At 34.3% G+C, this 288358-nt stretch overlaps 8 protein-coding genes and 1 long non-coding RNA gene across 13 annotated transcripts; 6 read left to right on the plus strand and 3 right to left on the minus strand.

The window, feature by feature from the left end:
* Positions 1 to 461: 461 nt before the first annotated feature.
* On the minus strand, positions 462 to 26716 carry LOC128241032 (uncharacterized). The gene is made up of 12 exons (XM_052958017.1): positions 26612 to 26716; positions 24956 to 25007; positions 19794 to 19889; positions 11035 to 11174; positions 10302 to 10416; positions 9072 to 9235; positions 7732 to 7828; positions 6858 to 6944; positions 5518 to 5565; positions 4589 to 4645; positions 3457 to 3613; positions 462 to 906 (listed from the first exon to the last, which is right to left on the minus strand). The coding sequence occupies exons 1-12, from the start codon at positions 26708 to 26710 to the stop codon at positions 462 to 464; spliced, it is 1557 nt and encodes a 518-aa protein (XP_052813977.1). The 5' UTR covers positions 26711 to 26716.
* A 20062-nt stretch (positions 26717 to 46778) lies between these two features.
* LOC128239785 (GTPase IMAP family member 4-like) lies at positions 46779 to 67558 on the minus strand. Its single transcript, XM_052956221.1, has 8 exons — positions 67421 to 67558; positions 65066 to 65153; positions 64787 to 64879; positions 62950 to 63009; positions 56770 to 56808; positions 56322 to 56348; positions 54763 to 54890; positions 46779 to 49242 (listed from the first exon to the last, which is right to left on the minus strand). Exons 2-8 carry the CDS (start codon positions 65142 to 65144, stop codon positions 48415 to 48417), a joined length of 1254 nt encoding a protein of 417 aa, XP_052812181.1. The 5' UTR covers positions 65145 to 65153; positions 67421 to 67558; the 3' UTR covers positions 46779 to 48414.
* A 2992-nt stretch (positions 67559 to 70550) lies between these two features.
* On the plus strand, positions 70551 to 73719 carry LOC128239786 (glyoxylate reductase/hydroxypyruvate reductase-like). Its single transcript, XM_052956222.1, has 4 exons — positions 70551 to 70877; positions 71435 to 71605; positions 71878 to 71970; positions 72607 to 73719. Exons 1-4 carry the CDS (start codon positions 70553 to 70555, stop codon positions 73107 to 73109), a joined length of 1092 nt encoding a protein of 363 aa, XP_052812182.1. The 5' UTR covers positions 70551 to 70552; the 3' UTR covers positions 73110 to 73719.
* A 13987-nt stretch (positions 73720 to 87706) lies between these two features.
* On the plus strand, positions 87707 to 122750 carry LOC128241506 (uncharacterized). Of its 3 annotated transcripts, XM_052958467.1 has the most exons (14): positions 87707 to 87760; positions 88343 to 88373; positions 93920 to 93971; positions 99499 to 99594; positions 112512 to 112651; positions 113367 to 113481; positions 114965 to 115128; positions 116002 to 116061; positions 116348 to 116444; positions 117564 to 117650; positions 118934 to 118981; positions 119864 to 119920; positions 121091 to 121247; positions 121864 to 122750. In XM_052958467.1, the coding sequence occupies exons 3-14, from the start codon at positions 93950 to 93952 to the stop codon at positions 122528 to 122530; spliced, it is 1710 nt and encodes a 569-aa protein (XP_052814427.1). In that variant the 5' UTR covers positions 87707 to 87760; positions 88343 to 88373; positions 93920 to 93949; the 3' UTR covers positions 122531 to 122750. The 3 variants fall into 3 exon arrangements, with proteins under 3 accessions (XP_052814427.1, XP_052814426.1, XP_052814425.1); XM_052958466.1 differs by lacking the exon at positions 88343 to 88373 and having other exon boundaries at positions 87719 to 87760; XM_052958465.1 differs by lacking the exons at positions 87707 to 87760; positions 88343 to 88373 and adding an exon at positions 90750 to 90981.
* A 5354-nt stretch (positions 122751 to 128104) lies between these two features.
* Positions 128105 to 180155, plus strand: LOC128241440 (uncharacterized). The gene is made up of 13 exons (XM_052958368.1): positions 128105 to 128479; positions 130696 to 130747; positions 136286 to 136381; positions 171173 to 171297; positions 172011 to 172125; positions 172816 to 172979; positions 174396 to 174455; positions 174736 to 174832; positions 175788 to 175874; positions 176320 to 176367; positions 177345 to 177401; positions 178557 to 178713; positions 179329 to 180155. The coding sequence occupies exons 1-13, from the start codon at positions 128381 to 128383 to the stop codon at positions 179993 to 179995; spliced, it is 1824 nt and encodes a 607-aa protein (XP_052814328.1). The 5' UTR covers positions 128105 to 128380; the 3' UTR covers positions 179996 to 180155.
* LOC128240269 (uncharacterized) lies at positions 141512 to 148178 on the minus strand. The gene is made up of 3 exons (XR_008262105.1): positions 147927 to 148178; positions 141944 to 142027; positions 141512 to 141626 (listed from the first exon to the last, which is right to left on the minus strand). It is a non-coding gene; the product is annotated as an uncharacterized LOC128240269 (long non-coding RNA).
* A 6583-nt stretch (positions 180156 to 186738) lies between the features above and the next one.
* LOC128241817 (uncharacterized) lies at positions 186739 to 211823 on the plus strand. 3 transcript variants are annotated; one of them, XM_052958911.1, is made up of 12 exons: positions 186739 to 187026; positions 189281 to 189332; positions 193542 to 193637; positions 201733 to 201871; positions 202533 to 202672; positions 203313 to 203476; positions 204556 to 204652; positions 205808 to 205894; positions 207180 to 207227; positions 208121 to 208177; positions 209352 to 209508; positions 210067 to 211823. In XM_052958911.1, the coding sequence occupies exons 5-12, from the start codon at positions 202582 to 202584 to the stop codon at positions 210731 to 210733; spliced, it is 1368 nt and encodes a 455-aa protein (XP_052814871.1). In that variant the 5' UTR covers positions 186739 to 187026; positions 189281 to 189332; positions 193542 to 193637; positions 201733 to 201871; positions 202533 to 202581; the 3' UTR covers positions 210734 to 211823. The 3 variants fall into 3 exon arrangements, with proteins under 3 accessions (XP_052814871.1, XP_052814872.1, XP_052814873.1); XM_052958912.1 differs by having other exon boundaries at positions 207180 to 207206; XM_052958913.1 differs by lacking the exon at positions 205808 to 205894.
* Positions 211824 to 218393: 6570 nt separating this feature from the next.
* On the plus strand, positions 218394 to 238956 carry LOC128241033 (uncharacterized). The gene is made up of 12 exons (XM_052958018.1): positions 218394 to 218523; positions 224273 to 224368; positions 229536 to 229675; positions 230371 to 230485; positions 231159 to 231322; positions 232265 to 232324; positions 232611 to 232707; positions 233602 to 233688; positions 234963 to 235010; positions 235639 to 235695; positions 237519 to 237675; positions 238290 to 238956. The coding sequence occupies exons 1-12, from the start codon at positions 218454 to 218456 to the stop codon at positions 238954 to 238956; spliced, it is 1758 nt and encodes a 585-aa protein (XP_052813978.1). The 5' UTR covers positions 218394 to 218453.
* A 3449-nt stretch (positions 238957 to 242405) lies between these two features.
* On the plus strand, positions 242406 to 268790 carry LOC128241594 (uncharacterized). Its single transcript, XM_052958598.1, has 13 exons — positions 242406 to 242846; positions 245084 to 245135; positions 250881 to 250976; positions 258691 to 258830; positions 259552 to 259663; positions 260286 to 260464; positions 261342 to 261401; positions 261694 to 261790; positions 262935 to 263021; positions 264059 to 264106; positions 264954 to 265010; positions 265771 to 265927; positions 266657 to 268790. Exons 1-13 carry the CDS (start codon positions 242748 to 242750, stop codon positions 267321 to 267323), a joined length of 1851 nt encoding a protein of 616 aa, XP_052814558.1. The 5' UTR covers positions 242406 to 242747; the 3' UTR covers positions 267324 to 268790.
* Positions 268791 to 288358: the final 19568 nt, after the last annotated feature.

Genomic DNA, 288358 nt, shown 5'->3' on the forward strand with positions numbered 1-288358 from the left:
CACCTAAATTTTACATTTCTCTTCCCTTACCCTTCCTTACACCCCCTTTTGAATATCATTAACGTTCTCCTCTCTTCTTTTTTCTACCTCTCTACACTTTAACTTCCGCATTTTATCTTCCCCTTTCAGCCCCCCCCCCCCATCTTACCTCTCGTCTACATTTCTTCTACCCAATCACCTTGTCTCTTTCATCTCTTCCTAATCCTTCTTCTACACAATGAACTCTTTTCTCTGAGCCCAATTTAGCGTCCACGAGTGGTTGCCCCCTTCGATGCACGTATTTGTGCAGCACACGTGAATCCGTCATTACCGGTAATGAGTCCGTTTACAACTGCAAGGTCCCACTGCAACCTAGGTTTGAAATCATCTTGAACAATCACAATGTCCCCTCTGCGGATCGTCTGGTGGTGGATACCACTCTTCGTCTGGTATTCCCTTAACGATGTTAAGTATTCGTGTTTTCATCGGCGCCAGTAGTGGTCAAGTAGATGAGCGTGTCGTTTCGATCGACTTGTAACATCATCCCGGTCACAATTAAAGACTGTGTTGTTAACCTCTGTGTTGGCAAACGGTAAACTGGGCAATCTTCGTCCGTGCAATAAGTGTGAAGGAGTGCGCGGTTCCGGGTCATCTCTAGATGAAGACACGTACTTAAGCGGCCGGTCGTTTATCATAGCCTCCACTTCTGTTACGACAGTCTGAAGCATTTGAAAAGCAATGGAGACGCTTCCACCATCCTCCATACCAAGGTGCTCGTTTTGGGATGAACTGCCACTGTGTCCCTTGCTGTACAATTGCTGTTTGTAGACATTGAGATGTCCCCGTATTTGATTGGTGGCAGCTTGATAGGTTGTGGCATTGTCTGATATCATCATTCTTGGCAAAGATCTTCTGCTCACGAATCGTCTAAATGCCAAAAGAAACGATTCTTCGGTGAGGTCAGGAACAAATTCCAAGTGGACAGCAGGGAGTAAGTAAATATAACGTATAATTTTAATGACCAAAATATATATTTAGTTATAAACAAATATTAGTAATATGACAATAGTGAAGTTCTTGTAACATTTTGGCAATATATGTTAGTTTATAACCACTACATCTAAAAAACACATCCTGTCTTCAAGGATTACCAAGACTTGATATCTGATGGTAACTTATATATACCTTGTAACTCGAAACAAATGCGTCCGAAGTTTCTCCGTCTGGTGTTCACCAAAAATCTACCCATTGTCTAGTTATATCATTCAGACAAGCTTTTGCGTTTAATGTAACTGTGACCTTGACCTTTGACTTTATGACCTCAAAATAGGGGTCATCTACTGGTCACCCCCAACCTATGTCAAGTTTGAGGGCCATGGGTGCAGTCATCGTCGAGTTATCACACGGGCAAGATTTTGGGTTCAAGGTGACCTTGACTTTTGACACGATGACCCTTAAAATCAATAGGTGTCATCTACTGGTAAGACGCAACCTTCATGTCAAATTTGATGACCATAGGTCCAGTAATTCCGACGGACGGACCGACTGACCGACCGACCGACATTTACAAAGCAATAATCCCCCTCTCCTTCGAAGGGGGGCATAATAAATTTGATAACTGAGTGAAGCCACATAACCATGCGGTGATCAGTTAGACAGAGTCAAGACTTTTTATTGTTCTTGAATTAAAATGAACACATCAGTAAATATTTTGTGATTGCCAGTGTTAAATGCAAACACTGATGATATCTTGAAAGGAGTGATCATGTTAAAACTAATGCATACATATAATATTCATAGCAATATTGAAAGACAATGAAATACATTGAAATACATACATAATACAGATATAGCAAGGTAAGAAACGATATTCCACAATACTCATGCTGCCTTATCGCCATTATAGGATAACAACTGATATAAATGCTTTGAGGCACTGCATGATAGCATTCTTTTAAGCAATTCACTGTCCTCATTTCTTTCATCTATATTGATTCCACATTCTCTCAAAATCACAGAGAGAAATTTCTGATAAGCATTTTCATGCTTCAGATGAATATGCTTGCCATGGTATCTTGTATCTAGCTTACTGTCGTCATCCGTTAGGTGAAGAAAGACAATCTTGCATTGCGGAATGATTCTCTGTTTAAAGAGACAGTGGTTTAGCAAGTCATGTATCAGTTTTTCTTCTTTAGTACCATAACTCAATGTAGTTAGAAACACAAACAGTAGACTTTTGTTTGTATTTCCAGTTATTTCAGAAGTTCGGTAACGTCTCGTGTGTACTGGTCAAAGGTTAGAGTTAGAAATAGAATTGAACACTTGTTTTCGTCCAGGTCTTCCAGCATAGCCTGTGTAACGCTTCGTTGAAACATTTTACCACTGGATGTCTTCGAAGGCAAGCCTGAGTTTGTTTGTGATAAAATACGTGACACCCAGGAGGAGCCACTGGAAGAAGTTAATAAGTATAAAGATAATATATATTCAGAAGTTGGATAGTGTACGAGAAAACAGATATTCAGTTTTAAGTATCCGTATAGCTTAACATTAGTCGTTTAAGCATTGCCTGAGTATAAGTCAAATATTTATAAATGTATATTATTATGTATGTATCCTTATAAGTAAAAAAGCATTAAATTTACACTAATAAACTAGAAATACTTTCTTTCAAAAACCTAGATTCCAATTAAGAACACATGAACTCAAGTTAACAATAAAAATCTAATTTGGTCTAATCAAATCTAAAACAAAAAATTACATTTTAAGCAGAAACTGAAAAGAGTAAAACGCTACATTTATCTTCATGCAAAAACAAGTTAAATATATCAGGCGCTGTAACAGGTCAGCGCAATCCCCCACCCACTACACCCTCCCCACTACCCCCACTACCCCCACTACCCACTCCCCACTACCCCCACTACCCTCTCTCCACTACCCCCACTACCCCACCCCCACTACACCCACCCGACTTCCCCCCACTACCCCACCACCCACTACCTCCTCCTAACTACCCCCAATACCCCACCACCTCTATCCCCTCCCCACTACCCCAACTACCCCACCCCCACTACAGTCCCATCATTACACTCCAATCAAACACAATTTTCAAAATTAATATTTCTATGTCATAATTGCAGAAATAGTATTAATTGACAAACCTAGAACGCACCATTTCATTTAAAGTACAGTCGAACCCAGCTTTCTCGTACTCGCTTGGCTCGAATTCCTCGTTGGCTCGAACTGGATGTTAAGCATAAGTTCTTTTTAAGACTGAATGTAAGCATTCCCGCTTGGCTCGAATTTCCTGAGGCTCGAGGTATTTTTGCCGGTCCCCGGGAGTTTTACATGTCTTTGGGCATCCTACCCATCGCACATTCTCGGAATAGTAGAACGATGTATATGTCTTTCATATTTCAAATACAATAAGGAGGGATTAACCAATCAAACCATATATAAACCAACAAACGCGCACAATACCTTGCTATCCTGTTGTGTGAACTCTTGTGTATGGAATTCCTCAGGAAGCTGGTCTCACGTTCACTGGAAGTTCCGTTACCATGGCCTCGCAGTGGCTGGGCCTCGGGCTCAGAGACTATCTTGTGCATATTAAGGATTGAGTTTCTGATAACCTCATCTGAAAACAAAATTTAACAAGTTATCCAAATACCGGTAGATCGGCGAATGCACATACTTGTTCAGATCACGGTCAGTTAAGGTTACAGTGTTCAAGAGATTTATTGAAACAAACCAAAGCCGAAAGTATTGCTTTAAGCAAACATGACACAAGCACGTATTATACTGGGCAGTCGATTTACACGATAGTACTAAACTAGGTACATAAGTCTTTTAATTAATATTGGCTCCGGACCGCTGGTAGCATAAAGAGTTATGTATAGCCACAGACTAGAAGAATATCACCGAAATATTTGTCCCTTTGCTTCACATGCACTTCTGGGTTTTGTCAAGCAGTTGTTGTGGCTTAATTTTGTGTTCACATCAAATAAAATACAACATGAACTGCAAAAAGAACGTGTAATAAAAATATGCTGACGCATAAAATCGACCGTGAATTATGAAAAATACATCAATAGCTCGTCAAACTTTTACCTGAGCTGATTTAACATCACTGAAGATGTATTCCAAAAAAGATATGGAAACAAATGTACTAGTATGGGGATTTTCAGTTTGCAGGAACTTCTTACGATCTAATAGTGTACGCAATAATCTCTGGTACAGTACTTGCTAATGCATTTTCGTTTCGTCTTGTTTGAATGTTTATCTTTGTAACAAACTTAAGTGTAGCATTGATATGGCAGTCCGAGCTATTTTAGTGATATTTGAGTTTCGTTATAGTGTTCCATATAAACCATTAATGAGGTTGAGTTATAACTAGTTTATACACAACTGACTGCATTCTGGTTCTCTTGCAGGTGGTGGTATTAAATATTCAAAACTTAAGTTAATCTTAAGGTCGTTCATCATTGATTTCATTCACTCTATCGGTCAGTTATTAATAACAAGTAATCCGATTAGCTACATCAGTCTTTACACCCCAAAAATACCTATATTGAATACCAGCCCTGGATTTTAGGATTAAACAGAGACCTACCTGTCTTCAAGTGGCATAGAAGACTGGATAGGCGGCGACGTTCTTTGGGGGTGCTTTCTGTAAAATAGTGTAACATTTATATGGGCTATTTTGTATCTACACTACATGAGTGCTTTCAATTATGTTTATCTCTGAGCCGATTGTTCAGAACTTTGTCAAAGTTAACAACGTTGTAAATGGAATGTTTGTCAACTTTAACATATTTTACATATTTTATGATATGATGATATGTTTAAGTAAGGCACGCATAGCTGAATCAGTTGTCTCATTATTTGTAAATAGAACAGCAGATTACATGTGTATCCATGACACAGTATAAGTATTACAGATTTGAAAGTTAACAACGATCAAGTTATCAAAGTTTTTAACTTTAACAATATTCTGAATAATCTGCCCAATGTCTATCAAAAGACAGCATAGTTAATGTTTATCCCTCTCTTTTAGCAAAACATTTAGCACTTTAGCCCCGATTTGATAAATTAATAATCTTGCCATAAGCCTACATAGGGATGTAAAAGGCAGACAATTATTTGATAAGTTGATGCATAAATAATTTAATTCAATTTAATGCATTTTCATTTTTAACTCATTCTGATTTTTTATGAACAAAGCTAAAACAAAAACGCATATGACTTGTGTTTAGATTAAAAAGTATTAGCCTTTATAAATGTGAGTTTTTATTAAGTATTAGCTACGTGGCAACCAATTCCAGAGTTAAAAAAGAGCAAAAAATTTGCGAATATTTTTTTCTGTAATTAAATTATAACCATTAAGTCAAATGAGTTAAAAGTGATAATGCATTAATTTTTCTTTTTATTTATTGTTCGCCTTTAACAAAAATATACTGTTTATTATCATGCCTTATATATGGCTTAAAAATGATAGCACATTCAAAAAGTTAGTTGACTAATAAACCTTAAGGGCCTCACCTCTTCTATTTTTATACGCACGATGAAGTCCCATTAGTTTCTGCACGACTGCAATGAAAGAGCAAGTATGGGTACTCTCAATTCCGAAAGTATATATGACACATTCAAATTAATGACAATATTTTATGGTATACTTCATTGCGAAAGTATATATGACAAATTGAAATTAATGACAAAATTTAATGGTATACTGCATTGCGAAAGTTTATATGACAAATTCAAGTAAATGACAATATTTTATGGTATGCTGCATTGCGAAAGTATATATGACAAAATATAATTAACGAAAACAATTTAGTATACACTGCGTTCCGAAAGTTTATATGACTAATACAATGAATAATGAATGACATTATTTTAGGATACACTGCATTGAGAAAGTATACATGACCAAAAGAAAAAAATGACAATATATTAAACACTGCATTCCGAACAATGCCATGACTTTATTTCACGGTGCACCGTCTTCCGACCATGTATATGACACATTAAACTGAACGACAATAGTTCAGAGGACACCGTCTTCCGATCGTGTATATGACACATTACTGCACTGCAAAAATATATATGACAGACGAAAATGAGTGACAACTGTCTGTGTTCACCGCATTCAGGAAGTTTATATGCTCAATTAAAACAAATAAAAAAATCAGGGGATTTCGCATTTCGAAAGTTTGTATGACAAATTAAGTAATGAAAAAGCCAGGGTACACTGCATTCGTTAGATTGTATGGAACACTTAACGTGAAAATTAGATCAAAATAATATCGTAACACTTCAATCGTTTTATCAAACAAACCTAAGTAATTTTACTAAATGTATTAAAGCTGTTTGTGCAGAAGTGAATTGGGGTGTACTTATATCTAGATGGTGCTTATATTTGGGGTGTACTTATATTTGAGGTTAACTTATGTTTGGACAGTACTTCTATTTGGATGGGGCTGATGTTTTTTTTTATTTTTTATTTTATATATTTATTTTCATTTTTATTTCATTTATTAATTTATTTTATTTTTTATTATCTTTTTATTTTATTTGTTTTCAATTTTTTTTTTATTTATTTTTTTTTTTTTGGGGGGGGGGGGGAGGTACTTATATTTGCTGTTTACTTATGTTTGGGGTGTACTTATGTTTTATAATTCGGTATTTTTTCCGCAGTTTTCCAATGAATTGAAATCTGTTCTTTCGTATGATATCATAATATACTGAATTGAAGGCATTGCTGCCAAAATCAGCTGGTTTTCAGACAAAGAATAAAATAATAGTCAAGGCAGTCAATCTTAGTGCAGCTTTAAAGGGAGATTTGGACTTAACAAAACTATCAAAAAACAATAACTAACCAAATATGATGAGAGCGAGGATGGCTGTTAAACAAGTCATCACGATAAGACCAAATATCACAAACATCCCAAAGGATTCGGTTTCGTCTGCAACGGTAGAGCATTCATGTTAAACGTTCCATTGACAATTTATAGCGTTATAATAATACGTATGTTTATGCTTGCTGAATTGGAACCATTTCTACCATTATATATATACTGGATAGTGATGTTGCATCGCATGCAAATAACGCAATCAAATAGTTAAACTCAAAATGGTATACACGATTCAAGGTGAACACGGATAAAGAACCGATATGGTTGCTTAGGCTGAGTGTAGTCATGCTTCATTGAATACCAGTCATGCATTGAAACAAAACAGGGACATGTGTGATTACTTTAAAAGAAACCAACATCATTTTGTAAACCTCGTTTTAAAGGCGTTTCGGATCCGGCATAAACGAGATATGAGCACACACATGTGCAGAAAAGATGATAACATATGGTACAATTTGCATACATTATAGGAATTACTTTGTTTTGATCTTGGAATTTGCGGTGGTATATGCGAAATTTATCGAATGTTTGCCAGTAGTTTAGTAGTTAGGCAGAAAAACATGCCGGGTATGCATGGGAAGCTCATGTCTACGGTTTTGTGAATTTAAGTATGAAATCCCTCTTGTCATTAGGATTCAATTTAACATTCAACAAAATGGTCTTTATTTACTTTCTGTTAAACAACAGCTCTAATTGAACCGCTTTCATTTCCTTTTTTTTGGTTCGAAAAGAAACTGTGCATAAACCTTCTTTCAAGCAATAGGAAAAGCAAGGACACAACAAAACGAAAACCAACATAACACAAAGTATAGTTCTAGTTTATTGTTAATGAACCTACCATATGGATCGGATTTTGACGTCACGTGATCACAAACTATTCTGATGTCACTGTACACATAGCAGTAGAGGTCTGCATTTAGTTGTCGATACGAGACCTAAAATTGAATAACAGATTCATAAAACAATTTAGTTTTATTCGCCATTCTGAATATGCAGATGCAAGGATAAGGAGTTTGCCTTCCACGATACTCTAGACAAAAACAAGGGCTACAATCATTTACAATATCACATTATATTAAATGATTGGGCACTCCAAGTTTGAACTTATTTTGCAATGTGCAATATGCAATCAATTTTCAAGCTTTCAATTTAGTTAATTATCTCAAATTTTGAAATGATAGCACTGCTTACTAAACATAATTATGTCTAACGGATTATGTACACTGACATACCTCAAGCCTTCCAATAACATTGTATTTGTCGTTAAATTGAAATGATATGCTTGAATTGGTCTGAAAAGGGAATGGAATAAAATAGTGCAATAGAATTTAGCAAGTTTCTGTTAAATTATATGTACTTTTATACTCTAACACTAACGGGTCAAAGGAGGTGGTAGCGCGACCGGCGCTTCCCTACCCCACCTAAAATCCTCCAAGATTGCTTTTTATTTCAATCTGGGAGAAAATGAGTAATAAAATACGGCTAAAATGCTTCATTTCGGACTAGAAAATGTGAAATATTTTTTGGGGTAGTAACCCCAAACCCGGCTGCCAAAATATTAAAAACCAAATAAATTTAGGTTATGATGGAGGGACGCAAGTCAAAAGGTTTCGTCTTTTAGTTACGCCCCCCTCTGACGTCATATCCTGGATCCGTCCCAGCTTGACTCAAAAACAAACTATGAAATTCGTTTTAAAACAGCTCGATATTATAGACACAACGAGTATTTCAATACATACCGTTTAACGGATACTTCTGACAAAGAATCGAATTGAGGTAGCTGTCTGTTATTCTTTACTTGGTCAGACTGACATGCTTTCATTTAGCGTTAAGAAAACATGCTTCCATTTCGCAATAAGACAACATGCTTCTTATTTATTAATAAGACAATATTGACTATATCATTAGACTGTTTTAACTATGTTTGTTTTGTGACAACTTTACGAACAAAAATAGGTCTGGGGTGGTATTCAATATGTACCTTTAGTTAATCTTAGGATCGAACATGATTAAATGCATTCACAATTTTAGTCAGTTATAAATAACAAGTAATCCGATAAGCTACATCTTTCTTAGATCCAACCAAGACCAAAATTTAATACCAGCTCTTGACAAGACACAATAATTTTTACGGTACACACAATAAACTATCATCGTAACCTATTTTAAGATACTTACAACCGACCAGTGTTTAAGTGTAGTTTGACCTTTGTCTAATGGTGTGAATGAAACGCGTAATACTCGTGCCGACTGCTTGTGATTGAATGTTCCATTTTTCGAGCACAGGTAGGATGTGTTGAACATAATGTCATCAGACTTGCACCCCTCTTTACAAGTGATGGCTGAAATCATTACACACAATTGAAACTGATAAGATATTCAAGTGTGTATGCCTTATTTCCGACAAGTTTTGCATTGAAATATCAACAGATCTACAAGTTGCCAGCACTCCAATACATTGAATAAACATGAGTCATCATTATTTTACCTTTTTCATAGAATGGAATTCCTTTTTATGTAAAAACGTTTTATTTAAGGTAAATATAATTGCTTATTGATGATTGGACGCACTGGCTATATTACAGTGTAATTTAGAAGGACACTTCCAATACAAATACATTTAAGAATAACCCAGTATTGAGGCAAGTGGTTCAATACTAAAATGCACTAAACGAGATAACCACAACGTCTAAAAAAACGAAGGCCACATCATATACAAAAGAATATTTATTAAGCGATATCCTGTATTTATTCTTTTAAGCCTTTCTCTTTTAAAGATTAAGCTACTTTTAGTTTAAAATGTTGCAAGCTTTTAAGCCACCATCGTACATTTTCCAAGTTAAAGATGCACTATTACTCCCAAATAAGATTTACCACAATTAATACATTTGTTTAAATATATCAGAAAGGATGAATAAATGTCGAAAAAACAGTGGTTTTTATAAAGAATTCCGAGTTTAATTTGAAAGAAATGTGCAGAAAACACGGTATTTCTACCTTATGATATTATAGTAGATCAGTGTAAATCTTTTAGCATTCACCAATCATTTAATATTTTTGTGTTTTCAGCAATTAAATACACTGTTCCAATCTTGTTATCAGTAATTAATATTTTCCATAAATGCATTATTTAGTAAGTAGTTAAAGGTTTATCAGTCAAAGTTTATGTTTGTTATACAAGTGTATGTATTGATTTTGAATAAGAGTGTCACTTTAAATAAATGCAAACTAGGTGTGGGTTTGAACTTGATCATGCTTCAATTCTAAACCGCAATATTGTGTCTGTAGTTTCCATGTTTTATTGCCTTGGAAAAAGTGGCTTCGGTACAACAGTTTCTTAAATCCAGAAATTACCATTCCCATTCACTCGAACATTCAAATTCAAACAAAAAAAAACAGCAAAGGAACCTTGGTCCATAGCATCTAACGTTGAACTGACAACTGTGTTATATTCCTCCCCGGCAACCGTGACATTGATGGCAACATGAAGATGATCGAGGACTGATATTGGCAGCCAGCAAGTCTAAGGAAATACGAAACAATTTTAAGTCCTCGTAAACCAGTTGAGGATATTCAGGCCTACATAGATGTAAACTTTATCAAAAACAATATTTTAACGTTATCATAAAATGATAGTATATCGTATTGTCAAATTCTGTTATACAAATACTCTATTTCATTGATGTTTAAATGTTCGCACTTTCTGTCCCTGAAGTTTCCTTTGGAAAAAAACAACTTAATTTAAGCTTGATTATAAAGGCAATATAAATATATATTGAATCAATCTCAAGTCCGTTTCCTTGGCAGAAACCATAACTTCTAAGATTGGCAACCAGCATTTGTAGGGAAATAAGTTATAGTCGTATACGTGTTTATGTATTAAAATCTACATCGATTAACACTTTATTGTTTGAACATATGATGTTGAAATGGTAGTTTGGTTTACTTCCCATTGCCATGACCTATATTTTCAAGAAAACCGTTTGTTGCAGTTTTCCGCTTACTACTATGTTTTATAGACCGTGTCATATAACAATATAGTATGATAGTTATCCATACAAATTCGTTAGGATGACGTTTTGATCTCAAAGAGTGTTCGTTTGTTAAATATGGCATTACGCTCAATCAAAACACCACCAACCAGTTGTTTAAACTCTCTTGACCGGGTCAGCAGCACGGACCGCTGAAGTGTCTGTAGGCGGCTGGAGTTGCGAAAAAACGCTAGTGTATAGCGAATATTCAGCGTCAACTTAGCCTGGCTCTTTTTTGAGAAAGTCAGCACTGCAAACATAGATTTTCAACATTAAAAGGCCGTAAAACAAAACATGCATGAAGAGGATTGAATTTGCAGACAAACGCTTGTTTGTAGGCAATATTCAACGTCAACGCATAGGGAATCTCGTAGGAAGAGTTTAGTGCTGAAAACTAATGCAGATAAACATAAGATACTGGCTGAAGACGGCTGTGTGTCGCAATAGCAAAGTTGAGGGAGTGCAATGAACCTGAAGGGAACACATATGTCTAGTTCGTGCTTGCTCTTGTCTGATTTCATACCTGCAAAGAATCATATTACACGAGTCGGTTTTGTGACTGGAAAGTATGTAGCACAGAGGCTGGTTTCATCAGATAATGTTACTGATTCATGTTTATGCACTTTTAAAAGCTTTATTATATTTTAACTGATATTGACGTATTAAAATGCAATGATTTTGACTGCAAGCGTATTGAAAAAAAATGAACAGTTTTCAAAAACTATTTCGGGAACGATTTAAACATGGATACCGAGTATGATGACGTCATCAGGGATAATTCCCCCCCCCTTATTTTTAAAGAAACTTCATTTTTTTAATGTTATTTATAGTGTTTAAATAAACAAAGTTACATGAGAAATAGACTACTAGGTTAGGGCCGAGTATGGAGAAAGTTCACCCGATAAATTTCTCCGCCTTGCCATATTTACTTCCTCCATCCACGGCACTTAACCTAATATTCTCTATATACACGACCAACTTGATTCTGAGATTGTGACTCGGTATTAAACACCATATACACGACCATCTTGATTCTGAGATTGTGACACAGTATTAAAGACCATATTGAACCTGGAAAAAGTGAACAGGAAATTAGTTTATAATACAAACTATCCTTTATATAATCATTTGTTTTAGCACAAAATCAAAGCTTTTCTGGGTCTTGCGACATAAATCAAGATTGAAGATGTTAATGAATCTGAGCCAAGTTTTGTACATTTTTTAATCATTTTTGGCGCAACCGCATTCACTTCGATTTTTTCATGTTTCACAGACATATTTTAATTTGTCGTTGTTTTTAAGTTTTGCAATTCAACTTATAATTGAAGGTCTGTAGAATTAAAATACCTAGTCCATTTTTACGCCAAAACAAATCAAGGGCTACATATCGATTTCATATAACAAAAGCCGACTGCAACCGCCAATTCCTTCACACATCAACAGTATACTTACTTCTAAGCTGATGGCTCATACACCCGCAAAGGACCCAAAAATGTACAATTTCCATCGGTTTCACATGATCAAGCCAATTAAATCGTGGCTTTAAATTACGCTCATTGAAGTGCCAAACACTTACTCTTCGAAAACGAATTGATTGTCTATGTTTGTTTACTATCAGTATTAGTAACAGTTTAAAAGTGAAATTATTCCACTAGACTGTTATTTTAAATCACAATCAACATTTAAAGTTAGGTGCATAAAAAGTCCTATAATGGAATGATCAATGACTTTAGTAGTTTGAATCAGCCTGTCTAGTTCTATTGTACAATGGCAACACAATTACTTGGCGCATTTGTGGTTATTCTTAATGCGGACTGGCCTTAATTACCTTCAATCAACTTTATATGCCATGAACTGCTATGACAGAGACAGATTACAGTTTCCTCGCTTACACAAGTTGACGGAAGTTTATTTTCCAGCAAATAAGACACTTGCACGTCAGGACCTATGACAATTCTGCCTTGCGATTTTACTGCTATTTATTAAGTGTTTGGAAAACATTATGCCATTGGGATTTCCTAGATAACAATCTGCTATCCAATACTGGGGCAGTGTTGTTACAAAATGATATGAGATATTGAGAATTGGTCGTAATATCGCCCAAAACATCAAACATATACACCTATAACTTTTTTTATCAAAATATCTTCATACATAACTGTTGGTTTTCGTCTCAATGTGTTTGCGTGCAAACAAGTACGGCGATATATCTCCTCAAGTCTTGTCCTTTACTGAGCATGTAACCCCCACAACCACGCCCCATCTCCTTGCGTACTGAATAAGTTCTTATTACTACCATTACAAATAATATAAATCTATTTGCGAGTTTCTGTACCAAATTTTGATACATATTTATTTTCTGCGTACCACGTATCACTCAATAGAGTACGATTATTCATTTAAAAGCCCATGAATAGCGCGTACCATAATTTGGTTTCAGCCCCAACGCATTCATGAAAATCTAAGAAGAAAATGACTCCATATACAACTGATCAATTTGTTTTGTAAAGCACATTTAGTCGCATTCTGTTTACTGTCAATATGCCATATTAAATGTGAACAGATGTAGTCACATTTTTTCATGGTCGATATGCCATAGTAATGTCGCATTTCGCTCATGGTCAATATTTCATAGATAAACGTGGTTAAATATAGTCACATTTTGTTCTTGGTTAAAATGCCATGGTAAAACGTGAACAAATATGGTCACATTTTGTTCTTGGTCAAATGTCATAGTAAACCGTGAACACATACAGTCACATTTTGTTCTTGGTTAAATGTCATAGTAAACCGTGAACACATACAGTCACATTTTGTTCTTGGTTAAATGTCATAGTAAACCGTGAACACATACAGTCACATTTTGTTCTTGGTTAAATGTCATAGTAAACCGTGAACATATACAGTCACATTTTGTTCTTGGTTAAATGTCATAGTAAACCGTGAACACATACAGTCACATTTTGTTCTTGGTTAAATGTCATAGTAAACCGTGAACACATACAGTCACTTTTTGTTCTTGGTTAAATGTCATAGTAAACCGTGAACACATACAGTCACGTTTTGTTCTTGGTTAAATGTCATAGTAAATTGTGAACACATATAGTCTCATTTTCGTCATGGTCAATATGCAATAGTAAAGTCACATTATGTTCTTGGTCAAATGTCATAGTAAAACGTGAATATAATTATATAGTCACATTTTGTTCTTGGTCAAATGTCATAGTAAACCGTGAACTCACATTATGTTCTTGGTCAAATGTCATATAAAAATGTAAACACATATAGTCACATTCTTTTCTTTAAGGTGAAATGTAAAAATTACAACGTTGACACATATAGTCACAGTTTGTTCATAGTCAATATGCAGTTTTAAAGTCACATTTATTTCATGGTCAATATGCCGTTGTAATGTCACTTTTTACTTATGGTCAATATGCCAGTGACACTTTAAAGAACAGATGTAGACCGAAACCTTTCAGTTGAGCCTTTTGTTATGGTCATCATTTTACCTTAGAAACATGAAGGCATCATTGGGACTTCGTTTGACAGATTTATCACTCTGGTAACTAAAACATAATGTCAGGAGTATTCCTGTTTCTCTTTGCTTTTGGCATCGACTAATGGACCATGATTTGTCTGTCTGTCACAAAAACAGTTCGTCTATATGTTTACGTACAACATTTGCCGTTAATCTAGACTGCTAACAGCTGAAACATTGCCTATAAGGTTTTGTTTTTTTTCTTCTTCGCAGTTTTTCAAGGAGTTTGAGGGGATGTTATGAAAGGACGCTTTTCTGACGTCCTGTATCATGATGTCGAGTTCTGTGTGTAAACGCGTATTCGTCGAGACCTCGTACCGGTCGAGGCGTATGCTTGTTTATACACCAAACAGGACCTGGTACAGACGTGATACAGGTTGTTAGAAAAGCGTCCTATTGTTATATCATTTTTATCATATGTCTTCTTTGACTATTTCCATGTTGAAACGAGTTTAGATTAAACCAACAGCACTGCACTTTTATACGACAGTTTCTGGAATTTCCATGTCAGAAATTACGTCATAAATTAATAACTTTTTTCATATAGTATTTTTTCTTGAATATAGACACAAATCAGCAATTAGATACATAGGAAAGTACGTTTCTGAAATAATATTTAACAGAATAGTAACTTAAAAAAGTTTATATTGTAAAAAACTTTAATACAAGTCATTCTGTAAAAGGTAGCACTCAACACATGCTACTAAGCTTATGCGGGTTTCGAAAACAACAGTAGCGCGATACGGATTTATCAATACGGCGTGCTGTTTTTTCACTGCTTGATATGGAAAAAGAAATTGATAGGCATATCGTAAAAGAAGTATTTATTTCCTTACTAATATTTACGATTATTTAAAACTTGTATGCACATTCAACCTTGAAGTTGTATTGCGTTCATAGACGATATTGTTTAGAAAGATAAAGTTTCGGGCCATAACTGTTACACCCTAATGTGTTAGTGCATCATCTCCAACAATCAGGGCATATACGGTATCATTATGAGAGCGTCATCATTAAAATAGCATAAACAACACGTTTATATTAGCTTTATAATACACATTAATGAAGAGAAAACATGTTTGTTTGCCAGGCATTGAAGGTATATATAAGGTCGTATGACTTGGCAAATTCCTTATTTAGATTATTCACAATCCTCCTCTTAGCAATTACATTAAACGCATTGTTTTATGTGGGCAGTAATTCATGCATATAATGAGTCTGAAATAGCTAAATACGTTGGCGGTTCGCGGAACTGAAATCCGCAAAATTCAACTAGTCTAGAGTAAAACAAGTTTCCCGGATGCAGCAATAATGACCCTGTAATATCGAAACAAACAGCTTGCCATCCTTAACCGGTACTTTTAGATATTGGAACAACTATCATGAAAAGAACGATGAGGCAGCTTCACGAACACACTTTAGTAGCATAACAGACTGGGAAATGTATTTCAGCCACCTGAATGAATTGTTATTATAGCTCTCTTATCGAACTATTGCACTTCAGGCGGGACAACGTTTTCTCATCTTAGATTGTACGTCAACCCGGTCACTGGTTAACGTCATCGTTACATTCCTGTACATATGTAATTGTTATTTTGAATGATGAATGATCAGCTTGCGTCGTCAGAGACAATGGTTGTCCTACTGGCTTCCATACTTTAAAATGGCATCAGTCTAACCACATAGTGTAGTGTAATCCCTTGTTTTTTTACTGAGTTTGAAAGTAAGTGTCAGTTATATTTACATCTAGTCTACCTCGAGAATTGGTTTTGCGGTTTAAAAATAGATAAGTTCATTACTAAAGCGGGCTAACTATATTGCTCGTACTTAATCTCCTCCATACTGTCACCGGCATACGGAAGAAACCATAAATCGTTTGTCTTAATTTACGGAAACATTAGGCAACCTATGTGTCTGATCTAGAAAAGCTGGTAAAGTAAATTGATTTGGACTAAATTAGAAGCAGCATATAATTATATTCAGTATTTCACCATTCTTATTTTTATAAATATAACCCCTGATTTTATCGCTGCAAAATCGAGTGCAAAACTATAAATAAATCATTTCCCTGATATCATCAGCGTCGATCAATCAAAAGCTCAATACGTAAGCATACTTAACTATTAATCAATGTTAAGCATACTTAACATTGATCATTGACCATCTGGTACACACAGCATCATCACTCTGGTGTACGAGGAGGTACTTCAAAGGAACGAATAGCACCGTCTCTCCACTGTTAGGTTATCAATACATCAGACCTTATTCATTCTCCTAATTGACAGTTGCTTTTAAACTGGGTCTGGTCTGCACATAATGCACGGAGGATAAACGATTTATATAAAATATTAATCAGGCTGTCTCATCAATACCGAGGCTTTCCTAATTGATTTCATACTAAGAAATGATATTAATAAGATTAGAACGAAGAGAATTGCATTGTCGGCCATTGGAGATAAAGAGCTACCCTGTTCAGTGCATCTTCTCTGACATTAGACCGGCAACATTCACGGCCTAAGCAGCAAGTAAATTGGGAGTGGGAGGATATAAAGGTAGCAGAACAAGTTGGTCACCAATAAAAGAGCATACATTCCATGGTTAGCCTTATATGAACCAGTAGCAATGGCAGGCAGATGTTTTTTTGTCAAAGGTATCGACGCAATTTGTAGTTTGTAGAGCATATATGCCACTGACCCATTGAAAATTGCCATTGTAATGAACGCGTCATTTGATGATTAAATGCTTCTTATTTTCAATAATTTATAAAAATGATAATTTTGATATTACAAATGTTTGAAATTTAACATTAAAATTCCTGCCTTTACTTTAACCGATTTTAATGAAATTATACATGGCCATCTATACGGACATTTCTTATTGAATGATCATATGAAAGCATAAATTACACACAGAATATGACATGTCAGTCTCGGTTTAATTTAGACTGGTTTAGGTGCAGTACGGTCAACACCCCATATCTGTATAATCTGAATTGTATCTGGTCGCATGGTCAGAATTTCAAAATTCTTTAAGCGGTTTAAGACGACAATTTGTGTGAAAACTCCTTTGAACGTACTCAAAGATAAAAATATATTACATGAAATATCAAATCTTAGACCAACGTTTTTATTTTTCTATCAAAATAATGCTAGTGTATATGTTATTATAGTCTCTTATAACATACGATGTATTTTCGAATGTGAGTGCTTAGCTGTCAATATGAACGTACATGGTTGTTATATGTTATATAACTGTGTATTGGATATCAAAGAAATAAGCCAAATAATTTGTTATAACTATGTACTATGTCTGTTGTCTTGTTGGGTAGTATGTCTTTTTCGATCTCACTTGGGCTTGATCCATGTGCCTTTAAGCAAAGCCTATTTTAATAATTTGATTACGAGGTTCGTCCATGTAAGCTAAAGAGTACAACTGGGAATAAATAGGGCATAACTGTTTGTTTAAGTAGTTTTTTTTTCCTCATTGTTCACTTTTGGTGTTCACGAGGTTAAATATATTGCTATCTTACACTGAAACAAACACTTTGTTTTCTTTTCATTATATCCATAAAACTTGAATCAAAAGACATTTAATACCATTTTATAAAAAAAACGCGCCAATATGTATGCGTACGTAAACTCATTTCGTAAATGACGTCGTTTATATTGTGTCACAGCCCTGTGCGCGCTGATGTTTGATTTGAATGATAGAACGGGCTAACATTCAAGAAAGTGAAAAACATCAAATTGATATTTTCACATTTTAATAAAATGAAATATCTATTATTTTTCGCTATTAAATCTCTATATAGACCACGGGAATGCATATCATAAAATAGATAAGATGAACTATAATGCAGTTACGTTACATCTCTTATACGTTTTCTCACGTATTTCACCAGAAATAATTTATATCACTTTGATACGTATGCACATAAAACTTCAAACAACATGATTTTTTTATTAATATATTCGTACCCAGAGATTGTATGAATTGCCGGACTCTATTATCATGAAATATCGGTTGCCAAAAAGTACGCATTGGTTTGGAATTTCTGAGACTGCCAGCCCATGGTTGATTGTAACAATAAGAACACCTGTTTGTATGAAATGATCCATTTTGACATTAAGCTTCATATTTACTAGTGGTATACAATTATATCAAGCAAATTGCATAGTTATACCTCGATTTATATCAAACGTTTCAAAGTTTATTGGCAAATCGGCATAAAATAGCTTTTGGCCATAAACAATATAAATATGGCAAAACATCGTATTAACTTTAGAGAAAAACGGAAAAAGTATCAATAGACATTATGTAAATATCAATAATATTATAAGTTAAACAGAATATTTAGAAAAGAAACAAAGATTACCATTGTTATAAAACAGAGCATTGCTATTGTAAAAGGAAAGAATTTCATTTCGTAAATGCTTCTTTAATGGTGTTTGCTATCTTAATGGTTCTTTTTGAACATTAGTCGTTTAAACGTATATAAATTTAGCCATGCTATTTTACCAAGATCTTTTAAGCGTGTCTGAATTTACTACAGCATGATAAGAAATGGTATTCAAGTTCAATTACATTAGCGTTAAAACATAGTCTATATTCTCTCGCAATACCAGTTCATCTTCCGACTTCGATTTCTTACTTGTGAGCAGATAACCTAATTGAAGAAAAACCTTTGCGGATATAAAGGCAGTATGTTAAATAATCAATTTATGGCATATTTGAAAAGACATAATTTTTCTTAATGCATTATCAATTTTAAAAGAGTTATTGACGTTAAAATATTTTATTATTTCCTGTTGTGATGGCAATCTACAAACAATTAAAGAGAAACGTCAGTTTCGTCTCTGAGAAACGATCATTCCAGAATGCATTGTCATTTATAGTTTAATACCAGAAGGGCATTTATAATTTCGGGCAAACAAGTATGTTTTCTACTTTTTTGGCTGACCATTCATTTTTTAAATAAATTATATACAGGTGAATCTTGGGGAAATGTATGTGGTTGTGTTGTGGTGGATCCGTAGTCTAGTTGTAACACACCTGAGTGTCAATCCAGGGGTCGCAGGTTCGATTCCCCGTCGCACCACTGAAAAAAATACTTAACGTCTTCCTGGAGGGACGTTAAATTGGGGTCCCGTGTGACAGTGCTACACACCGGTGCACGTGAAAGAACAAGGATAGCTTTAACCAGGGTTACTTTCTGTCTGTGCAGTATGCTCTAAAACCTAAAAATTTATCGGAGCACTCGCCGAATGGGCTTTGCCCGAGTGCGAGTATACATATGCTTACAGACCACCATGTACGTCAATTTCTTACCTTTGATATCTTCTGGTAAGATGGTCAGGTGTATGGTGGAGTTGTTGACACATGGTTCTCGGGATAACGATACAATGGTTCCCTTATTTGAGAGTCCTGTTAATATAATAATAAAGACATTGTGGAATTACTTGGATGCAACAAAATATTATGCAGTAGGTATAGTATGCATGGATGTTTTATCAGGCATGATGTTTTAGATCCCTGCCATTAAAGAGAATAAACGCAGGTGTTATTTTAAAACTATTGAAACTGCAAGATAAAGCAGAGTATACCAAGTCTAGTGTTGGTGTCAACAGAATATGCATGTTATTTTCATCAAGCATATGGAAAATCGTGGTACACTACCAACCACGCGTTGTTTTCTCACAAAATGCGTTGCCATCGCGGGTGAGATTGCGTCATTGCGGAAAATCTCGGCGCGCTTCATCCGCCGCGTTCAACAGCTGCTACCGCGTACGACTTCCGAAAACATGCACGCGGCATATCGCTGCGATGCGGCTTACCGCGATATGCTGGTATTTTAACCGGTACCGTTGGTACAAATAGAATATTTTAAATTGTACCATGCTCGCTGAATGGATTTCACTCAATTGCGAGGGTAAACAATCTCATTCCCCAAGCTTGATATTTATGAGAGTACACGCATGTGTGTTTGGTCTTACACTTAAACTGGTTCAACGGACATAGACATGCATGTCGGTTTGGTCTGGCACTAGTTAACCAGACATATAACATGCGCGTCTGTTTGGTCTTAAGCTAGTTAACCAAACATGCATGTTTGTTTAGTCTGACACTAGTTCTCCAGACATCGAAAACACGTATGTGTTTGATCTGACACTAGTTCACCGGACATAGTACATGCACGTTTGTTTGGTCGGACTCTAGATCACCAGACAAAGTACATGCATGTTTGTTTGGTCTGACACTATTTCAGCAGACATAGAACAAGCTTGTTTGTTTAGTCTGACATTATTTAACCAGACATAGTACATTCATGTTTGTTTGGTCTGACACTAGTCCAGCAGACATAGTACACACATGTTTGTTTGGTCTGATAGTAGTTAACCAGACATAGAACATGCACGTTTGTTTGGTCTTACACTAGTTCACCAGACATAGTTCACGCATATTTTTTGATTCGACAATATTTTATAAGACACAATTCACGCATGTTTTCTGGGTGTGTGTGTTTGTGTGTGTGTGTGTGTGTGTGTGTGTGTGGGGGGGGGGGGTGACACTAGCTCAACCGTCATAGTGCAAATATGTTGTTTTGGTTTGGCACTAGTTTACCGATCATACGACACGCATGTCTGACACAAGCTCAAAAGATATATTTACACGATCCTTTTTGCTTTACTCTATTTTACAAGACATATAACACGGTTTTTGGTCTGACAGTTTTTGTCTAGACATAATACATGAATGTAGTTTTTACTGATATTATTTTACCTGAAATTTGTATTTCTTCCATCTGCTTTCTGTTTTCCTTACTTGTTTTTTGTAGAAACAAAATGACCGTCATCTTATAAAACAAATAAGGTACGTAACCGAACAGAAACATTATAACGCATGCTATTTGATAACCCAGTAAACAAATAAGGTACGTAACCGAACACGAACATTATAACGCATGTTATTTATTTGATAACCCGGTAAACAAATAAGGTACGTAAACGAACACGAACCTTATATCGCATGTTATTTGATTACCCGGGAAACAAATAAGGTACGTAAACGAACACGAACTTTATAACACATGCTATTTGATAACCCAGTATACAAATAAGGTACGTAACCGAACATGAACTTTATAGCACATTTTGTTTTATAACCCAGTAAACAAATAAGGTACGTAACCGAACATGAACTTTATAACACATTTTGTTTTATAACCCAGCAAACAAATAAGGTACGTAACCGAACACGAACTTTATAACACATGCTATTTGGTAACCCGGTAAACAAATAATGTACGTAAACGAACACGAACTTTATTACACATGCTATTTGGTAACCCGGTAAACACATAAGGTACGTAACCGAACACGAACCTTATAGCGCATGTTATTTGATAACCCGGTAAACAAATAAGGTACGTAACAGAACACGAACTTTATAACGCATGCAATTTGATAACCCGGTAAACAAATAATGTACGCAAACGAACACGAACTTTATAACGCATGCTATTTGATAACCCGGTAAACAAATAAGGTACGTAACAGAACACGAACATTGTAACGCATGCTATTTGATAACTAGGTAAACAAATAAGGTACGTAACCGAACACGAACTTTATAACGCATGTTATTTGATAACCCGGTTTCATTTTAAAGTGATAATCGTATTTAAAATCAATGCATACACATGTATTACAAACATAAGTTTTGAGTGATAAACCTTTAACTATTTCTAAATAATGCATTTATATAAATTTAATTACTGATAACTATACTGTAACAGTGTATTTAATGACTGAACACGCACAAATACCAAATGACTGGTTGGTCCTAAAAGATTTACAGTGATCAATTATCGTACCATGTTTTCTGCATCTTCCTTTGAAATAAAGCACAGTATTTTTCATGAGAACCATTATTTCCGATATTATTCATTTTCGGTAAATTAAAACAAGTGTATTAATTGTGGTAAATTTAAGTAAAAGTAAGAGTGTATCTTTAGGTAAATCACGCGATCAGTGAAGGCATTGTCATAACAAAATCAATTCAAATGCAACATCGTTTATGAAGAATGCGATCAGTTTTGTTATAAAATACATATTTAGTATGTCGACAATAGGACAAACACATGTATGCTGCATCAACTATATTGCTTTTGTCAGTGAAATAAAGCATTATGCTCATGGTATATTCATTGTCAATAAACGCATCGTGTGTGTCATTGTATATCATATTGTAATTGGAAACAACTATTATCCCTCATTTACACCAGTTGTTTGATAGGTAATAATATTCAAACATCTATTCAAATTTACCAGAATGTAAGCAGTAAAGGAAGGTATAATGGAAGTTTAATTGCACGAATATGATTTACTTCAGGCCACACATCGAATGCCTTGTCATCTTTTTTCACACGGGAATACCTCAAGCTGAGAAGTAATTGCACAAAACGGCATGAATGTTGTTATTAAAAGATCACCATTCAACATCATTTTATTTTGGTTATGTTAATTCATAATGTATGAAATTGTGTTTGTACCTGGACATTTATATATAATTCCACAATTTATATATACATCAGTAATATGAGTAATACGGTACATATCGATTACTAAACTGGCGGCAAAAGTGACAACATAGTATACATAAGTATGAAACATAGACATGAGACTAAGCACAGTGTATGTATACCACGAGATACATTGTGTCATAAATGTTTCGTAGGAAGGCAATATTTTGCTTCGAATGAAGACTTTAAACAAAGATAACCTCTCTTTTACTTCAACATTTTGATGACCATAATATTTCTTAACGACTTTGAGGCTTTTGGTTTTGTGTTGATTACTTTCAAGCCCGGGATAAGATAGTCATGAAATAGCCTTGTAATTTTAATTTAATAATGGTTTATTGCATGAGTGTTTATACAATGAAAAGTCAATACAACATAAATAGGTTTATATAGAATTTTAGACAAATAATCATTCATCGAACATGCATAGGAATTGGGCCACGAGTAATACCAGCATCAGTTACGGCCCTCTCCCAAAACACACATTAGTTACCAAGAAAAGCATTTTTAAAATAAGATGTTAATGTTCAAATCAAAGTATATAGTATGTTTATCTGTTAATTATTTGAAAATTGTAGTGAAAGATGTGACTTCTCTGAAGAAACAGACACTTTGATCGTCGAAAAAGCTGTTGAGACCGAAAAGTAATTTAGCAGAGCGCAATGGGTGGAATTGTTTTGTGTTTCCAGAGTGATCTTTGTTTAGGTATAATACTGCCTTTTCACCTTTTTTTGTTCAAAGATTATTTTTATGCTCATGTTTTGGAAGATGGGAAACACGCAAACCATCCAGATTGCTATGTGTGTAAAAGCACGATTTGGTTTTAGTTATTTATAAAAGATTTAGAAGTTGATTGACTTGCAAATATGACACATTTAATGTCAAGGTTTATCGTTACACGTATTGCAAGGTGAAATGTCTCATTGTAAAAGCAGCTGTATTATGGAAACTACGGAAGTTATACGATAGTGTTATGCGTCTGTTTTGCTAGATATGGACCTTATATGGTCGATTTTGAACTGGTTTAACAGTTAAACATTGCTTCAAAAGACAAAAAAAAATGTACAGTATTACAAATATTGAGTAGTTCTAATGAAGGTCACTTTGGAGCAAACTGTTTTGTTAAAGCTGGAATTTCACAGATTACCATTTTTACAACTTATTTATTTTCGTCTTGGAAAGGGCAAATCTTTGCTTGAATATCTGCAAACCAATGATTTTAACGTTGCTGACAAAAGATCAGATCTCAGGTTTCATATTTCCGTTCAAAAACAAATGTTTTATGGCTTAAATCGTTTAAGAAAAATACATAAAACATCAATTTTTGAACTTAAATATAAAAATCTGCGATCTATATCTTTTTCAGCAGTCTTATATAACTGCTTTCCATGGATTGTCGCTATTATTGGCTCGAGCCAAGACAAAAAATAAAAAAAAAGTCGTCAAAACGTTCAATCTGTGAGAGTGCAGCTTTAAGAAAAGTACATAAGACATCATTTCTGAAACATTAATAAGAAAACCTGCGATCTGATTTTGTGAGCAGTCTTATATCACTGATTTCCATGCATTTCCGCAAAAGTTCGCTCGTTCCACGACAAAAAACGTTTTCACAACGTTCAATCTGTGAGAGTGCAGCTTTAAACCGGGTCATAAAAAATTGGATGTGGGAACGTGTGCAATGATCGGACGACAAAAAAAAGCTATTCACTCTATTAATAATATATTTCAATTGGTTTTATATAAACATTTAGGACAATGAGGTTCTTTGGAAGCAAAACAAGCATACACGTATATTTTAACAGTATCGGTTGAAAAGAGACAGTGAACAGCAAATGGCATACCTGAAGTATTATTATTCATTTCCGACTGAACAAACATGAATTTGAGAAACATTCATTATAAATATTACCTGTAAAATTATTGGACTTCATTTCAATCTGCTCAAAGTCCCCTTCTTCGTTCTGAAAACAAACAAACATATTAGATATTTCTTTAGAAAAAAGGATTATAGAAAAAATGACTTGTTTAATGCTCAGTATCTGGATCAATCAATCTTCTTCAGTCTTAAAGCATTAATATATTGCCATCGATTTGAATCGACCAAGGGCTCTTACTGTATCACACAAGATCTCTTTTTTATTGTAAGGAAATGCTTTAATATTCAATGTTTTATATTTCTAGGCAAAACACAAAAAAATACTTGTTTGATTTTACTGAAGGGATTTACCTTGCCACTTCTATAACGTCTTAGTCATTGTTTAAAGAACGCAATGAAATCAATGAAAACAATGAAATAAATAAAAGCAATGAAAGCAGTAAAATCAATGAGATAAATGAAAGCAATTAAATAATAAAAGCAATAACAGCAATCAAATCCACGACAGCTATGAAGCAATTAAATAAATAAAAACAATGAAATCAATCAAATCAATTAGAGCAATGAAAGCTATCAAATGAAAGCAATGAAATAAATGAAAGGAATGAAAGCAATCAATCAACGAAAGCAATCAAATCAAAACCAATTAAAGAAATTAATAAATGAAAGCAATGAAAGCAATGAAATCAATGAACGCAAAAAAGCAATGTTAGTGCTAAAAGCAATGAAATAAATGAAAGCAATGGTTGCAATGAAATCGTCGAAAGGCTGAAGGCGCGACAAGCGTTATTTTATTTGTATCACAATTCTGTTCACAGGCAATAATAATATAATCTAAAAATTATTGAGAACTGAGAAACATAAATGTTCAAGGATATCATCTCGCCAGTGTTGTTTTTTTCGTGTTTAAGAGTTAATTTAATGAAACCCCATATTGGCTGAGGACGTTTTGACGGCAGATCCTTCAAGTCAGCACATTTCCAATGTCTGCGTTATTGTGTTTCAATTTGAAATAGAGAAAGGCATAAACCGTTTTACAAAATTATTGTCCTAAACGGAGCTTATACAAAACAAAATAGTTTGCAACAGTAGCTAATCGCCTAAAAGATAGTTATAAAATATATACCATATTCAATTCAAAGCTGCACTCTCACAGATTTACAGTTTTAACATTTTGTTTTAGGTTTTGCCTAAGAATCGGTTGATTTTTGGCATCGATGCTTTCAAATCAGTCGTACAAGAACACACAATAAAACATATCGCAATTGTTCAAGTACGCCGAAATAGTCAATATTCCTAAAGCATGAGTAACGCCTTTAGCCGTAAAACATCAATTTTCGACCATGAAGATGAAACTGCGATTTAATCTTTAGTCTAGGAGCCTTTTTATATCACTGGTTTCCCGACATTGCTCATTCCAAGACGAAGAACAAAATCAAAAAATGGTCAATCTGTGAGAGTGCAGCTTTAACAGTCTAAATACACTCAACATGTCGAACTAATATGTTATATAAACATTTGATAACAGCAGGGTTTAGCATGTTACGAAAACACAACTGTGACATTTTTGTGCTGAGAATATAGAAGATATGAAATCAATTACCCATGCACACGATTTATCACGGAGTTGAAAAGCATAATCTAGATGTAACAAACATATCTTCTTATGAAAGTAAGAAAACAACTTACCAAAACCAGTGTACATGTTCTCTCGTTTGCAAAAATATTATCCAATGTAAAAACCCAAATGAAGAAAAAAGAAAGAATCACTTTGTCACACGGTGGCATATTAGCTCCAAATCAATTAATATCTATAAATATATCCATATAGTTGGACCTTTTCAAAACCACTGGACTATACCGGGAAGTTTTAACTTTAAATTTATATTTTTCCCTTAAAAGCACTGTGAAGTTGATATCATTTCCTTGTGTACCCATGAATCTGCGTGCATGCAAGTAGTTTAATCTTTTCTCGACTCAGTTTTATTGCATGTAATGCTCCATTTCATTATACGAGCGGCACTTCGATTCCAATTTCATCCTATATTACTATGCTACTATGGAGGCTATTCGTTGCCAAAAGTCCAGACGTGTAATTCCCACAAAGTGCTTCTTAATCGTACTAAATATCTCTTACATTTGTCAATGTAGACGTGCTATTTGTTGTTTCTATTCTTCAGTTTTCCGTATTGATTTGACATTTGTCATTATAGTATTCAAAATGTATATTTGTCAGATCTACCCTGTATAAACTCACTAAAACATAGATCGTATAACTTGCCTTAAACAATATGATGATGTAATTTAAAAAGCCGAATCATGCATATGTAAAACTGCAATCCTACAGTCGACACTCGAATTCGTAAAATGAACATTTGCAGTCCAACAAGTCCAGGTTTACAAAAGTGAATTGACAAGTTCAGAATTACAAGGATAGACGATTTCGCCTATACCTTATATGGTAAATGTCATGGAAAGAAACGAAGGTGAATGGGCGGAGCTAACGAATCGGATTTTTTTTTCGTTTATTTCCGTCGAATCAAGCAAGGGAGATAACATCTTCGCCTACTTCCTGTAAATTCCCGGTTGTACCACAGTCTGAGTAATCTCTCTTTTTTCCACAATAAAACCTAAAATTAACTTCATCTTTTATTTTTTTTTGACAATCAATGTTCCTAAATGGGTTATAAATCACCATATTATTTAGTCAATTGCAGTTGGGTGTATCTGAGCTGGGCTCACGGACCCAGATTTATACTGCCACTGACAGTTTTTTTTACTTATATACTCAAGTATTTATAAGTGGACCATGGGCAGGTCGTTCAGTGTGTGTGTGTGTGGGGGGGGGGGGCTGTAGGGCCTGTGTCCCCACACAGTTGGCCCGCTAGTAAACTTAAAGGTTAATTATTTTGTCAATACAATATATCTCAGAAAAAAAAGTACTTAATTACGCCATAATGCACCAATTCAGACTAAAAATATTTAAAAAAATTCTAGGGGGAGTACCCCTAAACCCCACTTCCCACATTTTATACATGTTAATGTCATGCCCACTCGAGGGATCATGTCCAAAAAGTTGTGCCCCTAAGTAACGCCCCTCTTACGCAAGTCCCTGTTCATAACCTGCTCCAGCAAACCCACAAAACTTTTGATGGACATCATAATGATATCCACCTGGTTTTTTCTGATGTTATACATTTACTATCTTAATAAGCATGTATGGTGTTAGGGTTAGGGGTAAGGGTTAGGGTTAGGGTTAGTTCCAGCTACCAGGTAATAAACTTCTGGGGCATCTTAGTGAATAATTTCAACTTAATGAAAATTTAGATTTTTTTCTTCGTAAATTTTAAATTATCTAATATTAATTGCAATCTAAAACATTGCAAAAAGGCAAGAAAGTGTCCTCTAATGGTAGATTTTAAAATAGTGTTTAAAGTAATTTAAAGCTGCACTCTCATAAATACAGTTTTGACAACCTTTTTTGTCCCAGATTCGGCTGATTTTGGCAGCAATGCTTCCTATACAAATAATAAGATTACTCACAATAAAACAGATCTAAATTATTTGTAAAACTGCCGACATTTTTCATTTTTCTTAAAACGTTACTTTAGTATCACTTTTAGCCATAAAACATCAATTTGCGAACGTAAAACTGAAAAACTGTATCTGTTTTTTTTTCAGCAGTCTTATACCACTGGTATCCAGACATTTACGCAAAAATTGGCTCATTCCAAAACAAAAAATAAAAATAGTTGTCAACACGGTCAATCTGTGAGAGTGCAGCTTTAAAAGAAAAAATAAGACAATGGGACGTTACATTCTTGAAGTATAATTTAATGTTAATGACTTACATTTTGTTGTGTTTGAGTCAAGTGTCATTTTGCATACATCTCAGTTCATGTCATATGTGCGTATTAATTACTATTATATAGACAAAAACATGTTGTAATATCATATATTATTTTATTCGACATGAAATAATTTATGATCCATCCTGTTTCCAAATCATAGTCCATAGTGTCATAATATAGATGAGTCGTAATGTCCATAATAAGGTTCGCAATGTCCATGGTCCAAAGTATCCATAATTGTTTTAAGAAGAGCCGAGTGATAGCGGAAATTTCCAAAAGACGTAACGAGGAGTTAAGACATGGTTAAGGCGGAGCTATCTATAAATTAAATTAGATTCATCTAACAGTAAACATGTTCAACTGCGAATGAAGAGTCACCACCATACAATGTACTTCAAATGTACAAACTGAAATTTGTTTTCTACACACCGCAATGTAAAACTCGGCATGTGACTTCCACAGAATGACATGTGTTTACCATACACAACTTTATGAACACGACTGAATCGTCTGTTGAATAGATGCAACGAGAATAAAACTCCAATCGGTACAATGAAAAATGAAAATGTGCAGTGTAAAGTGTAAACATACAACCGATGAGTTGGCGGTTGTAAAATGTAAATTGGTAAATCATCAATGTTTCAAACCTAAAATACACACATACACGTCTGGACTTTTGGCAACGTATGGCCTCCATATGCATCTGTTACCCGCTGGCCGCCGTAGCCCGCTCTGTTTTCTGTAGATTGTCAAAATTGAACTCTGAACTTATTTGGAATTTGTAGAACGATGCATTTTTGTCCAATGAATGCATCATTTAATTACACGTAAATCTAATATATTTAACACCTGCAGAAGCAGAAAATAACATTTTAATTTGTATTAATATTATATTAATATTATAAAATATTTTCATATCTGACTTAAATACACCCTATTAAACTACTTTTGGTTCACTTACGAAGAGAAAAATTGAAAAATCCACGATTGTCATGATATTACATCGTACACAAAAATGTAAACACCAAGTACAAAATGTTACTCTATCATAGTTTGATTATATATTTCATTGTCAATACATCACACCGTCCAATGGCTGCATAATTTAAAATGTTCCAATTAATACATGACATGAATATTTAAACGTTAATGTATTTGCCTCTCAATATCAATATTTACTTAAATCTGCTAATAAAAGCTATGAACCCCGTTACGTATACTATCTTTCCCATTAAGATTGTAACTGAAGTATTGAATTATTCAATAAACAAGTTAACATTTAGTTACACTTATAATCATGAGAACATCATTTTATTTTTTGGTAACTGAAAAATCTCATTTTTTTATCCTAATTAAAAGTCAAAAGATAGTCTGACCTACTTTATTTTAGGCATGAAACATGAAACAATTATATTATTGTTTTGCCGAAGTCAATATGAATTATTTGCCATCGCAGTAACATCGAATATCTGATTTTGCAAAATATTTCACTTCAAGATTAAAACAAGGTGTTACGCTGCGTTTATATGCCGATAATTTCCCAAGGGGCCTTATTTCAACCCTAAGGTATTTTTTTGCAATTTGATAGGGCAATTAAGAAAAAAAATGATTAATTAAAACAATTGCAAATTGTTTGTGATAAAGATAAAGCTTATGTATGATATCTTTAAAACAAACCCGTCATTATGTCATTAAACATTTCAATTAAACGTGTTTACGTCTGTTTCATTCTTAAAAAAACTAAGAATTAAGAATGTGTTTAATGTTAATAAATTCCAAGGTACCAGGTGAAATATGAGTGCGATAACGATTATTTAAGTGTATTAAAAACAACTGCACTCCATTTTGATAACATATGCGTCTTGAAGTAAGACCAAATAGCATTTGTTTAAATCAGACATAAACATGGTAATTCAGTTCTCTGTAAAAGTAGTCTGGCGAGAATTTTAAAAAGCTATTGACCTTTTTTAAAAGATAAATTATGATCGAGTTAACAAAAAGCATGGTCCTTATGGTGTGATACTACTGCGCTTAAGTAAGATAACGCATAAATAAATATTGAGTGTTTAGAAATTATGTTCTTTAGACCTTATCAATAAAAGAAAGTTGTATATGTCATGTTGGGTCAAATGTGGTTACAAACAGTGGGTGGTTTAGCTCCTTCCCATTCTTGAAAATGAACTGATTTCATTGTAAATATATTGCAAGGACAGCAAAATAAATTGATTACATTTAGAAACTATATTGATTATACAAATTTCATGTAGTAGTATTTTCGAAGCATTCATTGGGAGAGGTAAAGTTTTCGGGTGACTAAGCATACTAAAAGGTGTTATTGAATAGTTGTAAATACAATTTCTTCCGTAACCATGCGCTCATTGATATAAACGAGAACAAACGTACATTTAACATGGTAATGCGTAAGCTAGATCCTTTTTACATATCTTTGGAAGATTAACTTCCTTATTTACTTTCTTTAATCAAATACCACAACACAGTCAGTAACTTCCTACTCTGACTTAATTAGGTACTTACCCAAACACAATCTATCGAAGTATTATCATTATTCTGCTTAAGAAACATCATTTATCAACTTAAAAATATGTTATGTTCTGGTTGAAGAAGACACCGGTTGACAGATTAAAGTGACACTCTTATTCAAAATCATTGCATATACATATACAAAAAACATACATTTTGACTTTTAAATACTAGATAAGGCCTGACCAAATTAATAACTTGTTCACCGGATTTCCCGCACCTATTTCTTCAGAAAAGCAAAAAAATATTTATATTTTTTTATCACTTGCGCCCGCACCATCTAAAAAAAAAAAAGTTATTTTTTTACGAGCGCTAATTTGTTTAGTGGAATGTAGCCTTTTCCCTTTTAATCGTGTTTTTCGATCGTAACAATTATCAAAACACTGGCTAGTCTCAACATGCAGCCGCTCTAATTAGAGTCAATGAACGATGTAGACCCGGATACAAGCGTCTAGATGATCGAGACTAAATTGGCAACATGAAAACATTTATTTCACTTCCTGATTCTTGAAAATTACGTAAACAAATGACAATTCTACCACCATTTAAAGTTTGATTACATTTTGGACAACTGTGTTTGTTTTAATTTGGCTTCCGCTTAAAGTAAACGTATATATACTGGGCAAGAAGTGCAGAATTTCATCGTGAATGACAGTGATTATCCAAAGTTTGAATTTAGTTCGGACATGTTTGACGGGAATTCGGATGACCGTTACCTTGAAAAGACAGTTTCCAATCGGTCATCAATACCTGCTACACCTGTCCAGGTAAAAACTTCAGGTGTTTATTTTAACTTCTTTGTTGTTAGCAAATATGATGTACTATTTGTTGCCTTCAAAAATATACATTTAATGATTTATGCATGTTTGTTTTTATTTTGTTATAGATCAAAGTATAGTGTTTATTTAATTCATATGCAATGCATGTACAGTAATAGAAAAATAAAGTTTGGCCAAGAAACGAGCACCACTTTTCTTGTGTTATCATCAAACTGTTTCAGTAATGCATACTACATTATACTACAATGAACATTTATATATAATGTTGCTTATTAAAATTTCAGATCTTCCGATGCAGCGTATCATGCTCGTGGTGGAGGCCTTGGTCGCCGATAAGTCAATGTTCGTGGAGAGTAATATGACGCTAAAAATTAACCTGACTGACATTCCTATGTGCTTTATGCAATCTTATGAGTTTTACCATTCATAAAAAAAAAAAAACATCAAACAAGCCGGATTGTGTATATTTTGTAAATATTAGTCAAAAAGGATAAAAAATGGTGTCAGACTGTGTGATTGGAAAAAGGTATTAAACACACTTTTGTTGCGAATAAATTTTTAGATGTCCATGTGTATGCTTAAACTATATTTGGAAATCATTCAAGTGTTAAATATTTATGCTGATTGTTTTTTGTCTATGAAAAAATATTGCAAATTCTTGTATTTTCTTGTATGAAAAATTAACACAATCAGTATTTGCAGTACAAAAGAAGTAAAGGTGTCTTTTGTATCCATTACTTGTCTAAATTTGAACAAGATATCTAAAAAAAATAAAGAAATTCTGCAAGTTTAAAAAAGATAGGCGTTAAATTCTGAGAAAGCCTAAAATCAATCTGGCGCTGGCTGGAATTTTCTGTGACATATTTGGTGCTGAAATGGTTTACAATACGGTGTAGAATTTTTGTAAATTCTCTTCCAGAACTAAGATGGCTACCAAGGCTAATCGTGTAGTCATTGCAAGAGTGATAGCTGTAGTTTATATTTGATTGCAAATGCCTATATTTATTTTGTGAGTTATTTTTCAAATCACCTTGTCTAGTCATTTCCATGGCATGAGATATGACAATGTATTTTAATAGAGAATTAATTTTTACCAAGTTTTCCTAAGGAAAAGTGGAAAACCTAGTTAATAGATTTGGATATGCCATTGGGCAGGCAGGTGGTTGTGACCATTGGCGTTTGTGTCCAGGCTTTAACTTAGCCATGCATAGGGTATTTTGAAAAAAATAAAATAAAAAAAGGTTTTAAAAACTGGAAAACTGTGGTTTTGAGTTCTCTCATTTTTTTTATTTTTTTTTAAAGAAATACATTTGCTTGATCTCAAATAGCATTTGTTTGATCTCAAAACTAATATTTGTATAGAATTATCTTTTAGTGTTATCATTTTTTCACTGGATGTTATCCTTGTACTGTTTACAATATCATTGTTTAGTTAATAAGTGAATAAAATGTGAGCAAAAGTGAGTTAAATGACTATATATATTTGTTCGCTCTCCGCTCGCTGCTCTGTTTTGCTAAATGCAAAACAAATATTTTTATTATTATTTCGCTCGCTCGCCCCATTATTTTTTGGAAACAATCCGATAAACAAGTTATCAATTTGGTGTGGCCTAAAGCATTTATGGAAAATATTAATAACTGATAACAAGATTGCAACCATGTATTTAAAAGCAGAAAGCGCAAAAACATTAAATGATGGGTGAATGCTAAAAGATTCACTGTGGTCTACTATAATTATAGTATTATAAGGTAGAAATACCGTGTTTTATGCTCATTACTTGGAAATTCAACTCGAATTCCTCCATAAGAACCATTGCTTTCGACATTTATTCATCCTTTTTAGAATATTAAAAAATATTATAAATAATTGTGGTAAATCTTATTTGGGAGTAAGAGTGCATCTTTAAACAGAACAGAAAAGAACTGAACAGAACAGAACAGAACAGAAAAAACAGGCGTTTAGTTTGTCAATTATAGAATTTTGATGAACGCATTTTCATGTTTCATTTAAGGAATGAATTGCGGGGTTCAAATTATTATTGGGGTATGAACGCAACTGGGCTGGTCAAAGTGTGTGGGTTCCGAAGGACTCCAGGCGTACTTTGACCAGCCAATTGCGTTTATATCCCCGATAATGACATTAACCCTGCAATTCATTCCTTATATTTACACCAATAGTTCATTATGATATTCATACAAGAATTGTTAAAACAATACTTCATTTCATTTAAGAAAACCTTAATAGTAATCCTTTCTTACCCATTTTGTAAATAAAATAAAACGACCCGACTGTAACCGGAAACATTTTTCGAAGCCATATGGCGAAAACACTTCAGTTATCTAATAATACTTAAAGCTGAAAATCTATGTAATGTCATTATCTTTTATATGCTGATTATGAAAAATCTCTTGTTCACATATGAATAGATATTGTGTTTAAATTGAACTCGGTGTCAAAATCATCAAATGTTACATATTTAAGGTATTGGCTTGTATCTGGTTGATCCTGATTTTTTTCATGTTTGTCATATATGATAATTATGACTTCTTGGCTACAGTAAACCTAATATCTATATTGAACGGCTTAAGAAAATAATGTATGTTATAAAAGTACATTTAAATGTACAAAGAGGAAGAAAAAGTCGCATTTTGGTAGAAAATGATTTTTTATATATAAGAGTTTGTTGTAACCTAGTTTGTTAAAAGCTTTACTCTAGTTCAAAAGAAATCAGTCTTTAAATTGTCTACCTTGGTGCTTTCCTCAAAATATTGCTTACAACTGACAGCTTTCCCAATGCAATCAGAGATGGAAGGAAATGACTTTGCTCAGTTCACTGCAGCGGTTGGGGTTTTGGGAAGTAGAGAACTTGGCTCGACATTAAGCCGAATGGCATCTACTATTTTGTTATGTTATATGATATTTTATGAAGTCAATCATTTGAAGCTTAATAATATCTTTAATTTACATCAATAGAAATTAGTAATTTTAAGCATCGTAAAAGTTTTACTAAAAAGTTTAACTATCCTTCCTTTTTTTCAGGACATCACATCATATCGTGAAGAGAAGTATAGACTCTTCCAGGCTGGTCTGGGGGGGGGGGAATCATTAGTTAAATCTTCAGACCCAGCATAATTTCTCGACAAGCTGGTGGAAACCTACCCAAAACTGAAGGACATAGGAGGATTGGAGCTACTAAGGACTTCATTAACGTCAGGAAATAAGCTTGACATCATTCCATTACCACCAGGCGGTTATAACGCGGCCTTTCTAGCAGACAATGGTTTGTTGGGCCAAGCCGTGTGCTTCATCAGTCCAATCCAGAGGGACATATCAGTGGAGGATGCCACCATAGATGTAAGTTATGTTCATTTCAATCTGTAGTATTAAAAGTCAGCTTTCAATAGACAGAAGTGTGTCTCTGCTGCATATTTGTCAATCTGTCAATCAGAAGTTAAAGACTTTTTATTTAATATTGCAAAACCAATAAACAGAAATATAGAGAAAGTTCAGAAAACTCATAGACAAAATGTTATACCCGAATTACATAAGTGTCCAGTTCTGTGTTGAGTCATGAACCTACATGTGTATGCTAAATGGCTTTTTCAAATTTTTCCATTGCATCTAAAGTTTCGAGATTTATACAAAATAAATAAAACTGTTCCATTATGTAAACAAGTACCGGTATGTACATGTATGTAAGTGATACTGTACATGGTTTTTGCATTGGATTTAAGATTGTCTGTTGATTTAAGCTCTTACATGTATATGCCTGTTTAAGGCTGTTGGTCTTCGTCAGGATGTATCTTGGTGCCATATCTATTCATTTGTCTTCTCAAAACGTTGCAAGTGACTGAGAGCTTTCCCACTTGAGAGGCAGGTGATCTTCGGTCAACTTACAACAAAGATCTTTGCCGGTCATTGGGCTTAAACCCACAATCCTCTTACTAGTAGACTAGCATGCTACCAACTGCACTAGCCAGACTGGCATGAGATTTTGATGTTATTTTTACTGTATGTTGTATGTTTTCATCAGGAAAGGACTGGTGAAGGAGGCAGGGAGGTATGTCTAAAATGTGGTGAGAGCATTTCCTTAACCAATCTGAGAGATCACAGTGTGTGGTAATGTCGAAAGAAAGGATATACTCACAACTCTTTTGTCTTAGCATTGCAAAGGTTTCTCGAAAGAAACTGAGACAAAGTAAACTATCTTACATTAACCAGTTTTCTTCAAATGGTACCTATTATATAGCCATGTTCTCGGATGGACTAGTTTTATATAAAAAAAATTAAGATGGACAGATTTGTGCGCTTTTTTACTCTTCAAAGACATGGCCAAATTAATTTGAATTACACTTTCCAAGAAATATTTCTACCCTGTCTCATTTTGGTAACCATAAGTGTGTTACATTTTATCAATGTGGATGGAGTGAAAAAAAACATGGCAAACAGAGTAAAATGGTTGAACAGAGGTTTTAAGACAGGTAATCAATTTTACAATTGCATTTTATGGAAAAAAAATCTGCAATGTTGTAAGATACAGTGATAACAGTGTTGGTGTGATTAAGTATTTTGTTATCTGTGAAAATGTTGTATATGCAGTAATTGCAAAGATGGATACAGTCCCTCTATCACATTTTCCTGGACCTCTTGAATGTCACCTTATTCCTGTTAAAGACCCTGGGTCCCTTGTGATGGTTAATGTTGAAGAACTTTATGTTTTTATGATGTTTTCGTGTTTATCGACACCAGAATACGAGCAAATGCAGTAGACCCCTGTTATGTATGCAGACTTCCCAACATATATGGCCATGCTGTTTTGAAATGATGTACAGTGCAACTCGGAATGATGAGATTAAACGGACTAATTAATGTATGCATAAACATATTTTAGATATTTTATAGTGTGTGTTGTTTTAGGACACCCGAAGCAATATGAAAAATTGTAAAATGGAGTGAATTTAAATTGTTGATCCAATTTTTTATAAGTCCCTTTAACATCTTAATACATGTGTATTATACATAAATTGTGCATGTACTATTGTGATTTTCGTTCCTCAACATAGTCAAAGGGGTATATAATATTAAGGGCTGTAACAATATAAATATATTGCAATATAACGCAATACAGAGTAAACCAAATTGTACCGCATTACCATTTTCATCATAACAATATTTTTTGCCATTTTGTTACAGCCCTTATATTATACATTGTATATATTGTCCGTCTTAAAAGCTACATTATCAAGAACCTTTTTGCTTGGTCCTAGAAATTGTTGTAATGCATCTACCATTGTTTCAGACTTTATTCTGTAATATTTATAAGAACATTTTGGTTCCGGAAGTGTTCCACTAGTGTTCAAGTTTTTTCTATTCAGAATGGAAGTTTTAATCAGATTTACACAGTACATTGTAATTTAATAAAATTAACTCAGAGAGTAAAAACATTATAATTTATTAAATTTTGAAGAGTTCTACAAATGTTCCAAAACTCCACTTAAGAACATTTGTGTAAGAAGTTCTGAAACATTTGTAGAACTTATTTTGTTTCTTAAGTGTCCTATGACTGTTCCAGAACATTTTAATAACACATTTAGAACCAATATTTGTGTGAATAAATAATGTATACAAAAAAGGTACAAACAATATTGTACGCGTACATAAGTGCTTAAAATTGCTGAATGTACTGTACGGTTTCTTTAAATGATAATTGATATTAATTTTTCTTTCAAACCCCAACTACAATTGACATTTACTTTAAGGAGCAGAAACTTCAAGTCATGATGAAGCTGAAAACCTGTCTGCCTCAGGTTCATACCATTTATACTCTCTTTGTGTCTGTTGTTCAAAGAAAAATGCCTAAAAATTGGGATAGACTTGGCGTCATCGTCATAGCCCTAGCACTTAAACATTGATCATAACTCATAACTACTAAACATATTTAATTGTACCATGTTGCTCATGTTTCGAGATGCAAAAGGAACTGACCTATTATACTGTTATATATAGCCAGGCAATTAACTATTGATATAAACATTGTTAAGTAAATTGCTCCTTATTGTTATCTGCAGTTCAATATCCTTTTTATTAAAAGATGTGAATGACTTTTGGAACATTTTATCAGGTTGGCTTGCCCCAATCATGCAGTTCTTTAGTGATCATGTTTTAAACTGGGTGAGTGTCAACATTGATGCTTTTTAAACCAAGATTACTTAGATACAAGATTACAAGATATGCGTTATTTGTTGACAAATGCACATACCCAGCTGTCTAAAAGGAAGTATCTGGGTAAGTCAAACTTATTAAAAGTAAAAGTCTATGATATTTATCGCTCAATGTTATTTAAATAAATCAGATTAAATACTTAAGATACCAAGGAATGTTAAAAACAACAGTAGCGCATTACAGTTGGGTTATTTTGAAAGCCTACTGGTTTTTAAACTACTGGCAAACCATAATCAATTTGATGAAATTGAAGCCCAATCCCATAATCCCAGGTTATTGGATCATGTTTGATGTAAAGTTTAATTTATTGTAGGTACATTTCTATGTATAAAATACATTTTGTATGCATTTAATGTGATATCTTTATATTAATCCAACCATTCAAACGATGTAAATATCCTGCTAGATTTTAAGTTTTAAGTGGAAGATATTAGGGTTATAAATATAGATGGAAAATAGATGTCCAATTCATACAGAAATTATCCCCCAAACTGAAAAAAAATCTGAAGAATTTCGAATGCCTCATAAATGAGTTTAAGGGACCCAAATAAGAAAAAATGTTTTCTGTAAAGCCTATTATTTTCTAGGTACACATCCTGTTCACATAAGTAATTTGGTTGGTCCCGACTGGAAAGTCAGCACCCGGACAGTGGACCATGGTCACGTACAGGACCTTCAGTCATCCTTCCAAGTGAATTTTCATGGGCAGCTGGTAGTTCTGTACGGCATTGTCTAGAAGCGGGTGTTAGGGAAATGTGAAGAGCCTGGTTCCTGCCAAATTCAGACCATTGGGGGAAATCACACCCGCATTGCGCTCCAAGAGCTGAGGTATTTTGACATGTTGAAGTTTTAGGTATCTAGTAGACAGTGTAAATGTAAATACAAAAAAATCTTAAGACAAGGTTTTGTAACTGCTTCAGTGAAGGTATAATTGAAACATTAATTCATTATTCACAATTTAAGGCTGCTGAACATGTACATGAAAAGTAACAGTGAATGATAAACTATTGCGCTGTAGAATATTGGTGAACAATATTCACAATATGACTTCAATAATTGATTTTCTCCAGCATGACTGTTTGTTTCTCATTTGCAAGGGTTGCTTGAATTATTTTACTTATAAGCCAAATTCACGGTCACATCATTTCGCAAACATTCCTTAAAACCTGCTATTTAATATCTGGATAGCTGTTTTATCTATGTTGTGGTTTATGCACCTGTCATTATATTGCCCGCCCCGGGGGGCGGCAGGCTGACCCAGTGGAATTTAACATCTTGAAATGTTTGAAGTCTAAATTCCCACCTTAGAGACAACCATTTTTGTTTAAATTCCCACCCTTGAGCCTGCTTTGTGCATCAAATGCCCCGGGGGTAATGTCAGTAAACCATGTAATCGCTAAGAATATATCAGACATGTTGGATTGGTTCTCCTATGTGTTTGCGAAATATTTGATTTACGTTTTAACAAAGCGGGAATCAATGAAATAGGATTACCAATTCTACTTTCATAGTTTGATGAATGCTTATTTTTAGAAGTTTTCTGCTGTAATCGTTTATATTCTACAGGTATAGTGAACGTTCTTTTGTGGATTTAGTATTATTAATACGACATATCGTGAGTTTCATGTGACGCCTTTCAGACTCGTAAAATAAATGGGTCTAATTCGCGAAAACAGATGACAAAGATGAAAACCGCTCGGCCCCATGCATACTATGTCTGGGTATGATGAAAATAAATGGAGAATACAATCCCTGTATACCTTTGAATATTGTTCCTATTTCTGGGGCAATCTTCTCGCCCCATCCCACAATTTTCTCGACAGAAAAAATCGATAGGTCATCCATCATGCATGCGCTGTCTGCTACTAGAAAAACACGAATAAAAATATCGCCGTCGTCTTTCGACTTTTCGCGGTTACTCCCCTTTTTTATTTTGTGGCGTCAAAATTCCCGATTACCGGGATGTAAAAACCGGCCAAAGTCTATTTCCCGGGACCCAGATTCAATAAGTTTGTCAAATTCCCGCCTTTCAGGAATGGTGTTCAGTCTAAAGCCCCGTGTATGCCCTCCGCCCCCCCAGGCGGACAAAATATTGACAGGTGCATTAAGCTCATGTTTAAACAAAAGTAATTATATAATGTATGAAAATAATATGTGTTTCTTAACCTGATTTCGAAAATGGTGACACCACTTTTAACAATGCCTATAGTTTTTAAACTTTAAGGTGTAAAGGTGTAGAGACACCCTTACTAGTGCAGTGCCACCTGTACTGTGACACAATTCCACAGGAAAACGCACTAGCCCTCCGTCTCCATCATAAGATGGTGCAAGAAGAGTTGAGGAAGCCTCTTTCGTTCCTGGATAAGGTAAGACAACTTGGTGCTTGGGCTCTATCATCAATGTCAATGCACATAGTATAGATTCTGTAAGCAAACTTGATTCACATTCAAACCATGTGTTTAAATGATATATTTGGTAAACTGTTGTTGTTTTTTATACATTTAGTATTAAGACTTGCATATTTTGTGCTTTCTGAAAGAGATTTTTATAATTCAAGTTTGCCAATAACTGTATTGCAACATTCTACTGATAGAATTATGTTATCCTCTGTAGGTGAAACCAACCAGAGCCTAGTTTTACGGTTTAAATAAAGTCTTGTTATAAGAAATTGGTCCACTCTTTCATTAAACTTTCTTTGTAAATATATTTTGTTATGGTAGATCTAAACTTTGAACATCCATTTCATCATTAATCAATATTTTAACTTTCTTCATACAGCATTACTTTTATCAGTGGAATAGTTTTAACTTAAATTCATACACTAACTGTGTTTTATAATCCCGTGCCACAGTGGCTGAATGTATACATAGGCACCAATCTTCTTCCACAGTACAACTAACATATTAGGACAACTGTTGTTTACTTTCTCATAATTTAATAAAAAAAACAAGCTATTAATTTTAAATCTAAATCAAACATGGAAAACTAGCATCTTACTATTTGTGTAATGTTACATAACATAAAAACTATAATTATGTCATATCCAGCCTTCTTATTCTACTCATCATTCCATTTTATGTAATGCATGTTACCTATACATTTTTTTCTTTTCATTTATTTTCAGGCTAACATCATTAGAGATGTGAGGCCGGAGGACCGGGACTCAAAGAAGTTGAGGCGGAGGATTGGCCTCATCTTCAAGGAAGATGTAAGTAATATATATATATATATATTTATGTTGTACCTCACTTGATTTTGTAAAGTTACCTTGATATCTGATCATTTACTAAGTAATCTTTCGAGTCATAAAATACAGATATGATGAGGTGGTATTATACTTAAACAATGTTTTATATTTGTCATGAATGATATAAAAATGAAGAATTAAAGAAAATGCACCGTTTCTAGTCACGAGACTGATAATGATAACATCAGGCCATTCATGCAGTAAGTAGTCCATGGAACTTTGTACTCAATATTCCTGCATCAGCATGCAAGAAGATGCTGACTGCAGAGATCAAATACAAGGTAGGAAAAGTACAATAATTGAAATACATCTGTTTATTTCAGAACCTGACGAAGGTGATAGGAAAGTTTTCCCTATATATGGCGGTGGCATCCCTGGAGCCTGTAGGAGCTTGCGGTGCGGGTGGAGGACAAGTTGTCGACTCGCATTGTAAAGACAATGATGAAGGTCTTGCCCGACCGCAAGAGGGATGCCCTTGAAGCACTTGAAAAGGGAATGAACAACTTCAAAAGTTTGATGTGAGCATTTGTTTACCATTTAATGATATTCTGAACTTATGAAAGTGTTTATACTACTAAATTTACTTTGGTAATTGCTAAGGTATTGCAAAGTGAAGCATTTTTTGTGGCGAAATCATTTAAGAGGATCTAAGGCCATCAAACATTTTTTTTTGTTTTGCTGTCACATGATTCTAGTTACCCGTAGCATTTCTGTAAAGAGAAATTTAACACATATAATTTGTAAAGCTTTTTTTTAACATATTTATAATAATCCTTGTCATACCATTCTAGGTAGGAAAAACAAAATTACATTCTTTTAAAACATCCATATTTTTATGTTTTATCAGATGGTTAATTAAACACATACATTTCAGGTCAGTGTGAAATCTGAGGAAGGGGAGGAAAAATCCAATAAGCGAAAGGTAGGAAAAAATATTTGAGTGGTCATGTTTTATAAATAACTGTTTTTTACATTAGAGAAGAATAATGTACCTAAAAGAATTTCAAAAGAACAGTGTTTGGTCTATGTGCACTGAAAACAATAAAAAGCAACAGGCATGAAATTAATATGTAATTTTAAAAATTGCAGCTTTGTTATTTTGACAAAACTAAAGTACAAAAAAACACAAAATATTTTAGGACTTTCAGGACATTAAAACTAAGGTTGTCTTAATGTTTTCTTTTCAGGCTGAAGATGATGTTGAGTAACTGCAGGAGGAGGTTTCTGTGAGTGCAGTGGAGTCCCCGCCATCTCTTGAATTGGAAGAGTTAAAGGTAATTATAAAATAGTTTCAAGTGTAACCTTCTATAAATATAATTTCTATTCCTGAAGCTTGCTTATAATTGCTTTCTGGTTTTCAAAGTACTAAGAGGTCAAATTAATGTAGCCTTGTCATAGCCTTGTTGTTGGTTTCTCTGTCATGTAAAATCTTTCTGCAGTATGTTTCGTTGTGATAAAAAATACTTAAACTTGGAATACATAAAACAGTGACAATATGTAAATATACCGAGGAGTGGTCATTAGGACCTCACATAGTTAAATAATATCTGTAAACTATTGAGTTTGCTTCCAGAAACGTTACGATGACTTCAAAGAAGCCTTCAACCGCCTGAAGGAAGAACAGTCAATGAAAGAAGTAAGTTCTGATTACGTTCAGATCTATTGGGATTGGTTGAGTAAATGATTGTGCTAAAAGGAGTTTGTAGTATTCAGCTTAAGTTAAGACAAATGAGTATCCTGGATGTAGTACAGAGTATGCTCCGTTACTTAGTCTTTGATGTACTGAATTTTTGAAAGAAGCAAGAAAACTTAAGAATTTGATGGTGATAGTTTAAAAAGTATTGTATTTCAATATGTTACTTATGTTATCATATTGCAGGACTTTAGTGATGGGGAGGAGGTATCTGCCAAGTGGGTCGAAGACGGGCAGACCGTTTGGTATGATGCTGTTATCATAAAGAAAGGTATTGTGTTTCGCTTTTCATTTAGTTCAAAAACACTATCAGATCTAAATAAAAAAGAATGTTTCACACAATAACTAGGGTTCGTAGAAATATCCCAAACACGATGTTGTTGGATTAAGAGCGCAGAATGATCTTCCTGCAACAATTGGTCAATTAGGCCTGGTCCCACTATGGGTACGTTAACCATCACAGCGTAAAGTGTGATAAATGAGAAAAAGAACATAAAATTAAAATTCAGTCACATTGAAACTAACCTTATTATATTTACTGGATTTGTTTAATAGTTACATTCCAACATGACAATGTCTGTATGATCTAATTTGAATACACATTGATATGGTTGTCTAGAAACGCTCAAATTAATTAAAAAAAATGACATAACATGTTAATGGCACATCCAATATTGAAGATCCATGTTAAATTCACGTATACTTCTGTTCATATTGAATTCAACAGAAAATACATTTCTTTTTAGCTTAATTGAACAAGAACCATAACTCTATCTTAGCTTACTACAGATTGATTGTCTTTTTTAGCTTGTATGATTTTTTAACAAAATGACGAGCTATTGTTGTCACTTGATTGTCATCATTGTCATTGTCAGAGGCGTTTGTTAAGTTTTGCCTGTAGGTCACTTACATGGAAACTTTCAAAGCTATCTCTTTGAAACTTGGAAACTTGTTAATCTTAAACCCCTCTTCACATTGTACCCTAAAAATGCTGAGTCTCGTCTGTTTTTTGGGGGGTAAAAAATATAAAATTTAGCTGATTTTGATAATTGGACATAGCTTCTTCAATTGTTCACAGACAATAAATGGATAATGCCATCAATATATTAAACATGATTTTGAGTCACACATTTGGATTGGTAGGGGGAGGATGGTAGATATTTTATTATTTTTGGACTTCGTAATTTTAAGCTAGCTAGTTTTTTTAGTTAAGTTTTGCGATAAGGTCACTTACATGGAAACTATCAAAGCTGTCACTTTGAAGCTTCGGTAAATTGTTCATCTATACTCTTCTTAACATTGTATCCTAAAGATGCTGAGTGACTCACCTGTGTTTTGGGGTGATACCATTATTTTTTTATTGATTTTGGTTGATGTTGAGAATTGAACTTAGCTTCTTTAATTTCTGTTGATTTGATTTCAATTTCTTTCAAAGACAATTAATGGATAATGCTTTCAAAATATCAAACGGGTTTTTGAGTCACACATTTGGAAGGGTAGGGGGAGCATACTTTAGTACTATTGTGCATCGTAATATTTAGCAAGTCTGTTTTTTTTCAGTTAAGTGCTTGGTCACCTTCAAACTTTGGAATACCTATTCACTATCAAATGTACAACATGAAATAAATGAACCGTAAAAGGATATAATCAGACGAGCGTTAAGTGTTTTCTTGTCAACTGCGTCATTTTTAAATTACTCAATGGATTTATTTAAACAACACACATTGGTTAAGCATGATACGTAAAAATATAGTGAACGATAATGGTATGGCCTATTTACAAAGAAATACTTTGCCATTCCTGTGCCCAGGAGGTAGCCGTTACTCCTGTGACAGCTCTTTAGTTTAATGTGTAGACTCATGTAGTGGTTCTTTACCAAAATTGTTCAAGAAATGACATTGGAGTTAAAAGTTGGCCACGCTTCCGGGATTCCTTTTTTCAATACACTTATTTAGTAAAATCTTAGAAATTTGTACGTATTTGTTTTAACTATACTTTAAGAAAAAGAAGGGCTTTTGAACTCATTTTGACATTAACAATCCCATGTAAAGTATCATCATAAAATTATGTGAACTATTGCAGTTATTAACCTATTTTTTTCTTCAGAGTATTACATTAAGTATGTGGCGGACAACCACAGGTGTCGAGTTGGGCAGGCTTTCCTGAAGAAGAAGTAATGGGCAGATATAAAACAATATGTTATGTTTGTTTGTTGTTATGAGTGTAAATAATGTACATATATATATGGTTTCTTTTCACATTGTGCCTATCTATATCAAATACTGTTTTTCTATTGGTTGACAATTAAACATAGTGTATATAGTAATTATATCTGTTGATATTTACAATTTTAGTTAATTTTCTGCAGTTAATTGAATAAAACTGGTTAAGTTCTTTGGTAAGGTAAAAGTTGCCCAAAATTGTTTTTGATTGGTCAATATTTGTATGAAACTTCATATTAACCAATGATATCATTTACTTTTGGACAGTTGCCTAAAGATGACCTGTGGACATATAATCCAAGTTGTATACAATTTACTGCTGCTGTCTCATAATTAAAGATGATTAACAGTCATTTGTTTGGATGCAACACTGCAGAATGTATAAGATGTTTTGCTTCAATAAGGTAATTGACTTTCAGCTGCAAAAGTTTATTTAATTGATGCACTAAGTATATATATATATATATATATATATATATATATATATATATATATATATATATATATATATATATATATATATATATACTGTAGACTGATGATAAAGGACATAATAATTATAATTTGTTAAATTTAGCTATTCTTTGTTTATTTTCTTGTATTGCTGAGCTGTATTTTTAACAAAGCCATGCAATTTGAGATGTGTTAATAACATATATACATCTTTCTGTATCTATACATATTAATCTTGTATTTGTTCAGTTATTTTTATGCAAATGTTTTTTTTTATTTTGGCCCTTTTATACACTCATTCATAGAGCAGGACTTTGTACAGTTTTATCTGCAGTGTATGGGCTGTCCGGCTAGTAGCCTCCAGTAATTTGTATATAGTACATATAGTAAAAGGTATAAATAAAGAGGCCATTGTCCAATCACCACCAGATTTGGTCAAAAGGTGTATGAGCATAATATCTTGGTCAAAGTTGATACCCAGCAGTATTTCTTAAGTCAGTTCATCACATTTAGTTATAGGAATTATATTAAATTGGTCTTGTAAGATCATTTATTGTAGAATTGTTGCCCAATCTTCACGAAATTTGGTATGAAAACAATTTCTTGGACTAGTTTGTTAACCAGCCTATAACTTGAGTAACATTCAGGATAAATGTTTTTTTTTTAGAAATTACTTTAATTAGGTATTTTCCAATCAATTACAAAGCCTTTCCAGTCACCAAATTTTGTCAGAATGTGTATGGGCAGAATGCGCTGATCAAGTTTTACAACAAGCCTTGTGTTATAATAAAAAAACATTTATTGTGATAGATTAACCTGTTGTTGTTTATGTGTAATATAATAAAATAAATTATTATTTAATGTTATGCGATTTTCTTTTTCCTTGTATTGTTCGTGTGTGATTTTCTACAGAATACAGTTATAGCATCATCCGTGTGGTTTTAAAACAATATATATAGATATATAAATATTACATCTATTATTTTAATTATAATTTAACATTCTAGTATGGAAGAGGTATTTAAGGGCGGGCAGCGATGCAAAAGTGGATGGGGATGGTCAAAATCTAATACGTTAAAAAAATGTTTTATTTATCTTTGAGGAAAGATATGTTTGGGAGTGAAACATTTATTCTTGGCGACCTGTTTAGGGTTAGTAAGGAGTTAAACAAATTTTACAATAAAATATTTTAACAGATTTTGGATAAAAACGCATTCACATTATTACGGAAATGTCTGTCGACATTAGTACTTCGTTTTTATGTCAAAATGCACCAGACTACCTATTCAACAATGCCTTGAGAGATTTTGATGATATCTTGTCAAATAAAAAAGTACTACAGAACAATAATTTCGTGGATGAAAGTCCTTTCCGGGTTACAAAAATGCATATATCGCTTTTATAAAATATCAGCAATCAACACAAAGCCACAATACATTGTTGATAGGGCAGTTCCGATAAACATGACTCACAAACATATTCGTTTTGTATAAAGACATTTCCGGGAAAACGTAAATGCTTTTTGATTGGAAATCTGATAAAATATTCTTTCGTAAAAAATGCTCAACTCCTAATTACAGCTTTTCATGTTGCATCGGATATGAGTCATGCTTGTTGAATATTGAACCTCAAAACTAAATAGAAGTTGATTTTTTAAAACATTTAAAATGTTGGTTTCTTTATCGACTTTTTCATAGTTCCGACCCTTAAAGCAAAATATGTACCCGAGTTCTCGAGATTAGAAATTTGACTTAGTTGCTTCTGGAATATAAAGACTTTCTAAAGGTAATACACACATATGCTGTTCAAAAATATTAAGCAATACAAAAGAAATCAATTCACGAAATAACCTGAACACATTCCGTACATGAGTAATCGAGAAAACATAAAACGTTCTTCCAATCTTTAAATCACACAACATTATTTAGCAAAACATATTATTTTCTTCATTATATGCAACATATACTGTACAAAACGCTTTCATGTTAAATGCATCACAATCATTGAAACCAACACGCACATGCAGCACAGGGACACTGGTTGTTTGTTTTTATAAAACGGGGTCTTTGTCATTATCACATTCAGAAAGTATTAAAGTTCATAGTATTCTATTTCTATTTAAAACCTTTAAAAATGTATACTGGTAGCTTTTTTGTAGACTTTTTTATTTTTAGCAGGTTCAAGCTGTTTCCAACCATTATTAACTTTTCTTGTTTTAACGCCTTGCCTCCTATGGACCTTTACCGCTTCTTGCTGATGAAAAGCATTGAATATTGAAGGTGAAGGAGGGTCCCAAATGCCTCACCGAATAATTTATTATTGTGATTTCACTTCAAAGTGTTGATAATGTTATCATAGTATCCTGCCCTGGCTTCGAAATAACATTCGAAAAAAATCACATGACTTAAGTATCATTGTATAGGTTAACAGGACACATATAAGTTACAATGTCCTAGTTTCGATTATCCAATTCTCTTCTGCTGTCACCAAAATTTTAAACCTGCAATAAATCCAGTAACTGCATCTGCAGCTGTGATCAAAGCTGTGCCAACACCACTTACAACAAAGTCAACCACGTTACCAAGCAGCGTTCTATCATTTTCAATATCGTTTTTGAACTCGTTGTAATTGATTGTTGTTTGGTAAGTAATTTGAGGCACAACTTTCTGCGATTTTCTTGCCTTGCGTTTGCTGACGGGATCGTTCTCGGGGTAAGGTGGAAGCATTTCATCTACGTCTTCATCTGCAGTATTTCTTCTCAGCCACTTTGGAATCCATGACTTCACATTTTTTTTATTCTTCGATTTGATATATTCCTCAGCAAAAAGAGCGATATTTTCCGTGCATTCATTCGTAAAGAAAGGTTGTTTTTGCCTTTTTGTTTCCTCAATGATTCTTTCATAGATAACTTTTACTTGATCTTCAACACATCCACAACTATTATCTATGATCAGAACTTTTTGTTTGCATCTCTTGAGCAATTCATCTAACTTTGGGTGTCTTTCAAGAGTACTTCTCTTCTCCCCACCGATATATTCATCTCTCTCTTCATTGTTTTTTGTATATGTAAGGACTACATATCCAAAATCCCCAACCTTTTTACCAAAAAAGTCGAAAAATAAATCAACTGTTTTTGCAATTTCCTCTGAAAATCTATCTGGTCGCAAAGTAAACAGAATAGCATTAAAACCGGGTACTGTGAGTGCGACACATTTCGAAAGTTCCTGGTAAACAAACGTATCATCATGACCGGAATCGAAGAATCCAGGAGTGTCAACAATATCTATTTGCCACCCAAATCTGTTCGCCTCCTGAAAAAGAATATGCAACTTGCTTAATTGTCAGCGTTGTATGTTATTAAACTAGACCTGCTCTAGGTAGATACATAGAGTCATATTGTAGCTTAGGTTAGAAGCAGCCGTCCTCGAAATTTTAGATGTAACTTTATGTTTTATACCATTTTGAAAAGACAGAATGATCTGTATTTGATTCTGTATCTGAATCACCGCCCCATGCCTACCAACATGATTATCCAAGTAAGGCACCACCATAAACAATAACTAGCAGTTGGTATAATTAAAACACATAAATCTGCATTGGCATCAAACTGTAGTTTAAGTAAGAAAGGAACGTTCAGCAAATGTGTGAATAACAGGTAACTGAATAACAGGAGTTTCAAGACGCAATCGTGTGACCTCTCATATTTTTCCTGATGTGCTTCATGGATAAAAAAACTTCACCACAATTAACATGAAGGCCTGATACGATCAAGTTGAAATCGAATATTCACACAAAGTGCGAACAACATTCACAGAAGGCAGTCTTGGATTTGATGATAATTTTAAAATGCTCTTCGGATTAAGCCCTGCCACATATTAGTGACGTATGAAAGAATGCTTAGGAAACATGAATATGAATGTCGGGATGATGTATTTTGCTGGTTAAATAAATTTTCCATATGAACAACAACTTAAAAGAATTGATCAAGTATTGACACAATTGGCCAAATGTAATTATAAACGCAAGTGCGAATGCTGTGAAAAAAATGCTATTTTATACAGGTTAAATAATTTAGCGTTTGAGGACACGTTAAAGGCGTTGATAGAGTATAAACAGAACCAGGAAAAGTGGAAGAAGTAATGAAATCGCCAACACAGAATACGATGAGGTGGGATTTTGTTTAGCTCGCGGGATACTACAGCAGAATCGTATAAGATTTCAGAAAAATGAAACGCCTTTTATCTGAATTGATACATTGAACACCACCAAAGACGAAAAGTAAAATTATTACTAGGGACTGAAAGCGGACCATTGAAGAACAAAGGGAGACCAGCAATCTAAAAGACATTTTATCTGAAACACCGATATAAGCATACCCAGATTTCACTTAACCATTAATTTTTACTACAGATATCTCTGGAAAAAATTTAAAGCTGCACTCTCACAGATTCACCGTTTTGACAAGTTTATATTTTTTGTCTTGGAATGAGCAAATTTTTGCGAAAATATCTGCAAACCAGTGATATAAGACTGCTGACAAAAGATCAGATCGCAGATTTTCATAATCCCGTTCGACAATTAATGTTTTATGGCGAAAAGCGTCACTGACGGTTTAAGAAAAATGCATAAAACATCAATTTGTGACATTAAATATGAAAATCTGCGATCTGAATTTTGTCACCAATCTAAAAACACTGGTTACCATGCATTTTTGCATAAATTTGCTCGCTCCAAGAAAAAATAAACAGTTGTCAAAACGTTAAATCTGTGAAAGTGCAGCTTTAAAGGCAGTATTTATCAGGAGCAGGAAGGTCAAAAGAATGTGATATGCTAGCAGAGCATTGTCAACAAATATCAGAAAATATATTGCGCACAAACTATAAGATAGATTAAATGTAGAATTGCTGTTGATATCTATAGATGTAACAGAGGTGGCACTTCATAAGCTGTTTAGAGAACTTAGATACACTGCAGAGATAAGAAAATAAGTATTGATAGGGACATACCCCATCATGGAGACACTAGAGATGAAGTGAACAATAGAGGTTTGACAGAAACAAGACCTGAAGCTGAAGAATCAGAAACTGGATTCGACAGAGATGCAGCTAGTAAAAACAAAGACTCGGGAACTATTGTCTAGATGGATAAACAGAAAGAAAAGTATGATACAGATAACAAAGGAGACGAAAAGTCGTTAGAGAAACAAAAGAATAAGTAAGAAGAGTTGCAGAAGAAAAGGCAGCACATGGGTAATACTGAAATAGCGAAGATTATAATGAGAGGAATACTTAGGAAGATCAAGAACAACTAGTAGAGCCAGAGCCCAGACGCTAAAATGGGACCAGACAACCAGCTCAGAGGTACGAAGTCTACCAGAGGTGCATTGTAACTGTGAGATCTGAGAATCTAAGCATTAGTGAGTTGGGGATTTCACGATTACTTGATTCAGTGGATGGAATAGTTGAACTCAACTTAATAGATTATATAGTGAAGTAGTTATATAAGCTGGTAAAATGGTTGTATGTATATTTTTGTAACAAATGCTGTTTTTGACAAAACAATTGTATGACCTATTATCCATGTTGCACAGACGGTAATATTCTATTTTGACTGAAGGTGGAAGAAGCATACACTTTTTGAATTTTGTCTTTGGTAAGAAGTCAGGACACAATTCGTGAAGTTTTGTTGCATTAAATTAAATTGAATTGTATATATAATCCGTATTGTATAAAGCTCTGGATCACGATTTGTAGGTGTCATAGACATATTGAGAGAAAATGTGTGGACATGTTATGAGTTTTGTAGAATGCATTTAAAACAAACTACAGTTAAGTAGGAGCACTAGTATAGATGTTTTTGTGATATGAATGACAAGACATCATTTAACGGAGCAGAGTAGTATGTAGCTTAGGTAATGTTTTTAATGTATTGACTCAGGACATTTTCCCTCATGCAAATTTTAGAAGCAACCTGATGTTTTGACTTTGTTAAGCAGAATTGTCTGTATTTGATTCCATGTTTGCTTTATGTATTAGTCTAGGACGTGCAAAGTGTTTGTATTGGAATGTTGACATTTGGTTAAATTTATTACTAAAAAAATTATGTGTTATATATTTTCGTGATTCTAGGCTTTGTGTGTAGGTTACAAGATAGAAGTTAAAACACACTGTCTGTATTATGTATGCTTATGTAGTTTTGGATCTGGTGCAACAAAGCGACTAACTGAACATACGTCTTCTTTCCCCTGATTATATACATTTTAATTAAGTGTGATATTCACGAGGAATTACAATATAATACGACATAAGCTTATTTATAGCGCAGTGTCACAAACTTATATATTATAGCAAAACAGTGCTGCTATTATGTTAGAATCAAATATTGAATACTGAATACAATTCATGATATTTGATGGTGTTGAGTTATAGTTGATAAGGCTATTGGCTGCAATAAAATTTAACCCCGTCCTGTGTCCAATGATGACATAATCAGTTAAAGTATATCTAATTGCCATAACGACATGAGTTCGAAGTGATTGCCATTTCAAGTCACAATGAGCTGGCCCTAAGATACATACGTTTTGAAACTTTAGCATTAGCCTTTAAAGTGACACTTATTCAAAATCAATACATACACATGTGTAACAAACATCAATTGTGACTGATTAACCTTTAAATACTTACTGAATGATGCATTTATGAAAAATATTAATAACTGATAACACGACTGCAACCGTGTATTTAATAGCAGAAAGCGCAAAAATATTAAATGATTGGTGAATGATAAAAGCTTTACTGTAGTCTACTATAGTCTCATAAGGTAGAAAAACCGTGTTTTTTGCTCATTTCTTTCAAACTAAACTCGGTATCGCTCATCAGAACCACTGTTTTCGAAATTTATTCATCCTTTTTGGAATATTCAAAAATATTATTAATTGTGGTAAATCTTATCTGGGAGTAAGAGTGCATCTTTAAGACAAACTGGAGTAAACTTAACTCAAAATTATGTTCGATAATATAGATATTGTAAACTGTTTTAATATTCCCTGGTTATAGTAGTGTTTTATTTCCATTTCTTGTTCTTAAACTGAACATACGAAACATATCATTTGAGAAGGATCCAAGGATTTAATTTGCCTTATTGAATAAATTGTGGGATGACTGAGATTAGGAAATGTACGTTTCACAAACTATAGGAGAAACTGGAGTGATATGATAAGTTAGGGTTTCGAATGGTCTGGCTATATAGCCTGGCTTTCGCTGTCACAAGTTCAGCTTCGATCCCCCAACCCTGTCTTATCATAGATGCATTTGTCGTGATTAATCCGAAACGTATGACCAAATGCTATATCTGTGTACAAAGATGCCACTACATTGGGAATACGAGGAATGACGACTGTACCACTACTCGAACAGCGATAAGTGTACGTCTTTACTCTAGCCCTTAATGTTATGATTTGGGTTGCGATTAAACACAAAATGAGAAAATCGTTGTGATTGTTGAACAATGAATGGCATTCTGGGTGATGATGATCAATTTAGAAGAGCCATGACAATTTTGAACTGTCGTTGTTCTGCTTCAACAAATTGTTTGTGTTTTAGTGTGTGTTTTTTTTTCAAAACAGCCACGAACTACGTCCATCCACGATGACAAACTAAATCCTGGTTCTTAGCCCGATTGGCTGCAACTTATCGTAGAAGCAATACTCTTGGTGAATCGGAAACATATGACTCAAATTGCACCTCGTACAAAAGTTGACGATCACTCTTCGGCCCATGCCCTTTGGCAAAGACAATAAGAATACTGCTTATTGTACCACGGCGATGTTACGGATAGAAACGATTTATACTCGACAAAAAAATCCCCACGATAGTTCAAATAAATGTTCCATTCATCGCAAATTGTAGAAGCACAACAACAGTTCTGAACAGGTCATAATTGTCGTGGCTCTTCCTGTTTCACGATCGGTGAAACATTTCCGCAACGTTTTAGATCATGGTCAATCATAGCCTTAACAGTGGAAGCTAGAGACAGGCCTAAGGCAACGAATGGTCATTATATTATGCCTAATTGAGTGGCGACAGTACTGAGGTTTATTTGTTAAAAAAAAACATAAGAGAAATGATAGACGAAACAGGCGATAAACTGTAGTTTTGGGCCTGAAAAAACAATGCATTTTGATTGCAGAAATCGGTCAGTTCAAATTCAGATCATATCCTATTTAAATGTATATCACTGGGTCAAATGTTAAAACACAAACTTTTTAACCCTCGAATGGCCACATTTTATACCGTAGATTTATTCAATCAAACAGAATGTGTGTTTTAATGAAATTTTGGCCAGGTTCGATTATGGATCATATCGGATAAAAAGGTCAACTGGTCAAAAGTTGGAAAGACCATGCAAGCACTCTGTCGGGGCAACAATTCGTATCTAATGTATTTTAACATTTCATTTGCACTGGAAAAACAGCTTTAAGCCAAGTTTGATAAAGATTAGATACATCCGATATGTTATGTCAATATTTCAAACACTGACCTAGGAAGTGATACAAAATTTTGGATAGCAATCACGCAATAATTACTCCACATGTCTGAATTATCAACATATGATGTGCTGAATCTTTTTGATATACTTTTTTTCCGTTTTGACGCTTTTGGACAGCCAACTCAAACTTCTTTAAACATGAAAACTTTCATTTAAGCATGAATATGATTGTCTCATATGTTCAAGTATTTTTAAATGACTTTCGTTTTTAACTATGTCAAATTCAACATCAAAAAGAAAAAAAAAATCGATCAAATAGTATAATTCGCAAGGAGTGATCTTACTTGACGATGACATGTTTTTGTCACAGAGCGGTGTCCTCTACCAGGTTTGAATGCCTTTCTTCCCAGCAGGCTGTTTCCAGTTTCGCTTTTCCCATGCCCAGTGTGTCCGACCAGAAGTATCCTAAGCTCTGAAGAAAGATGACTATATGTCAAGGTTTTTAATAGCTTATAGTCTTCCGGTATGTAACGGACCTTAAATGCCCATCCGACAACAGGTAAATATATAAAGTGCGTTTTGTCATTGTAAACTAGAATGAACACCATTGAGGCAGTATGTTGACTATGACAAGTATCTACGATACTACGAAATATAGTTTGTGATAAGAAATGCCCAGTTTAACTAGGATTAACCCATTTCGCATATTTTTAAATTCAAACGATTTTATGGGGTATTAATACGATAACATGATCAATAACTTACTGATATTTTCAATTGATTTTGTTTATTTTACAAGATTTACAGCTCAACTTCCATTCCTTCAATGAACTGCCTTTCGCCAATTACGTTTATCAATCGATGAACGCAACATCTTCGGATATGTTCGGATCGCAATTCATCGCATAGCAATATACATGGAAACTATTGATCTTATTATTATTTGTATTGTGTCAGCAGGTCCCGTAAACTATAACTCAATATTTAAGAAAGTGTTAATTTATTATATTTTAAATGGTTTGTTGCCAAAAGTGTTTAAATTTTACGTTTAAAAGTGAGTTCAAGTGGTTATTGTGACGTCATTTGAAAAAGATGTTTCCGGTTACAGTCGGGTCGTTCTATTTACAGAATGAGTAAGAAAGGATTACTGAAAGGTTATCCTAAATGAAATGAAGTATTTTTTTTCAACAATTATTGAATAAAATAATGAACTTTTGGTGTAAATATAAGTAATGAATTGCGGTATTGATGTCATTATCGGGGATATGAACGCAATTGGGCTGGTCAAATACGCGCGGACTCCACATACTTTGACCAGCCCAATTGCGTTCATACCCCGATAATAACATCAACCCCGGAATTCATTCCTTAATTGAAAAATAATAATATCCAAGATTTGATAGTCTGTCACTTTTAAAATAACTTTTTACTGAAATGAATGTTTATTCAATAATGTTAGTACCTAAGTTTTTACTTTAGAGTTAAAGGTTTACACATAAATATACATAAATATACATACTTATTTATTTCCAAAAACAGTGAAAAAATAACCGAAAAGAAAGAACGATGTAAAACCTTGATTAATATCTAGATCTTCAAGAATGACATAGCTTCGCCTGTAGCATTTTTCCACCTGAGTACGGTAAGCCCCGATGATACTAGTACATGATACATCCATTCATGTATATATTTATGCAAAGAATAGAATGTGTAAACTTAATACTTACTCGTTTGCCAAATTTAAGGGTATTCAGTTACATCGATTATCAGGATATCAAGTAAGATGCATTTAGAGCTGTTACTTTTGAACGAACTTAAGTTCTATAAATTTATAATGATTTAAATAATAATTTAAGAAATAAATTGTGTTCACCAGTCCTGCCACCTATGATTTGCAATGTACCTTTTGTTTCGTCGTCTCCAAGTCCATCTGCAATAAAAGGAATGTAAATATGTATCATCTTTGTGTAACAATTAGTATCAATTAACTGAAGAACTAAGCAAGGCATAAGCCTTTGTACTTGTGCAATATTTAATTATCAATATCACATTAAAATGGCCTCAGCGATAAAGGTTAAATATATGAAGCCCTTTTAGTCATTCAATACGTCGTTTTTTGGGAAACGAACTACATTAGGTAAATAACTGAAATTCACAACAGGTACTTACTTGATCCTAATTTCTAAAAATATATCAAGTGAATGTAGCTTACTTAATTTAGACAATTACCTCCTTGAACTTATCTTTAAATTTATTTCCACTCAAAGTCGCAAACCTCTTTACGTGAAAAATGTACGACAGGCCTTATTTATACTGGAACTTGACATTGTTTTTTTTTAGAAAATAACTACCTAGTTGTTCAAGTTTTGAAGTCCCAAGGTCGAACTCGTCTGAAAAAAAATGATAAAGTAAATAAAGTACCCGTACGTGTGTGATACAAGAAGAAACCATTATTGTATAGAACAATAATGCTTGCCATCTGCCAGCATGAAGTATTTCGCTACAGCTGCAGTTGTATACACACTGTGTGGGAATGGACACCGGATATAGCTCGAAAAATGATCAATCAATAAGCATTTGATTCTGACACATGGTAAGTTTTTTGTTATTATTATTTTGTTTTATAGTGATATTTATCAAATTCGAAGAGCTTCGAATAGATCAATCCTGTGCAATACACGACTATAATGGAAATGTGTCTCCTCTTTTGTATAATAGCAAAATTCTCGCCGAATGTTGCATGATCGCTCACAAATGTTCCGTAATGTGGTACGATTTCAAACATAAAACAACAAATAGAAAATAAGAATGAAAACTGAATCGAGCGATTTCATTATAATTACAGCATCTAATATTGTGTATGATATCAATACGATATGTTTTGTTGTTATGGAGATATTCATCCTTTTTGATGACCTGAAGATGTACCGGGGATAGCTAAAGCAAATAAATAACTGCACAGGGGATAGCTATTAACTGTACTGAGGATAGTTGCGATGTATTTATATTAACGAGACTGTGATGATGGTTACGTCTTCTTAACTCTATGCAAGCTCATGGAAAATTGTCCAATGTTGTCCATATCGAATAATTAGAGCAATAATGTTTCTGTTATATGTATAGTATACCTTACATAAATGTGTCCCTTGTTTGTATATATAATTTAAATAAAGATGATCGGTCCGTATGTCTTTGCATTCTAATGAAAATTCAGTTTTATATCATCAGCTGTCCATATCATAAATATAATATTGACCGGTGACGTCAAACAACTAGTAAATGCGGCTTGCTATTTTTACAACGACGTAGAAAAGTCGCAAGAAAACTTCATTAGCTTTGTTTAATAAAACACACCTACAGCGCTTTAAAAGTATTTAATGGTAATATAAAAGGTTCGGTATAATATAAAAAATATTTACATTACACTTCGGGCACCAGTCAATTGTATCCACGGCCCCCCAGGTCCTGGGGTATACCGGGGATAGCCGGGGAAAAGGGCCGTGTTTTTACTTTCCATGTGCCCCCGCAGGGCCGGGTGACCGCGGTGGTTTTGTCATAGCGCCAAATTAAGCGGAGATTGGGCCTTATGTAGAGTCTCTGGGGTGCGGGGGCATTTGGCCGGGGTTGAACCATCAGTTTGTTCCCGCAGGGCGGGGATTTTACCCGGGGTTGGCTGGACCGAAAGTCAAAGTCCCGGCTATTTTTGCAACGTTTTTGCACACTAAGTCATCAATAATAAATAATATATTGTGATCAAATTTTGTTCACTTGAAGCTGTTTCTAAGCTTGGATCGATGTTGCTATTACTTAGAACAGGAAATGGTCTCAGCTCGCTCACTTCACCGAGAAACTAAGTATTGTGACCAACCTTGTAATATAAGCAGCATGCATACACATGTATACGTTCATTTAGGAGGACATGTACCAAACTCATTGATAACTTAAGTTTATTCAATAATTTGTCATAACATTGTACTCTCACTTTTGCAGATAATTTGAAAAATGGATTTGACGGATGCATCCATGGATTTGTTAGCGGTAACTGTGACTGAGGATAATGGAAAAAAGTTTGTGTGCAGCATATGTACCTATTCAACTAACTACAAAAGCAACCTGAAAAGGCAAATGAATGTACAAAGAGACATACCAAGAACCAGCACTCCAAAATCTAAAGAAAGGCGAATGAAATATCGAAGCCATTAAATATTATGTGTATTGTATATATACTGTTATTGTGTTACGATCATCTTGGTCCATTTTTACATGCTATCCCCAGTACACATTGCTCAACTTTGAAACTATCCCCAGTACACAAAACGGCTATCCCCGGTACAGTATCGTGAACATTTGTAAGGGCATATATTTAACAGTTTAAAAGTTACATTGCCAGTTTTTACAATAAACATAGTTTAGCTTATGCTTGTAAAATCCTTCAATTCAGATTTCTTTATTTATTCGATATATTTCCTAAGATTACAATACTTACGAAATTCTGTGAGTTTTGAGGTGATCATCACAGATTTAGAGTAACATTTTTCATGGTCTGCTGATTTTTAGGCATTATAAAGCACAACATAGGCCAAATTTAGCATTCAGCTTTTAGTTCAAACACTTGTTTTATTTGTGGATACGGTAGATAATCGTTAACACAGCAAGATCTTACCTCTGGTCTAGAAAAACAACAGCATATTGGTATGTTTACTTATCACTTTTTGAGCTATATCCGGTGTCCATTCCCACACAGTGATACACAAGCGTAAGTATCTTCCATGAGCAAGAAATTTTACAGAAATATATCCCGGCCCGAGTACAAGGTAGTTTACGCAAACGAAGCATTAAAAAATATGTTGTTACTTCTTCGGCGTGTTTGCATCGATGTGCTTATTGATTCACGTCGTCTATATATTGGACATTGATTTAAAGTAACATGTCCAGGTTTCTATCAGGACCAATAAAATAATGTTAGACGGTCCTTCAAACAGTGATGTTTTAACATGTTTAACTACGCAATTTTACTCAAAACATGTATTGGAACACTTTTCTAAAGTCTTTATCTACAAAACATCAACATTTTAGAGAAATTGATTAAGCAATAAAAAATTAATTTCATTTTGATGTATTTTATCGCATTAGAATATGGCTTATTAACTTACGAAAACAAATTTCATTTTTAATTCAGTGATAAAACGTCAATAAAGTGTTGTCTGATATAAATGGAGCGTTATTCTTGACGACGATGAAAAGATACATGAAGATATTTAAAGGCGGTCGATTAAGTAAAAAAGAGGACAAAAACAACAACACAAATGAATGTGGTCTAATTGTAGTTATCGTCACTTAAATATTCATTATAATTCTTCCAAATGTACGAAATTTAAACTTGAGCAACGGAGATCAAGTAAGCAACTCAAAGCATAACCTATTTTTCTGTATAACTCATTTTTAGTATAACATTGCTCTATTTCTATTGATCAGAAAAAAATATCACCCTGGATATTGTAAACAAATCAATGGGCAAAAATAATTGCTTAATTGACAATATCTTATCAATCAATCAGTTTATATCTTAATTTAGATTTATGATGAATGTTTACTTTAATGCAGTAGTACATTTTCCATCTAAACTAATATTTATATGAAAAACTTAAGAGGAGAACGTGATATTTCTTCTTGATTTCGGGAGAAAACGTATGCGAAGACGTTCGGTGCATAATGTGTTTAAACAGGAAATGACTTCATGAACATATAACACTTTGTGATTTAATTTCACCGGATAAAGCGTCATAATTTAACAAAAAGCAGATTTTTTTTAAAAGCTTTATATCTTTGTTGAAGTTCTGACTGGATATGCGTTCTACTTATTAACCGACTTAAACAGACCGGATGTATCTTTTGTTAAAAGAAATCCGGATTATAAGTATCGTCCATGGCTGAGAGTGTAAGATAGGTTCATCCCGGCCCAAGCGTAGGGTATTTCCGAGTTTCCGCAAAACACCCTGCGCGAGGGTTGGGATGAACCTATCTTACACGAGGGACTATGGTAGATGTTTTTTCTCCCACCTCAGTTTAACAAAATTCAGTAAAAATGTATTTTTGCTGGAAATCTTTTGTGCGTGGGGAAGAAAATGCGTATGGACATGTGATAATTCGTGGCTGTCATGGATATGCGCGCAGTGATTCAGATTATGTTAAAAGTCAAATCGGTCTTTAAATAGTTCTGAGAAGAGTGAAGCATTTCTTGAAAGGTGCCTGAAAACTTTTTATGGTGACATTTAAAGCGAGAAATAATTAATTAGCATTCTAAATATTGCCACAAGACAAGGTTTCTATGATGCTACAGACAACAGTCTTCAACAAGGGAGGTTATTACAATGTGGTGACCATTAAAAGAGTTCCATACGGGTACTTGTTTTATCGTTGCCCGTGGGCAAGGAAAGAATTTCTAGCATGGTTAAAATTTTGTACCTACTTATCTGTGGTGGGAGAAAATACATTTCTGCAACGCTTCGTGTAGCGCGTAAATCGCATTGCTTTTGATATTTGGCTCATCAATAGAGCAGGTGAAACAGATATTATGATTAATGTCGTTTTTGCTACTTATTACTGAAAAAAAACATTGGATAAAAAGACTCGCCACCATATAATACACCACTGTCCATTATATTCAACTCGTCCAGGGAATATGTTAGTAAGCTTGCCAAAGGCTAACAAATAATTCCGGTTACTCATGTCGAGTAACCGAGGTTATCAACAAATGAAATGTTAGTTCTAAATTTCTATTGGTCAAGTAAATTCTCGATTTACAAGTATTAATCCTTTGTGGTAAAGCTCTCTTTTGAATCAAGCCATCGTCAATACAAGGTGTGTTAAAAGTTATGGAATTAATTTCATCGTCATTTAAAAAAACCCACCCTACCCCCCCTGCATATTTAAGGCAGCCGAGCTGTACGCTTTATACACAAACATTAGCATGAAACGCATTATATTATCATTTTTCGATGTAAATAGTTGCTCTCTTATATTGTGTTGTTCGAATATTTCAGTTATGCCATTACCATCGCTCTATTGAATGACGTACAACCGGGGAAGCTGGCGACCCAGTGCAGAAAGTTCAATGTGGGCAACGGCCATTAGAAGTCGCCAGACGAATAACCCGAAGAATCCAAGTCCGGCGAGGCTCCCATAGATTATATGAAAAAAATGTATTTTTGTGTTTCCTAAGCAGAATGTGTAAATTATCATGATACATTGCTTTTGTTCAAAGGGCTTTGTACGATGAACACCGCGTCAATACCCGTTGTACTAAATACGCCATACTTCTATTGGTTAGCGCTCGACAGCACCTTTCTATCCAAATCTTAAGCAAATTTATCATTAACAATTTTAAAGTGCTTTCCGAACATTGCTTTTTCGTGACGGAATTCACTTACATTTGCTAAAGAATGAATACTTGTAATTTATATTTGATACTGATTTGCATATTTGCTAAGCTGAACTAAATTGTATCGTTTAACTGCTGCAATAAGTGATTGCATTGCAATAATTGATTGCTTATTTTCAACCCCGAGGCTTTGGGGTAGGTCGCCATGGAAGACGCCAAAGTTTCGCAGGTGACCAGTTGGCCTTTAATCGGGTCAACATTTTCGGACCATTTTTTTTCAAAATTCATTTTGGGTCAAGGGGGCCCAAAATTATTTTTTTGCGCTATGGCCACTTGGGCCTAAATAGTTTGTGCTGTGGTCAATTTGGCCCAGATATTTATATATGTGAAAGGGGAGTCTCGCCAAACATTCCAAACCGTTTAAATGTAAATGAACAAAAATAAATTTAATGAAATGGACAGCTAAATTGTTTTCTCGTTTAAGAAATTTAACGTGTAACATGGAAATAAAGTTAAGAAAGCGTCGCCTTATTCAGGTTTAGGAAGAGTATGGTGTAAAGATTAAATTGGTTTTGGTCAACTTTGTTGATAACATGAACTATTTTTATATTTTATGTCTGACTTGTGACAGATCCTATAAGACTTGGAAATGTTATGTCAGTGAATATATAACAAAATAGATGTGTATATGGTAAATATCAAGAATATGTGACAATGGTCAGCAACCGTAGTTCCCTACATCTGATAGTGCACTTTTTTGTAGGTTGCATCTTTCTTGTGTGCAATGACAGAATATCTAGGTCCGGGCGGAAGAAAAGTGTATCATTTATTGTCAAATGAACAGCAATTCCTATCAAAGTCAGGGTAAAATAAAATTGTTTTAAAACGTTATTTGCAAGAATTTCGTAAAACTTGTTGTATATTATATCTTCCACCCAGGCACATGGAACACGCTTATAATTCATTTCATTTTAGTTAATAAAGCAGTACAATGTAAGTCATTTGAAATAACTCGTTTTGAAATAATGAGAAAATGTTACACAAATAATTAAAGCGTCTTCAATATCATCTGTAGCATAGCTAGCTATTCTAGACCTATTTCACCTCAAAGCTTATTATTGTTCACTAAAATGATTAATACATAACATGCCTGGTGGTTTCACATCTAGGCAGGTTGGTTCCCTTTTCGTCTGCGTTTTCGGATCGTCTCCTGGTGAATAAATATATATACATATAGGTATGAGATTTGAAAGAAGGCCGACGGACAATTAATCGCCTTTTCCCGTTCGGCTGTCCTTTCGTCTGTCTGTCTATCTCAATAGCATACACTTTTTAAGTGTATGGGTTTTGATGAGCCTGTATTTATTAATATATGCAGTATCATCGTGGGGCGAGACACATATTTGTTTGGCAAGGATCATATAATTCGGCCCACAGTCTTTAGTGCCCTTTTAAAGAGCTTTACTGAATAGGAAGAAATACTTTTCCGTCAGGAGACATTTTAAGTGTACTCGCTTACTGCAATGAAGTACGCCAAAGTTTCAGAAACACTAAACGATGACCCTTGACTTACTGACAAGATACCATTTTGCTATTCAGAGCCATTTCTGAGTAACTTATGGTTGGACACTGATATAACTTTTGATATTTGAAATGTGTTTTTTGTCTTGTATTAACGTTGCGTATGTGTAGTTTACTGTTTGTTTAGCCTTGACCACGAATTAGAATATTGGCTACAGTTTTCCAGTTTTCCTCTCTCATGATATAGGACAGTTTAGTGTGGGTCGATAGTTCAATTACTAGTTGTGTTGATATTTCTTCCAGGCTAGAGGAAGCACTAATATGTTTAGGCTGTATAAGTTCATGCTTGTGTATTATGTCATTGAAGGATGAGACCAGTGATAACTTAAAAAAAACAAACATCGTTTTGAATAGATATGGCGTAATCGCTTCAAAACGGTCAACTGAAACGAAGTATTAAACCATTTTGTGAATCACTACACAACTACTATGGAAACTAGAGTGACAAGCACAGCAACAATTTACGAATATCCTGTTTAGGGCTCCATGGTTGTAGCTGAACAGACACTAAACAAGATTTACGCAGAAGACAACAAAGAAAGGCTACATATGCAAATTTACTTTACGTTTAGAGTAGTTTTTATGCCACAACCTATTGCTGGTCCTATCTTTTATCAACACATGTTCAAATACTTTCAACTACTCACTAATCTTATACAGACATTACACAGACATAAATAAGTGGAACCGGAGTGCATTCTTCTCAAAGATAAGATGTAATATTCATACGAGGCTAATTTGTTCTGATAATTAATTACGCATTATTAAAATGTCCACACTTGTGTATTTTTTTTTCTTTCTCGGTTTCGTCCCAACTCCAAGGCACCTTTTGCAATCAGCTAAGATTTTCCTCAGGCAAAAATATGGATGCATTGGCCGTAAGAATATGCCAGGTTTTGAACATCATGGCAAAATGTTGAGAATTAGAACACAACAAAACATACATTGCCATTACTGACTTACACTTAACTAAGCCTTGCTTTCACTTTTACGATATTGACGATATTGACTCCGATTAATCTCGATTTATTTAATCTTCGTGAACGCAGATATTTTAAGCGATGTTACACAAAAGCAATATATATATATACAGTCGAACCCCGTTGGCTCGAACTCCCAGAGATCGGCAAAAATACCTCGAGCCTCGGGAAATTCGAGCCAAGCGGAAATGCTTACATTGAGTATAAAGAATTTGGTCCTTTAAATCCACTTCGAGTCAACAAGGAAATCGAGCAAAGCGAGTTCGAGCGAACGGGTTTCGACTGTATATATAATTTAAAGAAACTTTTCATAGTAGATGCATACTCATCGTAAGGATAATATAAACCATTCAATAATTATGCTTTTGCATCAGTATGCCGTCATAAATCAATAAATACTACACGAATAAAAGGTCGACCACCAACCTTTTAAGTCCGTCCCACATTCATCACAGAACTTTGAACCAGGTGTTTGTTCCTCCCCACAATCGTGGCAAAACAGTTTCGTAGGCTTTGTTGCTGAAAAAAAATATCATGGAGCATATGTAAGTATAATTATCAGAAATGTTGTAAAGATATGAGCAGTTGTGCTCGTATTAATACGATTTTTATTATCGGATATCATTACACACTTCACCCGATCAGAAAGCCTAAGAGCTTAGTCCCTATATCGTTTATTATTATTTTAAATGAACTTTAACTTACGTTCAACCTTCGTTCCACAACCAGAGCAATATCTTGCACCAGGTCGCAATTCCCCACCACAGTTTGAACAGTTTGGCATAGCTGGTTCCTTTACATTAAAATTCGAAACAACATCGTTAACATAACAAGGCTTAATCAAATTATAATTAATAAAAGAAAACAAGTAAAAAAGGACAACGGCAGGTTTTTAAAACAACGACGTCGGGATATCGCCAGTTTTACGTCGAAAGCTAGAATGACTTATCGAGTATATATAATAAACACGTAAAACATAGAAATAAATTTATAAATAAACAGACAAAACGAATAAAATAATTCGTCCCACTTCAGCAGTATTTTAATTCAGGTGTTTGGGATCCGCTTTCAGAATGGTTTGATCTGTGCCATGGTAGGAAATTAATCAAGAGGGTAAAAATATTTTATCGACCTCTGACGTCATTGAGTGTGTTGATTGCGCCTTTGAGAGTTTTACAACGGCGAAATATTGTCGCAAGTAAACACATGACAAGATAAAAATATTACACGGTTTTATAAGTTTTTAATGTATCTATGCATTATTTATGCGATTGAGCTAGTGTCTTGAGCCTTCTATTGCGAGTTCACAACATAATTCTATGATTTGACCTAGTGGACTAGTGTTATAGCCGTCATGGGTTATGCTGGGTTGGGAAATTATACCTTCTAAGATATTTCTATAAATTGACCAAGCGACATAGTGTTAGATCATACTCGGTATCCGAACGATTAGGTATCATATTTTATCAGTAGGTCAATTCGTCCCAAATATTTTCGGATATTTAAGTTCGTTCGGCACTATAAAGCTATAAGACAAATTAGTTCATTTAGACGTCTACAATTAGTCGAAGTGGTTCAATACGTTCACATGTGTCGCGATACTCGGAGTTCGAGGGTTCAAAACCCAGGCGTGCTGAAGAAATAGCCACGCAAAGTATAATTATAAGAAATAAACAAAACACGTTTGTGATGTCCAAAATCTAATATACGAGTGCCTAAATACAAATACAGCATGTAAGACATAAAATGAATACAGAATGAAATATAAATGGAATTTACCTGAAATAGCCACGCAAAGTATAATTATAAGAAATAAACAAAACACGTCTGTGATGTCCAGAATCTAATATACGAGTCCGCGGATATAGAAAAACAAAGTGGAAATGAAAGTGAAAGAATAATGAAGACCAGACTGAAAGTGAAAGTTAGTGACAGGGGTTAAGTTCTACTATTACTATGATGAATAATATTAGACACATATAGACAAACAAACAATGACAAACACATAGACAAATGACCCTGCGACACATGTATGTCAATAGTGATTTTGCTAAACTTCTAGCTTCCAAGAGCCTACTTCTCCTTACTTCCGGGAGCAGTATGTGGAGTTTGTATTAGTGAAATTGTTGGTGATAGTAAAGTGATATGACTGGTGTTGACCTGTCCGCTGTCGATGATAATCAGTTATATAGATTAATCATGGATTATCAATATGAACAGCAAAGGAAAGTGACAGCTGGCCATGGTCATGTGTTTACTTACAAAGTTTTTTTTCAGTCACTCGGAAAACGTAATTATTAAACTCAGTTTATGTCTACGAAACACTCATTCTTAATGTTCAGATCTGTCGAAAATAACGCTCAGTTGCTTCAACATTATGTTACTATGATATAACCATGTAACCTAGTGTTTGACCTAACATGACACATATTAATTAAACTTATGTTACAAGGATTTGTCTTCGCGCCAAATATAGCGGGGACTGGGCCTTTCTTATGATCCCTGAGGTGCGGGGGCATTTGGCAGGGATTTTACCATCAGTTCGTCCCCGCAGGACGGGGATTTTACCCGGTCTTGGCTGGACCGAAAGTTAAAGTCCGCGCTATTCCCCGGACATGGGGCCCGTGATTACAATTGACTGGTACATAATGAGCTTATTGTGGACGGCGACGGACAAAAGACGACGAAGAAAGCTCAACTTTGACCATTTCATTGACCAAATGTGCTTCACGCGAAACTTATTATGTAACTTTATAACTTTTATCATAATTTGACAGAAACAAGTGTTTATTCAGACATTTAGCGTCAACTAACCAATGTTAAGAACATTTTTCGTTTAACCCTTTTTATGGTATACGTCATCTCTCTGAATATCTAAACATCTTTCCCGATGTCATTATCAATTTTGAACAAATAATTTTAAAAATAAAAATGATTGTCCAACACGACCATTATACCTAAAACTATAATAACATTTTTTTTTTATTTCATAAGATACACATAACATCATCAAATTAGACAATTCAATAATTAATAAAGATTCATAAAAAATGAACTTACCCTTTCTCGTAAGATATATGAAGTATGTTTTGTTTTCCTTTTCAATCGGTAAATATGTGGTTTAGTTGAGAGTTATCATATATTCAGAAATACAAAACACTGCTGTACGAAACACAGTTTCCAGAAAATACAATCATGCGATGTTCTGGTGTTTACCTGGTGGAATTAGTCATGTGCTGCTATAACTCGCAGGTACGTAAGTTACAGGTAAACAATAGTTGTGAGATTGACAAACATATACAGTACAGTGGAACCCCGTTGGCTCGAGCTCGATTGGCTCGAAATCCTTATTGGCTCGAACTGGATGTAACGGAAAGATTTATTTTAACTGAAGATAAGCATTCCTGCTTGGCTCGAGTTTTTCGAGGCTCAATGTATTTTCGCCTGTCCCCAGGAGTTGGATGCAACGATGTTCGACTGTACTTTTCCAGTTTTACATAGTTGTCTCGCGTTCATGTTTAAGATACATTGTAGGTCTCAGAAAGGATGTGTTCATGTATACTAAATTAATATGAGGTCATCCTGCAATTACTATGCCACTAAACATAGCTCTTGGGAAAATAAAATGAGTCAAAAATGATTATGTCTGTTTTAGGGGCTGTATGCGCGACAATAGTATTTTTTCATTTCTGTTCACAGGCAATACAAATCAAATGCCTCTCATAACCTCACAATAGGTAATGTAAACTGATGAATCTTAATACAATTAGCTACTTTCATAACAGAAACGGGTACACCTATATGCACTTGGACATCTTGTAAGTTAATTCTAGTATACATTTATTTAAATGAAACCCGATATTGAATTGGAACGTTTTGCATAGTTGTTGTAAGTAAGATAAGACAGGGTCTTTAAGAAAACAAATTTCCATTTTCTGCATAACTATCTATAACTATATATTTCCGTCGGTTCATCACCAAGGTTTATTTACGATTCTTGGCCTTGCTTTTAAATTCACATTAGCATTAAAATCTTATAATGTATTTAAATGAAGCGGTATTTTAATTTGCACTACATGTATTTGAAACAGTTTCAAACACTATGTTCTTTAAGTCAAGGGTCATCACTTTGGTGATTAAAGCTAGAGATCGGCCTATTGTTTGACTTATACACAATTTAATAAGTCTCTTACAAAAAAAACAGCAACATTTTTTTTTTTATTATGCACTTAGCCTAGTTGAAGTTTTAGCTAAAGAGTTTAGGAAGAGCGCTGCACCCTGTCTGTTTTTGTAGCACCATTCTGCCCTCATGGAGACCAGTACGTGCACACTCATGCCTTCATAGAATTAAGATTTAGCTTAAGATAATCAAATATATATTTCGTTTTAATTAACTTAAATTATGATCAAACATTCTTACAAACTTGACATGTTGAATATTATTTCTATTAAGCGCAGTTCCAAACAGTTTCTGTGATTTCATACACGATGTGCCCTTTTCGCCGCTTAGCACCCAATCCCTTTTCTTCAGTAGCCTATTCTTTTGAATACATGGCTAAAATTCTAGTATTATTATACCTGAGCGCATGAGGCTCCATATTCCCAGATAATACAACACATTTTAACTAAACATGAGGCAAAGCAGCAAGGGGAGTCTAATACTGTCTGCCGTAAAACTAGTCTATTCAGAGTTAGCGTTCCTGTATCCTGCGTGTAAAATTCCCAAAATCATTATGATTTCCCGGGGAACATTTTCGAAGCATGCAAGCACTGCTTTCCGATCAAACTGGCGTGCAAAGATAAATTATAATGTAAGTCAATTTTAATTTTATTTAAGGCGAACGAACTCAATGTAGAACAAATGGTTGTATATATTTTTAGATATGTCTTTCAAATAAAATTAAATAAAATTAAAGAAACAGATAATTTGTTAATTAGTGTAAGATCATATTTTATTTCACTCGTGATCATAGGACAACTATATTTTCACTCAAGGCTTCGTGAAATAAAATACGATATCACACTGAAATAAACAAATGTCCTCTATGTCTTCATGCATTTAAAACTAATTAAATTAAATTTTCATTTGATGACGCCAACAATGGTTTTGATATATAATAATACTTGTTGGACTATAAGTACCTTAGAGATAATGGGAAATACCTCAGTAGTTGCATACCCTGCGAGATCGAAGCGAGAGCGTGCTGTGTACCACTGAGGGTGTATAAATATATTCCATACAAACGTATATCTCATCTATTACCCTTTGCAATTCCATGAATGCCTCACACGTGGCCATTTTTTACCATTCATTATTTATCATCAACCCTCCATAATTAAGATCTAGAATAGCTGAGTGTAAACTACAAATGCTTCAGAAACGCAGATTTTTTCAGACAATTTGTAGAGGATCATTTTTATGAGTATTGGCTTTTATAGAGCTTGTTTGCGTTGTTTGATAATCAACCATAATGAGGTTTTATTTTTAAAGTGTTTTGGCAAAATTGTTTTTCGTAAAATTGAATAATTCAAGAACCTTCTGATAAATCTCATGCTGCCTTACTAATTTTCGAAACATACCTGATGTTTTTACATGTTGAAGGGTAATACCGACTTTTCTGTTTGAAGGTAAGAAATATTATTACTTGGAATTCGTACGTATACCTGATATTGAAATGCCCCTGATCGTCTGGAATATTAAAATGTACACGGGATGTATGGGATACAAACGCATTCCACGTAACCGTGTTTTTTTAACAATATAGTCTTTTCCATGAATATAATTTTCAACCACGGAAACGTGTATTCATTTATTAAAATGAAAATTGTGTGCAAACTAGTATTCTTTTTTGAAGATCTCCGAATTTGAAAAAAAAATATGGGCAATATATTTTATTCAAAACGAACATATCTGTCTATTATCTCGAAGGCGCATCAAGCGTTATTTTTTACTTAGTTCCTATAGCGACTAAATACATAAGAGTACAGTTGGAGTACAAATCTCTTACTTGCTTATCTTATTACATTAACAGCTTTATACATATTGCAGATCAGAATGAATCCAAATGACTACTTTTCTGATATTAATCGTTTTAAATTAAATACTTAACCTCCTAGTGGCCGGGTTTGTCAGAGCGAGTGGAACGTATTTTTCTACACTTAGTTCGGGACACCGGCGTATACACTTTCAACATGATGCGACCTAGATTTCTTATCAGGTCATTTAAACATATTCAAGCTAGTGTATTTAGCTCATCTTATCTACATTTTAAATCTGGACGAATTTCTCAAGCTTGTAAACTTAAAGCCATGTCAACTAGTTCAAGACCAAAAGTGTTTGTTACAAGGCGTGTGCCTGAGGATGGAATTAATTTACTCAAGGAACATTGCGAGGTGTCTCAATGGAACTCTGATGATGCTATTACAAGAGAAGAGCTTATACGTGGAATTAAAGGTGTTGATGCCCTATTCTGTTTGTTAACAGACAAAATTGATGAGGGGATTCTGGATGCTGCAGGTAGTTTAAGTTTTATTAAGGTACGGGTTGTATTCAATCAATGACAGCTAAACTAAAGTGAAAGTAGAAAATGGCTCGGTGTATTGGTCGGCTTCTGCGGTCTTCATATGCGGAAAATACGGTCAACGTCAGTACGGCATTATGTACACTACCTTTGTAAAAATAACTGATGCTAATTAAAAAATGGTATTATCTCTGTATATGTGTTGTCCTGAATTAGTATAACATTATAATTATATGTTATATAATCGTCTGTAAATTATTTGAAGTTGAATATATGATGATGCGTTTATATATTTGTATAAACACCAGAAAGGTGAACGTCAGCAAATAAATAAGCAGATACACATTTTTTAATTCATAGACACAACCAACTACCAGTGTTCAGCTTATATAACCAATCGTCATGTATCACATATTCGTATTTTGTGAATGTTATTAAGTACTCATTTATTAGATAAATTAATAAATTTGAATTTATATACTCCTAGAAGTGTAATAAAACATTTAAAACTGCAGCAAAAACTTCATATAAACAATATGCTTTATTTTTGCAGGTGACTCATTGCGGGCTATCGGGACAATGTCAGTCGGGTATGACCATATCGACCTCGCGGCCTGCAGAAAGCGAGGAATACCGGTGGGGTACACCCCTGATGTGCTAACCAGTGCTACTGCAGAGCTCACCGTTGCTCTGCTGCTTAACGTATCTAGGCGACTAGGAGAAGGTAGGTGTGTTTATGATCTTATGCAAAATTGAGGTATAAACTGTTGTGAGTTTGTTATTCTGTGGGACTATTAAGTATTACATAATGGATTTTGGTTTTAGAACATCGCTTCAATTTTTGCGAAAGGGACTCACAGTTTTGCATATATCAGTGTTGCTAGTGAACAATTACTGCAGTGTTTATATTTAAAAAAAACACCTGAATATTAGTTGTGAAACCGTTCTTGTCGTTGACGTCTCATGTCAAAACATTACCATTTTTTGTGTATTTAGGTGTGGAAGCTGTAAAGGACGGGAGCTGGGGAACTTGGTCCCCACTCTGGATGTGTGGACAGGGGCTTGATGGCGCAACAGTCGGTATTCTAGGTAAGTGAAATTATGGTATTTTTTTCCTTATGTAAGTATGTGCCTTGGTCGTGCAAAAGCAAGTTTTAGCCTTTTAATGTATTTCCATACTGTAACTCAATTGTTAAAATGTATGATTGAGCGCTCGTTAACCAGGTATTTTAAACTCCAAGTTAATCCGTACTTTCACTGAACGTACAAGCCAGACGGATGATGAAAATTGACATAAATGTAAAGCAGCATGTAAATATGTGTACCTGGTGTGTAGTATGTGGCTGCCTCCGGTTAAAGTAGAGTTATAGCCTCTGACATAGTTCAAAATTGCATAAAGTGTCATTTTCACGTCAACGTTTCGCAATTTTTTATTTATGGCAAAATTACGAAACTTGAGAGGAAGGTTAACCAGTATGTAAAGTTTTGAATCAGGGGTCTTGTTTGTGGCTGTGCTCAGCAAAGTAATGGCTCATGTTTGTAATGAGTTCACTTTTAGATTATATGTCTTTAAAAATGTTGTGGCTGAAGGGATAGGTCAGTAATCAAATAAATCATATTTTTATTGATAACGAGGCCTTTGTTATAAAGTTTGTGTTTGTTGTCTTGTGATGTTGTTTTTACTGTCAAGCATTGTTCCTTATTTTTCATTGATATTTCTTCAAGGACTCGGTCGAATTGGTTTAGCAGTGGCACAATGTCTGAAGCCTTTTGGTGTCTCGAAAATTCTGTACAGCGGAAACAGCGAGAAGGACGAAGCAAAACAGCTCCAAGCCGAATTTGTTACCTTTGACGAGCTTCTTAAAAAGTCGGATTTTGTTCTTGGATGTTGCGCTCTTACAAAAGAGAATATCGGTCTGATGAATAAGGAGGCATTTTCTAAAATGAAAAAGACTGCAGTATTTATAAACACAAGCCGAGGTGGACTTGTGAACCAAGATGATTTATACGAAGCCCTTAAGTACGGGGAGATATTTGCTGCGGGAGTAGATGTGACGTCACCGGAACCACTTCCAACCGATAGCTCTCTATTGTCTTTAAGTAACTGTGTCGTATTGCCGCATATTGGAAGTGCAACGATGAAGGCGAGGAATGCCATGTCGGAACTCTGCGCTAGAAATATTATTGCAGCACTAAAAGGAAACCCTATGTTGAAACAAGTACAATAGTGAACCAATAGCCAATTCATGATGTATTAAGTATTTAAAGCTGTTCTATCACATATTGACAGTTTTGACCCATCTTGTTGTTCTTGTCTCAGAATCAGCTGATTTTGGTATCAATTGCTTCAATTAAGTCATATAAATTACTCACAATAGAATAGATCCATATTACTTGGTTAACTGCCAATAATTTCATTTTTCTTAAAGCGTTAGTAACGCTTTTAGCTATAAAACATTAATTTTCGAACGTTAATATGAAAAAAGCTATCTTATCTTTTGTCAGCAGTCTTGTATTATAGGTTTTTATACATTTACGCAAAAATTGGCTCATCTGAAGACAAACAAAAAGGTGTCAAAACGGTCAATCTGTGAGAGTGCAGCTTTAATCTAATTTTAGAGGTAAATGGGTATCAAATCTGAACAGGAGAACAAATAAAGTTGAATTATCCTTTCTTTTTGTCTTGTAGTTAATACCCAGAATTGAAAATAGCATTTCAAGATTAATACATCTGTGCTTTATGAATTAAATGTAATATTATGATGATAACACTTAAACAATAACGTGATAATATTTGAAGCCATATAAAAGCCTGAACTTACCTGTTTCAATCCTTAAATACATTTTGTAAAAAATCGTCGTTTACGGAAAATTGATGAAATGTGTAAAGCGGCTCAAGCACATCCCTTACCTGAAAATCAGTGTTATTAAAGGGGCTGTACTCCGTATGATGAAATAGCGAAAAATTGTCGAAAACTAACATAAACTTGGTATTGATGTGTACAATGCATTGAAACTTACTAACTGAAGTACCACGTAGTTTACAATTAATTTATTTTTTCGCAGTTTTTTCGTATTTTTCCATTTAAAAAGATTACTAGGTATGTCTACCTAGTAGAATTTATTCCTTATGCGTGATTAGCTTGTTAATGTTATCACGTGTTATTACCAAGTTAGGTACAGTATATAGCTGAAATATTCTAACCGTTTAGGATAAGCCTTCGTAGCACAGTGGATACTGGACTGCAATTTTGGCGACACCGGTTCGAACCCGGTCTCGACTAGATTTGTTTTATCGGTCCCGGGATGGAATCAAGGCGGTTTATATCATGGCCCGCAACGGCAGTATGCACCCGCGCCGTCAATGGCATATCGCCCCACCCAAACTCGTAGACAACCCCCCGACCATATATCGATGAGAGGACCCCCGTATCCCCGACATAACAGACCACAGGATGTAAGACCACGGCCGTCATTTCCACCAGGGTACTTCGCACAACAAACACAAGCCCAAACGTTCCGCCCATATGATAACCAACCACTGTTTGAAACGCCGAATCGCTATGCGGTACTTGCCGCTGAGACTCCCAACCGCACCGCACTAACGGACAGTAAACGCAAGGCTGTGTCGCCACTTGATCTTGAAACTGCCCCAAAGCGCGTCGATGATGCCGTATCCCCTGTACTACCGTCAGTTTCAGAGGATATCACAGCTGCCGCCAACAGTGCCGTCATCGAAATTACTAACACCCCCGCCGAACCTCCATCCACAGTGGACGCTCCCCGAAACTAGGACAGGCAAGGAGAGTCATTGCTGATCTTTGACCCCTTAAGTGACAATAGTGACCAGGTGTACGTTTGCCCTTATGCAATTTACTATAACCACTATAATGCCCGTGAATTTGTAGGAGATTATGTTCACCCGTGCATTTCGCACTCCAGTTATTCAGAACGCGTCTTATTGAATAGCGCTAATCACTTTGGTTCAAATTGTTAAAATACAAACCAAGTCAATGAATTGAAAGTGCATAAATCAACTTTAGATTTTTTGATAAATGAAAATTTGTATAAATGTAATACCTATGATAGCGTTAGTTACTACCCTAATACAAAAGCATTACATGTTAATACATGCAATATAAATTGTTCAGATGATTGTAACTTGTATGATAATTGTTTGGATAATGGAAAAGAAACAGGCTGGCTTAGCGATTTGGGTGTTAATCGATACAACTTGAATTTTTTAGTAAATAGGTACATGCGAAATGATTGTTTTTCTAATGAAAATGAAGAAACTAATAGCTCACATAGCGAGTTGTATTCAAAGCGATATCCATTTAGATGTATTACGGACTTACTATCTGATAATGATATGTATTTGCACGGCAAAGAAAATATCGCAACGAATAGGTTACTGTTAAAAAAATGTAATTGCGATAACAATGTTTCATTAGATAATTCATTTGTTGATGAAGATACAAATATTACACATAACGCTGTAAATAATAGTACTAGAAATTTAATTTTTTTTGTCTCTAAATGTCTGCGGTTTAAAATCTAAAATGAATTAACCCGAATTCAATGATTTAATAAATCAATATGACATTGTTGGTTTACAAGAAACGCACATTGATGATTTAGATTACATAGCTGTTAAAGATTATGACATATTTACCAAAAATAGAAAAGATATTGTCGTCAAATCACGCAAATCAGGTGGAATTGCACTTATTGTCAAAAAGGATATTTCCAAATATATAACGGTTTTAAATACTGATTGTAAATTAGTACTTTGGTTTTCTATAAGTAAGGATCTGGTAAAGACAGATTCTGACATTTTATGTGGTGTTGTCTACATTGCACCTGAACATTCGTTATATTCAAATGAAGATCCCTTCTCGGATATTCAGTGTGATATCGATAAATTTTCTAATCAATATAAATATGTATGCATCTTTGGTGATTTTAACGCACAAACAAAATGTATTGATGATATTATTTTTGTTGATAAGGAATTTTCCGAAAGGCAACATTTTGAAACTGTTTACGAAGAGTTCCAGTGTGAACTAAATATGTTTGAACAATCAAAGAATGTTTATATTAAAAGAACTAATAGTGACCAATCAAGCAATAATTATGGAAGTAGACTTATCGATTTTCTATTGTTAAATAATATTTATATCATGAATGGCCGTACAAATGGTGATGTATTAGGTAACCCTACCTGTAAGGGAGTTAGTACTGTTGACTATTTTATGTGTAGTGCTAGCTTATTTAAGTACATAAATTGTCGTAATGTTATGGACTTTTGTTCAATGCTATCTGATGCACACACTCCGGTTAGTTTGAGCTACACTTTTAAAATACACAATGACAGACATAACGCTGTATGCAAGGGAGACAAACTGAAACTATGGGAAAATGAAAAAAAGTAATAATTTCGTCGAAAATGTTGATCAGCAAGAAGTCTCAATTATACTTGAACGTCTTATAAGTTGTTCTGAAACAAACGTGTTTACTCAACAAATAGCAGATGACATAGTAGAGTCTATAAATACCGTATTCAAATCATCATGTGAAAGTATATTTGGATATATAGACCGCAATAAATCAAACGATCAGAATACTACGAATGTTCCAAAATGGTTTGGAAATAAATGTAAAAAAGCTCGCAGGGATTTTCATCGGGCTAAATACATGTATAAACAACGTAGAAATATAGAAAACAAGGAAAATCTAAAAAGCAAAAGTAAAATATACAAGTCCACAATGACCGTATTTAAAAATAGAGACAAAAACGAAAATATAAGAAACTTGCGAAACTTGAAGAACACAGATCCGCGCAAATACTGGAAATGTTTAGGTCATAAATCTAAAAGTAAAAACGACGCCAGTCTTTCTGATCTTCATGATTTTTTCAAAACTGTATTTTTTTTGCAAGAGATAGATTCACTAAATGAAGAAACTATGGCGAATAATGAAATCAATGAAGAAATAAATTAAAGAATTACTGCTGACGAGATTGAAAAAGCAATTAAAACATTAAAAAAATAAAGCGTGTGGGATTGATCAAGTTAAAAATGAACATATCAAAAGCACATAATGACATTTAACATATAATTCTAGACAAAGGAGTTATTCCCCTGTGCTGGACAACTGGTATTATTAATCCTATATATAAGAATAAAGGAGATCCCAGTCGTCCATAAAATTATCGACCTATTACATTGTTAAGTTGCCTTGGTAAATTGTTTACTTGCATACTGAATAACCGAATTGATAAATACGTTGAATCTAATAACCTTATTGATCGTAGTCAGGCCGGTTTTAGAAAAGGTTATTCCACTACGGACAACATGTTTATATTGAATAACTTAATACAGTACTTACATAATAGAAAAAAGAAATTATTTTGTGCATTTATAGACTTGAAACAAGCATTTGATACAGTCTTAAGATCTGGGCTGTGGCAAAAAATGATTAATACAAATATAAATGGAAAATGTCTGAAATTGATTCAGAATATGTATAAAAATATATATTATATATTATATTATACAAGTAAATATATTTTTGAATTGAAGCAGCAATTTCTAACAAAAAGTCACTTGTGGAGTAAAGTACTATATTTTATATTCCTATATGCATTCATTTGTAATGTGTGTATGTTTGTGTGTGTTCAAATTCATGACTCTCCGATACCCATGTTGGGTATCATATTCTTCATTTAAACATGTATCTGCCGCCATGTCGTTTATGTTCATTTTATATACCTCATTTGCCATAGTTTATGGTATGAGAGAATAAACGTTGTTTGACGGTCTTGCGTAAACAGTGACAGAATATCATACTATTAATTTGTTTATTTATCGCTCCAATGTTTGGACAATAGCTACAAACAAATTATTCGGCGTGGCCTTTTGACATTGCTAATGTAATCGTAAGTATGCATGTGTGTCTGGGGAATGTTGAGAGCTATGCATTTCTCTGACAGCCTTTTAATTAACGATCTTAGGCATTTCGAGGAAAACAAATGGCTTTTAAGGCATTTGTAAAGCGAAAAACAACAAATGCCATACATTTCTACAAAACCCATGGAAAAGAATCAATCTATTGGAGAAGAGAGTGCAGCATGTGGAAATGCAGTTGTGTTGGCCGTTTTTAATATTTTATTTTATTTTCATCTTATTCCAAGTATTGTTAACTATCTATATACATCCGAGGTTGTTTTTGATGGAAAACGGCCGAGGTGTTCCGATTGATACCAACACCACGACGGTTGCTAAAGATCAGTGATCGGGACTCAAGCGGCGACAGTATGTGGTAAAAAGTTGTTTCTGTTCATGTAATATAAGTTACACTGTTAGTAGCTGGGGAGGGGGGGGATGTGATATACACCCCCAGTGGTTTTATACCATGCAAGAGCTATGAAACCACTGGGGTGTATATCACATATAAAGAAATACAAAAAGTTTATGTAATCAAGTTTATTTGGAATAAATACAATAACAATGAAAATATAGTAATAATATTGTTTGACAGCACATATATTTTCTCAGTAGGGTAACATTAAATTATAACTGTACAAGAAAGATGAATCACAGTCAATAAATGTAATAATAAGAAAAACACCAACAGTTAACTGTTTTTTTACACTTATTTTTTTAACAATTTCTTGAACATAGAGGTAACTCCTCAGCACATTTGCAGATTTCTTTTTGCATCGAAGCGTCTCTTCTGAATTTAATTTTAACCTTTTCTGAGAGATTTGTCACTTGTTGTGCTTGTTAACCGTTTTTCAGTCGCCATTTTGTAACCAATGACTCATGTTAACAGTTGGTTACACACAACAGATTGCTCGAATAAAATGGATATTCAATAACGTGCATGTCCCCTACAGTGAAAAGATAAGCCGAGAGAGAAGTTACAATTTTTTCGGCCGCCATTTTGTTATTTCTTTTGCGGAGTATGAAAGTTACAGGGGTGGTATGAAACATACTGGAAATTACAGGGGGGGGGGGGGGGGGGGGGGGGGTATGGATTATACACGTTGTGCACGTGACCGCTCTAGGCCAATCGGATAGCGTCATTCATGAAGGAGGTGAGATATTGAGTAATACTGACATTGCTATTTAATGATTGTTTTCATGTTTTGCAAAATACAGCAAACACTGCTTTTATTATTAAAAACAAAACAAAAAACAACAACAACAACAACAACACTATTCCGTCTTAATCGGTTTGTTTTGTTTTACGTTCAATCTTAAGAAACAAAAATACGTTTCAACAACATCCCTTATTTATGATTCGTTAACGGTCATAGCAATATAATTAATGGTGGAACTTCTCCTTGCTGTATTTAAGTTTAGAAATTGACATCGGAAACACGTTGTTGAATCTTTGAAGAGAATACCATGGTAATTGCACACATTGATAGGTCGGGCTAAGTCATGTGTCGATTTGTTTTGTTTACATTTGATAGAAAACGATCTGATATATACCATGGCAGTTCCGTGCTCTAGTGGTTACCCAGTTGACTGTCAATCAAGGAGTCGCAGGTTCCACTACCCGCCGCACAAATCAAAAGAATCATTCATTGCATTCCTGGAGGGACGTTTAATGAGGGTCCCATGTGACAGTGACATACAATGTAGTACACTGTTGCACGTTGAAGAACCAGGGTGGCTCTAACCAGAGTTACATTCTGTCTGTGCACTATGCTCCAAAAACCTAATACGGCTAACAATTTTATCGGAACACTCACTGAATGGGCCTTGCCCGAGTGAGAGTATAAATAAGCTTGCACACCACCACCGTTTTGTGTGGTGGCGGATCCGTGGTCTAGTGGTTACACACTTGACTATCAATCCAGGGGTCGCAGGTTCGATTCCCCGTCGCATCACTAATTTACTAATCGTCCTCCTGCAGGGACGTTAAATGGGGATCCCGTGTGACAGTGTTATACACTGGTGCACGTTCAAGAACCAGGGTAGCTCTAACCAGGGTTACATTCTGTCTGTGCACTATGCTCCAAAAACCTAAAATTACTAACAATCTTAACAGAGCACTCGCCGAAAGGCCCAAGTGCGAGTATAAATATGCTAACACACACGCACACGCACACGCACACACACACACACACACACACACACTATATTGTGAATAGTTTGCATTCTGTTTAAACGTAACTGTTCTGCTTACCTGTATTTCGTTATAATTTGCTGCACAGCTGTTCAGTCCAGGATCATAGCAGTCTATATTGCATAACCTGTTGTGTTGGTTGGTAATATCAACATGTTCCTAACTGAAATGCTTTAACAAACTATGCAATCCTATGAAATTAAGGTATACAATACCGTGCTGTCTGAAAATGTGTTCATCAAATTTTTATAATTGACATACTTATGAAACAGATGCCATTGTTTATAACGCTTGCATATGTATACAATATATGTCTTACCCTTAACATGTTATTAAATTATTTTGCTATTATCTTCATATTCCATTTCAATCATAGTGGACTATTTCATGGCGCCCTTTGATTATTTGCTTTTTTATTTGTTGTCAGTTTCTGTACTGATTAATTGCAAGGAATATAGTAGTCTGGATTACTTCCTCTATCACTAAGTTATGGTACTATTGGAATTAGTACGCAGGAAAAACAGACTATTGGAATAAGTACGCAGGGAAAACAGACTATTGAAATAAGTACGCAGAAAAACAGACTATTGGAATTAGTACGCAGGGAAAACAGGCTATTGGAATTAGTACGCAGGGAAAACAGACGATTGGAATTAGTACGCAGGGAAAAAGACTATTGGAATTAGTACGCAGGAAAAACAGACTATTGGTATTAGTACGCAGGGAAAACAGACTATTGGAATTAGTACGCAGGAAACACAGATTATTGGAATAAGTACGCCGGGAAAACAAACGATTGGAATTGGAACGCAGGAAAACAGATTATTGGAATTAGAACGCAGGGAAAACAGACTATTGGAATTAGTACGCAGGAAAAACTGATTATTGGAATTAGTCCTCATGGAAAACAGACGACTGGAATTAGTATGCATGGAAACAGACGATTGGAACTAAAACGAAGGGAAAACAGACGATTGGAATTAGTACGCAGGGAAACAGGCTACGAATATAGAACATTTCTATTCGGAACTCCTCGGCCATTTTCCATCCAAAACAACCTCGGATGTATACGGGCGGTTTACAATGACAGAAATATATACATTTACTCACTTAATACGTGTGTAAACTAATTATTCAATTATCTCAAAATACCACAACACAAACAGTTTAGGAATTGGTGAACATGTTGAGACAAACAAAGAGGGTACTATTTAATCGATTATTGACATATATTTTCTTATTATTGATGTTAAAAATAAATATATATGTATAGCATATAAAATAAAAAAACAACAAAAAAACTACCCTCTAAAAGCGTCCGTACCAAATCGAAATCCTCAAGACAGTTTTCAACCTATATAACCTGAGAAAAGTGTATCCATACCTTTAAACTATCTATTCTAGATATCACTGAAATGTCCCTATACCTAACTGTCTAACCTTAGTATAACAAATGGTCTCTATCCCTAGTAATCTAAACTTTATATCACGAAGTGTCTCTATCCCTAGCTATCAAAGATAAATATCTCAAATGGGCGTCTAACTTTAACTATTCTTGTTACATATCACAAAAGATTATATAGCCCGAAGCAAGATATCACAAAAGGGCCTTTAGCTCTGACTATCCAAACTTGATATTTCAAAAGGGCCTTTATCCAAAGTTATCTAAGCTAGAGCTGACAAAGAGCGTTTTTGCCCTAACTATATAAGCTTAACATCACAAAAAGTTTTCCCAACCCTGGCTGTCTAAGCTAAAATATCACAAAAGTGTCTCAAGCTCTAGCTATATCAGGTAGATATCATATAGAGGCCTTGATCCCTGGCTATCTAAACTAAATATCACAGAAAGGCCTCTTGCCCTGGCGTTCAAAGCCAAATATCATTGAAGGACAACAAGCCCTGGATATTCAATATAACTTTCACAATATTGTCTCTTACACTGGCTATCCAAACCAAATATCACAAAAGGACTTCTTAGTCTTGGCTATCTAAACTAAATATCTCAAAAGAGCACCTAGCCCTGGCTATCCAAGCCAAATATCACAAAAGGGCAGCTAGCCCTGGCTATCCAAGCCAAATATCACAAAAGGGCAGCTAGCCCTGGCTATCCAAGCCAAATACCACAAAAGGGCAGCTAGCCTCGGTTATCCATGCCAAATATCACAAAAGGGCAGCTAGCCCTGGCTATCCAAGCCAAATACCACAAAAGGGCAGCTAGCACTAGCTATCCAAGCCATATATCACAAATGAGCAGCTAGCCCTGGCTATCCAAGCCAAATATCACAAAAGGGCAGCTAGCACTAGCTATCCAAGCCATATATCACAAATGGGCAGCTAGCCCTGGCTTTCCAAGCCAAATATCATAAAAGGGCAGCTAGCCCTGGCTATCTAAACCATATATCACAAAAGGGCAGCTAGCACTGGCTATCTAAACCAAATATCACAAAAGGGCAGCTAGCACTGGCTATCCAAGCCATATATCACAAAAGGGCAGCTAGCCCTGGCTATCCAAGCAAAATATCACAAAAGTTCAGCTGGAATCACTGTCTATGCCAGCTTTTAACAAATAAGTACTTAACAATTGAACTGGACAAAATTCAGTATAAGTTTGACCTATAACAACGTTATTTCCTTCTCTATAAACGTCAGTCTTGGACTTTTCAATATAAATTTCACAATGTGTGTCCAAAAATTCTATAATAGAACGTCTTAAAGAAAGAATTTCATTAATCCTAAAAAATCCTGCAAATGCAAGCACCCAAATAGTAATATCTCTAAAGTCTCCCAAAGAACTGTTCTCAGAAACTAAAGCGTATTTCAAAATCAATCTTTTTAAAATTTTACTTGTTATAGGCTCCTTTTTATTAACCGGTTTTACCAATTTCCTTTTGCAACCGGAAAGACAGAGTTTTAACCAAGTATCATTGCAAGGATTGTTTTCATTGCCCAATCGATACCATAACATATAGAATTCAGTTTTGATTTACTCACTTTATCTTCCTGAATAATGGTCACTAAATTTTAGGCTACAAATACAGGTGAAGCTGGTAAACTTTTTAAATTTGATTTTTCACACCATGCTCTAAATTTGTTTAACACTAAAGAATAGTTACGAACAGTAGAATGTTCTCTCCCAAACGAAATCACATCTTTAACTTCTGAGAACAGCTCCTCTGGGTTGTTTGAGACAGTTGACAAATGCTGGCTGTTTCCTGCCATCTAACGGATCCGAATATACAACCTGTATACAAAAAAGAAATCTTACTTATTACAAGTAAAACAAATATTATATGATATTATCAATAATCAGTTAGCTTTAACAATATATTGTACACTAGGATTACGCATTCCATGAGTTAGCATTACACATCACAATCCAATCTTACTACAAGAACATCACCTGTAAATCTTTCTGTACCAAATATTGTAGAAGTATTAAAACCTTGAACATATATATTGTCTCTTTTAAATTCCAAAACTTCATAAATATGTTTCTTAAAGGAAGCATTCTCACCTATCAACATAGGAAAAAAGGGACTCGAAGGCCAATAGGGTGCCACTAATGTCCCCACACCTTTACAATATGCCAAATGATTCAAAACTTTTGGTATCAAATAAACTGGAGGTACCAACAAATTGTTGTCTTTTCCCCAATAAACAGTAAAAACATCAGCTGCCTCTGTGAACGGGGTCCAAAACAATGAATTATATCTTTGCAACTTACGAGTGTAATCATTAGCAAATTTGTCTATATCATGCGGGCAATACAAAGTATTGAGATAATTACAAAAATTCTGACAACTCCCGTAATCATCATAATCAACAATTCTACTTAACTCATCGGCCAACGAATTAAGTGATCTATGTATCAATACAACTTGCAATGAAACACCTTTAGAAGCACACATTGAAAATATATCACACGCTATTTTGTGAAGAACCCTGTGTTACCCTTTTCAACAATACTCACACAATTTTGACTGTCTGTATGGGACTGAACATTTTACCTGCTAATTTGTCAAGAAATCTGGCAAGAGAAAACCTTATAGCCCAAAATTCTCTTTTAGTTGTACTTTGAGCTTTTTCAAGTTCCGACCATGTTTTAAGGGCCACAGAACACTCGTGCTCTATAAAGGCGGCACCGGCAACATCTGAGGCGTCAAAAACACAAACAATCGCGGCAAAAAATCTTGAAACATACACTGAAAAAGGTTTCTGCAAAACGTCTTTCCAAAAGAATTAAAAAAGAAAATACAAGAAGAAATATTCATCTTGGCATTCCAACTATTCCTTAATTCAATTTGTTTGAAAAAATGGCTTCGTTTGCAATAAAGAAACATTTCCTAATACTGGGGACATTGAAATTATCTTACCCGATAGCTGAGCTGTCACCACAGTTACGTTGCTCAAAACGTATTTAAGACATTGAATTGTATTTTCAATACGTCTAATAGTGATTTTAGGCACCCATTCTTTAAATGCCAAAGAAATCCTAACCCTTCTAAACTTCGGGTGGGGAAAAATAGATTTTCCTAAATTCACAATGAAACCGGCATCATTCAGTGTTTTTAAAACGAAGTTTGAGTCTGCCAAAGTTTTCTAAAAATCAGTGTCAATTCCCCAACCATCATCTAAAACACAACTATTTTTAGACCGTTTTTCCTCCAATATTTTACTAAAGGACGAAGACGTTTTGTGAATGTACGCGGGGCTGACTTGATATCAAAAGCTAAAACTGAGTAAACAAAATATTTAGTTTCAGACCCAAACCTCCAAGAAATCCCCCCAAAAGTGTGATGATTTGGTTTGATTGAACTATAATAGTAGCCGCTAGCTGGGTCAAATTTAAACATAAAACATCCCGGAACAGCGTACTATTTTGCTATTTCGTGATCTTCAAATTTTACCCTTTCGTCTTTCACAACACTTAGAACCAAAATTAATCTCTTTTAACCCGAAGAATTAACAGCAACCGAAAGAGGATTGACATTAAGTGGAATAAAATGAACTTCATAAGCACACTTTTTCTTAATCAAATCATGAATTGCTGAACTTACAAACTCATTATTTCGTTAAGATGATTGATTGTTTTTCATGATAAAACTTGGTGGTTAATAATAAAGGTTAGACGTATCCATTTTTCTATAATAGACAATATTTCATTATCAGCCTTTAAAGCATCTTTCCAAAATATAAAACAATTCTTTAATCTTCCTTTAACAGAATGTTGTGAAATATCAACCGAGTTTTCAAAATTTTCAAAAAAAGAGTCTGCAGTTCAGTCGGTTTGAAACAGTTTTCATTTGATAATAACCAGTACTTATCATAATCACTGTCCGCCATTGGCTGGGAAGAACTGCTGCGTCTGTTGAGAGGCGGTTGCTGTAGCCACCGGTCTGGTTACTCCTCGGCCACGCCCGATACCCATGGAGTTGGTGGTTCCTTGCAGGTTTGCGGCACAACCGCTGGCAAAGTGTCCCTCTGAGCCGCATTTGAAACAGATGACCGTTCCACATTGAATGAAACGTCCTTCACCTCCCCGAAAGCTTCGAAAAGAAGAAGGCTGCCCAGCAGGGCCATTATTAACAAAGGAAGCCGACTGATTTCTAGTTTTTTTTCCATTTTGACGAGAGCTTTCTCCTCAGCCTTACGAATCCTCTTATCATCATCAGAATCACTAGCAACATCATACAAAACAAGAGCTGTCGTAAGACAGCTCACTCGACTACGCCGCTTTGACTTAGAAGTGAATACAATAACGATGTAATATGTGCCTGTCAAAAGCAATAAAACAATCAAATTGAAAAGTGAACAAGAATCGCGATGTGACAAAACCAGGTTTTTAATGATTGGCAGAAGAGATTCAGTTTCAACTGCTTTCTTCTATTTTTTGTAACAGTGACCTTGATATTAAGGGCCCCAAACACAATCCTATGAAATCCTTCATAAACTCTTCCTACATATCAAGTTTGGTCACAGTATGTCAACCATAACTGAAACAGTAATCTATTTTTAGTAACAGTGACCTTGACCCTAGGGGGCCAAAAGGCAATCCATGAAAGCTCTGCATAAACTTGTCTTATATACCAAATTTGGTCACACTATGTCAACCCTTACTTGAGTTATTCAGTACTAACCTTATTTCTTTTTTTAGCAACAGTGACCTTGCCCTAGACCATAGCTCTCGGGGCCCAAAACACAATCTCAGGAAAGGTCTCTATAATCTCTTTCTATATACCAAGTTTGGTCACAATATGTAGACCCTTACTTAAGTTATTCAATACCAACCATTTGTCTATTAAAAGTATCATTGACCTTGACCGTAGGGGCCTCAAACGCATTCCCATAAAAGGTCTCCATAAACTCTTCGTATATACCAAGTTTGGTCTCTTTATGTCAAACCTAGCTAAAATTATTCGATACATAAGGTGACTTTGATGCTGACCTCCCACCAGCCCGCCCGAACAATGACGCAAGTCATTTAAATAACTTGTTTTCCCTTTATGAAAATGCGGTTAAGAATATAAAAATGCCTTTCAAAAGAAATTAAAATAAAATTAAAAAAAATAAATATTCAAGGGCCATAATTTGTATTTAGGGTTAAAATTGAGATATGTTTCTTGTTGTAAGATGGTCGTCAATAATTTTGAATTTTATTCAGTGCATTGAATGAAAGGTATAGAAGTTTTTTTTTATTAAAATCACAACTTGCCCTTATATTTAACTTGCCCTAAAACTTTAACCTAAGTCAATCAGGGGCCATAACTTGTATTAAGGATAATATGGAGTTATGTTACCTCAATGTGTGATGGTCCTGAACAATTGTGTTAAGTTTTAAGTGAATTGAATAAAGGGTATAGAAGTTGTTAATAAATACCCCAACCTGCCCTAAAACTTTAACCTAAATTCCATAGTCAATCAGGGGCCATAATTTGTATAAGATAAGATAATATTGAGTTATCTTACCTCATTATTTGATGGCTCTGAACAACTGTGTGATGTATTAAGTCAACTGAATGAATGGTATTGGACTTATACGTGAAAATCCCAACTTGCCCTAAAACTTTAAACGGACGCCGACGCTGGGGCGAGTAGTATAGCCCTCCTTATTCTTCGAATAGTCGAGCTAAAAATTGGTATTCAGCAATAGTGTTCCAACCGGCTGCGGAGTTATCGGCAATTCAATTTTATACTTTATGAACTGATCAGCTCTGTCAGCTTCTCTCAAAGTAATAGCTTGATCACAAGAGTCAACTATATCAAGAACTTCCCAGTTAAATTCATATTGTTGTTTGTTGCCAGGTCTTTTAAGTGGGACATAATTTTCAACTCAAATTTTCTAGCCGACTCAGCCGCCCATTCCGTTTCTGATTCCACAGTCCTTTTCAGCTTGTCGAATTTCTAGTCAAAATACCCCTGCAATTCTTTCTTTAAAAACTTTTCAAATTTATATCTTCACTTTTAGACATTGTAAAATACCTTCTAATGTCACCAAATATAAAACCTCAAGTCACGAAAATAATTGAATAATTGTATTTAACTACGTCGCAAGTAGACCGCATAGAATTTTCAAATTAGCAGTTAAACTAAATAACTTTATTATTGGGAAACTTCATTATTCAAGCAATTATACACTTCACTGGCAATCATTTTAAACTTAGATTTACACAATAAACGTAATACACTCAATTCACACTATATTTTCATGTGCTTGGATGATATGATGAACTTAATATGTGTAAGTTTAATCAAACGCCTGTTTTTTTTTCTATTCTGTAAAGATGCACTCTTACTCCCAAATATGATTTACCACAATTAATAATATTGTTTTAATATTCAAAAAGGAATGAATAAAGGTCGAAAAGAATGGTTCTTATGAAGGATACCGAGTTGAATTTGAAAGCAATGAGCACAAAACACGGTATTTCTATCTTATAATACTATAGTAGACCACAATTAATCTTTTAGCATTCACCAATAGTTTAATATTTTTGCGCTTTCTGCTATTAAATACACGGTTACAATATTATTATCAGTTATTAATATTTTCAATAAATGCATTATTTAGTAAGTAGTAAAAGGCTTATCAGTCAAAATGTATGTTTGTTATACATATGTATGTATTGATTTATAATAAGAGTGTCAAATTAATATGTCAGCCGGTGTCTTACATTTCTTCAACAACCAGAACATAACATATTTAAAAGTTGATAAATGATGTTTCTTAGCCGAATAATGATATTACGTCGATAGTTTGTGCTTGAGTAAGTATCTACTTCAGAGTAGGAAGTTATTGACTGTGCTTTGACATTTAAATAAGGAAGTTGAATAAGGAAGTTAATACTACAAAGGTACGTGAAAAGGATTTAACCTACGCACTACTATGTTAAATTTATGTTTGTTCTCGTTTAAGATCAATGAGGGCATGGTTACGGAAGATATTGTATTTACAACTATTTCAATTTAGACGCTTGATTTTATTAAATCTGAACCATCAACTTGTTGAGATGTAAAGAGGATTCACCAATCTCGACATCACTGATGAATGTCGAATCCAGTGCTTTATTGTAGTGTCAAATTTTGCAAGAAATATAAATTGACAATAAATGTCATTGTAACCACAACACAATGGTAAACGGACTTTATTTCAATCAAACGATAAGCGTCAGTTCCTGTCAAATGACAGAGGCAATGTATTGTTTGTGTATATTGTAAATAACCTTATGCTTTATATGTGTCCATAACGTTTGTGTGTTTGTTTGTTTTTTGTTGTTATTTTTCTATGTCTATACTTTGTATTGTATTGTATATATTTGTGTATGTGTATTTAAACTATTCTTCTCTTCACATTTGGAGGATAAACAGAATAAACTAAACTAAACTTTTCAATAACACGTTTAAGTATGCTTAGTCACCCAAAATCGAACTTTTTTCCCTATAAATGCTACGAAAATACTACAAGTGTTTTCAATGTAATTTGTATAGTAGATAGTTTGTAAATGTTTTCACTTAATTTGCTGTCTTTGCAATATAATAAAAAAGCTAGCAATTCAATTGTGACGGAGCTATACCACCGACTGTTCGTAACCACATTTTACCAGACATGAGATGTACAACTGTTTTTATTGATACGGTCTAAAGAACATGCATTTCTAAACACTCAAGATTTATTAATGCGTTACGTTACTAAGCGCTTATAAATAAACATCCTTTTTGCTAATTCGATCATAATTTATCTTAAAAAAACCCGGTCATGTCTTTTTAAATTTCTCGGCAGACTGCTTTTACAGAGAACTGAATTTCCGTTTTTATGCTTAATTTAAAACATAATGCTATTTGGTCTTACTTCAAGACGCATATACTATCATAACGGAGTGCAACACTTCTAAATGCACTTGATTAAACGTTACCGCACACCTATTTCACCTGGTTCCTTGGAATTTATCATTATTAAACCCATTCATCATTCTTAGTTTATTAAGAATGAAACAGACTTAAACACGTTCAATTTAAATGTTTTTTGACAGAATGACGATTATTTCTTTAAAAGGTACAGATTTCTGTATTGTTTTTCTGCCACGTAATTGCACAGTGAATAAAAGTTGAATTAAATACAGATACTTATACCATACATAAGCTCCATCTTTATGTCTATCACAAACAATTTGCATTTGTTTAATTTATTCATTTTTCTTAATGCCATATAGAATTGCAAAAATTACCTTAGGGGGCAAATTAGCCCCATTGGGAAATTTTCGGCATATAAACGTAGCGTAAAACCTTGTGTTAATCTTGCAGTGAAATATCTTGCAAAATCAGAGATTCGATATTTCTGTGTTGGTAAATACCTCATATTGACTAAGGCGTAAACAATGATATAATTGTTTCGTGTTTCTTGCCTAAAATAAATAGCGTAAGTAGGTCAGTTATCTTTTTTATTAGGCAATTTGTTTTTTCGAGGTTTCTCGATTACCAAAAACGATAAATTATATTCTTATGATTATAAGTGTAACTTAATGTAAACTTGTTCATTGAATAATTCATTACCTCTGTCACAATCTTAATTGGAATGATATTATAAATTACGAGGTTCCAGCATTTATTAGCATTGATATAAATAAACATTCATATGGAGAGGCAAATACATTAATTTTACGTTTAAGATTCATGAAATGTTTTAATTGAAACAATTTTAAATTATGCAGCCTATAGACGTTGTAATGAATTGAAAATGACGTTAATTTTTAAATAACGTTTTTTGAAAGAAAATGTATGAAAATATTTCTTTGCATAAAAAATAAAATGTTATTTTCTGCTTCAACACGTTTTAAATATATTAGATTAAGGTGTAGTTAAATGAGGCATTCCTTCGCGAAAAAATTCAGCGTTGCATCGTTCTACGAAATTCCAAATAAGTTCAGAGTCCAATTTTGACAATCTACAGAAAGCAGAGCGGGTTACCTCGACCAGCGGGTAATAACAGATGCATAGTAATATAGGATGAACTAGGAATCGAAGTGCCGCTCGTATAATGAAATGGAGCATAACATGTAATAAAACTGCGTCGAGAAAAGATTAAACTACCTGCATTCACGCAGATTCATTCTTACTTAGTTGATTGAATAAAATGTATCGGGAGAAGAATGAAAAAGAGTAGCAATGTATTGGAAAGATAACAAAACGTCCGGGTTAGTGAAGAAGACACGTAAAATGGGTACACAAGGAAATTATACCAACTGCACTGTGATTGTAAGGGAAAAATATGAGTTTAAAGTTAAAACTTCCCGGTATAGTCTAGTGGTTTTGAAAAGGTCCAACTATGTGGATATAATTATAGATATTTATTGATTTGGAGCTAATATGCCACCGTGTGACAAAGTGATTCTTTCTTTGTTTTTTATATGTGCTTTTACATTGGATAATATTTTTGCAAACGATGAAACATGTACACTGGTTTTGGTAAGTTGTTTTCTTACTTTCACAAGAAGTTATGTTTGTTACATCTTAATTATGCATTTCAACTACGTGATAAATCGTGTGCATGAGTACTTAATTTCATATCTTCTATATTCTCAGCACAAGAATGCCACAGTTGTGTTTTCATAACATGCTAAACCCTGCTGTTATCAAGTGTTTATATAACATATTAGTTAGACATGTAGAGTGTATTTAGATTGTTAAAGCTGCACTCTCAGATATTGTCCATATTTTTTTTTGTCTTGGAATGAGCCGTTTTTGCGTAAATATCTGGAAACCAGTGATATAAGAAGGCTACAAGGCTTAAGATTAAATCGCAGTGTCATCTTCATGGTCGAAAATTGATGTGTTATGGCTAAACCTTACTAGTGCTTTAAGAAAAATGAATATTTCGGCTGTATTTCGAACAATGCAAAAGATCAGTCGATTCTGAGACAAAATCGAAAAAAGAATGTTAAAACTGTCAATATGTGAGACTGCAGCTTTAAATTGATTTTGGTACATATTTGATAATTATCTTGTATGCGATTTGCTAATGTTGCAAATATGTTGTTTGTATAACCTCCGTTTAGGACAATATATTCGTAAAACGGTTTCTACCTTTCTCTTTTTCAAATTGAAACAAATTTCGTTTTTATCGCAGAATCAGCTGATTTTGGTATCAATGTACTCGATACAGTCGTATAAGATAACCCTAAATAGTACAGATCTAAGTCGTTTGGGAAACTGCCGAAAATTCCATTTCTTTTAAAGAGTAAGTTACGTGAATAAGAAAATATGAGATCTGATCTTTTGTCATCAATCATATATCACTAGTTTCCAGACATTAACGCAAAAATGGGCTCATTCCAAGACAAAAAAATATACAAAAAGTTGTTAAAACGGTCAGTCATTCACTGATATTAATTGAACTAAATCAGGTTTGCTCATACTTACTTGATATTTTAAAGGCACTAAAACTAGTTTGACTAACGGCGATATTTTTGTACATTCATAACATACTCCCATCATTTGTGTTCAAAAACGTAATGCAGTTGTCAGAGTTTCCTTATATATGAAAATATATATGAAGTAACAAAGTTGTAATACTTTAAATTAGAACTTTAATAGTTTCGCCAGCGTTATTTAGAAAAACTCAAAATCGACATATACGCTGTTAGCGATACATATTGCTATAAAACAGCATATTTAACGTATAAGCGATGCATACGTTCCAAAAACTTACAAAAGTAATTGATATAGTCTTTAAGATATTAGTTTTAATAAAATTCCTTTCGGTACAAAGTTTTTTTTTACTTACCTAAGAGCCATACTTCCGCAGGTCGATAAAAGGATAATTAAAAAAGTAACTTATAAGCGGTGCGCTTGTAAGAAAATATCGAAGTCGATGTAAACTGTTCTTATTCAACCGGAAAAAAACGCGGCAGTTGTTTTGTGTATTGCCTTAAAAATAATAGGGTTAATACTTAAACGTCTTAAGGCACAGTCCTTCAGACTTCAGTATCGCGACCAGAAATCAGGTATCGTCTGATCTACTTTTATGACATGACATTTTAAATAATTTAAGTGCCGTATGGTATTATGCAGTACAAAATAAGGCGAACTAAAAGACAGCTTTATTTGCGTTCATAAGATTACAACGTAAATGTGCTTTGGAAAGCAAGCCGACGAATCTTAAATTAATCTTGGTGCAAAACCTATTGGAATATATACTTATTATAATAGATAATTACGCAGACATTGAAAATGTGCTGACTTGAAGGTTCTGCCGTCAAAACGTCCTCAGCCAATATAGGGTTTCATTAAATTAACTCCTGAATACGAAAAAAGCTGGCGAGATGATAGCCTTGAAAATATATGTTTCTCAGTTCTCAATAATTTTTGGATTATATTATTATTGCCTGTGAACAGAATTGTGATACAAATAAAATAACGCTTGTCGCGACAACAGCCTTTCAACGATTTCATTGCAACCATTGCCTTCATCTATTTCATTGCTTTCATTGCTCTTATATATTTCTTAGCTTTTAGCACTTTCATTGCTTACTTTGCTTTCATTGATTTGATTGCTTTCTTTGCTTACAGTTATAAAATTGCTTCAAACGGTTTTGATTTGGTTGCTTTCATTGATTGATTACTTTCATTGCTTTATTTATTTTATTGCTTTCATTGCCCTCATTGATTTTATTACTTTCATTGCTTTCATTGCTTTGATTGTTTTCATTTCTCTCATGTATTTGATTGCTTTCATTGCTTTCATTGCTTTCAGATATGTCATTGCTTTCATTGCTTTCAATTTTTTAATTGTTTTCATTGCTTTTAATTTTGTAATTGATTTAATTGCTTTATTTATTTTATTGCTTTCATTTATTTTATTTTATTGCTCTCATTTCTTTCATATATTTGATTGCCTTTATTGCTTTCAATTACATGTATGTAATTGCTTTCATTGCTCTAATTGATTTGATTGCTTTCATTGTTTTCATTTATTTAATTGCTTTCATTGCTTTCTTGGATTTTATTGCTGTGTTTGCTTTCATTATTTGGTTGCTTTCATTTATCTCATGGATTTTATTGCTTTCATTGCTTTTATTTATTTCATTGTTTTCATTGATTTCATTGCGTTCATTTAAACAATGACTTAGACGTTAAAGAAGTGGCAAGGTAAATACCTTCAGTAAAATCAAACAAGTATGGTTTGTGTTTTGCCTAGAAATATAAGACATTGAATATTAAATCATTTCCTTACAAGAACTTTTTTATACAATAAGAACCTGTGGTCGATCCAAATCGATAGCAAAATAAATGCTCTGAAAATGAACAAGATTGATTGATCCAGATACTGAGCATTAAACAAGTCAATGTTTCTATAATCCTTCTTTTTTCTAAAGAAATATCTAACATGTTTGTCTGTTTTCAGAATGAAGAAGGGGATTCTGAGCAGATTGAAATGAAGACCTATAATTTTACAGGTAATATTTATAATGAATGTTTCTCAAATTCATGTTTGTTCAGTCAAAAATGAATAATTATACTTCAGGTATGCCGTATGCTGCGCACTGTCTCTTTTCAACCGATTCTGTTAAAATATACGTGTATGCTTGCTGTGATTCCAAAGAACCTCATTGTCCTAAATGTTAATAAAAACCAATTGAAATATATTATTAATAGAGTTTCTTTGTCGTCCGATCATTACATCCGTTTCTTGATGACCCGGTTTAAAGCTGCACTCTCGAAAATTGAACGCTTTGACAATTTATTTTTCGTGGAACGAGCGAATTTTAACAGAAATGCATTTTCACAAGTGATATAAGACTGCTTACAAAAATCAGATCGCAGGTTTTCATATTTATGTTCAAAAATTGATGTTTCATGCATTTTTTCTGGAAGCGTTAGTAACACTTTAAGCCAGAAAACACTAGTTAAAAATATGAAAATTTGCGATCTGATCTTTTGTCAGCAGTATTATATCACTGGTTGTAAGATGTTAACACAAATATTGGCTCATTCCAAGACAAATATAAAACAAAGTGTCAAATCGCTAAATCTGGGAGGTTGCAGCTTTAACAAAACAGTTTGCACCAAAGGGACTTTTATTAGAAATACTCAATATTTGTATTACTGTATTTGTTTGTTTTGTCTTTTAAAGCAATCTTTAACTGTTTAATCAATTCTTAATCGACCATATAAGGTCCTTATAAAGCTAGATAGACGCATGCCGCTATCCTATAACTTCCGTAGTTTCAATAATGCAGCTGCTTTTACGATGGGACATATCACCTTGCAAAAATTGTAACGATCAACCTTGACATGAAATGTGTCATTTTTGCAAGGCCATCGACTTTAACATCTTTTAAAAATGACTCAAAACAAATCGTATTTTTACAAACATAGTAATCTTGATGGTTTGCATGTTTCCCATCTCAAAACTTCCTTCAAAACATGAACATAAAACAGTCTTAAAACATAGAAAGTTGAAAATGCAGTATCTTACCTAAACAAAGATCACCCGAAATGCTACTATATGTTAACAAGTATTTATGTGTTGAACCAGGGTTTTTTAATGACCATAATACTTCCTAACGAATACAAGGCTATTTCATTCTAAATCATTTTGGAAACAGAAGACAATTTCACCCATTGAGCTCTGTTTTAATTACTCTTCGGTCTTAACAGCTTTCCCGTAGATCAAAATGTCTGTTTCTTCAGAGAAGTTTAGTGTTTCACCAAAAATACCAATCGTTTCAAGTAAATCAGTAGCAGGAGCCTACATATCCACCTCTCTCGTATGTTAATATTAATTTTCCTTTTCTCTCATTTTTCGCTAAAATGTTCAGATATTTAAAAGATACACAATATACTTTGATTTAAACATTAACAGCTTACTTCAAAACATATTTCCTTGATAACAAATTTGATGTTTTTGGAGAGGGCCGTAACTGATGCTGGAAAACTCTAGGCCCAATCACTTTGTATGTTTTATAATCAATTATTTGTCTCAAATTCTATATAAAGTTATTTATGTTGTATTGACTTTTCAATATATTAACAATCATGCAATAAACTATTATCAGATTAAAATTACAAGGCTATTTCACGACTATCATATCCCAAGCGTGTAAGTAATTAGGGCAAAACCAAAAGCCTTAAAATTGTTAAGAAATATAATGGTCATCAAAATGGAGAAGTAAAAGAAAAGATATCTTTGTTTCAAGGTCTCATTCAAAGCAAAATATTGCCTTCCGAAGAAGCATTTCTAACGCAATTTATCACGTGGTATACATCCACTGTGTTGAGTTGTCTATGTTTGCATACTCATTGTATACCGTGTCCCTTTACGCCAGTTAGGTAATCAATATGTACCATATTATTCATATAGCTTATGTATATTTATATATTATAGCATTTTAAATAAATACCCAGTTACAAACACAATTGTATACATACAATTCTTATTAATATAACCAAACTTAAATGATGTTGAAAGATGATCTTTGAAAAGCAACATTCAAGCTGTTTTGTGAAATGACTTCTCTGCTTGAGGTATTCCCGTGTAAAAAGAAGATGACAAGACATTTGATGTCAGGTCTAAAGTAATTCATATTCGCGCAATTAAACGTCTATTATACCAGCCTTTACTGCTTTCATGCTGGTAAATTTGAATAGTGTTTGAATATTATTAACTACCAAACAACTGATGTACATATAGGATAATAGTTGTTTCCAATTACAATATGATAAACAAAGCCAGACACACGGTGCGTTTATTGACAAGGAATATACCAAAAGCATGTTTTTATTTTATTGACAAAAACAGTATAGTTAATGCAGCATAAATGTTTTCATCCTATTGTCGACATAGTACATATGTATTTTAATACAAAACTTATCGCATTGTACATAAACGATGTTGCATTTGAATTGAATTATTTTATTACAGGTGCCATGCCATCACTGATCGCGTGATTTACTTAAAGATGCACTCTTACTCCCAACTAAAATTTAACACAATTAATACACTTGTTTTAATTTATCGAAAATGATTAATAAATATCGGAAACAATGGTTGTTATGAAAGATACTGTGATTTATGTAAAAGGAAGACGCAAAAACACGGTATTTCTATCTCATGAGACGATAGTTGATCACTGTGTTAATCTTTTAGGACCAACCAGTTATTTAATATGTGTGCGTTTTCAGTCATAAAATACACTGTTGCAATATTGTTATCAGTAATTATATTTCCATAAATGCATAATTTAGTAAGTAGTTAAAGGTTTGTCACTCAAAACTTATGTTTATAGTACATGTGTATGCATTTATTTTAAAAACGATTGTCACTTTAAAATGAAACCGGGTTATCAATGTGCATGCGTTATAATGTTCGTGTTCGGTAACGTACATTATTTGTTTACCGGGTTATCAAATAACATGCGTTATAATGTTCGTATTCGGTTACGTACCTATCATGCGTTATAATGTTCGTGTTCGGTAACGTGTCTTATTTGTTTAACAAGTTATCAAATAGCATGCGTTATAATGTTTGTGTTCGGTTTAATACTTCATGTTTTTACCGGGCTATCAAAAAGCATGCGTTATAATGTTCGTGTTTCCTTTACTTACCTTATGTGTTTACTGGGCTATCAAATAGCGTGCGTTATAATGCTTGTGTTCGGTTATATGCCTTAATTTTTTTACCGGGATATCAAATATCAGGCGTTATAATGTTCGTATTCGGTTAGGTTCCTATTTTTTTATGAGATCAATACGTTCATCTACAAAAAAAACAAGTTAAGAAAACAAATAGCAGATGAACGTATTACAAATTTTTGGTAAAAAATGTCATTAAAACATTATTTCGTGTATTATGTTTAGACAAAAAGTGTCCGACCAAACAAACATGCGTGTACTATGTCTGGTGAACTAGCGTAATACCAAACACACTGGCGTTTACTCTGTCTGGTGAGCTAGTCTAAGACCAAACAAACATGCGTGTACTATGTCTGGTGAACTAGAGTCCGACCAAACAAACATGCGTGTACTATGTCTGGTGAACTAGAGTCCGACCAAACAAACATGCGTGTACTATGTCCGGTGAACTAGAGTCCGACCAAACAAACATGCGTGTACTATGTCTGGTGAACTAGAGTCCGACCAAACAAACATGCGTGTACTATGTCTGGTGAACTAGAGTCCGACCAAACAAACATGCGTGTACTATGTCTGGTGAACTAGAGTCCGACCAAACAAACATGCGTGTACTATGTCCGGTGAACTAGAGTCCGACCAAACAAACATGCGTGTACTATGTCCGGTGAACTAGAGTCCGACCAAACAAACATGCGTGTACTATGTCTGGTGAACTAGAGTCCGACCAAACAAACATGCGTGTACTATGTCCGGTGAACTAGAGTCCGACCAAACAAACATGCGTGTACTATGTCCGGTGAACTAGAGTCCGACCAAACAAACATGCGTGTACTATGTCTGGTGAACTAGAGTCCGACCAAACAAACATGCGTGTACTATGTCTGGTGAACTAGAGTCCGACCAAACAAACATGCGTGCACTATGTCTGGTGAACTAGAGTCCGACCAAACAAACATGCGTGTACTATGTCCGGTAAACTAGAGTCCGACCAAACAAACATGCGTGTATTATGTATGGTGAACTGTTGTCAAATTTAAAAAAAAACAAAACATAAGTGTACTGTGTCTGGTGAAATGATGTCATACAAATGAATTTTCGGGAATGACAAAGACATCGTCCAAACAATGGATAAAGAGTCTGAATAGATTGATAAACCGCGAGAATATACACTTCCAACCACGCTTTTTTTGCATCCTTCCACTTCGCCGCGATTTTTCCTTACCGCGGACGTTATCATAAATTTAATCTAATTTTAATTATATGCCGCGATTTACACATAATGCCCACCGCATGCATTTTTTTAATTTTCCGCGCGTTCCACCGCGTCGTGTCAACCCTATACGCGGCGTTGCGAATTGTTCATTAACGATAATTAAGGTAATTAAGGTAGCTGTCAATTTTCTGAAGGAGTTGTCTTTGTTCCCATCCTAAAAATATAATTCTAGTCAGTTTTATTAATCTCAAACAAACTCTATCCGTAATCTACAAATCTTGGTTTTTACTCAAAACTTAGTTTGATCCCTCAAAATTATGCTTTGCAACTGTGAAAATATTCAGACGCTATTGTCACCTTCAAAAATCCTAATTTCGAATGCCTCAGTTAAACCTGTGTGATTGTGAATAACTAATAAATTGAATAAAAATGCGTACGTTTTACAATCGTTTTACCATGCTTTATGATAGGGATTTGTACTTAGGTACTTACATATGAGCAATGTCTTTACATTGATTTTAAATTTAATTAGAAATACTTAAACAAACACTCAATATCCCATCGACATAATTATTAAGTTTGGGGATTGAGATTGTTTACCCTCTAACAATTGAGTGAAATCCATTCTTCGAGCACGGCTCAATTTACATGTAAAATCTTCTTTTTGTACCAATTGTTAAAATACCTGCATATCGCGGTAAACCGCGTCGCGGCGATATTCCGCGTTTATGTTTTTGGCAGTCGTACGCGGAAGAAGCAGATGAACGCGGCGATGACGAGAACCACCCCGATGGCTACCGTTGAATAAATCGCCGCAATTTTCCGCGATGACGCAATCTCGCCCGCGGTGAAAACGCGTTTTGTGCAAAAAAAACAACGCGTGGTTGGTAGTGTACCACGATTCTGCACATGCTTGATAAAAAAAGCATACATATTCTGTTGACACTAACATTATTGACTTGGTATACTTAATCTTATCGTTTCAATAAATTATATTAATAATACCTGTTTTTGTTCTTTGATCACAGGAATCTAAAAACCAATGTCTGATATAACATCCATGCATACTATACCTACTGTATGATATTTCGTTGCATCGACGTATTTCCACTATGTCTTTATTATCATATTTACAGGACTCTCAAATAAGGGAACCATTGTATCGTTATCTCGAGAACCATGTGCCAGCAACTCCACCATACAACTAACCATCTTACCACAAGATATCAAAGGTTATTATTTATTTTTTAAGTTGAGGATGAACTAAAGGATTTCTTCACATTTATTTTGAACGTGGATATAATAATAACTGAAAAAAACCCAAACAATATCAAACACAGCATTAATCAGAACATATCTATGTTGTTTCATATTTTCAGACAATAAAAGAATAATTAATGCCCTCCTGGGATATAATTGTAAATGACAATGCATTCAGAAAATGGTGCACATTTTCAATGGAGAATGCAAGGCTATTTATTGTTCTTCAGTGAATATTATGATCGTATCTCAGAAATGAAAATGAAGCTTCTCTTTGATTGTTTGTAGAATGGCATGAAAACAGGAAATAATAAGATTAATTAAACGTCGATAACGTTTTTTATTAAAATTCATATTGCATTTAGAAGATTTACGTATTTTTCAAATTGCCATAAATCGAACATTGAACACACTGCCTTGATATAAGCAAACACTTGTCTTCCGTTTGGTTATATGCTCACAAGTGAGAAATCAGAGTCGGAAGATGGTATTGCGAGAGAATATAGACTATGTTGTAACGTTTATGCAATTGAACTTAAATACCATTTCTCATCATGCTTTTGTAAATTCGGACACGCTTAAAATACCTAGGTAGAATATCATGGCCAAATTTAGATTTGTTTAAAAGACTAATGTTTAGCAAAAGAACAATTAAGATAACAAACACCATTAAAGAAGCCATGCATTTACGAAATGAAGTTCTTTCCTTGTACAATAGCAATGCTCTGTTCTATAACAATGGTACTCTTTGTTTCTTTTCTAAGTATTCTGTTAAACTAATAATTTTATTAATATTTACATGATGTCTATTGATTTTTTTCCGTTATTCTCTATAGTTAATACTATGTTTTGCCATTTCTATATTGTTTAGGCCAAAAGCTATTTTATGCCGATTTGCGAATAAACTTTTTGATATAAATAGGAGAATTATTATCCAAATTGCCTGATATAATTGTATACAATTAGTAAATGTGAAGCTTAATGTCAAAATGGATCATTTAATACAAACAGGTGCTCTTATTGTTACAATCAACTATGGGCTGGCAGTCTCAGAAATTCCAAACCAATGCGTACTTTTGGGCAACCAATATTTCATGATTATAGTTTTCTGGAATTCATACAATCTCTGGGTACGAATATAATTAACAAATCATGAGTGCTGTTTGAAGTTTTATATGCAGACGTATCAAACGATATATTTAAATTTGGTGAAATATGTGAGAAAACCTATGAGAGATGAGAGATGTAACGTAATTGCAATAAAGTTCATCTTATCGATTTTATTATATGCATTCCCGTGGTTTATAGAGATTTATCAGCGAAACAAAATAGATATTTCATTGTATCAAACTGTGAAAATATAAATTCTATGTTTTTCACTTTCTGGAATGTTAGCCCGTTCAAACATTAGCGCGCATAATCCTGTGACACAATATAAATGACGTCATTTCCGAAATGAGTTTACGTACGCATACCTATTGGAGTGTTTTTTAATAAAATGTTATTAAATGTTTTTTTATTCAAGTTTTATGGATATAATGAAAAGATAAAAAAGTGTTTGTTACAGTGTAAGGTAAGCAATATATTTAACCCCGTGAACACCAAAAATGAACTTAAAGTAAAAAAAGAAAAAATACACTATTACAAACAGTTATGCGCTTATTTATTCCCAGTAATACTCTTTTGCTTACACGGACAAACCTCGTAATCAAATCTTCAAAATGGGCTTTGCATAAAAGCACAACGATCAAGCCTAACTTAGACCGAAAGAGACATACATTCCAACAAAACAATAGACATAGGGCTTTCTATAGTTATAAATAATTATTTCGCTTCTTTTGTTGATTTCAAATTCATAGATATAGGATATAATAACCATGTACGTTCATATTGACAGCTAAGCACTCTCATTCGTAGATTTGTTATAAGAGACAATAATAGCATGAGCACTAGCATAATTTCGAAAACTTAAAAGATTGATCTTAGATCTCATACTTCATGTCATGAAGTTTTATCTTTGAGTTCGTTAAAAAGTGTAAGTACACAAATACGCGTGATGAAAACTGTAATTGAGCAAAAATATCGCGAAAATGGGCTTCATAATGAACTCTGAAAGACGTCGTGTTTTCTTTTTTAATTCTAATTTTTTAATTACTTTTGGATGGATTGACAGCAAAGGAATGTTGACCATACGACCAGCCATTGTTATAAGGTATGCGACCAGCTATGGTAATTGGCAGCTATGAGGCGTTGACCGTGCTGCACCTTAACCAAAATTAATTTAAATCGGTTAAAATAAAGGCCTTAATTGCAATTTGAAAATGAAAAGAAAAAATAAAGAAACAAAGTATCATTTTGTCGAAAAAAGTCTTAAAAGATTGACTCAAAACAATACATTTAATGAGAGAACCGCGTGTTTAGCCATATCTTAACATTTAAATAAACCTCGATATAGACCAACTGCATTTAATCATCAAATGACGATTTCATTACAATGGCAATTTTCAATGAGTCAGTGGCAAATATAGTCAATACATTGCGTCGATACCTTACAAATAAACATCTCTCTCCCATCGATACGGGTACATATAATGCTTACAATGGAATGTATGCTCTTTTATTTGTGACTAGGTTATTCTGCTCGCTTTATGCTCTTAATGTCGGAGAAGATGCACTGAACAGGGTAGCTCTTTATCGCAAATGGCCGATAATGCAATTCACTTCTTTCCAATTTTATTATCAGTTCTGAGAATGAAAGCAATAAGGAAAGCCTCGGTGTTTATGAGGCAGTCTTATTAATATTTTCTATCAATTTTTTATCCTCCGTGCATGATGTGCAGGCCAGACCCAATTTAAAAGCATATGTCAATTAGGAGAATGAATGAGGTCTGATGTATATATGAGCTAAAAGTGGAGAGACGGTGCTATTCGTTCCTTTGAAGTACATTCTCGTTCACCAAAGTGATGATGATATGTGTACCGAATGGTCAGTGATCAATACACAAATACGCGTGATGAATATGAATACGTATGCTTATTTATTGAGCTTTTTTTTGGTCGACGTAGATGTTGATATCAGGATTTTTTTGTTAAAGTTTTGCACTCGAATTTTCAGCGATTAAATCAGAGGTTAGATTTTTAATAATCAATTATCTGATGAATGAAAATGGTGAAGTAATGAATATAAATATATGCTGCAATCAATTTACAAGCTTTTCCTGATCAACACATAGGCTGCCTGTTGTTTCCGTAAATTAAGACGGACGATTAATGGTTTATTTCGTATGCCAGTGACAATATGAAGGAATTTAAGAACGAGAAATAAAGTAAGCTCGCTTCAGTAATGAACTTATCTTTTCTTTAATCAGAAAACCAACTCTCGAGGTAGACTACATGTAATTATAACTGACACTTACTAAGTAAAAACACACTATGTGGGCTTTACTGATGCCATTTCAAAGTACGGAAGCCAGTAGGATAACCATTGTCTCTAACGAAGCGAGCTAAACACTCATTTTCAAAACAAACAAACAATTAAGTATGTACAGGAATGTTAAGGTGACGTTAACTAGTTGCTGGCTCAACGTACAATCTAGGACAAGATTATAAGTATCTACCATGGCCGAGAGTGTAAGATAGGTTCATTCCGACCCGAGCGTAGGGTGTTTTGCGGAAACGAGGTTTACCGAGTTTCCGCAAAACACCCTGCGCGATGGTCGGGATGAACCTATCTTATACGAGCGGCTATGGTAGATGCTTTTTCTCCCACCTCAGTTAAACAAAATTAAGTTAAAATGTATTTTTTGCTGGAACTCTTTTTTGCTTAGTGAAATAATTGCGTATGGATATGCGATAGCACGTGGTTGTCATGGATATACGCGCAGTGATCCAGTTAAGGTTAATAGTCAAATCGGTCTTTTTAAATAGTTATTTCTCGAATGGTGCCTGAAAACTGTTTTATGGTGACATTTGAAGCGAGAAATAATTAACTCGCGTTCTAAATATTACCATAAGACAAGATTTCCTTGATACTACTGACGACAGTCTTCAACAAGGGAGATAATTACAATGTTGTAAAAGGAGTTCCATACGGGCATTTTATCTTCGCCCGTGGGCAAGATAAGAATATCTAGCATGGTTAAATTTTTGGATCTACTTATCTGAGTTGGGAGAAAAGGTGTTCCCGCCTGAAGTGCGACAGTTTAATTAGAAAGTAATAATATCAATCAAGTCAGGTGGCTGAAATGAAATGTCTGTCATGCTCTTTAAGAGTGTTTGTTTTAAACTTATTTTATTGAGCAAAAAAATAACAACATTTTAATACAAATACATAATCAAAATTCAGGATTGGAACGGCAGAAATGAACTAATAGAGTTCCTTGCTACGTTATGATAAATAACAATTGCCATTTGAGGCAGTTATAAGTAATGAAGTTATGATCATACAAGTTCATATTAAATGTTGTTGAAAACACAGATGATTGAATGGAAGACTTTAAATGCAATTACCTAAATTTAAGAATAATTTCTTTATTGTGAATTGATGAACTGTATTTAAGTAGAAAAACAAATATGAGAAAAGAAGGAAGAAGAAATATGAAGAGCGGCAAGATGTGTGAGTGTTGGTCGGTGTAGTCGATCACTGGCTGTCAAATCTTTTGACCTTTAAATAAAACGATGAACTGCATCAAACAGTACTATTTTGCTGCTCTTCAGTCATTCAGTCGGTATTAAGCAAATGTTGCATTTGTTCAGTAAAGAGAGGACAAATAAAGATATTGTGTTATGTAGTCTCCTGTATTCCAACACCTACAAAATGACGACGGAACACCATTTAGAACATACAGATGAAGATTCAGGGAACTACAATCGTTGCGTATTTGAGTGTTCAGGACCTGTAGTCGACGTTAAGTGTGTTAAGTGTCCGCATTCTCTTTCCCTTTAAACATGCTTTATGATAGTTGTTACAATAACTAGAAGTACCTATCCAGTCCTACGCATATGTACCAGATTTCCACTTTTCCCCAAAATTTCCTATGTGGTGGCCAGTGATTGGCATTTAATTATAATAACATGGTCTGTCATGAGCTGCTGATAGTATCGTCCGGAAATGTTTTATGATCCTATCAAGTTTCAAGATTACAGTCTTAGCTAAGGTTAGAAAATGAACATTGCTAGAAATAACGAGGACTGTGATTTTCAATTTGGTTTAAGGAGATATTTTTTATCTCAATACTTTATAACAATTTTGTTACAAATGTTACAGTAATTTTGATTGAATAAGTTATTGTTTTATATCACTTATGAATCATATTGAAAATATAAACATAATCATATATTACACTAGTGCTGAAATAAGTGGGGCTTTTCAAAGACCTTGAAGAAGTGTATGAAAATAAATGTCTAAGTGCGTAGTAGGGGTTTGACATTAATGGAAAATAGATAGATGGATAGATAAATACCTTTGTCATGTGATTCCTTACAAAAAAAGAAATTACTGTTTAGCCCGAGCTTTTGATTAACAACAACAACAAGTCAGTCAAGTAGTAATACTTTGTGCAACTGGACTGTCTGAGAACTGTTCATTCAGTGTTAAATGAATTTTAGAAAACTGCATTGTGAATTTTCAAGACGTAATGATCAAGGCAAACCTTAATATATCTAAAAAAATCATCCATTTACACAAGAACGTAATAAATAAATGATTAAATCATTTGCGTATCACTGATTATTTTTCATTCAATGAATTCAAAAACGTGTCATATTGGCAATATAATATTGTATATTTCTTCACAAAAATCAATGTTTGTCATTAGCATGCCTTATGCTACCTTGTTTATGAAACCTATGAAGAGAACTTGAATCATGAGAGGGGTTTCAAGGTACCAATCTTCAATAACATCAAACAAGTTCATTGATAATGGTTTCACAAACTTATTATTCATTGTTCCAGCCACAATTTGTAAAGGGCTGGGTGCCAGGTCAGAAAGGGGACTTCTGATCCTTATGGACACTTGCATCGGCCAATGTTTAATTTGTAATGAGTATGTGTCGTAACTATTTTCAATACTAATAGTTTGTTATGAATACCTAAGGTGTTATCTTTCATTTATATATGATAATATCAAATTTATTATTTTACACTTTCTGAAAATTGACTCTGTGAAGCAAAAGGGCGCAGCAGGGCGTAGTAAAAAGACAGTAGGGTGCTGCTATTTTAGGCTTAGCTGGAACACTTATCTGAGCAACGTGTTTCACCGTTTGTAACATCGTCAAAATATTCATCCTTCCTTTCAACATTCCTCCATAATTGTAAATTGTAAAACTTAAGAGTGACATTGACCTTTGAACAAAATATACGGTTCTTGAGCACGACAAGTCTTTCAGCATCTTGTTTACCCCCCCCTCCCCTTCCGTACATAAGAAACAGACTGGAAAGAATAAAGCAGACAAAGGACGGGCGGTGCGATGTTTTATCTTTATGTGAGGATAAATTTCATTTGTTTCTGTTTTGTTCCCATAATTACCATACAACGTAATTATTGATAAGTATTATTTGTATATTACAGTATACAAATTAACTAATAATAAAAACATAAGAAAATTCTATTCTTAATTATTACAATCATGAAAAACACAAAAATACAGAAATTATCCATTTTGATTTATTTTTTCATTCATTTTTCTTTCAATTTTATATAATGTTAAAAAACGTTAAAATAATAAAGCATAAAACTCTTCTTCTTTCTAGTTAAGAAATGTATTTACACATGTACTTTTAAAAATTAAATGATATATTTTGAAGAACTGCATCTAAAGAAATTAACTTGACCCTTCAGAATTCAACTTTACCAGCCCAGATAAGATCAAAGAGGGCCAATTAGTGATGGCTAGGCTTTCGACTGAAGTTAATGGGAGATTAACAGTTATAAGTGATTTACTAGCTGATAAGCCCTTGCTGAATCTCAGTCGCTCTCTGGTACATATGCGTAGGACTGTGTCAGGGATGTCGAGCGTTTGTTTCGATATGATGGGTAATAATTTCTGCATCCGGGAGATTTTCGTTACCACCAGACTAGTTGAATTTTGCGGACTACGATTCCGCGAAACGCCAACGTATTTTGCGGCATGTAGCTACTGCAGACTTATTATATGCATAAACTACTGGCCACATAACACACGCGTTTAATGTTTTGGCAAATAATAGATTGTGAAGAATCTAAATGAGGACTTGTCAATGTCTAATCATACAAACTTATATATATATATATACCTTCAATGCCTGGTAAAGAAACATATTCTTTCTCTTCATTAATGTGTATATATAAATCTAATATAAACGCGTTATTTATTTATAGAATAATACATGGTTGACCATGGCTTTTGGTTTATAATTGCCCCAGTGAACATAATTGCCCTAAGGCTAAAGCCCTCGGGCAATTATTCCTTCCACTGGGGCAATTATCAACCAAAAGCCATGGTCAACCATGTATTATCCTATATAATACATATGTTTTGTCATTTGTCAATGATTTCAAACGGATTTAAAAACATGATTTTGTGGAATAATGAAGGATATACCATATAATAAGCATGTAGTCTGAAAATTGAGATAAAACAAAATGGTATTGAATGGTATTAGCTGCGAAAAATAAGGAGTGACTGAAAATCAAAATAGCAAACCTTTTCGAACGTGTTTTCAGAATAACCCTGCACTTTTTCCATTCTTCAAATATTTTCTGTTTTACATCGGCTGATTGTGATGTTCATTTCAATAGGTGAGCACAGCTAGGGCCGATCAAGCCTAGAAGCAGTTTCATAAAATCTTGGCTTGAATGACCCTAGCCATTTCGCTGGAATAATTAACATTTCACAGCGAATAAAGTAGAACAAAACGTTTCAACAAAACATTTCCTTGTTTCACTGCGTTATGACCTTTACCGAATGTAAACATCCGGTGCGGTTTCGGGTAGTACTCGTTACTGAAACACGGAAGGGGTCATTATTGTTGGTAAAACTAATTTCACTATTATTGCACTGATAGTTTCATTAAAATCTTTTTAAAGCTTTTAATAATGTTTAAATGTTTGCCTACCAAGAACACGGCGGCCATTTTTAATTTAAATGAAAATGACGTCAGTGTGCACGTTCTCGTCTTCGTCAGGCATGTGTGCCATAATCGCCCTGACGTGCCGCGATAATTTCACAGGCGGAGAAGATAATCATTTTTGCGGGAACGAATTTCTATAGTAAAATGTTACTATTTATAGTAACATGTGTATTATGTTATTTTATTGATGACCCTTTCATAATATTACCGCATGTACCCTGGTTGTTGGAGACGATGCATTAACGCATTAGGGTGTAACAGTTATGGTCCAAAACGTTACCTTATTTAACAATTTAGATAATGAAAGCAATAAAAGTATTTCTTGCGAATGCGTTGATCATCATATACATCTTCAAAGTTTTAAAATCAGTGAGGAGAATAAATATCTTCTTTAGCGATATGCCTTTCAATTTATTTTTCCATATCCGACAGCACGCTGTATCGTCAAGTCCATATCACGCTTCTGTCGTTTTCCGAACCCTTATCAGTATAGTGACATGTGTTGAGTGCTCCTTTTTACAGACTGATGTTTATTCAGGTTTTTTTTTAAAATATAAACTTAAAGTCAGTTTTTTTCAGAAACGTACTAAATTTTCTTAAGAAATTATTTTCAATGTATTTTATTGCTGTTATGTGTTTAAATTCAAGAAAAAGCACTAAATCATAAAAGGTATTAATTCATGAAGTCATTTCTGACATGGAAATTACGGAAACTGTCGTTTAAAATCATTTTTTTAAATGTAGTTTTGTTGGTTTAAACTGAACGCGGTCCCTTTCAACTTGGAAATAATCAAACAAAACATAATTATAATTAGAATAATATTACAATAGGACGCTTTTCTAACGACCTCACGTCTTATTCGGTGTTTTAACATGCATCCGTCCGCGTTTACACACCGAACTCGACGTGATACGCAACGTCAGGAACACGTCCTCCCATAATATTCCCCATAAACTTATTGATAAACTGCGAAAAAAACACTTATGGGCAATGTTTAAACTGTTAGCAGCCTAAATTTACGACAGATCTTGTATGTTAACATATCGACGAAAACAGACAGACAAATCACGATCCATTAGTCGATGCCAAAAGCAAACAGAAACAGGAATACTCCTGACATTATGTATTAGTTACAGAGTGATAAATTTTGTCATACGAAGTCCCCATGATGCGTTCATGCTTCTAGGGTAAACTGATAACCATAACAGAAGGCTCAACTGAAAGATTTGTTCTATGTTTGTTGCATATTGTCCATGAACAAAATGTGACTATTTGTTTTTTCGATTTGATATTTTTAATATAAAATATTGACCATAAAGAAAATGTGTCTATATGATTCCAAGTTTAACAAAACAAATTGATCAGTTGCACATGGACTTAACGTTCTTCTTAGATTATCATACATGTGTCGTGACTGAAATACCTGTTTTGTAGTCGGCATTCGGAGGCTTTTCAATGTGCATTCGTACTCAAGAGTGTGAAAAGTGGTACGCAGAAAACATTAAGTATCAATATTAGGTACACATACTGGGAAACAGATTCATGTTATTTGTAATGATGGAATTAGGACTCATTTAGTACGCTAGGGAATTGGGTGTGGGAGTAGGGGTTACATTCTCAGCAATGGACGGAATTTAGGAGATATATCTCCTTACTTATTTGCTCGCAAACAAATTTTAACGTAACCCACAATTTATAGATAAAGATAATTTGATAAAAATGTATACATGTATGTGTAAATACGTGATGTCTCGTGGCGATGTTTCCATCTGTTTGGTCTATGCGACCAATTATCAACGCAAAGGCCTTACCAACTTAACGAACATGCAATGGGAAGGCAATTATCAACCTGTAGGTCTGAATACCCCAATGAACATGTAATGGGAAGGCTGTTATCAACCCGTATGCCTGATCATCTAAATTAATATGCAATAGGAAGGCTTCCATCAACCTGTCGGCCTGATCATCTAAATTAATATGCAATAGGAAGGCTTCCATCAACCTGTAATCCTGATCACCTCTATGAATATGCAATGGGAAGTCTGTCATCAACCCGTAGGTCTGATAACCTCAATAAGCATGGAATGGGAAGGCTGTCATCAACCCGTAGGTCTGATTACCTCAATAAGCATGGAATGGGAAGGCTGTCATCAACCCGTAGGTCTGATTACCTCAATGAACATGGAATGGGAAGGCTGTCATCAACCCGTGGGCCCGATTTCCTCAGTTAACATGGAATGGGAAGGCTGTCATGAACCCGTAGGCCTGATTATCTCAATGCAAATGCAATTGGAAGGCTGTCATCAACCAGTAGGCCTGATTTTCTCAATAAATATGTAATGGGAAGGCTGTCATCAACCCGTAGGTCTGATTACCTCTATTAACATGCAAAAGTAGGGTAATTATCAACCGTAGGCCTGATCACCTCTATTAACATGCAATGGGAAGGTAATTATCAACGCGTAGGTCTGATCACCTCAATGAACATGCAATGGTAAGGCAATTATCAACCCGAAGGCCTAATCACCTCATTGAATATGCAATGTTACGGTAATTGTCAACGCGTAGGTCTGATCACCTTAATGAACATGAAATGGTGCGGCAATCATCAACCCGTAGGCCTTATCACCTCTATGAACATGCAATGGTACGGCAATCATCAACCCGTAGGTCTGATCACCTCTATTAACATGCAATAGTACGGTAATTATCAACTTGTAGGCCTGATCACCTCTATTTACATGCAATGGTACGGTAATTATCAACCCGTAGGCCTGATCTACTCTATTAATATGCAATGGTACGGTAATTATCAACCCGTAGGCCTTATCACCTCTATGAACATGCAATGGTACGGTAATTATCAACCCGTAGTCCTGATCACCTCAATGAACATGCAATGGTACGGTAATTATCAACCCGAAGGCCTAATCACCTCATTGAATATGCAATGTGAAGGTAATTATCAACGCGTAGGTCTGATCACCTAAATGAACATGAAATGGTGCGGCAATTATCAATCCGTAGTCCTGATCACCTATGTGAACATGCAATGGTACGGTAATTATCAACCCGTAGTCCTGATCACCTCTGTGAACATGCAATGGTACGACAATTATCAACCCGTAAGCCTGATCAGCTCAGTGAGCATTTGAAGGGAAGACACCTCTTAACCCGTAGGCCTCATCACCACAACGATCATGCAATTGGAAGGCAATAATGAACGCATAAGCCTCATCACCTCATCAAGGTCTGATCAAAATGCGATTGGAAGGCTTTTAAATACCTTATAATCTAATAGCACTGCCTCAGTTTTGGATAACAGATTGTTTTCAAGATAATCCAAATGGTAAAATGTTTTCCAAACACTCAATAAATGGCAGTTAAATTACAAAGCAGAATTATCATAGGTCCTGACGTGCAAGTGTCTTAATTGCTGGAATATCAACTTCCGTCAAATTGTGTAAACGAGGAAACTGTAATCTGTCTCTGTCATAGCAATTTATGGCATTTGAAGTTGATTGAAGGTAAGTAATGCCAGTCCGCATTAAGAATAACGACAAATGCGCCAACTAATTTTGTTGCCATTGTATGATAGAACGAGACAGACTGATTCAAGCTACTTAAATCATTGATCATTCCATTAAAGGGCATTTTTATGCATCTTTTAATGTTGATTGTGATTTAAAATGTCAGTCAAGCGGAAAATTTCACTTTCAAACGGTTACTACTGATAGTAAACAAACATAGACAATTGATTAGTTTCGAAGAGTAATTGTTTGGCACTTCAATAAGCGTAATTTAAAGCCACGGTTTAATTGGCCGGATGATATAAAACTGATTAAAATTGTCTACTTATGGGTCCGGGTGTATGAGCCTTCACATTAGAAATAAGTTTCATGTTGATATGTAAAAGAATCAACCGTCGAAGACGGCTTTTGATGTGTGAAATCGATATGTAGCCTTTGATTTGTTTTGGCGTTAAAATGGCATAGATGGTTAAAAACTACAGAACTTCAAACTCTAAGTTTAATTGCAAATATTAGAAACAACGTCCAATTATAATGTCTGTGTAACACGAAGACATCGACGTCAACACGGTTGTGGCAACAATGATCAGAAGATGTACAAACCATGGCTCAGATTCATTAACGTCTTGATTCTTAATATAGGTCTCCTGACTCAGAAAAGCTTTGATTTTGTGGTAAAACAAATGAATATATAAAGGATAGTTTGTATTAAAAACTAATTTCCTGTTCTAAGTATTATTCACTTTCTCAGTTTCAAAATGGTCTTTAATACTAAGTCACAATCTCAGAATCCTGATGGTCGTGTATATCGTCTTAGGATCTCGGTCACATTTTACATTCAAGATGGTCATACACATGGTCTAAGATACTGACTCTCATTCTCAGACTAGCGATGGTACAAAATTGTCAAATTCGTCATTTCATTTGTTTCATTTTCTGCTGCAATGAGTCTCTGTTCCAGTTCCATAACGTTTCGTGTAATATGAATCTTTGCATGTATGAAACCGGACAGAGCAAGCACGAGCTAGAAATATGTCTTGCCTTCAGTTCGATGCACTCCCTCAACTTTGTTCTAGGCACGAACAGCCTGCTTTAGCCAGTACTTTATGCTTATCATCACTCTTCCTTTGAGATTCCCTGATTGTTGACGCCAAATATTGCCTACAAACAAGCGTTTGACTGCAGATTTAATCCTCTTTAAGCATGTTTTGTTTTACAATTTTTTATGTTGAAAATCTCTGTTTGCAGTGCTGACTTTCCCAGAAAGGATTCTGGCCAAGTTGACGCTGAATATAAGCTACACACTAGCGTTTCTCCGCAACTCCAGCCGCCTACAGACACTTCAGCGATCCGTGCTGCTGACCCGGTCAAGAGAGTTTAAACAACTGGTTGGTGGTGTTTTGACTTTCTTTTTAATGTGAGTGTAATGCCATATTTAACCAACGAACACTGTTTGAGATCAAAACGTTATCCAAACGAAACTTTAGGAGTAAGTGTCATACTATATTGTTATATGACTCGGTCTATAAAACATAGTAGTAAACGGAGAACTCCACCAAACGATTTTCTTGTCATGGTCATGGGAAGTAAACTAAACGACCATTAAAACATCATATTCAAACAATAAAGTGTTAATCGATGTATACTTAAATACTAGTACATAAACACGTTTACGGCTTTAACTTATTTCCCTACAATTGCTGGCTGCCAATCTTAGAACCTTTTTCCTGGCATCCAAGAAAGGAAGCAGTAATAGTTTTTGACAAGGAAACGGACTCGAGATTGATTCAATAAATATTTCTATTGCCGTCATAATCGAGCTTAAATTAAGTAGTTGTATTTGAAAGGAAACTCGAGGGACAAGGATAGATGTATCAAACACGATTGCTATCTGACTCGATTTAAACAAACACATAAGAAAATAGACAGTGCGAACATTAAAACATTCATGAAATAGAGTATTTGCATAACAGAAATTGACAGTATGATACATTTTCATGTTATAATTGTTCAAACATTGTTTTTGATATAGTGTACATCTATGTAGGGTTAAATATCCTCAACTGGTTTACGAGGACTCAAAATTGTTTCTTATTTCCCTAGACTTGCTGGCTTCCAATCTCAGTCCCCGATCATCTTCATATTGCCATCAATGTCACGGTTGCCGGGGACGAATACAACACAGTTGCCAGTTCAACGCTGGATGCTGTGGACCAAGGTTCCTTTGCTGTTTTTTTGTTTGAATTTGAATGTTCGAGTCAATGGGAATGGTAATTCCTGGGTTTCAGAAACTGTTGTAGCGAAGCCACTTTTTCTAAGGCAATAATTCATGGAAACTACAGACACAATATCGCGGTTTAAAATTGAAGCATGATCCAGTTCAAACGCACACCTAGTTTACATTTATTTAACTTAGAAAATGTACGATGGCGGACTACAAGCTTACAACATTTTAAGCTAAGAGTAGCTTAATCTTTAGAATAGTAATGCTTAAAAAAGTAAATACAGGATTTCGCTTAATAAATGTACTTTGGTATATGATGTTGCCTTGGGTTTTTTATAAGACGTTTTGGTTATCTCTTTTGGTGCATTTTAGCATTGAACCATGTGCCTCAATACTGGGTTATTCTTAAATGTATGTGTATTGGGAGTGTCCTTCTAAATTACACTGTAATATAGCCAGTGCATCCAATTATCAATAAGCAATGTTATTTGCCTTAAAGAAAATGATTTTACTAGGGATGCAAACGAATTGCAAAATTGATATTCGAATATTCGGTTATTCTTTCGAACGAATATTCGATATTCGATTACCAAAATACATCTTTTAAAAGTTGTAGTAAACTATTATAATCTTCGCTTAAGTAATAGCCGGGGCATTTTAGCCCTATTTTGTCGTTAACAATACGCGCAGCAGACTCTGAATTTCACCAAATGAGCCTCTGAAATTCATTCCACATTTCAAAAAGACAAAAAGTCATACATTATGAACAAAGAAAAAAAATCTTTAAATTTCTATTCCTGTGCTTTCATACTTGTAAACAACATGAACTTAGATGGATTTCTGGTCAAATGGCGTTATAAGCCAATGTAGGGTCTGTCCGTAGGACGAGCAGCCTCGTTCTGGGATTGACCTCTACTAAATGAAACTATGAAAAAACCAAACCAACTCGGGAACTTGTTTATTCCTTCATTGGCAAAGGTATTTAAATTTACCGAAAATATTTGATTTTTTGTGTCACTTGTCTTATAGCCGGTTATTGTAAAAATACGGGGACTTTTTATAGTACCCGACGATATGTCCCTAAATGACATATGACGCTTATTTAGTGTATTGTAATCACATTCACACCTCTGGCGGTATAGCCCAATCGTTGTAAAAACAAGAATCGTAGGCAAAAGGTTTATTATTTATTTATTCAACAACAAAACATCGAATATTCGAATATCAATTTTGACATTTGAATACCTAACGTTTGATCGAATATTCGAATATTCGAATATCGTTTGCATCCCTGGTTTTTACTTAAAAAGGAATTCCATTCCATCAAAAAGGTACATTAATGATGGCACATATTTATTCGATGTATTGGAGTGCTGGCAACTTGTAGATCTTTTGATATTTCAAAGCAAAACTTGTCGGAAATAAGGCAAACACACTTGCATATCTTATCAATTTCAATTGTGTGTAATAATTCCAGCCATCAATTGTAAAGAGGGGTGCAAGTCTGGTGACCTTATGCTCAACACATCCTACCTGTGCTCGAAAAATGGAACATTCTATCACAAGCCGTCGGCACGAGTATTACGCGTTTCATTCACACCATTAGACAAAGGTCAAACTACACTTAAACACTGGCCAGTTGTAAGTATCTTAACATAGGTTACGATGATAGTTTATTGTGTGTAAGGTGAAAAATGTGTCTTGTCAAGAGCTGGTATTAAATATTGGTCTTGGTTGGATCTAAAAAAGATGTAGCTTATCGGATAACGTGTTATTAATAACTGACCAAAATTGTGAATGTACTTAATACTGTACGACCCTAAGATTAACTAAAGGTGCACCACCCCAGACATATTTTTGTTCATAAAGTTTTCACAAAACAAACATCGTTAAAACATTCTAATGATTTAGTCAATATTGACTTATCAATAAATGGAAGCATGTTGTCTTATCGCGAAATGGAAGCATGTTGTCGTATCGCTAAATGGAAGCATGTCAGTCTGACCAAGTAAAGAAAACACAGACAGCTACCTCATTTAAATTCTTTGTCAGAAGTATTCGTTAAACTGAATGTATTTAAATACTCATTGTGGCTATAATATCGAGCTGATTAAAACGCATATCATAGTCTGTTTTTAAGTCAAGCAGGGACGGATGCAGGATATGACATAAGAGGGGGCGTTACTAAGAGGCGAAACCTTTTGACTTGCGCCCCTTTCCCAGAACCGAAATTTATTTGGTTTCATAATTTTGGCAGCCAGGTTTGGGGTTACTCCCCCAAGAAATATTTCACATTTTCTAGTCCGAAATGAAGCATTTTGGCCGTATTTTATTACTCATTTGCTCTCAGATTGAAATAAAAAGCAATCTTGGACGATTTTAGGTGGGGTAGGGAAGCGCCGGTCGCGCTACCACCCTCTCTTGACCCGTTAGTGTTAAGAGTATATAAATACATATAATTTAACGGAAACTTGCTAAATTCTATTGCACTATTTTATTTCATTCTTTTTTCAGACCAATTCAAGCATATCATTTCAATTTCACGACAAATACAATGGTATTGGAAGGCTTGAGGTATGTCAGTGTACATAATCCGTTAGACATATGTTTAGTAAGCAGTGCTTTCATTTCAAAATTTGAGATAAGTAAATAAATTAAAAGCTTGAAAATTGATTGCATATTGCAAATTGCAAAATAAGCTCAAACTTGGAGTACCTAATCATTTAATTAAATGTGATATTGTAAATGATTGTAGTCCTTGTTTTTGTCTAGATTATCGTGCAATGCAAACTCCGTATTCTTGCATCTGCATGTTCAGAATGGCGGATAAAACTAAACTGTTTTATGAATTCCATTTTAGGTCTCGTATCGACAACTAAATGCAGACCTCTACTGCTATGTGTACAGTGACATCAACATAGTTTGTGATCACGTGACGTCAAAATCCGATCCATATGGTAAGTTCATTAACAATAAACTAGGACTATACTTTGTGTTATGTTGGTTTTCGTTTATTTGTGTCGTTGCTTTTCCTATTGCTTGAAAGCAGGATTATGCCCAGTTACTTTGCCAACCAAAAAAGGAAATGAAAGCGGTTCATTTAGAGCTGTTGTTTTTGTCGTTTAACAGAAATTAAATAAAGACCTTCTTGTTGAATGTTAAATCTAATCCTTCGTCATCCCAACATGACCGATTTTGTTCCTAACAAGAGGACTTTCATACTTGACTTAAAATAACAAAACCGTAGATATGAGCTTCCTGGCATACCGGGCATGTTATTCTGTCTAACGCCTTCACTGTTAAAATATTTGCAAACATTCGATAAATTTCGCATATACCACCGCAAGGTCCAAGATCATAACATAGTAATTCCTATAATGTATGCAAATTGTACCATATGTTATCATCTTTACTGCACACGTGTGTCCACATATCTCGTATATGATCCAAATCCCTTATAAACGAGGTTTACAAAATGATGTTGTTGTTTTTTAAAGTAACCACACATGTCCGTGTTTTGTTTTAATGCATGCATGATATTCAATGAAGCATGACTACACTCAGCTTAAGAAACCGTGGTTGTTTATCATTTGGAACTCCTCGGCCACTTTTACATCGAAAACAAGCTCGAATATATATGGACGGTTTAGAATGTAAGAGATCTTATTATTTAACTACGCTGCAAGTAGGAAGAGTAATAATTTCAATTTAGCAGTTAAACTTTATGACTTTACTCTTAATTCTTCAATCAATAATGCACTTTACTGACAATAAATTTAAACTTTGTTATACAAAATACATGTTAAAACAATACACTTAACTAATGATATTGTTTTTAAATTTAACGAACTACTTCTACTCATGTAGGGGCATACATCCGTGGTTGTTTTCGATGGAAAATGACCGGGGTGTTCCAAATCGGTTTTTTATCCGTGTTCACCTTGAAATCTGTATACCATTTTAGGTTTAACCATTTTATTGAGTTATTTGCATGTGATGCAGCATCCCTATCCATTATTATTATAACGCTAGAAATTGTCAATCGAACGTTTTACATGAATGTTCTACCGTTGCAGACGATACCGAATCCTTTGGGACGTTTGTGATATTTGGTCTTATCGTGATGACTTGTTTTACAGCCATCCTCGCTCTCATCATATTTGGTTAGTTTTTATAGTCCAAATCTCTATACTTCCTTTAAAGCTCTCTCTCACAGATTGACAGTTTTGACTATCAATACCTTCAATTCAGTAAGTTATGATAACTCACTCAAGAACTGATCTCATTTAAAACTACCAAAAAAAATCATTTTTCAAAAAGGGCTAGGAACACTTTTAGTCATAAAACTCAATTTTCGAAGGTAATTTTGAACAACTGCGATCTTTTCTTTCGTCAGGAGTTTTTTTTATCATTGGTTTCCAATTAGTAACGTCCAAAAATTGGCTCATTGCTTGTCAAAAATAAAAAAAAACGTTGTCAAAACGGTCAATGTGTGAGAGTACAACTTTGTTCAATATGAAACATAAGTCCACCCCAAATATAAGTACAACACAAATATAAGCACCACCTGAACTAGTGTCATTCATTTTAAATTGTCATATATATTGTCGGAAGACGGTGTAATCTGAACTAGTGTCATTCATTTTAAATTGTCATATATATTGTCGGAAGACGGTGTAATCTGAACTATTGTCGTGCAGTTTAAATTGTCATATATATGGTCGGAAGACGGTGTAATCTGAACTAGTGCCATTCAGTTTAAATTGTCATATATATGGTCGGAAGACGGTGTACTCTGAACTAGTGTCATTCATTTTAAATTGTCATAAAAATGGTCGGAAGACGGTGTACTCTGAACTATTGTCGTGCAGTTTAAATTGTCATATATATGGTCGGAAGACGGTGTACTGTGAACTAGTGTCATTCATTTTAAATTGTCACATATATTGTCGGAAGACGGTGTACTCTGAACTATTGTCGTTCATTTTAAATTGTCATATATATGGTCGGAACACGGTGTACTCTGAACTAGTGTCATTCATTTTAAATTGTCATATACATGGTCGAAAGGAGGTGCACCGTGAAATAAAGTCATATCATTGTTCGGAATGCATATTGCCATTTTTTTCTATTGGTCATAAATACTTTTAAATTCATTATATTATTAGACAAATAAATTTTCAGAACGCAGTGTGTACTTAATTGTTGTCGTTAATTTCAATTTGTCATATATACTTTCGCAATGCAGTATACCATTACATCTTGTCATTAATTTGAATTTGTCATATGTACTTTCGCAATGCAGTGTGCCCTAAATATTTACATGAATTTCAATTTGTCATATAAACTTTCGCAATGCAGTATACCATTAAATATTGTCATTAAAATGAATTTGTCATATATACTTTCGGAATTGAGTGTACCCATACTTGCTCTTTCATTGTAGTCGTGCAGAAACTAATGGGACTTCATCGTGCATATAAAAATAGAAGAGGTGAGGCCCTTAAGGTTTATTAGTCAACTAACTTTTTGAATGTGCTATCATTTTTAAGCCATATATAAGGCATGAGAACAAACGGTATTTTTTGTTAAAGGCACACAATAAATTAAAAAAATAATATTTTAATGCAGTATCACTTTTAACTCGGTTGACTTAAATGATCAAAAGAATATATGATTATGATTTGTGTACAGAAAAAATATTGCAAATTTTGGCTCTTTTTTAACTCTTGAATGGGTTGCCACGTAGCTAATATTTAAAAAAAACTCACCTATAAAGGCTAATAATTTTTAATCAATACACAAATCATATGTGTTTTTGTTTTGGCTTTGCTCATAAAAATCAAAATGAATTAAAAATGATAATGCATTAAATTGAATTAAATTATTTATGCATCAACATATGAAATAATTGTCTGCCTTTTACATCCCTAGGCTTATGGCGAGATTATTATGATATCAAATCGGTGCTAAAGTGCTAAATGTTTTGCTTAAAAAGAGGGATAAACTTTAACTATGCTCTCTTTTGATAGACATTGGGCAGATTATTCAGAATATTGTTAAAGTTAAGAACTTTGATAACTTGATCGTTGTTAACTTTCAAATCTGTAATACTTATACTGTGTCATGGATACACATGTAATCTGCTGTTCTATTTACAAATAATGAGACAACTGAATTAGCTATGCGTGCCTTACTTAAACATATCATCATATCATAAAATATGTAAAATATGTTAAAGTTGACAAAGAGTCCATTAACAACGTTGTTAACTTTGACAAAGTTCTAAACATTCAACTCAGAGATAAACATATTTGAAATCACTCATGTAGTGTAGATACGAAATAGCCCGTATAAATGTTACACTATTTTACAGAAAGCACCCCCAAAGAACGTCGCCGCCGATCGAGTCTTCTAGGCCACTTGAAGACAGGTAGGTCTCTGTTTAATCCTAAAATACAGGGCTGGTATTCAATACAGATATTTTTGGGTGTTAAGACTGATGTAGCTAATCGGATTACTTGTTATAAATAACTGACTGATAGAGTGAATGAAATCAATGATGAACGACCTTAAGATTAACTTGAGTATTGAATATTTAATATCACCACGTGCAAGCGAATCAGAATGCAGTCAGTTGTTTATAAACTAGTTATAACTCAACCTCGTTACTTTTATTAGTCAATAGTTGACCTATTTTGCGGAATGAATACGCGTTTTACATATTTGCTACTTGGTCCATGAATCATGTATGGTTAATATGGAACATTACAACGAAACTCAATTATCACTAAAATAGCTCGGACTGCCATATCAATGCTACACTTTAGTTTGAATACAAAGATAAACATTCAAACTAGACGAAACGAAAATGCATTAGCAAGTACGGTACCAAAGATTATTGCGTATACTATTAGATCGTAAGTTGTTCCTGCAAACTGAAAATCCCCATTGTAGTACATTTGTTTCTATATCTTTTTAAAATACCTCTTCAGTGATGAAAAGAGTAACGATAAAAGTACAACGCAATGATAAATATAATGGATTCATGCATGCAGAGAAGTAACGGTTTAGAATCTTGAAAGCTTTTGAATAATCTGCACTACTGTACTTGACAATGTTGAATCAGCTCAGCTTAAAGTTTGACAAACTTTTGACTTTGAAAAGATGTTTTTCTCATAATTCACGGTTGATTTTATGCGTCGGCATATTTATATCACACGTTTATTCGGCTGTATATGTTGTATTTCATTTGATGTGGAAACAGAATTAAGACACAACAACAGCTTGACAAAACCAAGAAGTACATGTGAAGCAATGGGACAAATATTTCGGTGATATTCATCTAGTCTTAGGCTGTACACAACTCTTCATGCTACCAGCGGTCCGGAGCCAATATTGGCTGTACAAAACTCTTCATGCTACCAGTGGTCCGAACCCAATATGAATTAAAAGACTTATGTACCTAGTTTAGTACTATCGTGTGAATCGACTGCCCAGTATATTACGTGTTTGTGTCATGTTTGATTAAAGCCATACTTTCGGATTTGGTAATACATAATTTGTTTTAAGTATTTGGATAACTTGTAAATTTTGTTTTCAGATGAGATAATCAGAAACTCCATCCTTAATATGCATAAGATTATCTCTGAGCCCGAGGCCCAGCCACTGCGAGGCCATGGTAACGGAACTTCCAGTGAACGCGAGACCAGCTTCCTAAGGAATTCCTCACACAAGAGTTCACACAACAGGATAGCAAGGTATTGTGCGCGTTTGTTGGTTTATATATGGTTTGATTGGTTAATCCCTCCTTATTGTATTTGTAATATAAAACACATTTACATCGTTCTACTATTCCGAGAATGTGTGATTGGTAGGATGCACAAAGACATGTAAAGCTATGGACAAACCCCGTTGGCTCTAACTCCCGGGGACCGGCAAAAACTCCTCGAGCCTCAGGAAATTCGCGCTGTCCTGTTACAGAGCCTGATATATTTAACTTGTTTTTGAATGAATATAAATATAGCGTTTTACTCTTTTCAGTTTCTGTTTAAAATGTGATTCTTTGTTCTAGATTCGATTAAACCAAATCAGGTTTTTATTGTTAACTTGAGTACATGTACATGTATTCTTAATTGGAATCAATGTTTGTTGAAAGAAAGTATTTCCAGTTTATTAGGGTAAATTAAAAGTTTATTTACTGATAAGGATATATACATAATAATATACATGTATAAATATTTGACTTAAACTCGGGCAATGCTTAAACGACTTATGTTTAGCAATACATACATTTAAAACTGAATATCTGTTTTCTCGTACACTATCCAACTGCTGAATATATATATTATCTTTATACGTATTAACCTCTTCCAGTGGCTCTTCCTGGGCGTCTAGTATTTTATCACAAACAAACTCAGGCTTGCCTTCGAAGGCATCCAGTGGTAAAAAGCTTCAACGAAGCGTTACACAGGCTATGCTGGAAGACCTGGACGAAAGCAACTGTTCAATTCTATTTCTTACTCTACCCTTCGACCAGTACACCCGAGACGTTACCGAGCTTCTTCGGAACGTTTTGTCTATTGAGGGTGGAATTCCAAGCCAGTGCTGCTTCGACCCCGATGTTTTGAGCGATTATCAGGCTAATAGATTCGCATTTATCGAAGAGATAACTGGAAATACAAACAAAATTCTGATATTTGTGTTTCTTACTACATTGAGTTATGGAACCAAAGAAGAAAAGCTGATACATGACTTGCTAAACCACTGTCTCCTAAAACAGAGAATCACTCCTCAATGCAAGGTTGTTTTTCTTCACCTAACGGATGACGACAGTAGGCTAGAAACAAGATACCATGGTCAGCATATTCATCTGAAGCATGATAATGCTTATAAGAAATTTCTCTCTGTGATCTTGAGAGAATGTGGCATCAATGTTGATGAAAGAGATGAGGACAGTGAATTGCCTAAAAGAATGCTGTCATGCAGTGCCACAAAGCATTTATATCATTTGTTATCTTACAATGGCGATAAGGCAGCATGAGTATTGTCGAATATTGTATCTTAACTTGCTACATTTGTATTATGTATGTCTTTCAATGTCTTTCAATATTGATATGATTATTATTTATATGCATTAGTTTTGACATGATCATTCCTTTCTTGCGATAGCATTAGAGTTAATACTGGCAATCACAAAATATTCACTGATGTGTTCATTTTATTTCAAGAACAATAAAAAGTCTGGACTCTGTCTAACTGATCACCACATGTTTATATATTTTAATCAATTATTAAGTTTATTAGGCCCTTCGCAGGAGAAGAGGATTATTGCTTTGCACATGTCGGTCGGTAGGTCAGTCGGTCGGTCGTTCGGTCGGTACGTCCGTCGATAGACCAAGGATTTTCGAGTAATACCTCGACAATTCTTGAACCTTTGGTAATAGATGACACCTATTTATTGTAGGGATCATCGTGTCAAAGGTTAATATCACCGTCACCTTTAACGAGAAAAGGTTGTCAAAGCTTGCCCGAGTGATAACTCAACGATTCCTACTTTTGTGGTCATCATACCTGATATGGAGGCTGGGCCTGACCAATAAATAACCGCCGTTGATTTTAGGGGTCATCAGGTCAAAGGTTGTTTTCACAGTGACCTTGAATTCGAAAGATTGTCCGAGAGAGAACTCGACAATGCCTGCACCCAGCACCCTCAAACTTGACTTGGAAGTTTAGCTTGACCATTAGATGACCCTATTGATTTGAGGGGTCATCGGGTCAAAGATCAATGTCACAGTGAAGTTGAACGCTAAAAGATATGTCCGTGTGATAACTCGACGATGGCTGCACCCATGGCCATCAAACTTGACATTTAGATTGCGGGTGACCAGTAGATGACCCATATTGATTTTGAGGTCATAAAGTCAAAGGCCAATGTCACAGTGACCTTGAACACGAGTGATTGTCCGAATGATAACTAGGCAATGGGTACAGTTTTGGTAAATACCAGACGGAGAAACTTTGGACGCATTTATTTCTAGTAACGGGTATATGTGAGTTATCCTCAGCTGACCAGTCTTAGTCATCCTTTAATACAAGGTGTGTTTTTTAGATTTAGTTGTTATAAACTAACAAATATTGCTAAAATGTTGCAAAAAAGTAACTTTTGTCATATTGCTAATATTTTTTATTACACATATTGATCATTAGAAATTGCGTTATATTTAGTTATTCCCTGCTGCTAAGAGGATACATGTCTATCTGCAAATATCAGTCATCATCTAAACATGATCAAAACCTGTACCTTCTATCCTCACGCTTTGAATGGTCATAACTTTTAAACTTCCAATGTCAATGACAAATCAGCTGTAATTTGGGTCCATGCATAATTGATTGAACTGTCCAAATACTCCTGACAACATGGCGCACAGGGCCACATGGTGTTTGACAAATATGTCTTGATTATATCATAGTTATAATACAATATAAATATTTTATACCATAAAAAAAGTTGTCGATCGGTTTGATATTAGGGATTTCACTACTTTCCGATGAATTTTGATTTAATACAGATATAATACAATCCATATATAAGAGATATTATCTCGTCATATCTAAATTTAATTATACGATATAAAATTCAGGCATGAATCTATCACCACCACCACCACCATCATCATCATCATCATCATCATCATCATCATCATCATCACCACCACCACCACCACCAACAACAACAACAACAACAACAACACCATCACCATCATCATCATCAGTTTGGTTTTACAAGAAACTTGAGGTCATTTAGCTATTTTCCGATATACATAACATGACAAGATATAAAATAATATATTTTTGAATAGGTTACATATTAAAAAGAATCAAGGGGGCTGGGGTACTGTGGTTGTATTTTTTTTTATTAAACTGCGTTTCTTTCTTTATCGGCGGCATCGGAATAATAAAAGGTTATTTAAGGTTCGCTTTAACATTGAAATCCGCTATTACTTTAGTTTCATTTAATTCAATCAATTCACAACAAACACTATTTCAAAGACTGGTTAGTTGTTATAACGGCGTTAAAATACAGCTGTTAAACAACTGATTAAAAATGGAAATACATAGTGTTTTTTTTTTTCATTTTTTGCAGATAAAAAAGGTTTCAGACTTTATGCGATATAAGCATGGCTTCTCGTCGCATATAGGTCGTCTAGGAACGAATTATATGTGCTATGCATATACATGGCCACTAAACGCAAGTTCCAAAATTATGAAATCTAATATAAAGCAAACGATGTGTGTAGAAGTAAACGCAAGGCTGAGCTGCACCACAGATGTGTCGACAGCTAATTTTCTTTGCAACACTTAATGTTTGCATATCTGCAATTTCATTGGCTGAAAATGCATGTTTTATTCGGATTATATTAAGAAAATGACATCGGAAACACGTTGTTTATTTTTTTAAGGGAATACCATGGTAATCGCACACATTAATTGGTCGAACTTAGTCATGTGAATATTTGTTTTGTTTACATTTGAAAGAATACGAGCTTATATATAAAATCGCGAATCCGTGAACTAGTGGTAACACGCTTGTCTGTAAATCTAGGGGTCACAGGTTCGACTTCCCATCGCAACATTCAAAATAATTGATCAGCATTTTCCGGGAGGACGTTAAATGGATGTTCCGCGCGATAGTGCTATACACTGATGCACGCTAAAGAACCAGGGCAGCTCTATCCAGGGTTATACTCTGTGCATTATGCCCCAAAAGACCTAGCATGACTTACAACCCTATCGGAGCAGGCACCTGTCTAACTATATAACTATATAACTTGCTGCACAGCTGCTTAGTTCAGGGTCATAAGAGTCTATAATACATTACCTGTTGTGTTGGTTGGTAATATGCTTAACAAATATATGCAATCCTATGCAATCCTATGAAACTCATTTATACATTGAAATTGTGTTAATCAAATTACTATAATTGACATACTTATGTAATAGATGCCATTGTTTATACCGCTTGCATATGCATATATAATATGTCTTACCCTTTACATGACTGTTATTAATTGTTTTGCTATTATCTTTCTGAAAATTCAGTTTCAAACATAGTTGACAATAAACTATTTCATGGCGCCCTTTGCTGCTAAGCCTTTTTTCAGTTGATGTACTGATTACTACACGGAATATAGACCATTTCCTATCTTAAAATACATTTCAATCATAACGGACTATTTCATGGCACTCTTGTCAGTTCCTATACTGATTATTTGCATGGAATATAGTAGTCTAGATTACTTCCCCTATCACTATGTTATGGTATTATTGGGATAAGTACGCAGGAAAAACAGACTATTGGAATTAGTACGCAGGGGAAAAGGCTAGGAATATAGACCATTTCCTTTCTTCATATTCCATTTTAATTATAATGGACTATTTCATGGCGCCCTTTGAGTCTTTGCCTTTTTATTTTTGTCAGTTCCTGTACTGATTACTTGCATGGGCTGTGGCATTTAAATGAGGAAGTTGAAGAAGGGAGTTTATACTATAAACGTATGTGAAAATGATTTAACTTACGCATTACTGTGTTAAAGTTACGTTTGTTATTGTTTTAGATCACTGAGGGCATGGTTACGGAAGAAACTGTATTTACAACTATTCAATAACAACTTCTTGTAGGCTTTGTCACCCGAAAACGATATCTTCCTCAATGAATGGTACGAATAAACTACAAGTGTTTTCAATGAAATTTGTATAGAAGATATAGTTTCTAAATATTATCAAATTGATTTTTTGTCTTTGCACTATATTTACAATGCTATCAGGTCAATTTGAAGAATGTGAAGGAGCTACACCACCCACTGTTTGTAACCACATTTGACCCAACTTGAGATATGCAACTTTCTTTTATTGGCTAAAGAACATGTATTTCTAAACACTCAATATTGATTCATGCGTTACGTTTCTTAAGCGCAGTAGTATAAAAACATTAGAACCATGCTTTTTGTTAATTCGATCATAATTTATTTTAAAAAAGAACGGTCAATTTCTTTTTAAATTTCTCGGCAGACTGCTTTTACAGAGAGCTGAATTACCATGTTTATGTTTGAATTAAATATTTTGCTATTTGGTCTTACTTCAAGACGCACAGGTTATCAGAATGGAGTGTAATTGTTTTTAATACACTTAATTAAACGTTATCGCACTCCTATTTCAGTTAGAAACCTTGGAATTCATCAACATTAAACACATTCTTAATTCTTAGTTTTTTTAAGAATGAAACAGACTTGAACACATGCAATTTAAATGGTTTTTTTCTGACAGAATGACGATGATTTTTTAAAAGATAAATATTTCTTTATTTTATTCCTGCAACACAAAATTGCGCAGTGAACAAAAGTGGAATTAAATACAGATACTTATATTATGCATAAGCTTCATCTTTATGTCTTTCACAAACAATTTGCATTTGTTTAAGTTATTCATTTTTCTTAATGCCATATAGACTTGCAAAAAATACCTTAGGGTGCAAATTAGCCCCATTGGGAAATTTTCGGCATATAAACGCAGCGTAATACCTTGTTTTAATCTTGAAGTGAAATATTTTGCCAAATCAGAGATTCGATATTTCTGAGTTGGTAAATAACTCATATTAACTAACAATTATATAATTGTTTCATGTTTCATGCTTAAATAAATAGGGTAAGTATGTCAGATTATCTTCTTTTTTTCTAGATTTTTCGGTTACCAAACACTTTAAATTATATTCTTGTGTAACTTAATGTAAACTTGTTTATTGAATAATTCAATACGTCTGTTACAATCTTAATTGAAAAGATATTATAAATTACGGGCATCCAGCATTAATTACCATAATATATTTGTAAATATTCATAATGAGAGGCAAATACATTATAACTTAACGTTAAACATTCATGAAATGTTTAAATTGATTTTAAGTTATGCAAACATTGGACGTTGTAATGAATTAAGAATATAATATATAATCGAACTAAGATTAAGCAACATTTTGTACTTAGCATTTGCATGGTTGAGTGGGCCAATGACAACCGTGGATTATTCATATTTTCTGTGATAACTTTTACGTAAATGAACCAAAAAAAGTTTAATAGGGTATATTTAAGTCAGTCTATTTTCCCACCAAGAATTACATTTTAAACATGTGTCCGCTGTAGTAAAAGGTAGCATATACAGGGTGAGGAACCACGTGATTATAAAGGGGTTCTCACATGGTTCTCCACGGGTCGAAACCGAGATAAACAATCAAGTAAGTGACGTTTATTTCGAGATATTTTTTTTAACAGAAAAGATATGAAAATATTTCTTACTGTATGAAATAAAATGTTATTTTTTGCTTATACACGTGTTATTTTAGATTTGCGCGTTACTTTAATGATGCAATCAATGGCCAAATTATTTCAGCGTTGAATCGTTTTACAAAATTCCAAATAAGTCCAGAGTCCAATTTTGACAATTTACAGAAAATAGAGCGGGCTACCTCGACCAGCGGGTAATAGATGCAGAGTTACATAGAATGGAATAGAAATCGAAGTGCCGCTCGTATAATGAAATGGAGCATAGCATGCAATAAAATTGCGTCGAGAAAAGATTAAACTACTTGCATGCACGCAGTTTCTATCTTACAGAGTCGATTGAATAAAATGTATCGGGAGAAGAATGAAAAGGGTGGCAATGTATTGGAAAGATAAACGGTTGTAAAGAAGACACGTAAATTGTAAATACAGGGAAAGTATATCAACTAGGGAAAAATATGAGTTTAAAAGTTAAAACTTCCCGGTATAGTCCAGTGGTTTTTAAAAGGTTTAACTATATGGATATAATTATAGATATTAATTGATTTGGAGCTAATATGCCACCGTGTGACAAAGTGATTCTTTCTTTGTTTTGGATTTGGGCTTTTATATTGGAAAATATATTTGCAAACGATGGAACATGTACACTGGTTTTGGTAAGTTGTTTTCTTACTCTCACAAGAAGATATGTTTGTTACATCTAGATTAAATTTTTCAACTCCGTGATAAATCGTGTGCATGGGTAATTAATTTCATATCTTCTATATTCTCAGCAGAAGAAGGCTAAGCTGTGTTTTGAAAACATGCTACACCCTGCTGTTATCAAGTGCTTATACAACATATTATTTCGACATCTAGAGTGATTTTAGACTGTTAAAGCTACATTATCACAGATTGACCATTTAGACAATTTTTTAAACTTTATTTTGTCTCGGAATGAGCCTTTTTTCGTGTCAGGACACGAGTGATATAAGACGGCTGTATGACTGTAGATTAAATCGCAGTTTCATATTCATGGTCAAAAATTGATGTTTTATGGGTAAAAGCGTTACTTATTGTTTTTCGAACAAATGAGATCTGTTCTTTTGTGTGTATACGACTGAAATGAAGGCATTGATGCATTGATGCCTAAAGTTAGCTGATTCTGAGACAAAAAATGTGAAAAACTGTTAATTATTGAGAGTGCTTTGAATTGTATTTCGGACATATTCAATAAATTAAATTATCTTGTTTGCGATAAGCTTCTGTTGCAAAAATGTTGTTTCCAAATCGTAAAGTAACATGACAGTTGTAGTGCCATAAAGCATGAGATAGTTGATACTAAAAAAGTATTTTAAGCACATGCTGGAAATCAGTTATCGTTAGATCTACTTTGTTTGAACACGTCATTTAAAATAATTTAGGTGTCGGAATTACCAAATGGCGCGTATAGTATGACAACGTTCAAAAGAATGCAAATCAAACGATCGCTTTATCTAAATGCGTTCATAAGATTTCAACGTAAATGTGCATTGGAAAGCAAGCCGAAGAATCCTAAATTAATCTTGGTGCAGAACCGAGGGAATAAATACTTAAAGATAATTACGCAACCATTGGAAATGTGCTGACTTGAAGGATCTGCCGTCAAAACGTCCTCAACCAATATAGGGTTTCATTAAATTAACTCTTCAATACCAAAAAAAAACAAAAAAAACTGGCGAGATGATATTCTTGCACATAAATGTTTCTCAGTAACTGTAATGAAACTAGCAACTTGAATACAAATCAATTTACATTCTTTATTCTTGGGTTATTACAGGAATTTATCGGTTTCAGTTTTGGGCCACTTAAAAAAATATTTTAGATTAGATTATTATTGCCTGTGAACATAATTGTAATAAAAATCAAACAACGTTTGTCACGCATACAGCCTTGCAGTTTCATTGCAACCATTGCGTTCATTTATGTCATTGCTTTCATTGCTCACATTTCATAGCTTTAAGCACTACCATTGCTTTCTTTGATTTCGATGATTTGATTGCTTTCATTTATTTTATTGCTTTCATTGCTCTCATTGATTTGAATGCTTTCAACGTTTTCATTTATTAACTTGCTCCCATTGCTTTCATTGATTGATTGCTTGCATTTATTTTATAGCTATCATTTCTCTCATGTATTTGGTTTCTTTCTTTGCTCTCAGTGATTTGATTGCTTTCATTGCTCTCATTGATTTAATTTCTTTCAATGTTTTCATTTATTTAATTGCTTCCATTGCTTTCATTTATTGATTGCTCTCATTTATTTCATTGCTTTTATTTCTCGCATGTATTAATTGCTTTCATTGCTCTTATTTATTTTATTGCTTTCATTGTTTTCGTTTTTTTGTGTTTTGGTTTCATTGCTCTCATTGATTTGATTGCTTTCAAATATTTGATTGCTTTGATTGCTTTCATTTATTTTATCGCTTTCAATTATTTGATTGCTTTTATTTCTCTCGTTGATTTGATTGCTTTTATTGTGTTCATGGATTTGATTGGTTTTATTGCTTCCATTGCATTATTTTTTTGTTGTTGTTGATTCATTGCTTTCATTTAAACAACAACTAAGACCTTATAGAAGTGGCAAGGTAAATCCCTTCAGTAAAATCAAACAAGTATGTTTTGTGTTCAGCCTAGAAATATAAGACACTGAATATTAAATCATTTCCTTACAATAAAAAAATAGATCTTGTGTGATACAGTAAGAGCCTTTGGTCGATTAAAATCGATGGCAAAATATGAATGCTTTAAAAATGAAGAAGATTGATTGATCGAGACACAAAGTATGAAACAAGTATTTTTTTTGTAATCCTTCATTTTCTAAAGAAATATTAAACATGTTTGTTTGTTTTCAGAATGAAGAAGGGGATTCTGAGCAGATTGAAATGAAGTCCAATAATTTTACAGGTAATGTTTATAATGAATGATTCTCAAATTCATGTTTTTTCACTCTGAAATGAATAATAATTCTTCAGGCAAGCTATTTGCTTGGGACTCTTTTCAACCGACACTGCTAATATACACGCGTTTGTTTGCTATGCTTCCAAAGAATCTCCTTGTCCTAAATATTTGTTTCAACCAATTGAAATATATTCTTAACAGATTGTACATTTTCTTTATCGTCAGATCATTGCACATGTCCCCACATCCGTTTCTTGATGAACGGGTATAAAGCTGAATTCTCACATATTGAACTTTTTGACGACTTTTTTTCATTTTTTTGTCGTGGAATGAACTAATTTTTGCGAAAATAGAAACCAGTGATATAAGACTGCTGACAAAAATTCAAATCGCAGGTTTTCATATTTATATTCAAAAATTGATGTTTTATTTTTTAAAGTGTTAGTAACGCTTTAAGCCACTAAACATTAGTGTTAGAACGGAAATATGAACATCAGCGATCTGATAATTTTTCAAAAGTATTATAATCTGATCTTTTGTCAGCAGTATCATATCATTGGTTGTTAAATATTGACGCAAAATTTGGCTCATTCTTAGATATCAAATAAAAAGATGTCAAAACAGTAAATCCGTGAAATTGTAGCTTTCACAAAACAGCTTGCACCAATGAGACCTTCATTAGAACTACTCAATATTTGTATATCTGTATTTGTTTGTTTTGTCTTTTGAAGCAATCTTTAGCTGTTTAATCAATTCAAAATCGACCATATAAGGTCCATATTGAGCTAAACAGACGCATTAAACTATCCTATAACTTCCGTAGTTTCCATAATACAGCTGCTTTTACGACGATACATATCACCTTGCAAAACTTGTAACGACCAGCCTTAACATGAAGTTTGTCATTTTTGCAAGGCATTCAACTTCTACATATTTAAAAAATGACTCAAAACCATCTTGATGCTTTGCATTTTTCGCATCGCAAAACTTACTCGAAAGTATGCAAATTAAAAATCCAAAACAAAGACAAGTGACAAGGCAATATTGCATCTAAACAAAGATCACGCGAAATGCTGTAATATGTTCACAAGTATTGACCATAATATTTCCTAACGTCTACAAGACTATTTCATTCTAGAAAATAGTATACAGAAAACAAAGCAACGAATAAATCATTTTGGAAACACAAGACAATTCCACCCCCACTGAGCTCCGCTTAACTACTTTTCGATCTTAACAGCTTTCCGACGATCAAAGTGTTTGTTTCTTCAGAGAAATTTTGTGTTTCAGCAAAAATTCAAATCGTTTCAAGTAAATCAGTAGCAGGAGACTACTTCTCCACCTCTCTCGTGTTTCTATATTTGCTTTTCTCACATCTTTCTCTTAAATGTTCAGATAATTAACAGATAAACATAGATACATTGTACTGGGATTTTAAATTATTCTAACTTTAAAAGCATCTTTTGTTGGTACATAATGTTGAATGTTAATCGTTAAATAACATTCATGCTGTTTTGTGCAATGACTTCTCAGCTTGAGTAATTCCCGTTGTGAAAAGAAGAAGACAAGCCATTTGATGTAAGGCCTCAAGTATTTCATAATTGTGCAATTAAACGTCTATTACACAAGCCTTTACTGCTTAAATGCTGGTAAATTTGAATAGATGTTTGAATATTATTACCTACCAAATAACTGGTGTAAATGTAGGATAATAGCTGTTTCTAATTACAATATGATAAAAAAGGACGCACACTACGCGTTTATTGACAATGAATATACAATGAGCAGCATGCTTTTATTTTATTGACAAAAGCAATACAGTTAATGCAGCATACATGTGTTTGTCCTATTGTCGACATACTAAATATGTATTTTATTACAAAACTGATCGCATTCTTCATAAACGACGTTGCATTTGAATTGAATTTGTTATAACAATGCCTTCACTGATCGCGTGATTTACCTAAAGATACACTCTTACTTTTACTTAAATTTACCACAATTAATACACTTGTTTTAATTTACCGAAAATGATAAATATCGGAAACAATGGTTCTCATGAAAAATACTGTGATTTATTTCAAAGGAAGATGCAGAAAACACGGTATTTCTACCTCATGAGACGATAAATGATCACTGTAAATCTTTTATGACCAACCAGTCATTTAATATTTGTGCGTTTTCAGTCATTAAATACACTGTTACAATATTGATATCAGTAATTATATTTTCCATAAATGCATTATTTAGTAATAGTTAAAGGTTTATTACTCAAGACTTATGTTTGTAATACATGTGTATGCATTGATTTTAAATACGATTGTAACTTTAAAATGTAACCGTGTTATCAAATAACGTAATAATGTTCGTGTTCGGTTACGTACCTTATTTGGTTCCTGGGTTATCAAATAGCATGCTTTAGAATGTTTCTGTTCGGTTACGTACCTTATTTGTTTACCGGGTTATCAAACAGCATGCGTAATAATGTTCGTGTTCGGTTAAATACCTTATATGTTTACCTGGTTATCAAACAGCATGCGTTATAATGTTCGAGTTCGGTAACGTACCTTATTTGTTTACCGGGTTAACAACCAGCATGCGTTATAATGTTCGTGTTCGGTTACCTACCTTATTTGTTTACCGGGTTATCAAAAAGCATGCGTGATATTGTTTGTGTTCGGTTACGTATATTATATTCCTGAGTTATCAAACAGCATGCGTTATAATGTTCGTGTCTGGTTACGTACCTTATCTGTTTACCGGGTTATTAAATAGCATGCGTTTTAAAGTTCGTGTTCGGTTACGTACCTTATTTGTTTACTGGGTTATCAAATAGCATGCGTGATAATGTTCGTGTTCGGTTACGTCCTTTATTTGTTTACCGGGTTATCAAACAGTATGCGTTATAATGTTTGTGTTCGGTTACCTACCTTATTTGTTTACCGGGTTATCAAATAGCATGCGTGATAATGTTTGTGTTCGGTTATGTATCTTATTTGTTTACTGGGTTATCAAAAAGCCTGCGTTATAATGTTTGTGTTCTGTTATCTACCTTATTTGTTTACCTGGTTATCAAAAATATGCGTTATAAAAATCGTGTTCGTTTACGTACCTTATTTGTTTACTGGGTTATCAAATTGCATGCGTTATAAGATTCGTGTTCGGTTACGTACCTTATTTTTTTGATAAGATGACGGTTATTTTGTTTCTACAAAAACAAGTAAGGAAAACAAATAGCAGATGGAAGAAATAGAAATTTCTGGTAAAATAATGTCAGTAAAAACTACTTTCACGTTTTATGTTTAGACACAAAGTGTCAGACCAAAAACCATAAGAGTAATATGTCTTGAAAAATAGAGTTAAGCAATAAAAACCATGTCTTTTGAACTTGTGTAAGACCAAAACAACATGCGTGTACTATATCTGGTAAACTTGCGTGAAACAAAAAAAATGCATGTACTATGTCTGGTGAACTTGTGTTAGACCAAAACAGCATGCGTGTACTATGCCTGGTGAACTAGTGTCAAACTTAAACAACATGTGTGTAATATGTCTGGTGAACTAATTTCAAACTAAAACAAAGTGTAAGTTCTATGTCTGGTGAACTAGTGTCAAACTAAAACAACATGTGTGTACTATGACTGGTGAACTAGTGTCAAACAAAAACGAAATGTGTGTACTATGACTGGTGAACTATTGTCAAACCAAAACAACATGTGTGTACTATGACTGGTGAACTTGTGTCAAACCAAAACAACATGTGTGTACTATATCTGGTGAACTTGTGTCAGACCAAACAAACATGCGTGTACTATGTCTGGTAAACTAGTGTAGGACCAAAAAAACATGCGTGTACTATGACTGTTGAGCTAGTGTCAGATCAAGCAAACATGCGTTTACTATGTCTTGTAAACAAGTGTCAGACCAAACAAACATGCGTGAACATTGTCTGATAAACTAGTGTCAAACCAAACAAACATGCGTGTACTATGTCTGGTAAACTAGTGTCAGGCCAAACAAAGATGCGTGTACTATGTCTGGTAAACTAGTGTCAGACCAAACAAACATGCGTGCACTATGTGTGGTGAGCTAGTGTCAAACCAAAACAACATGCGTGCACTTTGCCTGGTGAGCTTGTGTCAAACCAAAAAAGAACATGCGTGAACTTTGTCTGATAAACTAGCGTCGAATAAAAAAAGATGCGCGTACTTTGTCTTGTTAACTAATGTCTGACCAAACAAACATGCATGTACTCTGTCTGGTTAAGTAGTGTCAGACCAGACAAACGTGCATGTACTTTGTCTAGTTAACAAGTGTCAGACCAAACACGCAAACGTATACTCTATCTGGTGAACTAGTGTCAGACCAAAAAAATACGCGTGTACTATGTCTGGTGAACTAGTGTTTGACCAAACAAACGTGCATGTTCTATGTCTGGTTAACTAGCGTCAGACTTAACAAACATGCATGTACTATGTCCGGCGAACTAGTGCAAGACCAAACATACATGCGTTTACTATGTCCGGTGAAACTGAGTCCGACCTAACCAACTTGCATGTACTTTGTCTGGCGAACTACGGTCAGACCAAACAAACATACGTGTACCTTGCCTGGTGAACTAGTGTCAGACTAAAAACATGCGCGTGGTACATCTTGAGACCAACTAAGCAGATATGAACTATGTCTAGTAAATTAGCTTAAGTTTGATCGCTGAAATTTATGTTTTGCACCTGTGAAAATATTCAGGCGCTATTGTCTAACTTCTTCGCAAAATTCTAAATTTCAAATGCCTTCGTTAAACTTGTGTGATTGTGCATAAATAATATATTGAATAAAACTGCCCACGTTTTTAATCGTTTTACTATGCTTTAAGCTCTGGTTGTGTATTTAGTACTTATATATTAAGAGCGATGTCTTTACATTGATTTTTAAATGAATTAAAAATACGTAAACAAACACTCAATATCCAATCGACATAAATATCAAGGTTTAGAAATGAGACTGTTTACCCTCGCAATTGAGTGAAATCCATTCTGCGAGCTTGGTACAATTAATAATCTTCTATTTGTACCAACGGTACCGGTTAAATTACCTGCATATAGCGGTAAGCCGCATCGCAGCGATATGCCGCGTGCATATTTTTGGAAGTCCTACGCGGTAGCAGCAGATGAACGCGGCGATGACGCGCACCACCGCGTTGGCGACCGTTTAATATATCGCCGCAATTTTCCGCAATGTCGCACTCTCGTCAGCGTTGGCAACGTGTTGTGTGCCAAAAAAACGCCTGGTTGGTAGTTTACTACGATTCTGCGCATGTTTGACAAAAACATGCATATTTTGTTGACACTAACATTATTGATTTGCTACACTCTGCTTAATTTTACAGTTTCAATAAAGTTTAAAAATAATTCCTCTTTTTGTTATTTTCAATGACAGGAATCTAAAACATCATGCCTGATAAAACATCCATGCATACTGTACCTACTGCATGATATTTTGTTGCATCCACGTAATTACACAATGTCATTATTATTATATTAACAGGACTCTCAAATAAGGGAGCCATTGTATCGTTATCCCGAGAACCATGTGTCAACAACTCCACCATACAACTGACCATCTTACCGGAAGATATCAAAGGTAAGAAATTGACGTACATAAAGGTCTGTAAGCATATTAATACTCGCACTCGGGCATGGCCCATTCGGCGAGTGCTCCGATTAGATTGTTAGCCATTTTAGGTTTTAGAACATACTACACAGACAGAAAGTAACCCTGGTTAAAGCTATCTTTGTTCTTTAACGTGCACCAGCGTATAGCACTGTCACACGGGACCCCCATTTAACGTTCTTCCAGAAAGACGTTTGGTATTTTTTCAGTGGTGCGGCGGGGAATCGAACCTGCGACACCTGGATTGACTGGAAGGTGTGTTACAACTAGACTACGGATCCACCACAACATATACACATACATTTCCCCAAGATTCACCTGTATATTATTTCTTTAAAACACGAATGGTCAGCCAAAATGATAGAAAACATACTTGTTTGCCTGAAATAATAAATGCCTTTCTGGTATTTAACTATAAATGACAATGCATTCTGGAATTGGGATACATCCACTATGACGAATGGCAGGCAATTGTATCGTTCTGCAGAACTATGAATATAATCGTTTCTCAGAGACGAAACTGAAGTTTCTCTTTGATTGTTTGTAGATTGCCATCACAACAGGAAATAATAAAAGATTTTAACGTCCATATTTTTTTTTAAATTTATAATGCATTAAGAAGATTAATGTCTTTTCAAATTTGCCATTAATTAATTATTGAACACAATGCCTTTATATCCACAAAGGTTTTTCTTAAATTAGGTTATCTGCTCACAAGTAAGAAATTGGAGTCTAAAGATAAACTGGTATTGCGAGAGAATATAGACTATGTTGTAACGCTAATGTAACTGAACTTGAATGCCATTTCTTATCATGCTGTAGTAAATTCAGACACGCTTAAAATATCATGGCCAAATTCATATATGTTTAAACGACTTATGTTAAGCAAAAGAACAATTAAGATTTAAAATTATTAAAGAAGCCATGCATTTAGGAAATCCTTTCCTGGTAAATTACCATTGCTTTTTTATACAATAATGTTACTCTTTGTTTATTTTCCATAAATGTTTAACAACTTATATTTTTATAAATAATTACATAATGTCTATTTATACATATTCCGTAATTCTCTCTGATAGTTAATAGTATGTTTTTGCCGTATTTATGTTGTTATTGGCTAATTAATGCCGATTTGCCAATAAACTTTGAAACGTTTTGATATAAATAGGAGAATTATTATCCAATTTGCCTGATATAATTGTATACCATTAGTAGATATGAAGCTTAATGTCAAAATGGATCATTTGATGCAAACAGGTGTTCTTATTGTTACAATCAACCATGGGCTGGCAATCTCAGAAATTCCAAACCAATGCGTACTTTTTGGCAACCGATATTTCATGATAATAGTTTTCTGGAATTTATACAATCTCTGTGTACGAATATAATAAACAAATCATGAGTGCTGTTTGAAGTTTTATATGCATACGTATCAAACGATATAATTTATTTCTTGTGAAATACGTGAGAAAACGTATTGGAGATATAACGTAACTGCAACATAGTTCATATTATCTATTTTATTATATGCATTCCCGTGGTTTATAGAGATTTATCAGCGAAATAAAATAGATATTTCATTGTATCAAAATGTGACAATATCAATTTGATGTTTTTCACTTTCTTGAATGTTAGCCCGTTCTATCATTCAAATCAAACATCAGCGCGCACAGGGCTATGACACAATATTAACGACGTCATTTACGAAATGACTTTACGTGCGCATACCCATTGGTGCGTTTTTAAATAAAATGTTATTAAATGTCTTTTGATTCCAATTTAAGGATATAATAAAAAGAAAACAAAAGTGTTTGTTTAAGTGTAAGATAGAAAGCAATATATTTAACCTCGTGAACACCAACAATGAACAATGAGTAAAAAAGAACACTAATAAAAATAGAGGATCTCAAATAAGTGTTTATCTTGTATCAAATTGATTAAACGAGTTCATTTTAAAACGATAAAAACGAGGCTTTGCCGAGTTTTTATTATTTTTAAATGACTAGTTTTAATCAATTTAATATCCGGGCTTTGCTAATTTGCATACTAACAAACCGCAAAATGAAAAGGGAAAACGCAACTTTCCCTTTTCAGCATGGTAACATTTTTATTCAACAGAAACCCTTTGTAATGTCCTCAAAGCATTTCTGAAGGATTAGAAATATCTTTGGGAATATTACCAAACACTTCATAGTATAGTATTGAAGAGTTATAGTGTGGTTTTCAACATTTCTGGTAATATTCCCAAAAGTATCCATAGTATGCCAGGTTTTCTGGGAATATTACCAATTTGATCTTGAAAATTTGGTAACATTACCAAAACATTTTGAAAATATTTCCAAACACATTTGTGGGAACATTCCCAAAATAATCGATACTATGCCGAGATATTTTCTAAAATATTCTTCAACTATGAAAAGTCACAAATATTTGGTAATATTCCCAAAAAAATGTTGAACATTTTCTGCTAGGATTCTGAATATAATGTCCAGGTTTTCTGGGAATATTACCAATTTGATCTTGAAAATTTGGTAACATTACCAAAACATTTTGAAAATATTTCCAAACACTTTGTAGAATAGTATTGAAAGTTGTGGTGGGGTTTTTAACATTTGTGGGAACATTCCCAAAATAATCCATACTATGCCGAGAGATTTTCTAAAATATTCTTCAACTATGAAAAGTCACAAATATTTGGTAATATTCCCCATAAAATGATGAACATTTTCTGCTAGGAATCTGAATATAATGTCCAGGTTTTCTGGGAATATTACCAATTTGATCTTTAAAATTTGGTAACATTACCAAAACATTTTGAAAATAATTCCAAACACTTTGTAGTATAGTACTGAAAGTTGTGGTGGGGGTTTCAACATTTTGGGAACATTCCCAACTTCAACATTTGTGGGAACATTCCCAAAATAATCAATACTATGCCGAGAGATTTTCTAAAATATTCTTCAACGATAAAAAGTCACAAATATTTGGTAATATTCCCCAAAATAAGTGATGAACATTTTCTGCTATTATTCTGAGTATAATGTTCAGGTTTTCTGGGAATATTTCCAATTTGATTTTGAAAAGTTGGTTACATTACCAAAACATTTTGAAAATATTTCCAAACACTTTTTAATATAGTATCGAAGAGTTATGGTGTGGTTTTCAACATTTCTGGTAATATTCCCAAAAGTATCCATAGTATGTTGAGAGGTTTTCTAAAATTAATAAAAAACTAGGGGTTGTCACAAATATTTGGTAATTTTTCTGAATTATGAACATTTTCGGCTAACATTTAAAATTCGTCTTGGGAATAATGTCCAGGTTTTCTGGGAATATTACCAAAGTTAATCTTGAAATTTCTGGTAACATTACCAAAACCTTTTGGGAATATTACCAAACATTTCAAAGTATAGTATTTAAAGTTATAGTGGGGGTTTTAACATTTTTGGGAACATTCCCAAAACTATCGATATTATGCCGAGAAATTTTCAAAAATATTCTTCAACTATGAAAAGTCACAAATATTTGGCAATATTCCCAAAATAAATGATGAACATTTTCTGCTAGGATTCTGAATAAAATGTCCAGGTTTTCTGGGAATATTACCAATTTGATCGTGATATTTGGTAACATTACCAAAATTATTTGAGAATATTACCAGATGAACTAAAAACAAACTAATTCAACAAAAAGCCTTTGAAAACTCCACAAATAGTTTATGTAGGACCAAACAGTTCATAGTATAGTATTGAAAACTGGGGCTTTTCAACATTTTTGAGAACATTCCCAAAATAATCCATATTATGCCGAGAGATTTTCTATATCATTCTTAAACTAGAATTGTCACAAATATTTGGTAATATTCCCAAAATGAATTACGAACATTTTCCGTTATCGTTTTCAAATTCATCCTGAATACAATTATATTATCTTAAAATATTTGGAAACATTACCAAAACTTTTTGGGCATATCAAAAGATGAATTGAAATAAAATAATCCAAAAGAAAAAGCTCCACGTGGGCTGCTGTAGGACATGAAACATTCTGGAAATATTACCAAAATCTTCATTGCATAGTATTAAAATTAACAGCAGGTTTTTCAGCATGTTTGTAATATTCCCAGAATAATCTAAAGTATGACTAAAATTGTTCTAAACATTTCTAAAACATGCAATATTCGCAAATGTTTGGTAATATTTCCAATAAAAATATAAACATTTTATAACAAGAGATGTTTGTCAAACATTAATCCCCACCACCCCCTGAGCGCCATGTTGTCAGGATTATTTGAACAATCGAAATATGCATGGACTTAAATGACAGCTAATTGGTCATTGCCATTGGATGACTTTAAGGCAGTTTAAAGATTATGACCATTCAAAGCGTGAGGATAGTAGACATAGTGTTCAATCGTGTTCAGATGATAACAGATATTTGCAGATAAAATGTGTCCTCTTAGAAGGGAATAAGTAAATACGACAACATTTTAATGGCGAATATGAGTTATGACCATGACGTTTGACTCTAATAAGTGTTGATTGATAGAACGACATAGATTACATATTCCTGGTTGTTTAAACCTACTAGAATGTTATTTCAGTATTACAGGTATGTCTCTTGCAATTTTACAGTTTGACAATAATTATTTTTAATACAAGTGTGGACTTTTGCATATTATGATTTAAACAAAAAAACACAGATAAGAACAGAACAGACGTGTAAACATCGTCTAAACACATACACTTAGGTTTTTGATATCAAATGCTTGTACATGGTTAGTGCTATGGTTAAAGACACAAATATGTTGACGTAAAGGCAGCAGTATCAGAGGATGAACTAAATTAATAATAATAATAATAATTATTAGGAATAACATTACGAATACATACTGATTCTTTAACATAATCGCAGAGCTTAACCAGCTCACATTTATTGACAGAGTTAAATATATTTCTGGGAATATTACCAACTAAATCTTGAAAGGTTTGGTAACATAACCAAAACAATTCGGGGATTCTTCAAACTTTTCCAACTTCCAGTCAACTCTACAGTTGAAATCCTTCGTCTATACTTTTTCTCTAGCCCTGATGATCTGGCTCTGGGAAACATTGCTATGAAAACATCATCTCCTACATTGCTGTAGACGTTGCACTTCCCCTGTTTTCTTAAGCTTTAATAACCTCCGAACTGGTCTGCCTTTTCCTGTTTTACTTGTCTGAAAAATAATTATAATTGATAAAACATTATCTATGAACTTTTTTTACAAGCAATTAAAATTTAACACGGTGCATAAATATGAACTGGTCTGCCTTTTCCTGTTTTACTTGTCTGAAAAATAATTATAATTGATAACATATCTATGAACTGTTTTTTTAAGCAATGAAAATTTAACACGGTGCATAAATATGATCTATTTGTTTATTGTTCTTTATTATTTAAAAATAATACATGACTTGATGGGGTAACTTAATTGTAAAAAGTACAGTTTTCTGCAGCAAATTTTCCCATTTTTGCAGGCAGTTGAATACATACATGTATGGGTTTCTTTGGTGTTGATGTATGAAGTGGCTGTGTGGGTTCCTCTGGACTAACAACAGCCAATGGTTCATCGGACTCCTGAATTAAACCGTCATTTTAGTATTGTATCATGACTTTTTTTCCAGTTTTACTTCTTTATGTGCAAAATTAAATATAATGTCAAGAGTTTGTGCCTTCCAAACTTATCATTCTAATAGAGGTTACACAGGGTCACTGCTTATCAACATTTCTGTGATAATGATCTGAAGCAACACATAAGCCACAGTCTTATAAATACTCCTGACTGCCCAGCTGGTATTCAATTCCAATGCACATGTTTTAAACGAGCTGTACATCTTATTTTTAACTTTTTTGTCGTTCATTAAATTTCATATGATTCAGTTAACTTGAACTTAAGTTGAAGAATTAATTTTGTTGTATACCATTATACTTACATAAACAGTTTAGAATGATCTCTATTTGTGGGATATTATATATTTTTAATAATAAGAGCTATCACTAAATGTCATGAATATCCCCACACGCCCAAGTCAACTCATTTTAAATACGACCTCGTATGACAAAATTGAAGACCGAACACAAGCTATCGCCAGTTAGGCTTATAAAGAAATCATACGAAAAAAAAAAGACTTAGATGTCCCTTTATCAATTTCAAGAACTGTAAAGAAAACATTGTGATTTCAGTTTTAACTTTTAATTTATCAATTAGTGTAGGCCAATTCTCTATGTATGCAAATATTTACCCCATTCTCAAGATCATTTTGATGCAAAAACTCACCACAAGCTTAACACTGTATCAGTCAAAACAGTCAAAACAAAGATCATCTGGGAATACACACATTCAACAGCCCAGCAGGATGGCCCACTAAGTGGTAATTAATTGAATGGTACAATTTCATGGTGATTTCATGGAATGATTAGCCTTTTTCTCAAAATGAGGAGTAAATGGGAGGCAATTTCTCTGAATTGTAGAGCGCAATGGACTAATTTTTATTTTTCGCTAACTACCTTAGGATAACGGCAATCTACATGCCAATGGTACTTACTAAAATATTAAAATTCTAACCCTTGTAGAAAATTAGTTTTCAGTTTAACCGCACAAAGGCATATATTTATAAACCTATTGACCACTATACACGAGGTTATGAACACTTGCAATCCTACAGTTAATGCCGCTACTGAGCATCAAGCTGATGCTCGGGCTTATCAGTGGAACTAATCTAACATAATGTAAACTGACCACTTGACCCTTTCCCTGCTGGGAGCTGTTTGTCTGATTAATTTGAGAGTAATAGCTGTTCTTGTCTTGAGATTTGGGCCATTTTATGTTAGGAGGTTTTTCTTGGTATTTCAACTTTCGCTATCTTGATTATTAAAATAATTTTATTACCGAATGATTTTGTATAAATTTTGTATATCATTATTATTATTATTATTATTATTATTATTATTATTATTATTATTATTATTATTATATACGGTAGTCCAAAATCCACTATACTGACGTCCATCAAGTATCATTGTGCAATGTTTAAATGACGTCATAAAACAAGTTTGTCATGAATGTAACATTTATTACGAAATCATGTATCTTTTAAGTGATTTAAACCATTGATATATATATTAATAACATGTCGATCCGGAATGTCTTATTCAACTGTTGTTGATGTTTTAAGATATTGATTTCAGTCAGTAAGCGCCTCGTGCGACTTGAGTCGAATTCCATCTCCCTTATCAAAACGCACTACTAATAAGTTATTACCCTATTATAAGATGCTTTAATATACACATATTTTTGCTTTTTCGCAAAGAGAAAATAATATGGAGAAAATATATATTTCTGGAAAAATGCTCTACATACATTGTGTTACAGAAACATGTAATAAAAGATCAGTGACTGCTGTGATTAAAAATTTACATCAACTGTGCATGTAGGAGTGCAAACGATCAGAAAAAGTTGGATAATTTTAAATATTATATTAAAATAAAAGGAGTCATATAACGTTCAAATATACTGGTATGATATCAAAAGTCCGGACATAGTGGTTTAAGATACAGTATTGCTTTGTTGTGATCATTTCTCATATGATATATATATATGGAAAGCTTCCATGAAGTGTGTATAATGTTTAATCACTCTTCTAATGAAGAATGTTCTCACACAACAATGCAAATTATGAAGAGAAATCTTACAAAGAAAACAAACGTTGATTTAACTGTGTCAGTAAAGAAGATTTTAATCGCTGTTTCAAAAGCTATATTTTAGGATATGAATTTTCTAGAAAATTACATAAACTAAGATACACAAACATAAAGAGGGCTTATATAATTCACATGAAAAGTGGGCAATGATGTTTTTTGAAATGCATTTTAGCAAAGACCACAATGTCAATGTATCAATAGAAACCTATGAAAGTTCAGTTTCAACATCAAGGTAATATAGTGCTCAGATTACAAAAAATAAGTTGTAAGCTGTGTTATAAGTAATAAGAATATCTAAGTACATCAATATATGACCTTATTTTTTGGCAAATAGTTAAAATATTACATTTCTTTTAATATTACATCTTATGCCCCCATAAAATGGGGGGGGCATATAGATTTGCCCTTGGTCGTCCGTCTGTCTGTGATTCCGTCTGTAGGTAATATGCCAACTTGTGTTACTTAAAACTCGATTATATTACCTAAAGTCCAGAAACCTCGGGCGTTATTTAGGTAAGGACGTTTTGCATCTCGGGTTACGTTTCCCACTGCACTTAGTAAAACCAGAGTTATTATAATTTAATCAACAAAGTATTTCACCTGAAATCATACGAACCTCAATCCAAGTGATGACTTCAGAGTTTACAAAATTTAGACTTTATAATTATGAGACTGTTAGCAATTGGATAATGTTGCTATGATTTAATACGGTTGAATTACGCGTAATCATCCTAAAGTGAAAAATAGCAATGTATCAAGTTTGCAGTATTCTTTTCTTGTTCCAAAAATGCAGCAAAAGAAAGTATTAATTTTCATTTGTTGTGAAAATTGCGAAAATCATATTTTTCTTTAAATATAACCATGTATAACAAACTTCATTATAACTGCATTATTGCCAATGTTAGATATACATGTAATACATAAATTATTATGTTTTATAAAACCTAAATATCCATTTCATTCAATTGTACATTTCATTGGGTATAATAGGGTTGATATTGATACTTTTGTAGTAAGTAGACAGCTAACGTTTTCTTAATGAAAAGTATAAATAAAAATCCCATGTATAAAGTTAGTCCGTTCGAAATTAAATCAAACGATAAGACTGAATATATTTTTTTATTTACTTCAATGTTTCATTTCTTTGCTATGGAATCAATGATTATGTTTTTTTTTTCATTTTCATAAATAGTTTAAAACTAGAGTAAATGATATAAATTGCTTTTCTATAGTCATCGTGAATTTTAGTGCAGAAATCGTACTGAAGATGCTCTCTGATAAATATCCTTCTGACCCCAAAACTAACCAGAGAAGAGTGGTTAATGGGCCCCTGCTGACAGAAATTGGTTATCTCAATTACATGCATAATAAACACCTAGCTGTGAAGTGAGGCTTCGAAAATGGACCAACATCCAGAAACCTGGCATAAACTGTAGGACTGCTTGATATGGGCACATTGAAAATGATCCATGGAATAATCAAAACAATAACTGGTAACATGAATCGTATCTTGTTAACCAATTAGAATGTACTTACTTAATGGAATTCATAAACACTTACTAGATAACCAGTTGAAGCTAAAGGCCAAAATGCATTTATAAATATGTCGTAACACGAATGTTATCTGCCGGTAATTATGTTCCTAATTAAGTGGAATTCGCTAACCATAACTAGATAACCTGTTTATGCAACTAAAAGGGAAAAAGGTGGCAGTTCCGAGCACTTTGAAGCCAGTTTTTAGTATTGTGATATTTATCTTACAGAGAACAGTTTCTATTAACTAGATAGCTTGATAATTATCGCATAATTAAGTGGTTAACACGAACAACTCGCAGACGTTAACAGATTATCTGACGGCAGTTATGTTCCACCGTATGTATCAGACATATGAGGCCGATAACCTATGTTAACCATTTTGTTATTGTGTAACTTGTAAAAGTCAATCTCTGGAATGCTTTAATTGTGCAAACATTAGCTCCTACATCCTTTAAAGAATCACATCAGTTATAAAAAATGTATAACTAAATAAATAGTAATAACATGATGGTTTCATAAATGTGCATATATACATAATTATTGAAAAAAGTATACCTTTACACGTTTAGTAAATGCATGCAAATAACATTTAATGAATGTAAATGTAATACACGTTGTGAATTGAAGAATCACATTTAATTACATATTAAAAAATATTGCATTCCTGAGAGGGCAATAGGAAAACATATCAACAGCATAACATAAATAACTGCACCTTGTTATGCTTGTAACGTGGGAGAATACTCCTCGTATTGCTCTTTCAAGAATGCAATACTTGTTTAATAAATGCGAGCTAAATATTTCTGAATCATGTGTTTTTGAATTTCACTACAAAATCTTCATGATACTAAGTCTTTCTTTTTTCTATTTTACATCGATTGAACTGAAAATGTCCATCGATTATATCAATTATCCCTCTCAATGACTGAGTCCCGGGTCATAAACAAGTAGGCCAACCGCCTTTATTATGGAACCGTATAAATCAAAGTCGTATTTTCCTACCGGGATTCAAACCAACGACCTTAATAGTCTGGCACCGAATTAGCCGGGTATAATGCAGGAAAAACAGGAACAAATCGTTCAAAGTTCTGATTATCAAACACTCAGCAATTTCTTAATTTCAAGTATGCCTCTGAATCACGGTATTGGGTGAATTATAAAAACTCTATAGAGCATTAATGAACAAAATATCACAATTATATAATGCGCATTCCATTAACATGAATTCCATGCGCATATAATCAAATAGCGCCTTTGCGCCGATACTAATGTATATGATTAACCGAAGAAAATCGCATGCGTAAAGTAAATACAAATTGCAAAAACATACTCCTGCGCTGGAAATATAAAAAGCCGAAATGTGTTTGAATTTATACTGAAATAGTTCTTTTGTAATTTTTGAAACTTTGACGTACTTAAATAAATAAAAATGACGAGTCTGAGAACGTCAGTGTAACTGATTTGTTTATTGTGTTTATTAAAGTTCAAAAGCAATGACCCTTAAACAACAATCATACTGCAGACACTTAAAACCAAAAGTGAAAGTAAATTGCGCAGTAAACAATTAAATATTTTAAAGTTGAAATAATGCCATTAGCTAAAAACACCCGTTCCGTTCTATTGCATACAAATAAAAGTTTTGTAAAAGTCTGTATGACCTTTCGATTTCTACAGATAACAACAGGTAATGAATACTCCGAAACAATACAACTTTTGACATCCATCTGATAAAGAAATCAGAAGAGGTAGGCAGACATTGAGTTGTTTATAAAATGTAAACAAAATTGTTGATCTAAATACACACATTAAGAGTCTAAATCACTCAAACAAACTATAAACGTCACTGGGAGTATACATTTATTAAATAACAAAAAAAAAAACAGTTTACCTTTAGGTTGAAGATAAATTCATCATCAAACTCAAAGATATGCTTTGACAAATCCTGAAAGGTCAAATATTATAATAATTATAATAGTCTTAAAAAACCATTAACTGTGTTAAGCATACATCATACATATTCATGTACTTAATACAGTTTGATCAAATATCGTTATATTAGTAAATGGAATTACGTAGCATTATAAAATATAATGTTAATCTAAATTGAGCATTAAGATAAATTCCATGGTGTATTCAATACAAACATTGCTTTTAATCTGCCTTTACGACATAAAGGTTAACTGCTTTACATAAGTAGAGTTATTTATATAAGAATATTTGAGTAAAACATGTAAAGTACCTGAGCATTTAAAGAGGTTTCCATTTCCTCAAGGGATATTCCTAACGTGTTGGTTTCTTCATCAATGACATCTTCCAAAGAAATGTTTTATAAAGATATTCCGAGATAATCCATTATTGATTTCAGCTAAATATTGTGGGAATTAGTTTCAATTAACTGATAAAGTTCAACAAAATTTAAGCAGACTATCAAAGTTGTGTATCCTAAACAGTTCAGTCAAAATCAATTTTATTTCACATTTTAGTAGTCATATTGATAAATCACATTCTGGATTGTTGCTTATTGGTTAATTATATCCCTCCGCAAATTTCTTAATATCTAGACATTTTCCTTCAATATTGAAGCTTCGTTTTATGACCTGCTGATGAGCAGTTATAGGCACTTGAACAACTGTTGCGGATTTCAAGACAAATATTGATCTGATCTTGACACTAATGGGCTTTGCAATTACAAGGGTGATATCTGACATCAAGCTGATGTTACTGAGTGTTTTAACTGGTAAAATAAAACAAAGGTTTTACTATTGACTGATTTTAGCGTCAATCTAGTCCAAACTTATGAAAATAGGCTCTGGACTGAAAAAATATATATCTGGCAACACATTCAATCATAATAATGTTAGCTTTTGACTAAGCTGACAGTACAGTGACTAAAGCTGAAACAAATGACTAATAAGCATGGATAACAAAAACCTTTTCCCCATTTCTTGTCTCATACAGATCGCATTGCAACTGCATAATGTCAAATGTATATGAATGGTCAAAGGTAACATATTTTATTATCAGTATAATTGAACACAGGTTATTGTTAATATGAATGCACATTTGTATAGTTTTGGGTCACCGGATCGATTTGTTGATTTGTTGATTGCCCTTACAGAAGTATGCCAACCCTTCAGGTAGCTCATAGTGGTTAAGCACCTGACTTGCAAGCAGGGGGTTGAGGGTTCGAGTCCCGAGCTGTTTATAGCTGTGTATAACCAGAACTCGTTATGCCCTATATTGTATCAGCCCTACTTAGTTAAAAAGCACCATCTACAATTTTATTTAACAATACGTGTACATTATACTCATCTCCCTCTATATATGCACTTGTTTTCTCTTTATTCAACAGCATTGATACTGGTACTGTTAGAATGGGCGCTACCTAAGTAAATATCAAACAATATATCTTGTACATGTAAGAACTTGAATTTGATTGAGAACTCAATCCTTCCGTCTGTAATTTCAAAAAAGAAGTCGATTTTAAATCGAAACAATAACAGGATAAAACTGTTTTCATCCGTCTGATCGCGTCAATTTGTGGTGTATGCTCCCTTTCATAGTTTCAGACTAAAAGCATGAACATTGATATTGATATATGTGTATGTTACACGTGTAACTTATCACAGACACAGCTAATGGAAGTATTAACATCATTATTATAATTGTTATACGAACGCGTTTTGATGTGCAACACAATTTTTTAAATTACTTTATGTACATCTCAATATCATAAAGCATTAATCATTGAAGGTCATTAATAGCAACTTGATAATGCAGGACGTTATATGTATGCGTGCGTGTTTGTTCGTCCATCGGTCCATATGTCCGTGCGTATGTTTCTTCTGTCTGTACGTGTTCTTTTTTATATGGATGTTCAAATGTAGAGTTCCAGACACATAACCTTAATCTTGACATTGTTATATTCATATAGACATGAATATACGATAAACATAAATACAAAGACGACCACGTCGTCAATGGTTGTGACAACAATCAAAAGGATTATGACAACGGTGATGACAAAATGAACATGATATTGAAGACAAGAACTATTACGAATCTGCTGATAACGATGGAAATAATAATGATAACAATATTATTGTTATCATTATTATTTCCATCGTTATCAGCAGATTCGTTGCAATGTGACGTACCATTGCTAAATGATTATGCTTATGATGATGATTAATATTATTATAAGTATTATCACGTTCAAAGAGCATTCAACTTTAGCAATGGTACGTCACATAGCAACGAACAACGGTGTTCAAAATATTGACACGAAAATATGTAAGAACATGACTTTTAATTTTTTGCCGAAAAATGTTTGGTTAAGTGCAAACAGAATAGAGACATAATAAAATTGGGACTTTTGCAATAAAGCAAAGTGCCATACCAACTTTAATTACATACATGTACTATGTTTTAAACTACACGGTTGTTCCAATTATACTATTAAAGTCCGAAATAAAATCGATATTATAGTCACATGAAATAGGCGTCTATACGACGTCTAAAGAAACACGGTAACTTAACTGACTATCTAACAGTTAACATTTTAGATTTGCTCCATTGCAAATCTTCTTCTGTAAGAATAAAGCTTGGCAGATAAACAACTTTTATAAAATACTTCAATAAGTAAGATCGAAGAAATATATATCTTAAAGAAACTGTTGTTTTCCATTCATTATCAAGATAATAAATTGGCTCCCCGGGAAGCCGCTGACAAGATTATTTCAATATTGTACAAAATTAGCATAGGGACCAGCGTTTAAAGTAGATGAACCAATGTTAACGTGTATAAGAACTTTACTTGGGTGCGGGGGAATTTTGCGAGAATTTTACCACTAGTTTTTCCCCGAAGGACGGGGAACATGGCTGGACCAAAAGTCAAAGTCCCCGCTAATCCACGGACCTGGGAGGAGGGGGGGGGGGGTTGGGGCGTGGTTACAATTGACTGGTACATTACGTTGATATACAAGTATGCAGTGTCTATGTAAATGAACGTTACCTCCGTATTATTGAATGCAGCAAACGTATGTTTTAGGTACAATCTATGCATTACTATTATTTTGTAACCGTAAGTAAACTATAAATAATCAGCAGCATAAAATTTCAAGTTTTCGTTTCAGAATTTTATTATATATGTTTTAGATCAATCCAATCAGATTAAGAAAACAATGCAACAAATTGTTTTTTTTTATATTCATTTCTTTTTTTAGCATCACATTCACACTTTAAGAACTTCTTATTGTTGCGTTTTCATCATCGTACTGTTATGTTTTGAACATCGTACTGTCCTCTTTTCACCATCGTACTGTCGCGTTTTGACCATCATACTGTCATGTTTTCACCTTCGTACTGTCACATTTTCAACACCGTACTGTCATCATGGGACTGTCGCCTTTTTGCCATCGTACTGTCATGTTTCACCAACGCACTATCATGTTTTCACCTTGTAATGTCATGTTTTCACCATGGCACTGTCGCCTTTTCGCCATTATACTATTTTGTTTTCACCATCGTACTCTCATGTTTTCACCTTCGTACTGTCATGTTTTCAGTATAAGACTCTCACCTTTTCGCCATCGTACAGTCTTGTTTTCACCATTATACTGCCTTGTTTTTATCAACGTACTATCATGTTTTCACCATCGTACTGTCATGTTTTCACCTTCGTACTGTCATGTTTTCAGCATTCGACTCTCTTCTTTTCGCCATCTTACTGTCTTGTGTTCACCATTGTACTGTTGCATTTTTACCATTTTACTGTCATGTTTTCACCTTCGTACTGTCATGTTTTCTACATGGGACTGTCGCCTTTTCGCCATCGTACTGTCTTGTTTTCACCATCATACTGTCGCCTTTTAATCATTTTACTGTAATGTTTACACCATCATACTGTCAGGTTTTCACCATCCTGCTTTTATGTTTCACCATCGTAATGTATTTTTTTCACCATAGTACTGTCGCGTTTTTACCATTGTAATGTCATATTTTCGCCATCGTACTGTCAATGTTTTCATCATCGTACCGTCATGTTTTCACCATCGTACTGTCGCTTTTTCACCACTATACTGTCATGTTTTTACCACTTTACTGTCATTGTTTTCATCATCGTACCGTAATGTTTACGCCATCGTACTGTCATGTTTTCCCCAACGTTCTGTCATGTTTTCACCATGGTTATGTCATGTTTATGCCATGGTACTGTCATATTTTCACTATCGTTATGCTTGTTTCACCATGGTACTGTTACCTTTTTTGCCATCTTACTTTCATGTTTTCACTAACGCACTGTCAGGTTTTTGTCATGGTAACTACATGTTTTCACAATTGTACTGTCATGTTTTCACCATCCTGCTTTTATGTTTCACCATCGTAATGTATTTTCTTTATCATGGGACTGCGCCTTTTCGCAATCATTCTGTCTTGTTTTCACCATAGTACTGTCGTATTTTTACCATTGTAATGTCATTTTTTCGCTATCGTACTGTCATTGTTTTCATCATCGTACCGTCATGTTTTCACCATCGTACTGTCGCGTTTTCACCACTATACTGTCAAGTTTTCACCATCGTACTGTCATTGTTTTCATCATCGTACCGTCATGTTTTCGCCATCGTACTGTCATGTTTTTACTAACGTTCTGTCATGTTTTCACCATGGTTATGTCATGTTTATGCCATGGTACTGTCATATTTTCACTATCGTAATGCCATGTTTTCACCATGGTACTGTTACCGTTTTTGCCATCTTACTGTCATGTTTTCACTAAAGCACTGTCAGGTTTTTGTCATGGTAATTACATGTTTTCACAATTGAACTGTCATGTTTCCATCATGGTACTGTCATGTTTTCACCATCTTACTGTCATGTTTTCACCATCGTACTGTCATGTTTTATCGTACTGTCATGTTTTCTACATAGGACTGTCGCCTTTTCGCCATCGTACGGTCTTTTTTCACCATCATACTGTCGCCTTTTCACCATTTTACTGTCATGTTTTCACAATTGTACAGTCATGTTTTCACCATCCTGCTTTTATGTTTCACCATCGTAATTTATTTTCTTCATCATGGGACTGCGCCTTTTCCCAATCATTCTGTCTTGTTTTCACCATAGTACTGTCGCGTTTTTACCATTGTAATGTCATTTTTTCGCTATCGTACTGTTATTGTTTTCATCATCGTACCGTCATGTTTTCACCATCGTACTGTCGCGTTTTCACCACTATACTGTCAAGTTTTCACCATCGTACTGTCATTGTTTTCGTCATCGTACCGTAATGTTTTCGCCATCGTACTGTCATATTTTCACCAACGTTCTGTCATGTTTTCACCATGGTTATGCCATGTTTATGCCATCGTACTGTCATATTTTCACTATCGTAATGCCATGTTTTCACCATGGTACTGTTACCTTTTTCGCCATCTTACTGTCATGTTTTCACTAACACACTGTCAGGTTTTTGTCATGGTAACTACATGTTTTCACAATTGTACCATCATGGTACTGTCATGTTTTCACCATCGTACTGTCATGTTTTCACCATCGTACTGTCATGTTTTATCGTACTGTCATGTTTTCTACATAGGACTGTCACCTTTTCGCCATCGTACTGTCTTTTTTCACCATCATACTGTCTCCTTTTCACCATTTTACTGTCATGTTTTCACAATTGTACTGTCATGTTTTCACCATCCTGCTTTTATGTTTCACCATCGTAATGTATTTTTTTCATCATGGGACTGCGCCTTTTCGCCATCATTCTGTCTTGTTTTCACCATCGTACTGTCAAGTTTTCATCACGGTTATGTCATGTTTATGCCGTCGTACTGTCTTGTTTTCACTATCGTAATGCCATGTTTTCACCATGGTACTGTTGCCTTTTTTGCCATCGTACTGTCATATTTCACTAATGTACTGTCAGGTTTTTGTCATGGTAATGTCATGTTTTCACAATCGTACTGTCATGTTTCCACCATGGTAATGTCATGTACTGTCATGTTTTCACCATAGTACTGTCAAGTTTTCAACATCGGAATGTCATGTTTTCAGCATGGCACTACTGCCTTTTTTGTCATCTTACTGTTATGTTTTTGTCATTGTACTGTCATGTTTTCACTTTCTTACTGTCATGTTTCCATCATGGGTATGTGGGATTTACATCATTGATTGTTTTGTTTTAATAATCGTACTGTCGCGTTTTCACCATCATTCTGTCATGTTTTTACCATCATACTATCGCCTTACGGTGCGCATGCACATAAAATAATTTGCCCATCATGTGAAAAAAATATCAGATACGATCACCATCATTGTAAATCTCCAATCATAATTGCGTCAAACTTGATGAAAATAATACAGATGTATAAGATACGTCTCGTAAACTCATCGGTCGTTTGAAAAAACTAATGATAGCACAGCTCTAAAGCAAATGGCACAGTCTGAAGTAAAATGACGTAACGTCATATTTACTTTATAAAAGCACCTGTCTTTTTATGAATAATAATACTTCTACAACACTTCCTGCTATTGGATCTGCTACTGCTACTGCTACTACTACTACTACTACTACTACTACTACTACTACTACTACTACTACTACTACTACCTGCTGCTGCTGCTGTTGCTGCTGCTGTTGCTGCTGCTGCTACTGATACTGTTCCTACTACTACTACAACAACAACTACTACTACTACTACTTCTACTACTACTTCTACTACTAGTACCATCATCATCACCTACTACTACCTCTAACTACTTTTAATTCTACTTGCTACTACAAACACCACCAGCACCACAACCACTTCTATTACTACAACTTCCACTACTATTACTACTCTTGTGATCTCTATTCTGACTATTTGCTTGCTCATGCTGCTATTCTGTAATACAACTATTCCATTCGGGATTTAACGTGTTTGAGAACCAAGGCAACCACAGAAACCCGAATATGTCAGTCTTATACGTTGTATTTTTAGAACAAAAACATCTGAAATAATATTTCACAAGCACAACCTAAAAGTTTTTCCCGGGAAACCGACCCTCCGTAGCAAACTTGGTGTAAATATGATGATTATTGAACATCAAATCTATGATAACCGAACTATTATTTGGGGTACATTGAATGCTATGTAAAGTAAGTGCAAATGTGCAACATTGATGACGACAACTAAGATAATGATAACCATATCACGACGCAACATGACAACAATGATTACAATGATTATGTGATGACCACAACTAAGATAATGATATTTATAGTAGCAATTAGGCAACAACGACATTTATGCAAATCATGATGCAATGATGACGTGAATGGTGCTAACGAGGTTATAATGCGTAGTTGCTGTTGTTTTTTATGTTGATGTTGATGATGATGATGATGATGATGATGATGATGATGATGATGATGATGATGATGAAGATAATGATCTTCGGTTGAAGATATATTTCAAAGACACGCACCCCTGAAACCAACATGTTAGCACTTGGAGGGGAAATCTTCTATGCTCATGCGCACCGGAAGACAATAGAACAATGATTATAACACGACAATACGATGATGACTTCATGACAGTGCGATGATGGAAATACAATTGTACTTCAATAAAAACGCGATAGTACGATGATAAAAACACTATAGTGCAATAATGATTACACGACTGTACGATGATAAATACAAGACAGTACGATGATGAAAACACAACAGTACGGTGATGAAAACGCGGTGATAACAGCAGACAAAATAATGAAAGAAAATTAACATGCATTAAAAGAAACCATCCTTTTATACTACAGTTATCAATTTCCAAGAAAGAGTCTAACATTTGTTAGTAGGGGTCAGTTCCCACCAAACCTGCTCTATCATAGTTTATTACGCTGTTAAACTGGTGACTGGCTGATTTGATTAACCATGCTGGTATATAGTAGTAAACTAAGTAAAGTTATGATAGTTGAAATAATTACTACAGTCCTATGCAGACCGCTGTTTGTTCTTACTGCAGGATTCACCAAAGTTGGGGGATTTATGGAGGATGAATGACTTGCTAACTGAATTGCCAATCTCAATAACACCTATAATAAACACCTAAATTATTTAATCATTCACTTCGTTCTATCCGATAAATGCTACTCAGTTGCAGTCTGAGGATTGAAAAATGCGTCTCTTTGTAAAGTCAAGTTTTGGTTGACTTGCCGGCAACAATGTACAAACACATATTACTGAAAATAGAAAACTGGTAAGATAATAATAGCCGTCTCCCCGGCAATCTGTCCATTTCGATTTTTGTGTGAGTGAAATTACAAAATTTTGAGCGACTCAATAAAACTTCATATATTAATTGATTACGAACAATGAGAGAGAATACGAACGCTATTTAAGTATTTTGAAGTATATTTGCATCATGTTTAATTTTAATGAAATTGATAAAAATATGTTTTACTTGGAATATTGATGATTGATTTGATTTATTTAATTTAAACACGATTAGCTCAACTCTCATGAGTTATACACAAATACACCTTTTCGAAGACGTCATCATATCAGAAAGTTTAAATGGTTTACGGTTAAACAGACATTGTTATCCTTAAATAATTCTTTATATTTCACACAAGTTAACTACACCATGATATAAATTGGTAAAACATTTCTTAAACGAGGCACTTAATGCACCATAATCAGTTGGCTTTGACACAAAGCCCCTGGGATGTAGATGGCAATTAAATTTTGGCATTAACTATCCAGCCACCAGAGTGCTAGATCTTAAATTACCCCAATGCCATGCTTATCAAACTGATCACAAGAATTAGTTATACATCATTATGCTGAACAAACTTGCATCGCGTCAGTGTCAGTGGCTAGCAGGGGAAAGTCTTATTTTGCATACGCACTGCCCTCTCCATTCCTAAGTTCACTGAGCAAGCGCATGCATGTAAAATGGAATTTTCAATGAAGTGGAGTATTGATGGTCATATCTTCCAAACTAAAGAACAAAAATTCAATGGAAGAGTAATCAAGCATGTTCATTGTGGCGGCATTGGTTGCATTAAGGTAAATACTACAATATTTTTGTTTATTTGTAAAAATATATGATTCTTATGGTGTTATTGCCTTTAACCCTTTGTAAAAGCGGATGCACAGTTTTAAAACAGTTTCTGCCTTCATGAAACAGTGTAAAAAATACCTTTGTCAAACAATTTTCGCTAAGTTCCACATTTGCATTCCTTACACATTTTACTAATTTAAAACATATAATTTATGTTTGGCTTTTCAAACAACATTATCATCTTTCTATCAACAAATTGCAATGCTATAATTAAACATTTATCAAGTATTGTATGAGTTGATATGAGCAATTTGCAACTAAGTTTTGCCACGCATATTTTCCTAGCAAAGTTTATAAACGCCTTTTTAAAAATAATAATTATAATAATAATATCATATAAAACTTTTCAGAAGCACTAGTTGTGATGATTATATTTATCTTGTTTAAAACAAATATCTTTCACAATTTTCCACAAAACAGGTTTCCTTTGAAGATGATGAAAGCATTCAATGCAAGTTAGAACAGTTTATTTCCGGTACGAAGCCAGGACTGAGGCAAAGCAGATCCCTGTTCTTGAAATGGTTAGATTTCAAGGTAAAATTGTTCAATGTATGCTCACTTCGCCCATTCTTAATAACTTATAACTTACTTCAGGTCGTCTAACTATTTATTAGTAAAACATTTTTATAGTAAAAGTAACCTAAGCCTTAATCCCAGGTGCATTACGACACAAGGTGGTTTACATTTCTGTTACGCTTTGTGACTCTGGCTCATATACTTATAAAAAAGTGACAGTTACACTTTCCTAATCACGACTTTTTAAAGTGACACATGGAAGCCGGGCAAATACCAAATAATTCGTATATTTGTCATGCAGCATTTTTGGCAATATTTTTTTACATAATTGGACTTCCTGTTGTTGTTCTGTTTATTTAATTAGCGCAACTAGGTATCTTTTCTGAAGTTTTTTAATGTTATGTTTGTCTAGTTGTTCTTTAGTCATCACTATTTCAATTTATTTAAATCTTTCATGATTTTGAAATGGATCGTCTGTAGCGTTTGCTATGAATCCATGTCAAACATCCATTTCTTTGTATTTAGATGTATAAAACTTAATTAATATCCGTGGTTTGAGGATTGTTAAATGGTGTTACAAGGAATGATAATATTTTAGGCACACCTGTGAACAATCTCTTTGCCCAGATTATCACTACGAGCTGCCATACTTTGTTGTATTTCAGGGATGCGAGATGCAACATATATCCCGATATCAATCACCTCGAAAAGAAGTGCATCGCTAAAACGCGGCAAATAAATGAGGTATAGTACCCGGATTGCCCATATAGTAATGTTTTAAATGTTTTTAATTTGCTGGGAAAATCACACACAATAAGTTGTAAATACAAATATAACAAGCAATTTCTTTTCACACGCGTGAAGACTACATGAGATAAATGTGAAATTCCATACATTATTATGTTGTTGAATAGTATAAGGGTTTAATTGTAATTGTTTATTTTTCAGTTACAAGGGGATATTCAAAATTTGAAAGAAAAACTGGTAAATAAAGACAGGCAGATTGCAGATATGCAGGTAATATGCCGTTAAATCTTAAATGCTTAAAATGGTAAAGCTTTTAAACTATTTTGATTAATTATTGACATGTCTTTTTATTGTATCGTAATATTTCCATTTCTGTTAAGAGACCTTGTCGGTGTTCAACTTTTAAAGTAGTGTAAATAAATAAGCATAGGCCCTCTATTTTGTAACAAGTATTTCATTATATATGAACAACCCTATAAAGAACATAAAAAAGGAAAGCACACATGCTTATCTATAAATATTATTCATAAAATGAACATGAATTCTCTGTGAATATACGCCTATACACATTTTTAGAGAGTATTATGTTTTGTACTATTAAAATGTGTATTCAATATTTCCTATGTCGATTTAGAAAAATATGGCAAATTTTGAGGCCATGAACATATATTTCAGGCAAACCAAAACAGAATGTATGCAGAGAATGATAGTCTAATGCTCAAGAGTGAAAATGGCAGAACAGACAGCAGCAAGGGCTTCCCTACCAAAGGTACCGTTTTTTACATGGAAATAAATTATATTCAATGAAGCTCGTTATTTCTCATGATTATTATGTATATGTGCATGTTTATAGCTTCAACTTAAGTAACAAAGTCCACAGCCTCTAACCACATACATAAATGCCGCATCTTATCAACCTAGAAGTAAATGGGGTACCTATTATGACCATATTCCTTGCATTTGTTTTAGCTCGTCTGTTTAAGACAGATGAGCTTACATCATGAAAACGTGTTAAAGTTGATATATGTGTAAGATGATTGACAAGTATATTATAAATCATAGTAAACCAAAGTGTCAACATTCATAACTCATGTAGTTCTTATTACTAATTTGCATTTTGGTAAAATATTGTTACATCAGCAAACAATGCCAGATTCGATAAGGTTTGTTTGTCTGAAGAAATACAACTTAAAACTAGGCTGAATTCATTTATAACATATGACTGATAATATTTGATAGACATACTTTTCTCCTACCTCAGATAAGTAGATCCAAAAATTTGGCCATGCAGGAAATTAGTATCTTGCCCTCGGGCAAAGATAAAACAAAGACCCGTATGAAATACAGTTGAACACTGCTATTCCGAACACCGTTTATCCGAATTGATCGCTATTATTTTTTTTGGTCCCGATTTTACTCCTACTTTGTTTAACTAAATTTTTAATCTTTAATCCGAAATCGCTAGTCCGAATTAATCGCTATTCCCAAGTAAAAATTACGGGCCCGATTTGGTATTTCACACCTTTTTATCAATTCTTATTTCGAACCTTATCATGTCATAGTTTTTCACACCATACTTCAATTACACTAGGGCATGGGCTTGGGATGACAATGGAGCACAATTAGCGCTTGTTAAAGAATGAAATTGAGCACGCGTATTTTACAATCATCGATGTCAGAAAATTAGCAATTCATTTAGGTGATGTAGTGTGTATATAATTTCTGGTTAACACAACATGAATATCAATCGAAAATACGCATTGCTCACTTAACCCGCTACCGAATAATCCGTACTATGTTCCGAATGCATACATGTGCTGTCAATTTGTTTTAAACGTTTTATGTTTTAATAAAGAAGTAAAAAAAACGAATTATTTGTCATTTAGTACATAATAAATCAACAAATATTTTTGTATACGAAATATCACTCAAACCGATTGTATCATATTGGTAACGTGTAACCGAAATTGCAATCTTCACGACTTAGTATATCACGTCATCTATTATTCGCGAACGCTGTCAATTTTATGAAAGTTGTTAATCCGAAATATCGTTATCCCGAAATATTTTTTGGGTCCCTACGATTTTCAATTAACGGTGTTCAACTGTACTTTTTTATTGTCATAAAGAGTTCCAGTAAAATTACATTTTAGTTAATCGTTATTTTAGTACAGCAGGATTCAAAAATATATTTTCAGACAGCAGAAACTGAAACTTTAGCCGAAGTAGCAGACCATATGACGGTATGTTCAAGTATAAATACAGAAATATAAAGCCATTTGTCTATTAAAGTATGAAACATTATATAACAAACCATTTGTCTATTAAAGTATAAGACATTATATAACAAATATACTGAGCTTAAAATGATCATTAATTGGATTTTGGCTGTAATGGCAATATGTAGTATACACTGTAATTTTAAGAATACACCACATCTATAAAATCTAGGAAATACTTATATGTTTGGTTCGTCTTCAGGTGGCAGTTGTGGAATATACAAACCAGAGTGTGTATATTGGAGAAATGGAGGGAAACATGATGACCTTTGCCCGTCGGCCAGTCGGAAAACTAACAAGTTCTCTCAACGTAAAAAATAAACAGAGCGTGATTTTGAATCCCTTGGACAAAATGAAAATTAATCGTCGATTTTTAATTGCAAAATTCGAAGGATGTAAGAAAGACAACGTAATACAATTATCGGAAATTCAGATTCAACTTATAAATCAGTCCGTAGCTTCGTATTGTTCCAAACAAGCTTCAGACATCCAAAACCTCATATATTTGGTATGATCATAAATATCAGATAACAGGGTGCCTGTACATATCTTTTAAACCTTGTTTTTGTATTTCAGTAAGCTTACATTGTGTTTACATTTTGTAAATATTTGTACATTTTATGATTGAGTTATTTTTTTTTATATACTTTTGCGTTGCCTTAAAGCCTATTTTATTTTAGTAAGTAAATAATTCAAGTTTCATTTTTTGAACAGAGAGAATCGGTCAATGGCGAAGTCGGGAATCTAGTCTTGGTCTCTCGAGAGCCATTCCAGTATGCTAAGCTCTTACCCTACATAACTCATTATTAAAGTTCTTCCTGTGATTTCTGTGATGGAGTTTTTTTTATTTATCCACTCCTGTGTGCATAAAGCCTGACATATTTGAGAAAGTGCCGTCTTTGGTATTCATGAAATATTACATTTATACCCTTTATTGTCACTTGATAACAGTTCGAAGGCCATCATGCTTTGGCTCATCTACTCTGTGTTTATTATATTTTTTTCAATTTTGTTTTCATAATTTGATTGTATGAAATACCCCTTCTTACAACAACATTTGTGTCCAGCATAAGCTGACTCAGAGTCTGATATAGTGACATCCTTGTAGGAAATATAAATCCACTTTTAAATGTTTGCTATAGGTTGTTTAGCATATACTATAAAGTATTCCGGTCAAGAAAATGTCTTGTAAATGACGAGAACGAATGATAGAAGTATTATTATTTTCTTGAATAGATAACTTTAAGCAGATACTTTAGGTTTATTTTAATGATATGGAAAGAAACATAGAACAATAAAAAAGTATTGAACCTGCTCCATGTTTACTGATGGAACATTCACCAATTATGTTAATCATGTTCTCGATGACTTTTTTTTATTTAAGCATACTTTAAATGTACAGTTCATAGCATACACTTAGTTGTTTGTCATTCACGTTGTGAATAAATTGTTTAAAACTGTATATGTGTTATAACCGAAAAATGTTCAATACTGCTATTCATTTAAATGCCCCAGTCTGAGAGGCAAATAGATTTCACTTGTCTGTCTGTTCGTCGGTTCATTCAGCTGTCACAAAACATTTTGTCACACGTATCTCCGGCAGTAAATTAGCAAGAGTCGTAAAACCAGCATGTCTAGTTTTGCATCTTAAGTTCTATTTGTCTGTTGGCTGTTTGTATGTTTGTCAAATAATCATATTTGTATTTCACTTCATCTGGTAACATCCCCGAATTGTTTTGGTTATGTTACCAAACCTTTCAAGATTTAGTTGGTAATATTCCCAGAAATATATTTAACTCTGTCAATAAATGTGAGCTGGTTAAACTCTGCGATTATGTTAAAGAATCAGTATGTATTCGTAATGTTATTCCTAGTAATTATTATTATTATTATTAATTTAGTTCATCCTCTGATACTGCTGCCTTTACGTCAACATATTTGTGTCTTTAACCATAGCACTAACCATGTACAAGCATTTGATATCAAAAACCTAAGTGTATGTGTTTAGACGATGTTCTGATGTATATGACTTAGAAACGTCTGTTCTGTTCTTTTCTGTGTGTTTTTTAATCATAATATGCGAAAGTCCACACTTGTATTCAAAATAATTATTGTCAAATTGTAAAATTGCAAGAGACATACCTATAATACTGAAATAACATTCTAGTAGGTTTAAACAACCAGGAATATGTAATCTTTGTCTTTCTATCAATCAACACTTATTAGAGTCAAACGTCATGGTCATAACTCATATTCGCCATTAAAATGTTGTCGTATTTACTTATTCCCTTCTAAGAGGACACATTTTATCTGCAAATATATGTTATCATCTGAACACGATTGAACACTATGTCTACTATCCTCACGCTTTGAATGGTCATAATCTTTAAACTGCCTTAAAGTCATCCAATGGCAATGACCAATCAGCTGTCATTTAAGTCAATGCATATTTCGATTGTTCAAATAATCCTGACAACATGGCGCTCAGGGGGTGGTGGGGATTAATGTTTGACAAACATCTCTTGTTATAAAATGTTTATATTTTTATTGGAAATATTACCAAACATTTGCGAATATTGCATGTTTTAGAAATGTTTAGAACAATTTTAGTCATACTTTAGATTATTCTGGGAATATTACAAACATGCTGAAAAACCTGCTGTTAATTCTAATACTATGCAATGAAGATTTTGGTAATATTTCCAGAATGTTTCATGTCCTACAGCAGCCCACGTGGAGCTTTTTCTTTTGGATTATTTTATTTCAATTCATCTTTTGATATGCCCAAAAAGGTTTTGGTAATGTTTCCAAATATTTCAAGATAATATAATTGTATTCAGGATGAATTTGAGAACAATAACGGAAAATGTTCGTAATTCATTTTGGGAATATTACCAAATATTTGTGACAATTCTAGTTTAAGAATGATATAGAAAATCTCTCGGCATAATATGGAATATTTTGTGAATGTTCTCAAAAATGTTGAAAAGGCCCAGTTTTCAATACTATACTATGAACTGTTTGGTCCTACATAAACTATTTGTGGAGTTTTCAAAGGCTTTTTGTTGAATTAGTTTGTTTTTAGTTCATCTGGTAATATTCTCAAATAATTTTGGTAATGTTACCAAATATCACGATCAAATTGGTAATATTCCCAGAAAACCTGGACATTTTATTCAGAATCCTAGCAGAAAATGTTCATCATTTATTTTGGGAATATTACCAAATATTTGTGACTTTTCATAGTCGAAGAATATTTTTGAAAATTTCTCGGCATAATATCGATAGTTTTGGGAATGTTCCCAAAAATGTTAAAACCCCCACTATAACTTTAAATACTATACTTTGAAATGTTTGGTAATATTCCCGAAAGGTTTTGGTAATGTTACCAGAAATTTCAAGATTAACTTTGGTAATATTCCCAGAAAACCTGGACATTATTTCCAAGACGAATTTTAAATGTTAGCCGAAAATGTTCATAATTCAGAAAAATTACCAAATATTTGTGACAACCCCTAGTTTTTATTAATTTTAGAAAACCTCTCAACATACTATGGATACTTTTGGGAATATTACCAGAAATGTTGAAAACCACACCATAACTCTTCGATACTATATTACAAAGTGTTTGGAAATATTTTCAGAATGTTTTGGTAATGTTACCAACTTTTCAAGATCAAATTGGAAATATTCCCAGAAAACCTGAACATTATACTCAGAATAATAGCAGAAAATGTTCATCACTTATTTTGGGGAATATTACCAAATATTTGTGACTTTTCATCGTTGAAGAATATTTTAGAAAATCTCTCGGCATAGTATTGATTATTTTGGGAATGTTCCCACAAATGTTGAAGTTGGGAATGTTCCCAAAAATGTTGAAACCCCCACCACAACTTTCAGTACTATACTACAAAGTGTTTGGAATTATTTTCAAAATGTTTTGGTAATGTTACCAAATTTTCAAGATCAAATTGGTAATATTCCCAGAAAACCTGGACATTATATTCAGATTCCTAGCAGAAAATGTTCATCATTTTTTTGGGAATATTACCAAATATTTGTGACTTTTCATAGTTGAAGAATATTTTAGAAAATCTCTCGGCATAGTATGGATTATTTTGGGAATGTTCCCACAAATGTTAAAATTCTACAAAGTGTTTGGAAATATTTTCAAAATGTTTTGGTAATGTTACCAAATTTTCAAGATCAAATTGGTAATATTCCCAGAAAACCTGGCATACTATGGATACTTTTGGGAATATTACCAGAAATGTTGAAAACCACACTATAACTCTTCAATACTATACTATGAAGTGTTTGGTAATATTCCCAAAGATATTTCTAATCCTACAGAAATGCTTTGAGGACATTACAAAGGGTTTCTGTTGAATAAAAATGTTACCATGCTGAAAAGGGAAAGTTGCGTTTTCCCTTTTCATTTTGCGGTTTGTTAACTATCAACACACGTACTACGAACGTACTTCCGTTTATAACGGAATGTTATTATGAACGCACATCCGCAGCCAACAGCGAACCTTTACAGTGTTATTAGGATGCCTCATCCGCATGAAAGAAAATTGTCCGACATTAAAACATTTTATTTACAATACAAAACATTAAAGTCTCAATTATCAACCGATTTTCAAATGTGTCGCTTATAAACAAAGAAGAATACATATTTCAACCCATTATATTAAGCAAATGAATAATACGAGCAATGTCATAACCGCGTGACGTCATTAATAATCAGGCGAGTGAGTACATGTTATTTGGCGGTTGAAGTTTGAAAAGACCGTAAGTCAGTGTCACAGTCGCTTTCAGTAGTGCGAATTCGCTTTGAAGCTGTTGGTTAACATCCTGGATTTTTGTCGTTTTGGTGCTCAATGAGTTTTACCTCCGTGAATTGGAGCACCAAAAATGTTGTAAATTCCAACAGAAAAAGTGAGATTTCATGTGGAATCAATGACTGTGTGAACTTGAGCATTGCTGGCGAACTGTGTGCATAGACTGAGCATTGTGCAGGTATTTTCACTGGAGTACAATATGGGCATCATAATGACTTCTAATAGACGTTGTGTTTTGTTTTGTTTTTAATTTAAAATCCAAAATTTATTTTGAATGGATTGACATCCATAGAGAGTTAAAGCTGTACGACAAGCCATTGTGATAAGTTGCTTTGTGGAGTGGGCTTTCCAATTTGGCAAAAACAGAATTTAACCATGATGCGAGAATCCAAACAAAGTTACTTCAGGGGAAGCAATGCACCTTATAATGATGTTAATATCATAAAAAAGTGGTACATGAAAGCTTATTCTCCACTGGCATGGCTCTTGTGATCAATTATATATTAAAGTCACATGACCATAATACGACTATATTGCAAGTCGATCCACATCTCTTAAACAGCTTGAAGGATTTCGAACTGACCATGCGACCAGAAACAATTGAGATAATGCAGATATGGGGCGTTGACCGTACTGCACCTAAACTAGTCTAAATTAAACCGAGTCTGACGTGTCATATTCTGTATGTAATGTATGTTTTCATAGGATCATTCAACAAGAAATGTCCGTATAGAAGGCCATCCATAATTTCATTAAAATCGGTTAAAATAAAGGCATAAATTTCAATTTTCAATTTCAAAAAGTTGTAAAATGAAAATTATCATTTTTATCAATTATTGAAAATAAGATGAAATTGCGCTTAAGTCGTAAATTACAAACTGAAAGCAATTCATTTAATGAAGGAATCGCGTGTTTAGCCTTATATTAACGTTTAAATATACCACGATATAGACCAACTGCATTTAATCAATAAAAGACGCGTTCATTACAGTGGGAATTTTCAATGGGTCAGTGGCATATATGCGCTACAAATTACAGATTGCGTCGATACATTTGACAAACAAACATCTGCCTGCCATTGATACTGGTACATATAAGGCTAACCATGGAATGTATGCTCTTTTATTGGTGACCAATACTTACTGCTACCTTTATGCCCTCCCACTCCCCCATTTACTTGCTGCTTCGACCGTGAATGTTGCCGGTCTAATGTCAGAGACGATGCACTGATCAGAGTAGCTCTTTATCGTCGATGGCCGACAATGCAATTCACTTCGTTATAATCTTATTAATATCAGATCTTAGTATGAAATCAATTAGGAAAGCCTCGGTGTTTATGAGGCAGCCTGATTAATATTTCCTATAATCGTTTATCCTCCGTGCATTATGTGCAGACCAGAACCAATTTAAAAGCAACTGTCACTTAGGAGAATGAATAAGGTCTGATGAATTGATAAGTTAAAAGTGGAGAGACGGTGCTATTCGTTCCGTTGGAGTGCATTCTCGTACACCAAAGTGATGATGCTATGTGTAGCACATGGTCATTGATCTTTTTTCTTTTTCTTAACATTGATCAATAGTTAAGTATGCGTACGTATTGAGGTTTTGATTGGTTGATGCTGATAATATCAGGAAAATGCATTATATATAGTTTTGAACTCGATTTTGCAGCGATTAAATCAGGGGTTAGATTTATAATGATCAAACCTCTGATGAATGAGAGTGGTAAAATACTGAATATAATTATATGCTGCTTATATTTAAGTCCCAATCAATTTACAAGCTTTTCTAGATCAGACACATACGTTGCACAATGTGAATTCAGATGAACGATTAATGGTTTCTTCCGTATGCCGGTGACAGTATGATGGAGATTTAGTACGAGAAATATAGTTAGCCTCTTTAGTAATGAACTTTATAAAAAAATTTAAACCGCAAAACCAATTCTCGAGGTAGATTTATATAACTGACACTTAATTTCAAACTCAGTAAAAGCCATGGGATTACACTACACAAATTCGTTTCCATATAAAGCAGTAGAAAAATCAGCACGCTGAGTGCTAATTTTTACTGAATGACTTGTATTCAAGTTTTTTACAATATAAACTTACTATTCAGTTACATATTTTTTCAGAACCTTACTTTATTTTCTAAAGTAGTTATTTCTGATGCATCTTATTGCTGATTTGTTTTTATATTCAAGAAAAAACACTATATAATGAAAAACATTAATTTACGACGTAATTTCTGACATTGAAATTCCGAAAACTGTCGTTTAACGTGCAGTTTTGTTGGTTTCAACTCAACGCGGTTCGTTTCAACATGGAAATAATCAAAGAAGACATGCGATAAAATAATCTAATAGTATGACGCTTTTATAACGACCTGTATCACGTCTGTATCAGAGCTTGTTTGGTGTTTAAACAAGCATACGTCTCGACCGGTACGAGGTCTCGAAGAATACGTGTTAATACACAGAACTCGACATGATACAGGACGTCAGAAAAGTGTCCTTTCATAACATTCCCTCACACTCCTTAAAAAATTGCGAAAAAGAAAAACAAAACCTTATTGGCAATGTTTTAGCTGTTAGCAGTCTAGATTAACGACAAATGTTGTACGTAAACATATCGACAAAAATAGCTTGAACTGTTTTTGTGACAGACAGACAAATCACGGTCCATTAGTCGATGCAAAATGCAAAGAGAAACAGGGATACTCCTGACATTATGTATTAGTTACCAGAGTGATAAATTCTGTCATATGAAGTCCCAATGATGTCTTCATGTTTCAAGGGTAAAGTGATAACCATTGCAAAAGGCTCAACATTTCAACGGCATATTGACCATGAAAATATGTGAATTTACAACTGCATATTGACCATGAACAAACTGTACCTATATGTGTCAACGTTGTTATTCGGCATTTCACCAAGAACAAAATGAGACTATATGTGTTTACATTTTTATATGATATTTGATCAAGAACATAATGTGACTTTACTATTGCATATTGACCATATAGAAAATGAGACTTTTTGTGTTCACGTTTTAATATGGCATTTGACCTAAAACAGAATGTGACTATATGTGTTCACATTTAACTATGACATTTAACCAAGATCGATCAAAATGTGACTATATTTGTTTACGGTTTACTATGACATTTGACCAAGAGCAAAAAGTGACTATATTTGTTCACGTTTTACCATGGCACTTTAACCAAGAACAAAATGTGACTGTATGTGTTTACGGTTTACTATGACGTTTGACCAAGAACAGAATGGGACTATGTTGTTCACGTTTTACCATGGCACTTTTACCAAGAACAAAATGTGACTATATTTGTTCACGTTCTACCATGGCATGTTAACCAAGAACAAAATGTGACTATATGTGACCACGTTTAACTATGACGTATTCACCATGAGTAAAATGCGACATTACTATGGCATATTGACCATGAAGAAAATGTGACTATACGTGTTCACATTTATTATGGCATATTGACCATAGACAGAATGCGACTATATATGTGCTTTACAAAACAAATTGATCAGTTGTATATGGAGTCATTCTCTTCTTAGATTTTCATGAATTTGTTGGGGTTGGAACCAATTTTTGGTACGCGGTATTCATGTGCTTTTAAATGAGTAATCGAACTCAAGTGAATGATACGTGGTACGCAGAAAACAAATATGTATCAATATTTGGTACAGAAACTCGCAAATAGATTTATATTATTTGTAATGGTAGAAATAAGGACTTATTCAGTACGCAAGGGGATTGGGTGTGGTTGTTGGGGTTATATGTTCAGTAAAGGACAATACTTTAGGAGATATATCGCCGTACTTATTTGCACGCAAACACATTGAGACGACGAAACCCAACATTTATACATTTATGTATAAAGATATTTTGATAAAAAAAGTTGGTGTAAATGCTTGATGTTTTTGGCGATATTACGAACAATTCTCAATATCTCATATCATTTTGAAACAACACTGCCTCAGTATTTGATAGCAGATTGTTATCGAGGTAATCCAAATTCCAAACCCTCAATAAATGGCAGTAACCTTGCAAAGCAGAATTATCATAAGTCCTTGCGTGCAAGTGTCTTATTTGCTTGAAAATAAACTTTCCTTAACTTGTGTAAGCAAGGAAACTGTAATCTGTCTCTGTTATAGCAATTCATGGCATTTGTTGATTGAAGTTAATTAATGCCAGTCCGCATTAAGAATAACGATAAATGCGCCAGTCTTTTTGTTGCCATTGTATAATAGAACTAGAAAGAATGATTCAAGATAAAAAAAAAGGCATTGATCATTTCATTAAAAGGCATTGTATGCACCTAACTTTAAATGTTGATTGTAATTGAAAATATCAGTCTAACGGAATAATTTCACTTTCAAACTGTTACTAATGATAGTAAACAAGCATAAACAATCAATTCGTTTCGAAGAATAAGTGTTTGGCACCTCAAAGAGCGTAATTTCAAGCAACGATTTAATTAGCCGGATAATGTGAAACCGATGGAAATTGTACATTTATGGGTCCTTTGCAGGTGTATGAGCCTTCACCTTAGAAGTAAGTTTGATGTTGATGTGTAAAGGAATTGACGGTTGCAGTCGGGTTTTTTTAGTGTGAAATCGATATGTAGCCCTTGAATTGTTTTGGCGTAGAAAAGGCCTTGATATTTTAAAACTACAGACCTTCATTATAAGTTGAATTGCAAAAAATAAAAACAACGTAAAATTATGATATGTCTGTGTACCATGAAGAAATCGAAATCAACGCGGTTGTGGAAACAATGATAAAAAAATGGCTCAAATCATAAACGTCTTGATTCTTAGTTTATGTCGCGAGTCTTAGAAAAGCTTTGATTTTGTGGTAAAACAAATGATTATATAAAGGATAGTTTGTATTATAAACTAATTTCCTGTTCTATGTCTTATTTACTTTTTCCAGTTTCAATATGGTCTTTAATACTGAGTCTCAACCTCAGAATCAAGATGGTCGTGTATGTAGAGAATAATAGATTAGTGCCGTGGATGGAAGAAGTTTATATGAGAAGGCGGAGGAAATTATCGGGTGAATATTCTCCATCCACGGCCCTAACCTATTATTCTATGTATCATGTAGTTTTGTATATTTAAACACTGCAAATAACCTTAAAATTATTAAGTTTCTTTAAAAATATGGGGGGAAACTGTTTTTTCCCTGATTACGTCATCACACTCGGTATCCATGTTTAAATCGTTCCCGAAATAGTTCTCAAAACTGTTCAACTTTTTTCAATACGCCTGCAGTCAAGGTCATTGCATTTTAATACGTCAATATCAATTAAAAACATAATAAAGCTTTTAAAAGCTCATAAACATGAATCAGTCACCATTATCTGATGCTGTAACAATTATTCCGCAAGTCACAAAGTACAGTACACAGGTCATGGTTCAAGATCGCGAATGTTTACAAACAATCCCCACATGTTAAATGCATTTCATTCGTGTTGATAGTGTTGAATGTTCAGAACTGCAGATGGTCATACAAATGGTCTAAGATACTGGCTTTCATTCTCAGACTCGCGATGGTCCAAAACTATCCAGTCAAATTCGACTTTAAATATCATTTCATTTTCTGCTGCAACAAGCGTCTGTGATATATACGTTCCAGTTTCACAACCATCTCGTGTAAAATTCATCTTTGCAGGTATGAAACCAGACAGGAGCAAGCACGAGCTACGCATATGTCTTGTCTTAGTTCCATGCACTCCCTCAACTTTTTTCTTGCCACAAACAACCGGTTTAACCATTATCTTATGTTTATCTGCATTTGTTTTCAGCACTAAACTCTTCCTACGAGATTCCCTGAGCGTTGACGCTGAATATCATTTTTCTGCAAATTTTATCCTCTTCATGCATGTTTTGTTTTACGGTCTTTTAATGTTGAAAATCTATGTTTGCGGTGCTAACTTTCCCAGAAAGGACCCAGGCCAAGTTGACGCTGAATATTCGCTACACACTAGCGTTTCTTCGCAACTCCAGCCGCCTACATACACTTCAGCGGTCCGTTCTGCTGACCCGGTCAAGAGAGTTTAAACAACTGGTTGGTGGTGTTTTGACTCACTTTTTAATAAAGCGTAATGCCATATTTAAAAAACGAACACTCTTTGAGATCAAGACGTTATCCTAACGATTTTTTATGGATAACTATCATACTATATTGTTATATGACACGGTCTATAAAACACAGTAGTAAACAGAAAACTCCAACAAACGGTTTTCTTGAAAATATAGGTCATGGCTATTGGAAGAAAACTAAACTGCCATTTCAACATCATATTCAAACAAGTGTCAATCGATGTAGATTTTAATATATAAACACGTTTACGACTATAACTTATTTCCCTACAAATGCTGGTTGCCAATCTTAGAACCTTTTCCTGGCATCCCAGAAAAAAAGCAGTTATGGTTTCTGCCAAGGAAACGGACTCGAGATTGATTCAGAAATATTTTATTGCCTTCATAATCGAGCTTAAATTAAGTATTTTTTTCCAAAGGTAACTTCAGGGACATGAACAGATGAATCACACAAGATTGCTATCTGACCGGTTCTAAACAAACACATAAGAAAACAGACAGTGCGAACATTAAAACATCAATGAAATGGTGTATTTGTATAACACAATTTGACAATATGATAAACTATCATATTATTATCACGTTGAAACATTGTTTTCGATAAAATTGTCCGTCTATGTAGGTTGGAATATCCTCAACTGGTTTACAAGGACTTAAAATTGTTTCTTATTTTCCTAGATTTGCTGGCTACCAATCTCAGTCTCCGATCATCTTCATATTGCCATCAATGTCACGGTTGCCGGTGACGAATATAACACAGTTGCCAGTTCAACGTTGGATGTTGTGGACCAAGGTTTCTTTGCTCTTATTATGTTTGAATTTGAATATTCGAGTGAATGGGAATGGTAATTCCAGGGTATCAGAAACTGTTGTACCGAAGCCACTTTTTCCAAGGCAATAAAACATGGAAACTACAGACACAATATCGCGGTTTAAAATTGAAGCATGATCCAGTTCAAACGCACACCTAGTTTGCATTTATATAACTTAGAAAATGTACGATGGTGACTACAAGCTTACAACATTTTAAACTAAAAGTAGCTTAATCTTTAGAAGAATAATGCTTAAAAAAGTAAATACAGGATTTCGCTTAATAAATATACTTTGGTATATGATGTTGCCTTGGTTTTCATAAGACGTTGTGGTTATCTCTTTTAGTCCATTTTAGGCATTGAACCATGTGCCTCAATACTGGGTTATTCTAAAATGTATGTGTATTGGGAGTGCCCTTCTAAAATGCATTGTTATAAAGCCAGTGCGTCCAATTATCAATAAGCAATGTTATTGACCTTAATGAAAACGTTTTTACATAAAAAGGAATTCCATTCCATCAAAAAGGTACGTTAATGATGACACATGTTTATCCAATGTATTGGAGTGCTGGCAACTTGTAGATATGTTGATATTTCAATGCAAATCAATCGAATATAAGGCATACACACTTGAATATCTTATCAGTTTCAATTTTGCGTATTAATTTCAGCCATCACTTGTCAAGAGGGATGCCAGTCTGATGACATTTTGTTCAACACATCTTACCTGTGCTCGAAAAATGGAACATTCAATCACAAGCCGTCGGCACGAGTATACGGAGTTTCATTCGCACCATTAGACAAAGGTCAAACTACACTTAAACACTGGTCAGTTGTAAGTATCTTAAAATAGGTTACGATGATTATTTATTGCGTGTACCGTGAAATGGTGTCTCGTCAAGAACTGGTTTTAAATATTGGTCTTGATTGGATCTAAGAAAGATGTAGCTTATCACATTACTTGTTATTTATAACTGACCAAAATTGTGAATGAATTTAATCATATACGACCCTAAGATTAACTTATGGTGCATATTGAATACCACCCCAGACCTATTTTGGTATGTATCGTTAAAACAGTCTAATGATTTAGTCAATAATGTTTTATCAATAAGTGGAGGCACGCTGTCGTACCGCTTAATGGAAGCATGTTGTCTTATTGCTAAATGGAAGCATGTCAGTCTGACCAAGTAAAGAAAACACAGACAGCTACCTCATTTCGATTCTTTATCAGAAGTATCCGTTAATCTGTATGTATTTAAATACCCATTGTGTCTATACTATCGATTTGTTTTAAAACGCTTATCTATGAGGCAAAACCTTTTGACTTGCGCCCCTCCCTAAGAACCGAAATTCGTTTGGTTTAAAAAGACTGGCAGCCGTATTTGGTGTTACTCCCCGAAGAAATTATTAACATTTTCTAGTCCGAAATGAAGTATTTTGCCCTTATTTTATTACTCATTTGCTCCCAGATTGAAATAAAAAACAATCTTGCACGATTTTAGGTGGGGTAGGGAAAGGCCGGTCGCGCTACCACCCTCTCTTGACCTGTTAGTGTTAAGAGTATATAAATACATATAATTTAACGTATTTTCTTTGTAAAGTTGTCACAAAGCAAACATCCTTAAAACAGTCTTATGATTTAGTCAATATTGACTTATCGCGGAATGGAAGCATGTTGTCTCATCGCTTAATGGAAGCATGGTGTCTTATCGCTAAATAGAAGCATGTCAGTCTGACCAAGTAAAGAAAACAAAGACAGCTACCTCATTTCGATTCTTTGTCAGAAGTATCCGTTATTTTGTACGTATTTAAATACTCATTGTGTCTATAATATCGAGCTGTTTTAAAACGCATAGCATAGTCTGTTTTTAAGTCAAGCAGGGACGGATTCAGGATATGACGTTAGAGGGGGCGTTACTATGAGACGAAATCTTTTGAGTTGCGCCCCTCCCTAAGAACCGAAATTTATTTGGTTTAAAAATTTTGGCAGCCGGGTTTGAGGTTACTCCCCCAAGAAATTTTTAACATTTTCTAGTCCGAAATGAAACATTTTGGCCGTATTTTATTACTCATTTTCTCCCAGATTGAAATAAAAAGCAATCTTGGACGATTGGAGTATGGGGTAGGGAAGCGCCGGTCACGCTACCACCCTTCATTGACCCGTTAGTGTTAAGAGTATATAAATAGATATAATTTACCGGAAAGTTGCTAAGTTCTATTGCACTATTTTATTCCATTCCCTTTTCAGACCAATTCAAGCATATCATTTCAATTTAACGACAAATACAATGGTATTGGAACGCTTGAGGTATGTCAGTGTACATAATACGTTAGACGCATGTTTAGTAAGCAATGCTATCATTACAAAATATGTGATAATTAAATAAAATGAAAGTTTGAAAATTGATTACAAATTGCAAAATAAGCTCAAACTTGGAGTGCCCAATCATTTAATTAAATGTAATAGTGTAAATGATTGTAGTCCTTGTTTTTGTCTAGATAATCGTGGAAGGTAAACTCTTTATCCTTGCATATTCAGAATGGCGGATAAAACTAAATTGTTTTATGAATCCGTTATTCAATTTTAGGTCTCGTATCGACAACTAAATGCAGACCTCTACTGCTATGTGTACAGTGACATCAGAATAGTTTGTGATCACGTGACGTCAAAATCCGATCCATATGGTAAGTTCATAAACAATAAACTAGAACTATACTTTGTGTTATGTTGGTTTTCGTTTAGTTGTGTCGTTGCTTTTCCTATTGCTTGAAAGCAGGTTTATGCACAGTTTCTTTGCCAACCAAAAAGGAAATGAAAGCGGTTTAGTTAGAGCTATAGTTATTGTCGTTTAACAGAAAGTAAATAAAGACCTTCTTGTTGAATGTTAAATTGAATCCTTCGTCATCCCAAAATGACCGATTTTGAGGGATTTCATACTGGACCTAAATTCACAAAACCGTAGATATGAGCTTCCTTGCATACCGGGCATGTTATTCTGCCTAACGCCTTCACTGTTAAAGTACTGGCAAACATTCGATAAATTTCGCATGTACCATCTCAAATTCCACGATCAAGTAATTCCTATAATGTATGCAAATTGTACCATATGCTATCATCTTTCCTGCACATGTGTTTGCTTATATTTCGTATACAATCCAAACGCCTTAAAAGCGAGGTTAACAAAATGATGTTGGTTTCTTTTAAAATAACCCCACATGTCCCTGTTTTTTTTAATGCATGAATGATATATAATGGAGCATTACTACATTCAGCCTAAGCAACCGTGTTTTTTTATCATTTGGCACTCCTTGGCCACTTTTACATCGAAAACAACCTCGAATATATATGGACGGTTTACAATGTCAGAGATCTGATTATTTGACTTCGCTGCAAGTAGGACGCGTAATAATTTCAATTTAGCAGTTAGCCGAGGCGTTACGATTGTGTTTTTATCCGTGTTCACCTTAAAATGTTTAAACCATTTAACTTTTAATCATTTGATTGCGTTATTTGCATGTGATACAGCATTCCTGGTACATATTGATATAATGGTAGAAATGGTTCTAATTCAGCAAGCATAAATATTCGTATTATTTTAACACTTATCGAACGTTTTATATGAATGCTCTACCGTTGCAGACGATACCGAATCCTTTGGGACGTTTGTGATATTTGGTCTTATTGTGATGACTTGTTTCACAGCCATCCTCGCTCTCATCATATTTGGTTAGTTATTGATTTTTTTATATAGTTTTGTTAAGTCCGAATCTGCCTTTTAAGCTGCACTCTCACAGAATGACTGTTTTGACTGTTATTGTTTTATGTCCCCTGATTGATTTGATTTATTCAAATTTATCACATAAAACCCTTGAATGCGTTGAACACAGACAGTTGTCACTCATTTCAGTCTGTTATATATTTTAAAGTGTCATATACATGGCCAGAAGACGGTGTACTCTGTACTGTTGTTGTTCACTTTAAATTGTCATATACATGGTTTCAATTTGTCATATATACTTTCGCAATGCAGTGTGCCCTAAATATGAACATGAATTTCGATTTGTCATCTATACTTTCGCAATGAAGTATACCATAAAGCATTGTCATTAATTTGAATGTGTCATATATACTTTTGGAATTGAGTGTACCATTACTTGCTCTTTCATTGCAGTCGTGCAGAAGCTAATGGGACTTCTTCGTGCGTATAAAAATAGAAGAGGTAAGGTCCTTAAGGTTTATTAGTCAACTAACTTTTCACATGTGCTATCATTTTTAGCCATAAATGATGTATGATAAAAAACGGTATATTTTTGTTAAATTCGCACGATAAATAAAAAATAGTTAATTGCATTATCACCTTTAACTCATTTAATTTAATGATTATGATTTGTGTACAGAAAAAAAATATTGGCAAAATTTGGGCTCTTTTTTAACTCTTGAATTGGTTGCAACGTAACTAATAATAAAAAAAATCACATTTATAAAGGCTAATATTTTTAATCTATAGACAAATCATATGCGTTTTTGTTTTGGCTTTGCTCCTAAATATCAAAATAAGTTAAACATGAAAATACATAAAATTGAATTAAATTATATTTGCACATAACTAATGAAATAATTGTCTGTCTTTTACACCCCTATGCTATGTAGGCTTATCGCCAGATTATTATGATATCTAGTCGTGTATAAAAAAACTCTCCACACACCAATATTTCGTTTCCCCCAACCCCCTTAAATAAAAAAATCAATATTGGTATTATTGTTAAGAAAGTAATCGGTGCTAAAGTGCTAAATGTTTTGCTAAAAAAAGAGGGATTAACATTAACTATGCTGTCTTTTGATAGACATTGGACCGATTATTCATAACATTATTTAAGTTTACAACTCTTATAACTTAATCGTTGTTAACTTTCAAATCTGTAATACTTACAATGTGTCATGGATACACATGTATTCTGTTATTCTATTCACAAATATTGAAACAACTGATTCAGCTATGCGTGTTTTACTTAAACATATCAGCACATCATAAAATATGTAAAATATGTTCAAGTTGAAAACGATTCCGTTAACTACGCTTTAATTCTGACTAAGTTCTGAACAATCGGCTCATTTAAACAGAGATAAACGTAATTTGAAAGCTATAATGTAGTGTAGATTCAAAATAGCCTTTATAAATGTTACACTATTATACAGGAAGCAACCCCAAAGAACGTCGCCGCCGATCCAGTCTTCTAGGCCACTTGAAGACAGGTAGGTCCCTGTTTAATCCTTAAATCCAGGGCTGGCATTCAATTGAGGTATTTTTTGGGTCTTAAGACTGATGTAGCTTATCGGATTACTTGTTATTAATAACTGACGGATAAAGTGAAAGAAATCAATGATGAACGACCTTAAGATTAACTTAATAAAATTTTTAATACCACCACGTGCAAGCGAATCAGAATGCAATCAGTTGTTTATAAACTAGTTATAACTCAATCCCATTTATTAGTAATAGTTGACCTATTTTGCGGAATGAATACGCGTTTTACATATTTGCTACTTGATCAATAAATCATGTATGGTTAATATGGAACACGATAACGAAACTCAAATATCACTAAAATAGCTCGGACTGCCATATCAATGCTACACTTTAGTTTGAATACAAAGATAAACTTTCAAACTAGACGAAACGAAAATGCATTAGCAAGTACGGTACCAAAGATTAATGCGTACACTATTAGATCGTAAGTTGTTCCTGAAAATCCCCATAGTAGTGCATTTGTTTCCATATCTTTTTGAAATACCTCTTCAGTGATGAAAAGAGTAACGATAAAAGTACAACGCAATGATAATTATAATAGATTCATGCATGCAGAGAAGTAATGGTTTAGAAACTACTTGAAAGCTTTTGAAAAATCTGCGCTACTGTACTTGGCAATGTTGAATCAGCTCAGCTTAAAGTTTGACGAACTATTGACTTTGAAAAGATGTCTTTCTCATAATTAACGGTCGATTTGATGCGTCGGCATATTTATATCACACATTTATTCTGCAGTATGTTGTATTTCATTTGATGTGGAAACAAAATTAAGACACAACGACAGCTTGACAAAACCAAGAAGTACATGTGAAGCAATAGGACAAATATTTCGGTGTTATTATCTAGTCTGTGGCTGTACATAACTCTTCATGCTACCAGCGGTCCGGAGCCAATATTGGCTGCACATAACTTTTCATGCTACCAGTGGTCCGGAGCCAATATTAATTAAAATACTTATGTACATAGTTTAGTACTATCGTGTGAATCGACTGCCTAGTATAATACGTGTTTGTGTCATGTTTGATTAAAGCCATACTTTCGGATTTGGTAATACATAGTTTGTTTCAAGTATTTGGATAACTTGTAAATTTTGTTTTCAGATGAGATTATCAGAAACTCCATCCTTAATATGCATCCGATTGTCTCTGAGCCCGAGGCCCAGCCAATGCGAGGCCATGGCAATGGAACTTCTAGTGAACGTGAGACCAGCTTCCTGAGGAATTCCTCACACAAGAGTTCACACAACAGGATAGCAAGGTATTGTGCGCGTTTGTTGGTTTATATATGGTTTGATTGGTTAATCCCTCCTTATTGTATTTGAAATATAAAACACATTTGCATCGTTCTACTATTTCGAGAATGTGTGATGGGTAGGATGCCCAAAGATATGTAAAGCTATGGACAAACCCCGTTGGCTCTAACTCCCGGAGACCGGCAAAAATACCTCGAGCATCAGGAAATTTGCGCTGTCTTGTTACAGAGCCTGAAATATTTAACTTGTTTTTGAATAAATATAAATATAGCGTTTTAGTCTTTTCAGTTTCTGTTTAAAATGTGATTCTTTGTTCTAGATTCGATTAAACCAAATCAGATTTTTATTGTTAACTTGAGTACATGTACATGTATTCTTAATTGGAATCTATGTTTGTTGAAATAAAGTAGTTCTAGTTTATTAGGGTAAATTAAATGTTTATTTACATGTAAGTATATATATACATAATAATATACATTTATAAATATTTGCCTGAAACGCAGGCAATGCTTAAACGACTTATGTAAAGCAATACAGACACTTAAAACTGAATATATATTTTGTCGTACACTATCCAACTTCTGAATATATATTATCTTATACTCATTAACTTCTTCCAGTGGCTCCTCCTGGGCGTCTAGTATTTTATCACAAACAAACTCAGGCTTGCCTTCGAAGACATCCAGTGGTAAAAAGCTTCAACGAAGCGTAACACAGGCTATGCTGGAAAACCTGGACGAAAGCAAGTGTTCAATTCTATTTCTAACTCTACCCTTCGACCAGTATACACGAGACGTTACCGAACTTCTTCGGAACGTTTTGTCTATTGAGGGTGGAATTCCAAGCCAGTGCTGCTTCGACCCCGATGTTTTGAGCGATTACCAGACCAATAGATTCGCTTTTATTGAAGAGATAACTGGAAATACAAACAAAATTCTGGTATTTGTGTTTCTTACTACATTGAGTTATGGAACCAAAGAAGAAAAGCTGATACATGACTTGCTAAACCACTGTCTCCTAAAACAGAGAATCATTCCTCAATGCAAGGTTGTCTTTCTTCACCTAACGGATGACGACAGTAGGCTAGAAACAAGATACCATGGTCAGCATATTCATCTGAAGCATGATAATGCTTATAAGAAATTTCTCTCTGTGATCTTGAGAGAATGTGGCATCAATGTTGATGAAAGAGATGAGGACAGTGAATTGCCTAAAAGAATGCTGTCATGCAGTGCCACTAAGCATTTATATCAGTTGTTATCCTATAATGGCGATAAGGCAGCATGAGTATTGTGGAATATCGTTTCTTACCTTGCTACACCTGTATTATGTATGTCTTTCAATGTCTTTCAATGTCTTTCAATATTGCTATGATTAAAATATATATGTATTAGTTTTAGCATGATCATTCCTTTTTTGCGATAGCATTAGTGTTAAAGCTGGCAATCAAAAATACTCACTGATGTGTTCATTTTAATTCAAGAACAATAAAAAGTCTGGACTCTGTCTAACTGATCACCGCATGGTTATGTATTTCATTCAATTATTAAGTTTATAAAGCCCCCCTTTGCAGGAGAAGGGGATTATTGCTTTGCACATGTCGGTCGGCATGTCAGACGGTCGGTCGTTCGGTTGGTCCGTCCGTCCGTCGTTAGACCAAAGCTTTTCCCAGTAGATGACACCTATTTATTGTAGGGATCATCGGGTCAAAGGTCAAGGTCACTATGAACTTTAACGAGAAAAGGTTTTCAAAGCTTGTCCTACTGATAACTCAACAATTCTTGCTTCTATGGTCATGATACTTGACATGGAGGCTGGGCCTGTCAAATAGATGAACGCCGTTGATTTTAGGGATCATCAGGTCAAAGGTCGTTTTCACAGTGACCTTGAATGCGAAAAGATTGTCCGAGTGATAACTCGACAAAGACTGCACCCATGACCCTCAAACTTGACTGGGAGGTTGGGCCTGACCATAAGATGACCCTATTGATGTTAGGGTCATCGGGTTAAAGATCATGGTCACAGTGAACTTGATCGCTAAAAAATATGTCCATGTAATATCTCGAATATGCCTGCATCCATGGTCCTCCAACTTGACATTTTGGTTGGGGGTGACAAGTAGATGACCGATATTGATTTTGAGGTCATAAAGGCAAAAGTCAAGGTCACAGTGTCCTTGAACACGAATGCTTGTTCGCATGATTACTAGACAATGGGTAGTTTTTTGGTGAATACCAGACGGAGAAACTTTGGACGCATTTATTTCTAGTAACCGGGTATATGTGAGGTACCCTCAACTGACCAGTCTTGATCATCATTTCAGACAAGGTGTGTTTCATTTTATATGTAGTTGTTATAAACAAACATACATTGCTGAAATGTTTCAAAAACTTATCTATTGTCATACTACTAATATTTGTTATAACTCATATTGGTCATTAGAAATTGCGTTATATTTACTTATTCTCTGCTGCTAAGAAGATACATGTTAATCTGCAAATATCAGTCATCATCTAAACATGATCAAAAACTGTACCTACTATCTTCAAGCTCAAATCAGCTGTCATTTTGGTTCATGCATAATTGATTCAACTGTCCAAATATTCCTGACAACATGGCGCTCATGGCGGCATGATGTTTGACAAACATCTCTTGATTATATCATAGTTATGATGCAATATAAATATTTAATACCATAAAATACGTTGTTGCTCGGTTTGATATTAGGGATTTTACTACTTTCCGATGATTTTAAATTTATTACAGATATAATACAATCCATATATAAGAGACATTATCTCGTTATTTCTAAAATCAATTATACGACATAAAATTCAGGCATGAATCTATCATAATCGTCCTCACGGCCACTTAAGGCAAGTTCCATTAACAAAATCATGAAATCTAATAAATCAAACGCATGTGTTTAGAAGTAAACGCAAGGCTGAGCTGCACCACAGAAGTGTCGACAGCTAATTTTCTTTGCAACACTGCTAAGTCGTTTAGATGGGGTTTAGTTGCCGTGATATAGCTCGTGACAAACTGAACTGGATGACGAACTGTATGCGACACTACAGAGCACTGTTTCAACACTCTTAATTTTCAAAAATCCTCTTTAAATGCTATGCCGATATGCATCTATTCAGGTTAAATTGCAAACCTTTGTTTACATTTATGGCCAGTTTTACGCAACTTTATTTGTGATGGCTAAACGTGCTACAGTCAAGGATACTTATTATAAAACTAAGTTTACCATCCAAACTTATATTACAAAGACTGGTCAACTTAATGACCCTAACAAATTCTTTATTTCTTATCTGTATTAATCTAGCCATGCGTTTAACAGATTAATAATTGCTAAACTAGCCTATGTCAACGCAACTATTGCACTAAGAGGAGAGCGATATAAATCACCATTAGCCTGATAAGCTCCAAAGTTGGCAATGAAAACGCTAGCCTTTGCAACCATCAATATCCATGATATCAAGCCGCCAAGTAAGCATGTTGATTTTATATGCAATCTAATTATGCCAGACACGGTAAGTAATTGGACTCAAGTGCGATGACGACTATGTTATAGTTAGACGACTTGAATTAAAATTGTTTAAGAAATGCCTAGCCTCTGCAACCATCAATATCCATGACATCAAGCTGTCAAGTAAGCATATTGATTGTAAATTCCATCTAATTACGCCAGGAACGGTAAATAATTGGACTCATGTGCGATGGCGACTACGTAATAGTTAGATGACTTGAATTAAAATTGTTCAAGAAATGCCTAGCCTTTCCAACCATCAATATCCATGACATCAAGCTGTAAAGTAAGCATGTAAATTTCACATTCCATCTAATTATGTCAGACACAGCAATCGGATTCAAGAGCTGTGGTGACGATATGGGGGGTGAGTGATTTTGTATCTGTTCATTGTACGTTGAGTAGTTATGAAATTGCTTTTCAAGTGTTTGTCCTATACATTTTTAAGATAATTATAGCAATAATGTTTGTTTTCAGTAATAGAAATGTACTGATGTGGAGGGGTTTTTATGCGTAAAATCTGAAGAAACAAAATACATTTCAACAACCTCCGTCATTTATGATAAGAGTATGTTCACAGCAAAACAAATTATGATGGAAACTAATCCTTGCTGTGTTTAATAGTTAGATGGCATGAAATAATATCTTGATGATTAAGAATGAGAAAGCGTAGCGTAGCGAAAGAGTCCGTCTTAATCAATAATATTTAGATTCAGGTCATCTAAATGACTTAGAGTACAGCTGACACATTGTCAATGCAAAGTCTAACGCAGGGAGAGTGATGAACGGAAGTAGGTGGACCTTTGAACATCCGCGAGGATCCAAATTTCGTAATGATTAAGCATAGTACCTTATAATCAAATATCTGCAATTTCATTGGCTAAAATGTAGGTTTTATTCTTATTATTTTTTGAAAATGACATCGGAAACACGTTGTTTAATTTTTGAAGAGAATACCATGGTAATCGCACACATTGATTGGTCGGGCTTAGTCCTGTGAATATTTGTTTTGTTTACATTTCATAGAAACGATCTATAATATAAAATTGCTGATCCGTGAACTAGTGGTAACACATTTGTCTGTCAATCCAGGGGTCGCAGGTTCTACTCCACCCCGCACCACTCAAAAGAAGTACTAAGCATATTCCTGGTGGGACGTAAAATAAGGGTCCCGTGTGACAGGGCTGTATACTGTGCATGTTCAGAATATGGATAACTCTATCCATGGTTAAATTCTGTCCGTGCACTATGCTCCAAAAAAATTAAAATGACTAATAATCTTATCGGAGCACTCACCGAATGGGCAAGCCCCGAGTGCGGGTCTAAATAAGCTTACACACCACCACCATATTGTAAATATTTTGCATGCTATTCTAACGTTTGTTATGCCTACCTGCATTACTATATAACTTGCTGCACAGCTGTAAAGTTCAAATCATGCGGGATTACATAACCTGATGTGTTAGTTGGTAATATCGAAATATAACTGAAGTGCTTTACTGAAGTATGCAATTCTATGAAATTAACGTATACAATGAAAATGCTGTAATAGTTTGAAAATACGTTCATCAAATTTCTATGTCACAGATGTCATTCCTTATACCGCTTAAAAATGCATGTAATGTATGTCTTACTCCCCACTCCCCCTTCCCACCAACATGTTATTAAAAAGTGTTTCTATTATCTTTCTGAATATAACAGTTCAATCCTAGTGGACTATAAACTGTTTCATGGCGCCCTTTGATGCTTTTCTTATTTATTTTGTTATCAGTTGCTGTGCTGAATAGAATATAGACCGTTTCCATTCGGAACTCCTCGGCAATTTTCCATCCAAAACAACTTCGGATCAATAAAGACGGTTTACAATGGCATACATTATTACATTTATATACGCCGCAAGTAGACCGCGTAGTAATTTCAAATTAGCAGTTAAACTTAATGACTTTACTCTTGGGAAGCTTAATTATGCAATTATTCTCAAGCAATCATATAAAACTTAGATTTACAAAATATATGTTAATACACTCAATTCAAACTATTTTTTTCATATGCTTAGATGATAAATTTAATATATAAAAGTCTAACTAAACGACTGTTGTATACGTTCTGTTTAATCTGTCAACCGGTGTCCTACATTTCTGTTACAGCTAGAACATAACATTTTTATATGGGAAGCTTAATTATGCAATTATTCTCAAGCAATCATATAAAATTTAGATTTACAAAATATATGTTAATACACTCAATTCACACTATTTTTTTCATATGCTTAGATGATGAATTTAATATATAAAAGTCTAATTAAACGACTGTTGTATACGTTCTGTTTAATCTGTCAACCAGTGTCCTACATTTCTGTAACAGCTAGAACATAACATATTTATATTTAAGTTGATAAATGATGTTTCTTAAGCAGAAAAATGATTTTGCTTTGATAATTTGAGATAATACTAAAATTAGTCAGAGTAGGAAGTTACTGGCTGGGCTGTGACATTTAAATAAGGAAGTTGAAGAAGGAAGTTTATACTACAAACGTATGTGAAAAAGATTTAACTAACGCATTACTATGTTAAATTTACGTTTGTTATCGTTTTAGATCAATGAGGGCATGGTTACGGAAAGAATTATATTAACAACTATTCAATAACACCTTCTAGTATGCTTTGTTACCCGAAAGCGATATCTTCCCCAATGAATGGTACGAATATACTACAGGTGTTTACAATGAAATGTGTATATAAGTGGTAGTTTCTATATATTATCTATTTAATTTGCTGTATTTACAATATAGTGAAGATGCTATCAGTTTAATTTAAGTTAATTTAAAGAATGTGGAAGGAGCATACCGCCCACATTTCGTAACCACATTTAACCCAACATGAGAGTTACAACTGTTTGTTTTTATAAGGGCTAAAGAACATGAATTTCTAAACACTCAAGATTTATTAACGCGTTATCTTACTTAAGCGCAGTAGTATCAAAACATAATGATCACAATTTATTAATCTTTTTTAAGAATGAAATAGACTTGAACACGTTCTATTTAATGTTTTCTGACAGAATAACGGTTATTTTTTTAAAAGATACAGATTTCTGTATTGTTTTCCTGCCACATAAAATTGCGCAGTAAATAAACGTGGAATTAAATACAGATATATCATACACAAGCTTCATCTCTATGTCTATCACAAAAAAAAATGCATTTTTTCAGATATTCATTTCTCTTAATTGCCATATAGACTTGCAAAAAATACCTAAGTTAGGGTGCAAATTAGCCCCCTTAGGAAATTTTCAGCATATAAACGCAGCGTAACACCTTGTTTTAATCTTGAAGACAGAGTGAAACATCGTGCAAAATCAGAGATTCGATGTCTCTGCGTTGGTAAATATCTCATATTAACTTAGGTGTGTACAATATTAGCTGTTTCATGTTTCATGCCTAAAATAAATTGGGTAAATAGGTCAGATTATCTTTTTATTTATTTTATAAGGCAAATTGTTTTTTTCGCGATCTTTCGATTACAATTATTTATTTTTTGTAAAATGGTGTATTAATACTTCTGTAACAATCTAAATGGGAAAAATATTTTAAACTTTTGAATACACTTTATTAAACGTTAAATGATACGGGGTTCATAACATTATTAGCATATATATATACGTAATATTCATATTAAGAGGAAAATACATTATTATTTTACGTTTAACATCCATAAACCGTTTCAATAGAATCAATTGAAGTAATTCAACCTTTAGACGGGGTAATGAATTGACAATTGAATATTTTATTGAACTCAGATTAAGCAACTTTTTGTACTTGGCGTTTGCATTTTTGTGTGGGCCAATGGCAATCGTGGTTTTCTCAACTGTTTAGTTCATAAGTTTTACGAAGATGCACCAAAATAGTTTCATGGAGTATATAAAAGTTCTCTGTTTTCCTCCAATGCTTACTTGTTAAACATTTTGTAGTAAAAGGTGGCATATACAGGGTGAGTAGTCACGAGACTTCAAAGGGGTTCTCATATGGTTCGACACGAGTCACAGCCGATGTTAACAGGCAAGCAAGTAATTGACTTTAATGTCTTAATAACTGTTTTGACAGAAACGATATGGAAATAGTTCTTATCATATAAAATAAAACGCTATTTTTGCTTCTACACGTGTGAACTATATTTGCTTGTCTTTTAATGATGAAATCCTTAACCACAATTTTAGCGTTTCATCGTTCTACAAATTTCCAAATAAGTTCAGAGTGCAATTTTGACAATTTACAGAAAACAGCGGGCTACCTCGACCAGCGGGTAACAGATGCATAGTTATATAGGATGAAATAGGAATCGAAGTGCCACTAGTATAATGAAATGGAGCATTGCATGCAATAAAACTGCGCCGAGAAAAGATTAAACTACTTGCATGCACGCAGTTTCTATCTTATAGAGTCGATTGAATAAAATGTATCGGGAGAAGAATGAAAAGGGTAGCAATGTATTGAAAAGATAACAAAACGTCCGGGATTGTAAAGAAGACACGTAAATTGTAAACACAGGGATAGTATATCAACTTCAAAGTGCTTTTAGGGAAAAATATGAGTTTAAAAGTTAAAACTTCCCGGTATAGTCAAGTGGTTTTTAAAAGGTTTAACTATATAGATATAATTATAGATATTAATTGATTTTGAGCTAATATGCCACAGTGTGACAAAGTGATTCTTTGTTTGTTTTGGATTTGGGCTTTTATATTGGAAAATATATTTGCAAACGATGGAACATGTACACTGGTTTTGGTAAGTTGTTTTCTTACTTTCACAAGAAGATATGTTTGTTACATCTAGATTATGTTTTTCAACTCCGTGATAAATCGTGTGCATGGGTAATTAATTTCATATCTTCTATATTCTCAGCAGAAGAAAGCTAAGCTGTGTTTTGAAAACATGCTACACCCTGCTGTTATCAAGTGCTTATATAACTTTTTTTCCGACATGTAGAGTGGACTTAGACTGTTTAAGCTATATTCTCACAGATTGACCGTTTAGACAAAAAAAAATTGTTTCGGAATGAGCCTTTTGTTTGTGTCAGGAAACGAGTGATATAGGATGACTGAAGATTAAAACGCAGTTTCATTTTCATGGTCGAAAATTGATGTTTTATAGGTAAAAGCGTTACTTATTGTTTTTCGAACAAATGAGATCTGTTCTTTTGTGTGTATACGACTGAAATGAAGGCATTGATGCATTGATGCTAAAAATTAGCTGATTCTGAGACAAAAATGTAAAAACTGTCAATTATTGAGAGTGCAGCTTTGAATAATTTAATGAATTATTTTGTTTGCGATAAGCTTCTGTTGCAAAAATGTTGTTTCCAAATCGTAAAGTAACATGACAGTTGTAGTGCCTTAAAGCATGAGAAAGTTGATACTAAAAAGTATTTTAAGCACATGCTGGAAATCAGTTACCGTTAGATCTACTTTGTTTGAACACGTCATGTTAAAATAATTTAGGTATCGGGATCACCAAATGGCGCGTTTAGTATTATACAGTTCAAAATAGTGCAAATTAAACGATCGCTTTATCTAAATGCGCTCATAAGATTGCAACGTAAATGTGCATTGGAAAACAAGCCGAAGAATCCTAAATTAATCTTGGTGCAGAACCGAGGGAATAGATACTTATAGATAATTATGCAGACATTGGAAATGTGTTGCCTCGAAGGTTCTGCTGTCAAAACGTCCTCAGCAAATATAAGGTTTCATTAAATTAACTCTTGAATACGAAAAAAGCTGGCGAGATGATATCCTTGAACATATATGTTTCTCAGTTACTGTTATGAAACTAGCAGCTGGTATAAAAATATCAATTTACATTCTTTATTCTTGGGTTATGACAGGAATTCATCGGTTACAGGTTTGAGACACTTAAAATAATGTTTAGATAATATTATTTTTGCCTGTGAACAGAATTGTAATAAAAAACATATATATATATATATATATATATATATATATATATATATATATATATATATATATATATATATGTCGCGCCTACAGTCTTTCAACGATTTCATTGCAATCATTGCGTTCATTTATTCGATTGCTCACATTTCATAGCTTTTAGCACCACCATTGCTTTCTTTGATTTGATTGCTTTCATTTATTTAATTGCTTTCATTGCTCTCATTGATTTGATTGCTTTCAACGTTTTAATTTATTTACTTGCTTCCATTGCTTTCATTGTTTGATTGCTTGCATTTATTTTATAGCTATCATTTATCTCATGTATTTGGTTGCTTTCATTGCTCTCGTTGATTTCATTGCTTTCATTTATTCATTGCTGTCATTGCTCTTATTGATTTTATTGCTTTCAATGTTTTCATTTATTTCCTTGCTTCCATTGCTTTTATTGCTTTCATTTATTGATTGCTCTCATTTACTTTATTGCTTTCATTTCTCGCTTGTATTTAATTTCTTTCATTGCTCTCATTGATTGTATTGCTATCATTGTTTTCGCTTTTTGTGTCTTGGTTTCACTGCTCTTATTGATTTGATTGCTTTCAACGATGTTATTGCTTTGATTGCTTTCATTCATTTTATTGCTTTTATTGCTTTCAATTATTAGATTGCTTTCATTGCTCTCGTTGATTTGATTGCATTTATTGTGTTCATGGAATTGATTGCTGTTTTTTGCTTCCATTGCTTTATTTATTTTATTGTTTTCGTTGATTTCATTACTTTCATTTAAACAATGACTAGGAAGTTATAGAAGTGGCAAGGTAAATCCCTTCAGTAAAATCAAACAAGAATGTTTTGTGTTCAGCCTAGAAATACAAGACACTGAATATTAAATCATTTCCTTACAATAAAAAAGAGATTTTGCGTGATACTGTAAGAGCCTTTGGTCGATTCAAATCGATGGCAAAATATGAATACTTTAAAAATGAAGAAGATTGATTGATCGAGACACAAAGTATGAAACAAGTAATTTTTTCTGTAGTCCTTTATTTTCTAATTTTTTAATATCTTACATGTTTGTTTGTTTTCAGAATGAAGAAGGGGATTCTGAGCAGATTGAAATGAAGTCCAATAATTTTACAGGTAATATTCGTAACAAATGATTCTTAAAAATCATGTTTGTTCACTCTGAAATGAATTGTAATACTTCAGGCAAGCTATTTGCTTGGGACTCTTTTCAACCGACACTGCTAATATATACGCGTATGTTTGCTATGCTTCCAAAGGTCCTCATTGTCCTAAATTTTTATATTAAACCAATTGAAATATACTTTTAATAGATTGTACAGTTTCTTAATCGTCAGATCATTGCACATGTTCCCATGTCCGTTTCTTGATGACCGGGTTTAAAGCTGAATTCTCACATATTGAACTTTTTGGCAACGTTTTTTTCATTTTTTTTTTGTCTTGGAACGAACTTATTTTTTGCGGAAATAGAAACCAGTGGAATAAGACTGCTGACAAAAACTCAGATCACAGGTTTTCATATTTATGTTAAAAAATTGATGTTTTATGCATTTTTTAAAGCGTTCGTAATGCGTTTAGCCACTAAACATTAGTGTTAGATCGGAAATATAAACATCAGCGATCTGATATTTTATCAGAAGTATTATATCACTGGTTGTTAACTATTGACGCAAAATTTGGCTCATTTTAAGACATCAAATAAAAAAGTGTCAAAATGGTAAATCTGTGAGATTGCAGCTTTCACAAAACAGTTTGCACCAAAGGGACCTTCATTAGAACTACTCAATATTTGTATTACTGTATTTGTTTGTTTTGTCTTTTGAAGCAGTCATTAACTGTTTTATCAATTCAAAATCGACCATATAAGCTCCATATTGATCTAAACAGACGCATAAAACTATCCTATAACTTCCGTAGTCCCCATAATGCAGCTGCTTTTACGACGAGACATATCAGCTTGCAAAACTTGTAACGATCAGCCTTAACATGAAGTTTGTCATTTTTGTAAGGCATTCAACTTCTACATATTTTAAAAATGACTCAAAAACAATCTTTATGCTTTGCATATTTCGCATCGCTTACTCTAAAGTATGCAAATTAAAAATCAAAAACAAAGAAGGGTGACAGGGCAATATTGCATCTAAACAAAGATCACCCGAAATGCTGTAATATGTTAACAAGTATTGACCATACTAATTCCTAACGACTACAAGACTATTTCATTCTAGAAATAGTATACAGAACACAAAGCAACGAATAAATCATTCTGGAAACACAAGACAATTCCACCCACTGAGGTCTGCTTAATTACACTTCGATCTTAGCTTTTCCTACTATCAAAGCGTCTGTTTCTTCAGAGAAGTTAAGTGTTTCAGCAAAAATACCAATCGTTTCAAGTAAATCAGTACCAGGAGCCTACTTCTCCACCTCTCTCGTCTTTCAATATTTCCTTTTCTCATATCTTTCTCCAAAATGTTCAGGTAATTAACAGATACACATAGATACATTTATACTTGGATTCTAACTAATTCTAACTTTAAAAACACCTTTTGTTCGTACATAATTTGATGTTAATGACCATAACTGATGTTAGTATAATTATATTTCCATAAATGCATTATCTAGTAATAGTTAAAGGCCTATCACTCAAAATTTATGGTTGTAATACATGTGTATGCAATGATTTTAAATACGATTGTCACTTTATGAAACCGTGTTATCAATTAGCGTGTGTAATAAAGTTTGTGTTCGGTTACGTACCTTATTTGTTTCCTCGGTTATCAAATAGCATGTGTTATAATGTTCGTGTTCGGTTACGTACCTTAATTGTTTCATGAGTTATCAAATAGCATCAGTTATAATGTTTGTGTTCGGTTACCTTCCTTATTTGTTTACCGGATTATCAAATTGCATGCGTTATATAGTTCGTGTTCGGTTACGTACCTTATTTGTTTACCGGGCTATCAAATTGCATGCGTTATAATGTTCGTGTTCGGTTACCTTCCTTACTTGTTTCCTGGGTAATCAAATAGCATGCGTTATATAGTTCGTGTTCGGTTACGTACCTTATATGTTTATCGGGTTATCAAATTGCATGCGTTATAATGTTCGTGTTCGGTTACGTACCTTAATTGTTTACCGGGTTATCAAATTGCATGCGTTTTAATGTTAGTGTTCGGTTACGTACCTTATTTGTTTACAGGGTTCTCAAATTACATGCGTTATAATTTTCGTGTTCGGTTACGTACTTTAATTGTTTTATAAGATGACGGTCATTTTGTTTCTACAAAACAAGTAACGAAAACAGAAAACTGATGGAAGAAATACAAATTTCTGGTAAAATAATTAATGCCAGTAAAAACTACTTGTGTAATCATGTTTTATGTCTAGACAAAAACCATTAGTGCTATATGTCTTGTAAAATATGGTAAAGCGAAAACAAAAAAGATAAATATATCTTTTGAACTTGTGTCAGACCAAAACAACATGTGTATACTATGACCTTTGAGCTAGTGCCACCCTCCCCCCCCCTCCTAAAAAAACCTGTGTCTTATATACAAGTGTCGAAACAAAAAACATGCGTGTACTATTTCTGGTTAACTAGTGTCAGACCAAACAAACATGTGTGTAATATGTCTGGTGAACTAGTGTCAGACCAAACAAAAATGCGTGTACTGTGTATGGTGAACTAGTGTCAGACCAAACAAACATGCGTGTTCTATATGTGGTAATCTAGTTTCAGATCAACCACTATGAATGCATTTTGTATGGTGATCTGGTGTCAGACCAACGAAACACGCGTGAATTATGCATGGTGAACTAGTGTCAGACCAAACAAACATGCGTGTTCTATATGTGGAAAACTAGTTTTAGATCAACCAATATGAGTGCATTATGTATTGTGAATTGGTGTCAGACCAAACAAACATGCGTGTACTATTTCTGGTGAACTGGTGTCAGATTTGACAACTTTACGTTTAGTGTATCTGATGAAATGTTGTCAGATTTGACAAATATGCATGTACTCTGTCTGGTGAAATGGTGTCAGATTTGACAAATATACGTGAACTGTGTCTGGTGAACTGGTGTCTCACAAATGAATTTTAGGGAATTACATAGTCACCACCCAAACAATCGATAAAGCGTCTGAATAGATGGATAAACCGCGAGAACATACACTTCTTACCACGCGTTGTTTGCACATTTCGCACATCGCCGCGATATTTCCTTACCGCGGACATACTTTTTATATAAATTTTTACTAAACGCCGCGATTGAAGCATAATGCCCACAGCGTGCATTTCTTTTTTCTTTTTCCCCGCGTTTCACCGCGTCGAGTCATTGCGATACGCGGCGTTGCGAAGTGATTATTAACGACAATTAAGTAAATTTAAGGTAGCTGTCAATTTTCTGAAGGCTTTATCTTTGTTCCCGTCCTATAAATATAATTCAGTTTTATTAAACTCATACAGACTCGATCCGTAATCTACAAATTCGTACTCAAAACGTAGTTCGATTTCTGAAATTATGCTTTTCAACTATTAAATTTATTCAGATGCTAGTGTCACCTTATTTGCAAAAATCTAAATTTCGAATGCCTTCGTTAAACTTGTGTGATTTTGAATAAATCAAATATTGAATAAAACTGCGCACGTTTTTTTTCAATCGTTTAACCATGCTTTATGTTCTGTTGTGTATTTAGAACTTATATCAGAGCGATGTCTTTACATTGATGTTTAATTGAATTAAAAATACTTTAACAAACACTCAATATCCCATCGACATAATTATCAAGTTTGGGGAATGAGATTGTTTACCCTCACAATTGAGTGAGATTCTTTCTGTGAGCAGGGTTCAATTCACATGTACAATCTTCTATTTGCACCAACGGTACCTGTTAAAATACCTCGCAGCGATATGGCGCGTGCATGTGTTCGGAGGTCGTACGTGGTAGCAGCAGAAAAACGCTGCGATGACGAGCACCACCGCATTGGTAACAGTTGAATATATCGCCCAGATTTTCGGCAATGACGCAATCTCGCCCGCGGTGGCAACGAAATGTGTACAAAAAACGAGTGGTTAAAGTATACCACGATTCTGCGCATGCTTGATAACAATAACATGCATATTATGTTGACACTAACATTATTGACTTGGTATACTCTGCTAAAGCTAAGAGTTTCAATAAATGATAAAATAATACCTCTTGTTGTTCTATGATTACAGGAATCTAAAAACTGATAAAACATCCATGTATACTACCTTCTGTATGTTTTTTTGTTGAATACACGTAATTTCACAATGTCTTAATTATCATATTAACAGGGCTTTCAAATAAGGGAACCATTGTATCGTTGTCCCGAGAACCATGTGCCAACAACTCCACCATACAACTGACCATCTTACCAGAAGATATCAAAGGTAAGAAATATACGACTTTGGTGGTCTGTAAGCATAATACTCGCACTCGGGCATGGCCCATTCTACGAGTGCTCCGATAAGATTATTAGTCATAGGTTTTTAGAGCATACTGCACAGACAGAAAGTAACCCTGGTTAAAGCTATCCTTGTTCTTTCATGTGGACCAGTATGTAGAACTTCACATGGGACCCCTATTTAACGTCCCTCCAGTAATAACAAACAAAATCAATAACAGCGTAAATCAGAAAATATCTATGTTATTTCAAATTTTCAGAATTAAAAACACTCGCACACACACACACATACACCCACACACACGCATGCAAGCACGCACACACGCACACACGCGCGTTCACACACACACAAACAGTCCTTAACCCAAATATAAGCAAATTGACGTTCAAATATGTTCCCAACAGTTTCACCCTTTTATAATGTTAGTATAAAAACCGAAATGATCAGCCAAAATAGTAGGAAACATACTTGTTTGACACCGTTTTTGATCAGCTTACCAGAAATTATCAAATGTGAAAAAATTGACATACAAACATTTTCCCAACATTCCCCTTCATTGAACTTCATTAAAAATAAAATGGCCAGGGGAAATAGAAGGAAACATACTTGTTTGCCGAAGGTAATTTATGCCCTCCTGGGATAAAACTGTTAATGACAATGCAGTCAAAAATTAGAAGGCTATTTTATCGTTCTTCAGTGAATATTATCATTTCTTAGAGAGGAAAATGAAGCTCTTTGATTGTTTGTATATTGGCCTCACAACAGGAAAAAATAAAAGATTTAAACGTCGATAACTTTTTTATTATTTTATAGTGCATTTAGAAGATTTACGTATATTCAGAATTGCCATAAATTAAACATTGAACATACTGCCTTGATATCCGCAAATATTTGTCTTCCATTATGTTCAGCTCTCAAGTAAGAAATTGAAGTCGGAAGATAAACTGTATTGCGAGAGAATATAGACTATGTAGTCACGCTTATGTAATTGAACTTGAATACCATTTTTTATCATGCTGTAGTAAATTCAGACACGCTTAAAATACCCAGGTAAACAATCGTGGCCAAATTTAGATATGTTTAAACAACTAATGTTCAGCAAAATAAAATTAAGGTAGCAAGCACCATTAAAAAAGCTATGCATTTAGGAAAAACCTTCGTTGTACAATAGTAATGCTCTTTTTTATAACAATGGTAACTTTGTTTGTTTTTGTTCTAAATGTTTAACAACTTATATTTTTATAAATAATTACATAATGGCTCGATTGTTCAGAACATTGTTAAAGTTAACAACGAGATTAGTGACTTCGTTGTTAACTTTCAAGGGTGAAATATTTGAAGATAGGCTCATATATTCAAATGAAACAAATACAGCTGAAACTGTTGTCTCAACTCTGGTAAGGAATACTGCAGATCATTAGTGTTTCTGTGAAACTTACAGAGGAATATTGATTTGAAATTTAACAACGATGACGTTTACAACGTTATTAACTCTAACAAAAATCTGAACAATCGGCCCAATGTTTATTGATACTTATTCCGGATTATTTAATACAAACAGGTGTTCCTAATGTTACAATCAACCATGGGCTGGCAATCTCGGAAATTCCAAACCAATGCGTACTTTTTGGCAACGGATATTTCATGATAATAGTTTCCGGCAATTCATACAATCTCTGTGTATTAATATAATAAACAAATCATCATGTTGTTTGAAGATTTATATGCATACATATCAAACGATAAAAAATAATTCAGGTGAAATACGTGAGAAAACGTATTAGAGATGTAACCCGAACTGCAATATAGTTGATCTTATCTATTTAATGATATGCTTTCCCGTGGCTTATATAAATTTATCAGCGAAATAAAATAGATTTCATTTTATCAAAATGTGAAAATATCAATTTAATATTTTTCACTTTCTTGAATGTTAGCCCGTTCTATCATCCAAATCAAACATCAGCGCGCACAGGGCTGTGACACAATATAAACGACGTCATTTCCAAAATGAATTTACGTGCGCATACCTATTTGCGCGTTTTTTTAATAAAATGTCTTTTGATTTCAGTTTTAGGGATATAATGAAAGAAAAAGTGTTTGTTTTAGTGTAAGATAGAAATATATTTAGCCTCGTGAATACCAAAAGTAAACAGAAAGGAAAAAAGTACACGGAAACAAACAGTTATTTCCTATTTGTTCCCAGTAAAACTCTTTAGTTTACATGGACGAACCGCTTAATGAAATCATTATAGTGGACCTTGCTTAAAGGCATAAGGATCAAGTCCAAGTGAGACAGAAAGAGACATGCAATCCAATAAGACAACAGACATAGATTTTTACATTGTTATATTCTTATTTTGTCGATTTCCAATTAATAGACGTTGGATATAATAACAAAGTAAGTTATTGACCGCTAAGCACTCTCATTCGTAGATTTGTTATAAGAGACAATAATAGCATGAGCACTAGCATTATTTCGATGGAAAACTTACAAGATTCATATTAGATCTCAAATTTCATGTCATAGAGTTTGATCTTTGAGCACGTTCAAAAGTGTTAGCACACAAATATGCGTGATGAAAACTGTAATTGAGCAAAAATATCGTGAAACATGGGCTTCATAATGAACTCTAAAAGAAGTCGAGTTTTATTTTTTTATTTTTTATTTTTAATTACTTTTGGATGGATCGACAGCCAAGGGATATTGACCGCACCAGTCATTGTTATTAGATATGCGACCAACTATGGTTATTTGCAGCTATGAGGCGTTGACCTGGCTGCACCTTAACCTACCACAAATTAACCGAGACTGATTTGTCATATTCTGTATGAAGTATTCGCTTTCATCGGATCAATCAGCAAGAAATGTCCATATAAAAGGCCAGGCAAAATTTATTTAAATAAAGGCATAAATTGTTATTTGAAAATTCAAAAAACAATTTAATGAAATATGTATCATTTTATCGAAAATCAGTCGTAAAAGATACTCAAAGCAATACATTTAATGAAATAACCGCGTGTTAAGCCTTATATTAACGTTTAAATATACCTCGATATAGACCAACTGCATTTAATCATCAAATAACGCGTTCATTACAATGGCAATTTTCAATGGGTCAGTGGCAAATAAACAAATCTACAGATTGCGTCGATACCTGACAAATAAACATCTCTCTGCAATTGATTCGTGTACATATAATGCTTACCATGGAAAGTGTGCTCTTTTACGTATTGGTGTCTGGGTTTACGCACTTAATGTCAGAGAAGATGCACTGGACAGGGTCGCACTGTTTTGCAAATGGCCGGAAATGCCTTTCACTTCTTTTTTATTTTATTATTGAATCAGAGGTTAGATTTATCATTATCACCAAACCTCTGATGAATGAGAGTGGTGAAGTAATGAATATAAGTTTATGCTGCTTCTAATTGAGTCCAATATCAATTAACAAGCTTTTCTAGATCAAGTCAAGTCAAGTCAAGATATTTAATAAGTAATCAAAGGCCACCGGCCCAAAATACATGACATACATAATAAAACAAATAATATACGAGTTGTGTCAAGAAAAGGAATTTAAGCATGAGTATATCTTTTTAATTTTTAATTTCTAAAAGAAGATAATATACATAGAAAGACAACTTACTTAGGGTCTCATAATTAGTTGTTTTCATAAGGTTATAAAAGTCATTTTAATCTATACCAGCAGAGTACCAATTAAACAAAAATTGTCTATTTATATTGTCATACTTTCTACAGACAAAAATGCATGATATTCACAATCTAAGACAGATAAATGTTCGTTATCATAACAAAAAGTACATATAAGATCATCTTTTGGTATGTTTTGATGCCTACCGTTTCTATTCTCAATTTATGGTTTGAACATCGAAATTTTGAAAGTGATATCTTGTGCTTAAATGGTATAGCTACTGATAGGTATCTTTCAACATTCAACAGTTTTTTTAAAGTTTTTGTAATGAGAACAGCGACCAGAATTATTTACAGATTCAAGCCAGTTTTGGTTATAACAATCAATAATTCTCTGTTTAAAGATTGTTAAAACAACGTTAACACTTCCAACGTCTTGAGTTATCCAAATATATCCAAATCCATATGTAAACAACATGTTTTTAATATTTGTTACCCAACAAGTTCGTCCAACTTCATCACGAGATTTAAGCCACCATTTCTAAATACAATAATTTCTGTTTTCTGATCAGACACATACGTTGCACATTGTTTCCGTAAATTAAGACGAACGATTCATGGTTTCTTTCATATGCCGACGACAGTATGAAGGAGATTAAGTACGAGCAATGCAGTTAGCCCGCTTTTGTAATGATGTTATCTTTTTTTAAAACCAAAAAAACCAATTCTCGAGGTATATTACATGTAAATATAACTGACATTTATTTTCAAACTCAGTAAAAACCAAGGAAACACACTACACTATGTGGGCCTGACTGATGCCATTTTTAAGTATGGAAGCCAGTAGGACAACCATTGTCACTAACGAACCAAACTAGACATTCATTCAAAATAACAATTACATATGTATAGGAATGTTACGTTGACGTTAACCTGTGACCGGGTTGACGTACAATCTAAGATGAGAAAACGTTGTCCCGCCTGAAGCGGAATAGTGGCTGAAAAACATTACCTAGTCTGTGATGCTACTTAAGTGTGTTCATGAAGCTGCCTCCTCGTTCACTTCATGATAGTTGTTCCAATATCTTAAAGTACTGGTTCGGTATGTCAAGCTTTTTGTTTCGATATAACAGGGTAATTATTGCTGCAACCGGAAGATTTGTTTTACTCTAGACTAGTTGAATTTTGCGTATTACGATTCCGCGCACCGCCAACGTATTTTGCGGCATGTAGCTACTTCAGACTCATTATAGGCATGAATTCTGGCCACATAAAGCAACGTGTTTTATGTAATGGCTAAGAGGAGGGTTGTGAATAATCTAAATAAGGAATTTGCCATATCATACAAAAGTATATATACCTTCAATACCTGGCAAACTTACATATTTTTCTCTTCATTAATATGTATATATAAAGCCCATATAAACGCGTTGTTAATGCTATTTCAATAATGACATTTTCGTTATGTTACAGTTTGTGCCCTGATTGTTGGAGATGATGCACTTACACACTAGGGTGTAACAGTGATGGCCCGAAACTATCTTTCTAAACAATTTCGACTATGAAAGCAATACAACTTCAAAGTTGCATGTGCATACAAGTATTAAATAATCGTAGATATAAGGTAAATGAATAATTCTTTTACGATATGCCTATCAATTTCTTTTTCCATATCAAGCAGTGGAAAAACAGCACGCTGTAATGATATATCCGTATCGCGCTACTGTTGTTTTCGAAACCCGCATGAGCTGAGTAGCATGTGTTGAGTGGTACCTTTTACAGAATGACCTGTATTCAAGTTTTATACAATATAAATTTACTATTCAGTTACATATTTTTTCAGAAACGTACTTTATTTCCTAACGTAGTTATTTCGGATGTATCTTATTGCTGATTTGTGTCTATATTCAAGAAAAAAATACTATATAATGAACGATATTAATTTATGACTTTATTCCTGACATGGAAATCCGGAAACAGTCGTATAAAAGCGCAGTGTTATTGGTTTAAACTAAACGCGTTTCAACATCGAAAAAGTCAAAGAAGACATATGATAAAAAATATAACAATAGGACGCGTTTCTAACGACCTGTATCACGTCTGTATCAGGTCTTGTTTGGTGTATAAACAAGCATACGTCTCGACCGGTACGAGGTCTCGAAGAATACGCGTTTACTCACAGAACTCAACAAGATACAGGACGTCCGAAAAGCGTCCTTTCATAACATCCCCTCAAACCCCTTGAAAAACTGCGAAAAGGAAAAATTAAAACATTTTAGGCAATGTTTGAGCTGTTAGCAGTCTAGATTAACGGCAAATGCTGTACGTAAACATATCGAAGAACTGTTTTTGTGACAGACAGACAAATCACGGTCCATTAGTCGATGCCAAAAGCAAAGAGAAACAGGAATACTCCTGACATTATGTATTAGTTACCAGAGTGATAAATTATGTCGTACGATGTCTTTATGTTTCAAGGGTAAAATGATAACCATTACAAAAGGCTGAACGGAAAGGTTTCGTTCTTCATTTGTTCTTTAAATTGTCAGTGGCATATTTACCATGAGCAAAATGTGACATCACATTTTTGTATGACATTTGACCAAGAACATGATGCGACTTTATGTGTCAACGTTGTAATGCTTACATTTCACCAAGAACAAAATGTGACTATATGTGTTAACAAGAACATGTTATTTCATTTGTTCACGGTTTACTATGACATTTGACCGAGAACAAAATGTGACTATATTTGTTCACGTTTTACCCTGTCATTTTAACCAAGAACAAAATGTGACTATATGTAAACACGTTTAACTAGGACATATTGAACATGAGCAAAAATGCGACTTTTCCTGTGGCATATTGACCATGAATAAACTGTGACTATATGTGTTCACATTTAATATGGCATATTGACCATAAACAGAATGTGACTGTATGTGCTTTATAAAACAAATTGATCAGTTGTATATGGAGTCATTTTCTTCTTAGATTTTCATGAATGTGATGGGGACGCCATGTTCATGGACTTTTAAATGAGTAATCGTACTCAAGTGAATGATACGTGGTACGCAGAAAACAAATATGCATCAATATTTGGTACAGAAACTAGCAAATAGATTTATATTTTTTGTAATGGAAGAAATATAGACTAATTCAGTACGCAAAGGGAAGGGGCGTGGATGTTACATGCTCAGTAAAAGACAAGACTTTAGAAAATATATTGCCGTACTTCTTGCACGCAAACACATTGAGACGAAACCCAACATTTATGTATAAAGATATTTTGATAAAAAAGTTATAGGTGTAAATACTTGATTTTTTGGCAATATTACGACCAATTCTCAATATCTCATATCATTTTGAAAACAGCTCAGCCTCAGTATTGGATAGTAGATTGTTATCTAGGTAATCCAAATGGCAAAATGTTTTCCAAACACTCAATAAATGGCAGTAAAATTGTAAGGCAGAATTATCATAGGCCCTGACGTGCAAGTGTCTTATTTGCTTGAAAATCAACTTCCGTCAACTTGTGTAAGCGAGGAAACTGTAATCTGTCTCTGTCATAGCAATTCATGGCATTTGAAGTTGATTGAAGTAATTAATGCCAGTCCGTATTAAGAATAACGACAAATGCGCCAAGTAATTTTGTTGCCATAGTATGATATAACAAGACAGGCTAATTCAAGCTACTAAAGTCACTACTAAAGGACATTTTATGCACCTAACTTTAAATTTTGATTGTGATTTAAAGTATCAGTCTAGCGGAATAATTTTACTATCAAACTGTTACTAATGATAGTAGAATTGAAAAGGAAGTCCGTTTTCGCGGTCATAGGACCAAATGCCTGTAGATAAATATCACGTGATCTACTATCCTGATAAACTAAAATTTACATGGCACCTTGTTATTTGACCGATTTGTATGAAAATGACATGATAAATAGTCTTAGGTTCTCAGACACATTTTACATTCAAGATGGTCATACAAATGGTCTAAGATAATGGCTCTCATTCACAGACTCGTAATTGTCTAATATTATCCAGTCAATTTCGACTTTGAATATCATTTCATTTGTTTTCATTTTCTGCTGAAACTAGCCTCTGTACTACATACTTTCCAGTCTCACAACCGTTTAGTGTAATAATCATCTTTGCAGGTATGAAACCAGACAAGAGTAAGCGCGAGCTAGACATATGTCTTCCCTTTAGCTTCATTGCACTCCCTCAACTTTGTTATTGCCACAAACAGCCGGCTTCAGCCAGTATGTTTATCTACTTTTGTTTTCACCACTAAAATCATTCTACGAGATTCCCTGAACGCTGACGCTTAATGTTTCCTACAAACAAGCGTTTGTCTGTAAATCTAATCTTCTTCAAGCATGTTTTTTTTTTACAGTCTTTTAATGTTTAAATTTGTGTTTGCAGTGTTGACTTTCCAGAAAGGACCCAGGCTAAGTTGACGCTGAATATTCGCTACACACTAGCTTTTTTTCGCAACTCCAGCCGCCTACAGACACTCCAGCGATCCGTGCTGCTGACCCGGTCAAGAAAATTTAAACAACTGGTTGGTGGTGTTTTTACTCACTTTTTTATGCGAGCGTTATTCCATAATTAACCAACCAACGAACACTCTTTGAGATCAAAACGTTATCCAAACAAAACTTTTGGGATACGATCATCCTATATTGTTGTATGACTCGGTCTATAAAACATAGTAGTAAACAGAGAATTAATCTGCCATTTCAATATCATATTCAAACAATAAAGTGTCAATCGATGTAGATTTTAATACATAAACACGTTTCCGACTATAACTTTTTTCCCTACAAATGCTGGTTGCCAATCTTAGAACCTTTTCCTGGCATCCAAGAAAGGAAGCAGTTATGGTTTCAAGGAAACGGAGCCGAGATTGATTTAATAAATATTTCTATTGCCTTCATAATCGGGCTTAAATTAAGTAATTTCTTTCCAAAGGAAACTTCAGGGACATGAACAGATGAATCACAAAAGATTGCTATTTGACCCGATCTAAACAAACACATACGGAAGCAGACAGTGTGAACATTAAAACATCAATAAAATAGAGTATTTGTTTAACATAATTTGACAACATGATATACTATCATATTATAATCACGTTGAAACATTGTTAAGTGTACATCTTTGTAGGCTTGAATATCCTCCAATTGTTTACGAGGAATTAAAATTGTTTTTTATTTCCCTAGAATTGCTGGCTGCCAATCTCAGTCACCAATCATCTTCATATTGCCATCAATGTCACGGTTGCCGGGAACGAATATAACACGGTTGCCAGTTCAACGTTGGATGTTGTGGACCAATTTGAATATTCGATTAAATGGGAATGGTAATTTCTGGATTTCAGAAACTGTTGTTCCAAAGCCACTTTTTCCAAGGCAATAAAACATGGAATCTAGAGACATAATATCGCGGTTTAAAAATGAAGCATGATCCAGTTCAAACCCACCCCTAGTTTTGCATTTTTTTAACTTAGAAAATGTACGATGGGGGAGTACAAGCTTGCAACATTTTAAGCTAAGAGTAGCTTAATCTTTCGAAGAGTCATGCTTAAAAGAGTAAATACAGGATTTCGCTTAATAAATATACTTTGGTATATGATTTTGCCTTGGTTTTTATAAGACGTTGTGATTATCTATTTTAGTGCATTTGAGGCAATAAACCAAGTGCTTAAATACTGGGTTATTCTAAAATGTTTGTGTATTGAGAGTGTCCTTCTAAATTACATTGTTATATAGCCAGTGCGTCCATTTATCAATAAGCAATGATATTTACCTTAATAAAAACGTTTTTACATAAAAGGAATTCCATTCCATCAAAAGGGTACATTAATGATGATTCATGTTTATTCGATGTATTGGAGTGCTGGAAAGGTGTGGATTTGTTGATATTTCAATGCAAATCTTGTAGAAAATAAGGCATACACACTTGAATATCTTATCAGTTTCAATTGTGTGTAATAATTTCAGCCATCACTTGTAAAGAGGGGTGCAAGTCCGATGACATAATGTTCAACACATCCTACCTGTGCTCGAAAAATGGAACATTAAATCACAAGCCGTCGGCACGAGTATTACGCGTTTCATTCGCACCATTAGACAAAGGTCAAACTACACTTAAACACTGGTCAGTTGTAAGTATCTTAAAATAGGTTACGATGATAGTTATTGTGTGTATCGTGAAATTGTGTCTTGTCAAGAGCTGGTATTAAATATTGGTCTTGGTTGGATCTAAGAAAGATGTAGCTTATCTGATTACTTGTTATTGATAACTGACCAAAATTGTAAATGCAATTAATCATGAACGACCCTTGGATTAACTAAAGGTGCATATTGAATACCACCCCAGACCTTGTTTTTGTTCGTAAAGTTGTTACAAAACAAAGATCGCTTAACAGTCTAAGGATATAATCAATATTGTCTTATCAATCAATGGAAGCATGTTGTCTTATCGCAAAATGGAAGCATGTTGTCTTATCGCTAAATGGAAGCATGTCAGTCTGACCAAGTAAAGAAAACACAGACAGCTAACTCATTTCGATTCTTTGTCAGAAGTATCCGTTAAACTGTATGCATTTAAATACTCATTGTGTCTATACTATCGAGCTGTTTTAAAACGCATATCATGGTCTGTTTTTAAGTGAAGCAAGGACGGATCCAGGATATGACTTTAGAGGGCGCATAACTAAGAGGCAAAACCTTTTGACTTGCTTCCCTCCCTCAGAACCGAAATTTATTTGGTTTGAATATTTTGGCAGCCGGGTTTGGGGTTACTCCCCCAAGAAAGTTTTAACAATATAAATACATATAATTTAACGGAATCTTGCTAAATTTTATTGCACTATTTTATTCCATTCCTTTTTCAGACCAATTCAAGCATATCATTTCAATTTAACGACAAATACAATGGTATTGGAAGGCTTGAGGTGTGTCAGTGTACATAATACGTTAGACATAAGTTTAGTAAGCAGTGCTATCATTTCAAAATTTGAGATAAGTAAATAAATTGAAAGCTTGAAAATTGATTGCATATTGCAAATTGCAAAGTAAGCTCAAACTTGGAGAGCCCAATCATTTAATTTAATGTGATATTGTAAATGATTGTAGTCCTTGTTTTTGTCTAGATTATCGTGGAAGGCAAACTCCTTATCCTTGCATCTGCAAATTCAGAATGGCGGATAAAACTAAATTGTTTTCAGTTATTCAATTTTAGGTCTCGTATCGACAATTAAATGCAGACCTCTACTGCTATGTGTACAATGACATCAGAATAGTTTGTGATCACGTGAAGTCAAATTCCGATCCATATGGTAAGTTCATGAACAATAAACAAGAACTATACTTTGTGTTATGTTGGTTTTCGTTTAGTTGTGTTGCTGCTTTTCCTATTGCTTGAAAGCAGGTTTATGCACAGTTTCTTTGCCAACCAAAAAGGAAATGAAAGCGGTTCGATAAGAGCTGTTGTTATTGTCGTTTCACAGAGTAAAGACTTTCTTGTTGAATATTAAATTGAATCCTTCGTCATCCCAAAATGACAGATTTTGTTCCTACCTAGAGGGATTTCATACTTGACTTAAATCCACAAAACCGTAGACATGAGCTTCCCATGCATACCGGGCATGGCATCCTGCCTAACGCCTTCACTGTTAAAATATTTGCAAACATTCGATAAATTTCGCAGAAATTCCAAGATCACAACAAAGTAATTCATATTATGTATGCAAATTGTACCACATTATATCATCTTTACTGCACATGTGTGTGCTCATATTTCGTATATGACCGAAACGCCTAAAAACGAGGTTTACAAAATGATGTAGGTTTCTTTTAAAGTAAGCACCAATGTTCCTGTTTTGTTTTAATGCATGAATGATATTCAATTAAGCATGACTACACTCAGCCTAGGCAACCGTGGTTTTTTTATCATTTGGAACTCTCTCATCGGCCACTTTTATATTGAAAACAACCTCGAATGTATATTGACGGTTTACAATGTCAGAGATCTTATTGTTTAACTACGCTGCAAGTAGGTCGCGTAATAATTTCAATTTAGCAGTTCAACTTAATGGCTTTACTCTTTATTATTTAAGCAGTAATGCACTTCACTGACAACAAATTTAACTTGTTATACAAAATACATGTTGAAACAATACAATTAACAAATGATATTGTTTTTAAATTTAACAAACTACTTCTACTCATGTACGGGAATACATCCGAGGTTGGTTTTAATGGAAAATAGCCGCGGTGTTTCAAATTGTTTTTTTACCCGTGTTCACCTTGAAATGTTTATACCATTTTGCGTTTAACCATTTGATTGCGTTATTTACATGTGATGCAACATCCCTATCCAGTATTTATATAATGGTAGAAATGGTTTCAATTCAGCAAGCATAAACATTCGTATTACTTTAACACTACAAGTTGTCAATCGAACGTTTTACATGAATGCTCTACCGTTGCAGACGATACCGAATCCTTTGGGACGTTTGTGATATTTGGTCTTATCGTGATGACTTGTTTAACAGCCATCCTCGCTCTCATCATAATTGGTTAGATTTTGTTTTGTGACAGTTTTGTTAAGTCCATATTGACTGTTTTGATTTTTATTCTTTGTCTGAAAACCAGCTGATTTGGGCATCAACGCCTTCAATTCAGTATATTATGATATCATACTAAAGATCATATCTCAATTAATTAGAAAACTGTCGTAAAAACATTCTTCAAAAACGATAAGGACACTTTTAGTAAAAACATCAATTTTCGGGGGTAATTTTGAACAACTGCAATATTTTCTTTTGTCAGCAGTCTTTTTATCGTTGGTTTCCAGACAGTAACGTCCAAAAATTGGCACAATGCTTGACAAAAATAAAAAAGTTTTCAAAGTGGTCAATGTGTGAGAATACAACATTGTCCAATTTAAAACATAAGTTAACCTCAAATATAAGTCGACCTCAAATATAAGCACCATCCAAATATAAGGACACCCTAAATATAAGCACCACCCAAATATAAGAACACCCTAAATATAAGCACCACCCAAATATAAGATTACCCTAAATATAAGCACCACCCAAATATAAGAACACCCTTAATATAAGCACCACCGAAATATACGTACCCACCGCCCCCAAATACAATCACTAGCACCATATAAGTACACCCTAAATACAAGCACCACCCGAATATAAGTACACCCCAAATATAAGCACCACCCAAATATATGTACACCCCAAATATAAGCAGCATAAAAAATAAGTACACCCCAAATATAAGCACCACCCTAATATAATAACACACCAAATATAAGCACCATCAAAATATAAGTACATCCCAATTCACTTCTGCACAAACAGCTTTGATAGATTTAGTAAAATTACTTTGGTTTGTTTGATACAACTGTTGAACTGTTACAATATATTTTGATCTAATTTTCACGTTGAGTGTTCCATAAAATCTAACGAATGCAGTGTACCCGTTTTTTTCATTACTTAATTTGCCATACCAACTTTCGGAATGCGATGTCCCGATCGGAAGACGGAGCACCTTGAAATAAAGTCATATCATTGTTCGGAAAGCAGTGTTTAATAAAATATTGCCATTTTTGTATATTGGTCATAAATACTTTTTCAATGCAGTGTACCCTAAAAAAGTGTCATTCATTTTTATTAATCAAATAAACTTTCGGAACGCAGTGTATGCTAAATTGTTGTCGTTAATTTCGATTTGTCATATATACTTTCACAATGCAGTATACCATAAAATATTGTCATTAAATTCAATATGTCATATATACTTTCGGAATTGAGTGTACCCATACTTTCTCTTTTATTGCAGTCGTGGAGAAACTAATGGGATTTCATCGTGAGTATAAAGATAGAAGAGGTGAGGCCCTTCAGGTTTATTAGTCAACTAACCTTTTAAATGTGCTATCATTTTAAGCCATATATAAGGCATGAGAACAAACGGTATATGTTTGTTAAAGGCGCACAATAAATAAAAAAAATATTTCAATGCATTATCTCTTTTAACTTATTTCACTTAAATGATCAAAAGAAAATGTGTTTATGATATGTGTACAGAAAAAATGACAAAATTTTGGCTCTTTTTAGAATAATTGAATTGGTTGCCACGTAGCTAATAATTAAAAAAATCACATTTATAAAGACTAATATTTTTTTAATTTATACACAATTCATATGCATTTTTGTTTTATGCTTTGCTCATAAAAATCGAATGAGTTAAACATGATAATGCATTAAACTGAATTATTTTTTCATCAACTTATAAAAAACTCCACACACCAATATTTTGTTTCCCCCCGTAGACCAGAATTGTTATTTCTGTTAAGAAAGTAATCGGTGCTAGAGTGCTAAATGTTTTGCTAAGAAAGAGGAATAAACATTAACTATGCTGTCTTTTGATAGACATTGGACCGATTATTTAGAACATTGTTCAAGTTTACAACTTGGATAATTTGATCGTTGTTAACTTTCCAATATGTAATACTTATACTGTATCATGGATACACAGGTAATCTGTTGTGCTATTTACAAATACTGAGAAGACTGATTCAGCTATGTGTGCTTTACTTAAAATTATCAGCATTAATAAAATATGTAAAATATGTTAAAACTGACAATGATTCCGTTAACTACTCTGTTAACTTTGACAAATTTCTGAACAATCGGCTCATTTAAACAGAGTTAAACGTATTTGAAAGCAATCATGTAGTGTAGATACAAAATAGCCATTATAAATGTTAAACTATTATACAGAAAGCAACCCCAAAGAACTTCGCCGCCGATCCAGTCTTCTAGGCCACTTGGAGACAGGTATGTCTCTGTTTAATCTTAAAATCCAGGTTTGGTGTTCAATTGAGGTATGTTTTTGGGTCTTAAGACTGATGTAGCTAGTCGGATTACTTGTTTTTAATAACTGACCGACAGAGTGAATGAAATCAAAAATGAATGACCTTCAGATTAACTTAAGTTGAATAGCTAATACCACCACAGGCAAGCGAATCAGAATGCAGTCAGTTTTTTTATAAATTTGTTATAACTCAACCCAATTTATTATTCAATATATGACCTATTTTATGGAATGAATACTCGTTTTACGTATTTGCTACTTGATCAATGCATGGTTAATATGTAACATGACAACGAAATTAAAATATCACTAAAATAGCTCGGACTGCCATATCAATACTACAATTTAGTTTGAATACAAAGATAATCATTCAAACTAGACAAAAATGCATTAGCAAGTACGGTACCAAAGATTATTGCGTACACTATTAGATCGTAAGTAGTTCCTGCAAACTAAAAACCCCCTAATTAGAACATTTGTTTCCATATCTTTTTGGAATACCTCTTCAGTGATGAAAAGAGTAACGATTAAAGTACAATGCAATGATAAATATATTGGATTCATGCATGCAGAGAAGTAATGGTTTAAAAATGTGAAAGCTTTTGAATAATCTGCACTACTGTTGACAGTGTTGAATCAGCTCAGCTTATAGTTTGACGAACTTTTGACTTTGAAAAGATGTCTTTATCATAATTCACGGTCGATTTTATGTGTCGGCATAATTATATCACACGTTCATTCTGCAGTTCATGTTGTATTTCATTTGGTGTGGAAATAAAATTAAGACACAACAACGCTTGACAAAACCAAGAAGTACATGTGAAGCAAAGGGACAAATATTTCTGTGACATTCATCTAGTCTGTGGCTGTATGCTACCAGCGGCGGTCCGGAGCCAATATCAATTAAAAGACTTATGTACCTAGTTTAGTACTATCGTGTGAATCGACTGCCCAGTAAAATACGTGCTTGTGTCATGTTTGCTTAAAGCCATAATTTCGGCTTTGGTTTGTTTCAATAAGTATCTTGAACATTGTTACCTTAACTGATCGTGATCTGAATAAGTATGTGCATTCAGCGTTCTACCGAAATAAATTCAATCCTTAAGTATTTGGATAACTTGTAAATTTTGTTTGCAGATGAGGTTATCAGAAACTGCATCCTTAATATGCACAAGACAGTCTCTGAGCCCGAGGCCCAGCCACTGCGAGGCCATTGTAACGGTTTTTCCAGTGAACGCGAGACCAGCTTCCTGAGGAATTCCACACACAAGAGTTCACACAACAGGATAGCAAGGTATTGTGCGCGTTTGTTGGTTTATATATGGTTTGATTGGTTAATCCCTCTTCATTGAAAATTGAAGGTGATTGATGGGAGTGAAATGATGGGACTGTAGTGGGCTGGGGTAGTTGGGGTAGTGGGGAGGGGGTAGTAGTTTTTGCATGACTCTTTTCAGTTTCTGTTTAAAATGTGACTCTTAAGAAGGATGACTTGTCATGTACATGTTTTGTTTTGTTGGACGTACCTATTTGTTCTAGATTTTATTAGCCCAGATCAGACTTTTATTGTACTTGCGTACATGTACATGTATTCTTAATTGAAATATAGGTGTGTTGAAAGAAAGTGTTTCTAGTTTACTAGGGTAAATTAAATGTTTATTTACTGATAAGTATATATATATATATATATATATATACATACTAATTTACATTTATAAATATTTAACTTAAACTCAGGCAATTCTTAAACGACTTATGTAAAGCAATACAGGCACTTAAAACTGAATATCTGTTTTCTTGTACACTATCCAATTTCTGAATATATATTATCTTTATACTCATTAACTTCTTCCAGTGGCTCCTCCTGGGCGTCTAGTATTCTATCTCAAACAAACTCAGGCTTGCCTTCGAAGGCATCCAGTGGTAAAAAGCTTCAAAGAAGCGTTACACAGGCTATGCTGGAAGACATGGACGAAAGCAACTGTTCAATTCTATTTCTAACTCTACCCTTCGACCAGTACACCCGAGACGTTACCGAGCTTCTTCGGAACGTTTTGTCTATTGAGGGTGGAATTCCAAGCCAGTGCTGCTTCGACCCCGATGTTTTGAGCGATTACCAGATCAATAGATTCACTTTTATAGAAGAGATAACTGGAAATACAAACAAAATTCTGGTGTTTGTGTTTCTTACAACATTGAGTTATGGAACCAAAGAAGAAAAGCTGATACATGACTTGTTAAACCACTGTCTCCTAAAACAGAGAATCATTCCTCAATGCAAGGTTGTCTTTCTTCACCTAACGGATGACAACAGTAGGCTAGAAACAAGATACCATGGCCAGCATATTCATCTGAAGAATGATAATGCTTCTAAGAAATTTCTCTCTGTGATCTTGAGAGAATGTGCAATCAATGTAGATGAAAGAAATGAGGATAGTGAATTGCTTAAAAGAATGCTGTCATGCAGTGCCACAAAGCATTTATATCAGTTGCTATCGTACAATGGCGATAAGGCAGCATGAGTATTGTGAAATATCGTTTCTTAACTTGCTACATCTGTATTATGTATGTCTTTCAATGTATTTCGATGTCTTTCAATATTGATCTGATTACAATATATACGCATTAGTTTTGACATGATCATTCCTTTCTTACGATAGCATTTAGAGTTAATGCTGGCAATCACAAAATATTCACTCATGTGTTCATTTTATTTCAAGAACAATAAACAGTCTGGACTCTGTTTAACTGTTCACCACATGGTTATATATTTCATTCAATTATTAGGTTTATTAAGCCCCCATTGCATGAGAACAGGATTATTGCTTTGCACATGTCGGTCGTTATGTCAGTCGGTCGGTCGTTCGGTGGGTCCGTCCGTCGGTAGACCAAGACTTTTCCGAGTAATAACTCGACAATTCTTGAACCTATGGTAATCAAACGTGACATGAAGGTTGCGCTTTGCCAGTTGATGACACCTATTGTAGGGATCATCGGGTCAAAGTTTAAGGTCATCATGACCTTTAACGAAAAAAGGTTGTCAATGCTTGTCAGAGTGATAACTCAACAATTCCTACTTTTATGGTCATCATACTTGACATGGAGGCTGGGCCTGACCAATAGATGACCGCCGTTGATTTTAGGGGCCATCAGGTCAAAGTTCGTTTTGACAGTGACCCTTAATTCGAAAAGATTGTACGAGAGAGAACTTGACAATGCCTGCACCCATCACCCTCAAACTTGACTTGGAAGTTTGGCCTGACCATTAGATGACCCTATTGATTTCAGGGGTGATCGGGTCAAAGATCAATGTCACAGTGTCCGTGTGATAACTCGACGATGCCTGCACCAAGGTTTGGGGTGACCAGTAGATGACCCATATTGATTTTAAGGTCATAAAGTCAAAGGCCAAGGTCATAGTGACCTTGAACACGAATGTTTGTCCGAATGATAACTAGACAATGGGTAGATTTTTGGTAAATAACAGACGGAGAAACTTTGGACGCATTTATTTCTAGTAACCCGGTATATGTGAATTATCCTCAGTTGACCAGTCTTGGTCATCCTTAAATACAAGGTGTTTTTTTGAGATGTAGTTGTTATAAACTAACATATATTGCTAATATGTTGCACAATTTAACTTTTGTCATATTACTAATATTTTTATTACACATATTGATCATTAGAAATTGCGTTATATTTACTTATTCCCTGCTGCTAAGAGGATACATGATTATCTGCAATTATCAGTCATCACCTAAACATGATCAAAACCTGTACCTACTATCCTCACGCTTTGAATGGTCATACTTTTTAACTTTCAATGTCAATGACAAATCAGCTGTAATTTGGGTCCATGCATAATTGATGCAACTGTCCAAATACTCCTGACAACATGGCGCTCAGAGCGGCATGGTGGTTGACAAATATCTCTTGATTATATCATAGTTATGATGCAATATAAATATTTTATACCATAACAAACGATGTCGGTCGGTTTGATATTAGGGTTTTTACTACTTTCCGATGAATTTTAATTTATTACAGATATAATACAATCCATATATAAGCGATATTATCTCGTTATTTCTAAAATCAATTATACGATATAAAATTCAGGCATGAATCTATCACCACCACCATCATCATCATCATCATCATCATCATCACCACCACCACCACCACTACCACCACCATCATCATTATCATCATCATCATCATCATCATCATCAGCCCAGTTTTACAAGACACTTGAGGTCATTTAGCTATTTTCTGATATACATAACATAACAAGATAAAAAATAATATAGTTTTAAATAGGTTACATATTAATACGATGAAGGAGGGGTGGAGGTACTGTTGTTGTAATTCATTTTTTTTTTATTAAATTGCGTTTTTTTCCTTTATCGGCGGCATCAGAATAATTAAGCTTATTTAACGTTCGCTTTAACATTGAAATCCGCTATTACTCTAGTATCATGTACTTCAATCGATTCACAACAAACACTATTATAATGTGTGGTTAGTTTTTATATTGGCGTTTAAATACAGCCGTTAAACAACTGATTAATGCATATACATGGCCACTAAACACAAGTTCCAAAATACTGAAATCTAATTTAAATCAAATGCATGTGTGTAGATGTAAACGCAAGGCTTAGATGCACCACAAAATGTCGACAGCTTATTTTCTTTGCAACACACTTTAATAAGTGTTGGATCTGGGGTTTAGTAGCCGTGGTATAGTTTATGACCCTCACAAACTCTATATTTTTTATCTGCCTTAATCTAGCCATGCGTCAAACAGATTAATAATTGCTGAACTAGCCTATGTCAACGCAACTATTGCACTAAAAGGAGAACTTGATAGAGATCGCCGTTAGCCTGATAAGCTCCAAAGTTGGCAATGGAAACGCTAGCCTTTGCAACCATCAATATCCATGACATCAAGCTGCCAAGTAAGCATGTTGATTTTATATGCAATCTAATTATGCCAGACACGGCAAATAAGTGGACTCAAGTGCGTTGGATACTATGTAATAGTTAGATGACTTGAATTAAAATTGTTCAAGAAATGCCAATCCTTTGCAACCATCAATATTAATGAAATCAGGCTGTCAAGTAAGCATGTTGATTGTACATTCAAACTTATTATGCCAGACACGCTAAGTAAGTAGACTCAAGTGCGGTGGCGACGATATGGAGGGAGATTTGGTATCTGTTCGTGGTAGGTTGAGTAATTATGAAATTATGAAAGTTTTCAAAGTTTTTGTAGTTTATGTTTTAGATAAATATAGCAGCAGTGTTTATCATTAATTGAAAACTATACTGATATAACTTATATATTGAAGTGATATTGTTTTTGGTTTAACGTACAATCTGAATCTCAACAACCTCTCTCATTTATTATTACTTTACGGTCACAGCAAAATAATAAATGGTGGGAACTTATCCGTGCTATATTTAATAGTTAGATGACATGAATTCAAATGTAAATGATTAAGAACGGGAAAGCGTAGCAAACGAGCCCTTCTTGATCATTACGATTTAAATCCAGGTCATCTAACTCTGACGCAGTGAGTGTTTATCGGATGAGTAAAACTAGATGGAACTTTAAACACCCGCAAAGGTGAAAATCTTAATGATTTAGCCTAGCACTTAATGTTTGTATATTTGCAATGTCATTGGCTGAAAATGTATGTTTTATTCTGATTATTTTTATAAAATGCAATCGGAAACACGTTGTTCATTTTTAGAAGGGAATTCCATGGTAATCGCACACATTAATTGGTCGAACCTAGTCATGTAAATATTTGTTTTGTTTACATATGAAAGAATACGATCTTACATATGAAATCGCGGATCCGTGAACTAGTGGTACACACTTGTCTGTCAATCCAGGGATCGCAGGCTCAATTCCCCGCCGCACCACTCAAAATAATTACTTATCGTATTCCAGGAGGAACGTTTAATCGGGGTGCCGTGTGACAGTGTTATACACTGGTGCACGTTAAAGAACCAGGGTAGCTCTAACCAGGCTCTAACCAGGGTTACCTTCTGTTTTTGCATAATGCTCCGAAAAAGATTAAAAATGTTTGTTTTTTTAATTTGATTTTATAATATTTTGTTGCAAGAAAACTCATTTGATAATGAGCATTTCAATGCTTTTAACACAATATTCAAACCGACATTATAAACGGTTTGCCAGTTACGGCCCACTCCCGAAACTTAAAATTACTAACAACCTTATCGGAGCACTGGCCGAATGGGCAAGGCCCGAGTGCGAGTATAAATAATTTTACACAGAACCACTCCATAGAGTGGTGGATCCGTGTTCAAGTGGCAACATGCTTGACTGTCAACCCAGGTGTCGCAGGTCCGATTCCCTGCCGATCCTATATAAAAAGATAATGCAAATCGTTATCTGGGGTGTTCCAATCTGACATTGTTATTCACTGGTGCACATGGTAGCTCTTAACAGGGTTACATTCTGTCGTGTACTATGCCGCAAAAATCAATAAATAATTATCTTACCGGAGCATTCGCCGAATATGCCTAACCCGAGTGCGAGTAAATATAGGCTTACACACCACCACCATATTGTGAATAGTTTGCATTCTGTTCAAACGTAATTGTTATGCTTACCCGTATAAATGTATAACTTGCTGCACAGCTGTAACTGAAGTGCTTTGCCAAAGTATGCAATGCGATGAAACATGAAAATGCGTTCATCAAATTTCTATAATTGATATATAAATATGTAACAGATGCCATCGTTTATAACCTTTGCATATGCATAAAATAAATGTCTTACTCTTAACATGTTATTAAATTATTTGGCTAATATCTTTCTGAATATTCCATTAAAATCATAGTGGACTATAAGCTGGTTTTGGCTCCCTTTGATACCTTGCCGTTTTATTTGTTGTCAGTTCCTGTACTGATTATTTGCATGGAATATAGCAGTCTGGATTACTTCCCCTATCACTACGTTATTGTACTATTGGAATTAGAACGAGGGAAAACAGACTATTGGATTTAGTACGCAGGGAAAACGCCTAGAAATATAGACCATTTATATTCGGACATCCTCGGCCATTTTTCATCCAACACAACTTAATGACTTTACTTAAAAGAACTGTCAATTTCTTTTTTAAATTTCTCGGCAGACTGCTTTCACAGAGAACTGAATTACCATTTTTATGTTTGATTTAAAATTGTTCGCTATTTGGTCAAATTAACTTAGGCGTGGCAAATTATAAAACTGTTACATATTTCATGCCTTAAATAATTTAAATTAAATTTTTGTCTTCATAAGTTTGCGTAGATGAACCAAAGATAGTTTAATAGAGTGTATTTAAGTCAGATATGAAAATATTTTTGAGCATATAAATTAAAATGTTATTTCCTGCTTCTACACGTGTTAAATATATAAGGTTTACGTGTAATTAAATGATGCATTCATTGGACAAAATTTGCGCTGCATCGTTCTACAAATTCCAAATAAGTTCAGAGTCCAATTTTGACAATCTACAGAAAACAGAGCGGGCTACCTCGACCAGCGGGTAATAGATGCAGAGTTATATAGAATGGAATAGGAATTGAAGTGCCGCTCGTATAATGAAATGGAGCATTACATGCAATAAAACTGCGTCGAGAAAAGATTAAACTACTTGCATGCACGCAGTTTCTATCTTATAGAGTTGATTGAATAAAATGTATTGGGAGAAGAATGAAAAGGGTAGCAATGTATTGGAAAGATAACAAAACGTCCGGGTTAAAGTAAAGAAGACATGTAAAATGTGTACACAAGGATATTGTACCAACTTCACAGTGCTTTTAAGGAAACAAATATGAGTTTTAAGTTAAACCTTCCCGGTATTTTAAGTCCAGTGGATTTGAAAAGGTTCAACTATATGGATATAATTATAGATATTAATTGATTTTGAGCTAATATGTCACTGTGTGTCAAATTGATTTTTTCTTTGTTTTTGATTTGGGCTTTTATATTAGAAAATATATTTGCAAACGAGGGAACATGTACACTGGCTTTGGTAAGTTGTTTTCCTATTTTCTTAAGAAGTTATGTTTGTTTCAACTTGATTATGCCTTTCAACTACGTGATTAATCGTGTGCATGGGTAATTAACTTCATATCTTCTATATTCTCAGCTGAAGAATGCCACAGTTGTGTTTTAATAACATGCTAAACCCTGCTTTAATCAAGTGCTTATATAACATATTAGTTAGACATGTAGATGCATTTAGATTGTTAAAGCTGCACTCTCACAGATAGACCATTTAGACAACATTTTTAAAACTTTTTTTATCTGGGAATGAGCCTTTTGTTCGGGTCAGGAAACCAGTGATATAAGACGGCTGCATGACTGCAGATTAAATATCAGTTTCATATTCATGGTTGAAAATTGATGTTTAATGGGTAAAAGCGTTACTAAATGTTTTTCGAGCAATTGATACCTGTTCTTTTTGTGTGTCATTTAATACCACTGAAATGATGCATTGATGCCAAAAACTAGCTGATTTTGAGACAAAAACGTGAAAAATTGTTAATTAGTCTTGTTTGCGATTAGCTTCTGTTGCAAATATGTTGTTTCAAAATCGTAAAATAACCTATAGTTGTAGTGCCTTAAAACATGAGATAGTTGATACTAAACAGTCTTTTAGAGCATGCTCGAAATCAGGTATCGTCAGATCTACTTTTTGACATGTCATGTTAAAATAATTTAAGTGTCGGAGTAACCAAATGGCGCGTATGGTATTATCGCAGTTCAAAATAATGCAAATTAAAAGACGACCTCATTTAAATACGTCCATAAGGCCGCTCTATTTTAATGTGTTCATTAGACTGCAACGTTAATGTGCATTGGAAAGCAAGCCGACGAATCTTAAATTAATCTTGGTGCAGAACCGAGCAGAATAGATACTTATAGATAATTATGCAGACATTGGAAATGTGCTGACATGAAGGTTCTGCTGTCAAAACGTCCTCAGCTAATATGGGGTTTCATTAAATTAACTCTTGAATACGAAAAAAGCTGGCGAGATGATATCCTTGAACATATATGTTTCTCAGTTACTGTTATGAAACTAGCAGCTGGTATAAAAATATCAATTTACATTCTGTATTCCTGGGATATGACAGGAATTTATCGGGTACATTTTTGGACCACTTGAAATATTTTTTAGATTAGAATTATAATAAAATCAAATAAAGCTTGTCGCGTCTACAGCCTGACAACGATGTCATTGCATTCATTGCTTTCATTTATTTCATTGCTTTCATTGTTCACATTTCAAAGCTTTTAGCACTACTATTGATTCCTTTGAATTCGATGATTTGATTGCTTTCATTTATTTAATTGCTTTCATTGCTCTCATTGATTTGATTGCTTTCAACGTTTTCATTTATTTACTTGCTTCCATTGCTTTCATTGCTTTTATTGATTGATTGCTTTCATTTGTTTTATAGCTATCATTTCTCTCATGTATTTGGTTGCTTTCTTTGCTCTCATTGATTTAATTGCTTTCATTACTTTCATTGATTCATTGATTTTATTGATCTCATTGATTTTATTCCTTTCAATGTTACCATTTTTTTGCTCGCTTCCATTGCTTTCATTGCGTTAATTTATTGTTTGCTCTCATTTATTTTATTGCTTTCATTTCTCGCATGTATTTAATTGCTTGTATTGCTGTCATTGATTTTATTGCTTTCATTGTTTTCGTTTTTTTGTCTTGGTTTCATTACTCTCATTGATTTGATAGCTTTCAAAGGTTTGATTGCTTTCATTTATTTTATTGCTTTCATTGCTTTCAAATATTTGATTGCTTTCATTGCTCTCGTTGATTTGATTGCTTTTATTGTTTTTATGGATTTGATTGCTTTTATTGCTTCCATTGCTTTATTTATTTTATTGTTTTCGTTGATTTCATTGCATTCATTTAAACAATGACTAAGACGGTATAGAAGTGGCAAGGTAAATCCATTCGGTAAATTTAAACAAGTATGTTTTGTGTTCAGCCTAGAAATATAAGACACTGAATATTAAATCATTCATTACAATAAAAAAGAGATCTTGTGTGATATAGTAAGAGCCTTTGGTCGATTAAAATCGATGGTAAAATATGAATGCTTTAAAAATGAAGATTGATTGATCGAGACACAAAGTATGAAACAAGTAACTTTCTCTGTAATCCTTCCTTTTCTACAGACATATCTAACATGTTTGTTTGTTTTCAGAATGAAGAAGGGAATTCTGAGCAGATTGAAATGAAGTCCAATAATTTTACAGGTAATATTCATAATATATGTTTCTTAAATTGATGTTTGATCACTCTGAAACGAATAATAATACTTCAGGTAAGATATTTGCTTGGGACTCTTTTCAACCGACACTGCCAATATATACGCGTATGTTTGCTGTGCTTCCAAAGAACCTCATTATCCTAAATATTTATATAAAACCAATTGAAATATATTCTTAACAGATTGTACAGTTTCTTTATCGTCAGATCATTGCACATGTTCCCATGTCCGCTTCTTGATGACCGGGTTTAAAGCTAAATTCTCACATGTTGAACCTTTTTTCATATTTTTTTGTCTTGGAATGAACTAATTTTTGCGGAAATAGAAACCAGTGGTATAAGACTGCTGACAAAAACTCAGATCACAGGTTTTCATGTTTATGTTCAAAAATTGATGTTTAATGCATTTTTAAAAACGTTAGTAACGCTTTTAGCCACTAAACATTAGTGTTAGATCGGAAATATAAACATAAGCGATCTGATAATTTTTCAGAAGTATTATATCACTGGTTGTTAAGTATTGACGCAAAATTTGGCTCATTCTAAGACATAGAATGTAAAAGTGTCAAAACGGTAAATCTGTGAGATTGCAGCTTTCACAAAACAGTTTGCACCAAAGGGACATTCATTAGAACTACTCAATATTTGTATTACTGTTTTTGTTTGTTTTGTCTATTGAAGCAATCTTTAACTGTTAAATCAATTCACAATCGACCATATAAGGTCCATATTGATCTATACAGATGCATTAAACTATCCTATAACTTCCGTAGTTTTCATAATGCAGCTGCTTTTACGACGATACATATCACCTTGCAAAACTTATAACGATCAGTCTTAACATGAAGTTTGTCATATTGCAAGGCATTCAACTTCTAAATATTTTAAAAATGACTCAAAAAACATCTTGATTCTTTGCATATTTCGCATCGCAAAACTTACTCCAAAGTATGCAAATTAAAAATCCAAAACAAAGAAGGGTGACGAGTCAATATTGCATCTAAACAAAGATCACCCGAAATGCTGTAATATGTTAACAAGTATTGACCATAATATTTCCTAACGTATCACAAAGCAACGAAAACATCATTCTGGAAACACAAGACAATTACACCAAGTTGGCTCTACTAAATTACTCTTCGGTCTTAACAGCTTTTCCGACGATCAAAGTTTCTGTTTCTTCAGAGAAGTTCAGTGTTTCAGCAAAAGAAAACACAATCGTTTTAAGTAAATCAGTAGTAGGAGCCTACTTTTTCACCTCTCTTTTATTTCATCATTTTCTTTTCTCACATCTTTCTCTAATATGTTCAGATAATTAACAGATAATCACATAGACATTAAACGACGTGTAGCGTAATGCTGCTTTTCACTTAACTTGTTGGAAGTTTTTAAGCTTTTAAACAACAAGCGGTCTAATGTTAGTTCTTTATTGTTCAACGTTCTTTCTAAGTATAATAATAAGTTCTAAATACAGCATGTCATTTAAGGTAATCCCACATTCTAACTGTCGTCCATTAAGGACCCAAGGCCGCTTTCCTTGCCTTCTCTAGCCCCTCTAGCCTTCTCATTGAAACTCATTCAGCTTAAATACTACATTGTTGTATAATTATGACAGCTTAACAACCCAAGGAATACACGGTTTAGCAATTAACATGAACATTTTGTACATTTGTACCAGGACGGCTATCAACCACTTCCGCATTCATTGACAATCAAATATGTCCTACAATAATAACTAAAGGTTCAGTTTGCAGATATAAATATCCACTTAATTAATGCCATTTTTTTCTTAAACATAACATTAATGAACGCATTATGTGACATTCGTCCCTTTTTTATCAAAACTTTTAAGAAAATCTTTGCTTCAACCCCAAACAATGGTTATAATTCATTTCTTTTTTTCATCAAGATTTTTAAGAAAACTTTTGCTCCTTCCCAAACAATGGTGAAAATTAAATAGATAAATAATATCGTTAGAAAATATGTTTCTCAACCCCAAACAGGTAAATTAAAAAAAATGGAATTCCGACAAAAATTACGCAAAAGAAAATCTGTGCCTAAAACTTCGATTCTAACTAATTCTAACTTTAAAAACACCTTGGTAACTTATTTGTGTGTTGGGAGAGGGCCGTAACTGATGTTGGTATAACTCGTTGCCCAAGCCCTTTGCATGTTCGATAATTGATTATTTGTCTCAAATTCTATGTAAACAAGTTTATGTTGTATTGACTTTTCATTGTATTAACAATCATGCAATAAACTATTATTAAATTAAAATTACAAGGCTATTTCATGACTATCATATCCCAGTTTTGTAAATAATCAGCACAAAACCAAAAGCCTTAAAGTTGTTAAGAAATATTTTTTGTACTCAAAATGGTGAAGTAAAAGAAAAGTTATCTTTGTTTGAAGTCTTTATTCGAAGAAAAATATAGCCTTCCTACGAAACATTTATGACACAATTTATCTCTTGATATACATACACTGTGCTTCGTCTCATGTCTATGTTTTCATACTTATTTTATACTGTTTTGTCACTTTTACCGCCAGTTTAGTAGTAATCAATATGATTGTGCCATTTTACTCATATAACTGATGTATATATATTTTGTGGCATTTCCATTAAATGCCCAGTTACAAACACAATTTTATACATACATTTTTATAAACATAACCAAAATAAAATTATGTTGAATGATGATCTTTAAATAACATTCATGCTGTTTTGTGAAATGACTTCTCAGCTTGAGTAATTCCCGTGTGAAAAGAAGAAAACAAGACATTTGAAGTCTTGCCTCAAGTAATTCATAATCGTGCAATTAAACGTCTATTATACCAGCCTTTACTGCTTACATGCTGGTAAATTTAATTAGATGTTTGAATAGTATTACCTACCAAACAACGGGTGTACATGTAGGATAATAGTTGTTTCTAATTACAATATGATATACAAGGACGCACACGACGCGTTTATTGACAAGGAATATACCAAAAGAAGCATGCTTTTATTTTATTGACAAAAACACAATATAGTTTATGCAGCATTCATGTGTTTGTCCTATTGTCGACATAATATATATGTATTATATTAAAAAACTAATCGATTCCTACATAAACGACGTAATTTATTTGTTATCACAGGTATAGTATGTCATGTCATCACTGATCGCGTGATTTACTTAAAATGAAAAAGGATTATCACATAACATGCGTTATAATGTTCGTTTTCGGTTACCTACCTTATTTGTTTTATTACAGTATTACAGTCATCATGTTTCTACAAAAAACAAGTAAGGAAAACAAATACCAGATGAAAGTAATACGCAGTTCTGGTAAAATAATGCCAGTAAAACCTACTTTCATGTATTATCCCTAGTCACATAGTGTCAGACCAAAAACATTAATATAAAAAGTCTTGTGAAATATTGTGAAGCAAAACAAACATGTAAATGTGTCTTTTGAACTTGTGTCAGACCAAAACAACAATCCTATTATATGTCTTATGAACTAGTGTTAAATCAAAAAGTTTGTCAAACCAAACAAACATGCACGTACTCTGTCCGGTGAACTAGTGTCAGACCAAACAAACATGCGTGTACTCTGTCCGGTGAACTAGTGTCAGACCAAATAAACATGCGTGTACTCTGTCAGATGAACTAGTGTCAGACCAAACAAACATGCGTGTACTATGGCTGGCGAACTAGAGTAATACAAACGAAACAAGCGTGTACTGTGTCTGGTGAAGTGATGTTAGACATACGAAACATTCGTGTACTATGTTTGGTTAACTAGTGTCAGACCAAAGAAACATGCATGTATTGTGTCCTGTGTACTAGCGTCAGACCAACGAAACATGCGTGCATCATGACAGGTGAACTAGTGTCAGACCAACGAAACATGCGTGCATCATGTATGGTGACCTGGTGTCAGACCAACGAAACATGCGTGCATAATGACTAGTGAACAAGTGTCAGACCAACGAAACATGCGTGCATCATGACAGGTGAACTGGTGTCAGACCAACGAAACATGCGTGCATCATGACAGGTGAACTAGTGTCAGACCAACGAAACATGCGTGCATCATGTATGGTAAACTGGTGTCAGACCGACGAAACATGCGTGTACTGTGTCCCGTGTACTAGCGTCAGACCAACGAAACATGCGTGCATCATGACAGGTGAACTGGTGTCAGACCAACGAAACATGCGTGCATCATGTATGGTGACCTGGTGTCAGACCAACGAAACATGCGTGCATAATGACTAGTGAACAAGTGTCAGACCAACGAAACATGCGTGCATCATGTATGGTGACCTGGTGTCAGACCAACGAAACATGCGTGCATCATGATAGGTGAACTAGTGTCAGACCAACGAAACATGCGTGCATCATGTATGGTGAACTGGTGTCAGACCGACGAAACATGCGTGTAGTATGTGTGGTGAACTGATGTCAGATTTAACAAACATACGTGTACTGTTTCTGGTAAACTGGTGTCGCACAAAAGTGTTTTAGGGAATGATTAAGACATCACCCAAACAATAGATAAAGCGTCTTTATAGATTGATAAACCGCGAGAAAAACCAGCCAAGCTTTTTTGCACCCTTCGCACATCGCTGCTATTTTTCCATACCGCGAACGTTATAATTAATTTAATCTAATCATTATACGCCGCGATTTAAACATAATGCTCACCGCGTGTATTTTTCCCTGTGTTCCACCGCGTCGAGTCAACGCAATACGCGGCGTTGCGAATTGTTAATTAACGATAATTAAGGTATTTAAGGTAGCTGTCAATTTTCTGAAAGATTGTTTTTGTTCCCGTCCTATAAAAATAATTCTAGTCAGTTTTGTTAATCTCAAACAATCTCTATCCGTGATTTGCAAATCTTGGTTCGTACTCAAAACTTAGTTTGATCCCTGAAAATTATGCTTGGCAACTGTTAAAATATTCAGACGCTATTGTCACCTTTTGCGCGAAAATCCAAATTTCTAATGCCTCAGTAAAAATTGTGTGATTGTGAATAAATAATAAATTGAATAAAACTGCGTAAGTTTTCAATCGTTTTACCATGCTTTATGATATGGATGTATATTTAGTACTTATATGTGAGCGATGTATTTACATTGATTTTAAATTTAATTAAAAATACTTAAACAAACACTCAATATCCCATCGACATCATTATCAAGTTTGGGGAATGAGATTGTCTACCCTCGCACCTGAGTGAAATCCATTCTGAGAGCTCGGTTCAGTTTACATGTAAAATCTTCTATTTGTACCAACGGTACCTGTTAAAATACCTGCATATCGGCGTAAGCCACGTGCATGTTCTCGGAAGACCTACGCGCTAGCAGCAGATGAAAGCGGCGACGACGCACACCAACGCGTTGGCTACCGTTGAATATATCGCCGGAATATTCCGCGATGACGCAATCTCGCCCGCGGTGGCAAAGCGTTGTGTACAAAAAAGTGTGGTTGGTGGTGTACCATGATTCTGCGCATGCTTGATAAAAAAACATGCATTTTCTGTTGACATTTACATTATTGACTTTGTATAATCGGCTTAAGCTCAGAGTTTCAATAAATTATAAAATAATACCTCTTGTTGTTCTTTGATGACAGGACTCTAAAACATCATGCCTGATAAAACTTCCATGCATACTATACCTACTGCATGATATTTTGTTGCATCCACGTAATTTCACAATGTCTGTATTATTATATTAACAGGACGTTCAAATAAGGGAACCATTGCATCGTTATCCCGTGAACCATGTGTCAACAACTCCACCATACAACTGACCATCTTACCAGAAGATATCAAAGGTCAGAAATTGACGTACATGGTGGTCTGTAAGCATATTTATACTCGCACTCGGGCATGGCCCATTCGGCGATTGCTCCGATAAGAGTGTTAGCCATTTAAGGTTTTTAGAGCATACTTCACAGACAGAAAGTAACCCTGGTTAAAGCTATCCTTGTTCTTGATAATCGTTTCTCAGAGACGAAACTGAAGTTTCTCTTTCATTGTTTGTAAATTGCCAGAAAAACAGGAAATAATAAAATATTTTAACGTCCATATTTTTTTTTAAGTTTAAAATACATTAAGAAGATTTATGTTTTCAAATTTGCCATTAATTGATTATTGAACACACTGCCTTTATATCCACAAAGGTTTTTTTTCAATTAGGTTATCTGCTCACAAGTTAGAAATTAGAGACTGAAGATAAACTGGTATTGCGGGATAATATATACTATGTTGTAACGCTTATGTAATTGAACTTGAATACCATTTCTTATCATGCTGTAGTAAATTCAGACACGCTTAAAATATCTAGGTAAAATATCATGGCCAAATTCATATATGTTTAAACGACTTATGTTAAGCAAAAGAACAATTAAGATTTAAAATTATTAAAGAAGCCATGCATTTAGGAAATCCTTTCCTAGTACTTTAGCATTGCTTTTTTATATAATAATGTTACTGTTTATTTTCTATAAATATTTAACAACTTTTATTTTTATAAATTATTACATAATGTCTACTTATACATATTCCGTAATTCTCTCTAAGTGTTTATATTATGTTTTTGCCGTATTTATGTTGTTATTGCCTAGTTAATGCCAATTTGCCAATACACTTGGAAACTTTTGATATAAATCGAGGAATAACTATTCAATTTCCTTGATATAATTGCATACAACTATTAAATATGAAGCTTAATGTCAAAATGGATCATTTAATACAAACGGGTGCTCTTATTGTTGCAATCAACCATGGGCTGGCAGTCTCAGAAATTCCAAACCAATGCGTACTTTTTGGCAACCGATATTTCATGATAATAATTTTCTGCGATTCATACAATCTCTGGGTACAAATATCATGAGTGTTGTTTGAAGTTTTATATGCATACATATCAAACGATATAATTTATTTCTGGTGAAATACGTGAGAAAACCTATTAGAGATGTAACTTAACTGCAATATAGTTCATTTTATCTATTTTATTATATGCTTTCCAGTGGTTTATAGAGATTTATCAGCGAAAAAAAATATATTTCATTTTATCATAATGTGACAATATCAATTTGATGTTTTTCACTTTCTGGAATGTCAGCCCGTTCTATCATTCAAATCAAACATCAGTGCGCACAGGGCTGTGACACAATATAAACGACGTCATTTACGAAATGACTTAACGTGTACCTATCGGCACGTGTTTTAATAAAATGTTATGAAATGTTTTGTTTTTTTATTCCAGTTTTCGGGATATAATAAAAAGAGAAAATGTTTGTTTCAGTGTAAGATTGCAATTTATCTAACCTCGTGAACACCAAAAGTGAACTTAAAGTAATAAACAAAAATTACACTGAAATAAACAATTAGCCCCTATTTATTCCCAGTAGTACTCTTTAGTTTACATGGACGAACCGCCTAATCAAATCATTATAGTGGATCTTGCTTAAAGGCACAAGGATCAAGCCCTAGTGAGACAGAAACAGACATGCAACCCAACAAGACAACATACATTGATTTTTACATCATTATCCATAATTATTTCACTCGATTTCCATTTCATAGACATAGGATATTATAACCATGTACGTTCATATTGACAGCTAAACACTCTCATTCGTATATTTGTTATAAGAGACAATAATAGCATGAGCACTAGCATTATTTCGATGGAAACTTAAAAGATTGATCTTAGGTCTCATATTTCATATCATAGAGTTTTATCTTTGAGTACGTTTAAAAGTTTTAGCACGCGTCATTAAAACTGTAATTGAGCAAAACTATCGTGAAACATGGGCTTCATAATGAACTCTAATAGACGTCGCGTTTTCTTTTTTAATTTTTAATTACTTTTGGATGGATTGACAGCCAAGGGATGTTGACCGCACCAGCCATTGTTATTAGATATGCGACCAACTATGGTAATTTGCAGCTATGAGGCGTTGACCGTGTTGCACCTTAACCTACCACAAATTAACCGAGACCGATTTTCATATTCTGAATGCAGAATTCGCTTTCATCGGATCAATCAGCAAGAAATGTCCATATAAAAGGTGAGGCAATATTTATTTAAATCGGCTAAAATAAAGGCATTAATTGCAATTTGAAATTCAAAAACAAATAAATGAAAAATGTATCATTTTATCGAAAATCAGTCGTAAAAGATAAACTCAAAAGAATACATTGAATGAAAGAACCGCGTGTTAAGCCTTATTTATAACGTTTAAATATACCGATATAGACCAACTGCATTTAATCATCAATAATTACGCGTTCATTACAATGGCAATCTTCAATGGATCAGTGGCAAATATAGTCCACAAATTAAAGATTACGTCGATACCTGACAAATAAACATCTCTCTGTCATCGATACGGGTACATATAATGCTTACTATGAAATGTAAGCTCTTTTATTGGGGACTAGGTTGTTCTGCTCGACTTATGCACTTAATGGTGCACTGAATAGTATCGCACTGTTTGGCAAATGGTCGAAAATGCAATTCACTTCTTTCTAATCTTTGATCAGTAATGAGAATGAAAACAATAAGGAAAGCGTCGGTATTTATAAGGCAGCCTGATTAATATTTCCTTGAAATCGTTTATCCTCCGTGCATTATGTATGATGTGCAGACCAAACCCAATTTTAAAGCAAATGTCAATTAGGAGAATGAATAAAGTCTAATGTATTGATAAACTAAAAGTGGAGAGACGTTGCTATTCGTTCCCGTAAAGTAAATTCAGTGATGATGCGTTTCGTACTATATTGTCAGTGATCAATTTTTCAGTATGCTTATGCATTGAGCGTTTTGATTGGTCGACGATGATGATGATATCAGGATTTTTTTTTATTTATTTATAGTTTTGCACTCGATTTTGCAACGATCGAATCAGAGGTTAGATCATTATCACCAAACCTTTGATGAATGAGAGTGGTGAGGTAATGAATCTAATTAAGTCTAATTAAGTCCAAATCAATTTACAAACTATATTTGATAAGACACATAGGTTACCCAATGTTCCCGTAAATTAAGGAGATCAAGAACGGAATATAAAGGAACCTCGCTTTAGTAATATACTACATATCTTTTTTTAAACCACAAAACCAATTCTCGATGAAGATCTTATGTAAATATAACTGACTATACTTTCATAATACTATGTGGGCCTGATGCCATTTTAAGGTATGAAAGCCAACCATTGTCTCTAACGAAGCAAGCTGTACATTCATTCTCAAAATAACAATCACATATGAACATATGTACAGGAATGTTAATGTGACCGGTTTAATGGGCAATCTAAGAAGACAAAACGTTGTCCCGCCTGAATTGATATAGTTCGAATAGAAAGTAATTATAATAATTCAACCAGGTGGCTGAAATACATCCTAGTCTGTAATGCTACTTAATTGCCTTGTTTAAGCCTTCTATAAGTGACCCCTCCCCCTTCCAATTGTTGTATAGTACACAACCTCTGTGTATTGATCTTAGTCTTATTGCTTGGTGCCTTCCTATCAGATCTCCAATCTGAGTATCCTGCTGTGCAGTTTTGGAGGTTTCATTATAGTATTGGATCCAAAATGGTCCGAAGCCGATATACAGGAAATTGACACCAGTGCAATTAGCAGAAGATACACAGCAGGGGATTATCATGTCAAACATTCCTTAAACTAGGCCTTTAAGTATGTACGGGAAACTACCTCCTCGTCCTCTTGATGATTATTGATCCAATATCTAAAAGTACCGGTCAGGGATGTCAAGCTTTAGTTTCAATATTACTTGGTAATTATTGCTGCATCCGGGAGATTTATTTTGGTCTTGACTAGTTGCGGATTACGATTACGTGAAGCGCCAACATATTTTGCTCAATGTAAAAATGTTATGGGCAATGTTTAGCCGTTAGCAGTCTAGATTAACGACACATGTTTTACGTAAACATATCGACGAAAATGGCACGAACTGTTTTTGTGACAGACAAACAAATCACGGTCCATTAGTCGAGGCCAAAAACATATAGAAACAGGAACACTCCTGACATTATGTATTAGTTACCAAGGTGATAAATTCTGTCATACGAAGTCCCAATGATGTCTTTATGTTTCAATGGTAAATTAATAACCTTTACAGAAGGCTGAACTGAGGTTTTGTTCTATGTTTGTTGCATATTAACCATGAACAAAACGTGACAATCTCAATATCAAGACGGTCGTGTATATTATCTGAGATACTGAGTCACAATCTCAGAATCAAGATGGTCCTGTTTATCTCTTAGGATCTCAGTCACATTTTGTATTCAATATGGTTATACATACAGTCTAAGATAGTGGCCCCAATTTCTCAAAACTTCTTAAGCTTCACAGGTTTAAGTCGCTTATTTCAATTAGCCAAAGTACAAACTGAAAATGGATTTTGATGAATGAAAAATTGTTTATTCTGATAATCATACAGATTATTCCTACATAATTTCTAAAAAAATTGAAGAAGTTAATATAACAAATTTTATAGAACAACAAAAATAGTGAGATTAGCTTAATCCTGTAATAAGGGACTTAAGAAGTTTCGAGAAATTGGGACCTGGCTCTCTTTCTCAGACTCGCGATGGTCCAAAATTATCCAGTCAAATTCGACTTTAAATATCATTTTATTTGTTTCATTTTCTGCTACCATTTTCTGCTACAATGAGTATCTGTGCCAGATTTAAAACCGTTTCGTGTAATTTGCATCTTTGCAGGAATGAAACCAGACAAGAGTAAGCACGAGCTAGAAATATGTCTTGTTCAATGCACTCCCTCAGCCTTGTTCTTGCCACGAACAGCCTGCTTCAGCCAGTATCTCATGTTTATCTGCACTCTCCCTACGACATTCCCTGATTGTTGACGCTGAATATTGCCTACAAACAAGCGTTTTGACTGCAAATTTAATCCTCTTCAAGCATGTTTTGTTTTACAGTGTTTAACGTTTAAAATCTATGTTTGCAGTGCTGACTTTCCCAGAAAGGACCCAGGCCAAGTGGACGCTGAATATTCGCTACACAATAGCGTTTTTGCGCAACTCCAGCCGCCTACAGACACTTCAGCGATCCGTGCTGCTGACCCGGTCAAGAGAGTTTAAACAACTGGTTGGTGGTGTTTTGATTTTTTTATGTGAGCGTAATGCCCAATTTGATATCGAAACGTTATCCAAAAGAAATATAGGGATAAGTATCTTACTATAATGTTATATGACTTGGTCTATAAAGCATAGTAGTAAACAGAGAACTCCAACAAACGGTTTTCTTGAAAATATAAGCCATTTCAATGGGAAGTAAATTAAACTTCCATGGCAACATCATATTCAAACAAAAAAGTGTTAATTGATGTGGACTTAAAAACATTAACACGTTTAATACTATAACCTATTTCCCTACAAATGCTGGTTGCAAATCTTAGAACATTTTCCTGGCATCCAAGAAAGGAAGCAGTTATGGCTTCTGCCAAGGAAACGGAACCGAGAGTGATTCAATAAATATCTCATTGCCTTCATAATCGAGCTTAAATTAAGTATTTTTTTCCAAAGGAAACTTCAGGGACATGAACAGATAAATCACACAAGATTGTTTTCTGGTCCGGTCTAAACAAACACATAAGAAAGCGGACAGTGCGAACATTAAAACATAAATGAAATGGAGTATTTGTATAACAGAATTTGATTATATGATATACTATCAAATTATAATCACGTTGAAACATTGTTTTCGATAAAGTGTACATCTATTTAGGCTTAAATATCCTCAACTGGTTAACGAGGACTTAAAATTGTTTCTTGTTTCCCTAGACTTGCTGGCTGCCAATATCAGTCCCCGATCATCTTCATATTGCCATCAATGTCACGGTAGCCGGGGACGAATACAACACGGTTGCCAGTTCAACGTTGGATGTTGTGGACCAAGGTTCTTTTGCTGTTTTTGTGCTTGAATTTGAATAGTCGAGTGAATGGGAATGGTAATTCCTTGGTTTCGGAAACTGTTGTACCGAAGCCACTTTTTCCAAGGCAATACAACATGGAAACTACAGACACTTTATCACGTTTAAAAATTGAAGCATGATCCAGTTCAAACGCACACCTAGTTTGCATTTATTTAACTAAGAAAATGTACTACGGCAGACTACAAGCTTACAACATTTTAAGCCAGAAGTAGCTTAACCTTTAGAAGATAAAGGCTTAAAAGAATAAATACAGGATATCGCTTAATAAATATACTCTTTGGTATATGATGTGGCCTTCGTTTTTATAAGGCGTTGTGGTTATCTCTTTTAGTGCATTTTAGGCAATAAACCATGTGCCTCAATACTGGGTTATTCTAAAATGTATGTGTATTGGGAGTGCCTTCTAAATTACACTGTAATATAGCCAGTGCGTCCAGTTATCAATAAGCAATGTTATTTACCTTAAAGAAAACGATTTTACCTCAGAAATATACATGAAGGACGACACATGTTTATTCGATGTATTGGAGTGCTGACAACATGTAGATCTGTTGATATTTCAATGCAAAACTTGTCGGAAATAAGGCATACACACTTGAATATCTTATCAGTTTCAATTGTGTGTAATAATTTCAGCCATCAATTGTAAAGAGGGGTGCAAGTCTGATGACCTTATGTTCAACACATCCTACCTGTGCTCGAAAAATGGAACATTCAATCACAAGCCGTCGGCACGAGTATTACGCGTTTCATTCGCACCATTAGACAAAGGTCAAACTAAACTTAAACACTGGTCAGTTGTAAGTATCTTAACATAGTTTACGATGATAGTTTATTGTGTGTATCGTGAAATTGTGTCTCGTCAAGTAGCTGCTATTAAATATTGGTCTTGGTTGGATCTTAGAAAGATGTAGCTTATCGGATTACTTGTTATCAATATCTGATCAAAATTGTGAATGCACTTAATCATGCACGACTCTATGTATATTGAATACCACCCAAGACCTATATTGTTCTTACAGTTGCCATAGAACAAACATCGTTAAACAGTCTAATGATTTAGTCAATAAATGGAAGCATATTGTCTTATCGCTAAATGGAAGCATGTTGTCTTATCGCTAAATGGAAGCATGTTGTCTTATCGCTAAATGAAGCATTTTGTCTTATCGCGAAATGGAAGCATCAGTATCCTGGCATCCAAGATCCTGGCTAAATGGAAGCATGTCAGTCCGGCCAAGTAAAGAAAGCACAGCTACCTCATTTCGATCCTTTGTCAGAATTATCCGTTAAACTGTATGTATTTTTAATACTCATTGTGTCTATAATATCGAGCTGTTTTAACACGCATATCATAGTCTGTTTTTAAGTCAAGCAGGGACAGATCCAGGATATGGCGTTAGAGTGCGCGTAACTAAGAGGCGAAACCTTTTGACTTGCGCCCCTCCCTCAGAATCGAAATTTATTTGGTTCAAAATTTGGGCAGCCGGGTTAAGGGTTACTCCCCTAAGATATTTTTAACATTTTCTAGTCCGAAATGAAGCATTTTGGCCGTATTTTATTATTGATTTTCTCCCAGATTGATATAAAAAGCAATCTTGGCCGAATTAAGGTTGGGTAGGGAAGCGCCGTTCGCGCCACCTACCTCCCTTGACCCGTTAGTGTTAAGAATATATAAATACGTTTAATTTAACGGAAACTTGCAAAATTGTATTGCACTATTTTATTCCATTCTTTTTTTTCAGACCAATTCAAGCATATCATTTCAATTTAACGACAAATACAATGGTATTGGAACGCTTGAGGTATGTCAGTGTACATAATCCGTTAGACATATGTTTAGTAAGCAGTGCTATCATTTCAAAATTTGTGATAAGTAAATAAATTAAAAGCTTGAAAATTGATTGCATATTGCAAATTGCAAAATAAGCTCAAACTTGGAGTACCCAATCATTTAATTAAATGTGATATTGTAAATGATTGTAGTCCTTGTTTTTGTCTAGATTATCGTGCAATGCAAACTCCTTATCCTTGCATCTGTATATTCAGAATCGCGGATAAAAATAAACTGTTTAATGAATTCCATTTAAGGTCTCGTATCGACAACTAAATGCAGACCTCTACTGCTATGTGTACAGTGACATCAGCATAGTTTGTGATCACGTGACGTCAAAATCCGATCCATATAGTAAGTTCATTAACAATAAACTAGAACTATACTTTGTGTTATGTTGGTTTTCGTTTATTTATGTCGTTGCTTTTCCTATTGCTTAAAGCAGGTTTATGCACAGTTTCTTTGCCAACCAAAACGGAAAAAAGCGGTTCAATTAGAGCTGTTGTTATTGTTGTTTAAAGAAAGTAAATAAAGACCATCTTGTTGAATGTTAAATTGAATCCTTCGTCATCCCAAAATGACTAGAGGGATTTCATATCTAAATTCACAAAACCGTAGACTTGAGCTTCCCGTGCATACCGGGCATGTTATTCTGCCTCACGCCTTCACTGTTAAAATATTTGCAAACATTCGATAAATTTCGCAGATACCATCGCAAATTCCAAGATCACAACAAAGTAACTCCTATAATATATGCAAATTGCACCATTTGTTATCATCTTTTCTGCACATGTGTGTGCTTATATCGCGTATATGATCCGAACGCCTTAAAAGGGAGGTTTACAAAATGATGTTGGTTTCTTTAAAATAACCCCACATGTCCCTGTTTTGTTTTAAAACAAATGTTTTTTTTTTGTTTTTATAAAAAATACACGTTAAAACATTACAATTAACTAATGATATTATTTTTAAATTTAACGAACTACTTCTACTCATGTTCGGGCATACATCCGAGGTTGTTTTCGATGAAAAATAGCCAAGGTGTTAAGATTGGGTTTTCATCCGTTTTCACCTTGAAATGTTTAAACCATTTAACGTTTAATCATTTGATTGCGTTATTTGCAAGTAATACAGCATTCCTGTCACATATTGATATGATGGAAGGAATGGTTCCAATTCAGCAAGCATAAATATACGTATTATTTTAACACTTATCGAACGTTTTACATGAATGCTCTACCGTTGCAGACGATACCGAATTCTTTGGGACGTTTGTGATATTTGGTCTTATCGTGATGACTTGTTTAACAGCCATCCTCGCTCTCATCATATTTGGTTAGTTATTGTTTTTTGATAGTTGTGTTAAGTCCAAATCTCCCTTTTAAGCTGCACACTCACAGATTGACTGTTTTGACTATTATTTTATTTTGTCCCCTGATTGTTTTGATTTGTTTCAATTTATCACATAAACCCCCTGAAAGCGGCGAACACAGACTCATTTCAGTCTGTTATATATATATATATATATATATATATATTTATCACATGCTACACCTTGTTTCCGGTTTAATATAACCATCACGCATTTTTTTATATTACACATGTGTAATATAACATTGCTCTTCATCTATTGGTCAGAAAATATATCGCTCCGCATTTATAGAAAAAGTTAATTGGCAAAAAGGAACTGCTAATTGGTAATATTCCTGTATACCAAACCTTCAATTCTTATTTTATTTCTATAATAAATATTTGTTTTGTTAGAGTAGTTGAATTTCTTTCTAAATATTAAGAGGATAACAAAGTATGTCGTCTTGATATTTTGAAAACGCAAATTTAAAAGCGTCCAAAATTTAGTTTATTTTAACCGAAAATGAACATAAACATTATGACGTCACATCTACTAGATGACGTCATGATGTTTATGTTCACTTCCGGTATAACAGAAAGAAAGATTTCGTTAAAATTAAAGTGTTTACAGTGTGATTTTTACTGGATATCATCTGAGAATGCATTCTTAAATAAACGGAATTTAAACGATCGGGTATATATGCTGTTTTAAATAAATCCTGGTACTACATTCCTGCAATGCATGTAGCGCGGGAAATGACAACACTTGGTGATATTCGGCTCATCAGCCTCGCAGGTGAAACAGGTAGGGTTTTTTACCGGAAAGAGCATGTGATAAAAATAATCTGACACTCGTTGTCATTTAATACCAATTTTTATTAAACTCGTCCAGGAAAACTGTTAGTAAGCTCGCCAAAGGCTCGCTAACTAACAGTTTTCCTGAACTCGTTTAATAAAAATTGGTATTAAATGACAACTCATGTCAGATCCTCTATATATATTAAAGTGTCATATAGATGATCGGAAGACGGTCGGACGGTGTACTCTGTACTGTTGTCGTTCAGTTTAAATTGTCATATACATGTTTTCAATTTGTCATATGTACTTTCGCAATCCAGTGTGCCCTAAATATTATCATGAATATCGGTTTGTCATCTATACTTTTGCAATGAAGTATACCATAAAATATTGTCATTAATTTGAATGTGTCATATATACTTTCGGAATTGAGTGTACCCATACTTGCTCTTTCATTGCAGTCATGCAGAAGATAATGGGACTTCATCGTGCGTATAAAAATAGAAGAGGTGAGGCCCTTAAGATTCATATGTCAACTAACTAACTTTTAATTGTGCTATCATTTTTAAGCCGTATATAAAGCATAAGAACAAATGGTTTATTTTTGTTAAAGGCGCACAATAAATAAACAAAATATTTTAATTCATTATCATTTTAACTCATTCGAATAAAATGATCAAAAGAAAATATGTATATGATTTGTGTACAGAAAAATAATATACGCAAACTTTTGGCTCTTTTTTAACTTTTGAATTGGTTGCCACGTAACTAATAAGTGAAAAATCATATTTGTAAAGGCTATTTTTTTTTTTAATCTAAACACAAATCATATGCATCTTTGTTTTGGCTTTGGTCATAAAATTCAAAATGAGTTAAACATGATAATGCATTAAATTGCTGTTCTATTTACAAATATTGAGGCAACTGATTCAGCTATGTGTGTGTTTTACTTAAACATATCATTTATCATAAGATATGTAAGATATGTTAAAGTTGACAAAGATTTCATTTACAACGTTGTTTATTTTGACAAAGTCCTGAACAATCGGGTCATTTAAACAGATAATAAACATATCTGAAAGCACTCATGTAGTGTAGATACGAAATAGCCAGTATAAATGTTACACTATTTTACAGAAAGCACCCCCAAAAAACGTCGCCGCCAATCCAGTCTTCTAGGCCACTTGAAGACAGGTAGGACTCTGTTTAATCCTAAAATCCAGGGTTGGTATTCAATACAGGTATTTTTTGGGTGATAAGACTGATGTAGCTTATCGGATTACATGTTATTAATAACTGACCGATAGAGTGAATGAAATCAATGATGAACGACCGTTAGATTAACTTCAGTTTTGAATAGTTAATACCACCACGTGCAAGCGAATCAGAGTGCAGTCAGTTGTTTATAAACTAGTTATAACTCAACCTCATTAATTTTATAAGTCAAAAGTTGACCTATTTTGCGGAATGAATACGCGTTTTACATATTTGCTACTTGGTCCATGAATCATGTATGGTTAATATGGAACATTACAACGAAACTCAAATATCACTAAAATAGTTCGGCCTGCCATATCAATGCTACACTTAAGTTTGAATACAAAGATACACATTCAAACTACACCAAACAAAAATGCATTAGCAAGTACGGTACCAAAGATTATTGCGTACACTATAAGATCGTAAGTAGTTCCTGCAAACCGAAAATTCCCATAGTAGTACATTTGTTTCCATATCTTTTTAGAATACTTCTTCAGTGTTGAAAAGAGTAACGATAAAAGTACAACGCAATGACTATTATAATAGATTCATGCATGCAGAGAAGTAATGGTTTAGAAACTACTTGAAAGCTTTTGAAAAATCTGCACTACTGTACTTGACTATGTTAAATCAGCTCAGCTTAAAGTTTGACGAACTACTGACTCTGAAAAGATGTGTTTCTCATATCGGCATATTTATATCACACGTTTATTCTGCAGTATATGTTGAATTTCATTTGATGTGGAAACAAAATTAAGACACAACAACAAGTACATGTGAAGCAATGGGACAAATATTTCGGTGATATTCATCTAGTCTGTGGCTGTACGTAACTCTTCATGCTAGCAGTGGTCCGGAGCTAATATTGGCTGTACATAACCCTTCATGCTACCAGTGATCCGGAGCCAATATTGGCTGTACATAACTCTTCATGCTACCAGCGGTCCGGAGCCAATATTGGCTGTACATAAGTCTGCATGCTCCCAGCGGTCCGGAGCTAATATTGGCTGTACATAACTCTTCATGCCACCAGCGGTCAGGAGCCAATATTGGATGTACATAACTCTTCATGCTACAAGCGGTCCGGAGCTAATATTGGCTGTACATAACTCTTCATGCTACCAGCAGTCCGGAGCCAATATTGGCTGTACATAACTCTTCATGCTACAAGCGGTCCGGAGCCAATATTGGCTGTACATAAATCTTCATGCTACCAGTGGTCCGGAGCCAATATTGGCTGTACATAACTCTTCATGCTACCAGTGTTCCGGAGTTAATATTGCCTGTACATAACTCTTCATGCTACTAGCGGTCCGGAGCCAATATTGGCTGTACATAACTCTTCATGCTACCAGCGGTCCGGAGCCAATATTGGCTGTACATAACTCTTCATGCTACAAGCGGTCCGGAGCCAATATTGGCTGTACATAACTCTTCATGCTACAAGCGGTCCGGAGCCAATATTGGCTGTACATAACTCTTCATGCTACCAGTGTTCCGGAGTTAATATTGGCTGTACATAACTCTTCATGCTGCCAGTGTTCCGGAGCTAATATTGGCTGTACATAACTCTTCATGCTATCAGTGATCCGGAGCCAATATCAATTAAAATTATGTACCTAGTTTAGTACTTTCGTGTGAATCGACTGTCCTGTATAATGCGTGTGTGTGTCATGTTTGATTAAAGCCATACTTTCGAATTTGGTAATAAATAGTTTGTTTCAATTATTTGGATAACTTGTAAATTTTATTTTCAGATGAAATAATCAGAAACTCCATCCTTAATATGCATAAGATTATCTCTGAGCCCGAAGCTAAGCCACTGCGAAGCCATGGTAACGGAACTTCCAGTGAACGCGAGACCAGCTTCCTGAGGAATTCATCACACAAGAGTTCACACAACAGGATAGCAAGGTATTGTGCGCGTTTGTTGGTTTATATATGGTTTGATTGGTTAATCCCTCTCCATTGTATTTGAAATATCAAACACATTGACATCGTTCTACTATTCCGAAAATGTGCGATGGGTAGGATGCCCAAAGACATGTAAAGCTATGGACAAACCCCGTTGGCTCTAACTCCCGGGGACCTGCAAAAATACCTCGAGCCTCAGGAAATTTGCGCTATTCTGTTACAGAGCCTGATATATTTAACTTGTTTTTGAATGAATATAAATATGGCGTTTTACTCTTTTCAGTTTCTGTTTGAAATGTGATTCTTGGTTCTAGATTCGATTAAACCAAATCAGATTTTAATTGTTAACTTGAGAACATGTACATGTATTCTTAATTAGAATCAATGTTTGTTGAAAGAAAGTATTTCTAGTTGATTAGGGTAAATTAAATGTTTATTTACTTGAAAGGATATACACATAATAATATACATTTATAAATATTTGACTGAAACTCGGGCAATGCTTAAACGACTTATGCTAAGCAATACATACATTTAAAACTGAATATCTGTTTTCTCGTACACTATCCAACTGCTAAATATATAGGATCTTTATACTCATTAACTTCTTCCAGTGGCTCCTCCTGGGCGTCTAGTATTTTATCACAAACAAACTCAGGCTTGCCTTCGAAGGCATCCAGTGGTAAAAAGCTTCAACGAAGCTTTACACAGGCTATGCTGGAAGACCTGGACGAAAGCAAGTGTTCAATTCTATTTCTTACTCTACCCTTCGACCAGTACACCCGAGACGTTACCGAACTTCTGCGGAACGTTTTGTCTATTGAGGGTGGAATTCCAAGCCAGTGCTGCTTCGACTCCGATGTTTTGAGCGATTACCATACCAATGGATTCGCTTTTATAGAAGAGATAACTGGAAATACAAACAAAATTCTGGTATTTGTGTTTCTTACTACATTGAGTTATGGAACCAAAGAAGAAAAACTGATACATGACTTGCTAAACCATTGTCTCCTAAAACAGAGAATCATTCCTCAATGCAAGGTTGTCTTTCTTCACCTAACGGATGACGACAGTAGGCTAGAAACAAGATACCATGGTCAGCATATTCATCTGAAGCATGATAATGCTTACAAGAAATTTCTCTCTGTGATATTGAGAGAATGTGGCATCAATGTAGATAAAAGAAATGAGGACAGTGAATTGCCTAAAAGAATGCTGTCATGCAGTGCCTCAAAGCATTTATATCATTTGTTATCTTACAATGGCGATAAGGCAGCATGAGTATTGTAGAATATCGTTTCTTAACTTGCTACATTTGTATTATGTATGACTTTCAATGTCTTTCAGTATTGATATGATTATTATTTATATGCATTAGTTTTGACATGATCATTTCTTTCTTGCGATAGCATTAGAGTTAATGCTGGCAATCACAAAATATTCACTGATAAGTTCATTTTATTTCAAGAACAATAAAAAGTCTGGACTCTGTCTAACTGATTACCGCATGGTTATATATTTCAATCAATACTTAAGTTTATTTGACCCCTTCGCAGGAGAAGAGGATTATTGCTTTGCACATATCGGTCGGAAGGTCAGTCGGTCGTTCGTTCGGTCGGTTCGTCCGTCGATAGACCAAGGCTTTTCCGAGTAATAACTCGACAATTCTTGAACCTATGGTAATAGATGACACCTATTTATTGTAGGGATCATCGGGTCAAAGGTTTATATCACCGTGACCTTTAACGAGAAAAGGTTTTCAAAGCTTGTCCGAGTGATAACTCAACAATTCCTACTTCTGTGGTCATCATACCTGACATGGAGGCTGGGCCTGACCAATAAATGACCGCCGTTGATTTTAGGGGTCATCAGGTCAAAGGTCGTTTTAATAGTGACCTTGAATTCGAAAAGATTGTCCGAGAGAGAACTCGACAATGCCTGCACCCATCACCCTCAAACTTGACTTGGATGTTTAGCCTGACCATTAGATGACCCTATTTTTATTTTTGTCAGTTCGTGTACTGATTACTTGCATGGAATATGGTAGTCTGGACTATTTCCCCTATCACTATGTTATGGCACGATTGGAGTAAGTACGCAGGAAAAACAGACTATTGGAATCAGTACGCAGGGAAAAAGGCTTGGAATATAGACCATTTTTATTCGGAACCCTTCTACCATTTTTTTCCTCCAAAACAACCTCGGATGTATATAGACGTTTTACATTGACAGAAATTTTTGCATATAACTACCTCGCAAGTAGACCGCGTAGTGAATACAATTTAGCAGTTAAACTTAATGTATTTACTCGTGGGAAACTTAATTATTTATGCAATAATACACTTCACTGGCAATCATTTTAAACTTTGATTTGTAATATACGTTAGTACGCTCAATTCCCACTTTTATTATTTTAAGCGCTTAGATAATGAACTTAATATGTGTAAATCTAACTAAACGCCTGTTCTGTTCTGTTCAATATGTCAACCGGTGTCCTACATTTCTTTAACAGAACATCACACATTTATAAGTTGATAAATGATGTTTCTTAAGCCGAATAATGATATTACCTCAATAGTTTGTGCTTGAGTTAATACTTAATTTGGTCAGAGTAGGAAGTTACTGGCTGGGCTGTGACATTTAAATAAGGAAGTTGAAGAAGGGAGTTTATACTATAAACGTATGTGAAAATGATTTTACTTACGCATTGCTATGTTAAAGTTACGTTTGTTATCGTTTTAGATCAATGAAGGCATGGTTACGGAAGAAAGTTTATTTACAACTATTCAATAACACCTTATTGTAGGTTTTGTCACCCGAAAACGATATCTTCCCCAATGAATGGTACGAATAAACTACAAGTGTTTTCAATGAAATTTGTATAGTAGATATAGTTTCTAAATATTATCAAATTGAGTTTTTGTCTTTGCAATATATTTACAATGCTATCAGTTCAATTTCAAGAATGTGAACGACTTACACCACCCACTGTTTGTAACCACATTTGACCCACCTTGAGATATGCAACTTTCTTTTATTGATAAGGGCTAAAGAACATGAATTTCTAAACACTCAATATTGATTCATGCGTTACGTTTCTTAAGCGCAGTAGTATCAAAACATTAGAACCATGCTTTTTGTCAATTCGATCATAATTTATTTAATAAAAACAGTCAATTTCTTTTTAAATTTCTCGGCAGACTGCTTTTATAGAGAGATGAATTACCATTTTTATGTTTGAATGAAATATTTTGCTATTTGGTCTTACTTCAAGACGCATATACTATCAAAATAGAGTGCAATTGTTTTTAATACACTTAATTAATCGTTATCGCACTCCTATTTCACCTGGTACCTTGGAATTCATCAACATTAAACACATTCTTAATTCTAAGTTTTTTTTAAGAATGAAACAGACTTGAACACATGCAATTTAAATGTTTTTCTGACAGAATGACGGTGATTTTTTAAAAGATACATATTTCTTTAATTTTTCCCTGCCACACAAAATTGCGCAGTGAACAAAAGTAGAATTAAATACAGATACTTATATTATACATAAGCTTCATCTTTATGTCTTTCACAAACAATTTGCATTTGTTTAGGTTATTCATTTTTCAATGCCATATAGACTTGCAAAAAATACCTTAGGGTGCAAATTAACCCCATTTAGAAATTTTCGGCATATAAACGCAGCGAAACACCTTGTTTTAATCTTGAAGTGAAATATCGATGTTTCTGCGTTGGTTAATACCTCATATTAACTTAGGCGTGAACAATAATATAATTGTTTCATGTTTCATGTCTAAAATAAATAGGGTAAGTATGTCAGATTATCTTGTAAAATAAATTTATTAAGCAAATTGTTCTTTTTTCGCGATCTTTCGAAATTTATGAAAAAAAACTATTAATTATACTATTATGATTATAAGTGTAATTAAATGTATTTTTTATTAATTAATTACTTTTGTTACAGTCTTAATGGGAAAGATATTTTAAACGTTCAAATACACTTAATTAAACGTTAAAAGATACGTGGTTCATAACATTATTGGCATAGATATAGATATATTCATATTGAGAGGCAAATACATTATTTTTTTACGTTTAACATTCATGAAATGTTTCAATAGAATCAATTTAAGTTATTCAACCTTTAGACGGGGTAATGAATTGACAATGGAATACTTAATCGAACTCAGATTACGCAACATTTTGTACTTGGCGTTTGCATTTTTGTGTGGGCCAATCGCGGATTTCTCAAATGTTCTGTTCATAAGTTTTATGTAGGTGCACCAAAAATAGTTTCATGGAGTATAGTCAGTCCTTTTTCCTCCAAGGCTTCCTTTTTAAACATTTTGTACTAAAAGGTGGCATATACAGGGTGAGGAGTCACGAGACTTCAAAGGGGTTCTTACATGGTTCGACAAGGGTCACAGTCGATGTAAACAGGCAAGTAAGTTACGTTAATTTCTTATTAACTGTTTTGACAGAAACGATATGGAAATACTTCTTATCATATAAAATAAAATGCTATTTTTGCTTCTACACGTGTGAACTATATTTGCTTGTATATTAATGATGCAATCCTTGGCCACAATTTCAGCGTTGCATCGTTCTACAAAATTCCAAATAGGTTCAGAGTCCAATTTTGACAATTTACAGAAAACGGCCTACCTCGGCCTGCGGGTAACAGATGCATAGTTATATCGGATGAAATAGGAATTGAAGTGACGCTATTATAATGAAATGGAGCATTGCATGCAATAAAACTGCGTCGAGAAAAGATTAAACTACTTGCATGCACGCAGCTTCTATCTTATAGAGTCGATTGAATAAAATGTATCGGGAGAAGAATGAAAGGTGTAGCAATGTATTGGAAAGATAACAAAACGTCCGGGTTTGTAAAGAAGACACGTAAATTGTAAACACAGGGAAAGTATATCAACTTCAAAGTGCTTTTAGGGAAAAATATGAGTTTAAAAGTTAAAACTTCCCGGTATAGTCCAGTGGTTTTAAAAAGGTTTAACTATATGGATAAAATTATAGGTATTAATTGATTTGGAGCTAATATGCCACCGTGTGACAAAGTGATTCTTTCTTTGTTTTGGATTTGGGCTTTTATATTGGAAAATATATTTGCAAACGATGGAACATGTACACTGGTTTTGGTAAGTTGTTTTCTTACTTTCGCAAGAAGATATGTTTGTTACATCTAGATTATGTTTTTCAACTCCGTGATAAATCGTGTGCATGGGTAATTAATTGCATATCTTCTATATTTTTAGCAGAAGAAGGCTAAGCTGTGTTTTGATAACATGCTAAACCCTGCTGTTATCAAGTGCTTATATAACATATAATTTCGACATGTAGAGTGGATTTAGACTGTTAAAGCTACATTCTCACAGATTGACCATTTAGACAATATTTTAAACTTTATTTTGTCTCGGAATGAGCCTTTTGTTCGTGTCAGGAGTCGAGTGATATAAGACGGCTGCATGACTGTAGATTAGATCGCAGTTTCATATTCATGGTCGAAAATTGATGTTTTATAGGTAAAAGCGTTACTTATTGTTTTTCGAACAATTGAGATCTGTTCTTTTGTGTGTATACGACTGAAATGAAGGCATTGATGCATTGATGCTAAAAATTAGCTGATTCTGAGACAAAAATGTGAAAAACTGTCAATTATTGAGAGTGCTTTGAATTGTATTTAGGACATATTCAATAAATTAAATTATCTTGTTTGCGATAAGCTTCTGTTGCAAAAATGTTGTTTCCAAATCGTAAAGTAACATGCCAGTTGTAGTGCCTTAAAGCATGAGATAGTTGATACTAAAAAAGTATTTTAAGCACATGCTGGAAATAAGTTATCGTTAGATCTACTGTGTTTGAACACGTCTTGTTAAAATAATTTAGGTGTGGGGATTACCAAATGGCGCGTATAGTATTATACAGTTCAAAATTATGCAAATTAAAGGATCGCTTTATCTATATGCGTTCATTAGATTGCAACGTAAATGTACATTGGAAAGCAAGCCGAAGAATCCTAAATTAATCTTGGTGCAGAACCGAAGGAATAGAAAATTATAGATAATTATGCATACATTAGAAATATGTTGACTTGAAGGTTCTGCTGTCAACACGTCCTTAGCAAATATAGGGTTTCATTAAATTAACTCTTGAATACGAAAAAACTGGCGAGATGATATCCTTGAAAATATATGTTTCTCAGTTACTGTAATGAAACTAGCAACTTGTAAAAAAAATATCAATTTTCATTCATTATTATTGGAATTTATCGGTTACAGTTTTGAGACACTTAAAATAATGTTTAGATAATATTATTATTGCCTGTGAACAGAATTGCAATAAAATAGATTAACGCTTGTCGCGCCTACAGCCTTTCAACGATTTCATTGCAACCATTGCGTTCATTTATTTCATTGCTTTCATTGCTCACATTTCATAGCTTTTAGCACTACTATTGCTTTCTTTGATTTTGATGATTTGATTGCTTACATTCATTTAATTGCTTTCGTTGATTTGATTGCTTTCAACGTTTTCATTTATTTACTTGCTTCCATTGGTTTCATTGTTTGATTGCTTTCATTTATTTTATAGCTATCATTTCTCTCATGTATTTGGTTGCTTTCATTGCTCTCATTGATTTCATTGCCTTAATTGCTTTCATTTATTCATTGCTTTCAATGCTCTTATTGGTTTTATTGCTTTCAATGTTTTCATTTATTTACTTGCTTCCATTGCTCTCATTGCTTTCATTTATTGATTGCTCTCATTTATTTTATTGCTTTCATTTCTCGCATGTATTTAATTGCTTTCATTGCTCTCATTGATTGTATTGCTTTCATTGTTATCGCTTTTTGTGTCTTGGTTTCACTGCTCTTATTGATTTGATTGCTTTCAAAGATTTGATTGCTTTGATTGCTTTCATTTATTTTATTATTTCATTGCTTTCAATTATTTGATTGCTTTCATTGCTCTCGTTGATTTGATTGCTTTTATTGTGTTCATGGATTTGATTGCTTTTATTGCTTCCATTACTTTATTTATTTTATTGTTTTCGTTGATTTCATTACTTTCAATTAAACAATGACTAAGAAGTTATAGAAGTGGCAAGGTAAATACCTTCAGTAAAATCAAACAAGTATGTTTTGTGTTCAGCCTAGAAATATATGACACTGAATATTAGATTATTTCCTTACAATAAAAAAGAGATCTTGTGTGATACAGTAAAGGCCTTTGGTCGATTCAAATCGATGACAAAATATGAATGCTTTAAAATTGAAGAAGATTGATTGATCGAGACACAAAGTATAAAACAAGTAATTTTTTCTGTAATCCTTTATTTTCTAAAAAAATATCTAACATGTTTGTTTGTTTTCAGAATGAAGAAGGGGATTCTAAGCAGATTGAAATGAAGTCCAATAATTTTACAGGTAATATTCGTAATGAATGATTCTTAAATTGATGTTTGTTCACTCTGAAATGAATAGTAATACTTCAGGCAAGCTATTTGCTTGGGACTCTTTTCAACCGACACTGCTATTATATACGCGTATGTTTGCTATGCTTCCAAAGAACCACATTTTCCTAAATATTTATATAAAACTAATTGAAATATATTCTTAACAGATTGAACAGTTTCTTTATCGTCAGATCATTGCACATGTTCCCCATGTCCGTTTTTTTATGACCGGGTTTAAAGCTGAATTCTCACATATTGAACTTTTTGGCAACTTTTTTTTCATTTTTCTGTCTTTGAACAAACTAATTTTTGCGGAAATAGAAACCAGGAAAATAAGACTGCTAACAAAAACTCAGATCGCAGGTTTTCATATTTATGTTGAAAAAATGATGTTTTATGCATTTTTAAAGCGTTTATAACGCTTTTAGCCACTAAACATAAGTGTGAGATCGGAAACATAAACATCAGCGAACTGATAATTTTTTAGAAGTATTATATTTGCATATTTCGCATCGCAAAACTTAATCTAAAGTATGCAAATTAAAAATCCAAAACAAAGAAGGGTGATAAGGCAATACTGCATCTAAACAAAGATCACCCGAAATGCTGTTATATGTTCACAAGTATTGACCATAATAATTCCTAACGACTACAAGACTATTTCATTTTAGAAATAGCATACAGAACACAAAGCAACGAATAAATCATTCTTGAAACACAAGACAATACCACCCATTGAGCTCTGCTTAATTACACTTCGGTCTTAACAGCTTTTCCGACGATCAAAGTGTCTGTTTCCTCAGAGAAGTCTAATGTTTCAGCAAAAATACCAATCGTTTCAAGTAAATCAGGTGCCTACTTCTCCACCTCTTTCTTTTTTCAATATTTCCTATTCTCACATCTTTCTCTCAAATATTCAGATAATTAACATAAACATAGATACATTTATACTTGGATTCTAACAAATTCTAACTTTTAAAACATCTTTTGTTGGTACATAATTTGATTTTAAGGACCGTAACTGATGTTGATATAACTTGTGGCCAAATCCCTTTGCGTGTTTGATGATTAATTATTTGTCTCAAACTCTATATAAAACTGTTTATTTTGTTTTGCCTTTTCATTGTGTTAACATTTATACCATAAAATATTTTTGAATTAAAAATGCAAGGCTAATTAATGACTATCCTATCCCAAGCCTGTAAGTAATCAGCAAAACCAAAAGTCTTTTAGTTGTTAAGAAATATTATGGTGATCAAAATGTTGAAGTTAAAGTAATGTTATTTTTATTATGTCTTCATTCAAAGTAAAATATTGCCTTCCGACGAAGCATTTGATGTCTGGCCTGAAGTAATTCATATTCGTGCAATTGAACGTCTATCATACTAGTTTCTACTGCTTACATGCTGGTAAATTTGAATAGATGTTTGATTATTATTAACTACCAACTAACTGATGATCATGTATGATAATAGTTGTTTACAATTATAATATAATTAACATGGACACACACGATGCGTGTACTGACAAGGAATATACTTCAAGCAGCGTGCTTTTATTTTATTGACAAAAACAATATGGTAAATGTCTTCATCCTATTGTCAACATAATACATATGTATTTTATTACAAAACTAATCGATTTCTACTTAAACGACGCAATCCTTGAGTTTGTTACCACAGGTGTAGTATGTCATGTCATCACTGATCGCGTGATTTACTTAAAATGAAACAGGGTTATCAAATAGCATGCGTTATAATGTTCGTGTTCGGTTACGTACCTTATTTGTTTACCAGGTTATCATATAGCATGCGTTATTATGTTCGTTTTCGGTTACGTGCCTTATTTGTTTACCGGGTTATCAAATTTCATGCGTTATAATGTTCGTGTTCGGTTACCTACCTTATTTGTTTACCGGATTCTCAAAGAGCATGCGTTATAATGTTCGTGTTCGGTTACGTACCTTATTTGTTTACAGGGTTATCAAATAACATGCATTATAATGTTCGTGTTCGGTTACCTACCTTATTTGGTTTATTACAGTATTACTGTCATCATGTTTCTACAAAAAAACAAGTAAGGAAAACAAATAGCAGATGAAAGTAATAAGCAGTTTTGGTAAAATAATGCCAGTAAAACCTACTTTCATGTATTATGCTTAGTCACAGAGTGTTAGACCAAAAACATTAATATAAAAAGCCTTGCGAGGCAAAAAAAAATCATGTAAATATGTCTTTTGAACTAGTGTCAGACCAAATCAACAATCATGTAATATGTCTGGTGTCCTAGTGTCAAACCAAAACATTTTTCAAACCAAACAAACATGCATGCCCTCTGTCCGGTGAACTAGTGTCAGACCAAACAAACATTTGTGTACTATCTCTACTGAACTAGTGTCAGACCAAACAAACATGCCTGTACTATGTCATGTGAACTAGTGTCAGACCAACCAAACATGCGTGTACTATGTCTAGTGAACTATTGTCAGACCAACCAAACATGCGTGTACTCTGTCTAGCGAACTAGTATCAAACCAAACAAACATGCGTGTACTATGTCTGGTGATCTAATGTCAGACCAACCAAACATGCGTGTACTCTGTCTGGTAAACTAGTGTCAGACCAACCAAACATGCGTGTACTCTGTCTAGCGAACTAGTGCCAGACCAAACAAACATGCGTGTACTATGTCTGGTAAACTAGTGTCAAACCAACCAAACATGCGTATTCTGCGACTGGTGAAGTAGTGTCTGACCAACCAATATGCGTTCACTATGTCTGGAGAACTAGTGTCAGACCAACTAAACATGCGTGTACTATATCAGGTGAACTAGAGTGAAACCGACCTAACATGCGTGTACTATGTCTTGAGAACTAGTGTCAGACCAAAGAAACATGCGTGTACCATGTCTGGTGAACTAGTGTCAGACCAACTAAACATGCGTGTACTATGTCAGGTGAACTAGTGTCAGACCAAAGAAACATGCGTGTATTATGTCTGGAGAATTAGTCTCAGACCAATTAAACATGCGTGTACTATGTCAGGTGAACTAGAATGATACCGAATTACATGCGTGTACTATGTCTGGTGAACTAGAGTGATACCGAACTAACATGCGTGTACTATGTCTGGTGAACTAGAGTGATACCGAACTAACATGCGTGTACTATGTCTGGTGAACTAGAGTGATACCGAACTAACATGCGTGTACTATGTCTGGTGAACTAGAGTGATACCGAACTAACATGCGTGTACTATGTCTGGTGAACTAGAGTGATACCGAACTAACATGCGTGTACTATGTCTGGTGAACTAGAGTGATACCGAACTAACATGCGTGTACTATGTCTGGTGAACTAGAGTGATACCGATCTAACATGCGTGTACTATGTCTGGTGAACTAGAGTGATACCGAACTAACATGCGTGTACTATGTCTGGTGAACTAGAGTGATACCGAACTAACATCCGTGTACTATGTTTGGTAAACTAGTGTCAGACCAAAGAAACATGCGTTCACTTTGTCTGGTGAACTAGTGTCAGACCAACTAAACACGCGTGTACTATGTCAGGTGAACTAGTGTCAGACCAAACAATCATGCGTGTAATATGTCTGGTGAACTAGTGTCAGACCAACTAAACATGCGTGTACTATGTCAGGTGAACTAGTGTCAGACCAACTAAACATGCGTGTACTATGTCTGGTGAACTAGATTGATACCGAACTAACATGCGTGTACTATGTCTGGTGAACTTGTGTCAGACCAAACAATCATGCGTGTACTATGCCTGGTGAAGTAGAGTGATACCGAACTAACATCCGTGTACTATGTTTGGTAAACTAGTGTCAGACCAAAGAAACATGCGTTCACTATGTCTGGTGAACTAGTGTCAGACCAACTAAACACGCGTGTACTATGTCAGGTGAACTAGTGTCAGACCAAACAATCATGCGTGTAATATGTCTGGTGAACTAGTGTCAGACCAACTAAACATGCGTGTACTATGTCAGGTGAACTAGTGTCAGACCAACTAAACATGCGTGTACTATGTCTGGTGAACTAGAGTGATACCGAACTAACATGCGTGTACTATGTCTGGTGAACTAGTGTCAGACCAAACAATCATGCGTGTACTATGCCTGGTGAAGTAGAGTGATACCGAACTAACATGCGTGTACTATGACTGGTGAACTAGTGTCAGACCAAAGAAAAATGCGTGTACTATGTCTGGTGAGTTAGTGTCAGACCAAACAAACATGCATGTACTATGTCTGGTGAGCTAGTGTCAGACCAAACGAAAATGCGTGTACTACGTATGATGAACTATTGTCAGACAAAACGAAAATGCGTGTACTACGTATGGTGAACTAGTGTTAGACCAAACAAACATGCGTGTTCTAAGCTAGTTTCAGATCAACAATATGATTGCATTATGTATGGTGTCAGACCAACGAAACACGCGTGAATTTTGCATGGTGAACTGGTGTCAGGCCAAACAAACATGTGTGTACTGTGTCTGGTAAACTGGTGACAGATTTGACAAATTTACGTGTACTGTGTCTGGTTAAAATTTGTGTCATAAATGGATTTTAGGGAATGACAAAGACACCAATAAATTATCGATATAGCGTCTGAATCCATGGATAAACTGCGAGAACATACACTTCTAACCACGCGTGTTTTGCACATTTCGCACATCGCCGCGATATTTACTAACCGCGGAAATAATCTTTATAATCTAATTTTCACTAATCGCCGCGATTGAAGCATAATTCCGACCGCGTGCATTTCTTTTTATTTTTTCCCTCGTTCCACCGCGTCGAATCGATGCGATACGCGGCGTTGCGAAATGATTATTAACGATAATTAAGGTAATTAAGGTAGCTGTCAATTTTCTGAAGGCTTTTTCTTTGTTCCCGTCCTATACATACATACAAACTCGATCCGTAATCTACAAATTCGTACTCAAAACGTAGTTCGATCCCTGAAATTATGCTTTGCAACTTTTTAAATATCGAAAAAAACTGCGAACGTTTTTCAATCGTTTTACCATGTTTTATGTCCTGATTGTGTATTAAGAACTTATACAAGAGCGATGTCTTTACATTTATTTTTAATTAAATTAAAACTAATTTTACAAACACTTAATATCCCATTGGCATAATTATCTAGTTTGGGGGATGAGATTGTTTACCCTCGCATTTGAGTAAAATTCATTCTGCGAGCAGGGTCCAATTAACATGTATAATCTTCTATTTGTACCAACGGTACCTGTTAAAATACCTACATATCGCGGTAAGCCGCATCGCGTGCATGTTTTTGGAAGTCGTACGCGGTTGCAGCAAAAGAACGCGGCGATGACGCGAACCACGGCGTTGTCAACCGTTGATTATATCGCCGCGATTTCCGCGATGACGCAATCTCGCCCGCGGTGGCAACGCGTTGTGTACAAAAAAAGCGTGGTTGGTAGTGTACCATGATTCTGCCCATGCTTGATAAAAATAACATGCATATACTGTTGACACTAACATTATTGACTTGGTATCCTCTGCTTAATCGTACAGTTTCAATAAATTACAAAATAACCTCTTGTTTTTCTTTGATTAAAGAAATCTAAAACCTCATTCCTGATTTAACATCCATGCACACTACCCACTGCATGATATTTTGTTGCATCCACATACTTCCACATTGTCTTTATTATTATATTAACAGGACTCTCAAATAAGGGAACCATTGTATCGTTATCTCGAGAAACATGTGTCAACAACTCCACCATACAACTGACCATCTTACCAGAAGATATCAAAGGTGAGAAATTGACGAACATGGTGGTCTGTAAGCATATTTATACTCGCACTCGGGCATGGCCCATTCGGCGATTGCTCCGATTGTTAGTCATTTTACGTTTTTAGAGCATACTGCACAGACAGAAAGTTACTCTGGTTAAAGCTATCCTTGTTCATTAATGTGCACAGGTGTTTAGCACTGTAACATGAGACCCCCATTTAACGTCCCTCCTGGAAGACGTTTAGTATTTTTTCAGTGGTGCGGCGGGGAATCGAACCTGCGACCCCTGGATTGACAGTCAGGTGTGTTACAACTAGACTACGGAGCCACCACAACACATACACATACATTTCCCCAAGATTCGCCTGTTTATAATTTATTTAAGAAACGAATGGTCAGCCAAAATAGTAGAAAACATATTTGTTTATAATAAATGCCCTCCTGGTATAAAACTATAAATGACAATGCATTCTGGAATCGGGACACTATGACGAATGGAAGGCAATTTTATCGTTCTTCAGAACTGTGAATATAATCGTTTCTCAGAGTCGAAACTGAAGTTTCTCTTTAATTGTTTGTAAATCATCACAACCGGAAATAATAACAGATTTTAACGTCCATATTTTTTTTTAAATCTACAATGCATTAAGAAGATTTATGTATTTTCAAATTTGCACACTGCCTTTATATCCGCAAAGCTTTTTCTTCAATAAGGTTATCTGCTCGCAAGTAAGATATCGAAGTCTGAAGATGGGTATTGCGAGAGAATATAGACTATGTTGTAGCGCTTATATAATTGAACTTCAATACCATTTCTCATCAAGGTGTAGTAAATTTAGACACACTTAAACTACCTATATAAAATATCATGGCCAAATATAGACATGTTAAAACGATGTTAAACAAATGAACAATTAAGATTAAAAAGTATTTAAAAAGCCGTGCATTTAGGAAATCCTTTCCTGGAATATAAGCATTGTTTTTTTTTATATAATGATGTTTTTGTTTGTTTGTTTTTTTTTTATAAAAAAATAAGATAAATGTTTCACAACTTATATTTTTATAAATAATTACATAATGTCTATTTATATTCATTCCACAATTCTCTCTAGTAGTTAATAGTATGTTTTTGCCGTATTAATGTTGTTATTGGCTATTATATGCCAATTTTCCAATAAACTTTGAAACCTTTGATATAAATCGATGAATAACTATGCAATTAGCCTGATATAATTGTAAACCACTAGTAAATATGAAGCAGCTTAATGTCTAAATGGATCATTTAAATTAATACAAACAGGTGTTCATATTGTTACAATCAACCATGGGCTGGCAATTTCAGAAATTCCAAACCAATGCGTACTTTTTGGCAACCGATATTTTATGATAATAGTTTTCTGCAATTCATACAATTTCTGTGTACGAATATAATAAAGAAATCATGAGTGCTGTTTGATGTTTATATGCATACGTATCAAACAATATAATTTAGTTCTGGTGAAATACGTTAGAAAACCTATGAGAGATGTAACCCGAACTGCAATATAGTTCATCTTATTTATTTTATTATATGCATTCCCGTGGTTTATTTAGATTTATCAGCGAAATAAAATAGATATTTCGTTTTATCAAAGATCAATTTGATGTTTTTCACTTTCTTTAATGTTAGCCCGTTCTATCATTCAAATCAAACATCAGCGCGCACAGGGCTGTGACACAATATTAACGGAGTCATTTCCGAAATGAGTTTACGTGCGCGTACATATTGGCGCGTTTTTTAATAAAATGTTATTAAATGTCTTTTGATTTCAGTTTAAGGGATAAAATAAAAAAGGTTTTTTTTCAGTGTAAGATAGCAATATATTTTACCTCGAGAATACCAAAAGTAAACAAAAGTAAAAAAGTACACTAAAACATACTGTTATCCCCTATATGATGTGCAGACCAGACCAAGTTTAAAAGCAACTGTCACTTAGAAGAATGAAAAAGGTCTAATGTATTGATAAGCTAAAAGTGGAGAGACGGTGCTATTCGTTCCCGTACAGTACATTCTCACACACCAAAGTGATGATGTTATACGAACCATATGGTCAGTAATTGAATCAAAGGTTAGATTTTTCATTATCATCTGTTGAATGAGAATGGCGAAATAATGAATATAATTATATACTGCTTCTTATTAAGTCCAAATCACTTTACAAGCTATTCTTGATCAGATACATACGTTGCACATTGTTTCCGTAAATTAAGATGAACGATTTATGGTTTCTTCCGAATGCCGGTGACAGTATGAAGGAGATCATGAACGGGAAATAAAGTAAGCCCGCTGTAGTAATTAACTTTTTTTTAAACCACAAAACCAATTATCAGGGTAGATTGCATGTAAATATAACTGACACTTATTTTCTTTAAAAACCAAGGAAACACACTACACTATGTGGGCCTGACTGATGCCATTTTTAAGTATGGAAGCCAGTAGGACAACCATTGTCACTAACGAAGCAAGCTGAACATTGATTCAAAATAACAATTACATATGTATAGGCATGTTAAGTTGACGTTAACCAGTGACCGGGTTGACGTACAATCTAAGATGAGAAAACGTTGTCCCGCCTGAAGTGGAATAGTTCGATTAAAGAGTTATAATGACAATTCAACCAGGTGGCTGAAATACATTTCCTAGTCTGTGATTCTACTTAAGTGTGTTCGTGAAACTGCCTCCTCGTTCTCTTCAAGATAATTGTTCCAATATCTAAAAGTACAGGTTAGGGATGTCAAGCTTTTTGTTTCGATATAACAAGGTAATTATTGCTGCAACCGGGAGATTTGTTTTACTCTTGACTAGTTGAATTTTGCGGATTACGATTCCGCGCACCGCCAACGTATTTTGCGGCACGTAGCTACTTCAGACTCATTATAGGCATGAACTACTGGCCACATAAAACAACGCGTAATGTAATGACTAAGAGGAGGATTGTGAATAATCTACATAAGGAATTTGCCAAATCATACAAACTTATATATACCTTCAATACCTGGCATACTGACATTTTTTTCTCTTCATTAATATGTATATATGAAGCCCATATAAACGCGTTGTTAATGCTATTTTATCATTATGTACCGTATGTGCCCTGATTGTTGGAGACGATACAATAACACATTAGTGTGTAACAGTTATGGCCCGAAACTTTATCTTTCTAAACAATATCGATAATGAAAACAATACAACTTCAAAGTTGCATGTGCATACAAGTTTTAAATAATCGTAAATATCAGTAAGGAAAATAAATACTTCTTTTACGATATGCCTATCAATTTCTTTTACCATATCAAGCAGTGGAGAAACAGCACGCCGTATTGATAAATCTGTATTGCGCTACTGTTATTTTCGAAACCCGCATGAGCTTAGTAGCATGTGTTGAGTGCTATCTTTTATAGAATGACTTGTATTCAAGTTTTTTACAATATAAAATTACTATTCAGATACATATTTTTTTTCAAAAACGTACTTTTTTCCTATAGAAGTTATTTCGGATGTATCTTATTGATAATTTGTGTCTATATTCAAGAACAAACACTATATAATGAAAGGTATTAATATATGACGTAATTTCTGACATGGAAATTCCGTAAACTGTCGTTTAAAAGTGCAGTTTCGTTGGTTTAAACTAAACGCGGTTCGTTTATACATGGAAATAGTCAAAGAAGACATATGATAAAAATAATATTACAGTACGACGCTTTTCTAACGACCTGTATCACGTCTGTATCAGGTCTTGATTGGTGTATTAACAAGCATACGTCTCGACCGGTACGATGTCTCGACGAATACGCTTTTACACACAGAACTCGACATGATACAGGACGTCAGAAAAGCGTACTTTCATAACTGTTACCTTCCCTCAATCTCATTGAAAAACTGCGAAAAAGAAAAACAAAACCTAATAAGCATGTTTTAGCTGTTAGCAGCCTAGATTAACGGCAAATGCTGTACGTAAACATATCGACGAAAAAGGCACGAACTGTCGATGCCAAAAGCAAGGGAGAAACAGGAGTAATCCTGAAATTATGTATTAGTTACCAGAGTGATACATTCTGTCATACGAAGTCCCAATGATGTCTTCATGTTTCTGGGGTAAAATGATAACCATTACAAAAGGCTCAACTGAAAGTTTTCTGTCTACATTTGTTCTTTAAATTGTCAGTGGCATATTGACCACGTGCAAAAAATGACTTTACAACTGCATTTTGACTATCATGAACAAACTGTGACTATATGTGTCCACGTTCTTATTTGACATTTCACCAAGAACAAAATGTGACTAGATGTGTTTACATTTTTATATGACATTTGACCAAGAACATAATATGACTTTATGTGTTCACGGTTTACTATGACATTTGACCAAGAACAAAATGTGACTATATATGTTCATGTTTTACAATGACATTTGACCAAGAACAAAATGTGACTTTACTATTGCATATTGACCATGAAGAAAATGAGACTATATCTGTTCACGTTTTACTATGGCATTTGACCAAGAACAGAATGTGACTATATGTGTTCACATTTTACAATGACATTTAACCAAGAACAAAATGTGACTATATGTGTTTACGGTTTACTATGACATTTGACCAAGAACAAAATGTGACTATATTTGTTCACGTTTTACCATGGCACTTTAACCCAAAACGAAATGAGACTATATGTAACAACGTTATTCTATGACATATTGACCATGAGCAAAATGCGACTACACTATGGCATATTGACCATGAAGAAAATGTGACTATATGTGTTCACATTTGATATGGCATATTGACCATAAACAGAATGCGACTATATGTGCTTTACAAAACAAATTGATCAGTTGTATATGGAGTCATTTTCTTCTTTGATTTCCATGAATGTGTTGTAGCTGAAACCAATTTTTGGTACGCGGTATTCATGGGCTTTTAAATGAGTAATCGTACTCAAGTAAGTGATACGTGGTACGCAGAAAACAAATTTGTATCAATAAATGGTACAGAAACTCGCAAATAGATATATATTATTTGTAATGGTAGAAATAAGGACTTATTCAGTACGCAAGAGGATGGGGCGTGGTTGTGGGGGTTACATGCTCAGTAAAGGACGATACTTTAGGAGATATATCGCCGTACTTATTTGCACGCAAACACATTGAGACGAAACCCAAAATTTATGTATAAAGATATTTTGATAGAACTAGTTATAGGTGTAAATGCTTGATGTTTTGCGATATTACGACCAATTCTCAATATCTCATATCATTTTAAAACAGCACTGCCTGAGTATTGGATAGCAGATTGTTATCTAGGTAATCCAAATGGCAAAATGTTTTCCAAACACTAAAGTAAAAATCGCAAGGCAGAATTATCATAGGTCCTGACGTGCAAGTGTCTTATTTTCTGGAAAATAGACTTCCGTCAACTTGTGTAAGCGAGGAAACTGTAATCTGTCTCTGTCATAGCAATTCATGGCATTTGAAGTTGATTGAAGGTAATTAATGCCAGTCCACATTAAGAATAACGACAAATGGGCCAAGTAATTTTGTTGCCATTGTACAATAGAACTAGACAGGCTGATTCAAGCTACTAAAGTCATTGATCATTCTATTAAAGGACATTTTATGCACCTAACATTTAATGTTGATTGTGATTTAAAATATCAGTCTAGCGGAATGATTTCACTTTCAAACTATTACTAATGATAGTAAACAAACATAGACAATCAATTCGTTTCGAAGAGTAAGTGTTTGGCACTTCATAGAGCGTAATTTCAATCAACGATTCAATTGACCGGATGATGTGAAACCGATGGAAATTGTATATTTATGGGTCCATTGCGGGTGTATGAGCCTTCACCTTAGAAATAAGTTTGATGTTGATGTGTAAAGGAATTGACGGTTGCAGGCGGCTTTTGTTGTGTGCAATCGATATGTAGCCCTTGATTTGTTTTGGCGTAGAAAAGGCCTTGATATTTCAAAACTACAAACCTTCAATTATAAGTTGAATTGCAAAAATTAAAAACAACGTCAAATTATGATATGTCTGTGTACCATGAAGAAATCGAAGTCAACGCGGTTGTGGCAACAATGATTAGAAAATGTACAAACCATGGCTAAGATTCATGAACGTCTTGATTCTTAATTTAAGTCTCAAGGCTCAGGAAAGCTTTGATTTTGTGGTAAAACAAATGACTCTAGGAGAATTATAAGGATAATTTGTATTATAAACTAATTTCCTGTTCTAAGTCTTATTCACTTTTTCCAGTTTCAATAGGGTGTTTAATACTGAGTCACAATCTCAGAAACAAGATGGTCGTGTATATAGAGAATACTAGGTTAGTGCCGTGGATGGAGGAAGTTTATATGGGAAGGCGGAGGAATTTATCGGGTGAACTCTCTCCATCCATGGCCCTAACCTAGTATTCTATTTATCATGTAACTTTGTTTCTTTAAACACTATAAATAACTATAAATAACCTTAAAATTATTAAGTTTCTTAAAAAATAAGGGGGTAAACTGTTTTTTTCCTGATGACGTCATCACACTCGGTATCCATGTTTAAATCGTTCCCGAAATAGTTCTCATAACTGTTCTTTTTTTTAATACGCCTGCAGTCAAAGTCATTGCATTTTAATACGTCAATATCAAATAAAAACATAATAAAGATTTTAAAAGTGCATAAACATGAATCGGTCACCATTATCTGATGATGTAACAATTATTTCGCAAGTCACAGTGTACAGTACACAGGTCATGGTTCAAGATCGCGAGTGTTTACAAACAATAGTCACATGTTAAATGGATTTCATTCGTGTTGATAGTGTTAAATGTCCAGAACTGCACCGGCAAAGAAATAATTAATTTCTGTTGTAAGTGATTTTTTCATTCACCACAGAAATGGAATTTACTATCGTTGAATGCTGCACAGTTTCCAGAATTTGCGGAGGGGTAAGATGTTCACATCAGATGTTGATTTTCTCGTCGATTGTTTAACCAGAGTCAATATTATGCAGAGTGATGGGACTTTATGGGCGAGTGATTGTTGAGGTCGGCTGTTGGCGGACTCTTGATATGATACTGAAACATAATTTGAGCTTTTCATATGACATTTTAGAATAGAAAAGAAGTCCGTTTTCACGGTTATACGACCAAAAGCCTGTAGATAAACATCACGTAATATATTATCCTTATAAACTAGAATTTACAAGTCACCTTGTTATTGGACCGATGTGTATGAAAGTGACAGGATAAATAGTCTTAGGTTCTCAGGCACATTTTACATTCAAGATGGTCATACAAATGGTCTAAGATAATGGCTCTCATTCTCAAACTCGCGATGGTCCAAAATTATCAAGTCAAATTCGACTTTGAATATCATTTCATTGTTTTCACTTTCTGCTGCAACTAGCCTCTGTGCTACATACTTTCCAGTTTCACAACCGTCTCGTGTACTATGCATCTTTGCAGGTATGAAACCAGACAGGAGCAAGCACCAGCTACATATATGTCTTTTCTTCAGTTCCATGCACTCCCTCTTATGTTTATCTGCATTAGTTTTCAGCACTAAACTCTTCCTACGAGATTCCCTATGCGTTGACGCTGAATATTGCCTACAAACAAGCGTTTGTCTGCAAATTCAATCCTCTTCATGCATGTTTTGTTTTACGATCTTTAATGTTGAATATCTATGTTTGCAGCGCTGACTTTCCCAGAAAGGACCCAGGCTAAGTTGACGCTGTATATTCGCTACACACTAGCGTTTCTCCGCAACTCCAGCCGCCTACAGACACTCCAGCGGTCCGTGATGCTGACCCGGTCAAGAAAGTTTAAACAACTGGTTGGTGGTGTTTTGACTCACTTTTTATGTGAGCGTAATGCCATATTTAACTAACGAACACTCTTTGAGATCAAAACTTTATCCTAACGAATTTTTAGGGATAACTATCATACTATATTGTTATATGACACGGTTTATAAAACATAGTAGTAAACAGAAAACTCCAACAAACGGTTTTCTTAAAAATATACGTCATGGCAATGGGAAGTAAACCAAACTACAATTTCAACATCATATTCAAACAATAAAATGTCAATCGATGTAGATTTTAATACATAAACACGTATACGACTATAACTTATTTCCCTACAAATGCTGGTTGCCAATCTTAGAACTCTTCTCTGGCATCCCAGAAAGGAAGCAGTTATGGTTTCTGCCAAGGAAACGGACACGAGATTGATTCAATATATATTTATATTGCCTTTATAATCGAGCTTAAATTGAGTATTTGTTTTCTTCAAGGAAACTTCAGGGACTTGAACAGTTGAATCACACAAGATTGCTATCTGAACCGATCTAAACAAATACATAAGAAAACAGACTGTGCGAACATTAAAACATCAATGAAATAGAGTATTTGTATAACAGAATTTTACAATATGATATACACTCGTATTAATGACACGTTGACAGATTGTTTTTAATAAAGTGTACATCTATGTAGGTTTGAATATCCTCAACTGGTTTACGAGGACTTTAAAATTGTTTCTTATTTCCCTAGACTTGTTGGCTGCCAATCTCAGTCCCCGATCATCTTCATACCATCAATGTCACGGTTGCCGGGGACGAATATAACACAATTGCCACTTCAACGTTGGATGTTGTGGACCAAGGTTCCTTTGCTGTTATTATGTTTGAATTTGAACATTCGAGTGAATGGGAATGGTAATTCCTGGGTTTCAGAAAGAGTTGTACTGAAACCACTTTTTCCAAGGCAATAAAACATGGAAACTACAGACACAATATTGCGGTTTAGAATTGAAGCATGATCAAGTTCAAACGCACACCTAGTTTTCATTTATTTAACTTAGAAAATGTACGATGGCGGACTACAAGCTTACAACATTTTAAACTAAGACTAGCTTAAAAGAGTAAATACAGGATACAAGTCTTTGTGGTTATCTCTTTTAGTCAAATTTAGCATTAAACCACGTGCCTCAATACTGGGTTATTCTAAAGTGTGTGTGTATTGGGGGTGTCCTTCTACATTCCATTGTAACATAGCCAGTGCGTCCAATAATCAATAAGCAATGTTATTTACCTCAAATAAAACGTTTTTACATAAAAAGGAATTTCATTCCATCAGAAAGGTACAGTAAGGATGACACATGTTTATTGGATGTATTGGAGTGCTGGCAACTTGTAGATCTGTTATATTTTAATGCATAACTTGTCGGAAATAAGGCATACACACTTGAATATCTTATCAGTTTCAATTGTGTGTAATGATTTCAGCCATCAATTGTAAAGAGGGGTGCAAGTCTGATGACATTATGTTCAACACATCCTACCTGTGCTTGAAAAATGGAACATTCAATCACAAGCCGTCGGCACGAGTATTACGCGTTTCATTCGAACCATTAGGCAAAGGTCAAAAGGTCAAAGGTCAAACTACACTTAAACACTGGTCGGTTGTAAGTATCTTAAAATAGGTTACGATGATAGTTTTTTTGTATGTACGTGAAATGGTGTCTCGTCAAGAGCTGGTATTAAATATTGGTCTTGGTTGGATCTAAGAAAGATGTAGCTTATCGGATTACTTGTTATTATTAACTGACCAAAATTGTGAATGCATTTAATCATGTACGACCCTAAGATTAACTAAAGGTGCATATTGAATACCACCCCAGACCTATTTTTGTTCGTAAAGTTGTCACAAAACAAACATCGTTAAAACAGTCTAATGATATAGTCAATATTGTCTTATCAATAAATGGAAGCATGTTGTCTTATCGCGAAATGAAAGCATGTTGTCTTATCGCTAAATGAAGCATGCCAGTCTGGCCAAGTAAAGAAAACACAAACAGCTACCTTATTTCGATTCTTTGTCAGAAGTATCAGTTAATCTATAGGTATTTAAATACTCATTGTGTCTATAATATCGAGCTGTTTTAAAACGCATAGCATAGTCTGTTTTTAAGTCAAGCATGGACGGATCCAGGATATGACGTTAGAGGGAGCGTAACTAAGAGGCGAAACCTTTTGATTTGCGCCCCTCCCTCAGAACCGAAATTTATTTGGTTTAAAAAATTTGGCAGCCGGGTTTGGGGTTACTCCCCCAAGAAATATTTAACATTTTCTTGTCCGAAATAAAGCATTTTGGCCGTATTTTATTACTCATTTTCTCCCAGTTTGAAATAAAAATCTTGGACGATTTTAGGTTGGGTAGGGAAGCGCCGGTCGCGCTACCACCGTCCCTTGACCCGTTAGTGTTAAGAGTATATAAATACATATTATTTAACGGAAACTTGCTCAATTCTATTGCACTATTTTATTCCATTCCTTTTTCAGACCAATTCAAGCATATCATTTCAATGTAACGACAAATGTAATGGTATTGGAAGGCTTGAGGTATGTCAGTGTACATAATTCGTTAGAAATATGTTAAGTTATAGTGCTATCACTTCAAAATTTGAGATAAGTAAATAAATTGAAAGCTTGAAAATTTATCGCAAATTGCAACTTGCAAAATAAGTTCAAACTTGGAGTGCCCAATCATTTAATTAAATGTGATATTGTAAATGATTGTAGTCCTTGTTTTTGTCTAGATTATCGTGGAAGGCAAACTCCTTATCCTTGCATCTGCATGTTCAGAATAGCGGATAAAACTAAATTGTTTTATGAATCTGTTATTCAATTTTAGGTCTCGTATCGACAACTAAATGCAGACCTCTACTGCTATGTGCACAGTGACATCAGAATAGTTTGTGATCACGTGACGTCAAAATCCGATCGATATGGTAAGTTCATGAACAATAAACTAGAACTATACTTTGTGTTATGTTTTCGTTTATTTGTGTCGTTGCTTTTCCTATTGCTTGAAAGCAGGTTTATGCACAGTTTCTTTGCCAACCAAAAAAGGAAATGAAAGCGGTTCAATTAGAGCTGTTGTAATTGTCGTTTAACACAAAGTAAATAAAGACCTTCTTGTTGAATGTTGAATTGAATCCTTTGTCATCCCAAAATGACAGATTTTGTTCCTAACTAGAGGGATTTCACTTGACTTAAATTAACAAAACCGTAGATATGAGGTTCCTTGCATACCGGGCATGTTATTCTGCCTAACGCCTTCACTGTTAAAATACTGGCAAACATTCGATAAATTTCGCAGATACCATCGCAAATTCCAAGATCATAACATAGTAATTCCTATAATGTATGCAAATTGTACCATATGTTATCATCTTTACTGCATATGTTCGTATATGATCCAAACGCCTTAAAAACGAGGTTTATAAAATGATGTTGGTTTCTTTTAAAGTAACCACACATGTCCCTGTTTTGTTTTAATGCATGACTGAAATTCAATGAAGCATGACTACACTCAGCCTAAGCAACCGTGTTTTTTATCATTTGGAACTCCTCGGCCACTTTTACATCGAAAACAACCTCGAATGTATATGGACGGTTTACAATAGAAGAGATCTTATTATTTAACTACGCTGAAAGTAGGTCGCGTAATAATTTCAATTTAGCAGTTCAACTTTATGGCTTTACTCTTAATTATCTAAGCAATAATGCACTTCACTGACAATAAATTTAAACTTTGTTATACAAAATACATGTTGAAACAATACAATTAAGTAATGATAAACGAACTACTTCTACTCGTGTACGGGCACACATCCGAGGTTGTTTTCGATGGAAAATAGCCGGGGTGTTACAAATCGGTTTTTTAGGTTTTTTATCCGTGTTCACCTTGAAACGTGTATATCATTTTGCGTTTAACAAGTTGATTGCGTTATTTGCATGTGATGCAACATCCCTATCCAGTATTAATATAATATTAGAAATGGTTCCAATTCAGCAAGCATACACATACGTATTATTATAACACTAGAAATTGTCAGTCGAATGTTTTACATGAATGTTCTACCGTTGCAGACGATACCGAATCCTTTGGGACGTTTGTGGTATTTGGTCTTATCGTGATGACTTGTTTTACAGCCATCCTCGCACTCATCATATTTGGTTAGTTATTGTTTTTTGATAGTTGTGTTAAGTCCAAATCTCCCTTTAAAGCTCTCTCTCTCTCACAGATTGACTGTTTTGACTTTTGTTTTATTTTTTTATCTCAAAACCAGCTGATTTGGGCATCAATACCTTCAATTCAGTATATTATGATAACTCACTACAGAACAGATCTCAATTGATTGAAAACTGAAAATCATTCTTCAAAAAGGGCTAGGAACGCTTTTAGAAATAAAACATCAATTTTCGAAGGTAATTTTGAACAACTGCGATCGGAATGAGATGTCCCCTGATTGTTTTGATTTGTTTCAATTGATCACATAAAACCCCTGAATGCGGTGACAGAGACAGTTGTCACTCATATCAGTTTGCCGTATATTTTTTTGCAATGCAGTGCACTGTGACGTGCACTATTTTTCATTCATTTCAAATTGTCATAAATATGGTCGGAAGACGGTGTACTCTGAACTAGTGTCGTTCAGTTTAAATTGTCATAAAAATGGTCGGAAGACGGTGTACTCTGAACTAGTGTCGATTAGTTTAAATTGTCATATATATGGTCGGAACACGGTGTACTCTGAACTAGTGTCGTTCATTTTAAATTGTCGTATATATGGTCGGAAGACGGTGTACTCTGAACTATTGTCGTTCAGTTTAAATTGTCGTATATATGGTCGGAAGACGGTGTACTCTGAACTATTGTCGTTCAGTTTAAATTGTCACATATATGGTCGGAAGGAGGTGCACCGTGAAAAAAAGTCCTATCATTGTTCGGAATGCAGTGTATAATAAAATATTGCCATTTTATTCTATTGGTCATAAATACTTTCTCAATGCAGTGTACCCTAACATATTGTCATTCATTTTTATTAGTCAAATAAACTTTCGGAACGCAGTGTATACTTAATTGTTGTCGCTAATTTCAATATTTTATATATACTTTCGCAATGCAGTATGCCATAATATATTGTCATTAATTTGAATTTTTCTATATACTTTCGGAATTGAGAGTACCCATACTTGCTCTTTCATTGCAGTCGTGCAGAAACTAATGGGACTTCATCGTGCGTATAAAAATAGAAGAGGTGAGGCCCTTAAGGTTTATTAGTCAACTAACCTTTTTAATGTGCTATCATTTTTAAGCCATATATAAGTCATGAGAACAAACGATATGTTTTTGCTAAAGGCGCAAAATAAATGAAAAAAAATATTTTAATGCATTATCACTTTGAACTCATTTGACTTAAATGATCAAAAGAAAATATGATTATGATTTGTGTAAAAATTATTGGCACGTAGCTGATAATTTAAAAAAAAACAAATTTTATAAAGGCTAATATTTTTTAATCTATACATAAATCATATGCGTTTTTGTTTTGGCTTTGCTCATAAAAATCAAAATGAGTTAAACGTGATAATGCATTAAATTGAATTAAATTATTTATGCATCAGCTTATGAAATAATTGTCTGCCTTTTACATCCCTATGTAGGCTTATGGCCAGATTAAATTTATCAAATCGGTGCTAAAGTGCTAAATGTTTTGCTAAAAAAAGAGGGATAAACATTAACTATGTTGTCTTTTGATAGACATTGGGCAGATTATTTAGAACATTGTTAAAGTTAACAACTTTGATAACTTAATCGTTGTTAACTTTCAAATCTGTAATACTTATACTGTGTCACTGTTACACATGTAATCTGCTGTACTGTTTACAAATATTAAGACAACTGAATCAGCTATGCGTGCCTTACTTAAACATATCATCATATCATAAAATATGTAAAATATGTTAAACATGACAAACATTCCATTAACAACGTTGTTAACTTTGACAAAGTTCTAAACATTCGGCTCAGAGATAAACATATTTCAAAGCACTCATGTAGTGTAGATACGAAATAGCCCTTATAAATGTTACACTATTTTACAGAAAGCACCCCCAAAGAACGTCGCCGCCGATCCAGTCTTCTAGGCCACTTGAAAACAGGTAGGTCTTTGTTTAATCCTAAAATACAGGGCTGGTATTCAATATAGGTATTTTTGGGGTATTAAGACTGATGTAGCTAATCAGATTACTTGTTATTAATAACTGACCGATAGAGTGAATGAAATCAATAATGAACGCCCTTAAGATTAACTTAAGTTTTGAATATTTAATACCACCACTTGCAAACGAATCAGAATGCAGTCAGTTGTTTATAAACTAGTTATAACTCAACGTACAACGCAATGATAACTATAATGGATTCATGCATGCAGAGAAGAAGTGGTTTAAAAACTTGAAAGCTTTTGAAAAATCTGCACTACTGTACTGTATGCGTCGGCATATTTATATCACACGTTTATTCTGCAGTATATGTTGTATTTCATTTGATGTGGAAACAAAAATAAGACAAAACAACAGCTTGACAAAACCAAGAATAACATGTGAAGCAAAGGGACAAATATTTCGGTGATATTCTTCTAGTCTGTGGCTGTACTAAACTCTTTATGCTTTCAGCGGTCCGGAGCCAATATCAATTAAAAAACTTATGTACCTAGTTAAGTACTATCGTGTGAATCGACAGCCCAGTATAATACGTGATTGTGTCATGTTTGCTGAAAGCCAAATTTTCGGCTTTGGTAATAAATATTTTGTTTCAATAAGTCTCTTGAACATTGTTACCTTAACTGACCGTGCTCTGAACAAGTGTGTGCATTCACCGATTCACCGCAATAAATTCAATTCTTACGTATTTTGTTTTCAGATGAGATTATCCGAAACTCCATCCTTAATATGCATAAGATTGTCTCTGAGCCCGAGGCCCAGCCACTGCGAGCCCATGGTAACGGAACTTCCAGTGAACGCGAGACAAGCTTCTTGAGGAATTCCTCACACAAGAGTTCACACAACAGGATAGCAAGGTAGTATGCGCGTGTGCTAGTTTTATATATGGCTTACTTAGTTAACCCCTTCTCATTGTTTTGTAATATAAAACACGTTTTCATCGTTCTACTATTCCGAAAATGTGCGATGGGTAGGATGCTCAACGACATGTGAAATTATGGTCGAACCCCGTTGGCTCTAACTCCCGGGGACCGGCGGCAACACCTCGAGCCTCAGGAAATTCGAGCCAAGTAGGAATGCTTACAATCAGTATTAAAACGAATTGATGCTTTACATCCAGTTCGAGCCAACCTATTACAGCGCCTAATATATTTAACTTGTTTTTGCATGAAGATAAATATAGTGTTTTACTCTTTTCAGTTTCTGTATAAAATGTGACTCTTAAGAAGAATGACTTGTCATGTAAATGTTTTGTTTTGTTGGACGTATCTATTTGTTCTAGATTTGATAAGCCCCAAATCAGACTTTTGTTTTTAATTTGAGTACATGTTCATGTATTCTTAATTGGAATCTAGATTTGTTGAGATAAAGTATTTCTAGTTTATAAGGGTAAATTAAATGTTTATTTACTTATAAGTTATATATATATACATAATAATATACATTTATAAATATTATACTTAAACTCAGGCAATGTTTCAACGACTTATGTTAAGCAATACAGACACTTAAAACTGAATATCTGTTTTCTCGTACTATCCAACTTCTAAATATATTTTATCTTTATACTCATTAACTTCTTCCAGTTGCTCCTCCTGGGCGTCAAGTATTTTATCACAAACAAACTCAGGCTTGCCTTCGAAGACATCCAGTGGTAAAAAGCTTCAACGAAGCGTTACACAGGCTATGCTGGAAGATCTGGACGAAAGCAAGTGTTCAATTATATTTCTAACTCTACCCTTCGACCAGTACACCCGAGACGTAACCGAACTTCTGCGGAACGTTTTGTCTATTGAGGGTGGAATTCCAAGCCAGTGCTGCTTCGACCCAGATGTTTTGAGCGATTATCAGACCAATAGATTCGCTTTTCTCGAAGAGATAACTGGAAATACAAACAAAATTCTGGTATTTGTGTTTCTTACTACATTGAGTTATGGAACCAAAGAAGAAAAGCTGATACATGACTTGCTAAACCATTGTCTCCTAAAACAGAGAATCATTCCTCAATGCAAGGTTGTCTTTCTCCACCTAACGGATGACGACAGTAGGCTAGAAACAAGATACCATGGCCAGCATATTCATCTGAAGCATGATAATGCTTACAAGAAATTTCTCTCTGTGATCTTGAGAGAATGTGGCATCAATGTAGATGAAAGGAATGTGGACAGTGAATTGCATAAAAGAATGCTGTCATGCAGTGCCACAAAGCATTTATATCAGTTGTTATCCTATAATGGCGATAAGGCAGCATGAGTATTGTGGAATATCGTTTCTTACCTTGCTACACGTGTATTATGTATGTCTTTCAATGTGTTTTAATGTCTTTCAATATTGCTTTGATTATTTTATGTATGCTTAGTTTTAACATGAGCATTCCTTTCCTGCGATAGCATTAGTGTTTGCATTTAACACTGGCAAATCACAAAATATTCACTGATGTGTTCATTTTAATTCAAGAATAATAAAAAGTCAGGTCTAAAAACTGATCACCGCATGGTTATGTGGCTTCACTCAATTATCAAGTTTATTATGCCCCACTTCGAAGGAGAGGGGAATTATTACTTTGCAAATGTCGGTCGGTCGGTCTGTCGGTCCGTTCGTCGATATTACTGGACCTATGGTCATCAAACTTGACATGAAGGTTGCGTCTTACCAGTTGATGACACCTATGGATTTTAGGGTTATCGTTTTAAAAGTCAAGGTCACATTGACCTAGAACCAAAAAAAACTCACAGTGTGATAACTCGACAATGACTGCACCCATGGCCCTCAAACTTGACATAGGTTGGGGGTGACCAGTAGATGACCCCTATTTTGAGGTCATAAAGTCAAAGGTCAAGGTCACAGTTACATTAAACGCGAAAGCTTGTCTGAATGATATAACTAGACAATGGGTAGATTTTTGGTGAATACCAGACGGAGAAACTTCGGACGCATTTGTATCGAGTTACAAGGTATATATAAGTTACCATCAGATATCAAGTGTTGGTAATCCTTGAAGACAGGGTGTGTTTTTTAGATGTAGTGGTTATAAACTAACATATATTGCCAAAATGTTACAAGAACTTCACTATTGTCATATCACTAATATTTGTTTATAACTAAATATATATTTTGGTCATTAAAATTATACGTTATATTTACTTACTCCCTGCTGCTAAGCGGATACATGTTTATCTGCAAATATCAGTCATCATCTGACAGAACATGATCAAACACTGTACCTACTATCCTCACACTTTGAATGGATATAAGCTTAAAACTACTTCAAAGACATGCAATGTCAATAACAACTCGGCTGTCATTTCGATCCATGCTTAATTCATTCAATTTTCCAAATATTTCTGACAACATGGCGCCCAGGGAGGCATAATGTTTGACAAACATCTCTTGATTATATCATAGTTATGATGCAATATAAATACTACTTTCCAAGGCATTTTAATTTTATTACAGATATAATGCAATGCATATATTAGAGATATTATCTCGTTATTTCTAAAGTCAAAAATAAGATATAAAATTCAGTCATGAATTGAATTAACGTTGTTTCGTTAGTATTTTAGCTTACCTGAGCACGAAGTTTTCAAGGTGCCCATTTAGGTTCGGTCCTTGTCCGGCATCCATGCGTTCTTCAACTAAGTCACTTCTAAAGTAATTACTGTTCTTTTCATAAACTTATATATAATTATCTATATTTCTTATGTTCGTAGTGTGACATTGTTTTACCCAATATTGAATTTTATAATCAGACTTTTTTCTATCGAATTACGCTATTGTTCATCTCCCAATCTTTTGCGAAATTGAAATGATACTGTGTAACGATCAGTTATTCAGGGAAACTTTTGTATTTAAAATCAACATTTTAATAAACAAACAATATAAGGCTTCAATTTTAGACTTTGTTAAATTGTAAAATTTACATTTAAATCACATCGTCTATCCTATCTTATCGTGCAACGTGGAAAATATGCACAAAATTATTCAGCTTTTTGAACTGGTCTCTACTTTTTGCCACAACTTTGACCATATCAAATATAGCTGGCGGGCGTGGCCTACTACATGTCAACTCGGCGTAGTACCCAACATATGTTACAAGTAGTTTTCTCCTTCATATATTTCATGTGAGCGATTCACTGCCATCGTTGTCCTCTTGTTTTTTTAATGGGGTTTAATGGCAAAACTACACGTCGAGTATTTTACAGATGTTATCGCTGTAAAATGCTTTTAAGATAGTTTATTAAGAGCACTGTTTCAACGCTCTTAATTTTTAAGAATCCAATTTAAATGCTAGGCTGGTATGCCTTTATGCAGGTTCAGTTTCAAACCTTTTGTCATTCATGGCCATTTTTTCGCACCTTTTATTGTGATGGCCAAACGCCATTTTAAATATCTAAAAATAATAACATAAATAGACAAATAATAACCGGAAGGCAGAAAAGTAACACTAAATCGGTTAAATATGGAAATTAACTAGTTTTTGACGAATTGTCATTCCGGAATAGAGCTTTATAAATGTTTTGTTAATACATGTTTCTTTTTTTACGTACCTGTGGTCACTGCGTAAATTTATACAAATAACATCTCCACGGAAATTGTTTTATAAATCTGCCATTTAAACCTCCCAGTTTTGTATTATGACAAAATCCCAAGGTTTCAAAATGAGGACGATTTTTTTACGGAAGTAGCGGTGCTGGTTAACGAGCCTGGCTCTCAGAGCGTGCATGGTACGAGATCTGTCTCATCTTATATTGTCTTTCCCACTGGCTCTTAGAGCTACCATCGTGCGTGTGGTCGTGCATGGTACGAGATCAGTCTCTTCTTATCTTGTCTTTGCCACTGGCTCTTAGAGCCACCATCGTACATTTGGTCGTGCATGGTACGAGATATGTCTCCTCTTATCTGCCTTTCCCACTGGCTCTTAGAGCTACCATCGTGCGTGTGGTCGTGCATGGTACGAGATTTGTCTCCTCTTATCGGTCTTTCCCACTGGCTCTTAGAGCCACCATCGTACATGCGTATGTGGTCGCACATGTTTCGAAATCTATCAAATCTTTATTTCTCTCTCATTTCTGCCTCCCTTCCTCACACTTATCACTATTTTCAATACGTTTTTATTTCTGCCTACTTCTCCCCTGTATACTGATCCTTAATACATATCCACTTACCCATATGTTTACTCACCTCAGTTTTACGTTTCTCTTCTCTCACCCTTCCTTACACCCCGTCTTGAATATCATTAACGTTCTCCTCTCTTCTTTTTTCTACCTCTCTACACTTTAACTTCCGCATTTTATCTTCCCCTTTTCACCCCGCCCCCTGCCCATCTTTCTTCTCGTCTACATTTCTTCTACCCAATCACCTTGTCCCTTTCATCTCTTCCTAACCCTTCTTCTACACAATGAACTCTCTAATCTCTCCTCTACCCACTTCTACCCAATCAACTATTTTCTCTCCATCCCCCCTCATCTACCAAATCATCTCTCTCTCTCCTCCCTCCCCTATCTTCAACACTATCACCTCTTCGATCAAATCACCTTTACTCTTTCACCTCTCTCATCTACCCAATCTCCTCATCATTTTCTCTTCTACCCTCCCTCATATTTCCCCACTCTTCAGTTATCTTTTCCTCCACTTCGCCTGTATATCTTTTCCCTACCTCCACCTATTTCCTCCCCCCTCCCATTAATTCCTTATTCGGTATATTGATAACACAGTATGTGACTATTTTGGTATATGCTGACAATGGACATTTAATAGCGTTGAGTAATTTCTTTGTTTTACATATGTATAATTTATACATACAAATTCAATTTGAAAAAGGGGGAGCGCTAAAAAAATGGTTTTATTTCAATTATAAATTGTATAATAAATTATATACACGAATAAATAATGACTACAAGACGGATTAAAGTATATAGTGTTAACGGACACTTCGATATGGACAGAACTTCAGACTCCATAATTTTACAACGCATATATTTGACACACAAACTCTATTATAAGCACATTCGAATGTCAACTTTGATTTCTTTTTCGACAGAACAGAAGAGAACATATGCTCATTAGTATATGGTCTAAACCCAAAACACTGTCTAAACATACATGGAATTATCTTATATATGTCACGGTTGTATGTACACAGTAAGTGCGAAAATAAGCATACATTTTGTATTACTTTTACAAGGTATAACGTACAGTATTGTTTAAGGTTTGCATAGTTATAACACAATCATGTTGCAATATGGGAACAGTTTTGTAAAAGAGAATAAACTGTCTGAGGACTTACCGAAGAATATAAATTACGAATACATAGTGCTTCTGCCTAATTTCAATACTAAATAAGCTCACATTTATTACAATAGTTTAATACTTGGTGGTACTTAAGTACTGACGGTGCGTCCGTTTAATGTATTTCCGTCTAATAACCATATAACAAGGGTATATACACACAAAATGGAACGTGGCTGTTAAAATTTGCTTGTAAAAATAATTATACAATCAAAACAGTTCGTCTGTACTATTATATCGTGCAACTTGGAAAAAAACCACACAAGCTTATTCAGCATTTCAACTGGCCCCTAAGTTATGCTACATCTTTGTCTATGAAAGATACATCCGGCGGACATGACCTACTGCATGCAACTTCGGTAGAGTACCCAACAATTGTTTGTCAGTTGTTTTTACTTCACATATCGCAGGTTAGCGATTCGTGACCACCATTGCCCTTTTGTCTTTAAAGGGATTGAATGGCAATAATACAAGACATGTTATCGTTGTTATACGCTTTTAAGATAGTTTAATAATTCATAAACCGCACTTTATCACGATTTAATTGGATAACCACCATGCATAGATGAAAGATGATAGGCATCGCCAAATTCAGCGATATATGTCATTTTACTGAGAAAACATGCAGATAATGCTGGATTCCTTTCCGTCTGATAAAGAAGAATCGTCAATATCGTGCAGCCGTTAGCCTGACAAGAATCACACGAAGGTATAAGGTGACTATGTCTCCGAACAAATAGGCCAAGGTAAAGACATATTTTGGGAAAACTGTTTGAGATATGGGTTATATTATAATTGGTCAGCTTCGGTTTGTTTGCGATATTGATTAGAGGTTAATACACGGCGTAGCCGGGCCGTTGAGTGATAATTGGCCCGAGTGACTCATAATGGCCCGAGACGTAGTCGAGGGTCATCAAGAGCATGAGGGCCAATTTTCACTCAACGGCCCGGCTACGCCGTGTATTAACCTCTTTAATACATATGTTTGTTTTTCTTATTTTGCAAGTTTAAAGTTTGCTTTTTAATGTTTACCTGCAATCCAGTTGTGCATTGTCATTTCGTTCTGGCTTGACTACGATGAGTAATTAAACTCACTCTCAAATTAAATTTACTTTTTATTATTTAGTTTTTGAGAGTGGGCCAAAGAGCCAAACAACATTTTGTTGTCATTTTTATGTTCCCATTCCAATTTCAATTGATCACCTTGAAAAATCCACATCGTCTATCCGAATTTTTCTCTACGAATCACTGACATCTGTCTGTTCATGTCCTGAATAACTGAATTCAATTCAATAAACATGAACACTTAGCAAGTAGAACGACTGTTTGTACTTAAATAAACCAATACCTCGTATTATTAATGTCAACATGTATTAACAGTTGCTGTTTTTCAAGTAAATTCAATTTTGCCGCTTCCTTTGTTATGTTTTTTGAATGTCAACGCAGAATTAAAAAAAAACGGTCCACACTGGTTATCAAACACTAGCAGATCTTCCTAAACTGCGTTTGCGTTTGCCTCCCTTTAGGATTTTAATAATAAATATGTTCAAGCAGATCAATAAATTTTGATAATTTAGTCAAGTCATTATTTTGAAGTCGCCAAAATTGATTTTAAGGAGAAAATTGAATTCACGTGCGTACGTTCTACGGGCCGCAAAAGAATAATCGAAAATCGGCCCGGGCCGCAAAACTGATAATCGCTGAGTCATGCAAATAATCGCGAAAACCCTGTACAAATGTGTTACTATATATAGTAACATATGTATTAACCGTTTATAAGTATTTCTTATTCGGTACTTAACTATTTAGTGAACTATTGGAGGTAAATTATTTGGTGTTGGTGATGAGTGATTTTGTGGACATTCAAAGCAATTTTTTAAATCATCATATAAATCGTTTGACATTTTTGAGTTTATATTGTTTTGTCTGTGAATAAAACCTCGAGGAATAGTCACCTTGATTTCATTTAAAATTGGAATTTCTAAACAAATAAAAGGAAAGAGTATTCTCAACAAAAAACTGAAATATAACTTAAAGCACAAGATTATGACTCAATGTGGTCTGAAATAATGCATTAAAGATTAGTTTTAAATGAGAACAATATTATAAGATGTTATTTACCAATATCATTAGACGCATGAATGCAATGCAATTATAATCTAAGTCCAGACTTAGATTATAAATATATTTCCGGGAATCTGCATGCATACCAAAAACATTACGACTGATAGACGGCCAGTTATCGTTTACCTCTTTTATTTATAAGTCCTATTTACTCTTGTGTTTTTTCACATGATTTAATCCATTTACTCTGCCACCACATTCGATATTATTAATTGTAAACAAGTTATTTTTCCTAAACACATAAGGGTAGGACGCAAAAGTCAAAAGGAAGCCCCTTTCTTTGTTAAAGATCAAATAAAGTCCAATCTTAAGTAAACGTTAAATGAACGAGGAAATAAAGGTCAGAAATCACTTTGAGAAAACAACATCATAACACAATGATAGGCATGAATGAATACATGACGTAAACGTCAGTTAGTATTTTGAACGTTGAGTCATACAATTTTAAAAATAACAAGAATATATATAAAATAAATGTATGGCTATTTAACAACCGTGTAACACAAAACTCTATCTTAAGGCGAGATACAAAATGCGTGTGAATATCTATCTTTGCTATGTCACTTGACTTTAAGTCAAACGTTTCAGTCCTGAATAAAACGACGGAAAACTAGCGCATGTGTTATTGATGTTGTACATTATGAAATGGCGTGACTGCACGATCTCAGCGACACTGACTAACAGAACTTATTGAAGTTCTGAGATGGAAGACCATTTTAAACAAAGCTGTCTGCTTAATTTTGTTTTAACATCAAGAAATTAAGTTTCCATAGAGTGTTTTAATTATATTGCCATTGAATTAACAATTAATAAATCACACGTCCCGTTAATGACTAACTCTTTATTAAAATTTGGCAGTTAAGTGTATTAACTAGTTATTGTGGAACGAATCTTTGGTTTGTTCCGTGATTTCCGAAAACATGTTATTGCTTCTTTATTTCAATTTGTAGTGGAAAACAGATGAGACCATTTCGCGTTCTTCATCTTCAACTAAATTATTTGTCTTCTCCGCTACACAATTCCGTGAATGTTTAGTCACGTCTCACTGTTTGTATCTATAAAATCAATACACAGATACTTCAGTAAATAATTGTCAGATATTCGTCAGAAAAGAACATGGGTGGTTTAACATTAGTCTTAATTGGATCTATGTAGCTAATCGGATTACTAGATATATAATTATATATATTACGAACCTGTAGAGTGAATGGAGTCAATAATGTATGACCATAAGATTGACTTGAGTCGTATACTGAATACCAACCCATCGTATCCGATACAGCAATACAATGATATTGTTTACCTTATCTGCTTAAAAAATAAATGCTTGAAAGTAAAGCATTCACAATTGACAATGTAGACTATAAGTATCTTCCATGGCCGAGAGTGTAAGATATGTTCATTCCGACCCGAGCGTAGGGTGTTTTCCGCAAAACACCCTGCGCGAGGGTCGGGATGAACCTATCTTACACGAACGGCTATGGTAGATGCTTTTTCTCCCACCTCAGTTAAACAAAATTAAGTAAAAATGTATTTTTTTGCTGGAACTCCTTTGTGCTTCGTGAAAATAATTGCGTACGGATATGCGATAATTCGTGGTTGTCATGGATATGCGCGCAGTGATTCAGAGTACGTAAATGGTCTGATCGGTCTTTAAATAGTTCTAAGAAGAGTGAAGCATTATTTCTTGAAAGGTGCGTGAAAACTGGTTTCTGGTGCTATTTGAAGCGAGAAATAATTAAGTAGCGTTCTAAATATTGCCACAAGACAAGGATTCCATGATGCGCTACAGACGACAGTCTTCAACAAGGGAGGTAATTACAATGTGATGACCATTAAATGAAGTTCCATACGGGCATTTTATCTTCGTCCGTGGGCAAGATAAGAATTTCTAGCATGGTTAAATTAATGGATCTACTTATCTGAGATGGGAGAAAAATAAATAACGATGTAGGTAACGAAGAACCACACGTGTTATTACATGCATGTAACCAATGAGGTTTAGGAATAGAAATGATCTACGCATGATGTTAAGTTATGTCGTACTAATTCTAATCTATCTTTAATTTTTTAAAACTTACGGACTTTATCCTATTATTGATAATAAAAAATACTGTGATGGCGTGTTATTTCAATTATTGAAGGACATTTTTGTAAATATAGATAATATTTGCCAACACTAGCTCATTTTGCAATGCTCATGCTGCGTGGTACTGAACCTGCTGCGAACTGAATTTACTTGCGTAAGATGCTCGTGATTTAAAATCATTAATACGTAGATATTATCACCGCAGTTTTTGTATTTTTATGTCGTTTTTATTTCAATATAACCGTACGTATCCGTGTAATCGCATATTACAACGCAATTTAAAGATTTTGGACAATCCAAAGGAAGGTAAAACTTCACAGGATTCATTTTGTGTTTTTTTTATCGTTTATGTTTTTTTTTGGTTACAGAAATGATATAAACCTCGAAATAAGCATTCCTTGATACCATGCAATATGAACCCTCTTAAAATCTTATGGACGAATTATTCTCAAAAAGTAAAGGCACTTGCTTTCATGGTTTTATTATACAGATATAAAAAATGTCAACTTTAAATACAGTCGATCGAGGCCATCATCCGACGATTATTTACATTATGTTAATAATCATTAAATTATGTATGCACAATGTATCTTCCAACGAATAGCAGAAACTAGAGAGGAATTAAAATTATCAAAGTCCCATTTTTTTCAATGGCTTGAAATTAACAATCTTAAAACGACTATGTGACGGAAAAGAGTAACAAAGACGGCATCAACTTAAAAACAAAGACGTAAAACTTATGCTATTGATAAATACAATTATTCAAATAGCTTCAAGTATCCGATGACCAGATACAGATATTACCTCAAAAATCCAGCCAGATCAACAGCTTCTTCTACAATCTTATACAATAAATAAAATACCAACTTTTCTCGACTTTGCCAATGAGAAACTATGTCATATTTCACCATGTAGTATATGTGGTGGGGCCGATTAGGACCAACTTGAAGCATGTCATAATTCCATGTAGTACCTTTGGTGGGGCCAATTAGGACAAATAAGGAGTATGTCATGATTAACCATACTTCATATGGGCATTTGAAACGAGTAGGTCAAAGTTTTAAAAAACAACTTTGTATATTGTATTAAAGTGTTCGAATTCGTTGTTATTTTTTTAATATAAATGTTCCAAAACATATACCATTTTAATAAAGTATGTACACCGCGTAGTTCAACGAGAAAATATTTACTTATAGTGGAGATATGTCTACAATCATGTGAAATAATACAATAATAAATCGGACTTCAAAATCGGCACATATTCGGTTTTAATCTATGTTACCCGAGTATAGATCAAAAAGAAATTTGGCATGTAACGCAGGTTGATATCATGAAATGCGGACTACAACAAAAGCTGCATTATTTATGAGGTAAAGATAACAGAGCGTTTATCAGTCTTAATGATTTTGTTATGCATGCAGATTGCTTGAAATCTGTTTATAATCTAAGCATGCACTTAGATTATAATTGCATTGCATTCATGTGTCGAATGAGCTTGGTTAATATCATTTAATATTATACTCCCCATCAAAAACAAGTCTTTGATGCATAATTTCAGACCTCATGGTGAGTCATATTTATGTGCTTCAAATTGTATTTCAATTTTTGTTGAGAATACCCTTTCCTTTTACCTTTTTGAAAATCCAAATTGCAGGCAATCAAGAGGGGGGGGGGTCTTGAGTTCTTATTCATTCTTTAGACGAAAAGACCAATAGAAACTCCGAAAACGTTAACCGATTTATGTTATGAATTGAAAATCTGCTTGGAATGTCCACAAGATCACTAATCGCCAAATGATTGACATGCACATTTTTACCAAGTAGTTTAATAACCCAATGAATTACCGTTTGTATTCATCGAAAGATTGTCAATAGTCTTATTAAGTTACAAAATTGTTTGGCATGTCGTTACTTGAAGCGTACACAGAAATAAACATCCACGAATACGCATGCGCCTAAACTTGGGTATCCTCCATATGCGTCCTTGCCATTTATTTTTCTATGTAGTAATATATCTCCCGGCGAAAGTAAATGTCGACATTTCTAATAACTACCGATAACGTGGGGGGGGGGGTAATGATTGTAATATAATACGGTATAGCCTATGATTTGTATATGAATGTTTACCGGAGTGTTTAAAACAGAAACAACACTTCTTTACAATTAATCCTCTCGAATGTGATATTAGTGTATCTGGCTAAAATCATGTGAAATCATGTTAAAATAATACAATAATAAATTAGACTTCAAAATCGACAAATTTTCGTTTTTATATCATATTTTCCGAGTGTTGTTCAAAGCGAAATTTGGGATGTAACGATTTTTATTGAAAAGTTTTCGCAAAAACAGTTTGCGTAGTTATAAACCAGTATTGAAACGAAAGCTTAAAGAGAGCGCATAATTATAAGCCATCAATACGTGCTGCCTGGTGTGCCGAAGGTCGTCCACGTGACTCAACACAGGGGGCTTATCGGACCTACAAACACGCAAAACGTGACTTCAAATGATTACACAGGCAGTCTGTACGTGAATATCTCCTAAAATTAGACAATGAAATTGACAGTTGTGCGGATATTGACTCAAATACTTTCTGTGAAGCTTGTGAATAGAAGAAGAAAGTCTAAACGAGGACATCTTTGCTTCTCGATTAGTTTTAATTGCTCCGTTATCCGGGATCCAGTTGGCATAACTCGAGGCAATGGGGCAATTACTTTCAAAACTTGTATGAACCTATTACTACTGGTTTTGTATACAATGAATGGTAAAACGAACTTTCTGTTGCAGTTCATGACACTATTCACAGCATGCCGTGTGACCAAAATGTGACTGTTTTACCCAAATATGATCAAATAGCCATAAAAAGCTTCCAAACAGGGAAAGTCGGTGGTTATGACAACACTCAATGTGAATACTTAAAATGTGGTATAACCTCTTTATCAGCCATATTCGCCGTGTTTACATATATGATACGGACAGGATACATTCCGAGGCCGCTCATGCGTGGGGTCATAGTGACGTTTCACAAAGACGGTAGAAAGCGCACTGACGACCCTGGTAATTACCGTGCCCTTAGCTCTGTCATCTTCAAATTGTATGAGTAAATTGTACTACAGATCTCTAAAGATAAAATTATTAAAAATATCCGCCCATTTAAGCTTTTCAGAGAATTTCACAGCTTGATAATGTCATGTGTGTTATCAGTTCGTTTATTTTTGAAAGCAAACGACACTGACATTCATGTCATCGCTTTGCTGAAAATGATGACCGATCGTTCGGGTATTTTGTGGATAAAATCAACACGTTTATATGTAGACATTGATTCCGCAGCCACAATCTGTTCAATAACTTTTTTATCTTTAAAGTTAAGACACCAAGCTAAGATGTCGATGGAAGAATATGTTTTTCGCCACATACTGGACGCATACATATTTCAAAATTTAAAGAAAAAGGCCACTTACCAGGCAAAAGTTGGTACCTGAATCGGTACTTTTCATTCTTAATCCGCCATTTTGTTTGCAATGGATCATTGTTCTCACTTAATGTTTGCATGAAACGAAATTACGCCCCCCCCCCCCTTGATTCTGACTCGCTTTACGTATTATACTCTGTGACATGTTCAGTTCGAACAAATCCCGGCACCATTGAATGTGAACAATATATAATTGATATACAAGGGGTAGATGGGGTCAGAGCTGGTTGGAGAAGGGGGCGAGTATTCATTCAGTATCATTCAATCAAAGACCATTAAATGCATTTATTTTATACATACTTACAAGCACTTTAGCATCGGTATTGGGATGGACGACGTGGTCTTCTTAAAACGCAGAAATATTCATATCTAATATTGTATTGATATTGTAGTAATGCGTTTTAGAATAGTGTAGGGCCAAACTTAAACATACTTTATATGGGCATTTGGGTACGTTCTAATGGTTGAAAATCGACTTTTGCAAACAGGGTTGATTAAATAAACAGCTAAATGATTTTCAAACGGTTATGGAAAAGAGACATTAATAGAAACTTCGTACATGTTTAATAGAACTGTATAATCCACTATATTCTAATGTTAAAGCTCATATTACAGTACATTGGACCTCTGACGAGCGAAAAACAAATATACAATGTATATCAAACCTTACGAGTATTGAGTTCTTCAAAAAGAAGTTCTTCGACCCGATAAGCAGAAAAGTCAAACCGCACAGTTTTTGCTCTGTTTATAAACGGACTCTCAACAGAGTTACAGGAGAAATATGTTTATGTGTTTCTACTATTTATATAACTAAAAAATCCCGTTATATGTATAATGTTTACCGCCGACGGTGCTAGTGTGCGTTTTGTATGACAACCGCTGAACAGATTCTTAAAGCCGTCGAATTTGACAACCGGTTGATATACCGATAAGACCGATTATACTCAGACAGACGCTAGTTGCTGTTGAAAACGACTACTGCTTATACCGGTGTACATACAGGGAGAGAATTCGCATCAATCAAATTAGGCCAAATTATATACTAATTAATATTGCAACATCGACTTTAAGCAAAATATTCTAGTATATACAGGGAGAGTAGTTGTGTCATCCAACTTCAATACCTATGTGAAAAACTACAGATACAAGTAGCAAAACGTTTAAACATAAACCCGGTTTAATGGCACTGGGTAAACGCTAAAGACATAGAACACATAAACGAAAACACACAGACAAGACACATGGAAGAACAGCACAAAACTCCTCAGACAGCACAGTGCATACATACTATATATATAAAAAATAGGTATGTTTATTAAGGATTGTTAGTTACCGCCTTAGAACGGTCAGTAAAATGTAAATTTACTGGGGGGGGGGGGGGGTAAACCAGTTTACGTGCACAAACCTCACTCTTATCCCAACAATCCCAAATAAAGAAAAAAACGTAAAAGGTAAATATTATCAAATCTTATAAATACGAGGAGACTTGTTGTATCATCCAACTACAAGTCAGAGTAAATACAGGGAGAGTACTTGTATGATTCAACTTCAAGTCAGTGTAAATACAGGGAGAGTAGTTGTATCATCCAACTACAAGTCAGAGTAAATACAGGGAGAGTAGTTGTATCATCCAACTTCAAGTCAGAGTAAATACAGGGAGAGTTGTTGTATCATCCAACTACAAGTCAGAGTAAATACAGGGAGAGTTGTTGTATCATCCAACTGCAAGTCAGAGTAAATACAGGGAGAGTAGTTGTATCATCCAACTACAAGTCAGAGTAAATACAGGGAGAGTTGTTGTATCATCCAACTACAAGTCAGAGTAAATACAGGGAGAATTGTTGTATCATCCAACTACAAGTCAGTGTAAATACAGGGAGAGTTGTTGTATCATCCAACTGCAAGTCAGAGTAAATACAGGGAGAGTTGTTGTATCATCCAACTGCAAGTCAGAGTAAATACAGGGAGAGTTGTTGTATCATCCAACTACAAGTCAGAGTAAATACAGGGAGAGTTGTTGTATCATCCAACTGCAAGTCATTGTAAATACAGGGAGAGTTGTTGTATCATCCAACTACAAGTCAGAGTAAATACAGGGAGAGTTGTTGTATCATCCAACTTCAAGTCAGTGTAAATACAAGGAGAGTTGTTGTATCATCCAACTACAAGTCAGAGTAAATACAGGGAGAGTTGTTGTATCATCCAACTACAAGTCAGTGTAAATGCAGGGAGAATTGTTGTATCATCCAACTACAAGTCAGTGTAAATGCAGGGAGAATTGTTGTATCATCCAACTACAAGTCAGAGTAAATACAGGGAGAGTTGTTGTATCATCCAACTGCAAGTCAGAGTAAATACAGGGAGAGTTGTTGTATCATCCAACTTCAAGTCAGTGTAAATACAGGGAGAGTTGTTGTATCATCCAACTTCAAGTCATTGTAAATACAGGGAGAGTAGATGTATCATCCAACTACAAATCAGTGTAAATACAGGGAGAGTAGTTGTATCATCCAACTACAAGTCAGTGTAAATACAGGGAGATTTGTTGTATCATCCAACTACAAGTCAGAGTAAATACAGGGAGAGTAGTTGTATCATCCAACTACAAATCAGTGTAAATACAGGGAGAGTTGTTGTATCATCCAACTACAAGTCAGTGTAAATACAGGGAGAGTAGTTGTATCATCCAACTGCAAGTCAGAGTAAATACAGGGAGAGGTGTTGTATCATCCAACTTCAAGTCAGAGTAAATACAGGGAGAGTTGTTGTATCATCCAACTGCAAGTCAGAGTAAATACAGGGAGAATTGTTGTATCATCCAACTACAAGTCAGAGTAAATACAGGGAGAGTTGTTGTATCATCCAACTACAAGTCAGAGTAAATGCAGGGAGAGTAGTTGTATCATCCAACTACAAGTCAGAGTAAATACAGGTAGAATTGTTGTATCATCCAACTACAAGTCAGAGTAAATACAGGGAGAGTAGTTGTATCATCCAACTGCAAGTCAGAGTAAATACAGGTAGAATTGTTGTATCATCCAACTACAAGTCAGTGTAAATACAGGGAGAGTAGTTGTATCATCCAACTGCAAGTCAGAGTAAATACAGGGAGAGGTGTTGTATCATCCAACTACAAGTCAGAGTAAATACAGGGAGAGTTGTTGTATCATCCAACTGCAAGTCAGAGTAAATACAGGGAGAGTAGTTGTATCATCCAACTGCAAGTCAGAGTAAATACAGGGAGAGTAGTTGTATCATCCAACTACAAGTCAGAGTAAATACAGGGAGAATTGTTGTATCATCCAACTGCAAGTCAGTGTAAATACAGGGAGAGTTGTTGTATCATCCAACTGCAAGTCAGAGTAAATACAGGGAGAGGTGTTGTATCATCCAACTTCAAGTCAGAGTAAATACAGGGAGAGTTGTTGTATCATCCAACTGCAAGTCAGAGTAAATACAGGTAGAATTGTTGTATCATCCAATTACAAGTCAGAGTAAATACAGGGAGAGTTGTTGTATCATCCAACTACAAGTCAGAGTAAATACAGGGAGAGTAGTTGTATCATCCAACTACAAGTCAGTGTAAATACAGGGAGAGTTGTTGTATCATCCAACTACAAGTCAGAGTAAATACAGGTAGAATTGTTGTATCATCCAACTACAAGTCAGAGTAAATACAGGGAGAATTGTTGTATCATCCAACTTCAAGTCAGAGTAAATACAGGGAGAGTTGTTGTATCATCCAACTTCAAGTCAGAGTAAATACAGGGAGAGTAGTTGTATCATCCAACTGCAAGTCAGTGTAAATACAGGGAGAGTAGTTGTATCATCCAACTGCAAGTCAGAGTAAATACAGGGAGAGGTGTTTTATTATCCAACTTCAAGTCAGTGTAAATACAGGGAGAGTTGTTGTATCATCCAACTACAAGTCAGAGTAAATACAGGGAGAGTTGTTGTATCATCCAACTTCAAGTCAGTGTAAATACAGGGAGAGTTGTTGTATCATCCAACTACAAGTCAGAGTAAATACAGGGAGAATTGTTTTATCATCCAACTTCAAGTCAGAATAAATACAGGGAGAATTGTTGTATCATCCAACTGCAAGTCAGAGTAAATACAGGGAGAATAGATGTATCATCCAACTGCAAGTCAGAGTAAATACAGGGAGAGTTGTTGTATCATCCAACTTCAAGTCAGTGTAAATACAGGGAGAGTTGTTGTATCATCCAACTACAAGTCAGAGTAAATACAGGGAGAGTTGTTGTATCATCCAACTTCAAGTCAGTGTAAATACAGGGAGAGTTGTTGTATCATCCAACTTCAAGTCAGTGTAAATACAGGGAGAGTAGTTGTATCATCCAACTTCAAGTCAGTGTAAATACAGGGAGAGTAGTTGTATCATCCAACTTCAAGTCAGTGTAAATACAGGGAGAGTTGTTGTATCATCCAACTGCAAGTCAGAGTAAATACAGGGAGAGTTGTTGTATCATCCAACTACAAGTCAGTGTAAATACAGGGAGAGTTGTTGTATCATCCAACTGCAAGTCAGTGTAAATACAGGGAGAGTTGTTGTATCATCCAACTTCAAGTCAGTGTAAATACAGGGAGAATTGTTGTATCATCCAACTGCAAGTCAGAGTAAATACAGGGAGAGTTGTTGTATCATCCAACTTCAAGTCAGAGTAAATACAGGGAGAGTTGTTGTATCATCCAACTTCAAGTCAGTGTAAATACAGGGAGAGTTGTTGTATCATCCAACTGCAAGTCAGAGTAAATACAGGGAGAATTGTTGTATCATCCAACTGCAAGTCAGAGTAAATACAGGGAGAATTGTTGTATCATCCAACTTCAAGTCAGAGTAAATACAGGGAGAGTTGTTGTATCATCCAACTGCAAGTCAGTGTAAATACAGGGAGAGTTGTTGTATCATCCAACTTCAAGTCAGTGTAAATACAGGGAGAGTTGTTGTATCATCCAACTACAAGTCATTGTAAATACAGGGAGAGTTGTTGTATCATCCAACTGCAAGTCAGAGTAAATACAGGGAGAGTTGTTGTATCATCCAACTGCAAGTCAGAGTAAATACAGGGAGAGTTGTTGTATCATCCAACTTCAAGTCAGAGTAAATACAGGGAGAATAGATGTATCATCCAACTTAAAGTCAGTGTAAATACAGGGAGAATTGTTGTATCATCCAACTTCAAGTCATTGTAAATACAAGGAGAGTAGTTGTATCATCCAACTACAAGTCGGTGTAAATACAGGGAGAGTAGTTGTATCATCCAACTTCAAGTCAGAGTAAATACAGGGAGAGTTGTTGTATCATCCAACTGCAAGTTATTGTAAATACAGGGAGAGTTGTTGTATCATCCAACTTCAAGTCAGAGTAAATACAGGGAGAGTTGTTGTATCATCCAACTTCAAGTCAGTGTAAATACAGGGAGAGTTGTTGTATCATCCAACTTCAAGTCAGAGTAAATACAGGGAGAATAGATGTATCATCCAACTTAAAGTCAGTGTAAATACAGGGAGAATTGTTGTATCATCCAACTTCAAGTCATTGTAAATACAAGGAGAGTAGTTGTATCATCCAACTACAAGTCGGTGTAAATACAGGGAGAGTAGTTGTATCATCCAACTTCAAGTCAGTGTAAATACAGGGAGAGTTGTTGTATCATCCAACTGCAAGTCATTGTAAATACAGGGAGAGTTGTTGTATCATCCAACTGCAAGTCAGTGTAAATACAGGGAGAGTAGTTGTATCATCCAACTACAAGTCAGAGTAAATACAGGGAGAGTTGTTGTATCATCCAACTTCAAGTCAGTGTAAATACAGGGAGAATTGTTGTATCATCCAACTGCAAGTCAGAGTAAATACAGGGAGAGTTGTTGTATCATCCAACTGCAAGTCAGTGTAAATACAGGGATAGTAGTTGTATCATCCAATTTCAAGTCAGAGTAAATACAGGGAGAGTTGTTGTATCATCCAACTTCAAGTCAGTGTAAATACAGGGAGAGTTGTTGTATCATCCAACTTCAAGTCATTGTAAATACAGGGAGAGTAGAAGTATCATCCAACTTCAAGTCAGTGTAAATACAGGGAGAATTGTTGTATCATCCAACTTCAAGTCATTGTAAATACAGGGAGAGTTGTTGTATCATCCAACTGCAAGTCAGAGTAAATACAGGGAGAGTAGTTGTATCATCCAACTACAAGTCAGTGTAAATACAGGGAGAGTTGTTGTATCATCCAACTTCAAGTCAGAGTAAATACAGGGAGAGTAGTTGTATCATCCAACTACAAGTCAGTGTAAATACAGGGAGAATTGTTGTATCATCCAACTTCAAGTCAGAATAAATACAGGGAGAATTGTTGTATCATCCAATTTCAAGTCAGAGTAAATACAGGGAGAATTGTTGTATCATCCAACTACAAGTCAGAGTAAATACAGGGAGAGTAGTTGTATCATCCAACTGCAAGTCAGAGTAAATACAGGGAGAATAGATGTATCATCCAACTGCAAGTCAGAGTAAATACAGGGAGAGGTGTTGTATCATCCAACTTCAAGTCAGTGTAAATACAGGGAGAGTTGTTGTATCGTCCAACTACAAGTCAGAGTAAATACAGGGAGAGTTGTTGTATCATCCAACTTCAAGTCAGTGTAAACACAGGGAGAGTTGTTGTATCATCCAACTTCAAGTCAGTGTAAATACAGGGAGAGTAGATGTATCATCCAACTTCAAGTCAGTGTAAATACAGGGAGAGTTGTTGTATCATCCAACTTCAAGTCAGAGTAAATACAGGGAGAGTTGTAGTATCATCCAACTGCAAGTCATTGTAAATACAGGGAGAGTTGTTGTATCATCCAACTTCAAGTCAGAGTAAATACAGGGAGAATTGTTGTATCATCCAACTGCAAGTCAGAGTAAATACAGGGAGAGTTGTTGTATCATCCAACTGCAAGTCAGTGTAAATACAGGGAGAGTAGTTGTATCATCCAATTTCAAGTCAGAGTAAATACAGGGAGAGTTGTTGTATCATCCAACTTCAAGTCAGTGTAAATACAGGGAGAGTTGTTGTATCATCCAACTTAAAGTCATTGTAAATACAGGGAGAGTAGTTGTATCATCCAACTACAAGTCAGAGTAAATACAGGGAGATTAGTTGTATCATCCAACTTCAAGTCAGTGTAAATACAGGGAGAGTTGTTGTATCATCCAACTGCAAGTCAGAGTAAATACAGGGAGAGTTGTTGTATCATCCAACTTCAAGTCAGAGTAAATACAGGGAGAGTTGTTGTATCATCCAACTTCAAGTCAGTGTAAATACAGGGAGAGTTGTTGTATCATCCAACTGCAAGTCAGAGTAAATACAGGGAGAATTGTTGTATCATCCAACTGCAAGTCAGAGTAAATACAGGGAGAATTGTTGTATCATCCAACTTCAAGTCAGAGTAAATACAGGGAGAGTTGTTGTATCATCCAACTGCAAGTCAGTGTAAATACAAGGAGAGTTGTTGTATCATCCAACTACAAGTCAGTGTAAATACAGGGAGAGTTGTTGTATCATCCAACTTCAAGTCAGTGTAAATACAGGGAGAGTTGTTGTATCATCCAACTACAAGTCATTGTAAATACAGGGAGAGTTGTTGTATCATCCAACTGCAAGTCAGAGTAAATACAGGGAGAGTTGTTGTATCATCCAACTGCAAGTCAGAGTAAATACAGGGAGAGTTGTTGTATCATCCAACTTCAAGTCAGAGTAAATACAGGGATAATAGATGTATCATCCAACTTAAAGTCAGTGTAAATACAGGGAGAATTGTTGTATCATCCAACTTCAAGTCATTGTAAATACAGGGAGAGTAGTTGTATCATCCAACTACAAGTCAGTGTAAATACAGGGAGAGTAGTTGTATCATCCAACTTCAAGTCAGTGTAAATACAGGGAGAGTTGTTGTATTATCCAACTGCAAGTCATTGTAAATACAGGGAGAGTTGTTGTATCATCCAACTTCAAGTCAGAGTAAATACAGGGAGAGTTGTTGTATCATCCAACTGCAAGTCAGTGTAAATACAGGGAGAGTTGTTGTATCATCCAACTTCAAGTCAGTGTAAATACAGGGAGAATTGTTGTATCATCCAACTGCAAGTCAGAGTAAATACAGGGAGAGTTGTTGTATCATCCAACTGCAAGTCAGTGTAAATACAGGGAGAGTAGTTGTATCATCCAATTTCAAGTCAGAGTAAATACAGGGAGAGTTGTTGTATCATCCAACTTCAAGTCAGTGTAAATACAGGGAGAGTTGTTGTATCATCCAACTTCAAGTCATTGTAAATACAGGGAGATTAGTTGTATCATCCAACTTCAAGTCAGAGTAAATACAGGGAGATTAGTTGTATCATCCAACTTCAAGTCAGTGTAAATACAGGGAGAGTTGTTGTATCATCCAACTTCAAGTCAGAGTAAATACAGGGAGAGTTGTTGTATCATCCAACTTCAAGTCAGTGTAAATACAGGGAGAGTTGTTGTATCATCCAACTTCAAGTCAGTGTAAATACAGGGAGAGTTGTTGTATCATCCAACTGCAAGTCAGAGTAAATACAGGGAGAGTTGTTGTATCATCCAACTTCAAGTCAGAGTAAATACAGGGAGAGTTGTTGTATCATCCAACTGCAAGTCAGTGTAAATACAAGGATAGTTGTTGTATCATCCAACTACAAGTCGGTGTAAATACAGGGAGAGTAGTTGTATCATCCAACTTCAAGTCAGTGTAAATACAGGGAGAGTTGTTGTATCATCCAACTACAAGTCAGTGTAAATACAGGGAGAGTTGTTGTATCATCCAACTTCAAGTCAGAGTAAATACAGGGAGAGTTGTTGTATCATCCAACTACAAGTCAGAGTAAATACAGGGAGAGTTGTTATATCATCCAACTTCAAGTCAGAGTAAATACAGGGAGAATAGATGTATCATCCAACTTAATGTCAGTGTAAATACAGGGAGAATTGTTGTATCATCCAACTTCAAGTCATTGTAAATACAAGGAGAGTAGTTGTATCATCCAACTACAAGTCGGTGTAAATACAGGGAGAGTAGTTGTATCATCCAACTACAAGTCAGAGTAAATACAGGGAGAATTGTTGTATCATCCAACTTCAAGTCAGAGTAAATACAGGGAGAATTGTTGTATCATCCAACTACAAGTCAGAGTAAATACAGGGAGAATTGTTGTATCATCCAACTACAAGTCAGAGTAAATACAGGGAGAATTGTTGTATCATCCAACTACAAGTCAGAGTAAATACAGGGAG

The sequence above is a fragment of the Mya arenaria genome, chromosome 7 (genome assembly GCF_026914265.1).
Source record: "Mya arenaria isolate MELC-2E11 chromosome 7, ASM2691426v1".
Classification (NCBI taxonomy): domain Eukaryota; kingdom Metazoa; phylum Mollusca; class Bivalvia; order Myida; family Myidae; genus Mya; species Mya arenaria.

Coding starts and splice junctions, on each gene's coding strand:
- LOC128241032 (XM_052958017.1), bottom strand. CDS start 26,710: ATGCCACCGTGTGACAAAGTGATTCTTTCTTTTTTCTTCATTTGGGTT. Junction 5,566..6,857: donor CCTCGCTCTCATCATATTTG/GTTAGTTATTGT, acceptor CTTTCATTGCAG/TCGTGCAGAAACTAATGGGA. Junction 907..3,456: donor TCACACAACAGGATAGCAAG/GTATTGTGCGCG, acceptor TTTGGCATTTAG/ACGATTCGTGAGCAGAAGAT.
- LOC128239785 (XM_052956221.1), bottom strand. CDS start 65,144: ATGCCAAACTGTTCAAACTGTGGTGGGGAATTGCGACCTGGTGCAAGA. Junction 56,349..56,769: donor TTCAAAACTTGAACAACTAG/GTAGTTATTTTC, acceptor CTTTTATTGCAG/ATGGACTTGGAGACGACGAA. Junction 49,243..54,762: donor CAAAAACATGTCATCGTCAA/GTAAGATCACTC, acceptor ATTCTTTTTCAG/GAGGCGAACAGATTTGGGTG.
- LOC128239786 (XM_052956222.1), top strand. CDS start 70,553: ATGATGCGACCTAGATTTCTTATCAGGTCATTTAAACATATTCAAGCT. Junction 70,878..71,434: donor GGGGATTCTGGATGCTGCAG/GTAGTTTAAGTT, acceptor TTATTTTTGCAG/GTGACTCATTGCGGGCTATC. Junction 71,606..71,877: donor ATCTAGGCGACTAGGAGAAG/GTAGGTGTGTTT, acceptor TTGTGTATTTAG/GTGTGGAAGCTGTAAAGGAC.
- LOC128241506 (XM_052958465.1), top strand. CDS start 90,883: ATGCCACCGTGTGACAAAGTGATTCTTTCTTTGTTTTTTATATGTGCT. Junction 116,445..117,563: donor GTCAAAATCCGATCCATATG/GTAAGTTCATTA, acceptor CTACCGTTGCAG/ACGATACCGAATCCTTTGGG. Junction 119,921..121,090: donor TCTAGGCCACTTGAAGACAG/GTAGGTCTCTGT, acceptor TTTTGTTTTCAG/ATGAGATAATCAGAAACTCC.
- LOC128241440 (XM_052958368.1), top strand. CDS start 128,381: ATGCCACCGTGTGACAAAGTGATTCTTTCTTTGTTTTGGATTTGGGCT. Junction 130,748..136,285: donor GAAGTCCAATAATTTTACAG/GTAATGTTTATA, acceptor TTATATTAACAG/GACTCTCAAATAAGGGAGCC. Junction 175,875..176,319: donor CCTCGCTCTCATCATATTTG/GTTAGTTATTGA, acceptor CTTTCATTGCAG/TCGTGCAGAAGCTAATGGGA.
- LOC128241817 (XM_052958911.1), top strand. CDS start 202,582: ATGTCACGGTTGCCGGGAACGAATATAACACGGTTGCCAGTTCAACGT. Junction 203,477..204,555: donor CACTTAAACACTGGTCAGTT/GTAAGTATCTTA, acceptor ATTCAATTTTAG/GTCTCGTATCGACAATTAAA. Junction 208,178..209,351: donor TCTAGGCCACTTGGAGACAG/GTATGTCTCTGT, acceptor TTTTGTTTGCAG/ATGAGGTTATCAGAAACTGC.
- LOC128241033 (XM_052958018.1), top strand. CDS start 218,454: ATGTTTGTTTGTTTTCAGAATGAAGAAGGGAATTCTGAGCAGATTGAA. Junction 232,708..233,601: donor GTCAAAATCCGATCCATATA/GTAAGTTCATTA, acceptor CTACCGTTGCAG/ACGATACCGAATTCTTTGGG. Junction 235,011..235,638: donor TGCGTATAAAAATAGAAGAG/GTGAGGCCCTTA, acceptor ACTATTTTACAG/AAAGCACCCCCAAAAAACGT.
- LOC128241594 (XM_052958598.1), top strand. CDS start 242,748: ATGCCACCGTGTGACAAAGTGATTCTTTCTTTGTTTTGGATTTGGGCT. Junction 261,402..261,693: donor ATGGTATTGGAAGGCTTGAG/GTATGTCAGTGT, acceptor ATTCAATTTTAG/GTCTCGTATCGACAACTAAA. Junction 265,011..265,770: donor TCTAGGCCACTTGAAAACAG/GTAGGTCTTTGT, acceptor TTTTGTTTTCAG/ATGAGATTATCCGAAACTCC.